We start from the raw sequence: 274,413 nt of genomic DNA, 5'->3' as shown, positions 1-274,413 counted from the left end.
CATCAACTCCCAAATGGGGCTGGTAAGCAAATTGCAGAGGGTCTAGCAGGGCTCTCACCTGCAGCCTCAAGTTGACCAAAACTAGTCTCTCCAGCACCTTCATAAGATGTGAGGGCCACTGGTCAATAGTCATTGAGGTCTGATGGTGTCGACTTCTTTGGAACAGGGATCAGGCAGGAAGTCTTCCAGAGCACTGGTATTCTCTCCTGACCAAGGCTCAGGTTGTAGAGGTGTTGTAGGACAGGAGACAGCCGGCTGGCACATGTCTTCAGGATCCTGGGGCTGATACCGGCAGGGCCTGCAGCCTTATGCTGGTGGAGTCTCTCCAGCTGTCTCCTAACCTGGCCTGCAGTCACAGTCATTTGGCGGAGGCTGCTGGTGTCTTCAGTGGAGGACAAATAGGTGGAGGAGGAGGTGAAGGTGGAGGAGGAGGAGGCAGAGGAGGAGGAGGTGGAGGTGGAAGAGGTGGAGGATGAGGAGAGGTGCTGCACAGGAGAGCTCACAGCAGGGGATTGAGGGGGGATGGGAGGAAGCATTTGGGGCAGTGCTCAGCTCGTCTGCCTCTCCAGGCTGCCTGATGACTGTCTGCCGCTCACCTTACACCCAGTGATCTGCTTCATACCAGTCCACACATCCCTCACAATATTAAAACCCATATTTACATTTACAGAGGCGATGATCTCTTGTGCCTGTAAAAAGGATGACAGGAGCAAAGGAGTCAGGCGATGCAGTAAAAAAAATGACAAAGTCTGCATAGGAAGGCGGTCGGGGTGGATGGATGGGTCAAATCAAACACAGAATTTCCACCCAGGGGACTCATGCTTGTGTCCTGTGGATATGTATGTACATGTGTGTGTTACACGTATGTGTATGTACGTATGTGTTATGTACGCAGACAATGATACATTATAAACATACATACCAAACCATGATATTTTCCTAAACCTAACCAAGTAGTTTTGTTACCTACCTATCATTAACGGCCTGTTTAAAACAGCAACTGTACCATTTCCACAGCACTGTGGAGTATGAGCTGGTTACACTGGCTTATCAATTTGGGATAGAAAACTGCCATGTGTAACTGCCTAAAAACATATGTCCGTCCTCCATAGAGCTGGGTCTGTCTGACGTTCCTGCCTGTTATAGGGAAGGTTTTCGTTGCCACCGTACTCTACGGGGGAATAGTTGGGTCTATGTAAATCATAAATAAGTCATAGAGTGTGGTCTAAACCTACTCTGTAAAGTGTCCTGAGATAACTTTTGCTATGATTTGACATTGTAAATAAAATTGAATTGAATTGAATTGAAACTATGGCTTGTCTGTATTTCTTTTCTTCAGTCACACTCGTCATGGTTGGCGCTTTGCCAATGGTATATAAGCCAAAATAGATAGCAGAAGGGGACATACAGCATGTGAAAGGGTGCTGGATATCCAGCTTTATCCCAGTACTGTACATCTGGTGAGCCAGAACAGGAACAACTGAGGGGTTTATACATGCATATACATTAAAGAGCTACAGAAATCGGCCTACACAGTCAGTGCGTGTATCGGTGAATACCATTCTGTACACTGCTTTGTTTATCCGAATGAGGAAGGTTTGCTTCAGCTAGGTTGTTAGCTGAGAAGGTTGCTGCATACAGTGTGTTTAGCTAATAGTATTTCCAGTAAGTCAGCCATAATAATAAAAAAGTATATATGGCATCAGGGTTCTGGCCTGAGTATTGAGGAATTCATATATTAGTCAAATCTTTTTAACCCACTAATTAGAGATTATAAGACAAGTATAGAACTTTCTTTTCTGGTGTTTTTTTAAATTTGAAGTACGGTTGGTCAGTCTTTAGTGGCTCCATACATTTTGACATAAAAGTACTTTACCAAAATTATTTTATATCAGCATTGCCTCTGAATTGGTATAGATGCTTACATTTTCACTTATTCACTCTTCAAGCTTATTTATTATAAAGTACTTTTGAACTACCTTGGTGTGCTACATTATAAAGCACTCACAAAACATCCCTATTCTAGCCTTGCAGAGGACTGCGTGGGTGGTGTAGTCTGTAGAGTCTGAGTTTATGTGTGGGCGGCATCTCAAAGTGTGAACTCTAGAGTGTGTCCGTGTGTGTGCCTCTCTGTGGATTAGTGTTTCATGTGAGTATACGTAAATTTAAAAAGCCTGCAATAATCCTTGTGTGCTACACTGCCGCTTCTTTCTGTGCGTCAGTCTGACTGAGCTGAGAGTCTTTATGGGACTCTTCTGTTGTGTTGCTCCTCCAGCAAACTTATTATATAATGACTGCAGAGCAGATTGGTCGAGCTGTATTGATGTATGTGTGGTGGAAGAGTGGGTAGGAGGAGAGGGAGAGGAGAGCTTCATAACCTCTTTTAATAAGAGGCCAGCACACCGTCAGGGCCATGCAATAAGTGGTTAGTTTATAAACTGGATGTCATTAGGTGCTCTGTTCAACACCATTATTTTTCAGTGGTTTGATGGTAGCAGAGCCTGGTCGCCTCCCGTCTGGCATTTGTAGGCAAGGGGTTTTGTGCGCCAGGATTTCTCAACTTTTGCTTATTCACTTAAATAAGGAAAAAGTGTTTGAAAGTGGATCTAACCAGTCTGTGCTCCAGATGGACACTGTGCATCAAAATCCTGGATCCAATCACACCAACCAGACTAGTTTCTCCAAAATGTGTACAAGTTTTCTCTTCTAGGCATGGTGCTTTAGTACTGTTGTGTAATAGAACAGGTGGTTCTAAGATACTGTTTGTACCTATACATATAAAGTAATGCTCTATTATAAGTAATCGTGAGACAGAACATGCTGGGCAGCCTCGGAAGAAGTCAGGAGACATAGATTATAGAGTGACAAAGTCTGCATTGCAACAAACACACAGGAGAAACACCCAGGAGAAACACCCAGGAGAATGCTGCTTACTTTTGTTACACAAAGTGAAATTCTGGCGTAAAATCATCCCAGGGTCTTTTTCAGCAAATACACTCATCAAATAAGCCATCGCGACAATTTTTTTCGTATTGCAACTATTAATGGAGAAATCTAGTAGAGTTGCTAACAGCTGAATGCAGCTAACACTAATAAGCTCGGGCAGTATGGTGAAGGCATTAAAACATCTTTTTTAACCACTAATACTGCTCAAAATAACACCAAACCTCTGCATCAATGGATTTTGGATTGCATTTGCTAATCGACTTGAATGGACTTTACTATGAGACTAGCTGGTACTGTGGCCAGTAGGTAAGTCTTTAAAACACTCTTTTAATAAACTCTGGGTTCACTAACTACATTGTTGGTGCTTCAGTTAATGTGTAGGGACTCTTCTCATGCTACTGCAGAGGTTTGGTGTTACATGAAGCAGTATTAGTGGTTAAAAAAGCAACTCTCCGGGGTTTCTCCGCTAATAGTTGTTACACGAAAAAAATTGTCTTGATGGCTTATTTGATGAGTGTATTTGCCCAAAAAGACCCTGGGAGGATTTTACGCTGGAATTTCACTTTAACATACTACTTATCTAATGCCATGCACGTAAGTTACCAAACAAACTTATTTTAACCCAGTCCACCTTATTTAGTTTGCTGCTTAAACCTCACCAAGTAGTTTTGTTCTCTGAACCTAACCAAGTAGTTTTGTTCTCTGAACATAACCATGTAGTTTTGTTGTCTGAACATAACCATGTAGTTTTGTTCTCTGAACCTAACCAAGTAGTTTTGTTCTCTGAACATAACCGTGTAGTTTTGTTCTCTGAACATAACCATGTAGTTTTGTTGTGTGAACATAACCATGTAGGTTTGTTGTGTGAACATAACCATGTAGTTTTGTTGTGTGAACCTAACAAAGTAGGTTTGTTGTCTGAACCTAACCAGGTAGTTTTGTTGTCTGAACATAACCGTGTAGTTTTGTTGTCTGAACATAACCATGTAGTTTTGTTGTCTGAACATAACCGTGTAGTTTTGTTGTCTGAACCTCACCATGTAGTTTTGTTGTCTGAACCTCACCATGTAGTTTTGTTCTCCGAACATAACCATGTAGGTTTGTTGTCTGAACATAACCATGTAGTTTTGTTCTCTGAACCTCACCATGTAGTTTTGTTGTCTGAACCTCACCATGTAGTTTTGTTGTCTGAACCTCACCATGTAGTTTTGTTCTCCGAACATAACCATGTAGGTTTGTTGTCTGAACATAACCATGTAGTTTTGTTCTCTGAACCTCACCATGTAGGTTTGTTGTCTGAACATAACCATGTAGTTTTGTTGTCTGAACATAACCATGTAGGTTTGTTGTCTGAACATAACCATGTAGTTTTGTTCTCTGAACCTCACCATGTAGGTTTGTTGTCTGAACATAACCATGTAGTTTTGTTGTCTGAACATAACCATGTAGGTTTGTTGTCTGAACATAACCATGTAGTTTTGTTGTCTGAACATAACAATGTAGTTTTATTGTCTGAACATAACCATGTAGTTTTGTTGTCTGAACATAACCATGTAGTTTTGTTGTCTGAACATAACCATGTAGTTTTGTTGTCTGAACATAACCATGTAGTTTTGCTGTCTGAACATAACCGTGTAGTTTTGTTGTCTGAACATAACCGTGTAGTTTTGTTGTCTGAACATAACCGTGTAGTTTTGTTGTCTGAACATAACCATGTAGTTTTGTTGTCTGAACATAACCGTGTAGTTTTGTTGTCTGAACATAACCGTGTAGTTTTGTTGTCTGAACATAACCGTGTAGTTTTGTTGTCTGAACATAACCATGTAGTTTTGTTGTCTGAACATAACCGTGTAGTTTTGTTGTCTGAACATAACCATGTAGTTTTGTTGTCTGAACATAACCATGTAGTTTTCTTGCCTAAACATGTTGTGCAATGCAGGGGCTGATTGCTTAGGTTGCTGAATGCAGAACTGGTCCTTCGATATCATACAAATTGCTGTGTAAAGAAGAAGAAGAAGAAGAATTACTTTATTTATCCCGCACGGGGAAATTTAATTTTTTCACTCTTATATAATAATCATGTTACACACACAGGCCCGAAATACACACACATGCACAGACAGGACTCATACATGCAATTAAGGAGAGATGTTAGAGCGAGGGGGCTGCCAGTGACCAGCGCCCCGAGCAGTTGGGGGTTCGGTGCCTTGCTCAACAGGGCACCAGGAGATGAACTGGCACCTCTCCAGCCACCAGTCCACACTCCATTCATGGTCCAGACAGGGACTTGAACCAGCGACCCTACGGTTCCCAGCCAAGTCACCTATGGACTGAGCTACTGCTGCCCCCCAAGATACACTGCAAAAGAAAAAAAATTGGTTTCCTTTCAAACTACAGTATTGTTGTGTTGCTTTTAGGCCACTTTTCCAGTCTTTTTTTAAATGTATTATTTGTTAATTGCAATATCTTGTCAGTTTTTTACTGGTGTTTTTAATGTTTTGTCACTGTCCAGTAAAAACACTGTTTAGATTTGAGTTAAACTGATGGATTCAATAATACTTCTCATGTTTAGAGAAGATCATCCTACATTTAGTCAAATAATCCTCTAAATAAACACGTCTGCTTTTTATACAGTCCTTTTTTGGACGTTGGATCATAAAATCAAGTCAAAACAACATCATTGAATTGAAAATGCAAGTAATGTGTTAAGATGTTGAGATGAATTCAGTGTGCATGGCTTTGTGTACAATACAATATAAGCATTTGCTAGAGCCCTTCTGTGTCTCCTTTACTTATTCAGCATCTGATTTAATGTTTTCACTACACAAGGGGTGTCAATACTTTCAAAACACAGGTTTTCTGTTACACACAAGGGGGTTTTCTTGCAGGAAAATAATAGTGTTAAACGTAAGGTGAGGAATTATTTAACTAGCTTCCCACAATGCACATAAATGACATTTCCTTGTCTTAAATTGTGAGCGGAAAATAAATCACCACATCATATATGAGACAAGCTCATTATAGAAGCACACAGCCAGCAGCTGATGACTGTTGATTTCTTCAGCCTTGTGATTAATTTATCAGCTCTCTGCAACACACAGAGACACCACAGTGTTGTGTGATTTATTATTCACATTTTGGGGATTTTGTCCTGGCCTCATTTCCAAAACACCGTTTTTTTCAATCGCAATAGGAACACACACTATTCAAATACTTGACTTTAAATAATCAAAATAAAACGATAAACGGTTGTTTCAGTTCGTACTGACTCTGAGTGTCTCGTTATCTTTCCATTTTTGTGATCGTTTCGTTAAAGTCATCTCTTTCGACGTTTCCCGCTGTGATGAATAAACTCTCTGTTGGCTTGCCAGGGAATATTTCCTCCGTGTAAAGATCCCATTTGTGTGCATGTGCGTGTGTTGGGAAAAAAAAGAAAAAATCTTGTTTCCTAGGTAACCAGGAGGTTGAATCTGCTGAAGTAGGCCTATCTGCTGCAGGGATGCTCCCAACAGTTACTGAAACACTCCGGAGCGCGGGGTCAGAGATAACGCAACATCCACACAACACATGCTGGTTCTACTGTCCGCACGCACACGCACACACACACACACACACACACACACACACACACACACACACACACACACACACACACACACACACACACACACACACACGCACGCACGCACGCACGCACACACACGCACGAACAAGCACACACGCGCGGCTGCTCGTGTTGAAGTGTGGCGGCCGGAAAGACGGACGGCACTGACAAGCTGCGTGATTAATGATCTGTCCAATGAGGTCGGTCCAATTTAGGCAGAGAGCTGGCGACCAATCACTCTCCTTCCAGTTTGGAGGAAAATAGCCTGACTCGCAGCAAAGCCCTCGTCCATGGCTCAACTCTGACCTGAAACTCGATAGATTGGAATAAACGGCCCTCCATCCTCCCCCATCTGCTCGTGCAGTCATGCTGTTTGGTTAGACATCTCCCAACCGCCCTGCTGTCATGAAATCACCCGGATTAACAAAGCCCATATTAATGTGAATTCATTTTGCACGATATCCACGCCCTGCAGGTATGCAACACTACATGTGCACTACCCTCACTGAACTTCCCTTTTAATGTCCTGTTATGACTAGCCTGGTGTTCGAGCCCATGTATAATACAAGTAGGTAGCCTACATGTATTTTTCATACGATCAGCTCCGGCATCATCATCATCATCACCATCATCACCACCATCATCACCATCATCATCATCACCAGCAGCAGCAGCATCATCATCATCATCATCAGCAGCAGCAGCAGCAGCAGCAGCAGCACGCCAACGCACAACACCGAGTGGGGGAGCCGATACGTCGGGAGCGCGCAACCGCACCGCGGCGCGCATGCACAGCTGTCAGAACCAAGGACAGCAGCGGCTCAGCCCGGAGCGACCAGTCAGCGTCGCATCGGGGGTGATCAGTCCGCACACGGCTCACGGAGAGGCGGCTGAAGGGAGCGATACACTCCCCGAGAGGAAGCCGCCTGGAAGCTTGGACAATGGTTTAACTATTTCTTTCATATCGCAGGGAGGTTTGGGAAATTCTGCAGAGGAGAGCAAAAATGCGGTGTGGACGTCCCTGGTTGACAGCATGTCCCTAATATGAACATGCACATTCCTCCGCATTGCACATAAATCCACCTTTTTGGTGTGTCTTCTCCTTCCAATTTTGGCCTCGCTCACACCGCCCACCTGGATCGTGTCTGCAGTCTTGCATTCAACTGGCTGAGCCGTGCTGCTGTCCAGAAGCTGGGCGAGCCGACCCGCCACCGGAGAGAAAAGCGACCGGGCTGTACTGTGCTGTTGGGTGGTCCACACGATGCGTCTGTTTCTGCTGGCGGTGCTCTTCTCGTGCTCCTGCGCGCGGGCCGGCTGCGAGCCGAAAATCGTGAACATTGGGGCCGTCCTGAGCCAGAAGAGATACGAGCAGGTCTTTAAAGATGCCGTGACCCAGGCCAACCAAGTCTACGGCAGGGATAAATTCAAGCTGACCGCCATCTCCGTAACGCACAAACCCAACGCCATCCAGATGGCTCTCTCCGTGTGCGAGGACCTCATCTCCAGTCAGGTAGTTAACTGCCACCTCTGCATGGGCGCTAACTCAAACAACCATCTTCATGATCTCTGAATTATAGCGCAAGGCTACATATGATCCATGCGCATCCATGCGCACCTTCACATAACTGTAAAACTGCTTTTCTGTGAGATGCCTCAGTATGTTTGGAAGACAAATACCTTGCAACGGAAAGTTGGTTCTTTCAGGAAGCATGACTTACATGTAATCAGATGCGTTTTCTCACTCAAGGGCAAATGAAGTCGAAAAAAATGGTTATCATAATCAGTCTTGAGCTCTGAATCCAGACCAAACTGTTGTCTATTTCTCCAGGACCCTCACACTGCAGTCAAACTGTGCATTCAGCATAAACATATCCTCAACACATTATTACAGGTCTGTCATTTGTCCAATTTGGCATCCACTCGCTCATACACATAACCCACATATTAGCCCACTTTCTTTCATTCTAGTGCACTGACGTCTGTTTCACAGACATCCAGATAGGCTCTGGTTTGATGCACATCTCGGATGAGAGGGCAACTGTATGTTTCAGGACACACAGCTGCAGATCTACTGAGTTGCAAAGAAAGCAATGAGGAGTGAAAATCTGCCATGCGTCATTCGCAATTAACAACTTGGCATTCACTGTGTGTGCGCTGCATTCTGGCTGACTGGCTGCGGACAGTTTCTGTACTGTATGTTGGTCTTTAGGGGTGGATCACTCAGCTGTCGCATGTATGAGCCAGTGGAAACATGAAGTATGTGATTCCTGTTTCAGTACATGAAGCAATTAAGACAGATTCATACCATATATGTGCTGCAGATCTTACAAACAAAACATTTCATAAGTAATGTATGTTGAATGTGCATGAGTTGATAAAACACTGAACCATCTTCTCATGTGATGCTCAACATGGCTTTTAAAAAGCGCCAACATTATGTCACAGCATGTTGGGGCGTGAAGTCCTTCTCGCTCTCGCTCATATTTCACATATCCCACACACTAAATGAGGTTTTATGCAGACAAAAGAAAAAAAACACCCACAGCTTCAGTGCTGCTTTCATGTCCTTGGTCCTCTGCGAAGTGTAATGACTCTAATTGATACAGGCTCGTGGAATAATACTGTCGCACCCAGTCTCCTGTCACATGTTCATCCAAAGCATTAGGCTGTGCAGATTACACCGACAATGGTTCGGTTCTCAAGACATACACACCTCTTAAATCTCGTAAATTAGACTAACATCACACCTTGGTTAGGCAGAAGAACCATGGAAGGTTTGATCAGATGAGATGGGCTTGTAGGTGAAAACAGTTCCTCTGAAGGGACGTCTGTGGCAGATGGAGGAGTAGATGCCTGGGAGCAGTGCTTGGAAGATAGACCTCATTTTTGACCCAACCATACGGACTGCTCATATCCACTAATCCATGCCTGCACAGTCGTGCCAACTTTACTCTCCTTCCTTTACATCTCTGAGGCATTTCTCAAGACTGAGCTCCCAGAAATTCTCTTTTCTACTAGATTATACGACCAGCTTTGCTTCATGAGCACGGATAAGCCTACACCAAACAACCACAAATTACTTCTTGACTGCCAGCCCACACAGTGAAAACATTTTGAACAAAGGAACCAATTTCCTTGCTCTTCTATGTCTTTGTTGCAGATAAGTGTGTCCCTGACTACAATTTTTTAGATGTTTATGGTTTAAAAAATGATATTATTTAACCTGTTATACAACATATTAGAGGAGCAGTTGCACTCACTAAAATACGGCAATATTGTATTGAAAGTACACACAAATGTAATCCAACTTGAGGTAGAAAAACAATGCTACAGCCAAGGTTGGATTACAGATCAGGCAAAGCTGACACATGCTTAGGGGCCCCAGATGTGCTATATCCAGTGTTGCAATCAGTTTGTGATCATTTCATTAATTGTAAATAATTAAAGTGACTCCTACATGTGTACCTAATCTCGAGGCTCTCTAAAACTGTAAGACAAGGCCATTTTGGAACCGATTCAGTGTATATTCTTAATAACTAGGAACAGGAATTGATCAGAGTTTGATACCCATGCCTGTATTGTTTTTGCTTTATCGGTCAGATTCCTTTTTTTAATTCCTGGTATATTTTCTGTGTGGAAAAAAAGTAGGCCAACAGTGGTTTCCAGCGTCAACACAACAGTCTCATTACCTCCAAATCTAAACACAGTGTAGAAGAAATGAGAGGATATGTGTACAGCTTTCGGCATAACAGCATTGATCAAAGGAATTAATGAACAAGGAGGTAAAGGATTCTGGTTCAGATTCCAATTTGCTACCGGTTCTCAACTGGAACTGGTTCTTGATTCCCATGCTTATAACCAAACTAATGCATGGTGCAGCTTGATATGACGATACTCAATTTGCTCTGTTTTGGTTTTCCATTAGCAAAAGTTGCGGACAGTATTTGGTACTTTTTAAGTAGTGCTAAGGTTCCAAGCTGAGCCGATACTAGAAGGGGAGTTAAAACACTGTAGACCACTGATTGGTCAGAGAGAACTATCACTAGCACGACACAGGACCTCCTGTACAAACCTGCAGTTAAAGCTACTGTTAACAGAAACCATTTTTTAAAATCGATTTGACCCAGATTTAAAAAAATGCCAGCACGCAAAACCTGCCGTACACTCTATCACACAATTAACGAAATGCACTAGTTCCTCTGTCTGATTGTTGATGAAAGGATCCAGCAAGTATCTTGTTGAAGATGATGTCACGACAGTTTCACATGGCTTTTCATGGTGATAAGCTCTGAATCCCGTCTACATTAAGGGGGCACTATCCACAGCAGAAATCAAAAAGAGAAAAGTACCGGTACCAAAAAATATCAAGTCGAGCAGAGCCGTACCATAAAGTGGAAACTTGCTATAAGAAGGGGAACACGAGGTCTCAAAAGGGGCCAACATCTCACTTTTTGCCCTGCTGTTAACCCAGCTTTGGTTTTTAGCATTATCTGATCTCAACTTTGCTGAAATGAACGTTTCAAAATGTAAATAGTATACGGTCATCAATGTAAGTGTGCAAAGAAAATGCTGTTTTTATATCTTAATAAACCTAATGGAGTCTTGTGTGCATAGTGTCCTGTTGTTGTTACAACCTACAACAAGATATGCAGCAGACATAATCATAGTTGTCATAATACCGGCAATGTAAGAATTCATGTTTATGTGATTTACAAAGAAGGATAATGGACATTTTGTAACTTCCCATGTGTGTTTTTGTATATGTGGTGTGTGAAAAATCCCGGAGTATATGCTTGTGGTATATTATGTGGAAAAATTAGAACTATATATAGAAAGAAAGAAAGGAATATATAAATAAATTACAGTGAGTGATGTGACCTGGTCTTAATTCCAGTGTCAGAATGACAAAGTGTTCTTCTTCTGTGCCTCTGCAGGTCTATGCTATCCTGGTGAGTCACCCTCCCCAGTCCAATGACCATCTCACTCCAACGCCTGTCTCATACACTGCGGGCTTCTACCGCATTCCTGTGGTGGGGCTCACCACCCGCATGTCCATCTACTCAGACAAGGTAAGTGATGGATGAGAGATATGTAGATGGAGAGAGAGCGTAAAACAGGGAGAGTGTGAAAGGAGAGAGAAGGAGTAAGAATCTCCCCCGGGGCGGCTTCAAAAGCTTCCTAGATTAAACGTCCCATCACTGTCCATTAGAGAAGCTGTGAGTAAATGGGCTTCCTGCTGAAAATTGAAAGAACATCATTAATAATGCCTCTGACCTGAGTTATGTTTTTATGAAGCACAAGCCACAAAAATGAAACTGTAAAGCAGTGACATAAATAAAATGGCAAGTACTTAAAAACCCAATTTAAAGTCTATTTCAGTGACATCTCAGCTAATATTGCAAGTTAAAAGCATTAAATCTTACGACATAAAGGAGCCCAAGGGGTCTGCAGAGATTTTTATGCTTTTTCACACAATGTTTGTCCATTCGAAATTGGGTTTGGCATTTGTTGTACCATCTAAAAAGTGTGTCATTAATCCATGTTGTCCCCTTTTCTAGAACAAATTCAGCAAGCATTTCAACTTTCAATATACTGTATTGTATGTGTGTACGGTAAAAAAAAGTTCTGATACATTTAACAATAACGCCTCTACTCTTCTGGGACGACAGCCACAAGAGCAGTACACTGATATAAATATCCCGCTTGATCTATTTGAAAAAATGAAGGCAACTTTTTGCATCAGATTATTTTCTAGATCAAGCAAGTTTTTATTTGCACCCGGGTGAGAATAGCTTCATGGCAGTAATTTACACCCCACCGCCTTCTAGAATAGAGAGCAACAAGGAGAAGAGTAATTCAACTATGGGTGAACGGGTTAAGCAATGAACTTTCACACTAAAGGTCCAGGTTCAAATCTTGCATGAAATTGACCTCGAAATTGAGTTGACCTTTTATTGTTGCAGTTTGGTTAAGTTTAGGCAACAAAACTATATGGTCAGGTTGGGTTTTATGAGCAGTCAGGACTTCTATGATGACTGTGTTGTCACAACTATATTATTTATAGGTAAAAAGTGCTGCTACAGTTCATTTACAGTCATTTGCTGGTTGCAGTTATGCTGCAGAGACACTGAGAGCATAAATGCAGAAGACTTGGAAACACTGACCAATCAGAGCAGACTGGGTTTGGGATGGGGGCTTAAAGCGACAAGCACTAAAATGTAACAGAGACCCAAAATGCAAGTATGAACCTGAAAATTAGCATAATATGGGACCTTTAAATAACCTTTAAAGGGGGAAGAATCGGCCCTTTTAAAGGTTTTTGAGATGAGTCATGCATTAAAAATGAAGTAGTGGAAAACCGTGTAAGTGTCAATCTGTATATCCTGCTTTGTGCTCCTCAGAGTATCCACCTGTCCTTCCTGCGGACAGTCCCTCCCTATTCCCACCAGGCACACGTGTGGTTCGACCTTATGCGAGAGTTCAACTGGAACCACATCATCTTGATAGTGAGCGACGACCATGAGGGGCGGGCTGCTCAGAAGAGGCTCGAGACCCTTCTGGAGGAGAGAGAAACAAAGGTGAGATGCTCCGGCTCCAAAGTCATGCTGTGTGTGAGCGCGAGTCTGAAAGGTTTTTAAACCTCAAGGTCTTCTATGTATGTAACTGTTTTCCTTTCTGTTGTGTGGCCACATCTCTTTCTCACCATTGTGTAAACATTGGCTAACATTCCTAGAGACATCAACAGCGTCTAATGTGGTCTAATCTGACAAAAGTTTGTACGTTTATTTGCTCATCTTCACGTTGCTTTTCGCCATAGTCCAAATTATCCTGTCTATCCACATTGGGAGCCAAATAGTGGACTTAAACTTGGGGCTTTGCAAACCATCACAGACTGAAGTGTGTTATCGGGGCCATGTTGGAAGTCAGGTGTTCCTCTCAGTGCGTGATGAATGGCTGGCTTCAATACACAGAGCCCTTGTGTTTATTGCACCCTGTTAGGTCATGTTCTCATGACATGGGAGATGGTTTCGCCTTTTCAGATAGCGCTGATGCATCCATTTTAAGTGTAGCTCAGAGCAGTGTATGTGGGTCACTGAAATGTTGATCTTCTTTGAGCCAAAACAGACTTGAGACTGCAATGATGTATGCCCTTTAGGAACAGAGAAAAGGAGGAAGACAGGACAAATAAATGCCATGTATTTCATCCATTTAATAAGATGAAATTACCTTGGGATATTTTTTTTTCTTTGTACTCTGCACTGATGCTTGTCCCTCTCTGGGGCACTTTTCTGTAATTATGTGGCAGATTGAAATGAGTCCTGATTCAGAGATTTAATTAAATCAGAAGCTGAAGAGACGCTGAATATGACACATAGCGAGGTAATTTATAGTAGGCGGCTACAGCTAAAGTGCAAGCTGCTTATATTGAGTGACCAGGATCAATATTGATTAAGAGTCACTGGAAACATTTCCAACATCTGGATTAATTAAGTTAGACTGTGCAACCACAATCATGCAATTAAAACATTTCTGCTGTCAGATCATCTAGACGTGACTCACATCCTGCACGAGAAAAGAGAAATCTGTGTATTAAAAGGCTTCGATGAGAATCCGGGAAGTTCATATTATGTTTGCATAATATGAGTTTGGATATCAAAAGGAACCCATCTGTGCATTCCATTCAATCTCATAATACTGAAGGAAGTTGCTGCAACTCGTCTCCTATCGGGCTTTAATATATTTCGTTATGACTGCAGAATCTTGGGCAGCAATACTGAAAACCTGGTCAAACTCAAAAAGGCTGGTGGTATTCCATATTTTCTTACTGTCAACAACATACAATGAAAAGACCAAAGATAACAATACATTGATCCTATTAACAAATATTGTCTTTGCCTCCAAAGTGTGATATATCTCCTTCCTCCATGCCCTAGAGGTTCATTTTTATCCAAAAACTCTAAACAACACATTTGATACACTGGTGCCAAATACCAGTGTTTTTATTAAAGAGAGAAATGTGTATTTTTGCAATAATGTGTTTGTTTGTTTAGTTTAATTAAACTGTGTAAATGTTGTTAATGTTAATTAGGAATTTTACAGTGGAATTATGGCACGTGTCTATGTTAAAGAGTCTCAGTTGTCTCATGTAGTAAATAAATACATCATTTTTAGGGGATTTCTTTCTTACAATTACACAGATATTGTAATGTATCATACATAATTGTCTTTAGAATCACTGTATAGTGATACCATCAATATCATGGGCAATGTTGTATATAATATGAAATATATTATAATTTATGTATATTATATTTATATATCAGGAGAAAGAGAGAGAGAGAGAGAGAGAGAGAGAGATAGAGAGAGAGAGAACACCTAATGTGTATGAAATTAATCTGCAGCTGAAAACAGTCTACAACAAATGCATTATTTTCTCCTGTTTGAATTACTTTGCATAAACTACAGTGTATAACCGTTTTAAGAAATTACTGAGCTAATAAAAAAAACAAACTTAATGGTTTATACCCATTTTTAAATATTCACGTCCTTAATTAGAACCCATGAACTTGCCAAAGAGGTAATTCAAAAAGTCTGAAGATGGACTAAACCATTGTTACTTTTGGTCTTTACATGGGATTTCTTCACAATAAGAAAATAATAATGTACCTGTTTGCTGAAGTGTCATTCTAATTATAAAGAGTACATTTAAGAACAGAGGACAAAAGGACCCTTTTTTTTTTTTTTTACCTGTGGTGCTATTTATCAATTTACAGTTTTAGATTGATACAGGGGTTGGCAACCTTTTTTGATATGAAGTGCCTTTTTAAAATGTGCCATCATCTACCAAACCTGCTCAAGCCTGCTCCACCTGCACCAGAAAGAGGGAATGAGTACTAACTAGGGATGGGCATGCATGCTCGATTCCTCCAGCAGTCCTCGTTTCAAATTAACTCAATGGGTAAACAACGGCACTCGTTCGTTTTTTGTGCCCATTCGTAAAAGTGCCTGTTCTCCACAGTGGGATGATCCATAACAGAATGCAAATGCAAATGTAATTACGTTTTTTTGAATGTTTGGAAGATGTGGTTGTGGAAAAAGAAATCCTTAAAGGGTAACTGTGACTGGTTTGATTGAGAATAAGCATTAGGTGTTGGGTAGGCTGTATTTCTGTGCATCAGTCTTCCTGCAGGAAGATGTGTTGCTTTCTACCAATAAATTTGGAAAAAACGAGCACTCGATTGGCCCCTGGAGGAATAGATGGAATCCCTCAATCTTGGAATTATCTTCTCATGCCCATTCCTCTTACGAACCACTCAGAGGCAGAGTAGGGCAGGTCTCTACGGACTGCAGATGGGATAGTCAATAAAACCCTAAATAACTGTGCACATTCTAATGGCTGTGAAAGAGGTCATTTGGCATACGGATGAGAGGACACTTCAAGACTCTCTTGCACCCTTATTGCTAGGGTGCCATTGGGTAAGCTACCACGTGCCAATGGTGGCACCCATGCCTAAGGTTGCTGACCCCTGATCTACATTTTGGTCTTACGTTTTGGTGTGAGTTGCCCAGTGTTGGAGTTATCAGCTGTAGAGATGTTTGCCTTCTCGACAGTATAATGGGATTAGATGGCACTGAGCTTCAGGTCCTCCAAGTACAAATAAATAAATAAAAAATACATTTGAAAAGCTCAACAGCAATGTCTCTTCCCAGAAATCATCACCCAGTTACTCAGGATAATCCACAGACCGGATCAGTTTCATGTAGGAACTATTTTCTTTCTATCCAGCTGCACCTGATAAATGTATCACCGTGTAAAAGAAAGTGTACGCAAGGTCGAGAGGAGCTGTAATGTTAGCTAGCTCAGATGAGCTGGCAGTGTCAGTTAGCCTTAAACTAATCTCCACATGCTAACGATGGCGGACCAGGAGCCTCTCATTCATGAGCATGCTTCTTCTTCTACACATTTAAATACTGAAATGAAAACAGTAAAAAGTGCAGAGGAACCAGAAACCCTGGTGACCTCATGGAACAGCACAATATACAGTACAGTAGGATAATACAAACTGCAGCTCTTGTAATGTAAGTTTGTTTGGATAACAATCAGTCAGCCAAACGTCTACGCTGTAAATGCAATGACAGCTTTGACTGTTTTAGGTGATGTAAATGGATGTTAGTATGGGTGTTGCAGACATCAGCGTTATTATCACATTATGCTCTAATTAAAAATGAGAGGTGTTAGTCTTACTAATCACCCTGTAGTGTAAATGTACACGTTATTTTTAGCCTCAAGGCAAGTCATTAGCGAGGTCACACAGTCGCAGGGGAATCACTGTCACCACCAGCAGAAAGGCTCTGGACACAGTGGATGTAGCCAGATTACAAACGTCACCAACACAACATGAAATATTAATATTAAGGATACAGAAATAGAGCGTTCAGAAAATCTCTTGGGGAAAAAGAAGACAGAGAGTTTTTTTTGTTCGCATGATGCTGGACGTTACACACTGAAGATAAAATCTCATATTTTACAAGTGAACGGTAGTAACTTGGTAATTACATGCTCTTAAAGTGTTATGATTGACTTAACTGAACTGTGATTAAAAAATACTAAAGGAAATGGAATATAAAGGGAATTATTTTTATCCCCACTGACAATTTGTAAGAGTGTTTATTCAAATGGAAAGAATTGTTGGCCATCTGCTCGCAATCCTTCAGTTTTGATGAAATGATGTGGTCTTGATTCTGATTCAGGATTTAATAATCACCTCTCAACATTAAGAATCTCTAAACTATTATGACTAAGTGAGTCAGTTTCTGGACAGCATTTGTTGTGAAATTGCTTTCAGCTTGACTACTGTGCTGAGTCACGGACAGTCACTGTCAACTTTGTGAAGGGAGGGGAACAGACCTAGAGTGCACTGAGGTGTGAGCTGTGAAGCCAGCTGTGTAAGAAATCCTGTGAAGCAGAAAGATGGTGTGTTTTCCTGCAAAATGGCTGCCAATCTCAGGCAGGACTCCAGAGTGTCTCCTCTTGCAGAACTCGAATGGAATCCAAAATGGTGACGCCTCAGATGTCCAAATTAGGTTCAACTACTTATCCTACTCAGTATGTACTAAATCCTCTTTATACTATATTGTTTTGTATACACAAAGTCAATTTCCTGTTCATACCAACAGAAACTAATACATCTATCGAACTGTTTTCCAATTCATTTGAATTAATAAATGATTTTGCAGCTGTGGTTCAAGCCTCCATTTCCATTTTTTGGGGGGGATCATAAGCTTTTTGTTTGATTCGATATGATTTTGTTGATCACACTAGAATAAGTAATTACAGTTGCATTAAAATTTGCATGAACATTAAAGAAAATGAGTCAATTTACAATAGATGTCATGCTGGTTTCTAGCTTTTGACCAAGCAGCAGCCTCCGCATGAAAGTTAATTCCCATAGACCATCCATCCATCCATTATCTTCAACCACTTGTCCCTATTGGGGTTGCAGGGGGGCTGGAGCCGATCCCAGCTGACATCGGGCGTGAGGCGGGGTACACCCTGGACAGGACGCCAGTCTATGACAGGGCACATAGAGACAAACAGAGACAGACAACCATTCACACCTACGGGCAATTTAGAGTCATCAATTCACCTAACACCTGCATGTCTTTGGAGTGTGGGAGGAACCCATAGAACACGGGGAGAACCCACGCAGACACGGGGAGAACATGCTAGAATGCACACAGAAGCCCCAGATTCGAAATAGGAACCCTCTTGCTGTGAGGCAACAGTGCTGTGCCGAACTAGGAACCCTCTTGCTGTGAGGCAACAGTGCTGTGCCGTCCCCCCCATAGACCCCCATGTTTAAATGCCCAACTTTATAAGACCGTTCATGAGAATTGTACAGGGCGTGAATTTTATACAGCTCACTCTTTTAAATTACATTTAGGCTTAAAGTTCTGCATAATCAAGGGATCGAGGGATGACAGCGGGGTGCTGTTACAGGTGGTGAGCATAGACCGCAGGCTTCACTCGACCCAGCTCAGCTCCACCATTTGCCCATTTTTAGATTAGGTGGGAGCAGGTGGAGTTAAGCACTGCCAAAATATCGACGGTCGGAGCCGCCTACTTCGAGCTTCATTTTGGCTCTTCAGAAACCTTATGGGTGACGGGACAGAAACGACTTCTATTTTTTATACAGTCTGTGCTTTTGACCTGTTGTACACGGTGTAATATAACACTAAGGATAGAACTGGTTAGAATGCTGTGTCACCTTAACAGATGGTTGGATAGATATGCAGTTTTCCAGTGGAGGTTTACTTACTACTTTACTTATTGTAAAACATTAAATGAGCCCTTCTTATGACTGGATGGTGTGTTGGTGCAGCGTTGAAAATCTGATGGCTGTATTTTTTTGTTAAGCAAATGTTCCAATTTTGTATATCCGTTTCCAGTCTGGCAAAGAAGAAACTAATTTAGCATTTTGTATTGATTATTGATTATTGCTGGAGCCAGAGCGCTTTGGTCCAGTTATGTCTTAATTGATGCAGCTTAATTGGCATCGCTGATTATTCATTATGCATGAAATACAATGAATGTATTAATATCTTTAACAAGTATCCATGACTTTGTTTTTCAGCGTTGTTATGAGGTATTCATCTCTGATGTTTTGCAAGCCCCACTGTTAAAGATCCCAATTTGAAGCAGAAAAGTGGAGATTTGTTGGAATGCTTTACTGCCCTCCATTTTCAACTGTTTATAATATTTTTCTGTGTCTGCATATTTTCTCTGTGCACATTACTCATCAGAATAAAAAAAGGAACTATGAAAACCTCGACCAACTGTCCTATGACAACAAGCGAGGACCTAAGGTATATTTGCATGGTCAATGCACGCCGCCCACCAACTTTCCAAACGTAGCAACTAGAAACCAGCCCAAACCAGTCACCAGCCGACCCAGAAATGTTCCTCTCTTGGTAGCACGTGTTTTCTTTAATTTTGACTTTGAGACATTTCCCTATGATTTAAATAAAGAATGATTTTGTTATGAAAAATCTATAATTTCCGGTCATTAAAAGAAAAAGATATCAGTGAACAGCGCCCCGCTTTTATCATTTTCATTTTCTCCTTCAATAAAGGAATGCATGAACTCAGAACACACATACTCACACACAAAAAAGAGTTTGCAAGTCCATTCCTTTGTGGAGAACCGGTAGTGTGGGACAAAACCGTTTCCCAGATGCTACTTCCTCCTGTTCTGTAGCACTTCCCTAGTTTTCAGCAGTTTTTTTGTTGGGGGAAAACGTCCCCCTCACCCCCCTTCACCCGTTTTTAGTTACTGGTTGCATTGACCTTCTTCTTACCCCTACCTAACACATGCACGTTCTTCTTTGGAGCCTTGATAACCCTCAGTTTGCATGCAAACAAATGCAAAAGTTTTTTTTCCCTTCAAGCTTTTTTTTTTTTTTTAGTTCAGCCGGTTCCCCTGGATCGCTTTCCTTTTTATCTCTGTCTCCCGTTTTCAAACAAAATCGGCCAAGCTCGAACCAAGCAGGTAAAGAGGCAGCATGGTGTCAACAGTAGGGAAAAGTAGCTGGCTTGACCTTTCTTATGCCCTGATCACAGGCAGAGAAAGTCCTCCAGTTCAGCCAGGAGACTAACTTAACTGCTCTGCTGCTGGAGGCGAAAGAGCTGGAGGCCCGAGTCATCATCCTGTCGGCCAGGTGAGATCTTGATCCCAAATTACACAGGCATCTACTACAGTCCCAGCATTGGTTAAGGTTTCCTATTAGCCATGATCCAAGAAACATTTGAGTAAAAAAAAATCAAACAGGCTCATTTTGAGGTTTCAAAAGCTTTCATAATGCTGATTATTATCTCAATGAATCCTTTGATCTAACAAAAGTGAAAAATGTCTGCTACAATTTCACTTTTATTTACTTTATTATTTACTTAACTTTTTTAATCTATTTTTTATTACTATTATTTTTATTTTATAAACATAAATTAAAAGTTGGAACCAAGATTTCTTTGGTATTTGTGCTTAAATAAATTACAAACAATTAATTGATTGTCAAAATAGTTGTTGATTCATTTTCTGTTGATTAAATATACGACTAATCATTTTAGCTCTAGCTTAAACCTAAATCAATTTCAATATATTCCTAATTATGGGAACATTTTAAAGGAAGATCCAGGCTCAGGAGATTAATAGTTTTGAGGCACATACCACTTAACCTCAACGTCTCCAGTCAGCTCCGTCTTCTAAAAATGGTGTTCCCATACAGTGAAACATGCATTCTCAATTACGTTTTGAGGGAAACATATTTTGTCTTGGATTATATCTTTGATGCATCACAAACGTGTTTGCAGATGTCTGCCTTGGGATGAGGTCAGGGTGAATGGATGGGTCAAACTAACACAGGACTTTCACCCAGGAAAGTCGTAAAGTGTTCATGTCCTGTGTGAAACCAAAAGTCAACATTGACTTGTTCACACAACACACTCAACTAAATTTACGTACTTAAGTTAAAGGTTGAATATGTAGAATCTTTAATAAAAAGCTATATTTAAAAAAAAAGAAGAATACACCCACAGGGTGCTTTGCTTACTGTGAATTAATCTGTCACTCCTAAAAATGACACTTTCACTCAGCGTGCTGTGATGTTAAAAAAACAATCTTTTGTCAAACTCCAGTGAGGAGGACGCTGCTGCAGTGTACAAGGCTGCCCGCTTCCTCAACATGACGGGCTCGGGGTACGTGTGGCTGGTGGGCGAGCGGGAGATGTCGGGTAAAGCCCTGAGCGAGGCGCCAGACGGTACGTTCATCCAGCGGAGATCAGTGGGAATATGCGAGTTAACCCCGGCTTTGCTCTGAGGCCGATCATAACACATACAGGATTAGAGGGATTAACCGTTTAGCGATGGATGCAATACATGATTAACTGTATAACTGCTTGTTGTGTGTTGAGCATTTAAACGTTTAAGCATTATGTGTTTAAAGGTTTAAATGTGCTGTGTATCAAGTGCACTTTTAGTTTAAATCTGTATGTCCTGGATCATCAGAAGGTAAATTCATTGTGCTATTCTGCCATATTAATGCCCTGATTTCTAATGAATTACAAAAGGAGAGTTTTGCAACACATAACTGATAGAATGGTAAGCTACAACAGCCTTTCTTGTCTCTATTCCTGGATTTTTCACACAAGTCTCTCACAATATTGTATCACTTTGTGGTCACAAACGTCAAGCGTCTTTCCCCTGGGCACTGAAACACAACCAACCCCTTCAAAGTGTTTGTTGTCCTGTCCCTGTCCAGTCTCGTCCACCTCCACTGCAGCTTCTTCCAGGAGTCTGCAAGGCTGACGGACCTGGTTGCAATCAGAAAACTTAGCTGAAGTTGGATTATTGCTTGGTTTAACTTTTGGTATTTTTTGTTTATTCCTAACACCCATTGTGCTTTGCCTGTGCTGATTCCCAAACCTTTAGGTGGTAGGGCAGAAAAAAAAGATCCAACTTCAAGGGACTCTTTACACATGCTGTGAAAAGGTCATCAGTGGCAACATCAGCAAAATGATCCATTTATTCTGCTGCCTCGTCTTATAGAGGACAAGATGTGGATATTTTCCCAGTTATCTTTCCTGAGATTAACAGGCAACAAAGATGGATCATGCAGCTGATGTATGACCTTTATTCAGGATGTCTAAACTTGAGGCCCTATAAGTTTTTTTTACACTTTGTGCATTGCAAAAGGATCCAGAGAGGCTGTAGTATGCTCAGGTTGGTGATTATATTTTGTCCTTGACCTGGTCTCAGGTCTGATCGGCCTCCAGCTCATCAACGGGAAGAATGAGTCAGCCCATATCAATGATGCGGTGGCTGTGGTGGCTCAGTCCATCCAGGAGCTCTTCGAGAAGGAGAATATCACGGAACCCCCGAGAGGATGCGTGGGCAACACCAACATCTGGAAAACAGGGCCCCTCTTTAAACGGTAAGCTTGAATTCACACATGTAACACATCACGTCAGTTATGTTTCTGAATTTATTTCTTGACAGAGGTTATAAAGATGTGATAATCTTTCAAATTCATAGTTTGTTGAGGGGTGTTACAATTCAGCTATTATGACAAACAACTTCATAAAATAGCTGGATCCTAGCCTGGGAACCAGACAAATCTGTGAGCTCGTATTTTATTTGTTCTGGCAGATACGTCTGGGCCCGCTCTTGTTCAGACAGCCAGCCAGATTCAGACCAAACACAACCAGTTATCTTGAATGGGGTAGATTTGAATTGTATTCATTTTTGGCTTGCGCACCTTGGGACACTTCTGCGAGCATAAACGGCAACACTCGTTCACAGACATGTCAGTGCTACACCATCACAGGTCATTTCTACACACTGCAGTCACTTTACATTTGTCCGTTGTGCAGCGCCACATCACTTTTTTGTTGCTCTGATTGGTTGAAGGTATGTCTGATTGTGTCCAGAGGCATTTAGGTCTCCAGCCTTTAATAACGCCCCATGGAAACCAAGAATAGATGTGAGGTTCCAGACTAAATTTGCATTTGTGATTTGGTCTGGGGATGTCAGGCTAGCTGGAGCCCAATACTTTTCAGTATTTTGCCCAGGGCATATTTCTTAATGACTTAATCATTTCTTTAACATTTATTCTCTAACTATGAGACCAGGGACATATTTTAGTTTTGTCTCAAAAAAAATCTATAACTTAAACTCAACAAGTCTGACTTCATTTAAATAAATGAAGTTTGCCCAGTTCCCTGGAGTCTGAATTGTGCACATTTTCAGTTACTATTAAAGCTGCACTAATCAATATATTTAGATTAACAACTGATCAGGCGTTCAATGAGAAAGGGGTCACTTGTAATGTTGAACCTACACCTCTGCAGTTCCCCTCAGCCCCTATCACTTTAATGACAGGTGACTGGGTTTCTACTGAACCACTTACTCAGGGTGGTTTCCTAGCAACAAGGAATAAATAATAATCTGTTGACAAAAACAGCAGATATGATGACAACCAAACACCCACAGCTCATCCTTGTTCATCATATTTTAAAAGAAAAATGAGTCATTTTACCACATAAACTGAGGTGAGTGCCCTGTGCTGAAAGATAAACAATAAAATCCCCTGTGACACTCCTAATAGGTCACGCACGTTATCCACACATGAACACTTGTGCTCATTCACAGAAATAATCATTCTCATTGGCTTTCCACAGGGTGCTGATGTCATCTAAATACCCAGAGGGCCTCACAGGACGCGTGGAGTTCAATGATGACGGAGACAGGAAGTACGCTCATTACAGTATACTCAACTACCAGAAGAGTCGACTCATTCAAGTCGGCATATACAATGGAACACAGGTAAACTGATAGGGACAGCTCTGGCCAATCCGGCACAACTGTGAAGCAAAGTTATAGGAATTTAAGTCCTTACCCTACTTTATCATAACATGCCCCTGCAGCTCCAGTTTTCTATCTATAGTGCAATGCAGATGATGTAGGACAACTCAAGAACAATGCAAGGTCAGACAAAGCTAGCACAATGCAAGGTCAGACAAAGCTAGCACAATGCAAGGTCAGACAAAGCTAGCACAATGCTGCAGCCGTGGTAGTGAAATTGAGGGGTATTTCAAATATTATCTGTTTTTTTATTATTGTTGCAATGAATTGGAAAGTGCGGTACATATAAAATGTACTTTCCTGTCAAGTTTGTCATCTCTGAGCACAGCCCGCATTTCAAATTAAACTAATGGAGGTCAGCAAAACCAAGGTTTTCAGATGGTGTGACTTTTTTTGCACTTCTCTGTGCACTGTAGATGGCAAGCATCAGCTGTTTGTATCAGAAAACATGAAACTTAGCAATGCACTTCTTTAGCCCTAGGAATAATGTTACAAAGCGCTGCCTAATTTTTCTGGTAGATTTTCTCCCTTTTCGGCACCAAATTGGTTTCAGTTTATTTCAATATGAACACCAACATGCCAACGTTCAAGATGTTAGTGCCTGTTACCAAACAGCAATAAGTGAACGGAAGATACGACCACATTCCCATTATGGATAGTCTTTTCGGTGCGGCTTTACAAAAAAAAACATGAATTCAACTCTTCATGAACATCCTCCTTTATCAGAACTGTGTAACCCACTCACTTCAATATAACTTGAAGGGTTATAAGGGCATGGTACCCACTGCATTGGATTACCAATCACATGCAAGTTTCACAGCATTAGTACTGCATTTGGAAAACCAATTTCAAAATATGCCTGGAAAGCACTTTGCATTATATAAAATATATTTCAAAGTTCACTCTTGACCTCAGAGACAGTCTTCATTAGTGGAGAACTCACTCCATGACAAGTGAGCAAACTCCACATAATGATAAAGACTGTGACAGTTTAAAGCTCTGGGAAAAACTAATTAGCCGACCCAGTGTTGAGATAATTCTGTCAAATGATATTCCTTTGTAGTTATTTGTGGACATTTTTAACACACCATCCATGCAAACACAGCAAATAGTGGGCTAAGGTCTGTAAGGGTCAGCACTTCAGTTGGCTGGCTATAGGTGTGATAATAATAACTTTCCTGAAACCCTCCGGTATGATACATGTAAGTCAGAGGTTGACGAAGTAAATAAAAGAAGCGCTGAGCTGTGCTTATATAAAGCTGACTCATTAGCGATGCTGGCCCACCGTGCTGGAGCTTCATCAGCAGCACGCCTTCTGTCAGCACTTCCCTATGATACATGGTGCATGTGTGTGTGGCATCCCTTCAGGTGGTAATGAACAATCAGCGGAAGATCATCTGGCCCGGAGGAGAGACTGAGAAACCACAGGGCTTCCAGATGTCCACTCGTTTAAAGGTAAGGGGCCTTCACTTTGCTGCTGCAATGTGACATTTTTGTCTACACAGATACGGACCTGAGCTGATATACTCGAGTTGAACATTGCGCTGACACTTGTTTCTCAGAGGGGAGTGAAGATAATATATATATATTTGCTATGACTTTTATCTCTTCAAATGTATCATAGGCCTGCGGAGAACCTCTCATCTGTATCCTTGTCAGTTATTTTACGTTCATCTGTCTGTCTTTGTGTGTCCATGTGTATGTTGGAGTTTGTGCATGGGTGTTTGTGTATCCGCTGGGTTTCTCCAAGTATTTTTCTCTCTCTCTCTTGCTCTATCTCCCTCTTTCTCTCTCCCTCCCTCGGGATCAAAAGGGATCCAGCTCTGACTATGTGATAAACAGCTTTCTGTCCCGTCTGTTGTAGATAGTGACGATACACCAGGAGCCATTTGTGTATGTGAAACCTACACAGCCGGATGGAACATGCCATGAGGAAATGACATTAAATGGAGTCTTAATTAAAAAGGTTATCTGCACTGGGCCCAATGAGACCATCCCAGGTAACCTATCAGGGACGTTTATATTATCACTGTGCTTTTACTGCACCCGCCAAACACCCACTGGAGATGCATACATATATATGCAGTAGGTATCTATATATGTATGCATGTAGCTGAGTGTGCCATCCAGAATGAGTGATCGTCGGGATGCTGGGACATGCTTGGTCTGTGTGCTGTGTTTCTGGCAAACAGTGTGAGTGTGCGTGGTTGTCTGCAGTGCGCTGTGTCACGCATTTTGTTTAGTCTACATGCGCCGCCGTTGGATTAAAAACTAAAGCGTGTCCTCAAGAGTGATTGTAACTTGCAACTGTTGCTGGTTTTGTTATAGGACGCCCAATTGTACCCCAGTGTTGTTACGGATTCTGTATTGATCTCCTTATCAAGTTGGCTATGACCATGAACTTCACCTATGAAGTGCATCTGGTGGCTGATGGGAAATTTGGAACTCAGGAGCGGGTTAGTTTTACATTCATAGCCATATATGGCGTGTTTTTGCATGCGGCACATGTTGCATGCAATACCTCACATTCAGTACTTAACTTGAATATTTTTAATCTTCTTATTTCACTCCACTAACAGTAGTGATCACACTAACTATTCAGAGCTGAAGCAATAAGCCGTCACAAAGCGGAGACCCACAGATATCAAATGTCCAACAGGTGAACTTGCCCATCGTTCGCCCATTGATCTGGTTGGGCGAGCACCAGCTACCATGAGTGTTACTTTTGAAGTGCTAATTGGTTTTAATGTGTGGAACATAAAAACCAACGTGAAAAACTACAAGAGAAAGAAAAATAACATACATAGTAAAAGTATGATAGTGTGAAACAAATCAATGACAGCAGCTCTATTTGTATTTGTCAGTGAAGATTTTTTCTTCATTGCTGTCTTCTTCTGACTTCAGTCTCCCCTCAAGCAAGTTTCTGGATGTGTAACCTGGACAGACAGTAAATGAAAGATTTGTTTTATTTAGCAATAAAGTCATCCCATGTGAACATGATTAATAGGTTGCCAAGTGAGCACCAGGGCAAATAGGAAATATGTTTTTAATAAGATGGAAGATCTGGATCAATACTTTTTCATAACTCTTTGTCTGAGATCATCATTCCAATGTGTCGGCGATAAAACATAATAGTCCTCTACTCAAGTCAATTTGTACAAAAGCTTAAAGAGGTTATAACTCAGTTGCCAATGAAAAATGATGTGACAATGTGAAAGAGGTCCCTTGTAATGACAAACGGACAAAGAATTATCACCTGAATGTGCAGCTCCCCTCGGCTTTACAGAGCTCTGTAGCAAGTTTCAGCTCATTTTTACAGTCATCTCTAACCCAAAAAGGCCTGTCCTGTAGGCATGAGCACAATACTTAACACTTGGTGTACTTCAGTGCATGATTTTATCAAGTCCTGAAAATAAACAAGCTCTCTTACGTAAGACAGAGCCAGTTTGAAAGATGCAGAGCACGCTGAAAACTTATATCCCCACTAGGCTCAACCCAAATCCTTAAAGCCTGGAAACAATCTGTGGTCTAGATGACAGCAGGCTGAATGCTGGTTCTTATGTTAACACCTTACGTTTTGGGACTTCAGGTTAACAACAGTAACAAGAAAGAGTGGAATGGCATGATGGGAGAGCTGCTGGGGGGCCTGGCTGATATGATTGTAGCCCCGCTGACTATAAACAACGAACGAGCCCAGTACATCGAATTCTCCAAACCCTTTAAGTATCAAGGTCTCACCATCCTCGTTAAAAAGGTAAGTGTCCACCTTTAGCCCATTTAGTGCTCTATGGAGTCAAACAACCACTGGGGAGTTGAAGATATCGTTCAGTTGTGGAATCTTTTTCCATCTAAGGCAATTGTTATGCTTTTTGCATGAACTGGATCCAAAATACCGAATCCCATTACAATTACCTGTTATTTTATACCTGAATTTCGACAACACAAACACAGGCAGCACAGTAATGTTTGGCAACATTTGTGAATTCGGGGGGAGCAGATATCCAATTATCGCCCTCATGTTAAAAAACCCTGCTGCCCTCTTGAATGCTACTATGGTAGATAAAATAAGATATGATGCTTTGTAGGGGACCCTCTAGGGTGCGCTTTTAGTTAAGAAAACACAATGCAGGACCATAGTTTGACCTTTTAGCGAAGAAAACAATGCGGGACCCTAGTTTGACCTTTTTGCAGAAAAAACACAATGCAGGACCATAGTTTGACCTTTAACGGGGAAAACACGATGCAGGACCATAGTTTGACCTTTTAGCGGAGAAAACACGATGCAGGACCATAGTTTGACCTTTTAGTGGAGAAAACACAATGCAGGACCATAGTTTGACCTTTTAGCGAAGAAAACAATGCGGGACCCTAGTTTGACCTTTTTGCAGAAAAAACACAATGCAGGACCATAGTTTGACCTTTAACGGGGAAAACACGATGCAGGACCATAGTTTGACCTTTTAGCGGAGAAAACACGATGCAGGACCATTGTTTGACCTTTAACAGGGAAAACACAATGCAGGACCATAGTTTGACCTTTAACAGGGAAAACACGATGCAGGACCATAGTTTGACCTTTTAGCGGAGAAAACACAATGCAGGACCATAGTTTGACCTTTAACAGGGAAAACACGATGCAGGACCATAGTTTGACCTTTTAGCGGAGAAAACACAATGCAGGACCATAGTTTGACCTTTTAGTGGAGAAAACACAATGCAGGACCATAGTTTGACCTTTTAGCGAAGAAAACACAATGCAGGACCATAGTTTGACCTTTTAGCAGAGAAAACACAATGCAGGACCATAGTTTGACCTTTTAGCGAAGAAAACACAATGCAGGACCATAGTTTGACCTTTTAGCGGAGAAAACACAATGCAGGACCATATATGCTGCCCTATAGGCTAGAAAACGTACTGCTTGCTGGTGACCTTTTTATTAATCTAATTTTGTGCCTGCCCCTCCTCCACTGTTGGCCAATACGTGGTTGATGTATCAGGCAGAAATTCAAAAGCGTTCAATGAAATTTGCCTAATTGTATTTGAAAAGCAAAGAAACATGTCCATTAAAGGAATAGTATCCTCTCATTGTAACCTGTGTGGACAGCAGAGTCATTCAGTCAAGTCATTCTTTCATGAAAAACATTATCCAGTGGGAGCAGAATTTCTACGCAGCCAGTATTGATCCCTGCTCTATCACAACCTTTCTGCAAAGGATCATATCAGTGCTTTAAGCCCTCACGTTTTAGCCCATATGCTGCAAATAATATATACTTTACATCACAACTGACTGTTTTGCAAATAATGCTACTGTATTTTAGTTGACTCAGTGTCTGTTATTCCCAGGTATTCATTGGTTTTCATTTATTTCTTTATGTTATTAAAATCTCTTAGCACACTTTTGAGACTGTCATTTTTGTCATTATTATTATTATTAATATTATTTTTATTATAAAGGTGATGCAGTGCTAACTTTTCAAATCAGTCAGCACTGGCCATGACTATCATTCTTTGATTAAAATGACAAAAATTAGTTTTTATGATTTTCAACCGGCACAGACCAGATACACAAGCGTGCCTTCAACAGTAGGGAAAACATACAAAAACCTTCAAAATTTGCAAATATGTCAAATGTGCAAGGGTTAAAAAATTGCAGAGATAAACTTGGCAACAGACATATTATGTTAATCTACACAGAATATGCAACTACTGAATAAGGTAATCAAAGTTGTTGTTTATCGATCAATAATCAACTTTGGTTTGTGTTTGCAGGAAATCCCTCGCAGTACGCTGGACTCGTTCATGCAGCCGTTCCAAAGCACGCTGTGGCTGTTGGTGGGTCTTTCGGTGCATGTGGTGGCGGTGATGCTTTACCTACTAGACCGGTTCAGGTACAAGGGGGACCTGTGTGTGTGTACGCCTGTGCCCATGTGTGTGTTTATGTGTACAACTCACACCTGAATCAGTGAATGTGTGTGTGCATACATGTGTATACATACACTCCCGAGCGCTGCAGATCTTCCCTTGGTGTGGACACGAAGGCAGATAGAGGTGAAGATTGGCTCCAAACATCCCACTGCTTTGTTGCTGTGTCGCCGTCTTTGTTTGTTTTCTTTCTGAGTTTGTCTTCTTCTCGCTTTGCTCGCTCATGTTTCAGTTCCCTTCCCTGCCTGGGGTCGCCAGGGTTTTCCCCCCTACAGATTGTCTGCGATTTCTCATTTTATTTCCTGCAACCATCCCAATTTCTTCCTTCTAGCCCGTTTGGAAGATTTAAAGTAAACAGTGAAGAAGAAGAAGAAGATGCCCTCACCTTATCATCTGCTATGTGGTTCTCCTGGGGAGTGTTGCTGAATTCTGGAATAGGAGAAGGTGAGATCAAAGTGCATCAACCGGACAGTAACATTATTGTTCTCACTGGAGACTGGAACACTGCTGAGTACTTTGGTCTGTACACAGTTTGCAGTTGTATAAAGGCCAAAATCAAGGAGTATGTGGCTCCAGACGTTACCTTACTGTCATGTTGCTCTTTGAGGATGACAAATTAATTCCTTTCAAGTCACATTTTGTAAAGATAGAATGTGGCTCATCTTCTATTAGTTTATACCTGTTGACTTTTCTTGTTTCATTTGTCTTCCAGTTTTGCTTTTCGTGTCTGGTATTTTTAGAGGGCTATATTTGTATTTCTCTGTAATGTTTATCTAATATAAACTGCAATATATATGTATGTTAGTGATCATTAATCAGCAGTGTTAAGGCTTATTAGTACTGAGTGCTCGGACTGCTACTAAAAAGAAAAATAATTATATCCCGCTAACTACTCTACATGAATAATTTGACACTGAAAATGACTTAGCTGTAAAGCTGAATCTTGAACTAACCACACAGGTGCGCCGCGCAGCTTCTCAGCGAGAATCCTGGGTATGGTGTGGGCTGGATTTGCCATGATCATTGTGGCTTCTTATACTGCCAACCTGGCTGCCTTTCTGGTGTTGGACCGGCCTGAGGAGCGCATCACCGGCATCAATGACCCGAGGGTGCGTACAGGGTTATACTCGACCATGTTACTACACAATGGCACATGTAGCTACATTAGAAAAATCCTATATATAAAATTCTAAGAGTTATACACAGCTTAGTAGCAATTACATTGTGTCTTCTTTGTCTCTTTATGCAGCTGAGAAACCCATCGGACAAGTTCATCTACGCCACGGTGAAGCAGAGCTCCGTGGACATCTACTTCCGGCGGCAGGTGGAGCTTAGCACCATGTACCGCCACATGGAGAAGCACAACTATGAGAGTGCCGCCGAGGCTATCCAAGCCGTGCGTGACAAGTGAGTCTCGGCCAGGCCGGGCCGACAAGAGCACGTGTCGGCCGGCTGATCGACCTATCAGACACACAGACTAGGGCCAGTCCAGTCAGCTCAGGGGTGGGGGACATGGACCTCTGGACCAGGTAGAAGTGGCAGGACTTACTGCAGCATTCCCTCTGATCCGGGCCCATCGCCCAGCCAAGACAGACGTCAGGGATAGGAGCAAGTGTGGACAGCACTGGCACCAGTGTGAGGTTAAGCTAACATTGAGTGGAGGAGCACCCTTTTTCAGGTTGTACCCAGACGAACATCTTTGAGATGGGGGGAATCCAATGGGGGACGCGCCCTCACCCATCTGGCATTGGATTTCATTTGGTCCATAAGCAGCGGTAGAGATTGCTGGTAATCGCTGAATGACACACAAGTTCTGGTGTGCGAGAGAGAGAGGGGTGGGAGCCGTAAATGTGTATGTAAATCATTGTACTGTTGCACCGTAACCCCCTCCTTCCCCTCCTCCTCCTCCTCCCTCCTCCTCCTCCCTCCCCCTCCCCCACAGCAAGCTGCATGCTTTCATCTGGGACTCTGCGGTGCTGGAGTTTGAAGCCTCGCAGAAGTGCGACCTGGTGACCACGGGAGAGCTGTTTTTCCGTTCGGGCTTTGGCATAGGCATGCGCAAGGACAGCCCCTGGAAACAGAATGTGTCCCTGGCCATTCTCAGGTCTGTCCCAGCCGAAGCTGCGTTACTCGTATGACTCTTTTCGTTCCTTATGAGTATGATTTTATGGTCAGGTATTGACCATTTATAGCCATCCAATACATCGCCTTATGTTACATCTTATCTCTGTATCTCCCCTCTCCTGCCCTTTCTGTCACTTTGTCTCTGTCTAGTTACTGTTTGTCTGTCTGTCAGTACACCTGTCCTGCTGTCTCTGTCTGTCTCAAATATGTTGCGAGTATTTGGGAGTAAACGGCTCAAGATTGCGCCATTTGCGGTGTGTATTAACTTTTTCACCTCTCTCCCCACCACTCCCAACCCCCTGCAGTTCTCATGAGAATGGCTTCATGGAAGACCTAGATAAAACCTGGGTGAGATACCAGGAGTGTGACTCAAGGAGCAATGCCCCAGCCACACTCACCTTTGAAAACATGGCAGGTATGGTCCTTAAGGCGTAGAAAAAGCGTTAAAAGTGATTGGACAAAAACTGCAGTGGTAAGGTACTGTAGCCCTTTTTTGTCCAATACCTTTACAAAATCGTTGTTTTAGTGTCGGCGTGGGTGCTCTGTGGAAGTGTGCCGTAAAGTATCTTGTGCTGTGGCTTTGTGCGGTTGAGTGGGTTGCAGCTGCCTTCGTCAGTAGGAGCTGTTTGAAAAAAGAGGGGCGACCGCTGACCATGACGGGCAGACCATGCATTCATGCTCAGTGGGCGCGGCAAGGTTGTAGATCAGCAGCTCAAAAATCTCTACCTCTTCTCTGTTTCTGTTCATCTGTCCCTTCCCAACAGGGGTCTTCATGTTGGTGGCAGGAGGAATAGCGGCAGGGATCTTCCTAATCTTCATTGAAATCGCATATAAGCGCCATAAAGACGCCCGCAGGAAGCAGATGCAGCTGGCCTTTGCGGCAGTCAATGTTTGGAGGAAGAACCTGCAGGTAGGATTGATCCCCTCTGCTCGTTCACACCCGGGGTGGAAAAGGCTGAAACTATGGTGCAAGAGAGCCAACAGAGCCCCGTCCTCATGGGGGGTTGATTTCTGTCTCTCAGCCTCTTTAGGAGCTTTTCATTTTGCTTTTCATCAGTGGTGGTCAGACTGCCAGACCACCGTGTGAGAAACTGTGATCTCGTAAGGCATCCTGAGTGGCCACCGTGTAGATCTTAACAGTTCACAGAGGCCAACGGCACCCGTGTCTCTTGTGTCTGACTGCAGGACAGTAAGGAGGCCTCTGGAAGTCAAGCAGTGGCCGGGACACCTTCATTAGTATGTAACTAACTAGAAAAACCATTTCCACTCCCATGCCACCTCTTGCTTTTCCAGTAACAATAAGATAATTAGCCTTGTGACCCTTTTAAAACTTATTATTTATATTAATTAATTAGAATTAAAACTTCACTTCCCACATCCATGGCATGACCTAATATTTTCTAAGCTGCTGCTGCTGTAGCACTTATACTGTTCATAAGGTCAGATGATGTGGACAAGGAAAGCCATTGAAAAGAAGAAAATGCCCTGCCAGAAACATTATAAAAATGATAATAACAGTGACTACGGTCCGCTTGATGCACTTTGATTGCCTCTTCATTGATTTTCTTCATTCTGAAGGCCATACTAACAGCAGCCAGGAGCTAACAATACAAATAGAGCATAAAGATTAAAATCAATGCCTTGGCACAATCACACCGCAGTGACTCTCCCAGTGTAACATAGCTGTGAATGTTACAGTGGACAGTATGTCTCCTTATCCATAATGCAGACACCAAATATGAGTCAAATTTATCTTGCATGCCAGAGGCTTCATGCAACCCCATGCAAGCAGAAGCAGACGTCAATTTAAAGAGTCAGTTCACCCAAATTTCAAAAATACAATGTTCTGCTTGGCCAAGTGGTACCTAGTCATGCAGATAGTTTTGGTTTAATGCACTGGACTTTTGAGATATCTGCTTCTGAAGCTTCTGCCACCAAAACAATGAAATGGAACATGAACCCACATAGTTTCTATCCAAGCCTGACACAAGCCTGAACCACGGTAGCAATTTAGGGCCTGAATTTCCACAAAATAAAAATACAAGCCAAGGCTAACTAAAGTCTTTCCAGCGTGGTAACAAGCATTTCAACCCATTCTGCTACCAACTCGTCACATATGGCAGTTTTGTCAGTATCCCTTGGCATCAATTGTCAGTGCACTGAGTAGTCCTGTGTTTAAAATGGTGACACAACGGCAACTGTTTTAAAAACAGGGACACATGCTTAACATTGTGAATTTAAACAAAACTGTGGTGAGGTTTAGGCAACAGAACTACTTGGTTAGGGTAAGGAAAAGATTGTGGGTGTGTTTATAATGTAACTACAGTAATGGGACATAAAGGGGACACGGACCACGGTCTCCTGAAGTGATTGTGTGGCACATCCACCACTCTGACCTCCTTCTTACACAAACTTTGTCACGCTTAATTCTGGGCGTCTAATTATGCTACAGATGGGTTTACAGTTGAGAGCGCGGTTTGTTTTAAACAAACGGTCAATGCTGCCTTGTGCGTCTGTATCAAACCCGGAGGTATTTGAGGCCTTGGGAATGAGAACAGTCTGGACATTTGTGACATGATCTCCGGCATGCGACTTCTAGAATATTCAGCACAGCCCAAAAGCTGCCACAATAAATAGAGATTGTATTACATTTCTCCTTATTAATGAAAGGCGAGAGTCAGGATACATTATTTATATAACATTACACACTACAGACCATGAGGTCGGCATTTAAAAATCAAGCAAACAAGCATAAGCACCAGGAGATTAGTATGAACCCAATTGAAGTTGAGTTTTGAGAAACTACAGACCGGGGTCAGGTCAGGTCCAAACTGGTTCGGGCAGAGAATCAAAGCTCTAATCTGCATGACAAGATACTATTTTTGTAATTTGAGTGAACCAGCACTTTAAGCTACAATCAAGCAGTAAGGTCCAATGAAGAACTCTCTTCAATGCAGTCAAATGTGGCTGTGAAGCACCCCTCCTCCACCCACACATCCTCCCTTCCTTTTCTCTTGATGGTTTCACTCCCTGATTGGATAGCTTGGAGGTTGCAGGGGTTCCACATTTCATGATCAGTCAAACTGTCTCTATAAACCTTGAACTAAAGCTCAGTGCTTAACCCGGTTGAAAAAAAAGCCAGCAGGGCTGGGGGAAGGTACAGTATAAAATCACAAGTGCCTGTCAGCAAATTAATGTCCTTCTGAGAGCGTCTGCCATCGACCTGACTCCTGTATGTGGCTGTCGTGAGTGCCCTCGTATGGATGTGGGTTCTCTAAGCACATACAGCAGGCGAATGCATGCAGGGGGGGGGGATAACTAAGAAAGGAGAGGGACACATTAAACTGCCCATAGACCGGCACGCTTCAGATCCATGTTAGCACGTCAATTTGTCTGCGCCGCTGAACAAAGACGGCTCATGCATGCTCATCTTACTCATCGACCGTCACTGTGGGCCCTCAAGCTCAAATAACGGACACACACAATATTCACTGCCCTAAATAAAACCGCCGTAATGGGGTCTCATGCAAGTCGAGTCGAGCTTATACAATCTCTTCTGTTCTGGGTGAATATTATTCAGGATATTATTCATACTGTTTGGGTGCACTGATTAGATTACTCACTGCTGTCTCATTTTTGCAAATTACAAATGACAGCTTGGTTATGTAGGACACAAGCTCATCACGACATAAGACACTAAGATCACAGTTTATGTGGCCTCCTCCTTCCTTAGTACAGCAAGCATTGAAGCCTTGAGTCCCATTGTTGGCATCATCTTGACTGCTTGTGTGTGCCTGTATGTAATTATGTGCTTATACTGCCTCAGGTTGGTGTATTATGCAAAGCACTGTGCAGTAATGTGCACCCACATACCTTTAAACACAGAGACGTAACCTCACAGTATGTGCACTTCTGACTAACCTAAATCTGTTCATGTATACATCCCTCAACCTCTGCAGGCTTTTTAAGACTTGTATGCCTTAGATCTTTAAGGAGCTGTAGCCACAGAGATGTAGTGGGGGTTGGCCTACTTAATCTCATTTAGAGCATATTTATATTTTGGCAAGGTAATTTAACCATTGTGGAGCTGATTTAAATCTTTATGATCTAAATTTATAATTGACATTATACAAAGTGCATATGAACTGGCTGTGACGTGTAGCCATAGAAACTTTTTGTAAAATTGCATTCCTTTTGTGTCAGATGTGTAATATTGTTATTGAGGAATGCCTCAGTGGCACTTTTTTTGGCCATAGCAGTGATCTGTTTCCAGCACAAATGGTAGACGGTCAAAGTTAATTACTAACTGCTGCTCACACAGTGGTGCATTTAGCAGCTAAATAGATATTTCCCTCAGGAGCTGGTGGAGACCAAACCAGAGCTAAAAGAAGAGTGAATATTGAGCTTACATTCACCATGTTGCTCAGTATCTGAAGTAATTAGGCAACTGGTTGCTAAAAAGTTCACCTTATCACTTAAAAGGTGATAATGTATCAATTTTGTGTTCACACCTTTTGTCTGATGCCCACAAGTGGACAAAATCAGTTATCACAGATTGAAATGTTACTAGGTCTTACAGAAATTTATGTAACACTTCAAACATGGCTCATGTCTGGACTGAATGTAGTCATGTTATCTGAGAGACTCATCCCATCTAACAGTCTTCGGCCTAATTCACACGTCCACGGGTATTTTCTCAAAAGAAAAAAATCCCATCCACATATGCAGATTTTAAAAATAATCTCCCTCCAAATGTAAATGCAAAAACACATATTTAAGTGCTGTCAAAAGCCCGCCAAACCAACGTTAGGCAATCACGCAAATGACTAGATGATGTTTGCCAATAAATACCGTAAGGCTACGTGACTACCTTTGTTCCTGAATATAACAAACGACTAACTGTATTTATCTATGTGCAAACATATAAAAAGTCAGTTTTCTGTGACTTAAAACACAGTTTGCGCATGGATGAAAGGCTAAAATGCTTTAAAAAGTTAAATATATTGGAATAAAACAATAAAAAAGAGACCTTGTGCATTTTTTAAACTACTATAATTTATTTTTGCATACCTCTCAACATAGATGCTGTTGCCAGTGTATCTATAATGAGCTAATAACATCTGTCTGACTCTGGTATGAACTGTATAGCCTTCATATATTTTAATATTTTCATATGCTTGTTTTGCAGTCTGGCCTAAATGCTACTATAATTACTGCTATAAATTTACATCATACAGATTTATGTCACTATGTTTAACTTTTTGTTACCGGTTTCTCATCTTGAGCACTGGTGTTGAACGTTCTGTTGGCCACTACATCACTGAGAGGCTACACGTCTGGATTTCAGCTTTACCTTTTGAAACAGATGTTGCTCAGAAGTGTGCTGTCTAAACAAGACAGTTTGAAAACAGGGTGCAGGGTGATGATGTGGATGATGATTATGGTGTATAATGATGCACTGCAACGGCTCGCCTCTGTTTCCGACAAGAAACAGGCAGCTGCTGTACACTGTGCGAGTCCCATGCCACGCTTCATCTGATGGTCCAGCATGCCGTGCATGGCCGGGACTGTGCACACGCAGCACCTCATCAGGGCTCGGCCAGGCTGCACTCCTGCAGCCTCACACGTGTAAGAAATGGGGGAAAGTAAAGATCAAAAGCAGCGAAGTGACGTCACTTGGGCATCAATTTTTCCTGAATCAACACGGTAACAGCTAGAGGCACTTGTTACACAGGCTGACTTCCTCCATTTACTAACATGAGATGTCATCTTCCAACAGGAAAAGCATTTTATTTCTTATCAGCCGCATTTTAATCGAGTGATATCGTGCACCAGTCACTCCTCTGCCATCTATCCTCCACGCCAGCTAACGCCTGCTCGCCACCTGATATCAAGCCATTAGGGGTTGAGAGAAAAAGTGCTGGTTGGCGGGTGATGGATGATACAAATGTGCCCAAAACGTGCCTAGTCGTGTGACCTGATGAAAAAGGATGTACTGCGGGGGCCAGTGCTGGCCAGGATTGATTTGTCATGCTATTTGTTTTGTGTTGACTTATTCTGTTTTCCCTTTTTTATCCCTCTCTCCATCCATAAAACCTTTTGGCATGTTGAAATTCACACCACACTGCCCCGCCCGGCTAAAGGGCCTCCCTTCCTGCAACTACTCATCCTCCACCTATACTTTACTAGCATCCATCTTAGAGTGCTTTTCTTTTGTTAGAAATAGCGTCCTTAAGCCTCCATCTGCTAAGATCATCATGAGATCTTTTCTTTTTTTGCACTTTAAAGGGATAGTTTGGATCTTTTGAAGTGGGTCTTATGAGGCACGTATCCATAGTCAGTGTATCACCTACAGTAAATGGAAAATACTGTGTTCTGTGAGGAAAGATTACAGTTTGTGTCAATGGAGTGTGTTGGCTTTGACAAGAGCAGAGAACGGCTTCAGTCAGAGTACAACCAGTACTATTAGAATTTCTACAGTTACTCCAGTCCCCCATCATTACAGCTATATTCTATTTTGTTGAGCTGTAGGCTGTTTTGTTGACCTGCTCTCCGGTAAGCACTGTTGCGGAGTAACGTTATATGTCCTTGGCTTTTATTGTTAAAATAAGAATGAAGTAGTGAAGCTGTAATGCCGTCTTGGTTTAGACTACAAAGCCTCCCTGTTATTATTGTATTACCTTCATAAGTACAGGCACAACTCAAGCGCTTTCTTCTTCCTTTGTGCTGTAAAGCATGTTGTCATTTTCCTGGGAGATCGTACTTGGTGGCAGACAGAATTGCATGGCAAAAGCGAGGCTTATAGGGAACCAATCCAAACCCTGGTGGTTTGGATTGGTTCCCTATAAGCCTCGCTTTTTCTATTGCCACTTTAAACTGTGGCACTTTAAACACAGTAGTACTTTGCTTAGATCCGTGCCTGTACTCCTGCCTGCTTGAGGGCATGACGACAACCATCTAGTGTAGGTAATACACTGACTATTAATCAGCACTTCATACAACCACACTTCAAAAACCCCTCCCTATCCCTTTAAGTTAGACTATGAATATGCTTTGCAGCTACAGTGGGTGGACCATTCCTTTACAACCCTTTCTTTCTTATGCACTATGTTTCTCATTCTCCATCCCATTCCCTTGTGTGTGGGGTGAATTTCCATTATACCACTTTCAGGTATAATGACTTTAAATGGGCTTAAATGACTGACTTTTGTCGCTGTTGTTTTCCCTCTTTGATATGCATTTTAGTGGCCTCAGACACTGTAGCTTCTTGACTTTTTATACCTGCCTGGCTTTGGATGTGGATGTTTGCTTTGCTAGTCTTTTTTAAATATCCGCCCTTTTTGGTTCCCTTGGCTTTTGCTTAAGGATCTTTAAAGTAATAACGAAAATCAAGTGGATGGACATTTATTTTATTTTCCTTTTCTTCCCCTATGCAGCCCTCTTCCTCTCTAGAGACTCAGGATGTAAGAATACCTTAATATGAGTTTTTTATTTGCACACAAACACCCAGTTATTGTGCTAAGAGTAGCTGTGGGGCACTCTCACGGTAAGAGGGAGGGAGGGCATGAAATAGGTTCGCCATCATGTAAGGATATGGTTACTACTTTCTTTACTTTTCAGTTTCTTTATGACTGCATTTCTAAATGTTTTTCTGGAGCTCTGACCTCGTGCAGAGTAGATTATAGATATTTTGTAATGTCATGTTTGTTTGATTCATCCATTTTAAATTTAAGAAGTTAGTTTAAGGAAGTTACAAATGTGTGTTCAGGCAATAGCGTGCATTTAGTGTAACTTAGGTATCACACCCACTGACATCTTTAGTCATCACTCATTCCAATGCATTTCTAGGGGCCGAGTGAATGTGTCAGCACATTTCTAGACAGTGTGCCATCTCGTGCAGTCCCAGTGTGATAATGTTGCATAAAATGCAGACGAATGCCCTCATATCAGACTGAACAGACTACTTCCACTCTCACATCTAACAGGCTTTATCCCTTTCTTTCTCCCTCTTTGCGCATTTTACATTTCCAAACGCTGTAGTCTTTCTCACAAGGACCCTCCCTCTATTTAGACAATATAAAATAAGGTCATTTATTGGGGCGGTGGGAAGAGATAATGGGTGAAACCACGGTTATCACCCTAGCCAGAGGACATGAATAATGTTTCTACATATATTCATTTTAGGATAGGAAAAGTGGTAGAGCAGAGCCCGACCCCCAAAAGAAAGCCTCTTTTAGGTCCATCAGTACCACCCTGGCCTCCAGCATCAAGAGACGTAGGTCCTCCAAAGACACGGTAAGGAGATGAAGAAGCAACATCTTCCCCTGTTAACTCTTCCCTCTCTTTCCTCTTCTCCTCTTCTGTCTCTACTTTCACACCTCTCCTTTCTCCTTCTCTGTCCTCTCTGCCTACATCTCCATATCCGATCTTCGAGAGACTCCCATGATCCACTCACCCATTTCCACACGGCTCCGCGGCCTCTGCCACGTGTCTGTCCGTTCACCATTGATCAGCCATCACCATTTAGCATCTGTAGATCCTCTAAAGGCCGGAGGGCATCAGTGCAGGAACTCAGGTCAGGCCAGGCCAGGAACTGGGCTCTGAATTTGGCAAGGGGGCGTACCAAGTGTCCAGGATTTGGTTTTTTTTGATGGGATTAGTGGCGTGTTCTTCTGGAGGAGGGGGGCGACAAAAGCAAGCAATCTGCTAGTGGTGTTTTGTCTTGGGCTGCTCTTTCTCCCTGCCTCTGGTTTGGACGTGGATCCTGGCGATTGTGTCCTGTTTTGGTGGCTTTGTGGTGCGTGTGTGTGTGTGTGTATTGTAATTAAGTGTACAAGACATATTTGTGTTTGTGTCCTGTCATTTTGACCGCTTGATCCTTTGTATACCCATTATTTCTTTGCACCAATCCCACCCACACTTCCTCCGTTTGGGTTTCAGCCAATGTTGGTTTGCTTCTGGTTTGAAAAGCATGCGCTGATGTTTTGTCATTTTTTTCCAAAATACATTTTCAAGGTAGTCGTGATGGCCAGTCCTCCTGAAGAAAACTAATGTGTTATCTTGTTTATCAACATGTCTATTTCAGGATTACACTCATGGATTTCAATTAATCACTTTACTTTTTGCTTTGTCATATTTTCTTTGTCATAATTCTTATTTATTTTTCAGTGTCCTTGTGGTCTGAACTGTGCATGCCTCTTTCAGGGAATATTTTCAGGTGGTGATGACAGTCTTCTTTTATGTTTTATTTATTGTTTTTACAAACTACAAACTCTGTGAAGCCTTAGACTCTCACTGTGTTACAATTACAAGCTTTTCTCTCTTTTTTTTTCTCTGAATCACCATCTCTATATCTTTGCTTGAGTCCGTTGTTGAATGGATGGATTACTGAATGGGCTGACCGGGCACAGGCCCAGGGGCCCAAAGTGTCCGGGGCCCCCCTGGCCTTCACCAGCAATCTGTTACCTGAAGAGACACATACCAACCACGAAGAGATGACCATAAGGAAACAAAGAGACACAAAATGACCACAAAGACACAAACATGACTACAAAATGACACAAAGAGACTACAAAGAGACACAAAATGACCACAAAGACACAAACCAGACTACAAAGAGACACAAAACAACTTCAAAGATACTACAGAAAAACTACAAAGAGACTAAAAAACGTCTACAAAGAGACAAAAAATGACCTCAAAGACACAAACATGACTACAAAGATACTACAAAGAGAAACAAAATAACCACAAAGACACACAAAGACACTAGAAAGAGACACAAAACAACTACAAAGAGACACAAAATGACGCCAGAGAGAAACAAAACGACTCCAAAGAGACACAGATTGACCACAAAGAGACAACGGAACAACTAGAAAAGCCTCACAGTCCGTCTTGCTCCTATAGGAAAGACGGTGGGGCCTTTTGTATGTCTGTGCCCAGGGGCCCATTGTCTCAGAAAAGTCCATGTTTTGTTGCAGCACAATGAGAGTGTCAGGTTTTCTCCATTCCTTCACAGTTCAGTTGAAAAGTTCTGCTCATTGGGAGATTATACTTCACAAGTTGGAGTGCAGTGACAAGCCAGTGACCCGCAGTCATTTGTGCCCAGCTGCTCTGCCGCACATAGCTGGTCTCTGACCAAATCTGGCATGAGCCTCTAAAAAGAGAAGAAGCAGCAATAATCTCTGGAGATTGAACAGAGGGGCTTCTGCACCAACCCTGTGTTTTGAATGTGTTTCCCAGGGGAGATATGTAGCCAATGGCAGCTAAGCTAACTGGTCACAAAGTAAAAACTTTATTGTGTGTTTTTATTTGATCTCCTGTCTTTCTCTTTCTCTTGTGTTAACTGTCTTTTTTTATGGATATGTCTGCATTGAATCAAACCACCTTTACTCTCCCCTGGAGGTTTCTCAGTAGAATTGATCTCGTTTGAAGATAAGAAGAGTGGGATCGCCATTGTTAATATGTCTGTGCGAGGGCTCGGATGCTGGTTTAGGAGCCCAAAGTTGACACGAAAAATCAGGATTTAGTGTAATGGAAAAAAAAGATGCTCCAATTTAACAATTTCCCATCCCCAGTCTTTGACCATTATTTTGATTTTATATAAATGTTCTTCTTTTATATTAATGGATATCAATGGACTTGAGTGTCAGTGTCCCTCACCCACATGCCACACTACTCCTCTCTCCCTCTGCAAGCATGCCGACTGTAACTGTCATAGTAACAGTAGCAGAAATAATCTTTGTAGTAATACATTAATAAGAAACACCATAGCTGTATTGAATAGTAGTTGCTTTATAACCAATAACTGTGGTTGTGATGTCAGTGAGGTGTCTCTCTTTTGCTGGTCCACTTGACCCCAGTAGGGTGCGCTGTTAGCAGGCCCTAAAGGTACAAGACATGAGGAGACCCAAATGGGGGCTGTAAGCCATATGATGATGCAACTTGTGGGTCAAGGAGATGAGGGACATCCAGTCTGACTCCTGTTTATACAGGAAATTTGAATTTTTTACTATTCAGCCTGGATGTTGCTCCATCTGTCAGCATGTAAGTTGCATCATAACAGCTTCTTAAGCTCATATGCTTGAATGTATTGGCTCTATCAGCTTAAAATGAGAGGCACATACATCCTAAGATCTTGCTCAATTGAGAAAGACAAAAAGTACATTTGAGATGGGTAAACTGAGGCAAGACTCTTCAGTGTTTTGGTTGCACAACATTAATTTGTAATACATTTTAATGTACAAACAAAAGAAGTTTTCTTGCACATTGGACGTCATGAAACAGGTTTTTCATACAAAGTGCTGTGAGTCAGGATTATGATTGGCATGTTGGGAATCAGTTTATTACTCCACCCAATCTCAGTGTGTTCCAAAACATGAAGCTATTCCACAAAAGAACAGCATGTTACAAAACTCTATTTAGGGTGCAATCGACTATATTTACAATGTTCAATCAGTTACTGTTTCATCAGGTTTCTGTATTTTTGCTTATTAGCAGAAACAGCCGCCTCAGCATTGTAACAAACAATATGGCTTACTGCTGTCAGACCACACACACTCGAAAGACTCAAAGGCAAAATCATTGTTGCCATAGAAACTAAGCACCTGCATGGAATCGGGATCTTGTTTCCCCTCTCAGCACTGTAGGCGCCTATTATTCAACGCACTCTGCTTTAAAAGAAGCACAGTGAAGAAGCGGGGACTGGACATCCAGAGTCCAGCACAACAGCAATTTGAAATCAGCCTGAAGTTCATCTTCTTCTCCTCCAAAGCTGCTAAAATTAGAGAAGCAGTCTGTCTGCATGCGTACAAATGACTGTGGGGAGATAAATGAGCTGTCGGTTTTACCCATGGCAGTAAATTATCACCCAGAAATATATGATGCCTGATTCAAATCTGCTGTTGTCTAGACCCTGGGCCTTAGGTCTGCCCCCAACTAGCCCACCTCAGGCACAACAAAACCGCTTTACAACAATTCAAACTAAAGAGATTCAACAAAAACTACAAAACTAAGGTTTGCCTGAGAGGGGCTAGAGAACCCTCTTGCTTCTCAATTTCTTCAGAAATGAAGCACAGGTGTTCTTAGAATAAGAAATGAATGTTTAGATTAGTGGTGCAAATGCTGCTTTGGTCAAGAAATGACTGTCTACCTTTCTCCTTCCCCTCATTTCTTTTCATCTCTGCAGCAATACCCACCGACTGACATCACGGGCCAACTCAATTTGTCTGACCCGTCTGTCAGCACTGTGGTTTAAAAAGAGGGAGACACAGAGGTTCGCTCCCGGGGGAGAGAGGAAACGAGACGAAGAAAAAGGAGAAGACGAAGTGGAGGCGACAGGGATGGAGGACCCAACTCCTCGTTCCCTTCGCCGTCGTGGACGAAGCTTTCGAGGCAACTGCTTGCTTAAGAAGTGTGTAAACACTGAACTTGCACCTTTTTTAAAGTCAGGATTACCTGGCGTTAGATGTTCGTAGGGTCCCTGAGCATGCACAGAAAAACCCATCCGACTCACATATACAATCTTTTCCTTCTGTATATTATTAGCAAACTTATTTAACCTTGTTTTTGTCCATTTGCTCACAGAAATTTACTTAATGTTTGATGTTAACTACTTTCAAATTTCCTGACCAGCTGTATAAGTTAAGCAAGCCAGGTTTAGTTTAGTTATGTTTATGGATTAACCAGTACTGTACTCAACATATCACTTCCAATTAGGACTTAGATACCATAGTTATATAGATTTTCTTAACATATACTGCAATACGAGGCGTACTGTAAGCTTCAATGGATAACAAGCATTTTTGGGAACTACCTGTGTTTCTACACTTTAAAGCTTTTTAGATTTCTTTCATTGAGAGGCACTAATAATAGCACTAATGATGAGGACATGACTAATCTTGTTTACCAGTGAAGATGGTGGAAGCATGTGTGTGCCTGTATATGAATAAGAGCTTTATGTATCTAAAAAATGAAATTGATAACTGTTATTTTAAACAATCTATACCAGATTCTGTAGTTCTTTAAATTGTCTTTTCCCTTTTCATTTGTTTTTTATCTGCCAAATGTGTTTTCTGTTATATTTCTAGTAAGAACTCTAAAGAATGACTATGATTTAAAGCAAGAGATAATCAGGTGAATATATGACATCGCAGATTCACTTGAAACAGTTAAGTAAGACTGGTGGTTTTACGTCCAAACATGTGGGCACGCCCCTCTCTCTTCCTCACTCCTGCCACAGCAGTCTTTCTCAGTTCCAGGCTCCAAGGGGTTGCATCAAAGGGCCAGGTTTTTCATCTAACCAGCACTCGGTCTTTTGTGCAAAACCTACTCCCTGCCCAGCGCCGGAGAGCTTTTACACGAAGCAGCCCGAGTGAATTCAAAGCGTGGCTCAGCTTGCGAGCTTGTGTGCAGGTCTTGGTTAGGTGCAAAAACAGGCCGTTTCCCATTTTCTGGTTTGTCTGGAGCTCAGAAACTACTGCTGTCTGTCAAAAAGACTGTCACACCCTGTCTGGTCTCTGGCAATGCATAGCACTTTATGCTGAGGCGTCTCCCAAACTGTAAAATAAAGATATTGGTTTACCAAGAAACTAAAACCAATATAACATCAGTCACATATTACTTTAACTTTTCTTAATACCACAAATCTCTTTTTCATTTTTATTTTATTTCAAACGGTATCTACAAAGTCTTTACAAGATAGATAATGACACTTTGAAACAACAAAGTGCTAAAACAGAATTTGGTTTCTAAACGTGAACCTAGAGTTTGCTTCTTATCATGTTCTCATTCTGGCCTATGCATGCTTAATTACGTGTTACTATCAATGCTTTACTTTGTTTTTGGATGCGTGTTGTTGTGTAAAGTCAGCTGAGCAGTTAGATGAACTGTAAATAGAGTCTGGATCAGTGTATATAGGCTTGAGGAGATTGTACTGCTTGTGTAACGACTGCAGCTGAGAATGTTACATACACACACACACACACACACACACACACACACACACACACACATACAACTGTTGTGATACATGCATGCATCGACACACACACACACACACACACACACGCACACACACACACACAGACACACACACACACACACACACACACACACACACACATAGACACACACACACACACACACACAAGCCCCTTAAGGGAGGAATCACTTGTTTTTACCTTTTCCAGTAAATATCATGCATTGAGTCATCTTGTTTATACAACTGTAAATAAAATATATTTGCATTGTCAAGTCTAACCAATCCTGTGATTTTATTGTTTTCAGACTAACATGGCAGTTACCGTCTTGCAATGTGATCGCACCAGCTGTGACAGCAAATGGGGCCAGGGGTGTAAAGTGTGTGTGTGTGGGGGGTGGGGGGGTGCAAGGCTTTTCCCAAATTTTTACCTCTGGACCCAGATTACACCTATTTTCAAACTTGGCCTTCATGTTGTAAACATCACGTAAACCTGTAAACCTGTAAACCTGTGAAGTCTGACTGTGTCTTGCACAGTTGTGACGCTATCGCAGTGAAAAAATCTGACTGACAGACCCAAACCCACCTATGTGTTTGTTCCTGCTGCAGTAGGTATCTCCAGGACCACATTTTGCCGTGATAACACACGCAGAAAAGGTGAAAATAGTTCCGGCGTCGCTCTCAGGGCTGGTAATTCATCTGTTACATTTTGGACTAATTTGTTAATCGCATCAATTTCCCATTTTCAGCAGGAAACCGGTGGATTGCTTACTCCAGGTAGGGAATGAGTCCTTACCCCAAGTGAAGGAGTTCAAGTACCTCGGGATCATGTTCACGAGTGAGGGGACAATGGAGCGTGAGTTTGGCCGGAGAATCAGAGCAGCGGGGGCGGTGCTGCAGTCACTCTACCGCACCGAAAAGAGAGCTGAGCCGGAAGGCAAAGCTCTCGATTTACCGGTCAATCTTCATTCCTACCCTCACCTATGGTCATGAAAGCTGGGTCATGACCGAAAGAACGAGGTCGCGGGTACAAGCGGCCGAAATGGGTTTCCTCAGGAGGGTGGCTGGAGTCTCCCTTAGAGATAGGGTGAGAAGTTCAGCCATCCGTGAGGAACTCTGAGTAGAGCCGCTACTCCGTTGCGTTGAAAGGAGCCAGTTGAGGTGGTTCGGGCATCTAGTAAGGATGCCCCCTGGGCGCCTCCCTAGGGAGGTGTTCCAGGCACGTCCAGCTGGGAGGAGGCCTCAGGGAAGACCCAGGACTAGGTGGAGAGATTAGATCTCCACACTGGCCTGGGAACGCCTCGGGACCCCCCAGTTAGAGCTGGTTAATGTGGCCAAGGAAAGGGAAGTTTGGGGTCCCCTGCTAAAGCTGCTGCCCCCGTGACCTTACCCCGGATAAGCGGATGAAGATGAGATGAAATGAGATGAGATGCATCAATTTCCCTGTATCCCATGTAATATCCTCTATATCCACAGCTTTTTTTTGGTCCAAAACCAAAAGATATTCTGTTTAGAGTTAGTAAAAGGAAATGGAAAGGGGAAAAAAAAAACAATTAGAATTGATTATCAAAACAATTGTTGTTGTCAGTTAATTTTCTAATGAATTATTCAACTCATCATTTCAACAAACTAATGATGGAGTTATATTATTGTAATATATTTCTTTTATAGCTGCTATTTGACTAACCTGACTCCGCCAGATGTAGCGATTCACATAATTCTCATTCTCTCAGTATATCCATCTGGGAACTCTCAGTTGGAGATCTTTTGGGAAGGGGCAGAAATACTGTTCCATCACCACCTACTGTATGTTGGTGATAGACAGGCCAAATCAACCAATCAGATCAACGAACTAGACGTACTAACAGAGCGTCGAGCCAAAGTAAACATAATGTTGGTAAAGGATATTTGCTGTTTGTGTAACATGAATTTACCAACAAAAGGCACAATATCAGGTGCCCGGTTCATATTCCAACAGAAGGATTCAAGAGAAAAAAGCGTTAGCGAGCGGCTTGCTCGATAGCTGCGCTCATCTCACCTGCGGAAGCCACCATATTGTTTACACTGAACAGTCGTTTCTCGTTGTGACACACTTCGAGCCGCCTCAAAACCAACGCTGATCGGTTCAGTCACTTGGGCAACCTTCTCCAAATTTTCTCTGAACCAGACTGATCTGCAAGTAAAAGCTCAATGGCTCATTGGCTTCCCCATTATAAATGAAAGAATGTAAACAATAAAAGCGGATGTAACAAAGAAACTATAGAGCATTTAGGAAAATGAATAGGAAATAACTCGTTTTGTTTTTTTGGTCTGCCTTTGGTCTGTGTGACAGTCATATGATGGAAAATTGTAAGCAGCAATATGTCAGACAAGCCAAGTGTTTGTGACCTGCCCAGCAGGAAGCAGCAGAGAGCCAAAGTGAATTGCTGGTGAACAGATGAGCTGAAAGCCAAACATTTCCCTCAGGGGTTGATGGACACCAAACTGAGCTCAAATGAGAGTGAATAAGTTCTGCAATTTCCCAGCTTGGGAACGAAAAAGTATTTCTATTCTATAATAGACTTACATTCATTAAGAGGACAGAAGTACGACTCTAAAGGGATGATAATGGTGCTCTGTGTCTGGTAAATGTGTATGAAGGCTTTATATTTATGAATATGTTTGCCATAATTACATTTTTCAGTTTATAATATGTCAGGAGTGTGTATCTGTGGGGTTGTTTTGGAGTGGCAGGTACCCTTGTTGCACAAAAACACTTTAAATACTAGTAGAAATAAATTAAATGCATCATAGAATGAAAAGGGTAAACATACCGTTGAGGAATCAGATTTTATTATGGCAAAAATGTAATTATGTGCAGATACATCCACTTCACCATTTCCTAAGATTCCCATTAAGCCTTAGCTGAGCTTTGTGTTTACTCCTTTGCAAAGGTTAGCATGCTAACAAGTTAACTAGGATGCTGAACATGATGACAATTTCCTTCTAAACATCTGCATATTTAAATAGTTACTGTGGGAATGTTAGCATCCTGGCATTAGCATTTAATTAGCTCAAAGCACAGACTCACAGCACAGCACAGACTCACAGTGCCTCTGTACCATTTTATGTAAAAACAAACTGAAGGAAGAAATAAAATCTGTAATTCCTTAACAGCCCATATGTAAAGCTGATATACCGATGTTACCCTGCATACCCAGTGGAATAATAACACAGTTACTGTCACATCAGTGTAACCTTTAATTAAATTATGAGTGCCACCATTAATTAGATCATGGCTGTCATTGTTAATTAATGACATGCCATGTAGAAGCAGAGGTGCATTGCATATGGTTAGGTGAGACATTTGTTCTGGTCCATTGACCTTCTGCCCTGATCACAGCCCACAGTCTGTCACAGTCTGTTACATTCTGTCAGACAGATACTGTGACTGAGTGCTGATTGGTCCTGGGGATAACAACCATTGTAAATACTAGAATGAACCCTCCACAAGTGAGAGACAGTGTGATTTTCCTTATTTAGTCTACTTCTAATCTAATCTTCTTCTTCTATGGCACGGCTCCCCACCATTTATAAACTATTGGATTCTAACTTACATATGTTGGCCAGTTTGCTAACTTAGCATATTAGCATTCATTAGCATAATCACCTGCATGGACTATATTTAATAAACTGCTTGGCTGGTTTGGACAATATTGCATTGGTTTTGGGGTTTATTCAGAATGATGAATCCTTTTCTGACATGTTCAGTATAACCAGAAGTGACCACATTCCAACGACCAGCCGGCCCAATTTGATGAATTTTGATTTGATTTCAATGTTTTAGAGGGCACTGAATCGATTGGCTTGGACAGTTAACTTATGTATTTGAAATTGACTTCAGTTCTGTTATATATTGTATAATATTTACAAAGCTGATGATCCAAACAGTGCAGAATATGCACACTTACGCTCTAAGGTGACTCACAATTGGGTACTGGAGGTAACGTAACAAAGGCAAGTGTCATAATAATGACTATGACTAAATAATATAACCAAACAACAGCTGCTTCTAGCCACTCTCCCATCAAGCTCTGGTTGGTGGAGATGCTGAGATGGTCAGATTTTCCCATCTTTGCAGAGGACTTTGGATTGTGTATAATAAACGAACATTAGCGAGTCATTTTGGAACAAAAATGACAATCATTATAGTTCCAGCTTATCAAATATTATAATTAGCTCGATTATGAATTGAACATCTTTGACATGAATATGTCTTTTTGTGCGGGAAATTGTTATGGACATTGTTTGACAATTTGAACTTTGAACAACTTGAGGCCTCCATCTCATCTTCAGGAAGATACATAAACTCAGATGTAATATTGCTAATTACATTTAGCACATTTGTTTTAGCTATATCTCTAGCAAACACACACAGATGTGTCAGTGAAGTGCAATATTCAAAAGCTCATATTCTGCTAAATGTAGACTTTTAAACAAAGCACATGTACCGATAAGGTATAGGCCTCCAGGGAAAACGTAATCCCCATGCTTTACTTAGACATTCAAATGAGGATTCCATTTGCAAGTCGGGTTCGAAGCTGCACCCATTCACATGCAAATACTGGACTAACACAACAACCAGCTCTGCGGCTCCTCAGTCCTACAGCCTACACCCTGGACCTCTGCCAGTCTGAGCCAGCCCTTTTCCCCATCACTGATTTAATAATTATGAACCATGATGGGACTTTCTCTCTCTGGAATAAACAAGGAAGTGAAGGCCAATGTAGTTCCAAACTAAATGACCGGTGAATGTGAATGAGCAGCTGTTCCCCCACCAGCTCTGACCATAATCAAAACATTTTTCCCTCCCTGGCACCAGTAGCCTTGGAGCCGTATCCATTCACTCGCCGAGGAGACGGTTTCAGGCGCATGGAGGAGGACTTGGCAGCGCAGGGGGCGTAAATTCGAGTTCTCTATCTCAAGTGAAATGTAAAACAGGAGACAGGCAGGCATCTGATGCAGCGTGAGCCACATACGTGCTGTGATAACGCCCGGCCAGAGGAGCCATCAGCCGCTTCTCTCACCATATTAACGCTCACATTTCCAGCCGGCGCACAAAAGAGCCGCACTTGACACTCTTCGCTTCATGGCTCAGCGCACCGCTCACCCCGCCGTCCCCATCGCACTGCTGGTGTTTGGACTTGTTGCGATCCTGCTCCTGACTATCCCCACCGAAGACGTCCAGGAGGCTCCGGGGTTCATGGTAAGGTCGGTTCCGTTGGGTATTTTTGGATCGGTGTTTGTCAGCGCGTTAAGCTGTTGGGGTAGAGTAACCAAAGCTGTGCCAAACAGGGTGCGGACAGGGAGCAAAAGGTGTCACAACAAGAAGCTGTGGCATTAGATGGTTCTGTGACATTAGTGAAATACTTGGATGTTGTTCTGCAGTTTTCTCCCCCGTTAAATTCGCGATCACATCCTTTCTTATCTTCAGAATTATGAGTTATATCTGTTCTCGGCTCAGTTGTTGAAGAGTATGGAAGTTCAACTGTAACAGTATTAAATCAAATACGAATTGAAAAGATTTCCTTTAATCGGTTCTACAGTATGTGTGAATTAATATGGAGCCCAAGATGTCATTTTTTGATTTATTTTTTTAAAGAAGGAATTGTGCGTTATGTGATTTAATAATTTATGGTTTGATTTAAGTTGTCACCTTCATACCTTCATATGTTCACTTCACACTATGGATCGCTTGGATATAATACAGTTTTCTTCAGATCTTAGACTAAAAAGTGTGTGGATATATTCCAGGTTTGATTCTTAAACACATTATGTTGTCTGTGAGATCGCTTAAACATATTTTACAGGGTAATGGACTCTTTCTCTGTAAAAAAAAAAGAAAATTGGATTATACTGCAGATGCCATCCATCCAAGTCCACAGTCAGGGTTCTGGAGCACCTCATTAATGTCTTCTTTGTTGTCTTCCTCCAACTTCTGGCTGACTGAATGCATCGCAGCAAAGGCGTATGCTGCCACAAATGATTAAACCAAGAGCTAGGATTGCTAAATCTTTCATCACGCAACACGAGCGACCAGTGCCTCTGTGCAATCCCCTGCAGTGCAGAACTTGTTTGAACGACAAAACCAAGTATGCCTGTTACATCATTTTAGAAGTTAAGTATGTAAGTTAATGTAACAAAGTTAAAATAAGTCTATGTTACTGTAGGTTTCACACGGGACACAGACAGTGTTGTCCTTGAGTGAAAGTCCTGTGTTTGTTTGACCCGTCCACACATCCTGACCTCATCACACAGACTCTGTTGCTCTTTATACTACATCACCAGACTTCTCCACAAAGGCAGCCCTGCACATCCTGGCTCACGATTACATTATTTAAATTATGATTATGAATAAGTGCATTACGTTTCATAGGTAGGTCAGCATTAGGATGGATATAAGGTCGACCATATATTTCTCTCTTTTCCCTGATGGTCTGAATAAGTCGCTAAATTGGTTGCTAGTCGCTTTTTATAAATAAAGTCGCTAAATCTAGGGAGAAAGTGCCCGTCTGTGAGTGCTTTGGGATGGGGAAGGGGCTCACAGCAGCACCCTCTGCTCACTGAGGACACCAACTACAGAGTGATTCATGCATCATAGTCTCCAAAAGACCACAAGAGTCTCCAATAACACCAGTAACAGTGGACAGATTTCTCTCTAGGAGGGATGAGGTTTTGGGAAGTCTCAATTTTTGATAAGAAACTCTCCGGTGTTTGTGTTCTACACAGCTTATCCCCTTCTCTTCTTCTCCGTTGTTGGTGTACTGTGTTTCTATGCATGTGTATTGCGTTTTGAGTCGGTTTCACTGGTTTCATTGGGACGCAGATATTTCTTGAGTCGAGGCCGTGTGGACAGAAAACTTTTTTAGAACAACCGAGAAAAAAAGGTTGTTTTCGATTATGTGAACGTACCCTTTATCTCCAGGATGCATATGATTATTGTATCATCATTATTTCATTGAATATATATATACCAACGTGTAAATATGGCAGTGTTTATATTAAGATATAGTGATTTCAGTTATAATATAAACCACTTTTTAGTCCAGTATTAACCTCGACAGACATTTTTTTGAACCTGTAAATCAGTTTTACTGAATGCCAAAAAATAAAAATACATAGGCACCTCCATAGAAACCCTATGAAATGAAATGTAATTGGACTTTGCATCTTAATTTTGAAACCGCCCATAAAGTTATCTGTCATCCATCTTCTTCTGTTCTTTGTAGTTTATTATCTGGGTTTGGTTCTTGGTCACAGTTAAATGACACTCATCCCTCTCTTTCTGAAGATCAGCAGAGGACAGTGTGATGTTTGTCTCTCGTGACACTGTCATTGGAGGTGACAACACTGATAAACTATATAGTAGCCTTACTGTGTGGACTTCACCTGTGCAGCGAACTGCTGATTTAAGAGCCTAACATTTGGATTGGAAATCAAACTTGAATGTGGGATTGCTGCACAGGTCAGCTCCAGCTTCCTCTCCCTCTGCTTCCTCGTTTTTGTGTTGCTGGCTTAATATCCCATGGTTCCTTTTTTCTAGTATAATGTAGCGGCCTCTTTTACCCAGAATCAATGTGGTCACCCAGTCACAAAACTACTGCAAACAAAAGGGGTTTTCTTATGTTTCGCAGGGAGAGAAGAGCAAAAATTCCCATAGATTATCAAATGAAAAAGGACAAAACAGATCATTAGAGATGCTCTGTGTTTTTGGCAAGTGTTAGAGCGAGTCCTTACAACTGACTGCACAGCAGTAATGACAAAATATTATGAGAAATAACGAGGAAGGCTTCCACAGGATGTTGCTGTTCACCTGTTTTACTCATTTGGGAAATTGTGTGTTTGCAAATTCCTGTGTACAAAGATGTTCATCTGTAAGTGTACCTGTGTGTGTGTGTGTGTGTGTGTGTTTGTGTGTGTGTGTGTCCCTTTCCTTTGGATCATCAGTCAAATACCTTCTTGCATGGCTGGATTTGTGTTTCCTTTCATTTTAACAGAGATTAAAGTTGTTTTTTTTATTCAACATGGTAGTGAAAGTGGAAGCACTGTCATGGCAGCAGGTTTTTCATCAGAGTAAGTAGATCATGAAGTTAAAGGGAGTATGTTTTGGAAAGTACAAACTGTCTCCGAAAACACTGTCCTTGATTGAATAACTAACATTGATGCAGTTTTATTTAAACAATAACTTGATTTAATCAACAGAAAAAACTGTAAAACTGAGTTTCTCCACAAAGAATCACTCAAAAGCACCATTTAATGTAGTGTGTTTACCAGAGATATGCTCTTAAGGTTTTTGGAAATTACTCATTCAACATGAAAAAAGCATAAAGCATGACCCATCGACGAAATAAATCTCAGTCGATTATGACCAAAATGTCAGATTAGTCGACTAATCGATGACGAGGGGTCAGCCATAGAAAACAACAGGCACTCTACCGGTCTGGCTCACTGGGTCTATAGCGCTGGGATAAAATCTTACATCTGTCATGATGTTGGGTGCACGGCTGGATGTCAGGCCCTCAGCTATCTATTTCGCAAGGGCAATGTCTCTCTTTCTTTTTGAGTGGGACTCTTTTTAAGTGCCTCAGTGTGAAACTGAACAGTAGAAAGGACCTTCCCAGGATGATTGGGGCAGATCAGTAGCAGACACGAAAATCCGGGATTCCATTGCCTTCACATGGGCCTCAATGCATATGTTTGAAAGAGTTAACCAGTTCCAGACCCTAAGGAATTTTAAGATGAACTGATGTTTGCCCTCAATGCATGGAGACGATTCCCAAACTACTTACAACATGCACATTTTGTTAGTTTGAGTATGTTTTATGTCGGCTAATCTCACACAATTGAAAAACAATACTTCATCCCACAAAATGCAAGAAGTGGAGTAAGACTTTAAAGGCAACTACTCTGTTTTTTCTTTGCATTTATGTATAAATACTGTATATACAATACCAAAGTCATACATCAGAGTGCAAAAACCTTAATCAGCATTGTCATGAAAGCCCCTTTCCCACTGCACAAAAAAACATCTCTAGTTGGAAAGGTTACAACTGGCATTCATTCCCAGGACTGCTGTAGTAAAAATGTTCCCCCTTTCATAAACACACCAGAAAACAAGAAAGGAAAGGTATACTCTTCTTCTGGTAATGGTAAAAGAGTCTATCACCTATTTTTAGTGGGTTCTCCTGCATCTAAAAACCTGCATATAGGTGTAATTTTTTGGTGGAGAAAAGGAATTTGATTCTCATCACAAAGATGTAAAGCTTGAGATCCCATTTCAAGCGGTAATCTCACAGATCACAGATGTGTAGTGTGTGTAAAATAACAGACCTTGCTAGTTAACCTAGTCTGTTGCTAAATGCCAAACAGATGCCAGACTTCAGGTCAGACTCCCCCTTTTCAAGGCTGTCAGCACAACTACCCTTGATGTTTTTGTTTTCTTTTTCTCTTCCTGTTGCTCGCCTTAGTATGGGATCGTCTTGGATGCTGGATCTTCACACACAGCTTTGTATATATACAAGTGGCCAGCAGATAAGCAAAATGGCACAGGCGTGGTAACCCAGCACACTGAATGTCACGTTAAGGGTAAGTATCAGCACTTTTTCCAACGAAAACCAAAAACAACAAATGTTTTGCATGTCAAACACTGTGGTACCAATACTCCGATACTCTGAAACAATACTCACGCTTGAGAGGTGTCTCTGACGAGTTAACAACTCTCTTTTCTCAGAGGACAGCACCTGTAGTCAGTTCAGATTCACAACAGTTACAACCATACATAGAAATACATAGATACTGCATTGGCCTCCGCTGTTCATTGGAGCCATACGTCAACGTGTCCCACCTTGGGACAGGGGAGCCATGTCTTCTAATGCATGAGTCTATCGTGGCAGGAGGTCTATCCACTATTAAAATCTGAATTTCTTGTTGATTTTTCAACCCTCTTTCAAGTGGTTTGGTTTGTTACAAATGCCAGACATGTATTTATGATACCGGACACTTTGTTAAATTTAAATATTTTAATTTCATACCAAAATAGGCTACCTACCTTGTGGTCTATTGTGATTGAATCGCTTGGAGTGTCTGTTTCTATCCGTTTCTGCGCTGCTCATGCTTATGCTTTTTTCTGAACAGCCAACAACATAGCTACAAATGTAAACTGGATATCTTTTCCATTTTCAGAGTATACATAGGAACAACAAAGAAGAAAACGATGTATGCTGCAGGATTGGTTCATAAAGTTTTACACAGAAGTTTCTGTATTTTCCTGGTTCTGCACTAGCGTGAAATGAAAGTTGTTTATCAAGTCATATTTTGGTAAATTATGGTGAAAATGTGAGTGTTTGAAATATACTGAGCACGCACATGGACACGTGGTTTCTCTGGCTAGCTGTTGGGATCCTTTGTTCCTGTAATGCCACACTCATGTCATATGCAAGTATTTAAGGTTTCTAACTTGTAAATACCTCTATGTCCAAGATCAAACATCCAAGTTGTAATTAGTCAGTTTAACCGTTATATGACCAACTGTGCAGTCATACAACTATTTGACATGTCCAATGAATGCTTGCTAATTGTAAACATTGCTGCAATACACCCCTCATTAGCTGCATAACTGCTGTGCATCAGGTGACTGTAAAAGAGCAAGCAACAGAGTTAAGAATTGGACAGGTATCTTCAGTTGTATTGGTCCCGTATTGGAAAAATTTAGATTCCCACGTCTTTGGTTGACTATAAAGCGAGGCGAGGTGCTAATAAATACTTTGGAAATATCAAAATGTTCAATCCACAGAGAGATGCACACAGTCTGTAATCATAAACTGTCTTTAAACGAGTCCTCAGGACTTCTGTACTATTGTACTATATATAGGTAGAAAGTGCAGCTACAGTGCCATTACAGTTATTATGGATTTTATTCTCAACAACGCACAAAGGCGCTAAAGCAGAGCGTTTCAGACAGAGGGTGAATACAGGTATATTCAGACAGACAGAATGGGAAAAATGATGGGTTTTTTGAACATTTAAGTATGTAAACATGTTCTAGTAGAAACCCAAATTACAAGTGTGAACCTGAAAATGAGCAGAATAATGACCTTGTGTGATACCAAGCTGTATGCTTTGGCCACTTTACCACTGATAAATAATACTTTAGAAAGTTACTTATATTGTTATATCTACCAGCAGGTGGGCTCTCCATTTCCTGTGAATGGATGACATTATCACAGCACAAGTGAAGCAAATCTTTGTCTCAGGCAACCGGGAATCAGGAATGAGTCAGAGTTAACCTCAGTGCTTTGCCACTCCTCTCCTGCCAAAGGGTATACATGTTCCTTGGCTTAGATAAACAAATGCTTTTTTCCCCAATCAGTCATGCACATGGTGTTTACACTGCCATGTCACATAATTGTAAAATCACAACAGTCAGAAATGAACTTTGATCCTTAAATGGGTGTCTGACAATAATATTGAAAATCAGACTATTCAATTGCTGCAAGATTCCTTAAATTATCTGTAACATTTGTTGTCCTCACAGTCACTTCTGGTAACAGTGGAATAATTAATATGTTTTTCTACAAGTTGATTTTTCAAAGGTCACCCTCAGTTATGAGTGAATCGTCATGCATGTTTTTCCCATGGTACCTGGGAAATATCTAGTTTTGTGGGTGTGATTGGTTTGCATCATGAAGAACAGCCTACACAACACAAGGACAAGATTCTACATGTTGATCATGATCATGATTTTTTATTGCTCACTCAGGCGGAGGAATCTCCAGCTATGCGGGCCAACAGGGAGCAGCAGGGCAGAGCTTAGAGGCATGTCTGGATCAGGCAGTGAAGGACATCCCCAAAGAAAGACACCAGCTCACACCTGTGTACCTGGGAGCAACAGCTGGCATGAGACTTCTGCAGTGAGTCTCTGTGTGCTTGCGTGTGTGTGTGCGGGCGTGTGTGTGTGTGTGTGTGTGTGTGTGTGTGTGTGTGTGTGCGGGTGCGCGCTCGCGCGTGTGTATGTGTGTGTGTGTGTGTGTGTGTGTGTGTGTGTGTGTGTGTGTGTGTGTGTGTGTGTGTGTGTGTGTGTGTGTGCGTGTGTGTGTGTGCGATCATCTAAAATAAATTGCTCACAGTAAGTGATGATCATGTTACTGTGTTTTGGACCCAGACTATTCAGTGAAAATCTATTCTTTTACACACATGGAGCCAGTGCAGAGATTTAAGGACAGTGTAATGTTGGCCTTCTTGATAAGCTGCAGTTGTCTGATTGATTTTTACTGAGACCTGTAAAGGTGCCATTACAATAATCTAACTTACTGAAAATATATGCATGAACACGTTGTCTGTGTCATGTTTGGGCAGAAATCCCTTTTGCAATGTTGTTTTGATGTTAGTAAGCAAATTTAGTCATGGTCTTTATAGGGCTTTTATAATTCATGCAATGCACAGACCTCTAGCCTTGGGACCAAAGGGAGTATGCTGTAATCAAAACCGAACCAACAATTAATGTGTAAGGTGTGCTCTCTTGGCATGGTTACACGGCTCAACAGTAACAGTTGCCAAGTTGCCTTTGGCAACTATTTTGTGAGATCACTTTTTAGCATATAAAGAAATAGGCATAGCAAACAGCAAAATATGCATCCCAATATACCATATTACAATAGCAAACATTTTTTGCATTAGTGATATTTAAACATGAAAAATGAACGTTCTAGGCCTACATCTTCCTGTTTAAATTATTAAGTAAGACAGTGTGACTGCATGAAGCTTTGAGGGCACAAAGTAGGGGTGTTGTGTCATGTCTTCTGAACAAATGCAGGTTCACTTTTAAAGGTGATATATTCATATAAACATACACAATTATCGTTTTATTGTTTATAAAACAGATTGCATTATGCCACATTTAAATACACTCATATTTATTTTGTTCAGTGTAGCTACATAAATAAACTCATTTACCTGTTGATAACACTTTCTCCACCACTTCCCTCAGTGCTGGTTGCAGCTTTGTTGATGAATCTGATTGATAGGTTGATAGGATGTTAGCATGAAAATTGGCTACAGAGTTGTAAAGTTTTTAATTTGATAAACGTAAAGAATGACTTTGATTAAACAATGCAACAGTAACAAACCATGTACATAGTGTAGAATGTGTCAGTCTGTGAATTCACTTTGAGGCTTTTGTGGAGTCTGGCAGGCTGGTTGAAATTGTTATCAGGCGGGTGCATCTGGTCCTGCTGACAAACATGTGTAACTGATCACACTGTGGCTTCACCGTGAAACTTTCAAAGGAGTAAAACCCTGTTGGTCAGTTGAATTTATAGTTCTAGAGGTCAGTGAGTGAAACCTGAAGCTTGGGGCAGTAAAACAGTGAATGAATTGAATAAGCAAGGTTTGTTTGACCATCAAACGTATCCAAACAACCTCTGAATGAATGTCCATAAAAGTCACCTACTGCCGCTTTAACTTGTAACAATGTACTACAACCTTGTCTCTCTCAAAAAGCATCTCCAGCCCTGAGCTGTCAGATCAGATTCTGCAGGAAGTGGGCCATAAAATCCAGTCCTACCCTTTCAACTACCAGGGGGCAGCTATACTGAGTGGTCAGCAGGAGGGGGCGTACGGCTGGGTCACTGTCAACTATCTCTTAGAGAACTTCATAAAGGTACCGTAACTTGTATGGAGTATGTATTTAAAAATAGATCTGCCAGTATTTTATCTAAATCAATTATACAAAAGTCAAATGATCATTTAAAACATGCATGTAGTTTTTTTTTTGCATTTAATTTCAAAACTAATGGGACTGTTGACACCTAGTGGTCTCTGCAACAATAATGATGATATACTTTATATCTCTACCCTCTGATGTCTTGTATGAAATGGACAGACGTTCTTAAGATAATGACCAAGGAAAAGCCCATTATTTTCTGCTACTGTTTCCCTTATTATTTCTCTGCAGTATGGTTTTGTGGGGCGCTGGTTCAGCCCTGGCAGGCCCACGGTGGGAGCGCTTGATTTCGGAGGGGCTTCCACCCAGATAACATTTGCAACTGAGGAAGAAGTAGAGGACAAGCATGACATGATGAAGCTGCATCTTTATGGCCATGAATACTCTCTGTACACACACAGCTTTCTGTGCTACGGGCAGGACCAGGTCCTCAAGAGACTGTTGGCTCATATAGTGAAGGTACTGGAACATGATACACACTTACTTACAATGAAATGAAACTACCTATTATTTACTATTTAGATGTAGCAGTTAGAGACCTTTTTATAGTATTTATATTACAACACATTGGAGTTGGTGGATACCGAAAACCTGAACAGGGTCAACAGTGCGTGTTGTGAAGATATTGTGCCAATGTTTACCTAAGGGATAGGCCTATGTAGAAGAGTCCGGCAGTTAAATCAAGCTGCGTTCAGTAGGTAGTGACAACATCTGTTTTCTCTGGTCAGGATTCAGATATTAAAGTTGCAGTCGGCAACATTTTTTTGATCATATTCACTGAAACAGACACTATGCTCTAATAGAACAACATAAATCAGGCTGGGTTGGCATTAGCCCCTAATATCTGATTGGCCATGCCAGGTGTCACCACCCATGGGACCACCTTTAAAAGACTGACGCAGGGCCTAGTTTATAGTTAGAGTGAAGATATTTGTATAAGAAGGACCATCTAAATAATCCCTTGGTATCAATCGTCATGTCATGCCAGCTTATCTGGAAGGGAGCTAAATAATGCTCCAGAGTTAGGCAAATGTGTGGCGTGGGAAAAAAACTGACATGGCCATTTACAAAAGGCTTTCTTAATCTCTGACCTGAATGGAAATGGGTATCCTATGGGTACCCATGAGTCTCCTCTTTACAGACATGCCCACTTTAAAAACCGGTGGGCAAAACCACCAGTTTTTCTCAGGCAGAATAAAAAAAAACAAATGTCTTATTTCACCCTATTCTAAAATGGAGTATTTGAATCTTTCTGCATACTGGGGTCCATAAACAGTCTTGGAGATGAATAAATTGGGTCTGACTAGAAAGATGAGACTCTTGTGGATGCGATGAGCCCAGTTTTATTCATGTATGATGATGTTAGTCTCCATAGTAACCATTTCAATGTAGTGAGACCATTTTGAATTTGAATACCTCGCTGTATAAGATGACCTGTTGTGACCTTGATGATAATCACAGCCTCATGAAACTTTACAACCACAAACTAGAGACATAGGGCATTCAACAAACATCTTCACTCTGGCTGCAAAACTGAGCCCACTACAGCCTCTGAAAGACGCATACTCGGCGGGGCCGCTGGCTGCCCGTTGGTACATTAACAGGATAATATTATGTTTCATGCCACCCCTGCATAAGTCCTTGCTCCGTTCAGGCCATCCCAGCAAAATAGTCTGGATACACTACTGTTAACACTAAAGAGTTGAATTGAATTGAAAATTGCCAGTGCCCTCTGGTGGATAGAAGTATGTTTACTGCAGAGGCATAGATCAACACATACTGTAGATCATACTGATATGTGTGATAAACTAAAATCTACCAATAAAATCAGCCATGGCATTATTTGTCATGATGTTAGATGATTTTATACATTTTTAAAAATGTAACTCTACTAGTATTTATAATGGGTTCACTCTCTATTGCCCTCTTTCTCTCTCTCTCTCTCTCTCTCTCTCTCTCTCTCTCTCTCTCTCTCTCAGTCTCAGGGTCACTCTGGGTCAGTCACTCACCCCTGCTATCCTGCAGGCCACAATAGAACTTTAAATCTGAACAGTATATTCAACTCTCCGTGTACAGCGAAGTACAAACCCAGCTCCTACAACCCCCAGGCCTCTCTGACAGTACAGGGCAGCGGACATTATGAACACTGTCTGAGCAACGTGTCCGAGATCTTCTCCTTCGACAGCTGCCCCTTCTCCCAGTGCTCCTTCGATAAAGTCTTCCAGCCAAATGTCACCGGTAGCTTCATGGTAAGAAAGGCTGGTAGCATTATAGACTAAAGGTCAGCCCGTACAAATGCTTAAATTGTTTTCTGAACCATAGACAGTCATACTGTACTACAAAAATATAAAAGACCCTTACATTTGGATCAGCAGTTATCTCTTCCTTCAAACGGAAACCTATGGGCAGAATGGACTGAAAGGAGCTGTGTTTAGGACTGAGTGGCATCTAGTGGCGAGGTGTTATGTTGCAACCAACAACTGACTAACGCACCCCTCCCCTCACCCCTCTTTTTCCAAGCATGTAGTGGTACTATGGTGGCCTTCAGGTAACATAAAAATGCAAAAGGCACTCTCTAGAGCCAGTGTTCAGTTTGTTTGTACTAATAGATTCTCCAAAGTCCTACACACTGCTCCAGGATGTGAAATATTTCCTTCAGTAAAACACCACAATAGAAAAATATTCCATTACAAGTAGAAATGATTGTTGTTTAACATGAAACTATTGAATATACGCTTAAGGACTTTATAACTACATCAGCTTGTCACATTTATGATATCACAATTACTATATTTACATTTCATTCTGTTCACTATACTCCCATCGCTAAATTATTTTCCATGTAATATTAATTGCCCCAGTCTGAGTTTTCTATTTTGTCCTCTTTTTGTTATCAGGCGTTCTCCGCATTCTTCTACCTTCACTCCTTCCTGCAGCGTACCACCAGTATCACTGTGAGCACTCCTTTACATCTGGAGGAGGCAGCCAAAACTGTGTGCAGGATGACTTTCAATCAAGTAAATCACTTTTCTATTTATGTTAAATTCCTCATTTGTGTCTGTGCATGTGTGGCGTTTATGTGATTTATAACCAAATACCTGCAAATCTGACATTCCCATCAGTCTCAGGTTTACTTTGTGTTTAGTGCTTAAATTGCTAACATGCTGAATTAAGGTGGTGAACATGGAGAACATAACACCTGCTAAACATCAGCTTGTGAGCGTGGTCATGGTCGGATTTCCGACTTCAAAATTGGAGGAACCTCATCAACCCTGGCATCACAATCCAAGATGGCTGCTCTAAGCATCAAAAGTAGTGAAGGCTGTGGGAATATACTGTTTATTAGCACTTGTATCTCATTTGTGTCTCATTAAATCGGTCTTTCACACAGTACTGCACATCTTCTATCTGTGGATGTTGTTACGCTGTTTGTATGCACAGTAATAGCATGCTATCATTAGCAATTCACTTAAATGTACAGCCTGACAGTGACACTTTAAATATATTGACCAATTATTCTAGTGGAACACTTAGCACCCCATATACATTTGGGCGCATAAGAGTCATTTTATTGTTATTTGTATTGCATTCTTCAACATTGTAAGACGGTCTTACCTTTTGTTCCAGATGCTGCTTCTTGCTCCACAGCAAAAAACCCGTTTGCAGGATTACTGTGCTTCCTCTGTCTTCGTTAAGATTCTCATGTTGAGAGGATACGGCTTCGATGAGACGTCATTCCCACGGATTTCCTTCCAGAAGAAGGTGAGAACTTTATCATCATCATCTCAAAATAAAATATATCCTCAATGCTCATTTGTGAAAAGACCCAATTTTCCACTAACACGCAGTCATTATTTGTTGCTGATCCTCCAGGCCGGGGAAGCCTCAGTGGGTTGGGCTCTGGGCTACATGCTGAGTTTGAGCAGTTTGCTGCCAGCAGAGACAGTAGGGCTGAGGAAGGCCCTGTCACCGGGGGCCTGGGGAACGCTTATCTTTCTCTTTGTCCTCCTGCTCGTGGTGGTCCTGTTCTTCATCTTACTCCGAGCTTGTGATGGAAAGAAGAAAGGAGGCAGTGAAAGCACCATCTAGAATCTAGATGCTGTAGCAGCAAACTGTGCAGTTGGAAGATAGTAATAGGCTTTTGTGTGTGCTGGCTCTGTTCTCCAGCACATTGAATCTGAAATTAAAGTATGAGGTTAGAGGTTAAAGAGCTGAATTTGAGCTTTCTTTAAGGGCTCCTTTGCCAACTAAACCAGCTCTGTTTAATGGCTGTGTGCAGACCGTGTTTGGCTGCCCTCTGTGGCAGAAATCCCTTCAGAGCAGAGCAGCAGAGGTCTGCCGAAAAATCGTTACGTGTCATCTGGTGGATCTCAGTGGACTCTCTTTTGATACATATTAGGACAATGATCCTAAACATGAAGAATGCACTGTTTATTTACTGATTTGGCAAAGGATTTGACTACAATTGCATATAAGAATCACTTTATTTGGAGTAATGTTGTCTCCTAATTGTTTTTGTTATAAAGCAGGTTGAGATGCTATGGTATCAATACACTCCACAGAAAAATGCACACAGTCTGTATTAAGAAACTGTATCTTTAAACGAGCTGTCAGGACTTCTGTACAGTTGAGATGTCACAACTAAACTATATACAGATACAGACGACCCAGAAACGCTGACCAATCAGAGCAGTCTGGGCCTGTTCAGAAGAGGGGGGGGGGGGGGGGGGGGGGGCTTAAAGAGACAGGTATTTAAACAATGCATTTCAGGATGAATACAGGTATATTCAGACAGAGCTATTAAAGCATGTAAACACATGTCCCCTTTAACTTTGCACTTTTTAAATCCGATGTGCTGAAGTACAAAGGCAAGGCAATTAAAATAATGTCACTGACCAAATACTTTCTGACTGCCCTGTAGGTTTACGAACATAGTACTCCCCTGGTGGTTCTGCAGAGGAGGCCTGAATGTTATTTTTATTCTTGAAAAGTCACACCAATTGGTTGTGTGGAATGTAAATAATTCAGCATTGTGTTTTTGTAGAAAGTGTGACTGTACTTGGAAGCATCGTTGCAGTAATATGAAGCTCACTGTGGAGATTACCACTTTTTTTTAATGTAAGCAATCGCTCTTTAAGTGTGTTTTTTTTTCCATATTTAAAGACGTTTTTAAGGTTGTAGTTTTTATTCAAATTTTATCATCATCGTCAGATTAACTTTGAATATGCATGATCATACAGATGTGGTGAGCAGCGGGCGTTTGCATACTATAAACATTTGTTGTCAGAGACAAACTGCAGTCTCTGGGAACCTCAAACCTGTTTAGATCAGTGTCTTCAACTTTGCTTATGAATGTTGTGTCACACGGAGACGGTTATCAACTCATTTTGAGTTTTAGTCTGTAAGATTGAATGGTCAAACTCATAATACCCTTGAATCGCTCACACACACATTCTGATTTTTTTTTAAAGTAAATTGACAGTAGTTGTAGTTTACACCACGATCCCCCGTCGGAAAATATAGAAAGGAATGATGCATCATTTAATTACTGAACAAACCTGGCATCTAATCAGCCAGAAAATGTACAAACTGTATCACAGACGTTATCTTTATATTTGTCTGTTTCTAAACAGTAACATGTGTTTTAGTCATGAATTCACCAATTTGCTTTAGACAGTACAAATAAAGCTAAGGTTTGAAGTAGTGATTAGTTTTAGTTGAGTGGCTGATTTTTAATCAGAGCCTGATGTATGTGGTGTTGTACTGCATTGTATGACATGTAAGGGACATATTTTGCACCATATTAAAAGGTGCAAACACCACCTAAATTAAGAATTCCAATATGTTATTTCCATGGCCGAGGAAAGTGCCATCAATATTTGTGAATATGAGCTACTCTCTCTTAAAGGCAGAAACCAGAGAAGTAGTCCCAAACATTAAAGTCTGGAGCTTCTTGTAGTGTTGTCAGTTGTGTGAGAAAATGTCTCTATATACTCAGAACATTCTCGAGTGTTATCAGTTTCAGCTATGACAACTTTCACAATTCATTCTCTATGAAGCGGCTTTATACTTAATCACAAATATGAGTTTAAGCACTCTAGTTTGGGGATTTGGGAGAGAGTTGTTCATGTTTACTGATATTTTTAGGCTGTTTTAGACCAAATGAATAACATGTATGAATATTGGAAATAGGTGTAGTTTCCCTTCAAACGCTGCTTTTGGATTGTATTTCACACAACTGCTTATATTGTGCTCAATGCTTTGAAACACGATACCCTCCAAAAAATATTTGCATGAAGAAGTTTATGTTGCATACGTCAAGACATTCCAATATGTACTCAGGTGGGCCGGGATTAAACAAGGAAAGCAACTGTTAACAAAGCTGTGTTTATTTTAATTATAGCCTATGTTATAGCATCTCTCAAATTATTCCAGGGGTATAATACATTCCTGCTAAACAATTGGACAATGGGTGAGAATTGGTGCAGTTTACTCTATGTGGATTTCAACCCACTCAATCAATGTGAGGAAACGTGACAGTAGCTCTAACTAATTGTATACCTTACCAACATGTTCAATTGAATTAAATACCTTAAATGCTTAGTTAATATTGTGAATTTTGAATTATCATGACATTGCATTGCTCTCTGTGTGGTCACGTTGTATGTTTTTACCCCAGATAACAAAATAAATGTCCTGTTTTTGTTTTTCTTTGTACATGGAATCCAATTGTATTTCCATTCTTATTGGTGGGTGAGTGGGTCCTGCCTTGGTCTGCTCTGGACTTCATCTAACATAATGCTTTGCTTCACGAGGTATGCAGCTAGTTCCGATGATTTCCGGTACAGTCTCTTTGCCCTCACAATAAAATCGGGCAGTTTTTTTATTTTTATAATTTCCGATTTATTTATTTTTTTGCAGTACTGTGACTGACTTTCCTTCTAATATGATTTGCTCTTTAATCGTCCTGCCTACTCAGTGATTCCACAAATCAGTTATTGGGGTCAGCCAAATAATTAGAATATTACCATATTATGGATCAAATTAAGGGAAATGCAAAAAAAATTGAGCTTTGGGTCATTTGTTTGATTTATTAGTTAATGCCATACAAAATCATCATTAAATTAACAAGTGCAGGGTAAACAGGGGGCCAGTTTATCCACAATACAAATACAGAAAATGGAATAGTAACAGTTAAAGTAAATATAAGGTTAAATCGTATATATACATACATATATATATGTTTGTATATATATATATATACATACATATATATATGTTTGTATATATATATATATATACAAACATATATATATGTATGCTCTAAGCAAGTATATCTCTATCTATCTATGTTTTATATATACAGTATATATAAAACATAGATAGATAGAGATACAGTAGATACAAGCTGTGTTTGAAATCATTCCCTCATTATCTCACTCACTATATAGTGTGTATTATTTAGTGCCCTATATACTGAATGAAATTAACCACAGAGAATTAGAGCACCACTACAGAATGGCGTACACACTAAATAGTGCCCTACTTGTATGATAGGGAACAATTTCGAACACAGAAATAGTGTTATATTGACCCTTTCAAAGATGTAAACATGAACATAAAACATTCCAAGTTTATTTCCTGTTGCAGTGTATGTGAAAGACATCAGCTGACAGGAAGTTACCAAGGACCAAGGCTGTTGCCTAGCAATGAAATTCTGTTGAAATTATCTATATACAGCATATCTATGGCTGCAGGGACCCAATGACAACACTGCTGGGTGTGGTAACAGGTGATACAACGCACCCTTCTGACCACAGCAAACAGAAGTGACATTTTAACCAAAGTGGGCAGCAAAACAAGGGTTTAAGTTAGTGTTTAAAAGGTTATAGACTCAGTGAAAAGCTAACACGAGGATTGAGTACCCTACATACTTTCTGGGTTTTATTTTGAAGGATGTGACCGGACGTCGCTTTGTTTCCGCTTCAGGACGGAACCGGAACACGCGTAACCATAGGGGTCCTACCATATGGGTCCTACTATTTTCACTTGTAGTGAGTTTATGCCACTTCGTTTCCGTCCGAGATATTAGGAACAGCCTCCAAAGCTGTCCACCTCTCTGTGTAGACAGACACGGAGGTTGTTCACAGAACACTCGCTTTTTGTCTGTTTTCCTGTGTGCTCGTGTCGCTGAGGAGTCTGGAGATGTGCACGCAGACGAAAGCTGCAGCCCTGATGGCCAACATACCGCGGGCGGACATCGACCCGTCCGGCGTGTTTAAGTACGTCCTGATCAGAGTGCACAGCAGAGACGCGGAGGACGACTCTGAGGTGGATATTGTCCGAGGGTACGGCTGGGCTGAGTACCACGGTGAGTCCGCAGCAGCTGCACCACAGTGGGCTAACGGGTCCAATCACAAAGCATGGGAGCTGTAACGTCACACTCACTCAGTGCTCAATGTATTATTATTTATACAGTGTATATACATGTCCGTGGAACTAATGCAGTCCCATAAAACAGCCCTGCCTCATGAAGGTTCCGTTTGGACTGACACTGTCAAGAGAGGTGTTGATTCAACTGTATGTTCATTTTGGAGGCTGCTGGTATTGTGTTGTTATAGTGACACGTGTTTCTAATATTTAGTCTACCCTCAGGGATTTGAATGAGGTGAAAATAATATCTCAATATAATTCCCTACCTCCAAAATGACTATAAAGTTGAACCACCTCTCAAACAGTTTCAGTCAAACCTGCCAAATCTGGATGTGAATTTCCATCTGTTTTGAATTAGGTGGCGGTGTATCTTCAGTTTCAGATATAAGGGAGTCATACCATATTATGGATGCTCCTTTTTATGGTTTCGGTTTCTACCGGAACATGTTGGCATGCTTCAATGTAAAATAAACATTATTTTTCTTAAACTGTCGGTCTGAAACACTCTGTTTGAGCGCCTGTCTCTTTTAACACCTCACCCACACCTCAAAATAGCCCTGTAATAGTTCCAACAGCTGCAGTTACCTGGAGACGCCGCACAGCACCGTAAGAATTATTATTATTAATTACCATCCAGCCACCCCTGGCTAGCTGAGAAACTCTCAATGATGCAGTTAGACCAAGGCCTGGTGCTGGGACTGCCTCACCAGCAGACCATAGTACGTCAGACTGAAGGGCAGCCTGTCAGTTGTGCTGGTGAGCAACACCGGTGCCCCCCAAGGAACTGTGCCATAACCCTTCCCTTTCACCACCCACACCCTTGACTTCACCTTCAACTCGGGTACGTGCCACCTACAGAAAGTGTCCGACACCAACACAAGGGGTGTGAACACACTAAATAGGTGAGGAAGGCTGGATCCTTGGTTGGGTCAGAGCTGGAAAATGTGGAGGTGGTGGCGGAGGGGAGGATGAGGAGGAGGCTGGACGCCACCCTGAGAACCCCTCCCACCCTCTCTATGAGGAACTAGACCAGATGAGGAGCAAATTCAGACACAGACTCATAAAGTTACTGAACCCTTGTTGGAAAGTTTCTAGTCAATGTGGGAACATTTCAGGCCAAAATCCAAATAACAAAATCCTTAAAAAATATAGTTCATCCACTGGGTCTCCTCCTCCTCCACTGATGATGGGAGTACATGATGGCTTTTCTGTTTGTCCTTGCAGACGACAGCAGAGCAGGTAGCTAACAGATACCGGTGGCTAACTGCTAGTCTCTGTGCCGGTCCCCACCGCTCTGTTTAAAGGCGTGCCTGACTAGCAGGCGTGCACAGCCAGGCGTGCACAGCCAGGCATTTTGGGGCATGGTGTACTATTTTCACAGAAGTAAACACGAAAACTCTGTCGAAGCGTTTCAGCCAGGTAAATGTAAAGAGACACACTGTGTGAGGGAGACACAACCATGGAGAAAACTTTGTTCGGCGTGGGATATCGTTTTTTTATTTTACTTAGAACACCTTGTTCATGACTTTCCTCTCTGCACTTTTTCAAAGGTAGTTCTCAAGCCATGGAGCTAAAAAAAAACCCATTATTTTACCGTTTGTGGGTTGGTAGGCGACCCCCAACAGGGAAGATGAAGATGAATGAATGAATGATAAATAAGTAGCTAAAATCCTTTCCGCACACCTGAAATACAGGACATGCAGGTTTATCTAACAAGCATCCACCCTCGTCAAAAACAACAGATGGAGGCAGCCGTTTGTGATGATGCATGAGCATCTTTACGGACAGTTGGCAACTGAAATACTCGTGGCTTCATTCACAAATGTTGTGTTAAAGCCAAAACTTAAGGTTTATATTTCTAAATGTATTTGTTGATGCCACGATCTGTGGTTCATGTGACGTTTTTATTATATCATAGCCAAAATGATGAATGCCCTGTCTTGCAGCTGATATCTATGATAAGGTTGCTGAGGAGCTGGAAGAGGGCGGCCACCTGGACTGTGAGTGTATCGGAGGAGGGAGGATTAAACATGATGCCCAGGCCAAGAAGATCCACGTCTACGGATACTCCATGGTGAGAGAGTCCTGCTGGAGAAAAACTGCAGTTATATGGACAATAAATAGAGTAAATGTACCATAAAGGCGAAACTCTGAGCTGAAAGAGGCTGAAAAGCTCCGCACTGCTGCAGCTCTGGCTGATAATCAACAGTGTTAATTATTGTTTGAGTTTAAATAACTGGTTGTTTTCTAACTGTAATGAAACATCGATTTTGTGATTTTCATTACAGGGATTTGGAAGAGCAAACCACGCAGTAACTACTGAGAAACTGAAGGAGCGGTATCCAGACTATGAGGTGACCTGGGACAATGAGGGATACTGAAGTGAACTGAGATCAGCCTCTGTTGGACTCCCTTTCTCCTGGACTAACATGGCCCTCATCTCTAACCCCTCATTCGAACTAATGCAGGGAATGTCATTAAGAACCATACAGAGCTTTGTGTTCCCACGCTGACAATCCAAGACTAAGACTGACATACAGTAACGAGTCTAATCATAGAAAACAAGCGTTTTTTCGGATTTATTATTATATTCAATTTGAGTCAAGAAACGGCAAACAATGTTTTTCACATTTGTACTCTAGTTGGTTCTAAAACAATTACATGATTATCTTCAGTAGTGGGAAATCTCATCTGGAATTCTAGAATAAATAACTGGTCATGATGTACAGGCCCTCACTGACTTGTTTTAGAGTCACTAAATATAAAGGAGATATTGTAAAGAAAGAGCCTTCAGTGTGTTGTTATGATGTATGTTTCATAAATGTTTTCTTTTAAGTTGTATGCATACTGTTTTTCCTTCTGTCTCAGGAAGAACGAATATTGTTGCTTATCTTACTTTTGGCCCACAGCAGTTTAATGCTGGCAAGCCCGCAGCAGGACTTTGAACATCTGGGGCCTGCCGTGACCTTAATTTCATGTGGGTAGATAAGACTTAATGAAGTTGAGGATCCTCTGAAATTTCCAGTGTGCTACAGAAGTATTTTGAGATTATGACATACAGGTAATGGTGTCAATGAGAGCGTACTCGATATTTGTTTATCTAGTATTTCTAAATATTAAACCTGCTTTTCTTCCTTTTTTTATTCTTTGTTTGTTTGAGTATAGCAGCAAGCTGTAAGTACAACACTGACATATTATCACCATAAACAGTTAATGCGGGTAATGTGTTGGCTAACAGTTGCCAACAGACATGGAGCAATGTTAACATTTATTTTTAAGTCCAGCATTTACTGCTTTTAACCTTGTGTCTGCTAGCCCCTGAAGGAAATAGGTGTATCTTAAGCTGCTAAATGTTTCACCTTCCTCACCAGCTAGTTGGTAACTGTCCATCTGCTGTGTGAGGCTGAGCAGGTTGCGTAGAGTGGGTTTATCTTACTTTTTTTTTTTCCTGCAACAACTGCCTCGGGCAAAAGAAAACAACACTGCTGTTTAAAAAATTAAATTAATCAAAACCGCAATGCTGTGAAACGTTGGCTTCATCAAAAGTGAGCAAATGTGCCTTCCAACAACGAAACTGTTTAATTTACACATTGCTAGAAAGCTACAGACATTTGGTATACTCAAAAATGGAGTTGTGTTCATGGTAAAGTTACAGGTCTCAGTCAATCTCACTGGACAGGACTTTTGACTGGCAGTTTGCTTAGCGGTGGTGGTTCAATCAAAAGGTCAAATTCTTATTCTTACCTACATGTGTCAGGTGCACAAGATGCTATTGTGAAACAAGCTGTGGAGTAGTTCTACTCTTCATGCTTATTAGGGGATAATGTATAGAGAGTGTGTCATTATTGTGAATCAAGGCCAGACAAGGTTTAATTTGTAGGGCTTCTTACAAGGAAATCATTAAACTGACACAAATATAGATTTACATTGAATTAAAAATGGTCCTCAGGTCTGGCTGGAGCTGCGTCCATAGCAGCGGTGTGCTATTCAGAAATATGCAGAATGCCCTCATTGACCAATTAGAACCGAGTATTCATCAAGGCCATGTACTAAGCCTGGCTAAACATGTTCTTCCTCTTCGCTGGTCACACGAGACGACTTTGATAATAGTAATCTCAGTAGAGATTTTGGGAATCAACTGTAGTTCAGTCAATTTGACTGACAGTCGTTCATATATGGAGGCAACTGTGATAACGCATTTCTGGTTGCTTTGCTCTGCCTTTTGGGAAAAAGAGCTACTACAGCAGTGGTGAAAGGACTGCAAAGACGTCACCAACATAATAGCTCATACTTATACGGTCATTGAGCACATTTCAAAGGGGCTACATACTATTAGTACCGTGTTTCACTTGTTAATATATCACTAGAGATATGTGTAACATACTACAAATATCAAGTGTGAAGAGCATGTTGAAATATGTGCTAACATTTCAAATAACACTCCTGTTAAGACCATTGAGAAATGAACTTAAGCAAGGCACTTTATTTCAAATGCTGAAACAAAGTCAGTGAACTCGGCTGTGGTAAATAAAGATGAAACAGAAGGTTAATGTAGCTCGGAGTGTCATTTTTGTGTAGACTACACCGCAGTTTCACCTTAATCGTTCCGCATGTGTGTTGCCAACAGTGTTATTGTGCAACATATGGATGTATAAAGTGTGGAACATTTGGAGGAAATTGTTTTATGACAGTTTGTTGCAGTTGCATGCTGGGAGGGTATAAAGTCCAGATTTTATCTCTTAGAAAGGGAGAAGAGGTCAGAGTCAACTAGCAAAGACTCTCCAGGTTGTGTTCAGACCTCCAGACGGATCAGGTGGAAGAGAGGAAACAAGAAGATGTTACACCGGAGGAGCTCCACCCTCATTCTGCTATTGATTCTGCAGCTTGGTAAGAACACATTCGGCCAGACTCCATTCATGCAGTGACTTTTAGTAGCACGGTAATGTAGAAATAATGCCGCTGCTGCTGCTGGGCTACACTTCACTCGTGGTGTCATAGAAGTATTAAGTTCACAACTGATAGTTTTTAACAAGCCCCAGGGGTTTGACAAATAAGTTATGGTCCACTTAACGGCTCTTTTTGGAACCTTCAACCACTTAAACATGTTGAAACTAAACCACTGAGTCTGCTCCCAGGGCCAAGGAGGAATCTTAATGCTCAAGCCACAAAAAGTATGTTTTGTCTGTCACTTTCACCTTCCTTTAGTCTCTTTATACTCAGGGCCTTAGCCACCACTTAAGACACTGAGGCCAGGATTTCTGGTGGTTAACTAATTCAATTCAATGTTATTTATAGTGCCAAATCATAACAAAAGTTATCTCAGGACACTTTACAGAGTAGGTAAAGACCACACTGTATGACTTATTTATGATTTACATAGACCCAACAATTCCCCCATTGAGTACAGTGGCAACGAAAACTTTCCCTATAACAGACAGGAACGTCTGACAGACCCAGCTCTGTGGAGGACGGACATCTGTCTGCACCGGTTGGGGATGAAGAAAAGGAGAGAGAAAGAGAGAAAAGACAGACGGATGGACAGAGAGAGACAAAGACAGACACAAAGACAGAGACAGACACACTTCCAGTAACTATAATAATATCTATAGTAATGTGAATATGACTTATATTCTATGGCAGTTAATACAGCAGAATAGTAGAAACAAGCACAGCTAAGGTGATAGAATATGAAAATGTTAATAATATATTAGTATTTATAGACTCAAAATATAAGTACATTTGACTACATGAACCATGATAAATAAGTGATAGAGATAAAGTGATACATGTACAGCATGTAGAAATATAACTTACAGAAAGGGTTTACCGGACAGTTGAAAACTAGAATATTCAAAACTTTATTTTGTCGCATGGCTTATAATTCATTTTTTTGACGTAATAGATTGCAACATCCGTTTACATCATCATTATACAAGGTATGTTTGTAGCACAGGGAGAAAATGTTGAGAGAAAATGTCTAAACTGGTTTTGTCAATTTTATGAGTGTGGGAGGGTGTGTTTGTTGCTTTTGAAGCAAGGCTGGCAGTTTCTATGTGGTTCTACTCTTCAGGCTAAGTAAGGGATAATGGGATATAGTACTGTAAGTGTGTCATTATTACAAATGAAACCCAGACAGGGTTTAATTCGTTATAATCATCCGCTCGCTCTACATTATCCCGCTAGGGCTTCTTTCTAAAGAAAGCAATAAATTCACACAAAATATTTATTTAAATTGATTTAAAAATGATTTACAAAACCAGTTTAGACATTGTCTTGTGCTCACAACAACTTGTATTTATACAGAATGTACACACTGTATTGCACACATTCAATTTTAGATTGAAAAGGCATTTTCATGAAAGGAACCAATAAATACAGTGCAGATTGTTTGTGTTCCATGTAAAAAACAAATGTTCACAATCCCAGTGTATATGTGAGCGAGAGAAATTCGATTCAATTCAATTCAATTCAATTCAATTCAATTCAATTCAATTTTATTTATAGTGCCAAATCATAACAAAAGTTATCTCAGGACACTTTACGGAGTTGGTATAGACCACACTCTATGACTTATTTATGATTTACATGGACCCAACAATTCCCCCGTAGAGTACGATAATGGTATGAGCAAAATTATACTGATGTTAAATTGATTAATTAAAGTAAATACTATAAAAACAATGAGTAGAAAGGACATTTCCATTCGAAAAAAATGTAGCAGGATGGAGGCTGTGTTGGCTAACTTCCGTATGATCTGACTTGTGTCAAGACGTGGACTTGCTGAGATCAGATTTTGCGGTAAAGCCCAAACTAGAAGTGGAGTAAAAGCCTACGTTGCTAAGCATAGAGAGCCAGCAGCTCAATGATTCAAATATAGAAACTTAATGCTTCATCCACACACTCTTGTTGCAGTAGAAAAGCACAGTACTGTTGAGTGACAGCTTTGTTTGGCTCTTTTTCTGTAAACATCATCATCATCCTCTTCAGCTTCTTATCCGGGGCCGGGTCGCAGGGGCAGCAGCTTTAGCAGGGGACCCCAAACTTCCCTTTCCCGGGCCACATTAACCAGCTCTAACTGGGGGATCCTGAGGCGTTCCCAGGCCAGTGTGGAGATATAATCTCTCCACCTAGTCCTGGGTCTTCCCCGAGGCCACCTCCCAGATGTAACCAATGTAGCATGAAAAAGCTACTCGCTTGTTAGTTAGGGGAGCATCCCTTTCTTCCCTGGGTCCTATGTTCCCAACTTTGTTTGTGGTGAATTCCACGGCAAATAGGCTTATGTAGACCCTAACACTCACCCTGACCCTAACTGTAACCTCTAACCCTGAGAAAATGCTGAATTAAATCAGTGAAGGCAGAGGCTTATGCGACCAAGGAACATAGGGATGACCCCTTAGTTTGTAAGCTAGCTAGCTTGCTAATTTCACCATTACTTTAATGCTACATTTGTTACAGAAAATGAGCCAAACAGTAGGCTGGTGGGTGGTGGCCAGCGCCTGCTCTGGGTCTGATGGTCCCTCCACCCTGACCGTGGCTCTGGACATTTTTGCCATAATGACTACAAACAATCACCATTTTCTTTTGAACTTGACCACTAGTTAGTGAAAACAGTTCAATGTCCTTTTTACTCATTCTGTTTCTATGGGAACTGGGCAACTTTTAGAAAGATTTCAATTCCATACAGATTTAGAAATATAAGCTTGGACTCTCATTTCATTGAAAACAATGTTTGAAATTTTTTTCTGATCAATATGTCAACAGTACTCAGTAAAAAGTCATGCTATAGTTATCGGATATGTCAGTGCTGTTGCAGCGTGCCTTGTGTGTGATAACTGAACATTTTCTCAGCAGTGATGCATGTTCCTACTCTGTGTCTCAATCATAGACCTTTGGATGGACAGATGGCATCTTGCGTGCGTTAACCTGATTACTTCCCTCCGGCCTTTAAACCTGTTGGCATAACTTGTGCCATTAATCTTTGACAGTAATGAGTCCTGATAAGAACATTTGAGGTTGAGTCCTCTGTGAGATTTTATACAGCAATTAGCACAACTGCTTGTAGAGTTCTGATACTTAAGTTAAATTATGGGAGACTTTACTTTTGCTCCACTTTATTTCAGATAAATATGCTGTACTTTGTACCCGCTACTAAATTTATCTGACATCTGGAGTTACTTGTTATTCAGAACAGGAGATAAATTGAGTCTCAGATCATTTTCAACCCTGGAAACAGCAGTTGACAAAACAATCTCCATTTACACTATTGTTCTCAAGCTTTGCACCCTTAACACTCTGTGTTCACCAGCAGATGATGTTTCAATTTGTCCATTTTGTTTTTATAGTGATTTTAATATGGACTAATGGGAGACATGGCTTGAGCTAAAATAAATCCTAATGCACAAAAACAAATATGAAAAAGTCCCAAAAGTGCTCGGAATAATGTTTCACACTCAATATTAGAGCAAACTTCTTGTGCTGATAAAGACTGTATTATACGGTCAAAAGCTTCAGAGCAGTTGAGCAAACAGTCAGTCAATGGAGTGAAGATTTTGCCAAATGACATTAGAGCGAACACTTTAATGGTTTTATCTATTTATCTTCACACAGACGGGCACCATTCCTCTGAATTAGAACTTTTACATTTGATATGTGTGTATGTTATGTGTTGAACATGTCTGATCTTCTTACACAGTGGCTGGCTCTTGGGCTCATCCATGTGAGACTCCTGAGCGGAAATGTGACTTTGTGTGTGACTGCTCTGACTGCAGCGATGAGGACAACTGTGGTAAGTTTAAACATGTTGATGCTGAATATACTTACCGAGAGGGTCAGACACCTGATCCCATTATAAAGAGATACTTTATCCATTTTAATCCGGGTATGTGTCATTTATGTGTAAATGGGGCATCAGAGATCTGCTGAAATCCATTTCACGTCATTTAGCAGATTTCAGCAGATCTCCGATGGTCCGTTCGGACTTCCACCACTGAGTCGGGCCAAACGTTGTACGTCTAAACACACTGCGCACATTGCCATGACCTAGTTTACAATGGGTAAAGTATTCCTTTATAATGTTTTTTTTTTGTAATTTCGAGATATCTGAGGAAGAGGTCTGAGCATTGTCTATGGAAATCAATTAAAACTTCCTCTGTCAGTCAGCCTGTGAATGTTCTCATTTGTCCAGGTCATTGTTATCCCCAAAGCAATTTCAGTCAAAAGCAACTGGACTTGGTTGTCTAGGAAATAACCAATTCCAGTTGCTTTTGACTGAAATTGCTTGGGGATTCCTCTGACAAGGATAAAAAAAATCTTCTGAAGACTAATTTAGTTTGTTTGTTTACCATATCAAGACTTAATTTCAAGTTCAGTATCCTTAGCAGAAACTGTAAAACTTTAGGGAGTATGATTGGTTGTTAGTTTTTTCGAACAGTGAACTCTTATTTCCTTTACACTTCTCAAGGCTACAATGGAAGAGGCTTTGGGTGTGACTTTGAGGAAGCAATGTGTGGATGGACTGACCAGTCCTTGAATGCACCAGTGTACAGCTGGGAGAGACGTCAGAGAGGAGAGGGCACGCTGCCCGACAGCGGACCTTCCTCTGACTACACCACCGGGACAGCTACAGGTATAGTTTAATACTCATCCCTTTGTATGTAGTTTTGTCTTTGATTTGGACTCCTGTAGCCAAGAAGGCAGTACATGTGATAAATGCATTTCAGAGGGCTCTGCTTATGCTTCTTTTCAGGTTCTGCAAGAACATTTTACATGCTGTAATGTTCAAAAACCATATGATTGTTTTCATATCGTCTCTCTGACTATACCTGTATTTACCCTCTGTCTGAAATGCACAGGAAGGGGAGTCAAATCTGAATGACGTCATGAATCCCATGTTTTCTGATCACAAATAACTGACTGGGTTGCTTTTTCACAGTTTGTGGGTTGGTAGTCACTCCAGATATCCAAATGTACGTGCACACAAACTGGAAATATTTTTCATATATCCCCTTTAATGGTGCTGATATGTCTGTGTAGTAAGAGTCAAGATTTGATATCACTTTTGTTCAGATAAAGTCAGATAATAACTCAAGTGAAACTAGGACATTATTGAGACAAATGTTGAAGAACCAATAGTTGATGAGGGTAAAAAGTCGTGCTTTGACTACATAATGAACAATGTTATTGTTATGATTGTGTCCCTGTTCTGAAGGAAGCACAGAAATGCCAAACACTGATGTGGAAAATATTTATTACTAACAACAATTCTGACCGGTTTCTACTTATATCTGTCCAGCTACCATCCGTCCTCCTACAACCAAACTGACATAAAGTGAACAAAAAGATCAATTAGATTGAATTGCTGTCATTATACTTTATGCTTTAAATGTCAACAGTGTAGTAGGCTTCGTTTTTGCAGAGGCTCCTAATGAAAGCACAATGCAAATATGTAGTGTGGTGGTGAAATGAGACATCAACAGATCATAATGTTATTTTCACAGCCAACTTTCTCTCCCCAGCATTTATATTCACATTTAACAGGAGGACATGCATGGAACACAGGTCCAGCTTGCCTTCCAAGCAATATTAGATCATAACATGGCAAAAAAGAGAGCCAAAGGGATGGGGCGGTATGTATTTACGAAGAAGAGATTAACAGGCTGTTAAAGAACAGTACCCTGCATTTTTCCTGTTTCCCATCACACAGGCTGGTTTATGGGAGTGAAGGCAGTGACGGCAGACTCTCCCAGCACTGCACTTTTAATCTCCCCGGACATGAAACAGTCTTCCCCAACCTGTCGCCTTCGTCTCAGATACTTCCTGTGGGACTCAGGTAACAACTTTTACCTCATGACTACAGGTCATATATTCAAACTGTCTACTGTGGCCTGCATCTCCTAAACACAATGTTATCGATAGGATTACAGATTATTTTCTTCTACTTTTACACGCAATATATATTTGATTTAATGTATCCCTGTTTGTAATTCATGTGTTGTAATTGTATCTCATAGTATCCACAGTAGCTGAGAGGTGTCGAATGGACTGCATATCCAATTTACATTGCAAATTCAAAACCACGAGCACATTTACAGAAAACACATGCAAAAAACCACAGCAGAACAGAAGTGAGAGTCAACAGATGTTGACGACAGAACTGTGTTGTGGCTCTTGCATTTGTGTTTTTCATTAATGCGCTTGGGTTTTCAAATTTGCTTTTGGATAAAGCGGCTGGTTTAACACTTCTCAGCCACCGTATTAGGAATCCACTGTAAACATAAAAATGATAACTAGTGTAATGGTTTTCTTCTAAATGCAATAGCCACAGACAGTAGACACCATACAGACAGTTCCAGTGCATACATACAGTAGAGTTGTTGATTACTCACTTTTGACGGTTTAAAGGACTTTAAGGCTGATTGTTTGTAACTGATGATGACTTGACTTCTTCAGTTCTTGAAAATAAACTCAAACTATGTTGATTCAAAATAAAAAAAGAGGCAAACTAATTCTACCAAAGTCAAACAAAATGAATAATTGCATTAATCAGCCTATTTCTGCTACACGCACAGGTGAGAAACAGTTACTCCTTTGGAATCTTCCTTTATTTCTTTTCCTTTTGCACTAAAAGGCAACACTAAATTGCATCAAACATATTAAATTGAAAAGAACTGGCTCTTAAAATAAGATATATCCATTGTTGTGTACACTGCAGTGAGGTTCGATTTCCACTGTAGCTGCCCTGCTAATAAAGTATTTCCCCTGTAGGCCACACAGGTCTGGGCTCCACACCCTTGTGGGCATCCATCCTTCGCCCGGACTCTCGAGAGACCGTAGTGTGGCGTCCTGAGACCACCAGTGTCAGTGGCTGGAGGGAGGCTACCATCTTTCTGGGTCGTATTCCCACAAACTTCCAAATCCGTCTTTACTCGCAGCGCTCTGAGGGGCGCAGAGGAGATGTCGCGGTGGACCAGCTGGAGTTCCTGGACTGCCCTCTGCCCTGTGAGTCCCTCAAACATATCTATCTCATTCATGTGCAGTCCCCGCCTTTCTATTGAGCCTTGAGTGTCCCATCAACATTCATTATAATGAATTACTACACTGATAAATGAAAATAAAAATGGCAGAGGCCTGATGTTTTTCTCTCACTATGTCATCAGTACCACTCCCTGGTGTAGGGTGTCCAGCAGAGATGACGGCGTGTCGCCGTGGGGGCTGCGTGGAACGGCAGCAGATCTGTGACGGCAGCGACGACTGCGGTGACGGGACAGATGAGTTGAGCTGTGGTGAGAAATCATCTGAATTAGAGCAGAGAAGCAGAGAGCCCTCTGACACCACAGTACAGCAGATATGTAGGAACGTGGACGACTCACTGCACAGAAGGACAAAGTACAAAAATATAAGAGTCTGTGATAACAGTGCAAGACCTACTGTACATGAGAGATTAAAGGGGAAGTTCAACCAACCAGCTTCACTTTATGGTATCAACAGATCTCACTGCAAATTTCACCGGACTGCTTTCTAATGAACATATAGTCCACAAAAACACTGTTGATTAGGATATTGTTTATGGGAAGACCCATTGCTGTTTGATTTTTCAAGTGTCATTTTTGACATTTTTTGCAACACAAATAAAACTCCTTGCATTTGGGTGGAGGCATAAGTTTCTAGGATGGATATCTTAAAAAAGTGGCACATGAAACTACCTCATTACAACATGATGATGAACACTTTGAAAGTCAAGATCTACCTGAATGCCTTTTCCTGTTGTAAAGTAGCCCCTTTACCAGTTCAACTTTCCTCAACACGATCCGTATGCAATACACCTTTCAAACACACCAATAATCCTAAAATTCAGTGAGAAGCTATAACTTTCCATACCATCCGCACAGTATGTTTTACTCAATGCATATTTACATCCATTGATTGTAAAGCAGATGTGAGCTGTACTGTAAGTAAGTAAGTACAATTTTATTTATATAGCACCTTTTTAACACAGGTTATAAAGTGCTTTAAATCAACATCAGCCAGAAAACATAAATATTAGGAACAAAGGACATCCCAGGGAAAAGGATGTAATAATAAAAAAACAACCTTGAAATAATAGAAAAGCCAACTTAAAGAAGTGGATTTCTAGACTCAGCTAATGGGAAGGGGGAGATTGTTCCAGAATCTTGGTGCTAGGACAGAAAAAGAGCCGCCTCCTCTTGTTTTATGTTTTGATTGGACGACCTAAGTTGCCACTTATTAGTGTAAGGGTGTCGTAATTCAGAAATGTATACAGGAGCTAGGCCATGTTGTGCCTTGTAAGAGATTAAAATCACCTTCAAAGCCAATGCAACGACGCTAAAATCAGAGTAATGTGAGATATCAGGCCAGGCCTAGTTATAAGCTGCTGCATTTTGTGCAAGCTGAAGATGTGCCAAGGCAGTGACTAGGGCATTGCAGAAGTTGAGACCGGGGGACATGAATGCGTTGTAAATCAGAAGTCAAAAATACCATTGTTAGTTTCAGTCAAAGGAAACTGGATTCAACCAATTTGTTGACATGGTGTCGAAATTTCAATTGAGGGTCAAATATGACGCCATGATTCCTGGCACAGGGGGTAAGTGAGCAAGCTAACTGGAGAATGTCACATTTATATATATATATATGTTTTTTTTGTGCGTTTATTGTGTCTCTAGATGCGTACAGGCGCTGTGATTTTGAGAAGGACCTGTGTGATTGGGACCTGAGGTCACTGTCCAGTCTGAGATGGGAAAGGACCAATCAGGAGAGCATCTCCATCACAGATCCTCTCAAAGGACCAGGCAGGGATCATTCCAGCAACAGTGCAACAGGTATTCAGATGAAACTACATGCTTTACATACATTAGAAATCTATATTAATATATAAATACGGATATCATTATTATCGTTGCAGGTTACTTCTTATATGTCACTGTCCCTGAAAGTGGTCTCAAAAATGATTGGGCAGCTTTCCAAAGTCCCCGCCTTAAACCCACCAATAGTTCATATCCTTGCAAGGTGAGTCCCAGACTGATCCTTGTACAGTCAGAGAGGTTTCCATTTTACTCTTACGCTTCAGTTTCACAGTCATTTATTTACAGTCCAACATTTTCCACGTTTTCTGTATATACATTACCATTGTCATTTTTATATTTATATAGTTATATACTGTATATATATTGTTATATATATGTCTGCTGTTGTTAAATATGTTAATTATGTTGTTTGTATAGCTGGAGCTGGAATTTCCCCCTGGGATTATTAGCGTATTTCTGATTCTGATGTTGTCTGTCTCTGTCTGCTGTAGATGGTGATGTACACTCACCAGTTTGGGCCGAGGTCCGGGGGTCTGACCGTGTTGGTGGCAGACCGTGAGATCTACCCAGCGTGGGAGAGGGGCGGCGCCCTAGGTGATGTTTGGGTGAAGGCAGAAGTGGAGATAGTTTCCAACTCCACTTTCCAAGTGAGTATTAACAATGATGCCACTGTAGCCTAAACATCTATGAAACAGAGATATTGATGCTGAAGATTTATAAATAAAGACATGGTAACTAGAGTTGTTTATTTATAGATTTTTAAAATCAAAAATATAAATTTGATTTAATGTGCACAGACACACCACACATGTAAGTCCTCACAAGCATCAGTTTAGCCCGATTGATACTGTTTTTTGAGTCCAAATTGATATTGATATTTGAGAGTTTCATTATGATAAGAATATATCATCAAATCAAATCAAATCAACTTTATTTATATAGCACCTTTCATGCGTGTAAAAGAAAAGCACCCCAAAGTGCTTTACTTTAAAATAAAATAAAATAAAACAAACCCCCTTAACACCCCCACCCTGTTCCCTCATTCATGTAACACACACCCCGTACAGATGTTTATTGCAATGTGCCCAACTCTTAATATTCATATAACAGCAGTGAATTGAAACGTACATTAATTTGCATTTTCTTTTGCCAGTTTTCTGAAAATTCAGGTTAACATTTGAGCTATCCGGTCTTTAAGTCATGAGTAAATGCCCTTTCATAGTACTGTTTCCTGGCTGTGTTATTTGTTCCAGGTTGTTTAAACAGCAGCAACAGTCATTTTATCACTTTCCTATCAATGGAAAGGTGTCTCACTGAAGAAAGAAGCGATTGTAAAAGATTCACAGGTTCACCCGTTGTTCTTTGTTTTGTTCGACGGAGCGTTTGGACACGGATATAGTATTTTTGAAGTGTTGCACGTCAGACTTAAAGACCGGATGTCTGGATTGAAATCTGGCTTCTGTCAAAATTCAATTTTCAATTTAAATCTATTGAATATATACATTTACATACAACAACCATCATCAGATATATTCACAGGTGACCAAAGGCTTATATATACAGTATTTAATAAAAGTATAGAAATAAAACAATTAAGTGATTGATATTATTGATCTCTAAATGGGATCTTAACATCTACCCAATGGAAATGTAAAGATGTAAAGTACTCTGTAGTCAACTAAGACAAAAAAGGATTAAAATAACATGCACAAACCTTTTTAATAAGGATCTTAAATTTGGTTATTAAATAGTCATGACCAGGATATGCATTGGGCAGGACACTCTACGGTAAAGAACTACCTGGCTCTATGAAATGGTAACACAGTTCCTTGTTTAGAATTTGGTCCAAAATAAATTGAGTAAAAGCGTAAGGAGGATGATTAAGAGGACAAACTTCCTGATAAACAAATAAATCACAGCCTTTATGCTTTAGATATATATCAAGTAGCAGTTGTTCTCAGCAAATCTAATGTAGTGGGGATCGACCGATATGGATATTTAAGGGCTGATGCCGATACCAATTTTTTTATTTCAACAGCCTTAGCCGACGATCAATGAGCCGATGCTACTTTTGCTCCCTCAATTTACATCATAAAAATTACACAATGATGATAACAAATGTTGCAAGTCTCAATTTAAAAAAAAAGGTTAATTTATTGAACTTAAAAAAGGCGTCTACAGCAACACTGAGGACGCCTGCAGCAGCCAGCATCGGCCGATACCGATACACCTAAAAAACGCAAATATCGGCTGATAATATCACCCGGCCGATGTATCAGTCCATCACTAGTATGTAGTCGTTTGTCCTTGGATGAAATTGTTAGTGTTCAGTGTTCTGTCATTACAGATTGTAATAATGGCAGCAATCAGGGACTTTGCATATGGAGGTATCGCTGTCGACAGCATCGTGTTGTCTCCTGAATGCCATGTATCATCTGGTAATCCTTTTACTTTTCTAAAATTAATAATAATAATAATGAGAAATTATTTCAATTTCCAATCTTCAAAGAAGGAGAGTAACTACCCTCTGTGGTGTGATAAATCTGCCTTCTCACATTCTCTCCTTGAACAGTCAATGATACCTGGGCAAACTTTCCTAACCCTCCTAAACACCCGTGTACTGAGCCAGAAAAGATGTGTGATTTCCATCGTGACTGTGAAGGAGCAGAGGATGAAGCCAAATGTGGTGAGTCTATTCATTCTATTCACTAAACTTTTATAGAAGAGACTGCAAAGGCTGAAAAGAAATTATCTTTATTAGAGGCAGCAGAAGCTCAGGTGGAGGATTCGGCACCCAAAGTGTCACACTTTGGCTCCATGAGGGGCCTTCACATGATAAGCTTTTTGCAATGGGCTCACCGCTACATTGGGCGCTACCGCCTTTTCCATAGGAAATGAATGGAACTGCCGACGCAAAGCGTTTCTACCGCGTATCATGTGTAGGGGCCTTCAGAGATCTCCGTTTGCATCCCATCTCCAACTAAAATTGAGTTTCTTTGAACCATAACAACCGTCCTTTCCTAACTTTAGCCAAGTAGTTTTAGTCGTTGTAACTTGACCAGATGTGGTAGATCATAAAACGCTGATTATTTCTGTAACAAACTGCCGAAAAAGGCACCAGATATGAAAACAACAGGACTTTTGAAAGGCAGAGAATTCTTTAAATCTGAAATAATTCAAATCCATACAACTGGACGTTTTTTTTCATATGGCATCAACAAAATATACTGTGTTATTTGTATGTATTTATGTAATATGATATGCTTTGTGTAGAGTTTTAATATGTGAAATTAAAAGGGAACTAAGCAGGTAGATTAACTATTTTACTTTATTTTTGTATAAAAATGTTTGTGACGGTCCTGACCTTTATGACTCTGCCTCATTTCTCTCATCAGCAACATACAAAAATAATGCACCATTTTTGTAAAGTTGTGTGATTTTTGCCTCATTTTGAGTGAGATGTCTCCATGAATCCTTTATGCAGGGGATTTCTCCTACACTGAGGGCAGCTCAGGCTGGACTGACGCCAGCATTGGGAGTCAAGGATGGGTGCTATATGAAAATTCAACATCCAAAGGTATAACTATCAACACTCAACTGTTGGTTCACTAATATTCAGAAATCACCAAATCATCAAATATTTGTTTCTTTCATATTTCTTAGAAGAGTACCTGTATGTGGCTGAGGCCCCAGGCCAGCAGCTGACCGAGGCCCAGACACTGACCCCCCTCCTGGGCCCCTCCGGCCCAGCCTGCACCCTGAGCTTCGATTTTGCACTAACAGGGGATCCAGATCACATTGGTAATTATCTCTTGATTTTTCTTTTTACTATGAACATTTTCCCAGGACACACGACTCTTTTAACACGACTCTGTTGCCATGTCTCTGCTGCAGGTGAGCTGTCCGTCAGGGTGATTGACAGCTTGATGGGCACACAGCCGAAGCTGTGGGAGTTCAGTGGGAAGACAGGGACAGAGGAGGAAGCGTGGCGACATGTTGGCGTGCCTATTGGAGTCAGAAAACATCGCTTCCAGGTCAGCTTTTTTTATTTTTTTTTATATTTAAAATGTTTTAATTGATGGTGAGATTAGTAAGGACCCGAAATATTCAAATGTTTGAATGTTCATTCGTTGTGTAGGTATTCGATTTTCATTTTCAGTATTCGCATATTCGTTTTTTTGATTAAAAAAAATGATACAATAATTGTTGTTCAACTTTTTCATGTTTTCTCATCTCATCTCATCACTCATCAGGGTTCTTCTGTGTTCCTTGTTTTATCTTTACTAGCTGGCGTTTGAAGCTCGCGCTGTCAAACTTTGTACATGCACCAGAATAAAAGTCAAAAACGTTCGCTTTGTCAGCTGTCACGCCAACTATTTCCCATCATCTCCAACAGGTAACTCATAGCTATGCACAGTGTGTGCACACGTGGTGTTGCATAACGCATTCTTTCATACTCAACCTTGAAATGTCATAATGCTTTGATAAAATATTTGGGTTTTTTTGCCAGCACTGTCATGTAACTTTGAAGATGGACTGTGTGGATGGTATCAGGACAACAGTGACAACTTCGACTGGGCGATGGTCAATGGGATGGACCACACCATCGGGATTGGTAAGCTCATTTAAAAACAACAAAAAAACAATGTATACAGTCATACACTGGAGATCAAAATTAGAGAACAAATTATAAATACCTGATTTATTCTGAAATGTTATTATTTTTTATTATTCATAATTTGATAGAATATCCACTGTGGCTATATCACTGCTGTACTAGCGTGTTTTCTAAATAACTTTGCACTTTAACAAAACCCTTTATTTTGAGCAAAATTAGAACAGTAACCATTGCGCCAGAAGAGAAGATTTAAAAAGTGTTTTCTTCTATAGGATTAAAAACTGAACAGGAAGTGTAGAGGCCACAGCTTTGAATGACTTCAGCACATCTACGCGCACAGGACATCACTAGTTTCTCACACTGCTCTGGTTTGATCTTGGTCCATTCTCACTCAGTCTCTTCCACAGTTCACTAACTCTAGTTTAGAGATTACTTTTGTCTTTTGCGTCCCACAAAATATAATTATTCTCTTTTACTTTTAACTTTGAAAAGATTGTAGTTGCTTCACAGGAATATATCACACCCTTTTACCCCTGAGCATTTGCTTTTAAACTGTTTAACGTTTGTTGGAAAGTAATAAATACTAACTAATAATAAAAGAGTCATTATTTACGGTCATTTACTATGCCAACTTTTGCTCTGTTTAAACTTGAGACCTGTTTATCCTGACTGAAAATGTACTCTTGCAAAATAATGACTTTGTCACACCCCTGTTTGTAACTAGCCTAAAGCTTGAACAACCTTTGACCAACACACTGGGCTGTGAGCTCCAAAGGCTATAAGGATTTTTTTTTCAGTTTAAAAATAATCATTTAACTTATTTAACCCTCTTAAATGAGTAATATTAATGAATTTAATCGTCTATTTGGGTAAATGTGCTCAACTTAATTTATAGCTCATTAATTGCATCACTCACATCCCTATATTTTGATTTTATTGATTATATTGTATATTATGAGACAATAAAGTATAACTTTATGTCATGCTGTACTATTTCTGTTGATGTCCAGGCAGAAGCCTTGTCGTGGACATGTGGAGTCCTTCTCTGCGTGGTGCGTTGGGACGCTTGGTTTCATACACACAGTCTCCAGGTCCTTCAGATCAGTGCCTGTTCTTCTTCTACAAACTCTACGGGCCGAACATCGGTGAGGATGATACCAACCTGAGAGCTGGAAATAATCGGAATATTGTTATAACTTCCTTGTCTTCTCCTCACTCGCTGATCCCATCCAGGTGCTCTGAATGTGAAGCTGTTAGATAACAGCGGTTATGAGACCGTCCTCTGGACACGAAGTGCAGCCCATGGCAACATGTGGCACGAGGCGCACTGCCCTGTACCACACCAGATCACAAACTTCAAGGTATGGAATGACTGCAGCCCGCTCGAGACTATTAGTGTCTCACAATCCATGCAGTGTCACAGAGCTTCATGCATTTTTCATATTATATGATGATTGCCAATAAGGGGACGGCAGTGCAAATATATATATTTTTTGTCGCCTCGTTGAAAACAGTAATAAGAATATGAATATTTTACCATCTTACTTTCTTTACAACTCACCTTCTCTGACCTTTGACCTACCACCAGCTGATGTTTGAAGCAGTCCGCTCTGGTTTTGATGGGCGCATTGCCATTGATGATGTGGCGTTCGTGGATAGCCCATGCACTGCACCCAGGATGTGTTCCTTTGAAGGCCAGCGGTGTGGGTACCGCAGCTCGGGTATAGTTCACTGGCTCCACCGCAGCGGATCCACCGCCACAGAGACTGGACCTAAAACTGACCACACTCTGGAGACTGAACTGGGTGAGAGAGAAGCAGAGAATCCCATTAAATACCTATTATCCCATTATGCAGGCAGAAAACTGAGAGACAGTGAATTGTGGTCTTCCTCTGGTTGGATGCTCAGGTTACTACATGATGGTTAACACTGGAGCCAACATTCTTCCTTCTGGTGGTAATGCAGTCCTCACCTCCCCTGTTCACCAAGGAACCGCCAAGACTGAGTGCGTCAATTTCTGGTATCACATGGGAGGAGTGAATCCTGGTGAGACACCTTAACACACTGAGACACACACACACACACACACACACACACACACACACACACACACAAAATGACAAAGATCACAATATAACTGTGTGCTTCGCAGGTTCTCTGACATTGTACATGAATCCGGTCAAGGGAGAAAGGGTAAAGATCTTCTCTGACAGTCTGAACCAGGGAGATGTCTGGCGCCATGGCAACGGCAACATCTCTAGTGCCCTTGTGGACTGGCAGGTACAGTGTGGAGCTCTGATTAGACAGAATTTTCAGATCTTCTTCATCTGTGCTCTCAGTGTCTCTGCAGCATTGCAGCCTGCTGTCCGGTCTTTAAGTTGGAACGTAAAGCCATTTCAAAGTACTATTTTCGGGTCCAAGCCAGTCTAAGTCTTGTATTTTTACAATGTGCTGTGTTCCCCGTTGTTTGAACAGATCTGAGGAAAAAAAAAACACACGTCATTAGAATAAAGGTTTCTCACTCAAGAAAGAAGTGGTCATAAAAGGTTCACAGGTTCGGCCATTCTTGTTTGTTTTGTTGGATGGAGCATTTGGAAGTCAGACTCAAAGACTGGATAACAGCACTATCTACAAATACACTGGAGATCAAAATTAGAGTAGTATTAATACTTGATTCATTTTGAAATGTTATTTTTTGTTGTTTTTGTCGCTGTTTTTTTGTTGTTTTCTGAAAGAATATCCACTGTGGCTATACCACTGCTGTACTAGCATGTTTTTTAAAATAACCAAGGCACCTCAACAAAAACCTTTCTTTTTGTGAAAAAAGCAGTGATCAAAATTAGAGAACAGTAACCTGGGTACGCCTCGGGATCCCCCAGTTAGAGCTGGTTAATGTGGCCCGGAAGAGGGAAGTTTGGGGTCCCCTGCTAAAGCTGCTGCCCCTGCGACCCGACCCCGGATAAGCGGATGAAGATGAAGATAAGATGTAACCACTGTGTCAGAAGAATATATTTTTAAAATCTTTTCTTAGGACTATAGGATTCAAAATGAATAGGAAGTGTAGAGGCCACAGCTTTGAATGACTTCAGCACATCTGCGCCCACAGGACATCACTAGTTTCTCACACTGCTTTGGTTTGATCTTGATCCATTCTTATTGCAGTCTGTTCCACAGTTCAGTAACTGTAGTGGGTTTCTTAGACATTACTTTGTTGCTAAGGATTTTCCAGAGATTCTTTATATACAATGGTTACTGTTCTCTAATTTTTCTCACTGGTTCCTTGGGACCTTTAGAATTGAAGATATCGCTCTAATTCACAGACTTCCTTAAATGCCTCTAACATCCATGCTCAGACTACAGTTTTTTAAGGAAAAGCAGAATGTTAAACTCTCCTTTTTTCCAGCAGAGTTTGACGCAGCAGCTTTAAAGTTGTCACTAGTGAACCTTTATGTGTGGGATCTTGTTTGTCGTTTAAACCAAAATGATGATGACGCTTTGTTCTGCTCTGCAGCTGGAGTTTGAGGTGATCGGAGCCGGAGGCAAAGACACTCACATCGCAGTTGATGACATCTTTGTTTCAGCTCACCCATGTGAAGATCAAGGTTTGTATCAACCTATGCATTACATTACACAACCTTAAGAGAAACACACAGACTTTGCAGCTTTACAGCATGTGGTAGGATTTTAGGATAGCAGCTGTGAGTACTCGTTTTTGTTTGTAGTCATCCTAATTAGCAATATGACAGCCACAAGGCAATGCAAGGTAAGTTTATTTGTATAGCACAATTCAACAAAGTGCTTCACATAAAACATTAAAAGCATTGGGAGAAATAACACATAAAACATATACATTTAAAACATATAAAAGGTCAACAGAGCAGACCTGTCCCATGTTTAGTCCTGACTCTGGGGACACAGAGCAGACCTGTCCCATGTTTAGTCCTGACTCTGGGGACACAGAGCAGACCTGTCCCATGTTTAGTCCTGACTCTGCGGACACAGAGCAGACCTGTCCCATGTTTAGTCCTGACTCTGGGGACACAGAGCAGACCTGTCCCATGTTTAGTCCTGACTCTGGGGACACAGAGCAGACCTGTCCCATGTTTAGCACTGACTCTGGGGACACAGAGCAGACCTGTCCCATGTTTAGTCCTGACTCTGGGGACACAGAGCAGACCTGTCCCATGTTTAGTCCTGACTCTGGGGACACAGAGCAGACCTGTCCCATGTTTAGTCCTGACTCTGGAGACACAGAACAGACGTGTCCCATGTTTAGTCCTGACTCTGTGGACACAGAGCAGACCTGTCCCATGTTTAGTACTGACTCTGGGGACACAGAGCAGACCTGTCCCATGTTTAGTCCTGACTCTGGGGACACAGAGCAGACCTGTCCCATGTTTAGTCCTGACTCTGGGGACACAGAGCAGACCTGTCCCATGTTTAGTTCTGACTCTGTGGACACAGAGCAGACCTGTCCCATGTTTAGTCCTGACTCTGGGGACACAGAGCAGACCTGTCCCATGTTTAGTCCTGACTCTGGGGACACAGAGCAGACCTGTCCCATGTTTAGCCCTGACTCTGGGGACACAGAGCAGACCTGTCCGTTGTTTAGTCCTGACTCTGGGGACACAGAGCAGACCTGTCCCATGTTTAGTCCTGACTCTGGGGACACAGAGCAGACCTGTCCCATGTTTAGTCCTGACTCTGGAGACACACAACAGACCTGTCCCATGTTTAGTCCTGACTCTGGGGACACAGAGCAGACCTGTCCCATGTTTAGTCCTGACTCTGGGGACACAGAGCAGACCTGTCCCATGTTTAGTCCTGACTCTGGGGACACAGAGCAGACCTGTCCCATGTTTAGTCCTGACTCTGGGGACACAGAGCAGACCTGTCCCAGAGGTCTGGGTGGTTCGTAGCTGAGCAGAAGATCTGAAATGTAATTTGGTCCTAAACCATTCAGTGCTTTGTAAACCAACAGAAGTATTTTGAAATCAATTATCTGACAGACAGGAAGCCAGTGTAAAGATCTGATGACTGTAGTGATATGATCGACTTTTTTGGTCTTAGTGAATGTTGGTTTGACCTGGTCTCATTGCGGGTTCAGGCTCTTTAAAGGACCACTACACTGATTTGACATTTTTTTTTGCTCTGTTAAATATCCAGGTTCTAAGTGCAGTCTGGAGAGAGGGATGTGTAACTGGAGCAACACTCAAAACGCTAAAATGGACAAACTGGACTGGGAGCTGACGAGTCAGGAGGCAGAGAGCCACTACTCCACCCCATCTGGTGACCACACTCTGGGCACAGAGAAAGGTGAACCAGAGAGACACTAATGCTGTGATGACCCCAAGCACAAAGCACATTTTTGCCTCACGTTTCTCAAACTTGAGGATGAACCAAATAAAAACAGAATTGGCTTTGATTTGATTGCAATAAACAGCTCAAAAGGATGTAGAAACAACTACATCATTATGCCAGTTTGTAAAAAAAAAAAGAAGTCTGAACTAATGCTTTGCCGGTCTGTCTGCAAGACGACAAGCAAGCAGCTTTTTAAATCCTATATCTAAATGGAGTTTTGATCGATGAGAGTTGTCTAGGATAAAGCTAACTATGACGCTTTCATGACACAGCGTCACGCAAATTTCTCGCTTGAGTTTAAAATATCAACTTTGCTTTGACTTTGACTTGTAATCATGGGGAATAAAAAATAACTTCTTAACACCATGACAGGTGCACAGATACTTTGAGAGCTAAGAAGCAGAGAACTTAAAAACAACAAACCAAAAATGTTCTTTGACTGGTGTGTGTGTGTGTGTGTGTGTGTGTGTGTGTGTGTGTGTGTGTGTGTGTGTGTGTGCGTGCGTGCGTGCGTGCGTGCGTGCGTGCGTGCGTGCGTGCGTGCGTGCGTGCGTGTGTGCGTGTATGTATTTATGTATGTATTTGTGCGTTTGTTTATCCAATTATATGTAGCAAATACAAATTGAGGTGTCAAATAGACTACTACCCTTCCCTTCCTGCCAGGTCACTTCCTGTTCCTTCCCAGCAGCAGCCGGACAGCAGCCTATGAAAACGCTCAGTTGCTGAGCCCTCACCTGCCCCCGACCAAGGGCACCTGTCTGAGATTCTGGGTCTATAAGCCATGGTCATGTAAGGCTCAGTGTCGCTGTGAAAACCTTTCAGATGTAATGCGGATGTGTGTGATGCATTTCCCTTTCGATTTTTTCTAACACAATACACTTTGTTTAAATATATGCAGCGGACAGCCAATTGAAGGTGTGGAGGCTGTCTGAAGGTCGTCTCCATCAGCTGCTGGTGCTGAGTGAACTGGGAGGACCGTGGAATCGCTTTAACGTCGACATCATCTCTAGTGAGGAATACCAGGTCAGACTCTATAGATCACTTTATACTACTATAGTGCTTGTAACACCTGAACCCTATGCACTGTTCTGTACAGTATCTAAGCCTATTTCTCAGCACACCAGTAAATCAGATTCTGCACGGAGCCAAAGGTCTTACTTTGAACACCAATGACGGACTGCAATCTCTGCTGTCGTCTTGTTTTTGTTGTTTACAGATTGTGTTTGAAGGAATCAAAGGCGTGTCAGGCTTTGTGGCGTTGGATGACATCGAGTACACCATCGGAGTCGACTGTGCTAACAAAGTCACAGATGTACTGACAAGTACGATGTGCCAGTGGTTTTACATGTTTTTCACCTTGTTAACTGCTAACTGCATATGAGCAAATCTTAGTTTTGGACATTTTGGGGAATATGCTTAGTCACCTTCATGCTGGGAGCTAGATGAGAAGGTTGATACCACTTCCATGTGTGCTTGCTAAATATGAAGCTATAGACTGCAGCAGGTTAGCCTAGCGTAGCATAGAAACTGAAAGCAGGGGAAATTGCCTGACCGTCTGAAACTAGAAATATCTCTACAGCTAACAAATGGACACATTGCATCTTGTTTGTTTAATCCGTTCAAAAATGTAAAAATGTCACACTGTTTTACCTGATGAAACGACAGCTCTGCAGGTGTAGTCATTTTGCAGTCCTACCTCCTGGTGGAACTAGACACTGAATGCTTTCTCTCTCCCCTGTAGCTTCACCAGAGGGAGACAACAAAGGAGGGATCGCAGCATCCATCATTGTGGTCTTGTTGCTAATCGGCACATTGATCGCCCTGCTGGTCTTCTACCTGCGAACTCGACAGAGAGTCAAGGCTATGACCGGTCCAACACCCTCATCATCGTCTTCCTCAGCTGGGTCTGGTGCTGGCGCTGGTGCTGGTTTCAGTAATGATGCATATGAACCAGATCTCACAGTGAGTTAATCTGACATTCACACTTTTGACAACCATCCAGTCAAATGCATGCCATGAGTATTAAAGGAGATTCTGGTTTATTGTACCTCGGTTCTTCTGTAGTGATTTGGGCCACCATGCCCATGAGAAATAGTCACACAACTCACCCCTCACAAAGTTCATTTAGCAATGTTGTTGTTATAACCCACTACCAAGGAGGGATTACTGAACAAACTACCAGGCACAGACTCAGGGGCCCGTTAGGTTGGGGGCCCTAACTCATAAAATGTTACTGAAAAAAAAAACAGTAACACAAAATGACTAAAAAGAGATGCTAAATGACCACAAGTATACGCAAAATACCAAAAGTGACCACAAAGAGACAGAAAATGACTATAGGGATGCAAAATGACAACTGAGAGAAAGACGACGACGATATAGAAACATAAAATGTCTAAAAATAGATGCAAAACAATCACAGAGATGCAAAACAATTACAAAGACAACAAAACACTTAAAAATGGAAGTAAAATGACCACATAGAAAACCATCTGAAAATAATTGCACGATGACCAAAAAGAGGAACAAAATGACTAAAAGTAGACTATTTGAATGTGGGTGTCTTGTTCCTACGTAGACAGAGTGGGGGGCCTCTTACATGTCTGTGCCCAGGGTTCCATTGTCTCATCATCCATCCATGTCCACCGTAACTCACACGTCCAAAGGGATTTAAAATCTGTGCAGCACACAACTCCCTCAGTTCTTAGACCGGTGGTTTCGGATAAGGAAAAAGCTCTTGAGTGGCTGTGACATTTAAAGCAGCACTTACATTTTTCTACTTTACACACACATCTCTGTTAGACGAGGGCACCAATGGCAAAGAATGGTTTCGTAACTGGGGGATGATTAGCAGATCAGCTGGTTCACTTGGCTAGGCTAGAAGCTAATCTAGGAACTAAATGAACAAGACAGCAACAAATGCTACCCCGTAACAGTAAGACTATTTTGAAAATGTAAGATCGCAAATTTCAAAAATATCAAAAAATATTATGTTGATTAAGCACAGAGAAAAAAACAGAGCAGATAAAAGTGAAAGTGAAGATTAACTGAAGGATGAAGAGTTTCAGCTTTCGGCAGTTGTTGAGATGTCAATAAATATAATATTATATATAGTGTATATATTTAATGATTTTAGAACCACAACAAAGGTGGTAAGATGAATCATCATCAGGTGTGGAACTAAGGTGTGGCCTGTTTAACATCAGTGCATGTGTCTGATTTTGTGTTGATGTGAAAGATGGTGTTCTTCCTTTCTCCTTCTGTCTAACTAAATGAAAATGTCCTTAACCGGTCAAGTAATGTCCTCAACAGTTTGTTAGTTTCCTAAAAGATCAAGTGCCAACCAACACTTTTGAACAACAATTAGATTTGGGCTTTAATGTATCTGGTAGCTGATTAATGATTGTGTGTTCATTTCAGCAGGACCATGTGATGATTCCAGCAACGCATAACCATCCGATGGCAGCTGGGTTCAATGATGTCTCTGTGAGTGTACAGTACTTTATATTATTAACGTTTTAGTTCATGCCGTAGACAATACACTCATCGATATTCACATTTATTGTCAATACAGTTGAATAACTGTGGCTGAACTTATGTTGTTGTGGCTAATGTGTGTCGTGGAAAGTGAGCCACGTCAGTATGATGCAGAGGCGGTCTCTTCTCAGCTCTTATAGTACTTTGAAATAACACACACTAACTGTAGATAATAACAAGATTCTTTGGTCAGGACTTTTTCTTATCTTAAGACTCTTCTCTTATCCTTCACCCACCAGCAGCACCTATCAATTCAACTCACACACACACACATCTTGAAAGATGCGTCATTCATTTCTTAGAACACTCTCAAAGTAGAAGAGGGAGGACTCCTCCTCCCTTCAAGGCTAAACTCTTCTAATGAGCTTTCTATCCAGTTACATGACAACCCTAAACATTGTTATTAAATGGCTCATGTGAGTGTCCATGATGTTCCCCATGGCGCTAACATTTAGCCACGCAGCTAGTATGCTGTAAAAAACATTTACTTTCATTAACTTACCATGATGAGATGCCTATCTGTATGGTGGACCTTAAACTTCTGCACAAGGTCAAATCAAAAGACTGCATGTGAAACATGACGTTACTCATGTTACACACTTTTGCCTGATCGCCAGTAACATGACTGGCACCTGCAGCGTAACATTGGCTTGTCTTTCCCCAGGATTCTGATTCTGTTTCAACTTTTTTAACCACAGGGCTGCTGCTTTTTTCCCCGCCACTGCAGCCTAATGCACTACCCGCATTCAAATGAATGGGGGGGGATTGGCAATTCTGCAGCAACGTTAGAAAACGCAAAGCGCAATAAATGCAAAAGCAAAATAGAAGCAGTAGTGCATTCCTTTAGTGCATTTTTGCATCAGGAGGAATGACACCTGTTGAATTCTGTGGCGAAAAATTGTCAACTTTGATTATGTTTGAGCACCAAGCTTCACTTCCTGTCTGTCAGTCCTGCACTCTGTAGGCGTGACAACGCCACACTGGAGCCAGGTCTCTGCAAGATGTAGGCACAACAGTCTTCGATCTTCAGTTGCTAAGTCGGCCCGAGTCCTATTTCATCCATTCTCCTTTCCTGGGACCGGACATGAGCCAGCAGCAGGCTGGGTAGGGGGCGGCCCTGGATCAAGCTGGGTCAGCCTAGCTCTTATCTCGGCTCTCTTCCCTCTCTTCTTGGGGCGATCACATCACCCTCTGTGGCGCTTGGTTCAGTCAGGTGGTCAGAACTTGGAAGATGCCGTGGACCGTGCCGGCCCGTCTTTCTCTGATGTTGATGAGTGTATCTTATGTATCGTCATAGTCCAGACATGCTCGAGTAACAAGGGCAAAAAAACAACAAATTAAGACAAAAATGTTTATACATGTTTATAAATGTTTGGTTTAATTCCACTGTATTTTTTAGGATAAATATGATTATAACATTTTGTGCAGGGCCTTTAAGAAGACTATTACCCTTCCTCGGCCAGTTTATGGACAGACTGTGGTTGCGCTCACTGATGGATCCACTCTTCTTCTTGTGTTTCTGCAGGTCCCTGCTGATGTCAGAGAGGTGGAGGTGGTGTGAGGCAGGAGGAGCAGAGGTCCTGTCACCTAAAGGTGGCTTCGTGAAAATAAGGCGATATCACAGCAGAAGAACTGCTTGTGTCGCCCTTACATGACACACACACACACACACACACAGACACACACACACACACACGACTGAAGCACACATGACACAAGCACAGCCCACACACTGAAACACTGATGAAGGCCTAATCGATGCAGCTGCCTCAGATCTGATGGAGCCCTCGGGGGTCACAGCTGTGAACGGACACGTGGATGTCAGAAGGAGAACGTCTAAGGTGTTGTGAACGAAATTTAGTTTAACTTTCTTTCTTCAAATTAAGACTGGGCATTACCCATGAATTGTAAACATGGTTGCATGGAGATTCAGGATCTGTAAGGAAGCATGAACCGGGGGCAAGGTGCTTGAAAGACGTCAATTAAACAAGCAAGGAGCGTCTGATGAAAGACACTATCAAGTTGCATTTTGGGAGAAGAGCATGATTCACATTAAGGACTAAATGTCAAAATGTCTGCCTCAGGGTTGAAAGGCATGGAAACACCTTAAAATTGATTTAAATTACCAAATATCCTGGAAATAATCAATGTTGTCCTGGAAATGTTTGAATATATTTTGGCCCCTTGCTCAGATCACATGTAAACCTGTGTATTCAGTTTGAAACTCATCTTAAGATGGCACTTCAAAAGGAAGTTTACCAGAGCTGAGGCAGGAGCCTTTTCGTTTCGGTTCCCATGTCAGTCAATCTGCAGAGCAGGACAGATCACACTGATCTTTTTTGGCATCGAGCCTATATTTTCTGGAGCTGTGAGCAGAATTATCAGAAAAGCCCAGGGTCTAATGTGTCAACACTAGGCCCACCGGTAAACTACATGGCTGTTTGGGATCAAGTCCTTTCCTGTATTTTCAAGAAAATGTCCTGGAAAGGTGCCAAAAAATGTATTTTCAGTTTACAGAGACAGACACATGTCCCTGAGTCTGTCTCTTACAAGCCCGTCAAGTTTATATAAAGTTGTGGAGTGCCTGTTTAAAGAGAAAGAGGAACCAAAAGAACTGCTTTAAACAGACAGGTTCAATCTTGAATAAATGTGAAACTGTTTTTAAGACTGTAGGAAGGATGTATTCTTTTGGATGTGATGGAGGGTTGACCTATTTGTATTTACTCTGCTTTAAAGCTAGATATAATTGGAAATAAATGCATCAAAGTTGAGCACCGAAACACTGTATCAGTCAGCTTTTTCTGGCTGAGAGTAAATTGGTCTCTGGGGAATTCAAAAACTGTTTTATGAGAAATAAATACAAATGTATATAGTCCTATTCCTCTGAAAAAATCATGGGTCTCCTATCATAGACCAAAATCACCAGACCAAAATCATAGGTCTGGTGAATAACCTTCTAATCTTATTTACTTAACCAGGAAAAGTCCCATTGACTTACAGTAACTCTTCTCCCATTGAGCTTGGGGGAGGCAGTAGCTCAGTCTATAGGTGACTTGTCTGGAAACCGGAGGGTCGCTGTTTCGCGTCCCAGTGTGGACCATGAATGGAGCGTTGACTGGTGGCTGGAGAGGTGCCCGTTAATCTCCTGGGCACTGCCTTGGTGCTGTTGAGCAAGGCACTGAACCTCCAACTGCTCGGGGCGCCGGTCACTGGCAGCCCCCTCGCTCTAACATCTCTCCATTAGTTGCATGTATATAGAACCTGTCTGAGCATGTGTGTGTATTTCGGGCCTGTGTGTGTGTGTGTGTGTGTGTGTGTGTGTGTGTGTGTGTGTGTGTGTGTGTGTGTGTGTGTGTGTGTGTGTGTGTGTGTGTGTGTGTGTGTGTGTGTGTGTGTAAAGTGAAAATTGAATTTCCCCATTGCGGGACTAATAAAGGAATTCTATTTCTTCTTCTTCCTCTTGTCCAAGACAGGCAGCAAAAAAGTTCCACTATACACAAAAGACAGGAAAAATCTCACACACACACTTGAACGCACATTACAATTAATATTAATATGACAATTAAATGTACAGCTTAAAAGACATGAACTTAAAAAGCAGTTATACAAAATGCAGTTTTTTAAATAAAGAAGAAGTAGAGGTTGTACGGAGGTTAGAAGTCCTCGACGCAGCAGCCGGGGTTCGATTCCCACCTGTGGCTTTTTGCTGCATGTCGCCCCCCCCCCCCCCCCCCCCCCCTCTCACTCCTGTTTCCTGTCATTCTTAAAGCTGTGCTTTCCAATAAAGGCATGAAAAGGCCAGAAGAGAATCTTAAAAGAAGAAGTGCATGTAAATTAGATCAGCATAATCCAACACTGATTTTCATTGCTGAATAAGGAAAGCACTTCTTTAATCTTTAATCATCAGTGGTGTTTGTTGGTTATGTGTGTTCAACATCAGTGTAGAAATGTTGTTTATCAATGTCAGTCAAGAAAAACAAGAGATATTTTTAAAAATGAGAAGTCAATTAACTGATTAACCAGCTAAACGTCAAACTGGTAACGTCCTCTCAAATGTAGAGATTGTGTGTTTCATTATAATACTTTGTGTTGATATATACTGTACATATACGGTATAATTGACACGTTTTTGGACTATGTTATACATACATCCAGCGTCAGAGCACAGAGAATGCATGATGCGCGCTCTTGATTGGTGGCTCCCTGCATGGCTCCGCTATGGTCAAATGCCTCGTTCATCTTTAGGAAGAGGGGATGACGACATCATGTCCTTAGCAACGGCCGCGTCTCTACGGCAACATCCTCTGATGTCCCCTTTCTGCTGCTGTCACCGCGGCTCTCATCTGTTGCCAGTGAGACAGGGGGAAAAACGCCTTTTCTCTCGGATGAACTGATGGTTTTGGAGGATGCTGGGTTGTCATGGGCGGAGTGCGGGCGCCAACCGCAGCAGCCGTTTGTCTCTCGCGACTTGAGCGCCTAAAGTTGGAGTGGACACGAGGCAACTTGGCCACGGGGACCCTTTTCTCCTCCATCTCCTCCTCATCATCATCGATCATCATCCCTCACGAGGACGCCCGCCCTGCTCTCTGTCTGCAGCAGGCGTCTGTTGCTTTTCATCTGGACCCTTTTATCTCCGGCGGCGCGTGCGGCTGAATGGATCCCGCCGTGCTCATCTTCCTGCTGTACGTGATGATCGCGCACGAGCTGGTCTGCGGCTGGATGCAGTACCGGAGACAGAGCGCCAAGCCCCGCAAACGAGAGGCTGGACCCCTGCTGCGCTCAAGGTGACTGACTGTGTGTGTGTGTGTGTGTGTGTGTGTGTGTGTGTGTGTGCGCGCGCGCGCGCGTGCGTGTGTGTGTGTGTGTTCAGATACATATGGAGGCACTGCTGATAGCTGGGTTTGTCAGACTGTAATATTGATTAATAATCCATTCATTGATATTGTTGGGGTTGGTGCCACCAGATACCAATGCCAACAATACAAATAGTTTTACTATGCTGATGAAAGACATTTGAAAAATCTAAACAAAAAGCCTAATACAAATAAATCGATATGTCATGTAACAAAATAAACCAAATTTCTCAAACATCTCAGTGTTGTAACTGTTATCCAAGCGGCCACGTTATAGGGCTACTAGAAACATGCCTTTTGCCTGCTATAGAAACCACACACATACACACACACACACACACACACACATGCACGTGTCGCTGTCAAACTTTTCACCCTATGCACAGCAGGTCAGGGTACATTTCAGTCACAGCAAACAGGCCAGAGACAGAGAAACATTCAATCTTCTTACCTTAGAAAAAGAATGGACCACTCCGCTTTTCCGGTTTTCTAAACTACACAACATTTGCACTGTGGACCTTTTGCAGCAGCACCACTACTAATGGAAGAAGGCCTCATTAGAAATAACTGGCTGGATTGATGTTTGTGAATAAATCTTTTTTTATTTGAATAATGAATGCTGCTGGACATAGTGAGCTTTTAAATGACATTTAGTTACAAATCCTGTTTTTTACCACGAGACTCTGACCATAGAGCATCAAAAAGTGTCAGTAGTCCAAAACAGCGTGTGGCGGTTAAGAAATGTTGATAATCAAGATATCTGTGGTTTGCAGAAATGCTATTACAATGGCAACATTTCCTTTTGGCACACGCTGTAGTAGTTCCAGTCAGAAGGTGAGTCCAGGACCACATTCTTGTGGGTGGTGAAAACCTACTGGGACTTTCTATTCCTGAATGCTTCCAGAGTAACATGTAAATATTTTCTCAACAAACATGTCTTATTTTAGCTACAACATTCATGTATGGTGAGGCTATGGGCCTTGGCTTTGTGAGTCTAGGCTCTGTCAAGTTGAAACATGAAAGGCCTGCCACACAGTTGAAAGCACACTAATGTGTAGTAACGAGCTGAACAAAGGCTATGTGGACAGGCAACACGACAGGTTTAGAAAAGACAACCCAAATAATCCCGAAAACAATAATTGAGAATGCCTCAGGTCAAATGTAAAGAATGTCTGCATTTTTGCTTAAGGCCTGTGGCTTTGAGCTTTAATTGTCTGTACCTCCTCTTCAGTGCCCAGGTATGCCAGGGAGCCTGGAGGACAAGCAGCCAGTCATTCAGGCCCGATAGAGGAGGGAGGGACCTGAGGAAGAGCGGACGCATTGTGAGAAAAGCTTAAAGGCCGAGCATTGGATGTTTGTCGAAGAACAGCTTGAATGGCAGCATCCCGTGCCACGCTAACAGCAACAGCAGAACTTGCTTGCTGGGGGGCTTCGGGTTCTGTGAATCTGTCTTTTTTAAACACCCCAAAGTGAGGTTGGGGTGCCAAATCCAGCAGATGTCCCAAGAAAATCTGTGAAGGGATTATACACAGTATCTGGGACCATGTCTCTCAATGACACATTACACATGTCATTGTTCAATGTTTTGAGCAGCACAAACCCAAATCCATTCCCTCTCCTTTGTCTTGTGGTGGACGCCGAAGTTTTACAGGAAGATATCTCTACATAAAAAAACAAAACTGAGCTTGATACCCTTTATTAAGTGGAAAGGTTTTGTTATTTATGATTAGGGTGGACTAAACATTGACCCTACTGTCAATCAGTACCCATGTCTGAGTAGCATTCGTTTCTTTCCTGTATTATCATTGTTGTCCGGTAATCTCAATTCTAACTGGAATTTCGCACAAGGAAATCAAAACCATGCAAAAGAATGTTGTGCATCCAGTGATCATCCAATGATTGTAAACCATGTCATTAAAGGGTGTGGATGAGGGTGTTGCCCGTTGACCAAGTGGTTCTATTCTTCAGTCTACAGCAGCTGCTGACGTGATTTGTGTTGATCTGCTTTTATGTAATAAGCCTTGATGTTCCATGTGAGGTGAGTCATCATAAAATGGTTTACTGCTCTGTTGGCTGCAGCAGCAACGCTCATGCCAAATTCATAGTTGTAAAGCTTGTACAGTAACTATAAAAGATACTACGACAGCTTTTTAATTGAACTCAGTGATGACAAACCGCATCAGATCAGCATGCAATTACAATGAAAACTACACTAACCCCCCGCTATCCAGAGCCAACACCCAAAATGACTGTAAAAATGATATTCAAAAAGTATTAAAATCTATATCTCCAACTTTTCAGATATTCACCACCTTAGCAAGAAGAGACTTTGAGAGAAATAATGTGGCGCGAAGGGTTGAAGATGGCCCTGCAGCTGCCAGCTGTGAGAGGGAGAGAGAGGGAGAGACAGAGGAATTGGATCCAAGATGAATTAAAATGTAGAAAAGTAGCTCCAAAGGCTTGAGAGCTCCAGACAAATAAACAACAATAATTGGACCATTTGCAGCAGCACTACTACTAATGGAAGAAGGCGTCATCAGAAATAACTGGCTGGATTGATGTTTGTGAATAAATATTTTTTTATTTGAATAATGAATGCTGCTGGACATAGTGAGCTTTTAAATGACATTTAGTTACAAATCCTGTTTTTTTTACCTCTTTCTTATGGATGATGGAACAATCCATGAACAATAATTTCTCTTTATACTACGTCACCTGGCTTCCTTCTTTGCTTTTGTGTCATAATTACTCCAACCACCAGGGATTTGCATCACTAAAGACAAAAATATGGTAATTGGCTGTTTCTACAAATGATCTATGGGTATTTTTTTTTTGGGGGGGGGGGGGTGACGGTCTTCATATGAAAGAGAAATGAACGCTAGTTAGAGGACTAAGGAATGACTAGCCTTGTGGGCTCATAAAACCTTCTCCAGCCCCTTTTGATGCAAAAAAAAATGCACCGTTCAAAACATATTTTTGGTTCTTGAAAAATTGTCATTTATTTGTCCATTACTGCACTTTGCTATATTGTTTTAGTGGCCCGTTGGTGGCATATGTCTTTGGCCGGCTCTGTGCACACATCACACACCATCAAACTGTCCCGTGTGACCGGCCCTGTTTCTGTAGGAGTTGAATTTCCACCCTCCTGCCTGATCTCAGGATAGCTAACCTGACGGAAACCGAACACATGAGCAGCTTCTAGTTGTTCTCTCTAATTGTGTTCATTGAGCTGCAAGACCCAGCTCAGCAAACAGCAGTCACACACTCTCAGCAGATGGCTTCTCATGACACAGGTGGGTGTTCATTACTATTTCTCATGGGACTGAATGTCCGCCTCTGCAATGATTCATCTGACTTATTGTGCTTTGTTTGTTTGTTTTAATCCGTAGGATAGCTAATTTTTAATTGGAGTTGATTTTCACCAAGGAGGTTAACTGAAATGTTATGTGTGTGCTGACGGTTTTAATACACTTGAATTTCATCCACAGGAGAAAAAAAACCCACTCAGAATTAAATTTTTCTACTTAAAGTTTGAAGGAGATCATTTTGTGTCATGAAAACATCGTACATATGCAATGGAAATGTAAGACAAACACAGAATAACATGCCTACTTGAGAAACGCCCACTTCAGACACGTCACTGTGCGTAAAAGACACATGAGCCTGTGTCATCCGTCAGCTTAGGTATTCACATCTCAGTTAAATACCTCAAGCAGGTTTAGGCGCATCACACTAAGTTGTCCTGTAGTTGTCTCTTGACTGCAGCTGAAGTCACCGGTAACACAGTAAGTCTAAATATTTGTATTATTATTTGTATTATATTTCAGTTGCTTTGTGGAACTACATTGTGCAACGTGATAAATTGAACTCTCACCATTTAATCAGTCAACTCCTCAATCAATGTTTGTTCCTTCACAATCGAAAGTGATGGAGAGTCTGACGCCGGCAGCTTATAAAACTACACTAGTAGGACTTTGAAAAGTGTTTTTTGTGTTGTTTTAATCTTCAGGTTGAAGTGTAAAGAGTGTGAAGCCAAGGGGTTAAATAGTTAAGTCAACAAAATCTTTGAACCATGGAACACTTAAATGCATAATTCCACACGTATTCAAAAATAAAGAAATCAGCAGACACATTTGTTGTGTCAGTTAATATTAGAGCACAGTTACCGTGTGACGAAACTCACTGCTGCTCCCAGTGTACTATTTTTAATAACATTTTTGTGTGAATAATTGCATTTCAAGTCCTGCAGGTTTCTATTTCTAGCAAATAGCAAACCAGCTGTGTTGCTCCAGGGTGACACGTGTAATTGCAGGCTGTGTGTATTTCTTTCTTTCTCTTTCACGTAGTTCTGATTGTAATTACACAAAAACAGACATATAGCTAAAAACAAGGACAAGAAAGGCAAAACATATATTACTAAGTATGGTCATAAATATATATATACATATATAACTGTCTACAACATACTCTACAAGTGTAGTATGAAGCTAAACAACTTTACTTTTTGTAAAGAACACTAGAGTTTAGTTAGAGTTCTGTATCTCCAGAGAAAAAGAAAGTACGTTGATATTAGCTTGTGAAAAGTGCAATAGTTTCCTCTGACATGTAGTGGATAATACAGTAGGTACAGTGAAAAGACCATTCCAGTGTAGAGGAATGAATGGAAAACATAAACACTATAATTAACATGTCAAATAATGTAATAAAAAAACATTGTATTCTGCCTCTCTGATAAAAGGCGAGTATGGAGTCTGTGTCAGTCAGCTCCCTCCTCAACAAGGGCGTGCGACAGCAGTACATGAGCCTGCCGCAGGGAGACAAGTGTCAGGTCACCTACATCTGGATCGACGGCACCGGGGAGGGTCTTCGCAACAAGACCCGGACCCTGGACTCTGAGCCAAAAAGCATAGCAGGTAAATGTCCTGTTTTTATGACTTATTACTTTTTGCATTGTTGGCCGAGAACTGCATATTTTCCTGAACTATATTTGAGTCATTTTCACCATTTAATTCCAAAACACTTTTGACAAAGATAGAAGATAAAGGTCAGATCTTCATGGAATTAGTTTGTTTAAAGGTTAACACTATTGAGCCCTGACATGAATACTTTGTGTGTATAGATTACAGAATGACAAATGTACATCTTTAGGAGATGTTTATGAGTTTCAGTTGATTGTAATTCAATTCAAATAATCGGCAAATAAACATTAGGATACAGCTCTGTTGTCCGACTCCAGAGGAAGGGAAGTTTGCACACCTGCATTGTACACAACACAGAGCATCCTGGTGCAACTGTATACATATCCAGCTTAGCTGGAGAACCAATATTTGTTAGTGTTCAGCACACTGGTCAAGTTTAGACAGAATTAATTAACTGTTAATTCAATTTGTCAAAGAAAATGTCATTTATTTTGTACATCTGAGATCTCCCTGTTTACATGTAAAATTGCTATTCTCATTGTAGCACATGCTTCACACTGTAAAGGTATTTTCATAGAATGTACGTACAGGTACTTTACAGTTTTGTGTTCAAGATTTAGTTTGACATTTTGGTAATTGCTTATTCACTTTCTTGCCAAGACTTTCATGAGAAGTTTGATTCCCTTCTCATTTCTATAGTACATTATAATGTATGTAGCTACCACCAGAAGCTGATTAGCTTAGCTTAGCTTAGCATAAAAACTGGAAGCAAGGGGAAACACCTAGCCTTACTCTGTCCAACAGTAACATAATCCGACTACCAAAACAAGCAAGCAAACAAACAAACAGAGATATTTGGATGAGAACACACAGAGAGGGAGAGTGACTTCATTCTCTGTTCAAAACGACATTACTCCACTATATCTTTGATGTATACGATATATTAAAGGTTGATATGGAGAATGAGCAGAACAACACCATCTAGTGTCTCAAGATTGTAGTCGTAACAACAAAAAATAATTCCATGAGTCGGGTTCGTTGCCGAGTGTGTCAATTGATCAGCCTGCGCCATGTCAAGTAATGAATCATACAGGGTAACCACTAATTTCGACTAATTGAGATTACAACAGTATTTAACGTTAGCCAGTCTTCTACTGGAAGTCTTTCTCTGCCGTTAGCTGTTATAGCTAAGTAAAGATTAAAGTTAGCTTACCGATCAAGGAGAAGCGTAGCCACTTGGGTGTGCGTTTTATTGCTGTTGATCTCCTTTATCTCAGTCCATGGAGTGAATGTTTGGCCTAAATTGACTCTAGTATTTGCCCGTCTCCGCTCACTCAGCTAGTGGGACAAATAAGCAGCTGTAGGATTGGCAAACTCCATTTGACCCAGTGCCAGCCTACAGTAGCTGCACCCAACAACAGACAACCCTGGCAACCCACAATGCCCAATGCTATTGGCTGCTACAATGAAAACAGAAAGTGAAGAAGAGTCATCGTCAAACCCGTCAATTTTTTTTAAATTATAATTATAATATTAAATCAAACTAATTATATTTATCTAAAAGCAATACTTTCATTCTGTACCTCTCAAAACGCCCCGTGGGTTGTTGTTTTTTTAAATATAGCTTTTAATGAAGATTCTACATATTCAACCTTTAACGTTCTGAATATCAAGTAAAGCCCTTTTAACTAACGTGTATGAAAGTTCATCTCATCTCATCTTCATCCGCTTATCCGGGGTCGAGTCGGGGGGCAGCAGCTTTAGCAGGGGACCCCAAACTTCCCTTTCCCTGGCCACATTAACCAGCTCTAACTGGGGGAACCCGAGGCGTTCCCAGGCCGGTGTGGAGATCTAATCTCTCCACCTGGTCCTGGGTCTTCCCCGAGGCCTCCTCCCAGCTGGACGTGCCTGGAACACCTCCCTAGGGAGGCGCCCAGAAAGTGTATGAAAGTTACATAACAAAAATGGTTTGAACCCAAACTACAATCTTTTCCTACACCTAATTAAGCAGTTTTTTCCCCCTTAACCTAAACCTAACCTGCGTTTTGAAAAATCTTGGATTTTGGTTTAGTTTGTTTCCTGTTGTTTAGTGAAAATCACTCTCCTCTTGTGTCATGTCTTCTTTTACCTCCCATCTTTGTGTTTTCAGATCAGTTTTCCTCCTTGCATGTGTTTTAGTAATTTGTAGTTCCTTGGGTGTTTTTTCCGGTGTTATTGAGCCTGTTCACTTTTGTATCGTTTTCATTTGTTCCTGTAGCCCTGCTTTTCCTGTTTTGTGTCTACCTTTTTTAGCATGCCTTGTCTTTCCGGTCCTTTTCTCGCCCTGTTTGGTCTTGTGATGTCTTTAACCTTTTCCCATTTCGTTCCTTGGCAGTTCGTCGTAAATTTTTCCTGTGTTGAAGCTTTTTTTCTCCTGTGTTTTTTCCCCTGTGCTCTGGTTTAGATTCCTTGTTTTGGGAAATAAACATTTCATTGTTTAGTTCTCGTGTTCTGCGCGTACTGTCTCTGCATTTGGGTCCACCTAACAGTTGGGAGTGAGAACGTGTTGAACATAAATGACATATCTCTTTTGTTTAATCTGTACAAAGCCAAAGTTTAAACATGGCACGTTCTTTTTTTGTTTGAAGATATTTTGTTTATAATCTTTTGGCTAAATTTATCTTGTCAGATGTTCCTGAGTGGAACTTTGACGGCTCCAGCACATACCAGGCCGAAGGCTCCAACAGTGACATGTTCCTCATCCCAGTCCGCATGTTCAAGGACCCATTTACCCTGGATCCCAACAAACTGGTCCTGTGTGAGGTCCTCAAATACAACCGCTTACCTGCGGGTAAATTCTTTACATTTCTCTTTGTGTCTTACTGTTCCGTTGAGACAAACAAGTTGTACTTACTTACTACTCTTCTTCTTTAACGTGTAGAAACTAACCTTCGAGCGAGCTGCAACAAAGTGATGGAGGAGATTAAAGAGCACTGCATATGGTTTGGCATGGAGCAGGAGTACTCGCTCTTAGGAATAGATGGACATCCATTTAGTTGGCCCAAAAATGGATACCCATCACCCCAAGGTGAATCAGAAGTTCTTTCTTTCTTTGTTTACTTTATTCATGTGAAAGAAATATTGAGAAAAAGGTACCACTGTTGGCATAAGGCATACTTCTTTTAGGGTTTATAAGTTGATAGTTAAGTAAGTTCCCCAATTATGCTTATTTTCCCCCCAGTCTGCTCTGATTGTTTAGTTTCTCTGCACAATCGTTGCCACCAGGGAATTTCTACCAATGGCGGCTTGCGGGATTTATTTCAGAATCAGAATGCCTTTCATTGTCACTGTACGCAGTAAAATGCCATTAAAAGTAGCTCCTACTCAGTGTAGAGTGTAGACATGTATACTATGTATAGGTATAAAAAAAACAAGATCTAAAATTGAATAAATGACAAAACAAGGGTGCAAAGTACTGTTGCACTATACATATATATATAATTATTATTATTATTAATAATATTATTATTATTCAGAAAGGTGCTTTAGGTCCTGTATTTACCAGGCTTGATCTGTTATTTTGATTTGGAAAAAGAGGAAAAGAACGCAGCATAGTTCCTGAGCATCACAACAGTTAGCCTTGAGGTTTTTACAAACCTCTTATTAAACGATCGATCATATTATTTTATTATAATATTATATGTATTATATTATTATATTACATGTATGATTATATGTATTATATTCCTCTCTCAGTGGTTGTCTGGTCCACTGCAGCATCACGTTGGTGTGGTCCAAGTTTTTTAACAAGTTTATCTGATAGTCTTCTATCTACTCTAGTTAAGAACACCGGTCAGCTCCATGTTGTGGTTCCTCCCCCTACAAGTAACGCGTAGTCTGTTAATCACCCATCAAAAACACGTCGGGAGAGACTTGGGGAGTGGTTTGGGGTGGTCTTTTTATCGCCCGTGGTGTCATGTATTTGTTTCAGAGAGCAGAGCAAGCTGCCTGCGCAACCTCTTAATGAGTGTGTATGTGGAACCAATGGGCGCTCCGCATAGCACCCTCAATCTCAGACCTGTAAACTGCAAGACCAGCTTTCCTAGCCTCGAAATACAACTAAGATAAATATTTAATGAAGTCATTGCTTTTGGTTAATTTTATTGCAGAAAATACATTAAATGCTACTCATTGACCACACAAATAATGAATAAATAAAATAAATTCAAAAAATAATTAAATTTGATGTCGAGCAGGAGGGGCGGCGTCCTAGCGCACTCTATGGGCCAGCCGCCACTGCTTCCTACCCAAAATATCGTAAAGTTGTGACATCACAACTATACAGAAGTCCTGACGGCTCGTTTAAAGACACTTTCTGAATACAGGCTGTGTGCATGTCTCTGTGGGTTGAACATTTTGATACTTTCACAGTATTTATATAGCACCTCGAGCTGCTTTATATTTTGAATAAATAATACTAAAATCACATGGAAGTCTCACTTATTACAATATGAAACCTTTAATAGAGCATAGGCCTACAACATGGGTGTCAAACTGATCGAGTAAAGGGCCGTGTGGCTGCAGGTTTTCATTCCAACCAATCAAAAACACACCTGGTCCAACAAATCAACTGTGTGAAGACAGTTCAGGTGATTGATTAAGTCGAGTCAGGTGTGTTCTTGCTTGGTTGGAATGAAAACCTGCAGTCACATGGTCCTTTATTGGATCACTTTGACACCCATGGCCTACAAGGTAGGAATGAGTGTAAAAAGACATCAGCTCTGCAGTTATACCTAAATGTTAGTAAGTCTCTATTAAAGAATTCTAAATCATCATATCTGAAGATGTACATGTTAATAAGATAGAAATAAATACATTTTGATGTAGATGCTCCTCAGCCCACTTGTACACCAGGGATTTCTCACAACCTGGCAACCCAAAGGTTCTCCTTACAAATAGAGTATTAGTGATCAGGTCCTCTTGGTAAATTAAAGAGCAAAAAAGGTTGTTTTTTTACAAATTGGCAACACAAAAGTTTATAAACCTGATTTATACAGAATTAATATTAACCATTAATAAAGCAATTAATTGCACAAGTATGTCTTATTATAAAGTGATACCAAATACAAAAATGTTTTGGGATTTTAATGCTTTATCATTCATCACAGATATAATGACTTTTTTGTAAAGGTTTGTATTTATTTTGTCTTATCAAGCTTTCCATCATGTCGCCCACTTTTAGGACTCTACTACTGTGGGGTGGGGGCAGACAAAGCTTATGGACGGGACATTGTGGAGTGCCACTACAAGGCCTGCCTCTATGCAGGGATCAAAATCTATGGCACCAATGCTGAAGTTATGCCATCTCAGGCAAGTGTCACCATTACTCTAATGGACAGCAGACAGAAAATACTTTCTCATTGGCGCAACTTTGCGTTCAACCTAATTTCCTTATTTCCCTCTTTTCTTTGCCTCTGCTTCTTTAAACTTCAGTGGGAGTACCAGGTGGGCCCCTGTGAGGGGATTGAGATGGGTGACCAACTGTGGGTGTCACGCTTCCTGTTGCATCGTGTATGTGAAGATTTCGGGGTTCTTGCAACAATGGACCCCAAACCAGTAAAGGGTAACTGGAGTGGTTCTGGTTGCCACACAAACGTCAGCACCAAGCAGATGAGAGAAAATGATGGACTGAAGTGAGTAAACATGTCCTTTGAAACTTTTAAAACTGCTTTAACAGTAGTTCATGCATTTATTAAATGAACTAAATTGTATCAGCCTTAATAATTAAAGCAATTCATATCTTTCTGGCATGTCACAGCACAACTCCGCCTCCCTCCAAAGTTCCACCCTATTCCCCCTGCCTGACCTCTGACACTGAGGCTGTTGCTAATGCTAAAGCTAACGTCACTGTTAGTGTATACAAACCTGGCTCAACAAGACAAGTCAGTTTGTTGACACTACCGGTGATGTGTGACACGCCTGGTTGGTGACATTAGCGCTGACGCTAACGCGAATCTTCCTCGCACAAAAAACATAGTATCACAGAAGTATACTATAGTGATAGCTGATAGCATCTGGAATCTGTGTTATTACATGTAATGTTGCATTCCAGAATCAGGCAAACTGACAGTACCTGTCCAGCAGAAACTCCGTGACCATCTTATTTTTCAGCTCCAGGTGAAGCTGCATTAGCCTCCGCCATCACTGGAAAGATGTTCACACTTGACGCATCATGTTTTTTCTTTAGTGCAGCTTTTTGTGAAATAGTCTTTTTGCTGATAGTTTTATCTGTGGGAGCAGCTGGGGGTGGAAGTGGCGGCTCGCCTTGGTCAGTCATTGTCAGTTATTCGTGGTTTCTTGCTATCTCTCTCAGACAACTCTGCTGCTCTGCTAGAGAAGCACGCGAGACTTGCAAGCAGTGAGAGCGGTAGGCGACTGGAAGGGACACTGCGTTCCTGCTGTTATAGGTTTTCGTTGCCACCGTACTCTACGGGGGAATTGTTGGGTCTATGTAAATCATAAATAAGTCATAGAGTGTGGTCTATACCTACTCTGTAAAGTGTCCTGGGATAACGTTTGTTATGATTTGGCACTTTAAATAATATTGAATTGAAATGAACTTTTATCAGAAATATATGAGAATTGAATATTGATGAGTTTTAACACCTGGCGGATTTCTTTTACATTTTAGTGTGCCATACGCTCATTAAGAGCATTTTAAGATTATAAAAAAGAAAGGTAAGAACTGCTTTAAGAATAAATTTATCCCAGGCAATGAAATATTAGTGAAACACCTTTGTGTCTCATAAAATAAACCTTGCCCATTTCAGATTCAAAAATTCAGATTTAGAGTCATATGCACAGTAAAGAAACGTGTTTCCTCCTACAATGAAATTCTTCATTAACTGTCCACAGAATGCCAAACAAGAAAAATATAAAAACCATGTATCAAAATCAATATAAAAAAGAAAAAACAACAATAAAAAGTGCATATAAAAATGTAAACAGTGCAATTATGACGGTGCTAACTGTGCAGTTGTAGCATGTAATCCATGATTATACTCCTATCGGCTGTTTAGGAGTTTGATGGCAGTGACAATGACACTATATGATATTTTGTCTTTAAAAAATTACAAATAATAATAGAAAGGCCACCATACATTTATACAAAACTTGTAAAATGATTGCAGATGGTGGTTTTAAAGGATGTCAATAAATTATTTGACCATTTTTTGAGTTCTAGAAGCCAGAAGTGGTAGGTAGTAGGTGAAAGAGCTCCCTAAATAAAGCCGTGGTTCCCAACACTAGGGCAGACAGACATCTTGCCGGTGAGCACAGTGGAACATTAGGAAGCTAAAGATGCTACTGTATTATTATCATATCATTATAATATCTTAGCATTTCTATACTATTGTTATTGCTATAATATTACTGCTTCTTCACACTTACTGTCACTTTAACGTTAATACCGTGTCCTTCTTGCACCACACATTCCACACATGATCCCTTACTCCATACACCAACCAGTCCACGATTAAAGAACATGGATACGTATCGCTCCCTCTCAGGGAAACATCCAAACATGCACACAGACACACAGAGACACACACTACCTACTCTCCAACATAATCGGATTTCAAACTCAAACTACTCTTATTGTAATTTGTTATGGTTAGTCTACTTCATGTTTATCCTTTATGTCTCCTATCAATCTTCTATAAGAGAGGGAGAGTGTGGCAGGAGTATATTACTCTTGTCACATAAGTCTACTAATAAATTAAATACAAAAAAAAAAAGAATCTAAAGAGCCAGATATCCACTCAGGAGTTGGTGGAGACCAAAAACAGAGCTAAAAGTGAGTGATTATTGGACTTCTTTTATCAGACATGACTTCAAGTAAATGTTAATGTTGCTTTGTACGGTATCTGGGATGTTTATGTAAAGGTGATGTCACTGTTGTATTTATTATTGCAGGTTTAAGCAGACTGTGTGGGGTTTTATTCACAGGAAAATAGTCTAACAAGACAGCTACCAATTTATGTTCACTATGATTGTGAAAATATTCAGTCATATCATTCTACTTATTCAGTCACTCATTGATGCATGAACCTCCTGTGTATGATGTTCTTAAACTTTCATCCATTTATTTTTCTTGATTGACGACATTCAATCAATACTTTATTTGTTAGGGACAGTGCACATTAATGAACAACGATAACATATCACTGTAAAAGTGCCGGATTATAGCAAAGATGCTAATTTGCATCCGTAGTCCCTGCTAAAAAAAATAGAATAAATACAAATACTACTAAATAAATAAATAAAGTACAAATAGAAGAGACAAGACACACCGTACAATACATTACATACTCAGGCCCACACAGAATAAATCAATTAAATATAACGTTGTGTGCAATATGATACAGACGAGTCAGTGGTCGCACTTTTGATTTGGTTTAAGCCACTTTTTGAGTTGACCTTTGAAAGAGGAATATGTGGGGCATTCCCTTATTGTGGATGGAAGACTATTCCAGACCCCCCCCCCCCCCCCCCCCCCTACAACAAACAACACATTCTTCCCAAAAGCAGTGCGCCTGTGTGGGATCTCACAGTCTCCTCTAACACAAGCCCTGGTGCTCATACCTTCCAGAGTCCTTTTCTTTATGAATTCATTCATCCACAGACAGTCACTGCAGCAACCTTCCATGTCTCAACGGTCTCTTTTTTCCTGTTATGACAGATACATTGAGCAGGCCATCGAGAAGTTGAGCAAAAAACACAGTGAGCACATCCAAGTGTACGACCCGCGCGGAGGGAAAGACAACATCAGGCGTCTCACAGGTCTCAACGAAACTGCCCATATCGATGACTTCTCTGCCGGAGTGGCCAACCGAGGCGCCAGCATCCGCATCCCTCGTGAGGTGGCCCGAGAAATGAAAGGCTACTTTGAGGACCGTCGGCCTGCAGCAAACTGCGACCCGTACGCTGTGACACAGGTCATCGCAAGCACCTGCCTGCTTGATTCAGAAGACAAAGAAGACAAAGAAGAGTAGCCAGGGTCTACTATTTAGTTGTATATAGCAATATGGCTACATATGTTAGTTGACCTGAGTTGGACACTTGAAAAAGACATAGGCCTACACCTGATGTAAACGCTTCTCTAGCTAAATGTTAGAAATTGTAAATTTCCCACATATTTTGTAGCAGCTCTGTCAAAACTGCAAATAACACTAACAAGCATAACAGGGTATTCTGCCTTAATATGGGTCTTTGTTTCTTTAAACTTATGTTACGTGTGTTAGTTTAATTAATTTTGGTGATGTGAAATAAAGACATATTGGTGATTTACTTGTAACCTGGTTTTGTCTTGCTTGTTTGTTTGCAAAATATCAATCAATCAATTAACTTATTTGTCACGGAAAATTACATCAAATACAATTCTGGTAAAATGTATTTCTGTCAGGCGGCACGGTGATGTGGTGGTTAGCACTGTCGCCTCACAGCAAGAGGGTTCCCGGCTGGGGCCCTCCTGTGTGGAGTTTGCATGTTCTCCCCATGTCTGTATGGGTTCTCTTCGGGTTCTCCGGCTTCCTCCCACAGTCCAAACACATGCATGTGTTAGGTTGATTGATGACTCTAAATTGCCCGTAGGTGTGACTGTGAGTGTGAATGGTTGTCTGTCTCTGAACCTTGCCTCACGCTCCATGTGAGCTGGGATCGGCTCATTCCTGGCCTGATGTATCCGATACCGCCTTCCCGACCTCAACAGGGAAAACAGTCTGATACCCATGTGGTTTGGATCTTTAATGATTCTGTTAACATTATCCTTGCATCGCTGGTGTAAATAACTTTCAGGCAGAGTAAGGCACCACATTTTGTACAAACGTAGGTCTTGTGGTCCTGTTTATGTCCATGTTCTGTACTAGCCGGGCACTAACGTCAGAATAGAAAATAAAATGTCAATCACTTTTAATTTGTTGTTGTGGTTGTATAAATACAAGTAGCCCATAATTGCTGAAGTCGTGTCTCCATGGGATGCAGATATGGGGTGATCCAGAGCCATAAAACCATTATATTGAGTTGTGGAAAGTATTACCAATGAAAGGTTGAGTTGAATGAACATTGAGCTGTGTTCATTTGATTAGTTGAAAAGAAAATTGCACTCAGCACCGTGCACTGATCTTAGAAATACAATGGTCACAGTTTTTTGCAATAGCAAAGGTTACCTTTTTATGGGTAACAGACTCTCGAAACATTTGTGCACGTCCCTGCAGTTCAACAAAATCAACGGTGAATTAGTCTTATTCTATGGTCGTCGTGTTCACATTATAAATGATTTTGAAAGTGTTACTTAAAGCAGTGATTGTGATACAAACAATCTATGAGTACAGTAGATGTTGTGTTAGAATAATTGTACATAAAGTAATCTCATATTTACTCCAATTACCTTTACATATAAACTAACCTTACTTGGTGTGTGTATAGCCAATTTGTGCAGAGTTGTTTTGCAGGTAGAAGAAATCAGATAAGCATGACTGCTGATGAGTCACCAAAGAGGTATCTGTGCAAAAACAGAAACTGCTCAACTGTTTAAAGACAGAACATGTTTCAAGGACGAGCAACATGTGCCCCCTCTCCATTACAGCATGTAACTCATGAAGATAATAAATTGAGCAACATGTGAAGAGTTGCAGTTGTGTGCCCCCTCTCCCTCAGCTATTAATCATATTGTAACCAGGGACCAACCAAAGGAAATAAAAAGAAAGTGCTCGGGCAGAGTGTGTTTCAGAGCGGTAGGAGATTGTAACTGAGCGCATTTCTGTCCGTTCTCCTTGCAAGTAAAACATATAACTGTTGTCTTTCTCTCCTTTGTTGTGTTTTGGATGTTTTAGGCTGCTTGAACCTGACATATTGATTTTGAGGTTACAAAATGTACCTTAAGACAACAACTGTCTGGGCAAACCCACTACAGTAGTGTTACAGATGTAAATAGCTTCTGAAAATTGTCCACCAGGTGGAGCCACTGGTGTACTTCTTAGCTCGCTGTGTCCCATCATGACTGTACATTTAAATTTTTGTAATACAATTGTGATTCAGGACCACCTGACGATCATAGTCTCACAACAGACCAGAGCCATCCATGTAGCACTTTGAGTGTAATGAGTGAGATAAAGCATTAGACCACAAACAGAACAGTGTTTGCAGGAAGAAAGGCATGAATGAGGCTATCTCGTCATTACACTTCAGCACTGGCATGGATGCACTCCAGCAGCCTGATGTTCAGTGCACCTGGCATATGGTGTTAACATCTTATCCTGTGACTCCCCGACATAGGATCCTCTCACTTCAGCCTCGCAGTGTCATAATGACTCATTATTCAAGCTGTTTGAAGGGAGGTTTTTTTGCAACATGAATAAACAAATAAACAAGGGATTCTGTGGAACAGATCAGATGGCACCGCATACCAGATTTCCATGGATACAGGCAGTAACTTGACAACCTTTGTGTTTGTCTGTCACCATGGAAACATCAGTCTCAAAGCATTTATCAGAGATATTAGCAGCCTGGTGAGATGACGGGGAAGAGAAGGAGGAGAGAGGAATAATTTCCGTGTGTTTGATGCCATTTTTTGTCTTCTGGTTTAGGCAACATATTAAAGCTTCATGATGAAAACTATATAGACAGTTCAGGCTTTTAATCCTTTTTTGTGAGCACAGCTATCGTAACCATCACATCTGCTCCAGACGTTAATGCTGCACATTTAGACAGGAAGTACAGTCAGAGACAGGAAGTATGCGCAGCGATGGGAAGTCTGTGAGCTGTGGGAAGCACTGAGTGACATTTTCATGCTATCATGTTTGGAGTATTTAGTGTGTTAGATGAAAATGCCATACAAACTAAATTACCGTCACTGCAGCTAGGGAATGACCGTGACGGCACTTTCCATAGTATAGTTGTGACATCACAACTGCACAGAAGTCCTGACGGACCGTTTAAAGATACAGTTTCTGAATACAGACTGTGTGTGTTTCTCTGTGGACTGAGCCTTTTCATACTTTAACAGTATTTCTAGCACTTTGACCTGCATTATCAAAAAAGACATAGAAATCTCACTTTTAACAATATGGGACCTTTAAATAAAATGACCCCACAGCAAATCTAGAGTTAGCGTTCTAGCAAACAAAACCTACACACATTGAGAAGTGTGCAGCGGGTTAATCAAGCCATGGCTGCCATAGATGTGGCCTCAAGAGGGCTGAACATGTATCCATAATGACATGTCAATGGGGAATGTACCTGTCTGAGGTACATTTTAACCCTAGAACACTGTTGCTCAAATTCAAAACACAGTCACTAACGCCGGGTGATTTTTACCTGAGATAATACACCCAATAAAAAGTACTTGTCATCAAAATATATCAAAACCTGACTAGACATGACAAATTTGAGTAGTGTTCTTTTGTTTTTAAACTGTGCCATGTCTAACAAAATTAAAGAAAAGCATAATGAGTGGACCTTATAAAAATGCTCCAAAATTAAAATAAATTTGGAACAAAAAATTCCTAAAAAACAAATAATGACGATGGAAACTTGTTTTTTTTGGGTCCAGCAATTCCTGGTGAAGGCTCAGTGTCCTTGGCACACAAATTTCACTTTCCCTGGGTAGAATCCACCCAAAACCTACTTTACCTTCTATCACTACTGCAGGCTGAAAATCACCCAAACATGTGACAGTAGGAAAAAGTGTGTTTTGGATTAGAAAAAACACCCATGCCATCAAAGATTTCAAAGACGATGCTGAAGCTACCCAGAGACCCATGACACTCAGATAAACGCAGCATTATGAAAATCACATATGTTCATTTGCCAGGGTGAAAACCACCCAGCAATGGGCTGTAACATCCTGGAAAGTACTGTACAGAAACTGCACCTGCATTACAGTAAAGGATACATGGATGAAGATATTCTTGGTGATAAGAAACTTTCTAACCAAACTTATTTGTTATTTTAAGGATGAACAAAGCTAATGACATTTATCATGTTTGGGTTCCTTCATTTTCTTAATGTCTTAAAATATCACTGTTTACAAGAAATTGAAAAAAAGATTTTCTAAAATGTCAACATACCTTGTGAAATAGCGTCACCAACAATGGCGTACCTCTTTAGTTTTTCAAGTTGTGTATGGAAATCTGTGACCCTTTTTAGGACAAAAATAATCTGTATGTAATAATAATAACAACAATAATAATAATAATAATAATAATAAGCGATCAACAGACTAAGTCCTGAGCATAGAATCAGAAAACCTTTATTGTCCCCAGCAAAAAGCAGTGGAAATGTTTCATAGACGTGTGAGTTAAGAAAAACATGATTTAACATAACATAAAACAAACAACAGATGGATACAGAATGACACAGGTAAATACAGAATCAAACCTTAAAAGAACATTAAAAGATTTCACAGTGAGTTGCTGATGTTGATGGCGAATGAGATGAATGATTCAGTTCAATAAAGTAATCGTGTTCAAGTCAATAAGTCAATAAAGTGCAATTTGTTATTGTAATGTAATCTTTCTTGTTTTTGCTGTGGTTATTTTCTTCATGGTGTTATGCAGTTTGAAGTGTGCGATAAAGGTTTACAGGCCGGCTCCAGACGTTTTAGGTGAAAATTTTGCACCTAAATTACATGAAACAGGGGTGTCAAACCCAGGCCTGTGGGCCAAATCGAGCCCGCGGTGTAATTATATTTGGCCCGCAAGATCATATCAAGGCTTTATGAGAGCTGGCGCATGAGTATATAGCACATACACGTCTACTCTTCTGTTAACAAACATGAGCATCCATGCTACCAGTCTCTTCAGACAAACTTAATCCACCTCTCCCCAAAAATGTCCAAAAGAAAGATGGAGAACAGGAGCTTTCAGCAGTGGTGGGAGGCAGATTATCTGTTTATGAAGGTAAAGAGCTGTTTGTCTCGTCTGCAGAGCCACCGTGGCTGTAACCAAAGAATAAAACACAAGAAACACCACGATGAGAACAAGGACCTAAGCTGGAAAGGTTCAACATTACACATCTGGAGAGAAGGGGAACATGCACATTTGCAGTCTTTTTCTTTTTTTTGTAGATATTGAGTTTGGCCCACAACTTTGTCCCAGTTTTTAAATGTGGCCCACTGTGAATTGGAGTTTGACACCCCTGATATAAGACATGTCCACTTCCAGTCCATAACCCACAGGTAGAACATCAGTCACCATCCGCGTTATCGTCCCTTCCCTTTACTTTCAGCGGGTTGGCCGTGTGACGTCACTGCTCTCGAGAGGGGAGGCTCGCGGCAGCAGGTGAGCGCAGCGTCGCCGCGTTCGAGCGCAGAGCGGCGGAGTAGCGGAGCGGAGCGGAGCGGAGCCATGGGAAAGCTTCAAGAATTTGATATCACTTTCACCAACAACAAGGTGGTCTACGGTCCGGGAGAGTCCATTAGCGGAGCCGTGAAAATACGTACCGGCAACCCGCTGCAGTACAAAGGTAGGCTTTCCTGCAACATTTTCAGAGATAGGAACAATGTTGCCTGCGTGTCTTTCACCGCCCGTGAAGCGCGGCGAAGCCTCGGTGTAAATAAACTTTTCCTCGTTGATGGTGGCACGAAGAAGAAGAATAGAGGGCTTCATACCGGCCGAGTGGTTGGTTCTCCGCCGGCTTAATAGCTCATTTTTGTGGCCGTGGTGAACGTGTAAACCATTTGGTGCGGACATCACGGATTTTGGTGGCGCTGCGCTGGGAGTGGACACAGCGGTGCACCCTCCACATGACGCGAGCAGCCGCAGCGGGCTCGGGTGTTGTTGCGCCGTTTCGGTCGTTTCAAACCCACATCCTGCTTTTTACAACATGTTGCTTCCATGTTTTGTTTTTGGCCAAACCCTTGACATTGTTTGGGGATGTTGTTGAGGAGCAGAACAACAGGTGTTGACCACTTTTTTGCTTTTTTGCTTATTTTTTTTTTAGAACTCTATTCGTGTATTATGGTAGGCCTATGGGAAGACATTCAAAACCTACAATGCTAACTTCTCAGACAAACTAATGGGGCTAGCTAACAACAAAAATGAGGGCTCGAGTAGGTAAGCAAGGTGGAGAGAGCAGCTTTTGGAGTTGCCATGGAGGTACACAAAGAATCTATTGTATGTGAGTGATCCCTGTGGGGATTCTCGTCCGATAATAGGGCTGCTATCAACTTTGACTAAAGCACTTTTTCAAAGGGGCTCTGGCATAGAGGTATGTTAATTGAAAAGGACGGCAAATAAAGAGGGATCCTGGAAAGTGCACTGATGGCAGGTGATTTTTGCCCACAAAAATATCTTTAAAGTCCATGTGTCACAGGGTATGTCAAAAAGGGCCAAACTGCAGTGACAAATTCATGATTGGAGGGAATGTGCAACTTAAACATGACAATGGAACAACTTTCAAATGTATTCATTTTGAATGAGTGTGTAACATAGCAGTGTAGAAAATACATTAACTATTTCTAACCTATATGATAGCTAGCGTAATACACAGGCTGACCTGAAGCAGATGGCATTGCAGCGGAGGTCAGAACTCCTGCTGAGCTCCGTTACACTGTAGGGTCACATGCATTGGTGGCTCTGTCTACACCAGGCGTATTACACCCTGCAGTGATGGCTGCTGTGTGAATGTGGGCCGTCCTCGGAGCGTACAGACAGCAGGAGAGCTTCTCCAAGTCAAGTGGATAGCTCAATCAAAGTATTTTAAAAGAGCATGAAAAGATATTTGAATGTTGACTGAGAGGGTGTGCATCTGCTAGAAGCACGAGAAGTATCTGTTGTCTGTTGAGTTTCGTTTCTCTTTAAATCGGATTTCACACCTGTGACCAAGTGTGAAAAAAACTGATAAAAACGCTGCTACTGAATACATCATTTTCATCATTTTAACACTTAACTATGCACCACAGTAGGGTTGGTCCACCAAAATGTACACAATGGACAACCTATCAATACACATATTACATGTTCACATGTAACTTTTCATAGTACCTGCAGTCTGCTAACGTTCTACAATGTTCTACGTCCAGTTAATGGGACAGTAGGAGGAATAAGGTTAAAACATCTTAAACTAATGTTCTTACAACTAAATCCAATTTAAAGGCCAACAAAAACAAAATACCTTTCTCCACCTTCTGCCGTGTTACTTACTGTCATGCTGTCAAGTGTGGACCGCAGTGCAGCTTTTTTTACTGGTGTTGTTTTGATAATTGCCATTTTTCTATTACAATAAACCAATGATTCTCTCAAAGAATATTACATGACACTAAAGCTTGCCCGTAAAAGTGTGTTGCAGAGATGATGGTGTTTAAGTCCATCAACCAGAGTCCTCCAATCACACTGGGCAAAGGTACTTTAACCGAGGAGAGTCGGGCTCCATCTGGGGCTTTCAGCCCGTCCATTAATGCACTGTAAATGCCAAGGCTGCATTATGTGTCCATTGGCATCACCCCTCTTAGTCATGGCTGCTGATGATTCCATCAATCAGACAGCTTGAATCATGCTGAAGCAGTAAAATGTGAGTGTCTCCTTTGTGCAAGAGTGAGAATTTCCTGTTTTTGTGTCTAGAGAAGAGAACATAGACAATGTTGGTTTCATTTATTCGATGTCTCATTAAGTCAGATGAGGAGAATCCAGGGATGTGCATCTCTCCCTCATAAGACGATCTGATAGTATCTAGTTACATGGGCTACAATACCATTCAGGGAGCAATACATCTTAATTTATAACATTTTAGTGTGATTTGATTCGATATGATGGAGTCTGATACAGTTCTTAATTTTTGTTTAATGTAGACATTCATTTCCATATTTATCCCGGACAAGCTAACATCACATGGTTGGTACCACAAGTTTCCTTAGGTCTTCGTTTCATGTAAAATGTTTGATTTTTTTGATTATTCAAATGAAGATTGGTTTGATTTGTAAAAATAAATATTTTTAAACCCATCCCTATTGTTATCGGTGTCACTTCATCATGGCAGTAGTTGAGGGCTGAAGGGTTGTTGATTTAAGTCCCTGTACGGACCAAGTACAGAGCGTCAATTGGTAGCTGTAGAGGTGCCAGTTCACCTCCTGGCCGTTGCTGAGGTGCCCTTTAGCCAGGCCCTGACCCCCAACAGCCTGGGCGTCTGTCCATTGGCAGCCCCCTTGACATCTCTCCAATGCATGTGCATGTGCATTTATCTCCTGTGTGTGTGAAAGAAAGTGACAGTGAAAAAGCTATTGTACTAATTAATAAAATATACATTACATGTATTGCTATTATTATTATTATTATTGTTGTTGTTTTTATTGTTGTTATTATTATTTAAAGGTACTGGTATTGGTACTGGTATATCGTACATTTCGTACATTTATAAATGATACCCAGTAATAGTTTTCAGGGCACGACTGCCTGCATGATATTGAAGTGGACTGTAAAGCTTTATTTTAATAAGCCACACAATATCTATGATATAGATTGTGGCACCACATGAGCTGTGCTATGAGCTGCTTTTTTGTGTGTTTTATTTACATTGCATTGTGAGTCAGTTGTGTAGAGTTACCAAGTTGTCTAATGAAATAAATACAGAGGGGTATTATTAAACAGATAGAAGCCTCTGAGATGCTGAATATTGTAGGCAAAATTCCCAGTCTAGTTGTATTATTGATGATGGAGACCATTAGACAACATTCATATTGATTAGCTTCCTCACAAAGATGCCCGTAAAAGCAGAGTCAGGAATGCATGAATGGAAGTACATGAATTTGCCACCTATACACATTCCTTACACATAATGTTGAACATGCAGTCGGGACCTTTATTACCAGAAATTCTGTCCAAATTGCATGATTCTGCAGCACATGATTAACAATCTATGCTAACATTCGACAGCAATGCAGGAAGTAGTTTTCCTTTATTTCACAAGGTATAAGTAAGGATGGTGTAGTGAATGGGTATGTGTAGTGCATCTGACGTGTACATCCCTTCACAAACAAACAATTATTGGATTTTTAGCCATGTTAGTAGAATTGCTCTATTGATGGTAATGTCTGTCAGTCCACCACTCAAGATTGTAAAATTTAACAACTATTGGAAGGTTTGTTGGAATAAAATTTGGTACAGATGTCCATGATCCCCAGAAGATGAAACTGAACTACTGACTTTGGTAATGACAAAAGGACCCTGACTTTTCCTTTAGCACCACCATGAGGTTGCCATTTCTGATTTGGAGTACCCACAGAAAGAAAACGGGGTTCCCTCTGTGTTAATGGTGAGTGATAGATCAGAGGTAGTGGGCGTATTTGGTTTAGTCTCCTCTTGTGTCTTGGTTGGCCTCCCTGCACTTAGCAGCATGTACTGTATAGTCACCTGATACAGGGGTTGTTGCTGCTTTGACTCAGTGTCTCCGCTTGTATGGACATTTCTATCTCATGTGGGACATACCTGTATTGACAGTTTACTTCAGGCTCCAACACTCAAGACTAGAATGTACAATCCTTCATACGAGTGAAAAGCGTGAAAGGCGTGGAAAGTGTGTTGTGGAGCAGCAGATTTAACAGGAGATGAAAGTCCACTTGGTCTGACTTCCTGCCTGTTTGTACTCTCATTTATCTTTATCTTCTCTGTATATCTTAGAAGATTTAACAGCTGTGTGTAAATGAGACCTTTACGGTAGCTGTTCTTTTGTATCTCAGATAACAATAGTGGATCTCTGCTTAGCTTTCAACAAAGCAGAAACACAAACATTCACTGTAACCCAATCATCATCCAGTGTGATACAAACCACCGGCTTTAGTAAACAAGACTTGACGATGTCTCCTCAGGTCCACACACACACACACACACACACACACACACACACACACACACACACACACACGCACACACAGACACGCACATACTTTATGCCTTTAAATTGTGCTGTTTTTATCTTGCATTTAAGAATTGTGGTTTGTGAATCACATGATAAGAGTCATTTCTTTCAAACTTATGACGGATCATTTAAACTTTTGCTGCTTTTATGCACAGTCAGTCAATTACTAACCTTCCCGTGACTCATTGTTTCGTTTCTAAAAATCACTTGAATTAACAATTTTTTGTTTTTCATGACTGTGGGTTATACCGTCATGTTTGTTCCGTCCTGAACAAGTTGACACCTTTCCACACAGCAGCAATCAGTCCAACAAATGTTGTGATTCCACTGTGTGGTACAGCTCTTATTTGGGACCAGTACTTTTTCTCTTATCGCTTTCCACTGCAGATTTTTTGCAATGCTAAATCACTAGAGTACTTCTATAAATGGTATTGGCCTCTCACATAGTGCTGGTAAAAGCATGTACACAATTCACACTCTTTTGACATACTAAACAGAAGAAGCTTAATTAGCTAGGAGCAGAAAGACAATAAGGGTGGAACTGATGGGAAGAATATTCCTCCCATAGTGGATTCATGGTATTTCAGCAGTACATCCATCACTGTTTTAAATTCAGCTGATCTCCTCAAGGAAGTTGACACAGCAGAAATCAATGAATCAGGCGTAAGAGTATCTCTTTGCTCTGACTCGTGAAGACATTCCTGCAGGCCTGGGTTTCTCTGTGTCTGTCTAGACTCAGGGGTCTGAGTATATCATGACATCCCTGCCCTGAGGGTGACTGATACGAAATCTGTCTGGAAAGCAGAGGAGCTGCACTGAGACCAGTGGACTGAGGCATCCTGAGGACATATCTTTAAACATCAGCCTTTAAGTCAATTATAGTGAATTGGAAGAATACTTTTAGTTTTAAATGGTTGGTATTTTACTAGGACTACTGCTGCTAACAATACTACGGCTATTGCAACGGCTGCTACTACTGCAGCTACTGGTTGCAGGAGCTATAAGTACCACTTGTTCTACTACTTCTAGCAGTACTACTACTGCTACTATTACAAATGCTACTGGTGCAGCCGCTACTATCTCTAGTACTACTGCCCCTGCTACTGCCACTGCTACTGCTGCAATACCTGTGGTATTGCTAGTAATGTTACCACTTTTAAAGGTACGGTAAAGAACAGACAAAGCATAAAGTCTTTAAGGTTTTCTCTTCCTTGTTTTGCTAAGTTTGGTTTGATAGTCAGCCTGACCTTTCAGCATACTTAATAATGTTTTTGATTAACACTGCTGAATTTGAGGACTCGTTTTTGTCTTCTTTCTGTAATGTCCTTTGAGACTTACTTGTTATAAATGTTCATAGTGTATGCATGAATCTCGAACTGAAGAAGAAAGGGGCCTCAGCCCTCTGACATTGGTTTCATTTGTTCTGAAATTATCTGACACATGATTACTCAGTGAAAATACAGTGACTCAGAGTGACTCCAATCTTCAGTGTGGGCGGGTGGCATTGATCCACATGTACAGTTTTCATCAGTCAGTGTACTATACCCATAGAAGTGGTGCTGTCAGCCGGAGATCTTGGCACAAGCTTGTCCCTCTCCCCTTGGACTTAGTCATGTTAATAATAACTATCCTTTGACCTCCATAACCAACACTGCCTAATCCCACAGCTGGTTATTTAGGTCTATAATAAGAGGATTCTGTCTCATGCCCCCCTGATAAGCACAGACAGACCCCTGATCACTCCCCTCTTCCTTTCTCTAAAAAGCTGTCCCACTTCCTATGCTTTGTAAAATGGGCTTACAGAGAGGATGTTACTCTTCTGTGGAAGTGGAACAAAACGTTGATTAGTGCTAACAAAGAAACTAAAGATAGAAGTGTTCTATCTCAGCTGGGAGATAAGAAGTTGGTTTATGGCTGTACTGGTGTGTTGTAACATGATGTGGTCATCATGCAAGCCCACCTGGTAAATGGATAATCTCAATCTAAAACTAATTTAAAAACTGTATGTAATGTTAAGCCTTAGCCTCTTTTTTCTTTCAGAGGTTTTAAGATAAATGTATTGTGATTTTTTTTCTCATGGCTCTCATTTCTGACGATACATCGATCCAATGATCAGTGATCCAATATCAGTGGAAATATCGATGCATATCATCATTAAGATGTACCTTTATGCTGAAATTCCCACTTCATATTTATTCCTTTGATTAAAAAGAATAGTTTGTTATTCATTTAACTGTTTTTATGAGTTGATATAAATGTCACTCATAATGGGTGATGATGGGTTAAATGGGCAGCTAATATCCAGGGTTTCCCCCAGAAAAGTTATTAGGTCCGGGGGCCAGTAGTTCAGCTCCAGTCAGCCTCAGCTCCTTCACTTTAAAGCGAAGTGTCACATACACTAAAACCTCACAGAACATTGAAAAAACTTGCTGCAGGACACACAGATGAATTCTTTTATAGCCCGTATCTAGAGGTGAACCTGTATATATATGTGTGTTTGGTCCAGCTTTTGAGAAGCCACGAGAGGTTTCAGTCATCATTCCATCTTCCCCACATGCTGTTAATCCTCCATCGACCTCTCCCACCTCAGACTTTTAGACAAAGCTCATCTTTTGTCATAGTTGAAAATAATTTCAATTCTTGTACCTGTGAAGGACACGTGCAAATATTTGGCCATTCAGAAAGCTGTAGAAAGTTGTAAAGTTGTCTGTTTGGTTCAGAGAACCAGAGAGGGATGAGCATCCAGAGAAGTTGCCCTTTCATCTCAACTATGTGAAGACTGTTATGTTGCCAACAGGTCAGACTGTGGTCTTACTGGGCAGCTCCCTGTTGCAATTGTACCTAACTGGGTGTGAGCAGGACGTGATTCCCTGTTCTCTACATACTCTAATAGCAAGCACCCTTTGTCAACCTTTGATGGAATTATATTTAAGGTTGGAACGATTACATGATTAATTGAGTAGTCAATTGCCAGAAAATGTAGCACTAACATATGATTTGCGGCTCCCCTGTGTTTTATAACATTGTTATGAGACGACGAGATGTGTAAAAAATTGAACAATGAGAACATGCATGACATAATGGTGCAGGTGCAGTGTGGTCCTGTTCCCAAAACTCTTTTAGGTAGCTTCAATAAATCAAGTGTTTCTTGACACTGCTATTATCAGTAGATGAATCCATGATGGAAAAAGACATTAGTTATACATCATTTTTTAATTTTAGTTAGTCTCTCAAACTTTCTGCTGTATTTTTGTTCTGCTTCCATTCGGTCAGCATGTATGCATGTTACAGCAGTCCTGACATGGTGTTAAATACAGGCCCGCCCACAGAAATAGCTGGGCCGCAGAAACGTTCCAGTGAATGGGCCCACCCCAAATCTGCTTTACTCATATCAACAGGTTCTTTTTCTCCTACTAAACATACATGTAAACTGAGAGAGGTTAACTCTCACGACGGGGGCTACATGGGCATTATTATGTGTGTTTAAATCAGTTTCATCTCCAACTTTTTCTTAGCCTTTCTTTTCTGTTCAGTATTTTAGAGGGGCTCGTGAAAATAGGTCTTTCGGCCTGGGGTTGGAATCCAACTCACAGCCCTGTGCTGCATGGCATCCCCATCTTTCTCCCGCTTTATTGTCTACTTTAAGATGTATCAATGAAGAAAAATCAAAAAGCCCAAAAAAATGATCTTAAAAAAAAATCAAAATCTTAGGTAATGTGGCTGGCCACCTGCAGGTTTTTTTTCTGCAATGGTTGCATACAAACAACAACAACAACGACAACAACGAAAAGACAGAGAAAGAGAGTACTATTTACTAAAATAACAATAATACAATGTTTATTTTGTTCTTTTAATGAGTAAAGTAATGGGGGATAGTTTGGGTCACAATCAAATTTGGTTATCATTGCTTATATTCGAGATGAACAGGATTATACCGGCCCAGGGGCCACCCTAAGCAGCTGGGCCCCAGAAGGCTTTCCCATTTCCCCCCCTTATAGGTGGACCTAGTTCTATAAGCCCCAGGCCAAATGACCTCATGTCTCTTAACACAACGTGCTAGCTCCATGTCAGTCAGTTTATCTCATGATAATGGTTCATGTGCTCTTAAAGTCACTAATAGCACAGTCTTGGATGGTACTGATGAGCCAGATATCAATGCTGCAAATAACAAAAACATTACAGCAGTTGGAACACACCCTCATCATAAAATCAGCTGGGACTTAAGTCTGACAGTTACATTGAGGGGAAGTGAGCAGAGGGTCACTGTTGGGCGTCGGCTCACACCAAATGACTAATCACGCATACAAAACTGATGACTACAGTTTGCACCAGAGTAAATACCTATCTACTGCAAGTACGTAGCTGGATATAAAACACAGTGGAGATCAGTTTTAGCAAGAAATGTAGCCATATATGAAATCACATGATTTAACAGTTTTAACAAAACAAACAAATATGGATGCAAAGAGAGGGGTTGAACTATGACACAACTTTGGTCCGGGATTCATCCTGACAGTCAGTGGCGGTTGGTTGGTCTTAACTGTCATGATTACACCCAGTTTTGTTTTGTTTTGCCTCAGTTTTTATCCTGATCTCAACAACTTGATCTTACAATCTATAAGTTACAAGTTTTCTTTAATGATGCACATTATTCAAGGGAGGAACATGCTGCTTTGTGTCTGATACCACTACTAGGTCAACTAAGGACAAAGCTGATTGCCACAAGGGAGGATGCAATGCTAAAATGTAGGTCTCTTTGCTGACATAGATACAGTATAAGTGATCCTAAGCTGGAAGCAGTGTTTACACAGTGTTTAATTCTCAAGCAAACTTTTACCAAATATCAAGACAATGAAATATAAGACCTATCTATAAAATGAAATGAGTAATAAAATGTTTGCTACATGTTGTTTGAAGCAATTCTTACCTTTCTGACATTTTTACACCTTTCTTTTGTAATCTTAAAATGCTCCTTATAAGCGTATAGCACAAAATGTAAAAGAAATCCGCCAGGTTTGAAGCTCATCAATAGTCAATTCTAATGTTCAAATTTTTGTGCTGTGCGACAAGCCAGAAAAATAGAATTTGCTTTGATAAAAACCATGTGATACTCTAGCTGCTTAAGCCTATGTGACTATATTGTTGTCCTCAAAGACTGAACACAGTGTCTCCTCTGGTCATCTGTCTGGACTTCTTCAGGTTGACGCAGTGATTTTCACAGCATGAAGGGTAACGTGGGATCAAGTGTGCAGATTACACGTCTGCTGGTTGTTTTATGATGTAACTCCTGCACGGAAAATCCTCTTACACATGCATGCAAACGGACACAGGGATTTCTGTGTACTCTACATGCAGATGTGTACGCACCTAAAGTCAAACACATATTAACTGATCTGAGTCAAGTGTGCAAAGCTCGTCAGCAAAGCTTGGACATCATTCTTCTTAAATATATTCCCTCGTTTGTTGTTTTGATGATGGTGGTGGAGATCTGGTGCCTGTGCAGGTCAGAGCATAAGATTCATATAATTTTTCATACCCAACAAACCACTCAGAGAGCCCTTGTGGAAGAATTTGTTTTATGTTTCTCCACTCATTTATTACGATTTTTTCACTGATCTGTACCATAGAACCTTGCCATCTCCATGTCAGTGGTGGGACATGGGCCAAACTAACAAAAATAAAATACCAGTCAAACATGTTTTTCCCAGAGATGGTTTCTGTCATTTTAGATAGCTCTTATCATGCTGATGAGTTTTCAAGTCTTAACTTTTATTTTGTTTGTTTTTAGTTTGTTTTTGAAAAGTCATGATTGACATTGTGATTGACTTGCATCGAGCGGTTATTTGGGTGGGACTTGGATCTCACAGCTCCACTGCCCATTCCCTGTTGCACATACTCTAGTTGCAAATGACTAAGATGGCAGGGCCCATATCCAGGATATTTTGATTTTACTTTGGTACAGTGGTAGAAGGTGGAGATGTGTTGTCTGTCTTTATATACATACAACAACACACATTATGTACATTCTCAAGGTTACAGGTGTGATACAGCAAAGGATGGTAGCCAAGTAAGTTTACAAATGCAGGAAACATATGGGTCCATTTGACTCCTGGAACCTTTCCAGCAACCTTTCCTGGAAATCTGGAACTTTCCAGACAGTTCGACCAGAGAAACTGAGCTTCTTGCTGCCTGGGAAGCCCCTTACTAAAATACTTTCCTAATGGAAAGGAACTATTGTAATCAAGTTTGCAGTATTAAAAACACCCAAACCTCAAGACTGCTACAGTACAGTATAACTTATACAGCCATCATTCAGACTGCAAGCAGGCACTAGTTGTTGTTCTTATGTATTGTGTCTTCTCACTCCCCTGCCATACTCAGGTCTCTCTTGAAAAGAAGATCAGCAAAAGGCTGTAATCTCCATGCTTCTTGAATCTTCATTTATAAATGCAATAAATGAACATTTAGTGGCTGTGTGTAGTTCCCAAATGTAGTCCCTGTAGCTACTTAGTTCCTACATGAAACCGTGCAGTAATTTCTTTATATTTCCTTCATTGAAGACTTTCTCAATGCAGCATTTCTGCCTGTTGCTGATCTAACAGAGAGGTAACTCAGGACATGTCTGAACGAACAGCTCAGGCTCTGTTCTGCTGGAGGGGATTCCCTTACAGTCAGGACTAATAGATCATAAGATCAGGTGGCTGTCTTTGAGGTGTCTCACTGAGAAGCATTAGAAAGGAGACGAGGGAGGGAGATGAATGAAAAGAGAGAAGGACTAATTGTTTGCAGCGCTTAAAGATTTAATGAAGGTAGTAAGTGTAGCATCGGATTACTCTGCTGTACAGAGCGAAGGCTGTGACCTCTGGGGCTTGTGGAACATACTAGGAAGATTTTTAACAAAGGGTTTTAGAAATATTTAGTTCTCTGTCCTTCAGTTGTACTCCCATTTTTTCCTTTTTTTATAAAGATTATTTTTTTGGCAGTTTTTCAAGCCTTTATTATACAGGACAGACAGGAAATGGGGGGTAGAGGGGGGGGGGGGGGGGGGCATGCAGCAAAGGGCTGCAGGTCAGAGACAAACGACGACCGCTGCCTCGAGGACCTTCAGCCTCTTTACATCGGGCGACTGCTCTAACCACTGTTCCACCGGCCGCCCCAGTTGTACCCCCATTTTGTCAGTCAAATCAGATTTGGCTGTTTTCACATATAAACCCCAAACAATGTCAGGAGACAGTCTAGAGCGTTCTCACTTACTGGAAATACTCTGTTTGATTTAGGCAAGATATGGCACCAGGTAGAATGTGCAGGAGAGAGGACATGACGCTGATTCCAATACGCCGATAGAGCCAGTTCTTAATCTGGTCATAAACAACGGAGTCTTTAGACATTCTTTCAATTCATCTGATGACTTTGAAGTTGACCCTTACAGGAAGAAGTTCTCGTTGTATGTCCAGTTAGAAATTTTCATTGTCGTCTTTGTGTAACCGACCTTATTCTTCACTGTTGGGGGTGTGTTTTCTTCTGCTTTTGTCTCACACGTGTTAGAAATGTCATCAACATGGCCAGTCATTCTCAGTTAATACACTGAAGAATGAGCAGCTGTATTCATATACGGGCTCACATGGAGATGAGACTCTGTTCGATGCCTGGTCCGCCTGAATCGAACATTTCATTCTCACATACAGCGATCAGAAGTGCATTCATTACTTCCATCAGTGTGAGATGTTTCATGTGTTTAGAAGAATCCCAGGTTTAAAATGTTGACCCTTCAGTTATCATGCTATAATTTATAGAAACCCAACATTCCCCCATGAGAAAGCAGAGTGACAAAAATCTGCCTCGACCAGTTGTTCATTCGACGCTTCCATTTAAAACTATTCAATTTTATCACACAAACACTGCTCTGGGAGTCTCTGGGCCTCATTATGCTGGAATGTATATATGACGTCCGAGGAGCCTTTTAGGGCATGTGAGGAATGCTGATCAATTCAAGTCATTCGAGCCTTTTCTAATCTCATTCACACTCCAGAGCCACTTCAGGATGAAATCCTAGTCGTTGTAAAGACCGTTCTCCTCTGGTGTTTTGTCTGAGAGGTCGGGGGGGTTTCCTCATTCTGCTTTGTTCTTATAAAGTTCGGACCTTAAACAAACTGAGGCTCCTTTGTGCTTCCAGCCATCAGCTGAAACTGGACTCAGTGTAATCAGTGTAAATAAGGAAATGACATTATCAGCCCAGCTTCCCTACATGCTTCCCCACCTACCCCCAAGCTGACTAACTATTCCCATGTCCTGATGCAACAAACAGCAAGCTCTGACTTAATGGATTTGACGCACAACCAAGATTCCGCCTTTTTTCTGTGAAGAGTAAACAGATGTTGCTAAAGTCATTTTTCTCACTCAATGTTTACTTTTGTTATGCATGCAGGTGTGCAAATATGATTTCTGTAAATAAACTCAATCATAAAAAATAAAGCTTCTCTTTGTTTGGAAAATCTGATGACAGAGCAAACAACAGTATTGCGTAAGTGGCATACATTTTCAGGAAAGAATGCCCTGAAGAACTAAATTCCTGCACAGGGAGAGGTCGAAGAGAAAAGTTGGAGTGGCATAAATGACTTTACCAAAAAAGTGTGAGGAAAAAAATATCCCCAAAATATTCCATCTAATATATAGAATGTCAATGGAAAATAGTAATTTCTGCTGAAATCAGCTGACAGGAGTCTAATAAAATAGCATAGGAGGACTCATCAAATAGGGCTGGACCATATGGAGAAAATCAAATATGATATGTTTGACCAGACACTGTGATGTGATATTGTGGTGGTATTAGAGGGTTGAGTATTGGTGCAAGTTACATCACTTTACTGTAATGCTGCCTTCAAAACCATGAAGAGACAACACTTATGTCATATTACAATCCAAAAGCTAAGACACTAGCTAGTCTCATATAGCAATATCAATATATTTTCCAGTCCTGACGTCAAGTTTTCTGCTCAACATTTGAACCACTGTTCTAAACTGTATGTAACCATGGCAACAAGACATGCTACAGTTGCTACTTGAGTTGCAGTTGACCTAAACACGGGTTGAACTGACAACAAACACACTGTTAAAAGCATGACAGTTTGACCAAATGTGGCCATGGTATACGTACAGTAGAGCTTGATATCCAACCTAAATACTTTTGTGGTGCTGATATCATCAGCACTGAGTATAAAAGCTGCTAATTACTGGCTTCAATGTCTGGTCTTTGATCAAATCATTCTTCTTTGGCTACTTATATTTAGACAACATTTAACATTTGTAAAGTTTGGCTTCTTTTGTAAAATGGAGGAGGAAAAAAGCATTTATTTCTTACAGTAAGGCTTCGTAAAAGTAGCAATTTGGTAAGTGGCTCAGTACCAAAAGTCAGGTATTGTAATTTTATTTATTGTTTATTTAGTTGGGACAATGCACAATAAGCTACGAATAATGCACAGGCTATAGAGATCAAAAATCAGTCATAGTAAATTAAAACAGACACAATCATCATATGAAAAAACACCCGAAACAGCAGGAAACACAGCAGTGATCCCAATAGCATTAAAAACAGACAGTACTGATGTACAAGTAACTTCCAACCAGACACTCAAGTACCAATGCTGGCCACGTTGAGTGCCTCTGAGCTCAGTGACTACAGACCTGATTGTCCTTCGACCATATCTTCAAACTATATTTAAAATATTTTTAAGGAATGCAATCTCCACATCTTCCACATCCCAGCTGCCTTTAGCATGAGTTTCTGATTGTATGACACCTTATGTTTGTCTTTATGGGATGTTCGATCAGCCAAGTGCACGAAAAAACGTGATACTTTAAAGATACACAATGACACAAAAGAGATAATCTCACCTTCTTGTATTATCCACATACTCATCAGTACCACACCTTCGACTGCCACCCACATCCTACATGACCCCACTAACACCCTGCTATAACCCACATCACATCAGGGATCAACCTTTTGATACAATACAACACAGCAAGTTAAGGCAGCCAGAGTCACAGACACCATCTCCTCTCCTGAATCTGTCTGCCCACACAGTCTAGTGCGTAAAGTCTAATGAGTAGTAGCACCAGGATCATCTACGCCTACAGACACTCTCATTGAACCGTGGAGAGGACCTGGACAGACTCCAGTGTGTTGGCAACAAATCCAGGCAGCTGCTGAGTCAGAGCATGCTCTGCTGCTGGCTTTCCTCTTACTACTGAGTATCAGTCTCCCTCAGGCTGTGGTTTATTCTGTGGAGAGCTGGCTCCGGGTGCAGATTCCGGTGCTGGCAGTACCAAGGTTTGATCCGTAGCTGCTGGTGTGTAGACAAGTTGGAAACTGTCAGCTTCACAAAACCAAATATTAATTGAGCTCACACTGCAGTTTCTTAGTCTTTCAGCTTCTCAAGTTTGTAAAGGATATACTTGCATTGTAGATCACAAATTTAGTACTGATCTGGAACTTCGTGGACTTTATCTTGCCTCAAATTGGTTTGAAAACTGACTTTAGTGGTACAGGTTGGGCACGATCAATAACCACATTGGTCCCCATTTTGCCCCCAAAAACTTTTATTTCTAAATGTGGCCATAACATATAAGTAATAATATCTCATATTGTTATTATATTGTATTTTAGAGTAGACCTATTATGCTTTTCCTTATTTTATTTCTTTTATGGTTATAATGTCGGATGTTCATGCTAAACATCACCAAAGTCTCAAATAATGAGGCAAATCTTTGGTTGGAGTTGGTTGCCTTGGCAGAGGCCAGGAAGTGCTTGACCAATCAGAGCAGACTGGGCTTTTCGGGAGGGGGGGGGGGGTTTAAAGAGACAGCTGCTGCCACAGTGCGTCTTAGACAGAGGGTGCAGCAGCCATGAGCAGTATGAAAAATGAAAGTGTTTTCCTTTTTTTTATATTAAAGCATGTAAACATGTTCTAGTAGAAACACATGTATGCACCTGAAAAAGAGTATAATAGGTCCCCTTTAAGGTTTTATTCTTTTGATGTATTTGACCATACCCCTGTCATCTGTAAGTGTCAAGTCAGTTAGATTAATCTCCTGAATTTGCATAAAAAGGCTGTCAGTTGTCATAAGGCACTTTTTCATCTACTTGTTTTTGTGCAAATGTTTAACATACAAAACCTATATGAGTGAAACTTATTTTAAGAAGAAGAACGAAAGAAAGCACACTCGTCAATGCGACACACTATTACGTCCCTTTATTCCACCATGCCATTTTATATCGCAGTTATTAATGTTCTTTTGATTATGTCAGATTTTTCTGTCCTTTTTAACATTCATTCCAACAGTTGATGATGGAACTGGATGGATCTGGAAGCATAACTATAGCCCCTTTCACACATGCGCTGCTAATCTTAAATTAATCTAGACATATCTAGACACCAGGAGGATCTGTATGTGACAACACAAATTGTGTTTACCCTGCCAGCCCCCTAGTACATAGGCTGTGTAATCTCAAAATGAGCCTGTGTGTGAAAAGAGCCACTCTTTGTGTAGAGTGTTCTTGGCAAGTCTGTGGCCATGTCGATGATGTTTCAATTATGTGACTCAGAAAATCGCAAGAAAACAATCTGAGGCTGAGGCAATAAAAACGTCTAACTGGAGGGATGACAAGCTCGTCAGACAAATTCAATTCAATTCAATTCAATTCAATTTTATTTATAGTGCCGAATCATTACAAAAGTTTTCTCAGGTCACACTTTACAGACTTTTTAGGTATAGACCACACTCTATGACTTATTTATGATTTACATAGACCCAACAATTTCAATTCAAGAAATGGCAAGAGACTTGGTTGTTTATGACCAAATTACAAACCGAACTACATCACCAAAGTGAAATCCACATCACATCCTGCCTCCTGCACGCTCTACCCAGGTGCCATGCCTTACCTAAACCAAATGGAGTATCTGCAGTAGGTGAAAACGTATCTGACACAAACAATCCCCTGTTGTTGTTTTTTACACGAGTATAACCGCAACTCCAGACAATGTCAGGAGTCCTCATGGAGTCCATGATGAAGCGCTACGACATATCATCTACATAGTCTGTATGTACGTCTCATCAAGCACATCATCACTACTCCTGGTCCATCTGGCTCCATGTGTCTGTGTAGAGGCCGCCCCATTATTCAGCCGCAGACAGCCACTCTCTGCCAAAGCAGCCCATCTCTTATGACACAACTATTCACTATTCAGCTGTGCTGCAGCCGCTCTTCCTGCTGCTGCTGCTGCCCGGGATATTAACAGATTACCTCTGTGCTGACCTTTCATGGGCTGAGCTCTTCACTTTCCACAACAGACAGCTGTAAACAATATCTTGTCGCACTAATGGCTTTCTCTCTCTGTTTATATTTGTCTACTTCACACTTCTGCTTTGCTTCTGTCAAGTGTGATGCCTCTAGAAAGCTCACTGGGTGTGTTAATGTTGGATATAAAAGGTATTATTCTCCCTCATGAATGAAGGCAGATGGCTGGAGGAGCAGATTGCAGGGTAGTTAATGACCAAAAAACGGACGTTAGTCTGCATGGCTGAAGGACACCGCTCTGTTTTGTGTTTTTGTGAGCTGCAGATTTTGTTTTTTACCGGTAGCAAAGATTCCTCCCTCTTCCCCCAAACTATGCCAACAGTCGTGCTGGTGTGGAGAGCTCAGCCATCTGTCACTTTGAGAGTGACTGTGTGTGTTCTCTGATGCCAGCACAGGATCCAGTGTGGATGATCCTGTGATTGGTCAAACACAGTCTGAGGCATGATTGTTTGTTTTTACCTTAGAGACTGTGATTAGGGTTTTTTGTGTTGTTATCACAGAGAAGTGGTCAAATCATGTCTGTTGTCGAAAACAGTCTTGCAAAATATCTCTGCATGTATTCAACCATTGTGGGGAATGTCGCAAATCGACCGGATGTTTTTGTACCTTGATATTACTGCAGGGCTGCAAGTAACAGATTTTTAGTCATGCTAACATTATGGCTCTAGGGATTTCCATGTCCCCAACAACTATTGGATATATTGCCATTAACAGTTGCACAAATATATCTATGGTAACCAGAGGATGAATCAGACTGACTTTGGTGATCCCCTGACTATTCTTTTAGCAACACCAGCAGGGTCACGTTTTTGAATGAAGTATTGGGTAGATTGAACAGATAAATACATATTGATGGAATTTGATCTGCCTCAGCTTTATTTTGTGTTTAGTTCTAATTAAACCATTTTAGTATGCTCACATGCTAAACTGAGATGTTGAAAATGGTGTCAAAAATGATATCTGCAAAACCTGAAAGGATGCAGACAAGACATTCAGATGTCACATTGAAGCCACTAACAAAACATTTGGAACTATACTTAGCCCTATCGGTCTGTTTGACTGTCTGCTTATCAGGATACTGAGATAATACAGAGGCTGCGCCATCTTTCTGTTTAATCCCCTGGCTTCTGTCACAGTTTTGGTGTGTGTGTGTGCGTGTGCGTGTGCGTGTGCGTGTGCGTGTGCGTGTGTGTGTATCAGAGAGATTTCATTTCCTCACAGACAGATCAACAGAAAGACGAGAGGGAGAGAGAGAGAGGCTGTTTTCACACAGACCTGCTCTGCTGCTCACTTTGATTATTTTCCTTGTTGATGGACTTGTGTCTGTCATAGAACATATCCAGCACCCGTGTACACTTTTGAAGGCTTTTGTGTCGAAGAAAGCAGATGTCCTCTTTTTCATCTTTGAATCACTGTTAGCGGGAGATAGCATCATTAGCTGTACCCTAAGCAGCTGCACAGATAACCATAGTGCTTCACAAGTGCCACTGGCATCTTCAAAAAAGCCTTGCTCGCTCTTTTTTGGTGAAGATCAACAACAACCAAATGTTATTTTGTATATGAGATATTTTTGTTGCGTCACCATACACACAGACCTGTTTTTGAAACCAGCGGGGTCGCCCCCTGCTGGACATTAGAAAGAATTTAAGGCACTTACGCTTTGGCTTCACTTTTCAGACCTAGCTACATCTATCTCTATCTTTACAGTCTATGAGTCAAGAATTTGTGAATTCTTACGTATTGTCAGTAATCTTGATAAGACCTCAGCTTTATTTAACCTTTTACATCACCACAAGCATCACCCCAGTAAACGCAAGTGTAGCATGATTCTGCAGGTGACGATCAGTGCTTCCATCCAAAGCAGTAAGCTCTTTAGTTTCACAGCTCCCTGATAAAGTCTCTCCTCCTCTCTTCCATCTGTTGACAGAAACACCATTCACATCCCTGTTGTGATTATAAACCACTACAGCAGAATGCACATGACCAGCATTAGAGGCGAGGCCTATTATGATTAAGTGAGGCATCCATCTTAGAGAGTCATTCTCATGCTAATCAGTGTATTATATGTGGTGGTCTGTATTTTTCACATTGTGGTGACCAAACTGGCTGCTCTTGCATGACACAAGTTTTCTCTTTCAACAATGGAGCTCTCTGTCATTTACAAACTAAGTTTAAAACGTGAAGACAAATTAAACACAGTGACAGTTCACATGGCAAGTTACCAAAAGGTGTTTACATGTAGCATTTTTGTTGGTCATATAAAACAAGACCATAGAGTAACTGATTTTCTCTCCTCTTTCCACAGCCATCAAGGTGAACTGTCAGGGCTCATGTGGGATCTCCAGCAAAATGAATGACGCCTCATGTACTTTGGAGGAGCAGTACTTCAACAGCACATTGTCTGTTGCTGACAAAGGTGATGACATGATTTTTTATTTTAGCTTTTCTGCTGGTTGGCCTCATCTAAACACACAGGTGCGTACTCCAGTACTGCAGTATTCTTAACATTCTTGTATAGGCGACGTTAGCATTTCTTTAAACCTCTCACAGTTGTCTTGGGCGGGGGCTAAACCTTAAAATTTCCCTCAGATAGCAGAGATTCCGTAAGGGTTCTATCATCCGGCGTATGAGCCACATTCAGCAGATGTCAGGCTTTATACCCACACTGTACATCCGGTAGGCCGGACTACATGAATGGGAACCTTAATGTACAGACTTTTTTAATTAATTTTTACACATTTTTATTCTATGACCACTATTTTTACATGCTTTGCCCAATTTGATGCATAAATAACTTTCTAGGCAGCTGTTGATCTTCATTCCTATTTGTGCACACTATGAAAATACTTGAAGGCTAAGTTAATAATCCATCTGACTACAGTTATTGGGAACAAATGGCTGCATATAAGTTAAGTGAAACTTGTCTAAACATGAAACCTTGTGTGCAGGTGACTAACATAGATTCTCAGATGACATCCTATATATGAAACAAACGGTTTCATCCCTGTCCCCTGAGAGCGCTGAAATGTCACAACAACACTCTATGACGTGACTGAAACCTGCTGCCTTTCGCCTCATTTGGTTTATGGGAAATGTGCTGCAATAGGCTTAATCTCACTATGGCAGCAGCAGGTTTTTGCAGCCGTATCGTGAGGAGTTAAAGCCTCAATCAGTCAGAGTAGCAGTCTCCTGGAGTGATGTTCCAACCGGCCTCTCTGCATGCCGCCTTTCCGAGGTGAGGCATGGTCGTCAGTGTCCAGCAGTGTCTGATCAGAGGCTTGGACATGTTCCACAGAGGACAGGGTTTATTGTTTTTTTCTCTCTGGGTACCCTCTGCCCTGTTGCACCGACGCCCTGCTCACCCGCGGAAACGAGAGCTTACAGGACCTTTAGTTGTGAGCATCATCTTCAATCATTTGTAATTGTTGCGGATACAGCCCACAGCCAGAAGGTGAAATGTGCCATGTACGCATGAAATGTGTTGGAAATGCAAATTTGCACTGTGGGACTTAATGGCAGTCATTGGAGCATGTAATCCATTATGGTTAAAATACCAAGAAGCAGTTCAATGTTTAACTCTCAGGACTGTGTGCTTCACCATGTGGTATACACTAGTCTATAAAGGTGTGGCTGGAATATGTAGAATGTTGAAGTGCTTGTTTCCATTTTATGCTTCTACGAAAATGCTTTCTATCTGAAAAACACATTACCATCTGTGAACATAGCCTTAAACCTGCAATAACTACCTGCCCCTTTTAGGGCAGCGGAAACAGGTTGTGATTTGGATGAACTGACCCTTTAATGTCAGTATGACTTGTGACTAAAATAAAAGGTATTGTTTCATTCCGTTTGTTTAGAGTGTAACTCTGTTTCGTGTCAACATTGTGTTGTTATCTTGACGTTCTGCCCTTTTTCAAGATAAACTAGCAGGGAGTTGCACCTGTTGATAAACTAGGAATGCCTGTTACCAGACAGAATTGTTTCCATTTTCAGTAAACTCTCTGGAGTGGGCGGATTCAAAGGTCCGCACCCAGGCAAAAGCTGGCAGGGAGTTGCACCTGTTGAAGCACAAATAAGATTCTGAAGTTGAACCTGCAGATATTTTGCATTCTAAATTACTATTTATATTATAGTATTTATTCTAGTATTGAAATATTTATTTTTCTGATATCCAGTTCACAAATGAGGTTTTCCCTCCTTTCTGTTCAATCTCGCATTCTTATTATGGATCTAGGTGATTTGAACGTGTCATTATCACTATCACAACCATGTAAATTCAGTGAGGAAGTTATTTTGAAAACAAAGCTTTGCAAGCTAAAGAAAACAATTGATTTGATTGAAAAGAGTACCCACTTGTTCATGGTCATATATAAACCAAAAACCAAATCCCCCCGCTATTCATGGGAAAGTGAATGAACTGTCTTCTTTGGTTTTGTTTACAAAATATACTGCGTTGACGGCGGCAGTGTTTGAAGTGATTTCGCCCCAGTTGATGCGAATGTTATCCGAAATTCAGTTACTGTGGATCAAATGTCAAACAGGGAAGTGAAATTTAGGCTTTGAAGGAGACTCGGGTTGCTTTAAATGAAGCAACAGGCACAAACATGAACAAACCTGCCTCACATAGTAATACGCAGACCTGTTGGTGTATGAGCTGGTCTGAATGGTGCATGGGCACAGGTCTTGTTTAAACATTTAGAATATAAAAGCATACACGTTATCTGCAGGGTGCCAAATGGTCAGTATGAATATAGTCAACAGCCAAGTCAAGGTCAGACATTTTTTACAAGATTCTTTGGTGTCTTTCTGAAAATTAAAGAAAAAAAAAGGTTTGTTTACTTATGCAAGTATTGAAAAAGTATCGTTCTGGTAAAAAACACAAAACCAAATATGGTGAAGTGAACCAAACTGTAAGAAAAACAAAAACTTTCACTCATGTGTCTTAACCCACACACCTGTCTACAAGATGTACTGGTGTGCAAAACCTTGGAGTAATAATCAATATGAGAAATATCATGTCTGAAGCTCATTGAACATTCATTCAACATCTCAGCACGCACACAGTATAGTGTAAAACACCAGGCACACCACACTCCTAAAGGAGGAGGACATAAATAATTCATCACACACCCTCCCTCTGTGCTCCCCTTTATCTCTGCCATTTTTCCTGATCCCATTCTCTTCCGAAAATGGGCTGCTCTGCCCTCGAGGGCTGAGCGGCACAGGGAGAGAGAGACAGGAAGGGTGACAGAAGACCACCACACACACACACACACACACACACACACACACACACACACACACACACACACGCTGTTACACAAAGCAAGCGACGCTCACTTTGGCTGACTGATAATGTGGTATGCCACAGATGCTTGGCAGTTGGAGGAGTGAAGGCCAGTGATGTCAGAATCCACTCTTCATACTGTCACTTTTCTCAGTTAATGACCTTCAGGAAATAAGGATCCCCCCCCCCCCCGCTGCTGTTTGGTTGTGGTTTCACTATAAACTGACAGCCTTATATTTAGACTATGCTTGAGGCGGACTCACTGTGGCGTTTCCTGTTTCAACGTTTTACGTTTCCAGTGATGATACTTCACACAACTTTCTACACACAGTATTTGTTTGGCATCATGTTTGAGAATTAATTAAATCACCAAACTGCACATTTGAAGTAAAGCCATTTGCAACATTGTTTTGCATAGTGCATATATGTTTGTTATATGTGTATATATATGTATATATATATATATATATATATATATATATATATATATATATATATGGGTGGTTGACATATGAGCCTGAAAAAAAGTTTTTTTTTATAAACTTCAAATATTAGGAAGAACAATGATTCAACTGTGTTGTTCCAATTATTAGCTTTCCAAACAATAGACATGGTCTTTTAGATTTTGTTTTGGATTATGAAGTTATTTACCAATTACTACCTAAAATTGTCATATGGTGTGACATGGAAGTTATTGTATATAAAATGAAAATGGGGTGTACTTTTTGCAAGTTATTCACTTTATCATAACTCTTTATCAATACTATCTTGAGACCTAGCATTTCCTTGTGCAATGTATAAAATTCTGTATTTTCTTTTGTTATCGCTGCGAAAAGTAAGACATGTATCTGTCAATATATTTTAGATTAATTATGACAAACCTTGTTATAAATCTAATAGAGTGCAGCTCTAACAACTTGCTCTTTATAATATATAAGGTTATCTACCCCTTTTTTTATGTTGTTTTTACGTTACTCTTTCATGTTCCTTTTACTTGATGTTCTGCCTGTCCCTGTGTTAGCTAGGCTCTCTGCAGTTGAGTATATAACGTAGCTGCACCTGCACAGCACAGAGAGCGTGACTGCTTCCTCAAGCAGTCAACATGATGCAAATGAACTCTCACTTCGGAAAAGTTGTGCCCGTCCCTAATGAGGTGAGACGTGTTGCTGTCCAGAAGAATTTAATTGGGTTGTCAGCTCATCTGGAGAATTAATAACCTCGCCTCCCAAGGTGCTCTCTGTGTGACAGGGATGGAAAGGCCCTTCTTATCATTTTAGCTGAGCATGTGAGGTATGACAAATGTTTGTTTTATTCCAAAACGCCTCTTCACACTTCAGAGCGCTTCCTGTTGAGATCCTCAGAACGCCGCATATGCTTTTGAAAACACAGTGAGGCCTGCTTCACTTTAGCCTGTGTTGTCTGATAATATCAGTAATGCAAAGTTTGCAGTGTGATGTTGTGGCACTTAAGCAAGTTTTATTCTTATTCTGCTGTGCTACTTGATTGAACTGATGTGTGAAAATGTATTTGTTTAGTTTCTGCTGTTTTTCTCTACATGAGATTATAAATACATTTTCTTTATTCCAACATCTTTAAAGAATAAGGCTGTCTATATGACTACATATTTCTTATTGTTGACAAAATCTTATGAAAAGAAAACTTACACTGAAATGATGATGCTAACAAGTATTGTCTGTATATACTCCTCTGTGACATAGAGCTCCATTGTTGTAATGGTTAAAAACACATTAATGAACCACACTGTTGCACTGAATGTTCTTGCATTACCATGAACACACACATTGTTCTTTTTTTTATTGTTACAGGAAATGTGGATATAAAGCCTGGATGCCAGGCATTCTCCTCCCCTTCTGCTATCTCCTCTATCAGGCTTAGTGCCACCCAAGGCGATTATGATTGGTTTAAAGATATACAAACAAGACAGGGCATTTTCTTTTCCCTATCCCAGAATGTTTACTTGTGCACCAGACCATTGTCCAGCTCAGTGGAGATAGGTCTGGCAATGTAAGACTAGCTAGCTCCTAGCTCACTGTATGTGTATTATACCCTAGCTGGAAATATTATTAAGTAAGAATTGCTAAAAACTACAGTGCCCAGCTGTTTTAATTATTTAGCCCTTTTTTCCTTCACACATGCAGCACACAACAGGAAATTGTCTGGGTCAGACACATTTTCACTTACTGGAAATACTGCATTTAGGTGAGGGGTGGCGCCTGGGTAGAGTGAGCAGGAGGGAGGACGCAGATTACACCGTGAGCTTTCAGTAATCACCAAGTTTCTAACCGTTTCTTGAATTCAGTTGTCTCTAACAAAAGTTACAGAATCTCATTGTCTCGTCCCTCCATTTTCATTACAATCTTCATGTAAATCGCCCTTCTTTTCCCCCCTCTGATGTTGGTTTTCTTTTGAATAAGCCACATGATAAAAATGTTAATATGCCCACTCGCTCGTTGTGAATGACAATGACCTGCCTTGCTCATATGCTCAGTTGGACATCACACCGTCTTTGTACTTGGGAGCTGGCAGGGTCAGGGTAAAGTCAGTTTAATGTCCAAACTCACTGATTCGGACATTTGCATTCTCACATACAGCTCCTCCTGATAATGTCTAGATAACTTCCGGGTTGCAGTGCATGTGTGAAAAGACAAATATAGAACCAAACCAGGCAATCTATAGACTCGGCCCAATGAGATGTTTCAACAGAGCCGAGGAATGTACTCAGTCTTGGGTCGATCACTGCTGGCCCCACTATGCTTGTAAATCATTGATTAACATTGCTGAGAAATGCTCCAACTTTGCCAGCTACACGTGTTTACCCAGCCGATAGTTTATCGCTCCCTCTGACACTGGCTGATTGGTTTCAGTTGCTAGTTTCACTCACAACAAAAGCCATCTCGGCTCGGCTGTCTTTGAACAACAAAGCATGTTTATCTCAGAAATTCCAACCCACTGGGAAGTAGGTGATCCCCCCAGGACATCTAGTGTTTACTGAGGGATATGTGAGGTCGATATAAATACAATCCTGCAACCACAAACCCTGGGAATTATAACTATATCTACACCCCTAAGTGTCATGTGCATTTTTTTCAGTCTATATCAACTGTGTTACTGATAAACCTTCCTCTTGTTTTTGCAGGAACCCTGGCGGCAGGTGAACACAGTTTCCCCTTCCAGTTTCTCATTCCAGGTGAGTGTGGGATTAAAGCTGATGAGCCGTTTTACCTCATTCCTACATGCCAGGGGCACGCACGCCTTCTGTTCTCATAATTGTTTTCTCGTGAACCTGCTTTCAGAGGTCCAGATGACGTCAGTAAAAGAAGCATGCAGGTGTGATAACATCTGAGAACATGGGACTTTTTCTAGCATGTGTACTTACAAAGTGTTCAGCCCTAAGCCTTTGGTCTGTGATGCTTTTTGTGTGTGAAAGATCATTACATAGTTAATGTTTAAGAGATGGGAGGAACATGCCGATGGTGATAATTCCACATGCCACAGTGTTTCCTGAAGGCAGACAAAGCATGACAACACTGCGTTCATGCAAATAAGATCCGCTGAACATCTTGGCACCTGCGAGGGCACACAGTGCAGTGTCTGTCTTTCTAACACTCTCTAAAGCGTGGGCTGAATCATAGGGGGGGCATGGGTTATATTTAGTTCCCTCTCCTGTTGTGCAGTCACTGTTTAATTGCTCTTCATGCCCCCATGCTTCGCCCTCCCAGCCTCTCAGGCCCGCAGACTTGAGAGCATCAGCACAGGGCACATTAACTATCATGTAGTAATAAGTGGCTCATTGGAGAGTCAAGTGTCTCCTGCTGCCCCCTGCTGGTACAGCAAACAGATGATAGGCTGCTCGTGTATGTCTTTAAAAAAAGACTTGAACCACATGAAGTCTTTAGGTAGAACGAGCCAACCTGAATTTTAACACAGGATTTAAAGAGGTGATGATGATTATGATGTTTTTATTCTCTTTGAGAATATTCTAATTTTTGGATATGAAAACACATCAGCATCAACCATCATAGAATATACATATAATTAAAGAGAATCACGGTGATGTGCTAGCTAAAAAAAAATCAATTATATGTGTAAGATCATTAAATAAAAATATCTTGTAAAGGTTGCACTATCTTGGTATGACAAGTAATGTTTCGTTGTAGTGTAATGACACTAAATTTGAAGTGAATTGAAGAAATGTTCTAAAAAAAAACCTCCAGACTCTGTGCCTGACCAGGATTCACACTACTGAACACTGAGCAACAAAAGAGCTGGTCCTAGAGATAGAGACCGTGCAAAACCACAAATATTGAAAAAGCACTTCTAGCGCTTTCATTAAACTAATGCGGGCACAGCTCCTAACTCTGTGTCCGAGTGTCCTTGAGCAAGACAATGTTTGTTACAGATGTGCAGGGTCAGCACCTGCATTTTAGCCCTGCACCCGTCACTGTAGAAAGGTGTGTGCTTGGGTGAATGACAGGGGTTGTAAAGTGCTTCACGCTGTTCATGGATGCATGAATGCAGTCGTTACGCTGATGTTCTGGCTTATCATCATAATTCCATATGATAGTTAATCGTCTTTCAATGGAATCTTATCATGATGAAATCGTATATTGAGATATAATTATGCACAATTACGTAGTCCAAACTGACAATAATGAGTACATTGACTCAAACTTCAGTATACTGTATGTTATCTAAAATACCTGAGGGAAAATCATTGAAAATTGCAGTTTTGGTTTTATAATAAAAGGATGTTTGGATGACACTTTACCTTATCATCCTTGCACTGTATGTTCATTTTGTACTGAAGTTCTTAATAAATTGAGAATTTGTCAAGTATTTAATTCACAAAGGAGTATACAAAACCAGGCTTTACCATGTGGTTATTTCATATTGATTATTTATTCATGAATTATCATAAAACATGCTGATCAAGATATTAAATGACCCATATCAGGATAGAAGGTTTAGACAATGTAAGGAAGAAACATACAGGTTACAGTGTTTTCTATATGTTGTTCACTTACCACTTATGAAGGTGTTTGAGGACCTTTCATATCGTAAATTTACCTAAAACTAATGCGTCCTGGGGCGGCTGGTGGCACAGTGGTTAGAGCAGTCGCCCCATGTAAGGAGGCTGAAGGTCCTCGAGGCAACGGCCGTGGGTTTGACTCTGACCTGCAGCCCTTCTTGCATGTCTCCCCCTCTCTCTCTCACCCCATTTTCTGTCTGTCCTGTATAATAAAGGTGTGAAAAACTGCCAAAAATAATCTTTAAAAAAAACAACTAATAATGCCAAATACAACAGCCCTGCAACACATCCTCCCTTCATGAGGAAAAGCTATAAAATGAGTCAAAATGATGAAAGTTGTTAGGAAAGAGAGAAGATCAGGAGCTTTTTAATGATGGAGGGCGGCTCAGATGGTTGTTGGTCATCCTGCTGATGCTCATAAGTAGGTAGTTTGGAGAAGTAGTCAGAATTTCCTCTGACAAGCCCAGCTCATTTGTCTAGAGTCGAGGCATCAGGTGGTGTTCTGGCCTGGTCAGAACAAAGGAATTCAAAGAGAGGAGGAAGTCGTAGGCGGAGATAAGCTCAGTACAAGGACACTTAGATGGATGAATAGGGTTGCATGAAATGGTGGATGGCCTCATTCCCAAAGGCACGAGATACAAGACGAGAGAAGAACAAAAGAGATCAAACAGACAATCAAACAGATAACACAACATCCAAACAACATTAAAAACAGATCATCTTTCCCCTAAAGTCAGCCTGTAATATTTCATGGGGGAGAATGTTAAACACCTCTCTGTACTAAAGGGAGAATCTTTATTCCATGGAGCTTCTCAAGAAGTTTGTCATGTGTAGCAGGGAGGTGGAGTTCCCTAGAGGGAAGGACAAGGAGGAAAATGCCGGGGTCTTTATTAATTCTTAATTTAAATATCCTGCTAATCATTTTGAAAATAAACATCCGGAATCTGGAGATCATCTTACACTCCCAGAAGCAATGACAGTATGGCATCTTATCAGAACGGCACTTAATACATACAGGAGGGAGTGATTCATTGTGTGCATGATGACAGGGGTAGTATGGACTCTGTGAAGTATCTTTACTGAGTTTCCCTTCACCTGTTACATGTGAATGTGGGATAAATCAGACATATAGACGTTTTGCAACCTCCCAGTCATCTTGTGAGTAATGCATAAAACATTACTGAGCTGGGAGGAAGGTGTTGGCTGCTATACTCAAATCAGACAAATCACTGTCAGACAAAGTGTGTGTGTGTGTGTGTGTGTGTGTGTGTGTGTGTGTGTGTGTGTGTGTGTGTGTGTGTGTGTGTGTGTGTGTGTGTGTGTGTGTGTGTGTGTGTGTGTGTGTGTGTGTGTGTGTGTGTGTGTGTGTGTGTGTGTGTGTGTGTGTGTGTGTGTGTGTGTGTGTGTGTGTGTGTGTGTGTGTGTGAGTCAAATATGTGCTACTCCAAACACGATTCCTCCTCACAACCTCTTATTCTCCATGTAGCAGATAAAACGTCCCTTGGTTGATCTGCACACCTCTAAAGTTAAGATCTAAATCCAGATATTTAATTTTAGCAGAACTACATTCATGGGACATCAACACTTTGAAACTTTGAATAAAGGTTACTTTAAAAGTCTTAAATGTCAAGTAAATATAGATTTAGTGATTTACAGGTAGAAGGTCAAGCTCTAAAGCGGGTTAAAATTAGGATAAAACATTTTTAGATGTATAACCGTTGTTTCAACTTGTAATGAGGAACTGATTCATATTGTTTATGTAGCTTAGACATCCAGAGAAGACTAAAGAACTCTGGGGCGTGCAGGAGGCAGGACATGACGTGGATTACACTACAGTCAAGTAACTGGCTCGTCATTTGGTCATAAGCGAAGGTGTCTCTTGCCGTTACTTGAATTTGAAGATTTTGGCGTCTGCCTTTACGAACAGAACCTGAGTCTTGTCATCTTTCTGCCATTTCCGTTGGCATCTTTGTGGAAATGATTCTTTTCACCCTCTGATGTTTGTTTTCTTTCTGTTTTGCGCAGCCACATGATAGAAACGTCATCAATACGGTGTGCCCTCGCAGGTGCCAAGATGTTCAGCGGAGCTTATTTGCATGAACGCAGTGTTGTCATGTTTTGTCTGGCTTCAGGAAAAACTGACGTGAATTCTCTGGGCAAAGACCTGCTGTATAGGCTCAAATAGAAACTGCGTTCTCACATACAGTTAGTTCAGGTAATGTCTAGATATTTTCAGGAACCTAAATGACATGGACAATCTCCGGCTGTGTGCTATATCTATAAAAAGCTTTGAACGCATTCGGACCTGATTTGTCTGGAGTGAGTGTATAGTCTATAACCAGCTCTGTGAGGCTGTATTCAGGCGCAGTGATGCTTTGAGCTAAATGCTAACATACTGATATTAATCCGGTACTGTACAATGTTCACATCTAAGTTTAGTTTGTTAAAGTATTAATTAAACTTGGGCCTGATAATGAAAAGTCAGGGGTCAGTATTAATTTCTGCTGTGCACCAAATTTTACGGCAACCTATACTAGAGTTGCCCAGGCATCTCGTACATGCAAAAAAAGTGAGATCACCAAAGTCGACTGCCAAAATGTCTTTCGACCTGCAAATTAACAATGCTTGTTGAAATGTGGGTCAAAGAGTCAGAGGGAGGTCTTTGCCTGAGCTCAAAGTCAGACCACACAATCTTCGGCCACTTTCAGCAGCCCCGAGCAGCTCAGTGTGGTGTTTCTCCAGGGAAAGTCAGTCTAGTGCTTGTCTGCCCTCTGTCGGTCCGTCCACAGTCCTGTTGTTGCTATCACGCTTTCTGCGACAAAACAACTCTAACCCACATCTCCTGGTTAATTCTTACTGACAGCAGCAGCAGCAGATTTGTCCCTACAGCAGCTTCCTGCCTCACTGACATTTACATCTGAATGAGGATCAGTGGAAAAAGGAACACATGAGAGTGAGAGTGAGAGAGTGGCTTAGCTTTTTTTTGATAATGCATTAATCACCGTTTTGTCCATCCTGTTTGGGAATTTATATGCAAATATTTGAATCTAATGAGTTTGGTTTCCTTTCCTCTGGCTCTGAACATCTCTTTCCTTTTGTCTGTCGGGCTGCTTTCTCCCCAAATAGTTAATTGTTATCTCACTCTCCTACAATTTCCTTCCCTCCGGCCTTTTCCTCTGTCCTTTTTTCCATTCAGAACAAAAGTGCAGGGGTCAGTCAGAACTTTGTCTTTTCTCTTGTCCTTTTTCTCCTTTCTTTAATCCTTTGTCTCTTTAATCACTTTTCATATTCTTGACCTTTGCACTTTTTTCCCCTTAAAATATCATTTATCTTAATAAAAAAACAATATTACAATATGTATGCACATCCAAAGCTGTAACAACATGTGTCTATGTTAGAGATGCAGCAATCCAAAACCCAGATCAGATATCAGCTCCGATATTGAATAATTAGCAATACAGTTACAGTGATCTAGTCACTTCAATTCTATGTTTGCAACAGCGGTTAGGGTTTTGTATCACATTTTAAAATATCTCTTTGCAGTGCACTTTACATGGAAGTGTTATTTATTTCTTTTTGCTGCTAATCTACACTTTGTTATTTGTTAATAAATAATATTAAGTACATTTATCATTAAAAAAATGGATCTGTGCATCTCTAGTCTTGGTTTTGTTAAACAACGATTTGTTTAACAATTTCTTTTCAGTCGCTGCCCCGACTTCCTTTGAGGGACCCTTTGGGAAGATTATTTATCGTGTGAGGGCTGTCATCGACACACCCCGCTTCTCTAAAGACTACAAAGCCCAGAGGGGCTTCTACCTACTCAACCTGCTCAACCTCAATGAGGTGCCTAACATTGAAGTAAGTGTTTACTGCACTAATGTCCCTACTTTTTAATCATCTCTATACTCATTTGTTTCCTAACAAACTTCAATGTCCCCGTTGTGTTCTGTGAAGAAGTTTTGGATCGTATCCCAAACAGAAAGAGAAAAGAGAACGTTAAAATGCTGTAAAGTATCTCTTTGTTTGATCAGCATTTTGTTGGTTAAGGTTCATTTGATTTAATGGTAGAGTAGGATCTAATTCATGTCCTCTTCTACTCCCCTGCTTTACTTACTTATCATTTACTCTCTTCCCATCACAACTGTCAGACTTTCGTCATACTCTGGAACCAAGCAGGAATAGATCATCAGCACAGCATCAGACAACGAGACTTCTTAATTACTAACAGCGCACAAACAAACATTTATCCTGCCTGCGACTCTGTCTCTGCAGCATCCGAGCTACGCTGTTACTACTAAGAAGTTCAGCTACCTCCTGGTGAAGACGGGGACCCTGATGCTGAAAGCTCGCAGTGACCTGAAGGGTTACATCCCAGGGCAGGTTATCAAGTTAGCCACTGAGATCCACAACAAGTCGGGGAAGGACACGGGATGTGTGCTGGCCAGTCTCATACAGGTAGATTGTAGAATATAATCTGTATTAATTATGTCTTTTTTACCACCACACCTTTCTCTCAATAGGCTAACTTGCAGTGAGTCAGCTTAGGAAATATGATTTTGTTTTTTCTCACAAAGTATTTTAGTTTTTCAGGTGTTGAGTACAGAACAGGTGCAATAGATCATAGACATCATGAGAAACACATCTGTGCCTTCATAGTCTTTGCCATATCTCAAATCCCATTCTTATGAGCACAGCCGGTATGCACGTCCCCCTGGAAATTTCCAATTTAGGGATGTATTATGAATCTCTGCTGGGACTCTGAAGCTTCAAACATAAGCTCAAAATCATAGAAGTAGTCCTTTCATGTGGGAGCACATCAAATCTCTCTGTACCTCAAGATAACAATAATGTAGGGTTTCTTGATCCATTTCAAAGGAACACTTTTCCTCCCATTAAGCTAGAGGTGGCTTAGGTCGTTTGTAGTCACATCTTTTTGCGTACTACTTTTTCACCCCAGAAAGTGACCTATAAGACCAAGCGGCCTGTGTTCGACCTGCGGACCATCGCAGAGGTGGAGGGGGCCGGAGTGAAAGCAGGAAAACACGCAGAGTGGAGAGAGCAGATCATCGTCCCTCCTCTTCCTCAGTCAGCAATGGCCGGCTGCAGCCTCATAGACATCGACTATTTCATTCAGGTCAGGATCTGTACCAAACAAAGATGTTTTCTTAGTCCGTACTGATACTCAAAAAGGAGTAAAAAGTGCATTTAGTTGGGGACTATTTTCCGTGGCGGAGTAGTACACATTTGGTGCTGTAGTGAGTATTTACAGCAGCAGAATAACGGATGTGTGTGTTCATGATAATAAAGGAACATGTCAGTCGGTGCAACAGTGTGGCTCATTGATGTGCTTTAACAGTTTTTAGGCAACAATGGAGCTCTATGGAACAAAGGGATTATATAATAATAATAATAATAATAATAATCAGACTTTGGATACACAGACCCTTCTTTATTTTAGTACTGTAGAATCAATTCTTTGTAGTTTTTTTAAATCTATTTCTTAGTATAGAAACAATCCAGATTTACTAAGGGTTTGACCACTTTCCACTTAGATTAAGTTCAGTTGTGTCTCCACCGTAGTTTGCAGTAGATGAGGTTCTCACAGCTCTGAAAATTCTGGTAATATAAAGTGAGGAAAACAGTAACTGAAACAGAATGACTTAACTGCAACGTGGTTGCGTTTCAAATTGTATGTTTTAAATCTGATTTTCTTCCGTATTTATGTAAATGCCCAGACTAAAAAAAAAAAAAAAAAACAATAATGTAGCCCTATTAAAGCCTATTCTCTTATCTTATCACTTGATCATGTCTGTGTTACAGGTGTCACTCAAATCTCCAGACGCAGTCGTCACTCTCCCTATCTACATTGGTAACATTGCTTTGAACTTGTCTCCGTCGCGGCCCATGCCCTCCACTCCAGTCCACAGCACTGTCTCCACCGCACCCAGGGCAGCAGGTGTGACACCCAGCGCCCCGCCTGCAGAGGAGGAGCCCGAGGAAGGTCTGTGTGCAGGGGGCATGGCCAGTGAGGAGATTCCCACCAAGAGTCACTCTCAGCAGGATCCCTCAGGTCAGCCGGTCACCATGTCCCCCAGCGCCTTCAGCCACGCACCCGGCGCCGCCCTTCCTCCCAGCCACAGGCGGCCCGACGCGTCCGCTCCCCTGTTCTGTGTGTCCACCGGGGCCACCATACCATTCTTCACCGAGGGAGACGTGACACCTGTCCCCACTTCCTGTTCTCTCATCCTCCCTCCAGAGTACAGCAGCTGGGACTACCCTCATGGTTAGTCTCTCAATCCTGGCTAATATTGTTTTTATATGTTCTTCTTATAGATATATTTGAATAAGACAAACCCAAGTAATCTCACAATCACCTGGCTTAAGTCACATAAACAATCACACACACCAGACACGTCAGGGACTTGACAGAGACATGGGACTTCAACTATATCACTGATTCTTTTTTTTGTGCCTTTGTGTGTTATAGAGCCCCCACCCACCTACGAGGAAAGCTGCAGTAGCGCCAACTCCAGCTTCAACAGTAGACAGTAGAGAAGAAGCAGGTGATGAAGCGTCATGGCCACTCCCCCCCACACCTGTCTGCATTCGCCTCTCGACAAATCAGAACAGAGACACGTAGGGTGAAAGAGGATGGACGATAACTCCACCCCTGATTGTTTCTTTGGCCTTGAATGAGTTAAAAAAGGGATCATATCTTATATCGAATATAAGTTTTTATTTCACCTCATGTCCCGTCAGGTAGTGTCAGACAGAACGGGTGAACATCACTGTGCCTAAAAGAAGTATTTTGGATCATACAGCATTTAGAACATTCGGTGAGTGGACATGTTTGGTTCATGAGGCAGAGGCAAGTCTGTTTGTCTTGGTTTTTTTTGATGATTTTTTTGCATCTGTGATGCCTTGGAAACTATCTGGGCCTACTGAAGGCTCGTGTTTGACGAGATCAAACGTCAGCCTTTTCTTTAGTCTTGTTCCGATTGTGCACTTGTTATTGTGGTCCTCCGCTGTCCGTTTGTTGTCCTTATCATCAGCAGGTCAGAGCTGGCACCATGCTAGATATTTAAAGGAGAAGGTATTGCCAGAGGTGGTGCTTTCACTATTATAAAACCCCTGTATGTAGGATTCTTCTGTGATTATAGCATCTATAAGTTATTCTGATGGTTTAAGTGTTTTGAGGAAAATTGAGACTAACCCAGTTTTTTTATTTAAATACCACTAAAAGTTTCCAGTCAGAAATACTGTAGTTTGAATCCTTCACATGGTGACGTTAAAGATAAATATTGTCTCAGTTAACTGCAGCTTGTAACAGAGGTAGAGTTAAAAACAAAAAAACACTTCAAAATACTGTAGTTATATAAATATATAGTCACATTAAAGTCGGTTTATTTTTAAACATGGGATTTATCAACATGACCAATTAGAATATTTACATTTTAATTTGTGAAAAAGAATTTGTTTATTGGCAAAATCATTAATGTAGGGCTAGATCATATAGAGAAAATCAAAAATATTTCCACAATGAGACACTTACACTTATGATATCCAGTCTAAGATGATATCTAGTTTCAAATCACAATATAGTATATTATATAGTATAGTATAGATATAAATATATATATATATTATATCCATTTATTGTCCAGCCCTACATTTATGTTATGTCATAGAGGAACATGTGCACTGATCTCTTTTTGGAAAAGAGAAATCATCAGATAAAAAAAAACATGTCTCACCACCATCACCACCATGTGTTGCCTCGTGTAACAGAGGTTTTGCTGTGGCACCAGTTTTGTATTCAGCGGAGAGTTTAGGTGCAGATGAGGCGGATTTCTCCTGCAGCTGGATATGAGGACTGCAGTACTTTTGCAGCCTTTCTCTTCCCTCTTGTGGTCATCACTGGTACACGTTTATCTCATCTCTGAAGCAACACAATCAGCCATGCAAACTGAAAAACTTCACAGAGTCCCTGCTTCTGTTATGTGACGCACTGACAGAGGTCCGCTCTATAAATGTACTGTTTTTTTTAGCAGAGCTGACGAATTGAGGTTTGAAATGTGTGTCGTTTTGAGATGTGATGCTGATGTGATAGGCATCGTCATGTCAGTCTGAGAGAGACTGTATGTTGTTTTTCTCTTTTAGTGAGCTGAGAATCCTCTGAAATTAGTCAGTGCAGATGATAAACACACATGTGCACAACAGCACTTTTACAATTTGCATTGACATGCGTGTGTGTGTTTGTGTGTGCGTGCGTGTGTGTGTGTGTGGTCTCTTTTCACTCAAACTCAACGATTTCAAGTCAATTTGTGATTCAGGGCCTGTGTGAAATGATCAGTCACAGACATCTTTGTTTGCCTGTGTGCAAGGGCTGGGAGATAATCTTTAACTTTCAGTATTATCAACACAATTCACAGTGATTATGTTCTATCTGATTTTGCATATTGTGTCATATGTTGATGACATTAGATATGTTAGGAATAATGAAGGTGGTTAAACCTGGGGTAGTTATTTTTGGTGTTGTTAGGTAAAAAAAAAATCCATAACAATCTTTCATCATATTGCAATTCAAGTAGTCTGAGAGAAAACTAGACTTCTGCACCTCCTCTTGGCTCTGTTTTCAGACTTTAGAAAATCTAGCCCGTGACAGGAGACTCTGGCCAATCACAGGTGATTTCAGGCAGAGAGAGCATTCCTATTGGCTCAGCAGGAGCGCAGCATGAAGGGGTATCACTCAAATTCTGGTGTTTTTTCTTGTTTTGTTTTTCACTTAGTGCAGCTTTAATTTGCAATTATGACCCACGTGCTCTATAATATACCTCCTATTACAAGGGTACTTACTAAAGAAATGAAAAATTCAACCCAAAATATTGATTTTAAAATATTTTTATGATTTAAAATAGTTCTCCAGAGTCCGAACTGTGTCCATAGCAGCAGTCTTAGATTCTAAAACGGAATGCAGTAATCGACCAATCAGAATCGAGTATTCAACAAAGCAGTGCAATAAACTATTATTAATTGAACCATGTCACTCATCCATACTGTGCTGTAAGCATCACAACCTATTGTCACTTTTCTGTGGGAAACTAATCCCAGTGAAAATCTGAAGCACATCTGCTCCCCTGAATGTCTGTGTGACTGTCGATGTATTTGTCTCATTTTAACGCAATTGAAAATTGAAGAGTGCTGCTGTTGATTGCTGATTGCTGACCGCAGACCGCGTTGCCACATGTTTTATTTTTGTGAGAGACACCAGCTCTGAAATTTCCACATAGAGCCGGCTGATACTGAAAGCCACCCAAATGACAGTCTCCTGGCTCTACATTGTTGTGAATGCATGCCTTAAACAATCTGGATTCCCACCACCTCCTACAGGAGCTTGTGATGGACATTCTTCTTCTCTGTAAAGGAGGACATCAGGAGGTGCTAATGCAGCTCTTCCTGGTTTTCCTCCTGTGGACTGTGCTAAGTGCACTTGATGTATACAAATGTAGCTTTTAAAACAGCGAGGACACTGGAACTGTTGAACTTTGTTTTTAGTTTTGTTTTAAGAAAATATGTGCAATTCCTCTCATCCCCATGAACGCCGCAGCAGCAACTCCCTGAGGTCATTTCACGCTGCCTTTATTGATCCTTATTCTGTTCAGTTCTTCGCCACCAAAAGGTACTATAGCTTTACGGTATGAAGCCCCTCTTGTTCTGTTTTTGTTTTTCATCCTCTCCCTCTCACATATTGATGAGTGGTGTCTGGTTTTGTATTTTTCTACATGTAAACTGTTTACAGGTGCAGTATGCAGATACTAATAATAGCACCTCAGTAAATGTAACATTTCAACATACAGTGCAGAATCAAGTTGTACTGTACAGTAACAATAAACAAAAATGACGTGTTTTTGTTGTTCATGTCAACAGTGGTACTGAAATGGGGACATGCTTCCAAGATTCATTTTACTTTTGTTGTATGAAACATAAAATGATGAGCATTATAGCACCTTGGAACAAGGACACAATTAAAAGTGCATTACATAAGAGCGTAGAAACGGCAGAGATGTATATTGCATGAAGTAGGCAATTTATTAAATAATGACGAAGTGTATGTGCAGTTTAAATATGGAATGTAAAATGTAAGTTAATAACTTTATAGACCCAGAAACACAGCAATAAGTTAAGAGCTCTCCCTACATAACAGTAGGCCTCCACAGTATGACACTGAACGATATTGCATGCTAATATTTACCGTACTGTAATAATTTGTTGCCGTTTTATATGTTGACATAAATTAAGAAACACATGACAGTCTAAACAAAGTGACTTCTCAATAATTATGCTGATTATCACTCACAACAGTCAGCTTCCTTCGACAAACAACTGTTGTTTGCCTTTCACGGTGCAGGTTTACGAGAGTAGCCGAAAAGCCACGAAAGCCCTCGACTCCCTCTGTGTATCACGTGATCACGTGTGGCGAATAAACATAAACAATGGACTATTCTGCTCGCGCATGCGTAGAATCTCAAGAAGTCTGCTTTCATGACTACATTTCGCGGCTTGTGTTAGCTAAACACTGGTCATAATGCAGATTGCGGTGACTTATGCCCGCCCTGTTTGATAACCGTTGGGTTTTCAAAGGGACTCGAATCACTGTTTCGGTGAATTTAGTCGCACCGGGGCGTCGTTCGGAGTCGCCGGAAGAACTCCACTAACCGGCAGCCCTCTTGTTTATTGTCTGAAGTCAGGAGGGACCCTCATTCCGCTGCACTGACTTAAGTTCACGTTAGCGGCTTCACTGGCGTTCACACTTCGGTACAGTGGAGACATTTGACTGCACACGAGCAGCAACTCGAGGCCGGTCCGTGAGTCGTCTGTGATGGGCAACTGGAGTCAGTAACTGCGGTGTTAGCCTGCGCTCAGCAACTTTACCATGATGTCCGTAAGTTGTGTGTTTTTAGATGTCTCTCCATGTTGAAGAGTGGCGCTGAGTCAGCCAGTGTGTGGGGACATGTGATACATATGGACTTGTGAGAGCAGACCATAATAAAGCCAGAGGACCGTGATGAGTACTCACAGTAAGACGATGACCCACTTAGACAGCCCAGTTCGGACAGTAGGGGAGACGGTAACACCACTTGTCCGCCTGAAGTCAAACCTTTAAAGATGGTGGGTTTTTTTCAAAACTGGGCTGAGGTATATGGCTAAAATCACATGAGTATGACACTTAACACATCATTAATACCTCATTCTTACTGCAGTTTGCTTTGACTCATTCATTTGGACATTTTGTCGTGGTCAAGTTAGTCATATATGGTATGATCACATCATGAATGCTATTCCTCTGAAAGTCAATATATGAAGATATTGCCCAAATTATATGTTTAGAATGGTTTAATAATAATACAAACATATTATTAATCCATGTCAGGCAGCCAGATTTCAGTAGAGTGTGATAAAGTAAATAAGCAGCAATATAGGCATACACACCCTGAACCAGTCTTTTATTACAGTCAGGTTTTTCAATGCACTAATGCACTTGAAGATTTTGTTATTAATATTTTTATCTTGATGTTTTTACATTTTGTTGTGTTCCAGAACACACCAGAAAAATTGTTTCCTCTAGAGTTGGACGATATATAATGGCAAGACAATCTAATAAAGACTATAGCACATAGGCCATCGTTTCTATTGCAATGTCCAAAAAGCTGCGGCTGAACTGCATTAAAGCAATATGTATATACCTTGGAAGAAGCTTTTCTTTCTGATCCTTGCACATAATGCATTTGTTAGTAAAAAATGAGTACGCTTTTTCATTTGTTCAGTATTTAATTCACACAGGAGTTCACAAAAATAGGCTTTCCCATGTGGTAATTTTCATTTCAGTATCATCCTTACTGATATATATCCACTGTTGGATGTTTGATGCAATCAGTTCTACCACTGTAGTATCATGTGCAAATTGTATTATGGAGTTAGATTGTAGATGAGGGTGCAGTCACTGGTGAATAATGCAAAAAGAACCGGGCTCAGCACAAAACCCTGTGGGGTGCCTGTGCTCAGGATGAGCGTGGAGGAGGTGCGGTTGCCAGTTCTCACCTGTTGTGGTCTGCCTGTGAAAAATCTTATCTTACAGGACAGAGGCCAGGCCAGGAGTGTTCAGTTTGTCCACCAGTTTGTACGGAATTACCGTATTCATATACCTGTTTGGTGTCTCTTGTGTCCCAGGGCTGTGTGAAGAGCTGTTGTAATGGCATCCGGAGAGAGCCAAGTCAATACGTTCACATATATAGCCTAGACTTTTTATTAAATTGTTATATGTATCATTATTGAGATGTGAAATTGCATTTACTGGGATAGAAGAAGAAGAAGAAGAATTACTTTATTTTTATTTTTATCCCACACGGGGAATAGAAGCTTTTTGCCCTATTGTCCAGACCTAGTTTCATGTCACTTCTAATACGATATATAATAATGGTTCACATCTGCTGTTGACATAATTGGCAACCTTACCCTGGCAGATAGGAAACCAATCTGAAAAGTTCAGGTATGCTCTTGGAAAATGCACGACATGATTGTAAAGTACATGTGGGCTTAAGTATGTAAAAGTACCTGTGGAGTGTGTACTGAGTGTTTGTTTTTAGCAGAAACACTACTCTCGGTTTACAGTCTCAACACTCACCTGGCAGACAAATATCTGGTTTTCTCAAGCGGGTTAAAAGATAAGCTCACAATGATCACTGTGCCTGGCCTCCAGCTGGACTGTTGACTCAAGTTTTCTATATCTGACTTTCTCTTTGATGTTTCCATGCCAGTGTATCACGGTTACAGTGCTTTTGCACTGTATATATAGACTTGTTACTTTGACCTTTTACCATGTTTAATCCTGCAAGATCTTTTCCAGTAAGACAAGTTTCTACAAGTTTGGCATGAAAATAATTGGATTCTAGTCAAACTGATAAAACGAAAGTGACGGTGTGTTTTCCGACTGTCATCAGAGCCAATCCAATCTTATTTTTGTAGCTTTGGTCATCATTTATAATTATAACATGACTCACCGGGTCAATTGCTGAGGTTTGGGAACACAGTGACATCACTAAAAAGAAAGGGCAACAAACCTGCGCAGTCGGACAGGCTGTAAACAAAGCCCAGTGGTAGCCAGATGTATTTGGAGGATCAAATAAAGGTGGTTGGTAAAATAATAACCCAACCTGATTGTTGTAAACATCCATAACAGCTTAGAGACCGTCTTCCTGCCTCTTGCAATGGGGGATTAAAAACAAACAACCAAACTGTTGAGTCACTGCTTGGTTTTCTTGCCCTATCAGACTTCTCAGATCAGAAAATAATTTGGTTAGTGCAAACTTTAATTCAAGACTCAAGAAGGTTTGTCATTTCCAGATCACGTTTGAGTTGATGATGAGTTTTTCTTTTTTGTTTCACATGAGAGGAACAAACTACTTATAATGATATATATAGGATAATGAATAGCGACCGGGTCATTTTTGCGATTTAAACCCTGACGCAGGACCTCAACGCAAAGCTACACAGCTACTTACTAAAGATATCAATCATTTGACAGAAAATATTAATTTTTAAAAAGGGTTTCATTGATTTAAAATTGTCTTCAGGAGTCTATGATCAGAACTGCATCCATAGCAACAGAAAAAACAGTGCACTTGACCAACCAGTATTCAACAAACCCATTTAATGAAAAGCATTTAACGCACATATGGCATATCATAGACTAGAACTGCAACATTTTTTATTAGTCTATAAAATGTCAAAACATTTAGAGACAGGTCCATCACATGTTCTCAGGTCCAAGGTGACATCTTTGAATTGCTTGTTTTGTCCAACAGTCCAAAGCCCCAATATATAAACTTAAGTGTGATTTATATAACAGAAAAACAGCAAAGCTTCACATTTAGAATCTCAAACCAGAGGATTTTTGGTCTAATGCTTGATACATGATTTAAACGATTCAAAGATTATTATATTGAATATTTGGTTGATCGATTCGTGTATAAATAAAGGAAAATGTATAATTCATCCACCATGTAGACTTTCACCAGTGTGCAGCTCAGTCATGCCAGGACAGGTGGGGAATTAGCAGGGAAGAGAGAGAGCCTGGCAGGGACTGGGCAGCAGACTGAGTAACACACACACATAATCACACACACACACACACACACACACACACACACCCACACACACACACACACAGTACATTCCTCTGTCAGTCACACATCGACAGCAGTCGGGCAGAACAGAGTGTGCTTTTGTGGGACAATACATCCTGTAATTGTGGGGCCATGTCAGCTGAATGGATATTTGTTCTGAACAACGTAAATTACATTTTAAAATATTTTGCTTAGTTTAAGGAATCCAAACAAGATGTAGAACAGAGGAGGTTTCAAATGTGGCGTAGTAGGAATATGGAGATAAATCTGAATGCACATAGTATGAATTTCCTCCAAGACAAATTCATAAAACAATAGAACACTGCTTCTCCCAGGCTTTTAGTTTACTTCAGAAAGAAATTGCTAGTTGTACATTAAAGAAGTGTATGTCAGTATTATATTCGGAAATGTCAATCTTTGTGTTGAGAATAACTTAGGTTTCATCAGGGATCTGGGTCTTTAAGAAAAAAGTAAAAAAGCGAGTAAAACTTGCTTGGATCTGTAATCCAAGACGTCATTGTACCTGATCACACAGAGCAGAACAGTAGCTCCCAGTCTTACATGACTGATCTAGCTGGGAAAAAAGCTGAGGTCAGCGTTGTAACACCTGGTCCTGCATAGATTATACTTCTCAGAATTACAACGGTGCTTTTAAAATGAATCATTAGCTACTTAAAGATCAGCAGTTAACCAGTGAACAGCGCACAGACGTCGGGATGTTTTAATGTTTTCTTCGTCCTCTTTTAGATGACTTTTGAGGTGTCGAGCAGCGTGACTCTGCTGTTTGACTTCTGGGATGTGCACGGGCCTGCAGGTAAGAAAGTCATTCACTTTCGACAGATCTCCCCCTGTAGTGGTAACTACTTAGAACCAGTTGTTCTGGTTAAAACATACTGTGGTGTTATATATATATATATGACGTATATATATATATATATATATATACAGTATATATATATATATATATATATATATATATATATATATATATATATATATATATATATATATATGTATATATATATATATATATATATATATATATATATATGACACATCTCATCATAAGTTATCGTTGTATCAAGTGTTTTCGAGAGGAATGTTCTTCTGAAATCCTGTCTTTTATACCTGTAGACTAGACTGAGAGCTCTGAAAAGCCTTTTCCGTAGTCTGAGGTAGCAGTTGTCAGCAGTTTGGAGCCACATCAGTTTCAATGGATTCAAACATTGACCTGGTTTCACAGTCAAACATTAACCAGAACATCCCTAGAAACGTCTTCAACCATCCTGCAGCATGGTCTAAAATGGTTTTCAGTGTGTTCAGTATTGTACTGTGATTTGAAACCAATACCAATATTTTTACCAAAGAGTTAATAACACATTAACGCATAAGAATGAACACATTTTTGTTATAAGCATCTTTAAAATTTGGTTATTAAAGAATTGTGACTAACATGCATTACACACTGAGCTGTAGCTCACTTTGAGGACTATAAACAGGATTTTCTATGAAAGACCTTTTTTGTTTGAAATATACAGTAAAAATATGCCTATAATGAACCAAGTTGTTGTTTAGATGAGACAATATGTCATCAAAGAATAAGGAAACAAAACTGCTAATGTTTGTTACTTTGGAGTTTTTGATACACGCTTCTAAGGACAGTCTGTACTAAATATGACTGAGACCTGATCCCCAGCCCTACTCTGTACTACAGCTTTAGGTACTTATTGGCCAACATACTGTATCATGTATGCTGATACCAATGTATTTGTGATATAAAGCTCAAACTGACTGACTACACCAACAAGAAGGAGCCACCTATCTAGACTAAATACATTTTAAGTGGAGTACTCCTTTTAAGTTTTAAACATGTCTTAAAGCAAAGGCAACATTACGTGATGAAAGGAGTTGTTTAACATTTTGAAAAATACCCTTGTTTGCTTTCATGCAGAGTTAGACAGGAATATTGATACCACCACAAAGAGTCCAGGAAGTCACTGCACCCAGCCAAGTAAAAGTAATATTATAGCGTACAAATATGGTGACGTTGTATCAATGTTCCTAAATAACCCGTGAAGAAAGAGAATAAGCGTATTTTCCAAAATGTTTGGGCTAACTATTCCTGAAAGCTTTTAAGTAAGAGATTTAGTGACACTGAGTTCTGCTGTGTGAGTTAACGTGTGTGGTCTCCGTGGTGTCTTTGTGTCTGCAGGGATGGTGCTGTCAGTGTTTGTGGTCTTGCTGCTCACAGTCTTCTATGAGGTGCTGAAAGTGTGGAGGGTGTGGCTGGGGAGAAGCTCTAAGCTGGCTCAGCCCCAGTCTCCTTACGCGGCCCCTCCGTCCTGCCGCAGCGACAACATCTCCGTGCTGGAAAGCAGCCCCTCCGAATCCTCGCTGACCCCCATAGAGCCACCACCTGCTGCGCCAAACACCAGAAACAGGTCAGGGTCTTTGTGAAACATAGTTATATCAAAGTAAACATATCTAGGTAATCTGCAATGTGATCATTTTGTCTTTTTCTCGTAGACTTCTACTGCAACATGTAAAAAATCTAAGATATTACTAAAATAAAAAAACTGGAAGCCCATTTCTGCCAGTAAAAAAAAAAAAGACATTTGCTAAGTATTTTATCTCTTACTTTTGTGCTGAGCAAAACACCAAAGGATCAGTTTCTCACTAAACTGAGAATAACTGATCCACCTTGAAGGCCGTTAGTTGCTGTAAGCTTCGGAGCTAAGTCCCTTCTCTTTAATTTGGTGGTAGCAGCAAAGACACAGGGACTTGTCTTGAGTCATGAAGAGTTGTAGCATTTATTCACAGACAATCGACTGATATTCTGAGGGAAACCCTGGTGTGTCAAAATAGTCCCTTACCATGTGCATTTTCAAAACTCCTGACTAAAAATCCTGTTATTTATCTTTTACTGGAAGGAATGGGCCTCCGTCGGAATCAACCTGAACGCCTACATGTGAAAGCAGTTCTGTTAGTTGTGCTTTCCTGAACCTGATTTAAAGAGTTTGACATTTGTTACAGTGGCTTATCGAATATCGGGCTTTCTCCTAATCTTTCGCTATCTCCGCTATCGGGAAGCACCACCCAAGAGATTTCGTTGGGATTGATACGATAGATTAATGAAATACAAACAAGGCGGTGTTTTTTCCCCTATCCCAGAATGATAAGCCGGTGCAGACCATACTCCACAGCTCTGGAGTGTTGCCTGGCAATGTGAGAGTAGGATTTTCTTTCTATCAAATGTGTAGAGCATGGTGTTCTCAGGGGGCGTTAAAGGTTTGTTAATGCGGTTAAAGGACTACTCCACCCCCACAATGACCGCAGAGTTTTGACCTGAATTTGTGCAGAAAACCACTGTTCTCTGCAGTAAGACAGAGAAAAGTCTTACTGCACTGGAGAAAAGAACGATCAGTTTACAAACTCTCTCACCACCCGTGCAACATGATCCGAGTCTTGTTTATCCAGGCCTGTGCTCAGTACTTCTCAAACATGTGTTGTTGTCACTAGTTTTGCTGCTGTTGAACCACTCATTCACCTCATACGTATATGCTGAGTTCAGTATTTCTCAAACACTGAATGGAAGTGAACATTGACTTTCCTTTCTGTTAAGTGATTCAAGTTTCACCAAAAGACTATATACCCTAAGTCACTGACTTAGCAAAGCCCATAACATTATTTAACTGAAAGTATAATAGAGTAGAGTATTAAACATATTAATTCTGAAGTATTTGAGTTATTGATCCTCTCATATAGAGGTATTGCTGGTGTGTGATGTGTGTGGTATATTGTTTTGTGTTGTCGAGTATACGCACTGTGCATGCACTGATGTTCTGCACAAATGAAGTTCCTACGGGTAAATAAAGTTCATTGAAATGAATTGTTCCTGATGTTACTCATGTCTGCCTCTCTTTCCTCTGCAGCTGGTTGCTGCACGGTATCCAGACAGTCCTCCACATGCTGCAGGTGTCTCTGGGCTACATGCTGATGCTGTGCGTCATGTCCTATAACACCTGGATCTTCCTCGGGGTCGTCGTCGGCTCCGTCCTTGGTTATTTCATCTCCTTCCCTCTCCTGGGTCAGATCTGATGGTATGGACAGTTCAGACAGGGGACACATTGCGTTTTCCTTTTTTCACCACCTACTTTAAAAGGATCTTATGCTCCAGAGACTAAATGGGAAACTCATTTCAGGGTGTTGTTCTGTTGCTCTGGGCACAGTGCACACCTGTGGAAATTTGAACACTGCGGGTGGCACGAAAAGGGGAAATCCTTGCTTGCTGAAGAATGAGCTGCACAATGCTAACACACTACTGTCTCATAAAACTCATCTGGATTTGGAAACTGAAATGTTCATGCACAGAATCATTCTGATTGTCCGTCACCAGATGTACTCTTATTTCTCTCTTGTTAACTTTAAAAATACTTGCATAGATATAACATTTGTCTCTAACCATAGACTGTATGATTTCAGTCGTTTTGAAGTTGGTTCTTATGTGTTAAAGGGAAACATTGTTCTTTTTTTAGTCATAGTCTTATCTTCATGAACAGCAAACATCTAATAATTGCACATGTGACAAAGAGTGTGCTGTTTGCTTAAACTCGTCTCTTTTTGTTCATTCAGCGTGAAATGCATTTTGGATCATGTGCAGCAGAGGTACAGCACAGCACAGCACAGCGCAGTGATGGGAAGTCACGCGTAGCCATTATATTTTTTTATGGTCAAACTAGAAATACTTGTGTAGCTACTACATAGTTTCCTGTAGTTTACTAACAATTCAAGGCCTAATGACACTACAAAAAATGAGAAAATGACATTTCTCATCACTTAGAAAAGGAGAGCTCTGACTGTTGATGAGACACTGCTACTGTGCTACTAGAGCTCCAACTCATCCAAGACTTTATGTTTTTGACTGAATAAAAAGCAACATTTTCTGTGGTTTGGAGTGAAACCTAAAACAGGCTGAGATTTACAGTCAGCCAACCGTATAAGACAGGACTCAGATTCAGGAAGTGGATCATATGACTGTAGCTCGGCGACCTCTGTATTGTGTCATCTCGGAGTTATTCTCATGCCTATCAGGGGACGGTAAGACTCTACCATGTGGTTCTGACATTAATCATTGACAAACCACAAACCTGCAGAGAAAATGCCCTTGTAGAAACTAGTTGGAAACATATTCAAATATGTCTGATCCCTTGATGAATATCAACTATTTTCTTAGTCTTTTTCTGTCACAAGAACGTGTTTGACAAAAATAAAGAAGAAAGGCGATGAAATACTTTTATTCATCCATATTTAATATTTATATATGTATATATACTTCAAAAAAAACAAAAGCACTAAACATACAAGTTGAGCTGCTCACACCCAATGGACAGGTTTTATAATAAATAAACCGGAGAAGGTTGTCCTCCAATGGAAGTGATGGGTCGTGGGTATGAATCTAAAGACGAGCTCAAGATGTGGCTTGGATATCGTGGCAGTAGGTGATTTCACAACAGGACACTGACTCATAAGATTGAGAGGAGAGGAATCGCAACTCTCTTCTCAGCATTTAACAACAGATTGGGGTGTTGACTACATGGTACAATAGCGAAACTAAATTACCGTATTAGAGTGTGTGATGCTGACACCAGATCATGTGGTAACACACGTACAGATTCAAAGTTTCTACTAATTGCCAATTAATAAGAAGGTTCCTGGAAAGGACTATGTAATTTGGTGCAGATAATAAAATTGAAGACATAAAATTATATATTTGTACTTTATTTACTACATTTTCATTTAATCTCTCTTTAATTCTACGTGTGGTACTTCTGTGTATTCGGTATATAACATTGATTTCATGGCTATTTGTCCTGCAGACTTCCCTCCTCTGTTGCTTTTACTGAAGTTTTTCCTGTTGTTCTGTTTTTTTTAATTCAGGGATACTTTGGGATTCTAGAAGTCAGTTGAAGTTGCAACAATATGAAGTTTGCTTGCTATATTCCACATAAATGTAGAATTGTTGTCTCTAATTTCCTTATATCTAGTACTAAATGAAATAGTTATTTCCAGGAAACGATGTACCCAAAAAATTATCACTTGACCTTAATTCCTGTAATGCATAATATTTCTAGTTTATCAAACCTGTCATCAGTGTCTCATGTCATGATGTTCCTTAACAGGAACTAGTGTCTTCCACAAGGTATCAGTGATAAAGGCTATACTTTCATTTCTTTTTTTACATAGATAAGGCAATGAAACTCTTGTAAAAGCCTCTTCATCCAATGACATGAAATCCAAATATAATTAACTCACATTTAACGTTTAAATTAAACAAGAAAAGATGGTTTTAAACAAAAAAAATTTGACTCAATGTACCTACCATGAAGATTAAAAAACATCAGCAATGATGTTTGGGAAACATCATAAGAAGTTGGCATTAAGAATCAAAAACAGGGCTCCCTCCAATTACAAGTTCATCAAATCGTACAAAGTTAGTGAGCCATGACTTACCTATCTAGGTCATCTGCGTGAAAAAGTGAATAGAAACGATGAATTTTTGGTTGTTTTGTTGTCAAAAAGATTTAAACATCTGACCAAATGACAGTGGAAGTGGAAATCGTTCCTGACAGGTTGTGCGTAATATCAAGTGTTGAAACATACAGGCCATTTGTGAATACAGGAAAAGCTTTCAAAATTACAAAAATAGACACCAGTATTACAGAAGCTAGTAGTTCAAATCCAAATCCCCATATGACATCTAAAGGTTGATTGTAGCACCCCCTGCTGCCCAGGTAGAGACCGTGATAAAGAGAAATAATATAGGCCTGATGTCCTGCTGTGTTTACAGACATTACTGATGTAAACGAACCTTTAACATAACTTGGAAACATTAATAAGTTAGAACTTAGTTGTTGAGAGCTCCTCCCTTACCACTTAAAAATCCCTGATCCTCATGATGGTTAACATTATAGCATAAAGAAGCAGATATTTTTAAATCATTGTCATACACAAAATAGGAAGAAACTTTGCATTGAGATTCACTAAGCTGCGCGGAAAGGAACCAATCACCAAAGAAGAAAGTCTCAGGGCGGATGGGAGAGTTGGTTTTAGAGTGTGCAATATTAACAACAATACACTATGAATTAAACCTTTATATACAGTTCTTTTACTTCTCTCCCATCACGTGATGCTGTTTTTTCTCCCCAGTCAAGAGTAATGTCCAGGGGATTGTCTTCCTACGCTAAAACCACCTCCACTTCGACTGGGTCGATCGTTTTGTCCTCTCCGTTCAGACTGTTTGTGATTGGCTGAGGCTCACCTTCGTCCAGCCCCTCATTGGTCGGTGACTGGAAGCCACTGTCGTTACGCGAGCTGGAGTCTGTAGCCAGTTGTGGCGGTGTTGACGACTCATCTGATTCTGCTACAGAGACCTCAGCAATCCGTTCGCTGTCATCTTCCTGTACCGCTATCTCAATTTCCTCGATGGCGTTCTTGATGTCTGCTTCCTCCTGATGCTCCTTATCAGCTTCCTGCTTCTTGCTTCCTATCAGCTGCTGGATAATTGTCTGCGGGGACGTCTTGTCTCTTGGAGATTTCCTGGGGACGTCCTGCACCATGGTAGTGACGTGTGTCACATCCTCCTGCACCCCATCGTCCATGGTGATGGTGCCTGTGGTGGGCTCCGTCCCATTAGTCATGTCACTCTTGCTCTCCTCTGACACTGGAAGCACCATCTCCACCATTGGATTAATCAGGTCTCTGATTTCATTCACGCTGTCAGGAGACTTTGGGCCCAGCTCTTGCTCCTCTTGGACCTCTTCGTTGTCCTCGGACACATCGGCATCCTCCTCTGGGATAAGCTCCACACCTGGGACCTCCATGCAGGACTCAAAGGGCAGAGGCAGCCCATCCAACTGGATCATGGACACCACCTGCCTGCGCCTGCTACCAGATCCCCCTCCTTCAAGTCCGCCACTACCAACAGAGCCCTCTAGCTCATCACCCCCAAATTTAGTAGCCCAGTCCACCGGAGGAGTTTCTCCGAGCAGGTGCAGGTTGGGGTCGCTGTTGGTCAGTATGATGCTGTCCCTGTAGAGATTGTGTCTCCTCTGGACAGCTGCCTCCTTCACAGCTGCACAAAGAAAGAAAACAAGAAAATCAGTAAAGTAATGTAACTACCATTATTGCCACGGTAAAAATCATTTCTAAATGATGTTTTTTTTGGCTCTCACCCATCATTATGTCCTTGGAGACAGTTTGCAGCACCACCTCCTCAAACATATTTTCCACCAGCAGGAAACGGGAGAAGTCCTCAAAGATGAGCTCTTTGAAGCGAGGCAGCTCCTGGGGATGAGCGGACAGACACGAGCTTCATTACGCTTCCAGAAGTCAATGCATTGCCTAAATCATTAGTTAGTTACAACAACTTACAGCATTTACTGGGGCAGTTCACTCCTCTTCCCTAGTGCTATTCATCCATCTAAATCGTTTTGGTGTGAGCTGCCCAGTGTATAATAGAACTAGATGGCACACGACTTGTGGTGCTCAAAGCGCCAAAAAATACATTTGAAAAACTCAACAGCAATGCCTCTTTCCAGAAATCATGATCTGGTTACTCGAGATAACCACAGACCTGGCCATGAGCAGTTTCATGTAGGAACTATTTTCTTTATACTGAACTACACCCTCCAACTGTTTCACCGCACAAAGGGAAGCGTACTCATGGACAAGACATTCGTGGTCTGACATTAGCTAACTGAAACTAGATTCTCATTAGAGGAAGACATCATTGTTTACATCTCGCTGTCACGAACACAAGCTTCTCGTCCATGAGTACGCTTCCTTCTGCATGGTGATACGGCAAGCCAAGTGTCGTCTAGTTCCATTATATTGGAGAGAAGGCACACATCTCTATAGCTGACACTATAGGCAACTGTAGATTAATCAATAGCACTACAGGTACGAGGGAATATATGTATTTTTGATTTTAGGGTGGACTGTCCCTTTAACGTTTTTGATCCCTTCAGTAAGCACGCAACTGGTGAGCCCTGTATGTTTTAGGGAGGGCTGAATCAAAGGCACAAGTATCCCTTCTATATGTATGTGGACACTTTATTGTGGGTTCAAAATTAAAAGACGGTTAAAGCCAATTGTTTCCTATTTTCTGCGCAGTTGGACTGATTGAAGTTTTTTAATCTGCCGAGGGATAAAAGAGTTTCATGTCAATTTAGTGTCAAAAAGACAAAATACTAATAATACCTCAAAAGTCCTGGGACTGTAAATTAGAAACAAGACTGGTGCAAACAAAGGGGTTGTAGGAAATCAGCTGTTCATGTTCTTAATTGTTTGTTTTGTCCATATTTTTCTCTTGGCTCGTGTTTCTTGTACTGCTGTTCTTATCTGTAATTTCTCTTGTGAATGTTGGCGCTGCTTTTGCCAGTGGGTCCATCAGAAATGCATAGTTCGTCACCATTAGCATATAAATAGATGGAAAGTGTATAATGACAAAGTGTGAAGAAAGGTGATTTGAGGCGTTGCCACTCACGGGTGAGTAGGTTGGCGACAGCTGCTGCAGCATGTATGGGATGATGATCTGCAGCAGAGCCTCTCTGAAGAACTTCTTGCGCACTGTGCTGCTGTCGTAATCATATTTCTGACATGGAAAGACCAGAAACACGTGAGCTCAATGACAATAATACTCGCTTTTCCACTCATTACACTAATCGTATTTACTTAAGCAATTCAATTCTTCAAACATTTCCTTCTGCGGAGTCCCTCTGATAAGGAAAATAAACAGTATATCCAGATTCTGTCTGACTAAATAAAGCTTAGATTTCTATTATGATTTCTATCAGCATTGTCTCATTCACCTCTCCAAGATTTAAATAAGGCTAATGGGGGGAACTGACCCTAAAAGTCTGTCTTTATAGCATTATTCTTTATTTTGTGACTGCAGCTAAAATAGTGAAACCACTTGATGGTGTTACTGTCTTTGCTGTCGTCTGTTTGTCCACTCTGATACTTTAAATGTTCTTATTTTACCTTGAGAACCCTGTCCTGGCATCCCTGGATGGTCTTGCACATGTCATATTCACCCTGGGTCTCTAAAGACTGGTGGAGCAGCTGCTCAAATGTGTACACGGAATTGTCCATTTGCTGTGAAGAAGAGAAGTTATACAGCAGCATAAGAAACCAATTGATGCTGGTAGTGACAGTTAACCACAGCTTAGCTTCAGTACTCTTTTTGTCCAGCAGGTGGAAGCAGATACTTCCCCACAGGCAGAACAGGTTGTGTGTTCTCTTATGACGATTATTCATATCATTTGAGAGAAAACCGAAGCACCTCACCTCCCTCATGAGGATCTGAGCCCTGCTGACGAACACCGAAGGACTGGCAACGTCGAACCTCTGCTGCAGCCCCTCCAGATTGAGCTGCTCCACCTTCTCGTAGCAGCTCTGCATCTTCACTGGGTGGAAAGCGAGCATGGACAGCCTCTCCATGTGCTGGGAGGAAGACAAAGAGAGGAGGGTCACACCTTACAGGCAGAGAAAGAGGTTGAGTTGATTGTTCAGGTCCCGGAGTGCAGCTGAGAACACTCCCTGACGTCAAGCACTAAAGTGGCCAAGGATTGAAAAACACACCTTTGTTTCATGCATTGTTACAATGACAGCTGATGATGCAAGCAAAAGTGCGTCTGTTAAAGCAACAATAATAAAGTTTTCTTTTATTTTACAGGTCATATATTGTGCTCTTCTTCAGGTTCCTACTTGTATTTTTGGGTTACTACTCGAACATGTTTAAATGCTTTAATGTTCAAAAACGCATTTTTTTTTTCTTATACTATCTGTCTGAATATACCTGTATTCACCCTCTGTCTGAAACTCTGTTTTTACCACTCAGTCTTCTCTGATTGGTCAGTGTTTCTCAGCCTTCCATATCTTCACTCTCTCCTTACACGTCATTGCAGTCAGGGAATGTCTGTAACACCACTGTAGCAGCACTTTCTACCTATATATAGTATAGTTGTGACATTGGAACTGTACGGAAGTCCTGACACCTCGTTTAAAGACAGTTTCTGAATACAGGCTGTGTGCATTGTCGATTGAGTGTTTTAAAACTTTCACAGTATCTTTATAACAACTCAACCTGCTTTAGGATCAGAAAAGACATGGAAATCTCACTTTTTACTATATGGCCGAGGGCACCTGAGGACATAAAGAGGAGAACTAAGGTGACCAAAGCTTCGACAAACACACCTTCTCTTCACCTTTTTAAACACTCATAATCAAAAACCCGTCAATACTCTTCACATTCAACACTTCAATCATTCTCTCTAACTAAAGTTTAGTTTTAGATGGAGAAAGTAGAACCAAATTAAAGCTTAATTAGTGTTGTTGTTCCTGACACAAATAAAGCTTAGTGAGGTTTCTGTCTGTGCTTTCACACAGGCATAAGAAACAGATGTAGAAAAAATGCCTTGCTTTTTTTTGGGTGACAGCAAAATGAACTTCCTGATACCGCCGGTGATGCAAGCTGCATTAATTAAAATTTCAAAACTGAATCATATGACTGTGTGTCATGTGAATGGGGGTCACAGTGACGAACCAACAGAGAACTAGAAGGGAGAGTTCATGAAAATCGAGCAATGTTAGGGTTCTAATCCTGCTGAATAAAACCAAACAAACCAAACCAAAAAAATAACCCTCGTGGAGGTAATTATTACCAACTACCTCTGCAGCTCTATAAATGAATGCAGCTTCAAGGTGCTCAGTTATACAACGCAATTGGCAGTAAAAATACCCTTACCATCACCTCGGTTATCAAAGGTTACTGGAGATGTAGGATTACTGAGTGAAACTATTACCTCACATGCACAGAAAGAAAGAGTGAAAGAAATATCCGCGGTCAGCAAAGCCTGACTCACTTCTCCCATTTTGTCTTTGCCCCCTCCGTTGAGCGAGTTCTTGCTGATCTCCACCATCTCCCTGAAGAAAACGTCCCTGACCTCGGAGAAACCTCGGCTGGTGGGCTCCATCAGGGCCTCCAGGATGGAGCTGATGTAGGGCTGGACACTGGTCAGTAGGACTTGCTCCGACTTTGGCAACACCAGAGCTGCACGTCAGCAGCGACACATGGAGGACAGAAGAAAAGAACATATCCATGGTTAGTTTGTGCAGTCTGCTAATAGCACACAGTATACAGTGTCTTGTTTATTGCCAGGTTGAAATGGTTGGTATGCATGACATTTAAGAAAACACACTTGTGCAGTTTCAGTGGAAGGCCTGCAGCTTTCGCACAACTCTCAGATACAATTGTTGGAAATATAACATGTGCTAAGAGAGACTGCCAAAATGAAATCCACGGCTAGGGTTACGTCTCTCAAAGCTCTGCATTCCCCTCATGTAACTTGAATCTGCATCATTTCGTACAGGTGACTTTTGGAGCCTTATCTGTGGGATAAAGTCAGAAATATAGTGCAAGTGATGGAATGCAGTCCTGCCACTTTAGCTCGAAGGGAAACAGTACACATGACAAATGTGAGCAGCCTGTGCCAAGATAGCTGTTGAACAGAAAGCTGACAGCCTCTGCGCTCAAAGGGTGGATGCCGTGGTGCGTCGAAGGCCAGCTAACCAAACAGAATGAGCGAGTGACAGAGGAAAACAACAGAGAGCTGGAAAATGTTGTGTACGTAAGGAAGGATCAGTAACAGAGGAAAGGCCCTGTTGGTTGCGAATGTCCAAACAAACTCGCCAAAAACTTGCGCAGTGTGGCGTTAATTAGTGACCAAAATGATCTCTTAGCCGTCCCAATAATCCTCAAACCAATGGGAGCACAGCCACCAGCCACCCAGGCAAACAGTATAGGGGAACAATGAAATGCACTTGAGGTCGGGAAGATCATGTTACCCACACAGTGAGCACCAGGTGAACCAAGTCATACTGCAAAGCATGTTAGACATGTGTAAGTAGGTAAACTGAGGCGTCGCTCAGGTAAATATCATTAAAAATGAAACATGGAATATTTATTTATGTCCGTCAGCAATTGTTGATCCGAATGTACTCCCCTGGATCTTATTACCTTTCACAAGGTTTGGTTTGTTTGTCTGTTTGTCAGCAAGATAACGTTACAACTACTGGCTCGATTTGAATGAAAGTTGGTGGAAGGGTGTAGCATGAGCCATGTAAGAACCCATTCAGTGCAGATCTGAAACACAGGGCGGATACACAACTTACTTTTTACTTTTGTTAACAAGTCATGATAGGGCATTTGGCCTTGGCAGGGGTCTGCGCTCTAAAAGTGTTAACTGGAGCCCCCTCTCTTTCTCATTATAGGTGTCTATAGAATAGTATACTGTAGATTAGTTATGGTCTCTTCAGATAGTAAACACTGTTAGTTGTTTGTTTGTTGGTTTTTACAGACGACAATGTCCTAGTAAGCATGATTTTGGTTGTATACAAGTGAAACCTGGGTTAAAACTTGGGCTGAATTAGTTTGAAAGGTGCATTTCAATTACTATGGTATATCAATGAGTAATATCAATGTGTAATGTGCTTCTCACATAAACATCTAAATGTTTTGTTTCCACGCTTTAATGTTCAAAAACACATGATTTTTTTTTTCTCATGCTGTCTGGATAAACCTGTATTCATCCTCTGCCTGAAACGCTCTGTTTTAGCATTTAACATCACCGACTGTGGTGTGGCCAAAATATTTAACTAAGAGTAAAATGCATAATGGACTGTCTGCATCAGCCTAAAAATGAATGGAAGCAACATGAAACCTCCTCTGTTCGTTCCTCTGGGTGCTTTAAAAAGAGGAAGATTCATGAAGAAAACACTGTTGCATGGGGATCTTTGATCACCTCGTATCTTGCTGCTGACGTGTTCTTTCGACGCGATGATCTGGTCCATGTCGGTTCGCAGTCTGGCATCCAGTGGAGCTTTCTGGGCCTCACAGGCTTCAACCAGTGCTTCATACTGTCCACTGGTCTGAGACAACACCTGCCTGTACACTGCGTCAGAGATCTGGAGGAGGGAGGCGTTCAAAGATGTAGTCAGACTGGACATGTGTGATTCTCTCTTGTGTTCCTACAGAAGGACTGCCGTGCACTGGACTGCTGGACAGGAACTCACCAACATCCAGTGCCTCTGCCTCTGCTGCAGCTTCCCCTTCAGACGAGGACCAATCAGGTTTCTCAGCTCTGGGTGGAGGGTCTCCATCACCATATTAGCCAGAATCTGTACACGCACAACATACAGTACAGTATGCTATTTATGCACACTTTTATTTTATTAGTAAATTTATATTAACTGTATTTTTTATGTGTAGAGATTTCCTTGCAAAAGGGAATAATAAATCTGACTGGATTATATTGGATTGATTTCCACTTAATGGTCCTGTGGGATTTTTACTTTTACCGCCAATATCGCCCACCCAAAGAAAAACAAAAATAAACCTTAAAAAACAGCAGCCACTCTTTCCTTTGTGGTTATATGGATACAGTGGGGCGATTGATACACAGCTGGATACAGAGAGACAGGAAGGCTGGCTTTAGGGGCACTGCCCTCACAGCTGACACACACGCACACACATACACACACAAAGCTCAGCAGCTCTATGAGGTTTTAACTAAGCGGGACTAAATATTTGGTGAAACATGTTGCTGGGTAATGAATGGCTCAGACGAAAGCAGAATACAGAGCAACAGAAATACTTGGCAAACAACAGGTATATTGTTTGTCTAAAGGCCTGTTTGACTGGAAATGCTAAATTAAAAAGTGTTTTCATTGTGTTAGCGTTGCATTGGTGGCTGTGGTATTCCACACTTAAATCTATTTTTTAAAGTAAAATAAAGGTTGAAAAAAATATGGTGCCAGAAAACAGCCTACTGTATGCCTGAAAAGATTATGAGAAATTGCTCTAGCAACTGACTGGGAATGTGTTGCTAAAATGGTGCAAATAAACCTGCTAGCTAGTCCAAACCATGGACGTGTTAGCTCGGGACTCACTTGATGAGACCTCTATCGTTGTTAATGTAGCATAAAGCAAATATAGTCAGACTAGCATATCAACAGTTTATGTTGCGCCAGGACTGTTTTGTGGAAGAAATCATGGTGTTTCCCCGTCAGACGGTGAAAGGGTTTGAGCTGAAGTCAGACAAAGTTTTAAACTAGCAACTGTAGTTTAGTCTTCGCCTTCTGTCGTCTCCATGGGGACGGGGACTGTGTTCTTCAAGTCACTATGGCAAGTGTTAGCTACTTGTGCTATCGCGGGCCTCGGCTCTGTTAAGTTAAAGTTACATTAGTTAACTGAGGCCTTTATCACAGCAGACTCGTTTTTTACTCGTCATTTTAGGAAAAAAGGTGTTAGCCTACTAATAACATTACTGCACAACACAATATATGAATAAGTCATTTCTAATTCATCTCATAGTATGATTTGCCAAAGTTTTATATTCATACATTTGCAAGTAAAACTTCACTTTCAGGTTTTCAAAAAAGGAAATGGCTGTAAATTTCGGCTTTTATGTTGCTACCATTTATACCTATGTGCTCCTGTTTCCGTCATAATTGACTGTGGATTACTTCTGGTGGGTTTATGGTGCTCGCATGCTCTGAATAGTGTCAAATGTGAGTAAAATAATGTATTGTACAGTATGTGCTTTTTTTTGTTTTGTGGGTGTTTCCTCTTTGCTCAATGCAAACTCTATTCTTAGGGAAATATTGTAAACATGGCTGTTGTCTCAACTCACAGCACATTCATTTGTACACATACACATACAGTATATAGGATAAGAAGACACATTCATATTTCCACCCAAAACTTATTGGGACAGCTTGTTTTACTATCAATTATATTTAAACATCTGAATTCTTGGTTTATGGTTTTCCCTTCTGGATTCATAAAAGCTAATTCTGCATATAGGTCTGATGGCCATCTGCAGCTTATTTTCCCCTTCTGTATTCACATAATAGATTAAAAATCCACAGGAATGTCTGAAAGGGAGAGACTCTGGAAAATGGGAAAATCTCATACCGAAAAACCCTGTATGTTCTCCTAAAGTGTCTTATAGCACTGTCGTCTGATCCAGTTAAACAATCTTCTTTATTACATGCAGAAATGAACAACATTTGAACCCAGTGTAATGTTCAGGGAGCTAGAGAGAAATTTGGATAGGAAACATGATAATTAATGAAGAGAAAGTGACTGCTGTAAACACACAGAGTGATTAGAAAGCTAGCAGGAGACTGAAAGAGACTCATTCAGAGGGGAGACCCCAGTCAACCGTGACTCTTTCTGTGTGTGTGTGTGTGTGTGTGTGTGTGTGTGTGTGTGTGTGTGTGTGTGTGTGCTGGTATGTTGAGGGGTGGGGTCTCGTTGCTTACAGTCTCTTTGAAGCTCTAGCGTAGGTGCTCTCTTGTGAAGAAAGGGTGTGTGTTCTTGAAGTAGATGGAGTGTTTTCCTGAGCTATATTATTCATTGTGAAAAAGCATTTCTCTGGAAAGCAGCCATGCCTGTGTATTTTTCTACAAATGCATGTCATCCATCATTAGTGGCCTCTGAATAGGTTGAACTATGGCCCTGACCTGAACTTTGGACAGGCACTAACAGGGACTGTAGTAATTGTTCCTGAAAATCATTCAGCTGCAGCTGTATCTTATGAAGGATGTGGTACTGTGGTCAGAATTGATATATTTTGACTCCAAATGCCATTACTGATTCTGCTTGTCAGTCCGATTCTTTATCGAATCTTGCATTGATTCCATTTCCTGTGTGGAAAAAGCTAGATGTATACAGGCCCTTCTTGGAGTCTGAACACAGAGCAGATGACATGAGAGAGTATTTGGACAGCTTTCGTTTTCATTGAGGTATTCTTAGCCCATGTTGTGTAGAAAATAGTTTCAGAATATTTCTGGTGTTTCCATCCTTAATCAAAATGATTATTTGATAAGCTCGGAGGCACACTGTTCCAATGGATCAGACAATTTGGAACCAGTTCTCAAGTGGAACCGGTTCTCGATTCCCATCCCGAGATGTTGCCCTCAAACATGGTTCCTTCTGAGAACCTGCAGGCAGGGCTAAACCTCCCAAATGCGACTAATGGTACATTCAGGTGCTTCTCATCAACTTGTAATGTAATTTCCAAGTGTATCGCCTGGAAGTTGGCATGGAACGACCAGCAATGTGTAGATACTTTTGCAGTGGGAAACAAGGAACGGTTTACAGTAAGTTGAACTTACATAAAATAGGAAGGTCCTCGTGGACCCATTCTTTAGATCTAGAAATGCAGACTTTAAAGGATCCAGCCTCTGAGCTGGGACACACAGCTGTATAGTAATCATAGGTCCTGACCTGTGGGGGCACTCCGCACATCATATCCCAGGTCCCGTAGTGTCCCTTGGCTTGTCTTTGAAGTCTCACAGCGTCAGTGAAAGCTGGCGTCTGAACAGTGCAGTCCTCTGACAGACCTGTGGGGGGCAGAAAAGAGCAGAACTTGGTAACAATACAGAAACAGGGCCCCCTTCTCCCCTCTTTTAAAAGAAGATGCAGTTGGCTGAAATACTAACAGCAAGGTTGTTGGATACTTTTTTCAATGATTCCTGAATGCATGATTTCCTTCTTGTATTTAAATAAGGTCTCAGAATGCCATAATGAATAGATGGATGTTGACTTGGTATGAGATGAAAAACGTGTGGGCATTTAATTGGTTTCTGGCAGATTCCTACACAACAACCGTTTCCATAACATCTGAGTCATTTCTTGTGGGGCGTCTGTAGGACAACACATGCACACTCGGCCCCTATCACACACAGTTGTGTCATCCCTGAAAACAGGAAGATGTTGGCTTGTTGGAGGGAAGATTTCATGTGGTTGCCCTAGTTACTGCCCCTCCCAGCTGACGGGACAATAGAGGCAGCTCAAAAAGCACTCGGCAACATGCGTGTTTTTAGGAAGTTGGTCCTTATCATGTGGTTGTGTTTAAGGGATGAAAATACAACACTAGCTACCTCTCTCCTTCTCTCAAGGCCACAGCACTGAGGGACAGGGAGTGCTGAAAGTCATACATCCCTCACAAGAGTATAAACAGGTGTATGGAATAAAACATCCCTATAATTAGCAGTTTGTCCTTCAGAGCAGTTTTTGCTCTTTTGTTTTCTCATGTGGGAGCAGCAGTCCTTCTGATGCACGCGTGTAAGTAAACGATAGAATTGATTTTTACCAACCCAGCCTCTATTGAAATGATGTTTGCAATTATTTAAGTTTACTATGAATAATATAACACAACTTCAACAATAGCAGCAATGTCTTTTTTTAAATCTTTAAACTGGGCTTAAAGATATAATCCATAAGATTCTATTTACTATCTATCAGAGAGTGAGTTCAAACAATGGTGATTGATCATATGACCCACTAATGAAAGCACTTCTACTTGCCTTTTTCCGAGTATTACAATCTATGTGGCTGTGGCGACATTCCCTCCCTACATTCAAATAAGCTGCCATGTTAGTGATGCTGCAGATGGCGGTTGGTCTGCGGGTGGAACTCGTCACTAACGGTTATCCTGCGTTCACTTGTGATCTGAAATTGGGAACCTCCGACTTCTGTGTGTGTGTGTGTGTGTCTGTGTGTGTGTGTCTGTGTGTGTGTGTGTTTAAGAGGGTAACATATAGGGGGTTGACTAGAAGGAGAGAGGTGAATGTGTTTCAATAAAGTTTACAAAAGAGCAAAAAAAGTCAACACATATAGCGACCATGAACCTGACAAGATGGAGGGCTCTGAAAGAACAGGCTTGCCTGCAGTTACACCTTACTGCCAATGAGGCCGCTAGAAACAAGGTGTCTCAAATCGTACATATTATGACTTTAAACACTTACACTAAGTAATGTACTTAAGGGCTGTCCTGAATACCATTTATTGAGCCGAGCAGACTGGGTTATAACGTGCCTCAGCCAGACATTGCTCTGTTGTCGGCGGATATGGACGGCACAGTGCTGCAATGTTTCAGTGTTTACACTTTATTAATAGTTATCATTAATTAGCCTAGAGGCTAGCAGACTTCCTCTGCTCAGAACATCGCAGTGATTTTCAGCCTGCACACACGTTTTCAAACCCTACCACTGTTGAAACAGAGCAGCTAATATTGGTACACAGAGCAACAGTTGGCTGCTGAGTTGCTCCTGCAGCTCCCTGCTGCACTGCCAGCCCCAGTGGGGACAGGAGAGAATCATGAATGTAAATGACAGTTGTGAAAACTCTCTCACTGAGCTAAAATAGAAACACCACTCCAACACATTTATTTAGGTTTAATTAAAGGCATTGAGTACACAGCCAACGAACAAATATCTGAATAGTTATCCCCAAAGCAATTTCAGTCAAAAGTAACTGGACTTGGTTATTTGTCTAGGAAGACGTTTCACCTCTCATCAGAGAGGCTTCATCAGTTCATGTCCATGTTCAAGTCATCTGGCCAGGCTGGGACTGGTCCAGCTATCTGGTGTGGAGATCCAGGTATTTAACCTCTCTGATGAGAGGTGAAACGTCTTCCTAGACAAATAACCAAGTCCACTTGCTTTTGACTGAAATTGCTTTGGGGATAACGACGACCTGGACACATGAGAATATTCACAGGCTTATCTGAATAGTTGAATATTTGGCTCCAGCCCTAACAAATTCCACTGAAGTGATTCTATTTCGCATTTGACCAAGAAATATTTGGAACCCATAACACAATGATACTGGTGTTCCTAATGAAACGACCAGCCCAGAACAACCCCCTCCCTTGAAAACATTACAGTAACAACATGCTTATGTTTATGGTGACAGATGTCAATACAGGCAATTAAACCACTACTGCAACAAATGTGTTATATTGTCAATACATGCCTCTGCGGAACTATGGATACACAATCTTAAAATTAAAAAAAAAAGGTATGGAAAGGCTGTTCTGTACAGGAAAATGTCCTAACAAAAAAGAGAAATACAGTTTCCTGTTTCATTAATAATAAATGGTTGGTTCACCAACAGAATGCCTGATTGACAATCTGTTTATTGTATGTGAAGTCTGTTATGCACAATCATCACTTTGTGCGTCTCTATTGCCTGAGTGTCTCAAGTTCTTTTGTCTGTGACTGTAAGTCTGTGACTCAGAGGAGGCTGACAAAGACAGGAAGTGACCGAGGAGTGAGTCGGGGGAGAGGCACAGCCAGACAGGAAGTTGTCTCTGCTCCAAGCTCACTCAACGACTGAGGGTCGTGTGTTAGATTGTTTTGGCATAGGTTTTCATGAGAATTCTCTAAACATTAAGGTTAGAGGAGCAGTGGGTAAATAATGGTACAGACAGCTGCCGTGTTAGAAGGTGACCAGCCATCATTTGGACAGGTCAAATGCAATAAAAAACGGGGAGGGACGCAGCATCAGGCTTGTGCTGATGTGCATGTCAACAACAGCCACTAATTCTTCTACACTCTAATAAGACAAAATTGTTCTTGGTGCCAACAGACATTTTTATTTACTGTGTGAGTGTGTGTGTGTGTGTGTGTGTGTGTGTGTGTGTGTGTGTGTGTGTGTGTGTGTGTGTGTGTGTGTGTGTGTTTGTGTGTGTGTCAACATAGCCATAAAGTATTAAAAAAAGGAAAATATTTTTTGACGATCTGCCAGGCCTAGTAACCACAACACATTCCACTGAACCAAGCTAGATCAAAGAACAGATTACAGTTTCTCTGCAGTGTGTGTCTGTGTGTGTGTGTGTGTGTGTGTGTGTGTAAATAGAACATGTGGCAGTACTTACCACGGTCCCTTTATTTGAGGCATTTCCCTCCCTGCTTTGCTCACCACGTTTGTGTTGATGGGACTTTAGCAGCCATGGCCGAGTTCCCAGGCCTTCACATCCACACGTGTGTATGTTTCTCAGAGTTAAATATATTTGACATTTTAAAACCCATTGAGCATTTGTATGTCAAATATTGTCTGATTAGCCTTCAGCTTCAGGCCACCTGCCTTCACATTGAAGCAGGTTTTAAACACTTCTTTCAAACCCTCACTCTGCTGCTGCTCCCACCGACATGCATGAGTAGGATTTCCCCATATGGTGCAGCCCTATGGAAGCAGCCAAACCCGCAGTACAATAAATACTCACTGAAAAATACCATCAACCCGCAGACATCGCAAACACATGGCTGAATAAGTCCTAAAATATGTTTTAACAGATCCCTGCCTCCAGAAGCAGCAGCTGAGTGAATGCTGGACACAGTGTATTGGTTTATTTTGTACATTAGTAGCCTCTATACTCTATATCAGGTAATGACACCATAGAGTACATGTCAGAATTTCAAACCATATAGCATGCTGAGAAGTAGTCTGCTTTGCTACTGGAACACATAAACCTGGCTTGACATGTATTTTTATTGTCCTTTTGAATGTGCCCACTGCAGGTCCCTCCTTGCTTTGTGGAATTAGTCTAGGGTCTGTGGATCAGAGCAGAGGGCTGGTGACTGGTTTTAAAGGCTGTGGGGGTGGAAACGTGTCTGTGATTGATGGTTCTTTAGTGGCCCAGCAGCAGCTTGGAGCAGTCTTAGACTACTAATGTGATGCAGCATCTGCCTGGCCCCTGGACTGATGCACTAACCGAACCCATCAAAAGGGCTGAAACTATTTGTTTTTTGATACTGTATCGATGTCAAAAACACTCTCGATTTTAATTAATAGTTTACATGCAAAGATTCATGGTAGACAGTGGTTTGGTGTTGGTTTCACTCCAATGTAAAAAACATATTCATAGGTGGTGATGTGTTCTTTATACTGTCACATTTTTCCTTAAATTAGATTAAATTGCGTTATATTACTATAAGCAATACTGCAGTATATTGAATCAGAACCCCTGTGTCATGACACAATGTACCGTATCGCCAGATTCTTGCCAATACACAGCTAAAGCTGAAAAGGATTATTTTTATTATAAATTAATCTAATGATTGTTTTTTTTGTTTTTTAGTGAATTGATAAATTATGATTTATTTAAAAAAATATGTGTTTACAGCCCAATATCGCTTTTTCTGCTTGACCAACAGTTCGGAAGAAATTAAATTATCAATAGTATAAAACCAAAAGGAGCAATTTCTCTAATTTATGAAGCTGAAACTAAGACATTGCTTAATTTAGCTTAAAGTGTAATTCCGGCGCAAAATCATCCCATGGTCTTTTTTGCAAATAATCAAATAAGCCACCTTTGTTCGTGTATTAACTATTAACTGAGAAATCCGGTAGAGTCGCTAACAGTGGCTAACACTGATTAGCTTGGGGCATTAAAGTGATGGCATTACAACGTTTCTTTTTTTAATTTATAAAGTTTATTAAAGGACTGTTTAAAAGACTGTTTTGAAAGACTGTTTTTAAGGAGCCCGTTGGTGCTTTGTTTTATGTGTAGGGACTCTTCTCATGCTGCTGCAGAGGTTTGGTGTTATTTTGAGCAGTATTAGTGGTTAAAATAGCCGTTTTAATGCCTTCACTGTAATGCCCCGAGCTTATCAGTGTTAGCCAAGTCTCAACTCTACCGGATTTCTCCATTAATAGTTCATACATGAAACAAAAAACTGTTTCAATAGCTTATTTGATGTATGTGCCAAAAAAGACCATGGGATGATTTTGCGCTGGAATAACACTTTAAAATTGATTATGAAAGTTATTGTTGATTCATATTTTGCCAATCATCCCGTTGAATAGTAAACAAATAGCTTCAGGAGGACGTCATTGTGTTTATTTGCGTAGGTTATTATGAATCTAACCTCAACTGCGACACTATTACATCACTGGAGACTTTCTTAGTGGCCTGTGGCTTTATGGAACATTTCAGTTTGGGCCTACTGGGTCCAATTTAAGTCATAATAACGTTTTACTCACCAGGTTAATTACAGAGGTACAGGGACATGGTGACTCCACTCTACAGAGCTTCACAACAGAGTCCTTTGATGAAGGTCAAGCTTCCAGAGCAGTCAAATTGTAAATCATTCTAACTACTTATTTTGAAGCGTAAACAAAGGTTAAAGTAAAGTTATATCCAAACTGTCTGTTGTAAGGGACTTTTAGATTATGTAGATCTCCCTTGTTCAACTTTAACCTGGTTTAACTCTGTTTCAAATATTCACATGTGCAGAATGCTGCAATGGTGTTATCTGTTAACTGAGCTTATTAACAGGACACTTTGCAAATCATCCTGACTGTTAAGGGGATGCAAAGCAGCGGCTGATTATTTTATTCAGAGATTTATTGAAGATAAAACAACAAGAGCTTCAGTGGATTCAAATACATCTCTAGTGAGTCAGCAAACATTTAACCTGTGGTTTTTACTTATCGAAGCCAGATGAATAGTGTCAGTGTACAGCTGAAGAACCGCTTTGCATGAACGACTGTGCTCCTAGCAGTTCATTCTTCATGGGCACTGCAGTATTTTTTGCACTGTACCATAACTCACATGCTCTAGAAGGTCCAGAAGTGATGAAGTCAGTGGTCATTTCTCAGTTGAATCTAGAAGGAACCCTGTGCAAAGTCTCAGATGCCATCTACAGCGATAAAAAATTGCTAGTAATGGTTTCATTTATTATTATTTTTTAAATGTTAATTTCAAAATGTATGTGTGTATGAGTCCAGTGTGCAAATGAACCTGCAGAGCGGGCAGGGATCAGGCTGTAAAACCATTTATCACCCTTAGGAAGTCTTTTACCGGTTCTGGTTTTCTTCAAAACACCAACGTGACAGAGGTGAGACCAGGCGTGTCAACGCAGGCCAAAAACATGAATGCCAGTCCACACTGACACCAGCCATGGCGACAGTAAAACAGCAACACTCTGTTCCTTACAACATATTCCTGGAGCCCAGCCTCTCAGCAGGAATGTAGAGCAGGAACAGAGCATGTCCGAACAGGTAGTGTTGGGAAGTAACGGGTGAGCTTGACTGGATACAGACAGAGGCTGATTTAGTTTCACAGTCAAAAAATGTGAACACTAAGGTTGGTGTTGAGATTCGAAATTCATTTGTCTCTTGGCTGGGGACCAAAACATTCCTACACTGAAGAAATGAAGGCTCGCATTGGATGTTTTGAAAGTACTACTGATGACAGACAGCTGCTAGCGTTGTCGTGTGTTTGAGCAGAACACACTGAATTCATGCAGCACAGGTGGCATGATATTGACTAAGTGCAAAACAAGGTTGAATCAGGTTGAACAACTTTCTGAGCCTGGTGATGATTTTAGCGCCAGTGTGTTGTTTCATTCAATACATGGTGATAAGTTTAGTAGAATTGTTAATGATACACGGTTGTTTAGGCTTTAGCTTACAGTGGAGACAATTAGACAAACTATAGTGCCAGCTGCTTGCATCTTTCTGTTGGTGCTGAATGACTTGATTACAAAGACTCTTTGTGCGTCAGGATCCATCTTGACAATGTCTTAAAGGACAATTACAGATTATTAAGCCATACCTTAATGTTCATATAAGGAAAGCTGCTGATTCCTTTTAAGCTCAAACAAAACCAACAGCATTATAACCATGTGTGTACTGTGCACACCCAGAGGCATGTACAAATGCATGTAAAACCACATACCTGTGTGCTAGAAAATTAGGGTCAGTTAAGGTGAAGCTGACCTTAAATATTCCATGCACTAAAGAATATGTATGTTGGCCCTTTGTTGCCATAATGTTAGTATTTATTACTCTCCAAAGTTAAATAAATAATCTGTTTGAATTAACTTTGGCTAAAAAGAATATAGATTTATTAATAACGTAGAGAAGGCGTATTTAGGAAGGTTCATAATGTAAAGATGTTGATGTGTGTCTGATGCAAATGTTATAAGTTCATAATTCATATGAGCGCCTTTATAAATTATCTACGCTTGATCTACAATCTCTTTCAACACCACCTGCCTTTGCACACAGCAGGTTCCAAACAAGCCCGATCACGTTCACTATCACAATCCCGGCAGTTTTGTTTTTTTATGTCAACTTCTCCACGGTTCCCGCTGACTCTGATTCTCTCTGTCTAAAAAAAGCACACTAAATGTGAGATCACACGCTCACATGCATGCACGCATGCATGCACACAACCACAAAAATGAAACTTCACTCTCATCAAATGAAGGCAGGTCTCCCTTCGTTGTACTGCAAAATTAAAATGTAAAAATACCTGCCAATTTTCTTTGTCATTTAAAGCAGAATCACTGTACGGATGTAATGTTTTTTCTTGTGTACTTGTCTGCCAAATTTAATTTAAAAAAATACAGCCAATGCAGTCAACATGCCATGTGGTTGACACGATTTCAAGCATTTCTATCACTTTATGACACATCTTTGATGAATACTTGATTTTGATAACTTCTGTTCAATTACAGAATTCCACTGGCTGTTACTTCTGAGTAGCAGACTGTTGCTATGAATAATAGACCGTTGCTATGGACGCAACTCTGATCATAGACTCTGGAGGAGTTTAAAATCAATGATGTATCAAATTTAAAGCGATATTTTCTGTCAAATTATTGCTTCCTTTAGTAAGGAGCAGCTTTGGCCCTCGCCAACACTGTTGGTCCCTCTCCAATTCGCTTTACACCCTTGTAGCACCCAATGATGTAATAATTTACTGAAAAGATAATAACATTGACACTTAACCTGATGGAAAATGTAATAAAACCCACTAATGTCATAACTTGATCTGGCTGATGTCGTATCCATAATGTAAATGTAATGCAAATTTTATTACATGAGAGCCCAAAGTAGTCAGTCTAAGTTTTCTTGCTCAGCTGAGATACAGCACGAAAACAGGACCAGAAAATGGATCACATTATGTGTGCAAATCCTCCAGCGTCTCTGCCTTCTGCGTCTCAGTACAATAACACGAGTCATGCCATCACAAGAAGAAACCTTAATACCAGATCAAGAGTAGCTCTCCACCCTGAAAAAACAAACATCCTGTAATGCGACACCAAATGCAAAATGCACCGTAGTATCATCCAAAATAACCTCGATTCACAAACAAGTGCCAGCACTCAAACAATGGTGGCACGCTGAAACAAATAAGAGCTGGATAACTTTGGACATAGTTTGGCGCAGCTCCCTCTGGGGAATTACTCTGTCTCATTAGTTTTTAAGTTGTTTTTTTGGCCAAAACACCCCTATCATGGAAGAAGCCATTCAAGTAGACGTTCATTCATGACGGTAAAGGTACCATATTTTAGAAAGTGAGATTTCAGTGTCTTTTTTTTTTTTTTTTTAGCAGGTCGAGGTGCTATATAAATACTGTGGAAGTATCAGAGCGCTCAACCCACAGAGACATGCATATACAGCCTGTTTTCAGAAACTGTGTCTTGTCTGACCAACGTTGCAGATACCAAAGTGACATTAAGCTTCTGACTAAAATGGTCAAATATAAAACAGGAGAAATTAGATGAAAAAAAAATCTGTTTCAAATAGAAATGATTCTTTCCTCAGCTCATTAAATAAAGTCCCTGCCCACTATTGAGTGATGCAGGTTGTGTGTCTGGGCTGTGAAATTTGGAGTTCTGATCCAACAACAACATGCCTTTCACTGTAACCAACACCGAAAACAAATGCCATCATTCCTGCAGCATCTCACACTCACAGATCATCCAGCTCACTGGGATGGCATGTAAAAGCTTCACACTGTGACACACTGGCACACACCCTTGTCTGAACCACCAATAATGGTGTCTCTCAACAAGCGTAGAGAGGCACTCATTGTCTGGAGCACAGAGAGAAACACACCACTGCTGTTCCAATGGTGTACATGTACAGCTGAATTCAGCAATTTATCAGTCAACAATCTGAATCCCGTTCATTTAACACTGTCATGGACCTTTCTATGGTGAAGTCATTGTGTGCTTGTGTGTATTGTTACCATTGTTGCTGTGTCTGACACAGTCCTGCAGCACTGCGTGCCACTTCTTCTGCTCCTTCTCTGTCATCACACAGAAGTAGTGATGGCGGGCGTAGGGGTGCCACAGGATGAGAGGGAACTGGGACGCACAATTGATAAACGGATTACTGCCCACTTTGGCCTTGATACCTACAACAAGTCACATGAGAAACTATATGATTTATAAAGTTCTTTAGAAACAATAAGGAAAATGCAAAAAAACATATGTAAAGAAGAATTTAAAAAAGCAGTGGGAACATATAAATAAAAATAAGTTTTAAAATATCTTAACGTTCACAATGGCAGATTTTGCCCATTTTCAGTCTTGATGTGTAATTATATATTTAATCAGATAAAACTTGGATAAAACATTTACTCCTTTTGTTTATTTCTATTTCCACTTTACTCAAGATCCTTAATTTGAGTTTGTCAAAACAATAATCTATATATTAATATTGATTTAACGCCAAATAGGCTATACTATAAACTATACAATATGGGATTCTATATACAATATCAATCATGTTTAGCCATGTTTTGTCATATATTGTCATATTTACAGAATATATTCATTATTTCTGTCCTTTTCCTACCTGGCAGGCTGGTATTAATCAGCTCCATGTATTCCTCCAGTGAGGTCAGGGCCTTGTACCCAGCGCAGTTGATGGTTACTTTTGGGTGAAGGCCCCGTTCATGTGCCTGTTGGAGAGATGACAAACACGCCAAGTTGTTTTAACCCAAGTGCCCAAATCACCAAATCAGACAGCTGTTAAGGCGAGCAAGAAGTGCACTCACTGCTTTGCTCTCATAGAGGTTGATGGCGTAGCTGTTTGGCACGGATACAAAGCGATTCCTCCACTTCCGATTCTCCTCCAAATACTGAAACAGACTCCCGGAGAAGATGGACCGGCCTGCCAGAGGGTCCTGAAAAATCATGACGTACATTTTGTATTTATTGAGATCTTTCAACAGAATATGGGTTACCTTACCCTCACAATTTAAATATTGTCTGTCAGATCTTGGTTACAGGTCCCATATTGTAAAAAGGGAGATTTACATGTCTTTTATTATTCATAAAGCAGGTCGAGGTGCTTTATAAATACCGTGAAAAACACTCAATCCCCAGGGAAATGCATTCCTGTATTCAGGAACTGTGCCTTTAAACGAGCCGTCAGGACTTCTGTACGGTTGTGTATATATATCTTTTATATATATATAGGTAGAAATTGTCGCTATAGTGCCGTTACAGTCATTCCCCAGCTGCAATGATGGCACAGATGTGGAAGGCACAGTGTTTCAGACAGAGCGTGAATACAGGTATATTCAGACACAGTATACAGACAGTATGTGAAAAATAATGTGTTTTTTGAACATTAAAGCATGTGAATATGTTCCAGTAGAATCCCAATATATAAGTATGAATCTGAAAATAAGCATAATATGGGACCTTTAATGCAAGAGACCTGAAGCTCAGTTGGTATTTCTAAATATGCGGGGGTGGTGATTTTTGTTTTGTGTTTACACAAGGATGCACACCACCCACTTTGTTTTCAGATTTCCTGTCTTAGATCAAATAATACTGTACAGAGACTGCATAGAGAGGAAGGAAAGAATAAAGGAGACAGAAGGGAGTAGAGCTGAAACATAAAAAGGTGCTTCAAGAACAGAATTGCTGCTGTTTGTTGCTGGAAAATATCAAATGACCTGTAGATTGTGTGTGCATGAGTGACAGGTTAACTTGTCCTTATGTCCGGGTAGAGACTCAAAACCCATCGGCTATCGGTCTGGTGACGATGTAGCCTCAGGAGACAATGGCCATTATTTCAGGATTACCATTAGCAACTTGAGATGAGAGAATGGAGTTGGAGTTGAGGGATGATGTCTAATAAAAGCTAATGAAACTTCAATCGCTGTCAGAAGATAGACAATGGGTTCAAGATTGTATTTTGGCCAATGCATCCCCCCCGCTTTTGCTCTCCACACTGGACTGTTTAGCTGCATACAACCAAAGCCCACTCAAACGTAATTGGTCAATACTCCTCAAACTACAAACACTCTGAAAGAGAAATGAGACCAGAACGCCTCGGGTACTGAAATCTTGTCCCGTTGCGCACATATTCTGCATTCATGTGCAGATATTAGAGCAGAGCAGAAAGAAAATCATGATCCATCACAACGTTTTGTCAGGTAGACCAAACACCCAGCTTGTTTACCAGGATGCAATCAATTTAAACAAATGTTTCTTTAAAAATAGCCCTAGGGTCTCTTATGTGTATCTGTATGTGGTTGCAAAGCGTTAAATCACATATGCATAATTCTTGGACTTACGCCATAAGCACGCATAAGCAGCTGGGCTCCACATAGTGAAGAGAGTAGAGGAACTGCAATAATAGCATCCCAATCAGCATCTCTGTTCATGTGTGAAATGTGCTCCACTTCCCCTTCAGTGATTGGAAATGTGAACAAAAGTGGGACCTTCAGTTCATTCAGTAACCAAAAAGATGAGAGGTGGTAGAGCAGAGGCCTTGCTTATTAGGTAATGTTCTTGTACATAGACATTGATGCAAGCTTGTGTTGTGCATAAACGGTCTGGCTACAAACAACGGTGGGAATTTGTTCATCTTGTAATATGGCAGGTCAAGTTTGTTAGATCGTAATTCTCAGCAGCAAATTCTAGATCATTAGACCCACATACTCTATTCTTTGTGTAGTTTGTCTTTCTATCTATCTGTCCATTGAGCGGGCTTAAACCTCTCCTTTATAACTGATACAATGCACTTGCCTTTCTGTGAAGCAGCTGTGACTGCTTTCCCCCTCCTCCTTCTATCTCAAAGCGGACGCTGTTGAAGAGAGCGACTGCGTACTGCTGCTCGTACACGTCACTGAACTCCTTCATCACATCTCTGGTCCGAGCTGCAGGAGGACACAGACAGACACAACATGAGGAGACATACTACTTAAACTTGTCACAATAATGAAATCATAATACTATGGCACTTTTATCACAGATACAGTCGAAAATGGCTGATTTCCACATGATTCTCTGGAAATTCATTTAACTACTCTATTATTTTGACTCTGATGAAGACCACAAGCTGAAACGTGTTCGTCTTACAAAAAAGTATTGATGAAGTTTTGACCTCTTCAGGGCTTATTTATGCTCCCTTTGTGTATGAAAATAACAATGTAACCATCACAGTCCACTTTCTTCCATGTGGCTCAGGACGAATTGATGGATTGTCTCGGAAGCTGTGCCATGGGTGTGGAATGTGCATCTGAATGATTAGATTGGATCGTGATAAGCAGGTTACACCTTGATGGTAGCCTCTGGCATCAGCATATGAATGTACTGTAAAAGCATCTTGCATGGTCTCAAGGCTCTAGAAAGCACTATATAAGTGCAAGTTAAGTTATGTAGTTTTAGATGTTAAGCAATATATCCATTACATTCTGACAAACATGGCAATGGTGGAGGAGGTTGTAATGATGGACCTCTAAGAAAGGGGCAAAAGCGGCGGCAGTGTTGTAGACACTGACAGTCTGTGACACCGCCAAAAAAAAGGCCAGAGAGGGATTTACGAGACCCCGTAGGGGCGTAGTTCTCTGAATGGGCTTAGATCGCTGGAGATCAGCTGATCAGTGATACAGTGGCGCGTTCTTCCTCAAAGTGAGAAATACAGAATAGTTGTAGTTTGATTTACGGTGGCCCATATTATTCATAACGTCAACTTGTGTACAAGTTACATGAAAGAAAACACTCCACCTTAAATATTCGAGGCGCTGTAAGTGTTTGTTGACAGACATGCAGTCATCCCGCTGCTGTGTGTGTGTGTGAGCGTGTGTGTGTGTGCATGTGTGTGCGTGTGTGTGTGTGCGTGTGTGCATGTGTGTGTGTGTGTGTGTATGTGTGTGTGTGTGTGTGTGTGTGCATGTGTGTGTGTGTGCGTGTGTGTGTGTGTGCCTGTGTGTGTGTGTTAATGTAAATGGGAGAGAGAGAGAGAGAGGTATAGAGCATGCAGCAAAGGACCACAGGATGAAAATTTAATCCAGAATCTGTGCACTGTACACATCTGTGCTGCGTTCTTCAACACCACTGGATAAAAGTGTCTGACTCAGAAGTTTGAATTTCCAATTTACGATTACAAGTGAACGCAGCAAAACCATTGGTGACGATCTTGGTAACTTTATTGACACACATTCACCTCTTTACTCCCAGTCTTTCCCCTATACTGAATGTTACCCTCTTAAATCTATACACACACACACACACACACACCCACACACACACAAACACTTCTGGCCTTACTACAAGCCTGACTCAGAAGTTGGAAGTTCCTGATTTCTAAATACAATGAAACACACCATAAATGACGAGTTCCACCTGGGAGACCATGCGCCATCAACAGCGTCACTAACATGGCGCCGTATAAACATTTTGAGAGGGAATGTCGCCACAGACACACAGATTGGAATACTCTGCAAAAATGCAGGTAGAAGTGCTTTCACTAGTGGATCATATTATCAGTCACCATTGTTTTAACCCATTTAATAGTTAGTAACTTAACAGTAAATTAACATATATCTTTAAATATGAGCTGTGTATATTTGAGGATCTGCAATTCTCCTGTGAAGACAAACTGTCTTAAATTAAGTCTCACCATGTCCAAAAGGCCATAACCTCCACTGCTGCTATCAGCGCTATATGAAAAGAGCCATATTGTAAAATTTAAAGTGGGCCGGCTTGGAAAGAAAGCATAGTGACTCTTGTGCGGCACGCAACAAATAGATACCTAACATGTATTATCAGCACAGTTCACTTTATCAAAGCCGTCTGCTACAGCCCAGTCATTAGTAAAGCCTTCGGGATGGAAAGCTTTTGCATAGTTTAAACACAACTGCAGTCACAAGTCATTCTAGACCTACTTATAGCCAAGACTCTATGTTTGTACGGCTGCACCATTCAACCAAATGGAAATATTCTAGATGCCTTACTTGTGATTTTATAAATTTTTTCTCCTGACTCAAATTGATTATTATTATTATAAATGGAATATCTTTGGCTGTTGTGGACTGTTAGTCGTACAAAAGAAGTAGTTTGAAGGCATGACCTTAGAAGCTCTGACATGTATTTTTGTTTCATTTAGACTGAATGATTAATCAAAAACAATTTGAAAAATTTGTTGCAGCCCTAGTTTGGATCGAAAGTCTGAGGCTGGTGTCAGTTCAGATGAATCAATGTTTTCCTGCATAGGTCCTTTCCACAGCTTGACTCAGCATTTGTTTTCCACCACTGTCTGCAAGCAGCATCCTACTGAATAGTCCAAGAACCTGTAGGAGGGGACAAGAGGTTTTCCCACATTCCGGTGCTGGAAAAGGAGTCTGTCTCCGATCAGTGTTTGGCTCAGTCAGCAGTGTTGACTATGATCTGTTTATGGAAGGCACAACACAGGAAGGAGAGAGCTGGCATGTAGTGGGAGAGCAGGAAGGAAAAAGCTGACAGGACAGGATACCCAGGGAGAGAATGTGGAGGAGACGGGGGACAGGGACACACAAACTTATTAAAAACACTGATTCAGTCCAGGATGAGATGGGTGGACAGGTTAGAGCAGGCATAGAGGGGGTTTGTGAGACTCTTTGGTACAGACCAAAAAGTGTCCATAGAACCGGGTACTGTAAACTGTCAGGTACTCAAAGTTGGCTTTGAATATCTAGTCAGGTTTGAAAGGATTTCTTATTTAATCAGATAATCCCCCCCCCCCCCCCAAAAAAAACAAACAATTTACTTTTCAAACTATTTTATTTAAAGTACTTGTAAGCCTGCTTGTCTTTACTTTTAATTTTGCCAATCTCTTAAATTGTGGATTTCACATGTTTGATAGAAACTCTCTCTATCCAGTCTAGATTTCCACAAGATAAGTGCTGGCTAACGGGGCTTCCCTTCCAAATGTGCAGAGAGTCGGTACTTTCCACTGGTTGTCTTGCTGTGCCAGAGTCAGCAGACTGGATAATTGTACGTGGACAGCCTTTTGGGCACTTGGAAATCGGAATTTGGGAACAAAGACCACATCATAAATCACACACTCAATCCTCTGTTTCAACCTGCTGTTTCAAGGTTCTTCATCCACCCTGTTGCCCTTTGGTCACACAAAAACTGGTACTGGGAAAACTGACAGTCATCAGACACTCCATCAATGAGATGCTGTCCCTTCCCTAATTTGGTGTGATTTTCATGGACAAGATCTCAAGGCGCAGCCTGGTTGATTTCGTCGGTAATAAATACATGGAACCCCACACGTGTTACTGTGTATTACGATTGTGGTTATATGTACGAACAGTGAATGAGCACAGCCTTCCCTCCAGGTTGGGAGTGACCTGTCCCAGGTGAAGGAGTTCAAGTATCTCCGGGTCTTATTCAAGACTGGGGGTAAAATGGAGCATGGGATCAAAAGGTGGATTGGTGCAGCATCAGCAGTAATATGGACACTGTGGGGAAGAGGGAAATGAGCCAGAAGACAAAGCTTTTGATTTACCACTCGATCTGCGTTCCAACCCTCACCTATGGTCATGAGTTTCAGGTAGTGACTGAAAAGAATGAGATTGCGGATTCAAGTGGCTAAAATGAGTTTCCTCCGTATGGTGGCTGGACTGGCGTAGACCCTGGGTTACACCCAGAACACATTGGAGAGATTATATATCTAATCTAGGTTGGGAACACCTCAGGATTTCCCAGGAGGAGCTGGAAAATGTTGCTGGGGAGAGGAACATCTACCACCACAACCCAGTCCAGGACAAGCAGCAGAAAATGGAAAATAATAAAGATTGCATTACATTACATGTCATGTAGCTGACGCTTTTATCCAAGGTGACTTCCAAAAAGTGCATTCAGCCATGAGGTTATGATGTGTACTCTATTTAAGATGTGATTTTTTCAAACAAGGGACAATAATGGGGTAACCCAAGCCCACTGGAAAAGTATTTGACTGAGCTGTCGCAGTGGTTATATAGGGGCCATCTGATCCAGCTCACCACCAGGTGGTGATCAGTTGACCCAAGTGTCCAAGGCATACAGCTGCAGATCAGCTGCAGATCTAAGGGGAGGTTGGGAGGTGGAACGGGACCAACTAGCTGTAGTTGGGCACACCTCTATGTACAGCAGTGGGTGTGGAACCAAACTCCAGAAGAGGGGCTGCACTCCCTTTTCGGAAGTTGCCCAGGGTGAGAGGCACTGGGCAGGTGTGGGGATACTGACAAGCCCCCGGCTGAGGGGTCCCCCCCCCCCTGAGAATGAGAGGATCACATCTGTGCCTGAGATAACTCTATGCTGTTTATTGTTAAATGCTACCAAAATTATCATTAGCAGCCGCGACAGCGATGCTGGTGTAGTTTTCACCTTCTGAGTCTGTGTCTACAGTAGACACCTAGTGTAGCTGGAACTACCTCAGAAGCGGTTTTTCTACGGACAGACTTTGTCACTGAAAGTGCCCCAACCTTGCAAGATACAGTCACAAAACTTAACAGGTGTGTTGAGATCAAAATGAAGGCAGAGTTCGAAAACAGTTGTGGTCCAAGCTAAGGCACTGGAAGTAGAGGGCTAGGAATGAGGGAAGGGACCAATTATTTATTGTTAGTAAGCAGTCAGATACATCAATTAAATATGACATATTGACAAAAGCTGCTGCCTGCTTATGCATGTACTTATACGTTGCGGTCTCGTTCTGTGACACATTTGAGAAACAAATGCGAGATCTTCATTATGTGTGAATGTACTTATCCCGTAGACAAACAAGCACATTACCTCACCTCTCTTAAGTGCATATATTGTCTGTGTTGTGTGAGCTCACGAGGGAGGAGATCCTTGTGTGGGAATGTGTTTGAGCAACGTGGATAAAGAAATCCCGTTGTTGGGGAGGTACACACTCCAAACAAGAATCCCTGATGTTCAGTTGTGACTCAAAGTACTTTTTAAAGGACACGCAATGTATACACATGCGTGCATACGTTCAACGAAGAGGGTCGAATATCGATAGATAGATGGGTAGAGATGACACAGAGGGAGGGTGTGTGGGAGCCAGACAGCAATTCAGCTATTCATCTTGTGACATGTTTCTACCTGCTTTACTTCTGCAGCTTCCCTCATTGTTCTCCACCCCCTACTTCTATGACTCATCCCCTCACTTCTCAGCCAGCCACTACAGTAAAACTTGAAATGATGGTGGCTATGTGTACATTGTTCCATGTTTTTAATGTCTGAATCATAAGTAGATACTTACTCGGGAGGCTGCTTTCCTAAAAAAAAATACCTTCAAAAGAATATGTCACATTATAATACAGTATACAGTGCAATGTAACCTAATTCTAAAAATGAAATAAACATCATACTGTATGTTCAGTATCAGTCAATAACTGACCACGCTCTGCAGGACAAACTACATTATGACACCAGTTCTAAATCACCTCACGTATCATTTTCTGTATTATATGCTTTGTAAAAACAGTTATCATATTGCTGCATATCATCCAGGTCGATACCGATATATCTGAGATTGGCTAACAGCGGTCTGGCTCTTCTACCTTGGTTTTCAGAGGTCTAGGCGGAAGGAAGATGACGTCAGATATAGGGCTTTGCATTATAAGGCTGCACAATACATTTATTCTATAGTCTATGAATTAATGTTATTATTATTTTAATCATGTTTCCCTCAGCCCAGGGTGACACCTTCAGATTGCTTGTTGTGTCAGCTCAACTGTCCAAAAGGCAAATATTTTCAGTTTATGATGCACAACAGAGAAAAAGCAGGCCCTAGATCTTCACATTCGTCCTCCATGATGCTTAATCAATTATCAAATGCGTTTATTATTTGTTTTGTTTTTTTAATCGTTTCAGCAGTACCACACTGGGTCTTAACCTCCTCAGATACACCGTGATAAACATACAGAAGAGAAGTAAACTGAGAAGCCACCACCACCACAAGAACCTGCTTCTGTGTTTTTCTATTTCTTAACAGCAACAACAAACAAACTGAGTGTCTGGACCTCGAGAACATAATCTTTGGTTTCAGGAGCGGTTTCCTCATGCGAGTAGGACTGCCAGCATACACACAAACACAATCCTGAAGGTACATCCAAACTGAGGCTAAAAGGATTCTGAAGCAACAGTTTCTGCAAAGCACAAGTCTGGAGGATCTAAACAGCGACTAATAAAAAGAACAAAACAAGCACGTCTTCTCCCTTGTTCTTGAAATGTTTTGGACGTTGGATGCACTGCCAAACTACTTCTATTAACAACATTCTTAGGATTTCAAGAAAGCGCCTCGACTCATGGGAGTGTTTCAGCTTCTGCCCTGTCGCTCTGCTCCCATGCCTTGTAGAAATAAACACAGACCTGCACAGTTCACAGTGGGAGGCTGGAGCAATCTGAGACTTAAATAGCAGCCAGTCCTAAACTTATACAAACATGCTCCCCTTTGGGAAACCTACTTATTATCTCTCTGAGAAATAGGCCTGCAGCAGAGATGGGATTCAGGGGGAACTGTTCAAGTAGAGCAGAGCAACAATACACTGATCTAAATGAGAAGCTTAGTCCTAGAATGAAACGGGGAAAGGTGACACTTGGTGAGAGGAACATGCTGATATCAAAAACATGAAAAAGCTAAAGAGTTCAACTCTGTGTATTTGAACACCACATGTAGTATTAAAGATGCAAGTATGATTTGTATTTGACATATGCAGTGGATTCGTGTCTGCAGGTCAGTATGAAAGCTCAGTTTCAAAATGTGATGTTTATGTTGAAATGGTAACAGTTGGATTACTTCCATGGCCCCTTTTTGGCTACATTTAAGAGTTTAAGAGTTTAATTAAGAGTTTTCACTGCCCCTACTGGAGGATATACACACGTAATTACGTTGTTACAAACTTTTAGTCAACGTGAATGAATAAAGTAACTCTGAAGGAACTTCATTCAGTAGGAAAGTGTCTATCCTCCTTTCAGCTGCAGCTCAGCCACTCCTGCCTCTTACCTGTAATCATCTCCCGCCTGCTCTCATCCAGGTGAGAGGAAACCACGTCCCCCATGGTTACAGGACAGCCTCACAGATCCTGCAAGTATCCCAGCTGGTTACAGGTTGTACTCAAAGGGGAAATAGGTCTTAGTTATATTTCCAGTAGTCTCAAATAGCCGAGCAGTTCCGCTGGGAAAATCACTTTCCTCCAGAGAGGCGCACGGCTCTGGCGCTGCTGCGTGTCTGCTCTCCCGCTTCTCTCCCGACTGGAGGAGGAGGACTGCGGCGAGGTGACGACTCCCCCGCCGGTGAGCGGCAGGAGGAGGTGGACACTATGGTTCACAGGGGCAGGACACACCCTCTGGGAGTCATCACTGGTTCAACGTGTTCAGGCGGCCCTGGCAAGGGTGTGGCCACAACGAGAAGCTTAATGTGCTGACAACATATTCAATATTTACTGTGAATATTCCCCGACTTTATATGGTATGTATATGGTATTTTAGACGCAAACCTTTATGCACTGCACCCCTAAGCAATGTGGCTAATTTTAAAGTAGTTTCATATTATGGATGTATGTCATCAAGCCCACAATAAGCCAAAACCTGCCAAGAGAGTTTTTACACAAAAAGAAGAAAGTGTTTCCCACGACGCCCAGTGCGTTCCCCCGTAGAAAGACACATGGCGCCCCCTTGTGGACACTTGGTTTCTCGGTTCTTTAATATTGAGAGGGGGGCCTGCGTCCACTGCAGAAAACCCTTATGTCACAGCGAGTCTGTTACACAAATCCAATAAGCCACTACATTTATTTTATGATAATAAATCATGCTCGCAGATCAGGTAGGTGTGAAATAAACATTCAGCCTTTAACGGGAAAACCTTTTCCATATTCTCACTGATTCATGTTGATTACCGTGGACGCAATACATCATTCCCTTAATGGTGTTACTAATGTATTTCCAGTCAGCGAGTCAGGAGTTTACGGTTTATTTGAGGGTTCACATCAAGAAAGTGCACTGTCCTAATTATCAACAAATGTTAACACTTCTCAGAGTAACAACAATAATCTCCACTAGTGCGGGAACAGTTTGTCCATAATGATTCGTACATTAAATCAATGTATTAATTGTTTAATTCATTTATAGTTAATGCTTTTCAGGAATTTAATGTGCCAAGAAATTAGATTATTAATTCCAATTTCGGAATTGTTGGCTTTAATATTTGTGGAATAAATAAACTAATAGGGCCAATGTTGTTGCTTTTGTTGTTGTTGTTGTTGTTGCGTTACATTAACGTGACATATGTTATAATGTATGTTGTATTATAGCCACATTCATCGACAATGAAAAGCCCAATTATTGACAGTCCCATCACCTCCACTCATTCAAACACTGTCCCCATTTATACCAAACATGACATCAGGATTTATGACAAAAGCTTCTTTATGTCATTTAATCTCTTTTTGTGTTTAATGCTATACATAGTGTATTACATGATCTTGTTGGTGCGTGGCTCAGTATAATATAAGGATTTATATGGGAATCAAGAACACGTATAAGGCTGTAGTAAGAAAGTTGTTTAAGCTAATAAGCGCCACCAATGAGGGGATGGTGCGGAAGGATACGCAGTGACGTTTCCAACTGGAGGCTCCTCCGCAGCGAAGTGAGGTGAACACAGAGAGGAGGGAGGAAGCAGAGGAGGAACACCCAGTCAAACACTAAAGAGCATCATGGCACCTATCGGATTAAAGGCGGTGGTCGGCGAAAGTAAGATGATTTCTTTATTATTTTGCTCTAATTGGGATGAGATGCGGCGCTGCTTGGTGCGCTTGTGTCCGTGTGTTTTTGCAGGATGCGGATGTCAGCTTGCGCATCAGTGGGCTGATGGTGATGAAGGTGATGCTCGTTGTATCATATTGTAAACCATAGCCGTGTAGTGAGGGCGCTGAAGATAGCCCGCAGAGGCTGGTTTGTCTCACTAGGCTCCTGCGACGCGGATGCGCAATTGTATTTGAAGCGGCGGACGCCCGAAAATGGCTTTAACTCGCGGTGATTAGCCCACTTATGAATGTAGGCATCCTCCTCCAGAAAGATGCAGAAAGCCTGGAGGCAAATGGAGCCCACATACGCCCTTTAAGCCTCGATCAGCGTTTATTTCAGGAATAATCTGCACTGCATTGGAGCTGCAACCTCCACTGTGGTTTCGCTTGAATATAAGACACTGCAGACACTGGCTTATCATGCCCCTGGCTAGCTAATTATAGCCAATAATGTAATTTAAAGCGATTGCTTATAAAGTGGCTTGAAATTAACACTCTCCCTCCGTGGGTTTCCCTGATTTCAGCAGTGCCTCACCCCGTTTGCGTAAAACACCCTTTCTGGAGCGGAGCGCTTCAGATGTGAATCAAGCTGCAGCCAGCTCCACTACACATTAATGGCGGATTGTATCCAAGGCGAGAACGCTGCCTGTAAAACGGCGCTACGACAAATATTCCGCATTATCTGTGCACAAGCTACAGTCCAGTAACGAACACGGATGCCCTTTCTTCATCATTATCATCATCATCACCATCATGCCCTTTACTGGCGGTGCGCCACCGATCAAACCCAGTCTGTGTGATCCGACATCATTAGCACGCTGCATGCTCGACTGTCCACAACTGGGTTTGTCTTTTCCACTCATTTATTTCGGCTGATGCCCCAGCAGTGTCGGTGTGTGGTGCTGATGCAGGCCTGAACATGGAGGCGCAGCTCCATTCTCCTCAGCAGGGTCAACTGGGTGCAAGTGTTGGTGGTCGGGATAATGTCAGACAGGCCCGCATAGCGAAGTCCAGAATTACAGAGAACACTTAATGTGAGGCAGGTATCTAATGCATCACTTATGTTTTCCTTCATTTCCTCAGCTGCACGTTCTCTTCATTTTGAACTGCCCTGCCTAGGGGTGCAGGATTTACTTCATCTGTTCATCTTAATAATTCTGTTTCACATTTCACTACATACATCTACACACGTTATGTAGCAATGTCTCCCTCCTGGAAGTAAGACTGCTTCTCTGCATTTCCTAAATTGTATCAGGAGCAGTCATGTATCACAGTCATGTGTCCTGCTGCAAATTCTCAGGCCTCCACCCCCACCCCCTCACACACAGATACACATCCACCTCCTCAGCCTTACAGAGTCACAGTGGTTTTCTGCTGTGGTATGATAGGGTGGGAAAAGGGTTTGTTCTTGGGCTGGGAATCAGGCCTCCCACATGGAGCAGGAGTTGAGTCTGAACCACCAATGATACAAACCCCAAAATGTAAATTCCCTTTGAAGCCACGGGTACAATATGATATCATATGATAGATATAATAAAATATTGCTGTGATTGGTGGAATATAATACTGTGGCTGTTTAGTAGGGCTGGGGGATAGGGGTAAAAAATAATATATCATGTTATGTATGAAGGTATTTTTCCAATAATGATATATGACACAATATTTGGAATTAAGACGAGTTCACATATGCAGTGATCAAACTTAAAACTGTATGGCTGAGCGATATGGGGAAAATTAAATATCACAACATCTATGACCAAATACCTCCATATTGTGATGATGTTGTAGGGTTGACTATTGCTTTCACAAAATATTTACACAATGAGATTTTTGATAAAGAATCAATTAGTTATATAATGACTAAGTGGGCAAAGGCAAATGCTTTAGAAAATGACACCACTTTACTGTAATGCAGCCTTTATTACCAGGAAAAGACAACATGTAGTCATATTACAATATACAAAATCCAAGACATATCACAATATCAATTAAATATTGATTTATTATCCACTGTTGGGAAAAAAACTATCTAAATCTTAATCAAAATATGCTTGAAATAACTGACTTTAACTAATCGTGTAAATCAATAGAACGATATTGATATTGATTTTGTAATAGATGATTAGGAAACATATCATTTGGTCTGGTGCTTAATTGTTGTTGCGATGAGAAGTAGTATTGTGAGTGCAGTCTTGCATTCTTACGGCCTGCATCACTGGTAGTCGTGCTTATGATCAGACTGAAATTTGATAGGACTATATCATCTGCGCATTTACATTACACAATACTGCTTCACGTGACAAATATCCCTGCATTATTTGATCATTTAGGCCTTGTAACTAGCAATTACATAACCCAGTTTATAAAAACTGCAGGAGGGCACATGCACACACTGTGTCGAGTTAACAATGTAAACACTCGTGCATGTTACCCAGTAGGTAAAGGCAAGGATGCAGCAGGCAACACCTGCACTCTGTTTGGCTGAGGTGAAGCTGGGATGGGATTGGTGGAGGTTGTGGGGGCAGAGAGGGAGGGCAGCACCATCATGGGTCCTCTCTGCAGCAGTGGATGTAGCGGCCAGGATGAAGGAGGGGGATGGGCAGCAAGCAGAGCTTCACCTTCTCCTTCCATGACTGTATATGAGCATCAGTCCCAGAGAGCAACAGAGGGAAGATAAAGCTGAATGACGAAGTTCTCTGTAGCCAGGAAAAACCTGAGCTGTTGGATATTTAATTAAAAACAATGGTTTATGAGACTGAGGGAGCACAGCGCTTCTTATTTTTTGATAAATTCCAACCCTGTGTTTCAAAAGATATAGTTACTAATTCAATAAATACATGGTTTTACATGACATAACCACATGGTAAAGCTTAGTTTGCTATACTCCTTTTTGGCCTTTTTGTGCCTTTATTTGATAGTGACAGGAGAGAGAGGGGGTGGGGGGTGGGGGGTCGACATGCAGAAAGGACCAGGTGGGAATCAAACCCGGGTGACTGATTGAGGACTCTAGCCTCTGTATATGGGGCGTCTGCTCTAACCACTGAGCCACCAGTGGCGTTTCTTTTGACATTGCGATAGAAACACTATTAAAGAATAATATAGGACAAACATTTTTCATTTCATATCATTTTGATGATAAATATCATATCGCCCAGCCATATTTCAGAGATTATACATTGTTACTATAGAATATACGCCATATACTAATCGTCAGTGTAATATCTTAGCAGTTAGGACTCAATACATTTGTACTGTTCAGTGCAGTTCAGTTATTTGAAATATACTCATTTGCTGTCTTGCTGAGAATGAGATAAGGGTTTTGACACTACTGTCATGTCTGCTATAAGAGCTGGGGTCAGGAGGTGGCTAGCTTAGCATATAGACTGGGGGTAGGGGGAAGCAGCTAGCCTGACTCTGTCCAAAGTTCAATATCTTGGTAAACAAAAGCCGGGCACAGTGACTATGCAGCTTCCCAGAGTATTGACATCACAGTGAGGGTACCAGGTTTGGTATTGTTTTTTTCTGTACAGAGAAAAAAATACCTTGTGACGCAGCTTAAGAGTACTGAATAACCCCCCCCCCCCTCCCCCAACCTTAAGTTGTTGTTTTTGCATTTCTCCTATATCTATGTAATGAACAATTGAGATTCAACAAGGTAATGAATGAATTTAAGAGGTGTATAGGGTTTATTTTGGATGTTTGGATTGAGCCAGGCTAGCTGTTTCCTCCTTTGTGCAGTCTATATGCTAATCTTAGCTAATCCGGTCAGCAACCTCTGATACTGAAAATGGAGCCAACGTGGAAGCGCTAAACACTTTAGTTCTTCTAATGTCCACTTGAAGCTGGCTCCAAAAGCGAGTCAATCCCCATAGAGCTCCATGTTAAAATGCCCAACTTTACAGCAGAAATAAACATGCTTACAGCCTGGTACAAAAAACGGTTCAGGTCTCTAAAGCCCGTTAACGGAGTGCATGTTTATACAGCTCACCTGTTTAAATGATATTAAGGCTTAAAGTTCTGCATATTTAAGGGCTGGCCACATTGGTGACAGATGGTTGCCGTCACAGCTGGCTAGCATAGATCGTAGGCATTATTCTACCCTCCTCAGCTCCATCCACCTCTTTGCCCATTTTTGGATTAGCTGGGAACAGGCGGAGTCAGGCACTGCCAATATGGAGACGGCCAGAGCCACCTGCTTTAAGCTTACTTTTGGCTCTTCAGAAACCTATGGGTGATGTCACAGAGATCACATTAATATTTTATACAGTCTATAGGCTAACCACATCCTGATTCTAGCTACATATTCAATGCACATATATGAGACAGACATTGATCTTCTACTTGAACTCTTGGAAAGGAAGGGAAATGTTGAACTGTTTCTTTAAATACCTGATTTGTTGTGATCAGTTCACTCTTACTTGGAAGTATCTTTGTAGAAGAGAAGGAAGTAGGAAGATTAAACAGAAACAGAGGACACACTCACACACACATACACACACAAAGCCTTCATCTGACCTTGGAAACGTCACTGAACCAGAGCATCACACACTTGTCTGCGTTCAGTGTCTGACGCAGTGCCTGCAGCCCCTGGGCCTCTGTTAAACACACACACACACACACACACACACACACACACAACAAATACTCCTACACGCTGAAAATGAACAAATACTTCCAAATGAATTATTGCCGAAAAGTCATGTCGCCGTGGTTACAGAGCATGAAGGGCTGGCTGAAAAAGAGCTCTCTAATTCAGGGTAACAGAGGCTCATAATCTTAATGAATTCCCCTTCTCTCTCACTGAGGAAGAGTGCTGTGTCAGAGCTGGCAGACATCCTCCTCCTCCCACTCTTCTCAGCAGCACACGACTGCTCTCTCCATCTTTCTTTTGCATATATACACACACATACAGTGGAGACATATTTAACACACTGAAATATCTACATACTGTTTATAAAGCCAAGTAGGGCCAGCCAAGATGCTCCAGCGACTAAAAGGAAAAGATGATTAAGGAGATGGAGAAATGTTAGAAACAACGTGATGGTGACGTGTCAAGTTGTTATTTTAACTGAAAGAGAATTTCATATGCAAAATAATATAGATTTAGGCTTTTATGCTGTACATTAACCAGTACAGTTTTGATGGAGGAGACTGCAGAGCACCTAGAGCTTCAGACAGAGCTCCAGGCAGGTTGTTGCAGCCTGCAGCATCACAATGCATCACTTGTTTCAGTCTATTGCTGTTGTTTCTCAGATTCACTAGTGGAGAATTTGGGTATTTTTAAACCAAGACTTTTATCTGGATCTGTATGAATTTGTGTTAGTGACTAATGGAACAACATTTTTTAAATTGGTCTAGTATTGGAGTGAGAACGCTGCAGCCTGGTAGCCGCAAAACGGGCTGCAATGTAATCAAACTGGAATATAAACTGCTATATACAATATTTACATTAAAAATACGTAGGCTATTTGTTTTTGCCACTGACAGGCTCATATTGTTATTATACTGTAAGTGTCTGACTACATTATGGAAAGATGCCGTTATCCTACCATGCTTTGGTGTGTAGCTACAGATGCAGGTCAACACAGTAGCTTTAGCTAACAGCATAAAGCTGGATTCATACCTGCGGATCCGGACGAAATTCATCCAAACATTGTCTACCCTTCATACTTCCGTCCAGTTTCAGCGTTGTTATGAATGTTACACAATACATCCTCTAAAGGGCAGTGCCGTGTCGCAAATTACCGGCATCAACAATCGCAAACATAGTGTCTTTAGAGGAGATGATTTTACTGTTTGTCATACAAAATCGACAAAAAGGGCGCAAAAAGTGGACCGACACCCCTATGGGCGATTTTTTTTTCTGTGTTCTTTCTTTGGTTTTGCCATTGAGAGAGCTGGATGACGAAAGTTACTTCCAATACTTTAGGATGTCCGTCGCTACTTCTTTTTCTGTTTGAGTTTTCTGGCCTCTGTCTGCTGCTACTTTCGATGGGTTGCTTTTTAGCTGTTTAAATGTGCAGTTATTACTCTCTTCTTCGACAATTTGGGCGAATGGAACTGACTCTATCCCTACTCTATACTGCCCCCTTGATTTCCGGTGGTATTGCTCCATTCCGTCCGGAGCACTCCGGATTCGTAAGCTCAGAGGCAACGTACGGACGAAATGACCTCCGGGACCGGATGAAAGGGTCCATATTCATATATATCCATATTCATATGTACCGTAGGGTGGGAATGGGCCTTTAGTCTACATCCTCTCTGCAGAAAGTTTCTCCAATCCTGAAACAGCATTTTTCTTCAGGAAAATGTGCTTTAGTAGAATGTTTTCTCCTCTTTGGCTGGCAGCAGTGTCCACGTCAAACTGCAGACCAGATGGTCTGTAAGGTGTAGTGTATCTGGATTGTTAGGATCCATTTGTAGCATTGCTAGCCACAGCTTCAGCCTGTCTGCATCCAAAGGTAATGTTAGTCTATGAAATCTGCATGAATAGCTTAACATTCTGTTGGCACAATTTGGAAATGCTCACCATCCACTGATTTTGTTGAAACAGCTACTCTTTCAGTACTCCAACGCAGCAAACAAACGCTGTCACCTTGCGAGACATCACCATCTTTCCATAATACAGTCAGTCACACACATGCATGGGAAAATAGGGTCTAGACTCTAATTTGAAAAATACTGAAAGTCCCCTTTAAATCTCTCTTTTGTTAGTTTCTTTAGGATGCTTAAAAACCAAGACCATGGTATTCCTATGCGCCTTCTATAGCCGAAAACAATTGATTAATTTGTGACCATTTTGATAAGCGACCCATTTTTAAAGTCACCGTGAAACAGCAGTTAGATAATCTGAATCTTCCATAATGTGTTGTATTTCTAATCAAAATGGAATATTGGGGTATAATTAAGAGAGGGATTTGATGAAATTGTTGAGGGATTTGAGTTGATTGCTTATAATGTGCGTGCTGTAGTGAGTGTGGAGTCGCTGGAGAATCACACTGATTTGGAGCTGAAGAGGACTGTTGGCCTCCAGCCACACCTTCTTCACCTGCATTATTAGATCAGTAGGTGGAGGACAAAGGAGAAATGACTAAATGAGACTGCAACCACTCTGGAAATATAAACTGTGTTTGGCATGTGACATCCAAACACAAACCTCCACTCTATGACCCTAACAATGTAAACAGTGATACGTTTGATGGTAAGAAATAGCTGGTTGCCCTAAATTACATTTGATTGGATACATTATATATAGATTTTGATCTAGTGCATGGTCTGTTAAGTTTATATCTATCAAAGAGTGCAGTTAAAACAATGGTGATTGTTTTTATGGCCCACTTATGAAAGTGCTTATACTTTTTTTATTACAGTATTACAATTTGTGTGTCTGTGGAGACCCTCACTAGATGTAAATAAGTGTTAAGTTAGGCACTGACAGTTTTGTTGCATTCACTTGTAATCAGAAATCAGGAACTTCCATCTTCTGAGTCAGGCTTGAAGTGAGGGTGGAAGTGTTATAGGAACATATGTGTATGTGTATGGATTTAAGAGGGTAACATAGAGTATAGGGGATGGACTGGAAGTAGAGAGGTGAATGTGTGTCAATAAAGTTTGTAGAATAGCGCCCGTTAACGTGACAAGATGGCGGCTCTGAAAGAACAGGCTCGTCTGCAGATACATCTTACCACCAAAGAGGCCGCTAGAAACAAGGTATCTCAAATCTTACGGAGTATGACTTTAACATAATTTAAACCTGTAAGTTCTACAAAAAAATCCTTATGTCTTACATTCTTAGCAATGGAAGAACCATGTATGTACACTCTACTACAAACACTAACAACATGACAGGTGCTGAGTATTTATTCTCTCTTGCGCACCACAAGTTTAGGCTTTCTGATCACTGATCTAAAAAGTGTTCAACTTTAAACACTGCACTCAGCCCTGGCCCTGTTTTTACCCAGTCGTCCAATCACACTGGAGGAGGGGCAGGACAATTAGGCTACTACAAAGACAAACTGTCTCCTCATGTACAAATGCAACAACAACAACGACAACAGCAACAATCGAGTAAAAATGAATTCTGCTGGACTGTATATATCTGTATATATACTGTACATCTGCCCTCTGCCCTTTCTCTCTACGTGCTTCTGTCGTCGGCCCGTTGGCTTAGTGGTTGGAGCCCCCGTGTCCAGAGGCTGAAGGTCATGGGCCGCATTCGACTACAACCTGCAGCTCTTTGCTGCACGTCATCCCTCTCTCTCTCCCTCTTTCCTGTTTCCAATCAAAACCACGTTGGGTCAGATGAGTTGAAAATACAAAACATGTCTTTTCAGCTGAAAAGAACTGTACGGAGATATCATATTTACTTTTTAAATTCATTCTAACTGGGGGCGTCCTGGGGTAGTTTTCCAAAACCAGGTTTGCAAAATAGTCATTGATTAGTCAGCTGGTGGGCATTGACCTCATTGTTTAAGAAAATAGTTATTTTGTGCAGCATTTTCTTTAAATGCAGTTTCTTAAGTGGCATTTAGCATGTGAAACACACATGCATACATACATACATAATCCTATGTCTAGGTAGTGCAGAGGTAAAAGACAGCCTGAAGACCACACAGACTGTAACATTCATGCTTTTAAACTGTTCACAAATTGTGTCCTTGTTGCTGCTTTAGCAACTTCTGTTGTGTGATAAGGGCACATTCATCTGAGCTTCCTGTCACAGAAGCTCCTTGCTGTCGGGTGAATGAGATGGGATGACAACTCCATGTGTGTCACAAGTGTGTAGGAGGCCACTTCTCCAAAATCGTAGTTTCTTTTGTTTGTTATTACAGAAGATATGTATTCAAAAGCGTGTTAATATGTTGACTTTTACTATGTTATCCGGTTGTTAAGATGCGTTCGGCCGTTGTGTCTGTTTTGTTCCAACAGAGCGTTTGGACCCAGAATTCGTATCTTGAAAGGGTGTTACGTCAGACTTAACAGCCAGATAGTGCCAATTAGAGCTGCAAAGACTAATGGATTAATCAATTAGTTGTCAACTATTGAATGAAAACTATTTTGATAATAGATGCATCAATTCGAGTAATATTTGTTTTAAAAAACGGTAAAGATTGTCCAATTCCATCTTCCTGTATGTGCATATTTTCTTGTTTCTTACCTCATCTATGACAATAAAGTGAATATCTTTAAATTGTGGGCGGTACAAGACATACAAGGACGACATCTTGGGTTCTACTAATCAATTAATAGAGAAAATAATGGACAGAACAATCAACAATGAAAATCATTTTTAGTTGCGGCCCTACTGCCAATGTTACTGACGCTTCCACACCAGTGACCGGCAATGCTAGGCCCACTGCCCTTTGAAAATATAAAGCATGTCTACACTGTTGTTTTGTGCTAATGTGGGCTCATATATGGCTTTTGCATCTGCTCAGTTGTCAGGCTATAGAGGTTTGTCAATGTTAACTGCGTATATATATACTTTACAGACTGTCAGAATTTCTCTGTGCTAAGGTCTCACGTCTCCACATTTTCTCTGCTCCCGTACATCATTCATCATCAGTGCAGGTCATGGGAAAGGGTCTTCACATCATTTATCCATTTCCTGTTTTGGCTTGTTGACCTGCACCTCTCTTCAACCTGCATACCTCTGAACTCACATTAGATGGATGCTGGAGGCCAGAGAAGTCCTGCTTTTCTCACACTGGCACTGGTTAGAAGAAGAAGAAGAAGAAGAAGAAGAAGAAGAAGAAGAGGAAGCTGAAGAAGAAGAAGAATTCCTTTATTATGAATACAGCAAGGGAAAATTCAGTTTTTTCACTCTGTTATTATATTATTCATGTTACACACACAGGCATGAAATACACACATGCACAGACAGGACCTATATACATGCAATAAATGGAGAGATGTCAAAGCGAGGGGGCTGCCAATGGATCGGCGCCCCGAGCTGTTGGGGGTTCGGTGCCTTGCTCAACAGCACCTCAGCAGTTCCCAGGAGAAGAACTGGCACCTCTCCAGCCACCAGTCCACACTCCATTCATGGTCCACACAGGGACTCGGACCGGCGACCCTACGGTTCCCAGCCGAGTCACCTATGGACTGAGCTACTACCATTACTACTGCGTGTTATGTAACTGCAGGTCTGTCTGACCAGGCTGCAGCTCATATCAGGCCATAAAAGCAGACTAACTCTGCAGTCTGCTACACCTCGTTTATATTTTTGAATCAATTACGTACAAAATCAGTGCTCAGGATACATTGAACAGCAGGGAACCATAGCGATCTGATGATGGTGATGTTTCATGCTGCATTACCTTTTGACTCTCACTGAAGAAATGAACCTCACCCTGAGTTAAACAAAACAAATGGATCGCCAAATCACCAAGGGATGAAATTTACATGTATTCATTGTGAATTAATCCGTTAATAATTTTCTTCAATTAATCAATTGTTTGGTTTACAAATGTCAAAAAGACAAACATTTCAAAGTGGTGTCTTATACTCATGATATATTTTTGCTCGACAGTCCAGAGACCTTAATGTAATCATTTTCAATGACATAAACAGAAGATAGCTGATTTTATGTTGTACATATGAGAGGCTACAACCAGCAAATGTTTGGTAAATGATAAAATGACTATTACTATATTACTATATTATTAATATATTTCCAGATATGTCAGCAATTTTTTTAAACGAAATAACAATGAAATAACAAATTATTTCATCTCTATTTTGAATATGCTCTAAAATCCAAAGTGTCCCGATGTAGAAAATAATAGACTCCATGGTGAAATGCCACTGTTATTTCCCCATTTTGTCTTTCATTTCTATATTGCTAAAATCAGCTGATCATTTACGCATCATCACTTATACAGTATATGGCATAGGTTTATTGATGGAGCGAGACAGAGACCTGGCTTCATGTGTTCCTTATTTAAGTTCTTTACATTGGCTTGTTTAAGAACCTACTAGTTAAGCGTCCTGTGCTTTTTGGACAAACAGAGATACAAAAATCTCTGAACTGAAGAGTGCTGAAGGCTGTTTCTGTATTTCAGTGCAAGCCCTGCTGAAATGTCTGCCCGCCTGTCTCTTTAAGATCAGCCGTGTCAGATTCTCTCAGGAGTGATGCTGCTGTGAAGCTGAGATCCAGAGAAAAAATGGGTCATGCACTCATAGGTGAAAGTCCCTGAAGGGGTGAGAACCAAGGGGCGAAGAGGAGAAACTGGCAGCTCTTCACTGCTGTATAATGTGTAGAGTCAGTCAGGGCTGACAGTGACCTAATCAGTGATCCAATCTGCAATATCACTGTATGAAGCACATCACACTTTTGTCTGTTCAGAATCAGAATCAGAAAACCTTTAATGTTGTTTCTTATTGTGGCAGTATATATATAACTATATATATACATATATATTGTTATCAGCTGCTAAAGTGTGTATACATTTTTTGACACACCCTATATGTATGCATTTTTTATTCAATCTAATGTGTTTGGCAATTTCTTTTTTTTAAAGCACGTAACTTACTCTTCAGATTAATATAGCAACAAACAAATATCTGCTGTGTAAAGATAATGGGGCGTAATGGTGTCCTGAGCAGAGAATGAAGTCCCTCTCCCTTTGTGTGTGTGTGTTGTAATCCCAGTTTCTCTGTTTGCTGTGATAGACAGTCTGGCCACACGGGCATGTGTAGTGCAATTTCGATATTTCGATGAGAGCCATGTGGAGGTCTATCCCAGCCCGCTTTTCATTTTCATTATTTTGAGTAGAACACCGTTATTTGAAGTTCCTTTTTTTTGTTTTATGATTTGCCAAAAATGTCGTGCCTTTGGTGTGTTTTCATTTTCTTGCTGGCTCTGCCATGAGGATGTGTATCCTGTTAAACGGTGTGAGAGATTATGAGGTGTGTGTGTGTGTGTGTGTGTGTGTGTGTGTGTGTGTGTGTGTGTGTGTGTGTGTGTGTGTGTGTGTTTGTGTGTGCCCCTCTGCCTGTTTGGTTGACACAGCTGTTGCACTGTGTTGTTTCAGGTCCCTTCCCTTTTGTCTGACTGGTGTGTTCCTGTGTTATTGTGCCTTTATCAAGAGGTCAGAAAGGAAAAATCCACATTTCTGTCTTTCCTCAACGTGGTTTTGATCTTCATTCATCCGCTTTATATTTCTGTCTTCCTAGTTTCCTCATTTTCATGACTCAACACAGCACATAAAAGAGAGGAGGGAGAAATTAGCTTTGAAAATATATTCTCAGAATATTTAAGTTTGTAAATATAACTACAAAAAGTAATGCACTGTAAATTGTTTGTATTACGGTGAACTACAGGTTGCCCTTCCACAAAGTTAAAATAGTCATATTTCATAAGAAATCACATGAACCCGTTGATGAGAATGGGTTGCTCATGTTCACAAATAATTGAAATTTGTATTAAAATGTCAGTTCAGTGACTGAAGCTGCCTCTATCAGAAACATGCTGCTGCACAGAACCAGAGGAAACACATCAGCTGCTGCAGAGGAAAAGAGAAAAGGAGTGTCGGATATCCCCACCGCTTCTTTGTTTGTAAAAGTGTCTCAGCCTGAAGCCAGAATGAAAATCAAGTGGGTTTTTAAGGAATAAAAGTGAACAAGCTTTAGGTTCACAACTTTAAGCATTTAGCACAGATTTGTGAGCAGCTCCAAAGTCAAAGTACTCTGTCCTTTGGAAAATAATGTGCGTCACTTTTTGTTTTCGTTGCTTTGGTTTGTATCAACCGTGCTGTTGTGCTGACATTACAGAACAGGACACAGAGGAGTCTGGGAATCTCTCTGTCATTTAGTGAGGATTATACGCGTACTTATACTATACTAATCATCTGTCCCATGGGAGGTCAGATACAGTTCCACTGACTCACGGGAGGTGCAGACCGGAGTCTGGCAGTATTTCTTGATTCACTCAATCACATTTTAGTCAGTCGTAGTGCGTATGGTGCTTTTAAAGACACATTCTGTAGAATATTTAATTATATTCACGTACATAACTGGAGTTATTCACTTGCATTCCTTCCTTCCTTCCTTCAGTCCTGTACTGTGTATGAGGGGTTTTCAATGTCTGCCACTGTTGGTCTCTCCTCATTGCATGTTGAAAGAGACATATGGGAAACAATAATATGAACGGATTTTGTCACAGCTATCGTTGTTATTTGTCTTGCCTCTTAGTTAAGGGAGATGTAAAAGCAGTATAATGTTAATTAGCTGTGAGCTACATCTTGACTTTTAGTCAAAACATTTTTAATCCTATATTTGTCTACATTTTGGCACTGTTAAAATGACACTGAACTAGCTATTAGCAGTTCATGTTTCTTGGCTGTACAGACAACTAAATGACTGTGATACTGAAGAAAACAGACATGTTGTGAAGCTGTCTTTTTCTGTTGCTTCTACACTGATTGATGGATGTTTTTATGCGATGGATATTGGCGATAATAACACCCTTTTGAGTTTAAGTCACACTGAAGGTGCTGTACCATGACTGTGTGTTCAGACATGAGTTATGACTCACAGGAGGAGCAGCACTGTTGCCGTTAACTGCAGCAATACGGGGTGCCCAGGGTTTTAAAGTAATTACTAACTGCTGACAGTGCTGATAAGTGTACCAAATCAACGGGCAAAACTACATTAACTCTTGGATTTCAGATCACTGGTGGCACTCACCTCTTCCATTCATCTTTGCCTCACTTTTCACTGACTATCTCTCTCTTCAACTCTCCCTCAGTTTAACACCATCTTATCTATCCTTCCTTCCCTCCTATGGATCCTCCTCTATCCATGTTATGTATTTGTCCTTCCTTCTTACTGTGCTCTTCGTCCCTCCCTCTCCCTGTGATAAGAGCCAATCAGCAGCTGGTGTCTTCATCACCTGGAAGAATTTGCCATTGGTAGTTTTCGAGGCAGAAAACATATTCTTGATCTTTATTTCATGTGTGTTCTGTCATCTTTTTTTATATGAGTCCTTTTTAAGCTGTGATAATCCATCAGTATCTGCGTGTCCTCAGGTTTTAGCCAGAGCCAAAGGGCTTAGCAGTTTATATTCACAGCGATCCAACATGATGTTAAACAGTAATTCACCCTAAATGGATTTATCCTAACACGGCTGGCAGATGGTTGGATCAGTCATCAGGCCAATATCAGTATCATGGCATAAACATGATCATCGTGCCGTGACCTCACAGTGGATTATTTTTCCTTTGTGGATCTTTGAGATCACAGAGAAACAAAGCACAATCACTTCCCAACAGTCTCTGTGTTTGTGTTCACTCCTCATCGAGATGATTTATTCCACTGGTGTACGTCCGTGGTCATTAACCGCGCTGGAGGCTGTATTTGACCTGCGCATGTTATTGTCCTCCAGTGTAGGAATTGCATTATGGGATTTTTAAAATCTGTGTAATCTGTACTCAGTTCTATACTACAGTGACATACATGTTATAGCATTTCTCTGAGTTGTAGTATAGGTAATATTTAAGATTTTTTTCTAGTCAATGAGTCTGCACTCTGTATATTAACAAGAAAACGTATTACAAATGCAGATGTTCATACAAAGTTTGTAACATTACTCACACTTGAAAACTTCACAAACAGCAACAGTTATTTTTTGACATTCCTAATTACTATTAATATTTAGTAACAGTAATAGATACATAAGCATGGTTAGATAAATCAGCATTTGCACTAGGGACATGAAGATTTGTCTACATTTATATTTTTATGTCCACATTTCTGATTGTTATGGAGCCGAGGCCTTCTACTCTGAAAGTGAAGATTATATCTTACTGTGGCAAAATACCACCTGTGTATGTGTGTGTGTGTGTGTGTGTGTGTGTGTGTGTGTGTGTGTGTGTGTGTGCCTTTTCATTACAAATGCATTAAAACATCTTTGCTCAACTCGTGATTTTTTTTTCACAGAGATTATGAATGATGTAATCAAGAAGGTGAAGAAGAAGGGAGAATGGAAGGTAAGAAGTGCACAGTGACAATAAAATACTCTGAAATAACAAACTACTAGAGAGCGGCGCACCCTTCTGCGACAGTTCATTGAATATTTTAGGGGTCTGGACTGTGTGTTGGACAAGACAAGCTGTTTGAAAGTGACAACTTGGGCATTAGGAATCTCTGATTTTACTATTTCCTGACCAAACAATTAACTGATTGAAATAATTATCAGACTTGACAACAAGGGAAATTACTTTTAGTCAGAGATCTTGTTCAGATAACACTCTATTTTCTTATATGCAGTGCTTGAATTGATATTGAAAAAGTGTTAGTACTTCAAACAGCAGACTGTATAGCGTGCACATGCAGTATTTGCGGGCACACATCGTACCCAATTATTGATTCATGGGTACCATTACTCATTTGTAACAGGAATCACTAATTTCACTTGTTTGAATTATCAAAAAATGTATCCCTGAAACCTGCTGGTGTCTGTTTAAACTGTTTATGAACAGGATTTTTGAGGCTCAAGCTGAAAAATGTCAAACAAAACTGACTACTGATTTCAGTTAAAAGCATGAGCAGGCTTAAGACATAGATGATCAGCATTGAGTAAAACACAAGTCACAAAGATTGAGACAGTTTTCTTGTTAGCAGCATGTAATGTGTGTTTGTATAGTAACAGTCTTATTTCCTGTTGCCAGGCCCTGATCGTGGACCAGCTGAGCATGAGGATGTTGTCGTCCTGCTGCAAGATGACAGACATCATGACAGAGGGCATCACCAGTAAGAAACAGTGGTCACATCTGTACTGTGACATTCAGCTAGTTTGTGTGTGTTCCCCTGTAACTGTGTACACGTTCACGTCTGTTTCTGTGCTCTAGTTGTGGAGGACATCATGAAACGACGAGAGCCTCTACCCAGCCTGGAGGCCATTTACCTGATCACACCCACAGAGAAGGTATGCATTCTCTCTCTCTCTCTCTCTCTCTCTCTCTCTCTCTCTCTCTCTCTCTCTCTCTCTCTCTCTCTCTCTCTCTCTCTCTCTCAGGATGTCTACAACTACTGAAAATATGATACATTATACAAACTTTTGGAGACAGGAAGAAACATTGCACATTGCTACATGGTATACCAAAATGAAAGAAAAGAAAATAATTGCAAAGTCATTTGAAAATAAAATGATACACATTTTAATGATTTAATGTATAGGCAATATACTGTATTACAAGAGAGAATAAATAAAAAGAGGAGTCATAGTTTAGTTTAATATATATATATATATTTAGTAGATTGTATTGCATTTACTGTTTCTGTGTTTTTTTGTGATGTCTCTTTGAATACCTTTTTAAAGTGCTATAAAAATAAATGTATTATTATAATTTGAAGGAGCTCAGCACAGTTTCAGGGGTTTGTTTTGATTGTGTTGCTTCAATGGCATTCTTATTATTTCTTTACCATGTAAGTATTCCCTTTTGGTTTTGTGCCGTTGTTTTAAGCTTTTTTGGCATGATGTGTTGAGCGAAGGCGTTAAAAGATGTTTAACATGTTATTTCTTTAAAGTGGTTCATGTAAAGGCTTTGGCAGTTTCATTTTAATCAAAACCCCATGGTAAAAAAGCGTCAATGAATTGAATTGTACACAATAGTCAACACGCTCCCTCTCTCTCTGTCCTCAGTCTGTTCACACCCTCATTGGAGACTTCAAAGACCCTCATTCAGCTAAATACAAGGCAGCCCATGTTTTCTTCACTGACTGTGAGTACATACATGGAGACGTGCTTCAGCAGTACCGTACTGCACTTAATAGATATTTATTTTGCAGAATTTTTTTCCTTTTTACTATTTTCTTCCTGTTTATTATCAGCTCTTTGTTGATGTTTCAGTCTGTTATTGAGTTGTTTTCTTTAGTAGTGCTGTTTCCTCAGCTCCATGTAACTACTTCTTCAATAGCTGCTTTCTTATCCTTTTTATGTATTTGTTGGGACAGTGTTTGTTGTTGTTAGAGCAGTTTACTTCCTGCTTACTATTAAGAAGTTCATTAATTGTGTCTTTGAATGCATGTTTTCTCTCATTTCTCATTTTGTGTCTACAAAGAAACATATTTTGATGCTGTTTTGTTTTTAAGTATTCTAGTATAGCATTTCACAGCTGTGATAGGCAGGTTTTATTTTATTAAAATCATAAAGCTGCTTTGAAGCTACACTTATCTGTTACTGTAAGTCTGTCTCAATTAGTCAGCCGGTTGTCAACTGATGGATAAGTGTTTATGAAAATATCATAACCTAGACTGCAAAAAAAGGGTTACTAGATGAATGTTTGAGTTCAGGTCAATATTATCTCTCGGACAAACGTCATAAAATACAATCCAATATATTGTGAAATAATATTCAAAGATATTTTGAGACCAATGAATCAGAATCCTTCTATGCATCAAACTGCCTGCTAATAATTCAAAATCTGTTTTTTGTTTTTTTTCCTGTCTCCAGCCTGCCCTGACCCTCTCTTCAACGAACTGGTGAAGAGCCGTGCTTCCAAAACCATCAAGACTCTGACGGAGATCAACATCGCCTTCTTGCCCTACGAGTCTCAGGTACGTATCCATCTGTGTGGAGGTGTTGGGTAATGATGGCTACTCTATAAACATAAGTGTGTGACTGCATTATATCAGTATTACTGCGTCAGTTTGATTTACTGGGTGCACTAAGGGTGGAACTGGGGCCACTTTCACAAAGATATGGTCTTTAGTGTTCGGCCAGTCAAACAGTATCTAATAATAATATAACTATTTTAAGCCTAAAAAGCCACCCTGTCCCCACGCTCACTGTGGACTAAGAGCTGTGTTACTTGGATGAATTAAGACGTCTATCTACAGTGAATAGCAGTTAGATCTAAGCCAGAGTCAAAGTATGTTGCTAAGTCATGCAGTCCGTCAGTTTTATGCCACTGTGAAAAGCAGGAAAAGCAATGTGGTTGGCACAGTTATGTAGCCTATTACAATGAGACCAGCAAAGACGAGTGCTTATAGAATTGAACACTTCTTCAACAATTGCAAAGTTATTGGAGATATCTAGATAAATGTTGATTATCACCACAGTATTTACGCATGATTTCTACTGCATCTGTGTGTTGCTTGGCAACCCTTCTGCTAAATGTGGCTGAAGAACTACACTGCTTGTTGGCGGAAGAATGATTATTTGTTCTCAATAAATTATTGCATTTTTGTTGCTGTGTTTATTTTATGAAACATCGCCAGGTGTATTATCAAAGCAAAAGGCACGGCTTATTGCTGGATGGTTCTGTTTTATTAAAAAAACAGAACCATCCATACAAATGATTTTATAAATCTGATTAAAAAAAAAGAGTTCATATGCATATTTCTGTCTTTGTGAACCTGCACAGAGTTTTAGGCATCTGTCCCCTGGATTATTTTCTCTTTCTTGCCATTATTTAAAGTTGTCTTCTTCTCTTAGCAGGCGTTAAATGAAAGCTGGTTTGATTGTATTGTTTGTTGGTGACTGAGTGAAAGCCACAGTGAGAGACCCAAAGATAGAAGAGATATATTAAGATAGGTGGGAGGAGAGAGATGCTGCAAAGGACACCGGCAGGAATAGTATGAGGGAGCTTATTGGATGTTAGAGTCAGGAAAGGATAAAAAGACGGAGAGACGAACACAAATACACACTCAGGTGGTCAGGTGACTTGGTAGAATGCTGCTGACTCACCAGTCCCTCTTGCTGCCAGACTGTTCCAGAAACACTTGCATTTCTCAAACTGCCTTCCTCCTCCACCATTGCTTTATTTCCAAATTTGTGCCTCCATCATGTTTTTCCTTCACCCTCCCTCCCTCTGTTTTTTGTTTAGCAATTCCTCCATCCCTGCCATTGCACGTCCCTCTCTCTCTCTGCTCTTCATAGAGCTTTTTATTTTTCAATTTTTCAATTTTCTTCTATATGCATCTTTCCTTTACTCCAAGCTATTTTTCCTAATTTTCCCCTCCCTCTACGCCCTCTCATTTTTCTTCTCCCCTTCTGTCCATGATTCCGTCTCTCACTATCTGAGGATGCTGCATGGCCCACAATGCTTTACTTCCCTCCTGTCTACTCTGATTAATTCTGAGTCAGTGCTTTTCTGCTCCAAGCAAAGTGCTGCCTCATAGCCCCGCCCACAGACTGATGCTCTCGCCACATTGGAAGAGTCAGGATCCACACAGCAGGCGGTAGCCAATGGCAGTCGAGTCAACGTAGGGACCGTTCTGCAGAGCAGCAGTGTGGTCATGTGACTGTAGACATATGGGGTGAGAGGAGGGAGTGGTAGTGACTGATGGAGGAGAGTAGAGGAGAGGAGAGAAGGAGAAGGGATGAGTGGAAAGAGAGAAAGAAGTAAGGAAAAATTAGGGCGAAGAAGAGAGGAGAGGAAATGAGAGAAAAGACAGAGGAGAATAAATTAAAGGGGAAGATAAACAAAGAAAGGAGATAACAGAAGAGGAGGGAATATGTAAATCATCTATGTTTGATATGATAACACGCTGTGTGTTCATGGAGACTTATATTTTACACAGAGCGGGTCACATTCCCCAAGGTAATCTCTTTTTATGATCAAATCAGCATTGACATCAATAATCAGCCTTTACATCATGAATTCTGGTCCTGACCATGACTATGCTCACTACTGTGGAAAAGAAAAAGGTGCACAATAGGAAGGTGGAATAGCTCACATAAAAATACGTTGAAAGTGAGCAGGCAAGAAAGTTTAAGTTGTGTCCATGTCTGTGTGTGTGTAGGTGTACTCTCTGGACAATCCCGATGCCTTTCACAGTTTCTACAGCCCCCATAAGACCCAGCTGAAGAACCCGGTGATGGAGAGGCTGGCTGAGCAGCTGGCCACGCTCTGCGCTACCCTGAAGGAGTACCCTGCCGTCAGATACCGAGGGTAAGCAGCAGGGGCCGCAGCTGTGGGTCACAGGCTGGTAAATGGAATGGCAATAGCTTAGTAGAACAAAACTCCCACCACAGAGACTTCCTGGTCGATCCAATAAAGAAGTGCCTAAAATTGCAGTTCGCCGAGTTGCCACTGCGGACAGGTTTTATAATAGAGCAGTTTCTCATTGACCCGCATGTTCAACAGGCTGTTTTCACAGCATCATTAAACCTGTTTAAGGCCTGGGACTAAAAAACATTCTAGTCTGTATGTTTAGGTCATATCTCCATGACAACACTGAGGGGGGGACATTTTTTTTGTACCAGGCTAGTTTTTATTTTATTGAGGTTAAAGTTTATGAATAATTAGGGGCACGGCCTCTTGAGTGACAGCTAGCCTCTGGCCCTCACTTTGCCTTGGAGGTACATGTCAGCCAGATGGACGTATCTCTCTCCCCCATAGTCACATCAATGCCCTTTTTTGGTCAGAGAAAATAAGAGTCAAAGTCTGACAAGATGGCGACTCCCAGTACGATTGGATCAAGTCGAGAGAACGCACCTCGACAGAGGCTACGTCCATTTTTTATACTTTAGTTTGTTTAGTCTATGAGTTGGACAGATATGTGCAAGCTAACCAGAGGTGCTGCAGTGAGGATGTTAGCCTGTATTTATCAATACAACCATGAGGGAAACAAAGTAGTAGAGAATAAAATATCACTTTGACGCATTCCGTTACGATTATGCTTTTTTTTTTGTCTTGTGTCATAAATCCAGTGCATCCCTTCTTTACCGTTTTCCCTGAGTTACTGACTGGTTTTGTTAATATAGTGCACCAAGATGTTGACTGCATGTTTAGTTATATACAGTAGGTTGTGGCATTGCAGTACAACATGTTTGAGATGATTTATTTTGGCCTAATATACCTAAGTTGGGGAGAGGATCTCATTAATTTTGATCTAATTCATTTTGATTTATTATTTTATATTTATTTAAATGTGCATGTATATTTGTTGATCTTTTAAATAAAAAAAACATTTTTTTCATTCATGAATATGTTCTTTGCCATTCTGATGACTCATTTAAAACTTAAAAGAACTACAGATGTGTTATCGTAATTGTATCTCCCTTATCTACGATTTCCACACATGTTCTCCCTGCAGTCGTAAAAACGGCTGTGCATCTCTTTGAAAAAAAATCTGAATCTATGACTTTGTTTATATACAGAGAAACCTTCCACCTTCAGAAGTATAGTTAAAAAAAAAAGCAGAGTAACAATGAACTTATCTTCTGTCTCTAGACATATGGAGTGAACTGCAGACACACTATTGAGAAGGTTATATTTCAGAGCAGATGTACCCAGAGGAGCCGGACAGTGAAGCGTCATGCAGGGCTGAGTCTTCAGGTTTTTATTCCAGTCAAACCTTTCAGATGACAGAAATCACCTGCTGAAACTAAGCAACATCAACACAATAAAATATGTCTTTCCTTGTTACTGCAGCAAGACCTTTGTGTATTTGATATAAATATCTATTTCACATCTCAATAAAAACATTTAAAGGGGGGAATAAGGTACATTTGGCTGTCCCATAACTAGGATTAGGTGTTACTATTGATATGTCCTTTGGGAAGTGCAGCAGGAACAGCAGTGCTAAACAAATGCACTCAAAATGTAGTATTCATATTAATGTTTTCCCTGTCTTTTTGTTTTGTCTCATTTGCTTGCTTGGACATCTGCCTTTGTGTCCGTACTTCTCCCTTCTTCTTTTCACATGTATCTGACTTCCTATCTCTCTGTTCCATCCATCTGTCTATCTATCTGTCATTCTGTCAGTGAGTACAAGGACAATGCCACACTGGCCCAGCTGGTTCAGGACAAACTTGACGCCTACAAGGCTGATGACCCCACTATGGGAGAGGTGAGCTCACAACATCTTTTTTGTCCCACTATATTCCTGCGTAATGTTACTGCCTCATATTCTTTTTGCAAAAGCACTTATTTTAGTATATAAAGCCACACATCTTAATAGAGATAGATGGATCAAAGAAGATACGTACATAAAAAGACCAAAGGGAGGAAAGCCTATGTGTGTAGCTTTATCACATCCTTTCATTTCTGTGTCCGTCTCTCCTTCTTTCTGTAGGGTCCAGATAAGGCTCGCTCACAGCTGATCATCCTGGATAGGGCGTTTGACCCCGTCTCTCCTGTCCTGCACGAGCTCACGTTCCAGGCCATGGGCTACGACCTGCTGCCCATCGAAAACGACGTCTACAAGTACAAAAACACAATTGACAAAAATCATTACTTAGACGGCAATGTTTACACTTTTGATGAGGTACAGGGTTAAGCTGCAGCAGGAAGAAACTTTGTATAAAATATCCATATCTGTTTCATTCACAAATTAACCTAAATGACTCAGGAAGTGTCTTTTTCCTTCAGGTATGAGACCAGTGGCATCGGAGACTCTCGTGAGAAGGAGGTTCTGCTGCATGAAGACGATGACCTGTGGGTGAGCCTGAGACACAAACACATAGCTGAGGTGTCCCAGTGAGTACTTTTATCCATAATTTATATATCTCTTCACTCAGCCTTTGGATACTTAGGCTTACACTTAATGACAACCTTCCTCTCTTCCTTCTTCTTGCCTGTTTGTGTTCTGTTATTAGGGAAGTGACTCGCCAGCTGAAGGACTTTTCTGCCAGCAAGAGGATGAACACTGGGGAGAAGGTAAAGAGGAAGATGCTGCTTTATGTAGTCTGACCATACAGTATTGCCAGAATATTGGTACTGTGTATATATATGTATATATGTATGTATATGTGTTCCATTTATCACGGGAGTCAGAACTGGGAAATTAGGTCACACCTGCGTTGACCAATGTCCTGTGAAACAAGTTGGAAAACCATTAATTTTTTTTTATAAGTATCTCTCAGTATTTTTACAGTGGAGATTTGCTCTAGCCAGATTAGCCATAATTAGCAATACCAGCTGATAACAACGCATCAGGCTGTATTTTGTGCATACAAACACTGTAGCACTTTGTGTATGAAAACATTGGGCAAAAGTGCTAATAAACAGTATACTAGAGCTTTTACTACTGTCATGCAAGGAGCAGCCATCTTGTATTTTCTGAGTTGGAAATCTTTCATGGTTCCAGTTGAAATTTCCAACTTGAAACCTGGAAATTTTAACCTCCCAGTTCAGATGGAGCGCACCATTCCATAGCATGCTTGATTCTTCTATTCTTACAAAACTCCTTAGACTTCTGTGTTCAATGCATGGTGTGTGTTCAGTAACTTCAGGTGGAGAGATCACATTTTGAAGGAATAGTTCTAGATTTTTGAAAGTAAGCTCATTCACTGTGTTGCTAAGAGTTAGCTAAGAAGATGGATTCCACTCTCACATCTTTCCTTTAGATATGAAGCTGAAACCAGCCTGTGATTAGCTTAGCTTAGCATAAAGACCGTACACAGCTTTGTTTTTTTTAACAAATTAAACAAATGAGATAAGAGGGGTGTTGGTAGGCAGATTTAGGTACTTTAGACAAGAGAGAAGTTGGCTGTTATACAGATATTGGTATCAGTAGCTGCATCTAACTCTCTGCAACACACAAAGACACACACTATTCTGTGACCAGAACTTAATTGAATTGAATTAGTTAAATATGTGTGTAAATCATTTTGTTGTCTATATTATATACATCTTGCACTGATGTCGACATCATTACACTCTTTTGTTTCAACAGACCACAATGAGGGATCTGTCCCAGATGCTGAAGAAGATGCCTCAGTACCAGAAGGAGCTCAGCAAGGTGTGTGTGTGTGTGTGTGTGTGTGTGTGTGTGTGTGTGTGTGTGTGTGTGTGTGTGTGTGTGTGCGTGTGCGTGTGTGTGTGCGTGTGCGTGTGCGTGTGTGTGTGTGTTACAGTGTGTGTGAGTTTTCTGGTGCTGTGTAAATGTTTATGCTGACCCTGTGTGTGTTGTGTTTTTCAGTACTCCACCCATCTGCAGCTGGCTGAGGACTGCATGAAGCATTACCAGGGAACAGTGGACAAGCTGTGCCGCGTGGAACAGGTGAGGGCAGGCGAGACTAGATCAAAGTAGGTGATAATTAAGGAAAGGGGAGAGGAAATATGAGGCGATAGGAAAGGAAATGAGGAGATGGGGGTTAGAGCTAAGTGATCAGGGAATTTGATCTGGAATCCTCAGTAATTGGAAACAAAACAACTTAACAATCCCTGTAAATGTGTTTTTGAGAGGACAAACATGAGCTCTCTGTTGCAGGACCTGGCTATGGGCACAGACGCTGAGGGAGAGAAGATCAAAGACCCCATGAGGGCTATCGTTCCCATCCTGCTGGATGCCAACGTCACCACGTATGACAAGATCCGCATCATCCTGCTCTACATTTTCCTCAAGAATGGTAAGAAAACGATTGTAGGCAAGAAATCCAATTAAAAAAAATTATAATTGTGCTGCTATCTACCCCTGTCAATTTATTTACTTGTATTCTTTCATTAATTACTGCCTACCTACCATACTAGTGTTAGCCGATGTGACAGTGTGTATTGGGCAACGGTAGAAACGTTTCCAGTAGAGATTTAGCAGTACTGTTTCCAACGCTGAAGCTATTCTCACATGATTTTGTGATTCACATGAATCCAGCTGCCCCGCAAGGTGACATGATTTGGGTAGACTTTGAGGTGAAGTTGAGTGAAGTTGTGATTACAGAGCAGGAGGAGGCATCCCAACATTTGAATAAAACAACTTTAACATATAGTCCTTATTTGTCCTGAAGCCGGAGCTACATGATTACCAGACATTTAGTACACAACACAGTAGCTTATTTTGACAGTGTTTAGTCGTGCAAATCCTACAGGGAAAGTTTTTTTTTTTTTGGTATACTCTTTCTCTTATTTTGAAATTGCAGCGAGTGATGCTGGTAATTATTTGCACTGGTAACTTTTAAACCTCTAACCCTCGAAATTGTTCTCAGGAACCTTAAAGCTTCCAGTCTGAAACAATTTTAGTTTTGACTAAATGTGATCAAGTACGGTATGGTTATTTCAAACCACTTCTTAATTGAATTTACAACAATGACTGTATCTTGATGTACGTATACCGTTACAGTGACATAAGATTACATACTGTGATAGAAGATTTTGGCCATATCACCCACCCCTTCTACCTACTTACCTGACTTACTTAAAAGACTGAAAAGGGGTCTCTGAAAAGCAGATAAAAGGTCGGGGGTCTGACTTAACTTGACAGTTCTGCTGTTTAATGTAAGAAGGAAATACACAAAGAGTATAGTGTCAATTTTGAGTTTGATAAAATGATTTTGTCTTTGCACTCACTAAAGTTACAAAACAGAATCCCCCTTCATCCCAGAACGAGCTGAACATATTAAATGTAAACATATTTATAATTTTTTTACAGTTATGAAATATGAACTGTGTGTGTGTGTGTGTGTTCAGGCATCACGGAGGAGAACTTGAACAAGCTGATCCAACACGCTCAGATCCCACCTGAGGACAGTGAGATCATCACCAACATGGCTCACCTGGGCGTCCCCATCGTCACAGATGTAAGATCCTTATCTTCTTATCTCCTCTGCTTATTGTCAGTCTACCGTTGTCTACTGTCCATCGTCTTAAAGTATGGTATATCGACCAAACTGTATGAACAAAATCTTTCTCGATTCAAATAACAGACACATGGGTGATACTGGTGCTCTTTCTCTCTTTCACCTCCTTGTCTCCTCTTTCCCTCATTAGTCAACTCTCCGCCGAGGAAAGAAGCTGGACAGGAAGGAGCGTGTGAGCGAGCAGACCTATCAGCTGTCCCGCTGGACACCACTGGTCAAGGACATCATGGAGGTGTGTTTGGAGGCTTAAATCACTATTTTGACTTATCATGTACATGTTGTTTTGTGTTTTTTTTTTAAGACAAAAGGGGCTATTTAACCTGCCGTTCAGCAGCCATATTTGACTTTTTATTTGACGTACAGTCACAACAACCTTAGCCAAACATCAGTTTTCCCAGCCTGGTTATCATTAACTATATTTAGCCCCTTAATTGTGCAAAGCCAATTCTCCAATGGACCTCCATGATGGAGCCACACAATGTTGCTAAGATACGTGACACAACTGTGAAGCCCCTATTGAAGTGTGTGTATGTGTGTGTGAAACAATCAAGCACTTACAAAGATCTGTTTTGTCTTTTTGTCCCCCTGCAGGATGCTATTGATGATAAGCTGGACACCAAACACTACCCCTACATCTCCACCCGCTCCTCTGCCTCCTTCAGCACCACTGCAGTCAGGTACACACACACACACACACACACACACGCGCACACACACACACACACACACACACACACACACACACATATGCTTATATATTGAGACAGAAATGGTGGTTTAAGATCAATAGTAATTTGAAAAAGGGATCAATACTCATGCAAACGGATCAATATTTGAGCAGGGAGGCAATACTGATGCCTGTCAGGTCTGCAAAGATAGGAGATGTGATGAGCTCAGACATTCACCAACTCTTAAATATGCAGCTACTATAGTATAGTCGTGACATCACAGCTGTACAAAAGTCCTGACAGCTCAGGTAAAGACCCAGTTTCTGAATACGATAAAGACTGTGTGTATTTCTCTGTGGGTTGAGAATTTTAATACTTTCACCGTATTCATATAGAACCTCCACCTGCTTTATAAATGACAAAATAAATAATATCTCACTTTTTATTATATGGGACTGTTTTTGTATAATTATGTTTTACACAACATCAACACAAAAGACAATAGACCACAAAGGCAGTCACCACTTAAATGTCTTCCTTAAATTGATATCCTCTTACACGTCATCACACAAGTGTGTGTCTGTGTGTCTGTGTGTCTGTTCATGGGGTGGGATGGGGGGGGGGGGGGGTGATGAAGCGTGTGTTGACGCTGCTGGTGTGTATTGATTCAGCATTAAATCCTCTCCTGTCACAAACTGATGTGGCTCATTAGCTCTCCCTCCCCCAGAGACACAGACACACCAGCATTGGTCAAAGGAAAGCTATGCAAGTGTGTATGAAATTTCAAGTTGGAGTGTAAACTCTTGTCTGCAGTGTGAAAATTGGGCTTCATCTCCAGCTTATGTGGTTTCAGACCCCAACGTGAAAATAACACATATTTTACAGTTGTGATGTCACAAATATACTGTATACAGGTAGAAAGTGCTGCTACAGTTATTTCCTAGCTGCAATGATGATGCAGAGATGCTGAGAGTGCAGATGTGGAAGACCCTGAAACACTGACCAATCAGAGCAGACTGGGCTTTTTCACGAGGGGGTCTTAAAGAGACAGGCGCTAAAACAAAGTTTCAGACAGAGGGTGAATACAGGTATATTCAGGCGGACTGAATACATATTTGATTTACAGATCAAATGATCAGCACAGATCAAATGATGATCTGTGCTGATCATTTGATCTGTGATCTGTGCTGGATTCTGTGCGTGGATTCTGGATTTAATTTACGACCTGTTGTCCCTTTGTTGCATGCTTCATACCTCTCTCTTTCTCTCTCTCTCTCTCCCATTTACACACAAATGCGCGCACACACACACACACACACACACACACACACACACACACACACACACACACACACACACACACACACACACACACACACACACACACACACACACACCTTGCTGAGCTCCTTCTGACAGCCTGTCTATCAACAAACACTTTTACAACATATGTGGAGTGTTTTCTGTCATGTTACTTAAACATAACTTGACGCTGTGAATAATACGGGCCACCTTAAATTAAACTACAACTATTCTGTATATCCACATCTTTGTTGTTTGTGAAACATTATCCTTATTTTGGAAATCATTCTCAATTCACAAAATATTAACTGTAATAACTTGACCCTGTTTTCCTTCCTGCTCCGGCAGTGCTCGGTATGGCCACTGGCACAAGAATAAGACACCTGGAGAGTACCGCACTGGACCACGTGTCATGGTCTTCATCATCGGCGGCGCGTCCTTCAGCGAGATGCGCTGCGCCTATGAGGTCACACAGGCCAATGGGAAGTGGGAGGCTGTCATTGGTGAGTAGTGCAACAGGAGGCGCCACTGAGCGCAGGCTGAGGGCAATTTGTATTTGTAGGTTTTGGATGTGGCAACTCAAAGATACACCCACGACAGCCGTAAAGATATACAGCCCCTGAAAATCCAGTTTTTGCTGATCTCTAGTGGTTTAACTTCTTACCTTGCCTAGTACTTCAGGGGGGGAACAGACTTGAAGCCTTCAACCTAAGTTGGCAGTAAAACCCTAGTGTATAACGCCTGGTGTCACGAAACACAGTGGACGTGTAAAGTGTAAAAGCTAATAAAAGCTGCATTCAGGGGCCACTTCCTATGAGGCCTTTACAGAGAGGTGTCTGTGAGGTTTGACAAGCAGGTATACTATGACTTTTTTTTTTTTTACTTTTTTTCCACATACTATACTTGGAATTTTTCAACATACTATTTTATGACATTTTGATTTTTTTTCCATATACTATCCAATGGCTTTTTTTGACGTACTATATTTTCGACATGCTATACTATGACTTTTATGGGGTTTTACGATATACTAGGTATATATGACTTTTTTGACATACTAAACTGGCTTCTTTCATGACTATGACTTTTATAACATACATTACTATGTTTGTTTGTTTTACTTTTTTCTGACATATAATGACTTTCTTGTGTCATACGAACTCTACTATGACTTTTTATGACATTGATTTTGTGTCTCTGTCCCAAAGGATTTATGGCCTGTTTCATGACTGCCTCGCTCTCGCTCAATATGGACCAATTTCCAAATCTGTTGTTCCCACCAAAAACATGGGAAAAGGGGTCTAGGTTGGAAAATACTGAACCCAGATCATGAATCCTAAATCCCACAACAATCACAGTACAGCAGTTTAAGTGTAACCATGTGGGAAGTCTAGCTGCAGATAGTTGGTACAACCTGCCCATTGTGTGTAATGTTTTATGTTAATATAGCCCTTTATGTTATGCTCCTCTGTACTGTTTATGTGATGTCAAAGCTTTGCCAGCCAGTCCGTGTTATAAATAAGAAAGTGTCTTGTTAGTTTTTGGTGTGCTCTGCTTCAGCTGTTCTCTTTAAAACAACTGTTGTCTTATAATTGCAGCCACACCATGTCTTTTTCTGTGTCTGTACATGTTTTGTGTCTGTGCAACATGGCGGGTGTGTGTGTGTGTGTGTATGTGTGTGTGTCTGTGTGTGTGTGTGTGTGTGTGTGTGTGTGTGTGTGTGTGTGTGTGTGTGTGTGTGTGTGTGTGTGTGTGTGTGTGTCTGGTGTGTGTGTGTGTGTTGCTTGTTTAACCCTTTTTATTTCGGAGAGAGTGGGGGAGGGCCGTGGCATGTGCTGAGAGACGAGTGGTGAAGCCGCCTCTGTTCCTCCACAGGTGCCACCCACATGCTCACCCCCACCAAATTCTTATCGGACCTGCAGCACCCCGACTTCCGAGAGTCCACTAGGGTGTCCTTTGAGGACGCAGAACCCACACCCGAGTGAGGCAGAGACAGATTGGGAGGGAGGGAGAGAGAAATCACACTGAAAAAAGTAAAGGCAGCCGCACAAAGAAGCCCTTTCTGAACCTTCGCAGCACAAGGGCTTCCTCCTTGTTCCTCCTTCTTCTTTGAGCACTCAGTACTGTTTTATGTAACTCCACCCTCCTCCTTGTGTCCCTCGGGGATGGGCAACCCCCCGACCTTTCCTCACTACATGGACCGCTCTATCGCACTCTAGTCCCTATATATTGCCAATCAGAGTGGGAGTCCTGCTATTTAAACTACAGGAAGGCTGAATCCAAATGTCTGACCACAGTCCTAATCCACAATCAGGTCAGCAAAGAGGCTCGTGGACTTTCTGCAGACTGTTAGAGAGAGTGCTTGGCACTTGGCGAATTACTCCCAATCCATTGCAGTAGGATGTGTGACACTGTTTTAGATCGCCGACATAATAAGAACATAATATCATGAAACATAAAAGTATGATGAGACATTAACTGCATTATGTAAAAACAATACGTCACCATAAAGCATTCTTGAAATATATAGAAGGAAAAGCTATGAAAAGACAGATAGAAAAATGACCGCCTTATCACGTTGCAGCCTTGTAGCCACAGTACATATGGGCACAGTCTGTGAGGGCCCTTGAGTCTGGAAGGTGGACATTTGGATTCAGCCCGAGCAAAGTCTGTGCTGAAGAGCGGCCATGTCTGAGGGGGTCGTGACCCCATCCCTGCTGCCTCCTCCCATCATCTCAACTGGGTGGATTAAATCGCCCCTCCACAGCCACCCAAAGGCCCCTTGAGCCTGTTGAACACTCACTATAGATTTAATCTACCCCCGAGATCCATTTTTATCAGTTTTTTACTGTCTGATTATTTTTTTAATTATCCCTTCGCTAAGACAATCACCTTGATTTCTTACTGGTTTCTTCACATACGGACAGGTCCTTAAGTTGATGTTGGATTTCAATGAAGGATCCTCTCCTCTTTTTCCTTGTGTTTTTTTTTCTGTTGACTTCCAGTCCTCTGACTTCGTCCACGTCACTCTCTCAGCCCGCCATCACATGCTCACATAGCTCATGGCTCGTCCGCAGAGGGTGCTAACTATTTAATAATGAACCCATTTTCCTCATAGGGCAATTTGGGGGGCAAAGAAGTTGGGAATCAGTCAGGTAACAATAATAATTTCAGAAGACTTCAGTTCAGTTGCCCTTTGTATCACGGCCTCTCTGCTGACACAGAGTCTGGGAATGTAGCAATGTTCCACCTGATATGCTTTAGCAACCAAATGAAAAGTAAAGATGCCGCACATCAAACAGCTGCCACTAATTCACCCCCTCCACTAATGTAAGAGACTCTTCATTCCTCCCAAAACTCATCCTTTACACCAGTCACTAGCACCAGTTAGTTATCAGCAGTTAATGCAGGAACACAGACCTAGAAAGCCTCCGCCAAGACCTAACAGTCCTTTAAATGAGTTATAGTAATAATACAAAGTGTAAAATGTTTCGTTTCATTCAGATATTCAGTGTTCAACGTTTTTGAGTGAGGCTCATTACCACTGAGCTACAGCCATTTAAATGCAAATTCAGCACAGCTGCAACAGCTGGGCAGATTTAGCAGGATTGCTCAAAGTTGATTTGTGTGAAATTCACGTGTTGTCTTGGCAACCGCACAATGCACTTAGGACTTATGGCAGTTTATTTACACTACAAATATTTGGTAACTAGTAAATTAAAATAGTAAGAAATGTGACAAAAATGAACAACTTTAGGAGTCTTTTATACATTTATATTTACTGTATACATAACGATATATGTTATGTAACTGTTTAAGAACGTTAAACTGTTCAGAAATCAATTCAAACTTTGTTTTCTCTTGTGTGTTTGTATAGAGAAGCTGTAAGTGAAAGGTTAAGTACTTTGTTATTTGGCCACATGGTGGCACTATCTGCACCAGAATCTGATCAGCGCTTCTTCAGGCTACGACTGAGCTTCCACCAAATGTCACTGAATTTAATTGTAGGTTTTGAGAAATCCTGCTAACAAACCAACAAACACACAGGCACACTGAAAAGATAACCTCCTTGGCGGAGGAAATAACCTGTTTGCTTAAATGTCCATAAACTTATTCCTTGTTTCTATAAATGATTAGCAAGGCCAGTTTTGAACACACATTCACCCACTACACATTGGATATTGTAGTCGTGGGCATCCATCTCATTCCTAACTAATCTGCTAAAGCGATATCATTTACAAACCAACGTTTGGTTTTCTGGTTTTCTCAGTAAGCAGCTCACCATCAGCAGTATGGCTGCTCCGCCTCATACTGCTGCATTTAACACTTTCTGAGCAAAATGGCCATCCCTTACTAAAACAAGTCTTTGTTTTTGTTATGCTATTTTGGTCTTAACCTAGCCATGTACAATCATTCAATGGCGTTGGAGATCAACGTCACGGTGTTGTGTTTCTGGGGCAAAAAGTCCCACGAAGCTGTGTGTTTGGGGAACAGCAGAGAAGCAGGCGAGGCCAGTCCGACGTTGACCTCTGTGGCCCGCACTAAACCCCCACCCACGACCCCCTTACACCTAAGACCTCCCCGCATCACCATAACGACCCAACTCGAGATGGGCTTGCCTCTTTCTCTCCTGTTTTTACCTTTAACCACCTCCACTTCCTGTTGTGACTCCTCACACGGTCAAGTTTAGTTTCACTTTAGGTGAATGTCTTTGAGGTAAAGCCAAACCAAACTGGAGGAAACATGCAGCTTTGCAACAGAAACAAACCAATGTGCTGTAGGTCAAATACTGTTAACGATGCTGGACGGGTGTGAGGAGTAAACCAAATGTTTTGTTTGCCTTTGTTAATCATCGATGGTAGTAATGAATCCAATCGGTAACTCTGCAGATGATGTGAAAAATTTGGCAAAATGTTTGCTTTACTCCGGTCGAGCACCTTTAAAGTTTTACGATGTCTGAAATGTGTCTTCAGCTGTCACAATATTCATCTCTGTGTGTTGTTAGGGTTACTGACTTTCACATTTTCATTCATATTTATAATATGACGCTAGACCTAACTGTGCTTTGTGATTTCATGACATGAAGATGAGATCTGCTTTTGTCTTTTTTCAGCTTTCTGCATGCTCTTTTATTAAAGGCCCAAACGATCATGTGTACATTTGTCTAACACCTGCTGTGTAGATAGGTCTACTGTTGGATTTCTACTAGCCCACCTGCCGTTTTCAGTTCACACATTCATGACAGTTGTGTGGGGCCATCACTGATCTGTGTGCTTCCATATTGTTCAGCTGCATGTGATTTAACCCAGCTTCATGAGTGTGTGTGTGCAGGGTGAAAGACTTGACAGTATTAGTCAGAGGTGGAAAATGTTTAAATGGTACTTCCCACAGACAAGTCAAGACTAAAACATTTCAAATCTGTGAGAAGAGGTAGATAGAATGATAATTAGTGGAAGGAAAATTCTTAAAATCAAGACGATTGAGGTATTCCATTAAGCTAGATTCTACTGTAGAATCAGTTAACTGAAGAGTATGTACGTCTACAGGCTGATAAAAGTCTCTTGAGTTGAAGTACAGGATAGAAAAACAGATACTCAAAGTACTTAGACGTAAAAGTATTCATCTCACACCTTTAGAATTAGTTTGATCCATTTGAACCTGCTGGCTAACTGATTATGATTTTATAACTTTGGGTTGCTCAGTGTCTTTATTTTACTGCTGTCATCTACAGTAGGCATTCATAGCAAGAGCTGAAAACACATTTTTCATCTGTTTCCTTCCAAACGTGCAGATCTAACTCTGTGTGTGTGTGTGTGTGTGTGTGTGTGTGTGTGTGTGTGTGTGTGTGTGTGTGTGTGTGTGTGTGTGTGTGTGTGTGTATGTTTGTGTATGTGTGTGTGTGTGTGTGTGTGTGTGCGTGTGATGCGTGTGTGTGTCTCCAGGATCGACCCACATCTTCACCCCCACCAGCCTGCTGGAGCAGCTCAAGGCAATGAACAAACCAGACGAGGAAGTCACAAGCTAAAATCCTCCAATCACATCTCTCTCCTCTTTCCCTTAACCCCGCCCCCTTCTACCTACCTTACCTCTGTATCCTCCCCCCCAAAACCCTACATTAACTGTGTATGCATCTTGCTTGAGAAGATAAAGACATCCTCGATGAATAAAAAAAAATCTATGTTGTATCAAAGAATAAAGATGTTGCAAGTATTCTCATGTTTTACAATGGATGCAACTAAATGAACTTATTTAAAACAAAGTTTAAATATCAGAACAGAAGGCCATTTAAAACTGAAAGTACCAAAATGTAATATTGTATGCTATGAAACCTGTGCAAAAGGTAGACATTTTCTCTTGTTTGTTCCTTTGGGTTTCCTCCTTGTTGTGAGTTTTATTGGAAGCGAATTGAGGCGGGGTGTGCAGTTTGAGAGGTTGATGTTGTAAAATAGATCATATCAGTCAACATGCAATATATATAGAAATATATTCATCAGAGAGGAGCCCCTCCCAGCCCATTTGAGATGTTCGTATTCAGTAGCATGCTTTGACTTGTGTGGACTGTTAATGTGTTTGTATCCCGTGTGGATGTTCTGGGAGCCGCAGAGTTAGCACTTAGCTTTTCCCTAAGATGTTGAGCTTGAATACTTCATTGAAAACTTTTGTTTTGAGTATCAAAACTTTTCAAACCACTCCTGAAGCGTATTTTAATGCATTATACCCCAATGTGTTTTTAATATTTGGTCTACTATGAAGAAATGTGGATAGAATATTCGAAACAGTCAGAATGGAACAGCAAACTGCAGCTCACAAAATGACTATGAAGTGGTTAATGCTTTCCAATGCTTCTCAAATCCTACCTTAGGACGACGTTCCGCTTTACTAGTGTGTGTGTGGTAGCATGGTAACCATAGCGCCCCCATGCAAACACTACTCTAGTTGTGCACAAAAGAACGCTAAGCTAACTAGGCTAGCAACAAATAAAAAGCAGTCTTTTTCGCCATTCATTTTCTATGGGCAAGCATATCATTTCGGAAGGCATTGTGGGATTCCAAGCAATGCGAGAAATTTCATTTTCTCGACATTGAAAATGTTTAACGAACTAAAACTGTTGGAGGAAGCACGGGCTGCTTATTTATATAATGTTTGCTTATGCCCACAGAGCTCTTTGAGGTGGGGCAGAGGTGGTACTGCGCAACAATAACAGCGTGGCTGATACTCAAAACATAAATTTTGGTTCAAGTATTGATTTCAAAAGGCTTGGTGGAGCAGACATTTGAAAGAGAAGGAGCTCTGTATAAAGCCAGAATCATCCCTCCTCCGGCTGTAAAGTATTTCCTTGCCACGACCTTTTCCTTTCTCTGGAGAAACTTCACGTTTTTATGTCGAACAGGCCGTTGCTTGCTGATATTTAAATGAATATTCTTAAAAAGGGCCAGTTGTATTTCAGTATTGTATCCTGTCAGATTAAGTCTTATCATTGGTTAATAATGTTTCATTGGGCCATGCACTGTAGTGTTGTGTATGTGCCATATGTTGCTGTTTAGCGTCTCACTGTCGACTGGTGATATTTCTAACTGTGAAGTAGTGATACCTTTCCTTTAAAAAATGTCAATGTGAAGCCGCAGTGTTTGTGATGTTTTAGCTGTAGCTGTTAGTGGTCAACTGGGAAAAAGAACTAATATCTATCATTTCTTTTGTCTGTTTCCTCCTCTGGTGCAATGTAAAACCCTCCAATGGTGAATGGCTTAGCAAAAAAACAAAAACAAGTTAAATCCACACTTTTATTTCCTCTCTCTCTTCCCTCTTTCCTGGCCAAACAAGTTGTATATTGCACTATAACGCGTTTTCTGTGATGCAAACGCCTGACTTTGTGTTCATTTTTTTTCTATTATAAGTTGCTGTTGTATAGGGTTTACTCTGTCGAATCAATTGATTTACAAAATTATTTATCAAAGAAAAAATAATAGTGATGCATTAGTCTGTCCTAAAACTGTTTAACTTATTGGGATTGTATGTTTGGGATTGAGTGTTGAAGCACAAACAATACTTCCATGTGTACCTAATATGTACTAAGGCTGTCTAATAAATTGGCTTCCATTACATTAAAGACTCTTTTTTGAACATATTTAGATTATTTTTAAACTACTAAAGAATAAAGCACAATGGTACCAAATATTATTTTCAACTTTCTTTGGGACAACTGAAAAGATTCCCTGCAAAATAGAAATAAAAACACCTATAGTTTGAAAAAGAATAGTTTTATTCCTCAGTTTGAGTCGGCGTTTCCACCTCCATATAAAGATGGATCCACATTTGCAGTGTGTGAATGATCGATCCACACAAAGCTGGTCAGTTACAGTAGACTCACCTGCCTGGTGATAAAATACTGTACAAACTTTAATTCTAAAACTTCACAATTCAAAATATTTAGTCTACATATTCAAAATAGCTTTTAACAACACAGAAGCAGACTGGTTTTGAGGATATCCAGCATCTCAGATCCACAGGACCGTGTTGACCGTTGACCATTCAGTAGATAGATCCAGAACTGACTCCACGCGCAATAGAGTGCTGCAGGGATGATGTCCGACCCGGAAGTTAGCATCGCCCTGGTTCCCTCGACAAAAAGCCAACGGGATTTTTACATTGGATTTTGTTTCATTATAGAAATATAATTCTGACACACGCAAGAGCTTTGAAATTCTGACATATTTTATGTCTTAGAACAAAACGTGAAAATATCTCATTCTTGTGTTAACTGCAGACGCATCGAACAAAAAAAACAATTTTTAAAAAAACAATTAACTTAGAGATGAGAGAACTGGAAGTGCAAAAATGCTGACTCATTTCCAGGTTTTACGACTAATTCCTGCAGCACTCGATGAACGAGTGCATTTCATTTACTGAGCAGCATCAGAATGTATTAAAAAAAAGTTTATTAAGCAACTAAAATAACACTGAAATCCTGAACTTATGTTTACATTTCTACAGACTAGAAAATATATAAAAAAACCACACATTCATACACATATGTATATATATATATATATATATATACATATGTGTATGTGTATAAACACATACACATGATTAATAAATAGCTCTATAATAGAGTATTAACTTGTGACAACTGCTAGTCAAGCCCTCTGTAACTTCTCATGTCAAATGACGAAGAGGAAACTCATTTATTTCCTTCATTGGTTTGAAAATCATCACGATCAACATGTTTATCAAACTGATCTACAGTACTACATCATTTTAGAAATTATTTTATTTTATTTATTATGACTGTTAAATTAACAAATTCATATTTGGCCACTTGAGACTTAAATGTCGCCATAAAATTACATTTTAAAAAATGCAGCAAACGAAGCTTCAGTCACAGTTTTTCTCCAAATGTAGGAAGCAACGAAAAGTAACGAAAAAGAAGGATTGTAGATGTTTTAATCACTCACTCCTTCAGCTCCTGGTGCTGTTGACAGCCTCAGTGTTGGATTTAATGTTCGGACTAGTAGCTGCAGGATTGAGTCAGGTGCTCCTGGTACTGCACCCCAGTAGCCAGAGAGCGAGCCATGTGTCCAGAGGTGTGTTTCATGTGCTGAGCTGCTCTGATGGCTCTGCTCAGAGACTTTTCCATGGAGCGCTGCTGATCAGCCGACAGGGAGCGTCTGCTCCTCCGCCTCACCTCCCTGCGACCTTTGACCCTTGAGGATGTGCCAGTGCTGTTGCTAGGAGACACGTAGAGGGGCGTTGAGTATAACCTGAAAAGAGAGTAAGAAAACCAAATTTCAGATGAAAACGTGTTTCCAGAGATAGTTATTCATCTGAGAACCATCTCAAGCAGTTTCACTAACCATAACTTGATTAAATGTCCAATCTTATGCTCATTTTCAGGTTCATACTTGTATTTTAGTATTCTACTTGATGCCATGCTTTAATGTTTAAAAAAAACATTATTCTTTTTCTCATACTGCCCATGGCTGCTGCACCTGTATTCCCCCTCTCTTTTAGCCCCCATGTTCCAGCAGGAATGTGCATCTGCAACCACATTCACAGGTTTCCCTGACATAAACACTGCAGTAGAGCCTAGAGCTAACCAACCTGGTGCAAGGATTTGACATCACCTCGAGCCGAGAGTAGCTTAGCAGCTATAGTAAGTCTACTGGCATAATTAATAATTATATAATTTTAAAAATATTAAAAATATTAGTCATATTTCTATTATTGTTCTAGTTATTAGTGTTATTATTGTGTTTGCTGGGCATCTCTGGGTCTCTCTCTCGATCTATTTTCTTTCCCCCAACTGGTCAAGACAGATGGCTGTCCACCGTGAGCCTAGGATCTGTCCAAAGTTGCTCTGTCTGTTCTGTTTCGTTGCCACTGTTTCTCTGTGTTATTAGTGTTTGCTCATGGGGGAATTGTTGGGTCTTTATAAATCCTAAATAAATCATATGGAAAATGAGAACTGAAATAACTTTTGTTGATTTGACACTATAAATAAAATGTCTGGTTTTATGCTTTTAGCTTCTATGTGTGTTTCACCCACTGTGTGTGTGTGTGTGTGTGTGTGTGTGTGTGTGTGTGTGTGTGTGTGTGTGTGTGTGTGTGTGTGTGTGTGTGTGTGTGTGTTTGTGTGTGCGTGTGTGTGCTGAGAGGCAGGTGGCTTACAGGAGTGGTGGCGGACACACTGGCATACACTGCAGCGCTGCAGGAGGAGCTGCAGCTGTAAAGTATCTGGTCCTTGCAGCTCTGTCCGGGGACTCGACTGGTTGGCAGCTTGTGTGTGCGGGGGAGTCTGACACTCTGCGGCAGTCTGTGAATCACAGGGCAGGTCAGCGGCTCCATTAACACTTGACATAATTAAACTCATTTCATCTACTGCAGACTGGACTGATTTATTTTCTGAGCACAGTGACTGTACAACAAACTCAGATTTCCACAAGTCATGGATTACATCATCAAGCACACAGAGCAAAGGCCTGGAGGACAATTAGATGACGGTTTACACCTCTCCTTCAGCTCTCTGTAAATAGTGTGTCTGAGCAGCATCACAGCTCTCTAACCTGGCTCAGGGCTTCTGAAGGATTCAGGGCGTCCACAGAGAGGACAGTGACGACAGCAAGAGGAGTGGGCCGGCTCTCTGTCGCCACTAGCTGGCACTGAGAGCAAAAAACAAGCAAGCAGGACAAAATTGCAACACCGGTTAAAAATAAATGAAATACAATAGTGGATTTTACCGTCTTTGACTGAATGCAAAGAAAGTCAAGTAAGAACAAACATAGATGTTCTGCTCAGAATCAAAGGAGCCTCCTTACTTTCAGATCTCCCTTGGCGACCAGATAAACACTGAGGACAAAGAGGAGCTTGACGCCCTCTGCTGTCAGGTTCATCTGCTGTTTCAGACACAGCACCAGGATGCTGCCCTGTAACTAGCACACACACACACACACACACACACACACACACACACACACACACACACACACACACACACACACACACACACACACACACACACACACACACACACACACACACACACACACACACACACACACACACACACACACACACACACACACACACACACACACACACACACACACACACACACACACACACACACACACACACACACACACACACACACACGGACACACACACACACACGGACACACACACACGGACACACACACACACACACACTATTTTCTGTCAGATTTGCAAACATTACATTTCATTTAATGACTATGTTGACATGAACAGATGTAGCTATGAATTCAAAAGTAGTCCCATTTCTGTGTTTATCTATTGAAATGTTTCACACATTTTGGGGGAGGATTTTGAAGCTGGTGAGGGCAGGAGAGACTGAAATCATCTATAAAAGTGATGTGATGATGAATGATGCTGTGAGGAAGTTGATGAATGAGAATGTCTGCAGTAGAGGGAGGGATGTCCTTACTCTGATGTGGTCTGCTGCGGACAGTATTTGTGTGTGAACGCCAGCTGTCTGGTGCTGCAGCGGATGTTTGAGTACACCTGGACACCAGAGGCTGAGGCTGAGGCTGAGGCTGAGGCTGAGGCTGAGGCTGGGGTGTAGAGGGCTCTGAACCGGTCACTGAAAACCAAACCATGACATACATTAAATCATATGCTAGATAATCTCAGGATGAATGTACCGCGTCTATACATGTTTTCTTTATCTTTGAACACACAGACATTTACAGTAGTTGGGTTCCTATGTGTTATTTGACCAATTCCTGAGTATCACCAAATATAACATATTGCATTACCATTTAGGGTGCATGTTTAAATATTTTGGATTATAAAAGTTCTGAGTAAGAATCAAATGTAAATTCAGATCAACATACAGATGGCAGGTTGAGGATTCTGTCTGTGTGCAGAAGGTGGTCTTGTCCTGGTTGTCTGTCTCAGTGTCAGTGACTCCTCAACCTCATCATCCGTCTGTCGGTCTCTTCCCCTCCTGCTGACATCACCCAATGGGAGAAGACCAAGTTAAGTACAAGCTGACATAAAAAGAGGACAGCCATATAGCTAGGAGCTCTGTCCTGTTGTTTCCCTGGCCAGACGTCTTATTTTGTGTAACTGGAAGTCAGATATGCCTCCCACATACAGGCGCTGGGTTGAGGACGTAATGGCCCACTTGAAACATGAGAAGTTGAAACACACAATTGGGGGGTTCAACCCAGAGATTTTATAAGGCATGGCAGCCATTTCTGAACTATTTTAACTTACAATCTCCTGCTGGAAACACTGATCTGATTCACAGGCTATGAAACATTTTTTTTGTGTGTGTGTTATTATTGTCATTTTATCATTTAATTTAATTTTATTATTGTATATATTGGGTTTGCTGTTCGGGGACTTGTTAATTGTTTTGTAAGTGTTTACAATTCGAAACCCAATAGAAATATCTGAATAATGCCGTGTTCCCTCAGCAGACAGTGACCTGGGCCGTGTTGCTACAGGACGGGTGTGGTTAAAAACCAACCTGATGCAAGGTGTAGAGATGTTGTGGTGAGTGTAGTTCTCCTGAGTTAAAGGAGCTGCTCTCACAGAGTTCAGAGGCTTCTTATTTCTCAGACAGCTATCTAGTCTTTCCCTTAGTCTGGTCACCTCCACTTGCAGCGTCCGGAGTGCATCACTAGAAAACACACATAAAAGAGGTTCAAAATCACATGATTGGGGGTCATTGTGCATTAAGTACATATGTTTTGGTTTCTCAACACCACACATATCCAAGGTCAAACAGTAGTAAAGTGTAATAAATGTGACCACTGAAGTGCTGTTACACGAAAATATCAAGTGACCAAATTGCCAGTAAGTATCTGTGCAGGTGTCAGAGGAAACAAACACACTGTTTGAAAAGAGCCATGCAACACCACACCATGCAGGAAACATCATAGAGTACCTCCTAATATGCAACCACATTCAATAGCAGCTGATTCTGTAATACATAAAAGAATATGATGACAGAAACATTAAGGATGGTTCAGCATTTCATGAGACGTGTGGCTTGATGTTACTGTAAACTTACAGGAGTTAACAAATCAATTTCAGGAAATATCTGAAAATAGTTTTTTTTCATTCGTCAGATATAAGTTCTCAGCTGGGAGACATAAACCTGGCCATGTTTGCATGTCTGCCACTGTCACAGCAGCTGTGGCTACACACACTCACTTGCGATTCGCCGCCTGACTGAAGCTCAGTGCTCTAAGAGAATTGCCATGGAGATACCGTGCAGAGGGGGAGGAGCTTGGGCTGGAGTTGTACTGGTCATTGTGCCTGTCTTCAGACACAGTGTGAGCTGCAGAGACACAGGAGGACAGCGGGTTAAATGCACAATGAAGGAAGACACTAACAAAACATAGAAAGGAAACAACTGGATCTATGCTTTCTTCGGATTAAACACATAGTTAGCATTAGCAACAATGTCAGTTGATGGACAGAATTTAAAGACTCACAGCTTTCACTCTCCAGCCCAGACTCACTGGTACCACTGTCAGCTGTGGTTGGTTCAGGCTGAGTGATGCGGCGCTGTGGAGAGTAGGAGGAAGCGCTTCTCCTCCCCTGCCTGGTTCTCCTCGGCTGGTCCTGGCAGAGCCGGGTGCCCCTTCTAGACTCCACAGCCGTGCAACTGTGTGAAGACGAAGACGCAGGAGATGGTGCTGATGGTGCTGCTATCAGAGGCTTGCTGCCTGAGTTCCTTTCCTGAAGCACTGAAACACTGTTGTGACATGAAAGAATATTCAAACATACAGAAGACATCATCAGCAATAGACTTTAAATAATAAATAAACTAATAAAAAGAAGAATCAGGGGCTTTGGAGTTGTAGGGTCAGACATCAGTATGCTGTGTGTTACATGGGTGGGGGATGGCAGAGGAGGGAAAATTTATGGTGCAGTAAATTTGTGTGGAGCCACACAGCACTTCCTCACCTCTCTAAGGCCCTCTGGTGGAGAGGACTGGGAGCTGCTGCAGGAGTCAGACGGCTGCTCTCTGAACAGACAAACCCACTGTCCGTCTCAGGAGAGATGATCCCATCCTGGTCAACACACAACGATTATACGCATACTATTGTATATGCAGATGCCACATTGTTTGTCATACTGCTTTCTTTGTGGTAGCAATGCATCACAGTTTAAGGCAAAAATAAGGTTATATTAACCACCAGTGATCTTTCTTTTAATTAACTGTTGCTGTTTTTAAAAAAAGCAATAAAAAAGAGGTTCAACATATGTCAGTGCTGTCTGGACAATCATATAATGAGACTATTCAACTTTAGTCTGCATGTCAGCTGACTGTCTCTAGTGTTTTTGCTATAAAACCACACTCAATTTGCAAACTGTTACAAAAACATTGTTTGGTGTAACTGAATGAGTGATCGTAAAAGATTCACAGGTCTGGCCATTGCTGTTTATTTTGTTTATTTGGGTGTTGAGAATGAAGGAAAATGTTTGGAGGTTGGAATCATATTAAAAGCATGATTTGATTTCGGTTTTAAGTGTAAAGCAGAACCTCCTGAAGCCTCGACTCCTTACATGATCAGATGTTAAGCCCTGCCTCACCTAAACATGCCACTTTGTGAATGAAATCTATTTAAAATCAATCCCAGACGGTTATTTCATCCTATTGTTAACGTTATAAAACTGACCTGAGAAAGCACTCCGTTGCTCCCAGTTTGGAGTTTGGAGCTCCTCCTTTCCGATGCAGTGATCTCTCCCAGACTGCTCAGACTGCTGTTGTGGGACTTCCCCATATCTAACTTTCTGCTACTGGGAGGATGAAGAGGCACTGTGGTAGACTGTCTGGAGACCCTGTGGGAAGGAGGACTGAACCTGCTGGTCTGCTGTGTGCTTATGTGAATAGGAGGAGAGTCCTGATGATCTGATTTGGCTTTCCTATCAACAGATAACAACAGACAATTTAGTCCTGTGAAACAAAGTAAAAAAGCAGTATTATTTTACCTTTATTATCAGTTAACAGACACAGCAAGACCTCAGAGCTGCCCAGAACAAGAACAAACATTCCTGTTCCTTCTCACCTTGTCTGCTTCTATGAAGACTAACCTCTGTGGAAGACTTTTCTGGACTTCGAGGTTTCTAGTTTCTTGACCATGTCCCTCTTTCTCCTCGTGCATGTCGCTTCCTGAAGCAGCAGAAACGGGAGCTCCTTCTCTCGTGCTATGGTCTATAAGTTTGGGAAGCTCCTTAAAGCTTTGGTAGCTAACCAGGGGGGAGAAAAAACAGGGACAGTGAGTTTAATAATCTAAATCATTTGGATTAATAAAATCCTTCCACAGCAAAGGTACAGATGATCACTCTTTAAATTCTTTGTTCATAGTGAACCACTGAAAACACAAACATCACCACTCACTGATCCATTAGTGTGGTAAAGTCTTGTTCAACATGTCTGTGTTTGTCATTCAGAGGTTTGAGGTAGAGAGTATTCAGAGTTGCCTCCTCTTCATCACTGGCTGAGCTCACTTCAGCCACCGCCGCTGCCTCTCCTGGATCAACCAGCAAAGGCACACGTGGGCTCTGGAAAGAGATGAAGTTAGATCTTTATACACAATCTGAAGTGGCTGAAAATGCTTCCTGTCATTTCATTGCAGGAGTGTGTTCTCCATTAAGTTAACAATTAAAAGCTGCTGACTACTTTTTGATTAATTTCATTAGGTTTTTAGGGAATGTTGGATCAGGCAACACATAAAACCAGCTGATCACCACATGAACAAAGATCCAATAATGAAGTATATGAAATCCACAACAGATCCAGCTTTAGGGCTACAACTAATATGTATATTATTATTGTCCTGGGAAAATGTAAACAAATGCTCTCCCATTCTTTGTGCCATAAACCGTTTCATCTGATTAACTATGCAGAAATAGCCTACTCGCTTGTTTGCTTATGTGGGTCACAGAGGCATCAGTACTAAATTGAGACTGTTTAATAAACCATTCAAACTTCTTGTTTTAAATGATTATCGATTGCAAAAATGTTGATTGACTAATTAAGTAATGGTTTCAGCATTAACCAGCATCCCTCACTTCTAAAGGCTGATCCACAAGAACACATCAAGCAAACATCCACTACTGCATATCTTTCATGATTCCAATTCAGGAAATAAAACAGCACATTCAGTAAGTTGTTTTTTTTTTTACAGGGTTTCCTCTATGGATGTGTACAACATTTTCAAATACAGATTTCCTCTTATATTTCTATTCAGAATGACCCTAGTTATCATGTAAACTGATGCAGAGACATGCTGACATGCTGACATGCTCACTCTAAATGCACAGGTAGAAGAGTCAAACAGATATTCTGTACAGTTCAAGGACAGAGTGCATAAATACAGACAGAGCTGCTTTATGGTACCTGTGGGTGAGTGTCTACCCCCTCAGACTGTACAGATGAAGGGGTTGGGTGAGGAGGTGGAGAGGGAGGAGCCTCACAGGCAGGCTGCTCCTGTTGCATCTGCTCCACCTGCTCCTTCAGCTCCTCCATAAACAGCCCACATTGAAAGATCAGCCCCTCCAGCTCCCTGTTACATACACAATCATAACAAAACATCTGAGTACACATATGTATAAATATCAAATGTAATCTACAATGTATGTATCTCTCACCGTTGAGGGTCAAAGTGGTCAATTTCTGCCCCCTGCTGCTGCAGGAGTTTGTGCTCATCCCTTGCTAACAGGTAGCCCCTTTCTAAAGAGAGGAGCCCCTCGGCCAGCTGTGAGAGACCCTGAAGAGGAGCAAGGCTTCATTAGTTTGGATATGAGGTGGCCACTAGAAGTCATTCATCTAAACAATTTAAACTGAGTTGTTGTTCTTTACCTTCATCTGTTCAAAAGGTTGGAGTTTTTTGCTCTTCAGGAGATGCTCAAATGTCTGCAGCTGAACGAAGAACACCAAAACCTCTCTCTTTATCACATTATCAAACAAATCAGTAAGGGTTTCCATCCCTCTAGATAGTGTTCATTTACCTGCTGGAGGAACTTGTCGGCCTGACTAAAGAGAATCTTGGCCAGCTGCTGTGCCAGCTGAAGGTCCGGGCTTCTTGTGGAAGGACAGGCAGACAAGCTTTCTGTTGAGAGATGCAGAGGAAAGAGGAGTGATGTGATGCAAATTGAAAAGAATGATGCAACCTTAGCAGCAGCTGCATGACGGAGGACAACCAGCTGGATTTGTCTGCATGTGCATGTTGATGAAAAGTGACAATATTTCATTGTACAGCAATAAATCAGGAGAGCAGTGTGACTCCGGTGGCTGAGGGAAGCTCAAATCATTCACAGATTTACAGTATATGACATATAAAATGGTAAACTTGACAGAAATGGTAACTATTGAATGGGTTGAACGTACTCTGGTGAGTGCTGTGTCCATTTGGATGAAGAGATGGTGAGTTGATCTCTGCTCTCTGAGCCTGAGGAAAATCCAGCATCATGAACTTTGAAGTGCCCTGGTTCGGTCCTGACTGCACCAGGTGGCCAGGCTTTGGAGGGTCAGAGTACAGGTTCACCTGGAGGAGATATGAAAAATAAAGTCTACTGTTTTATTGGTACAACTTATTCCTTTCCAGAAGAATGGTGATATCAGTGACTTCACCCATGGTCACATTTCATTTTCAACACTTTGATACATTTTTGGATCACTGCTTAATTCTGCTGGGTAGCTTATTCCAGAAATGAGACTTTAGGCCAGATTGATGTACATCCTGAGCAACAGCACACTTCGTACTAGTGACGAGAACACTTTATATTACATGTTAGAGTTTTATTGTATAGAACAAGTTTCTAACTCTGAAGAAAAAGAGATGGTCAGTCTTTTTTTTTTTAACTTCCTGTCTGGATTGTGAATCCACAACATCAAAAAGGTCATATCAGAGTAGAAAAGATTGAATGAATAAGAACTGGACTGTGTGATATAGGGCTTTAACACTCACATGCACACGCACGCACGCACGCAAGCACGCACACACGCACACACGCACACACGCTTTACTTTTCTTTGTTTTTTTTCTCATTCTTTCAGATTGAATAACATTTATTACACAGTTAAGAGTCATGGAAAAAATGGGTCAGCCTGAAAGATGGAGTAACTAAACCAAGATCATTAATCTGACGAGAACCAATCATGTCACTGACAAAATGGATGCACACTGAAACTGAAGGACTGGGGATTGAATACACTAGAAATGTATTTCTGATAAAACTTCAAAAGAAAATTAGTTTTGTATGAAATATCATTACTTGAGCTTGTAATAACAAGATTATGGTACTCCTTGATTCAAATCTAAGAAGATGTGTTAATTCCAAACATTTGGAAATGTCAGTGTAGGCTGCTGCTCCCTCATTGCCTGTCTGATGTTATACTAGCAGAGATGGAGAAGGAGGCGTAGAGCTCAGTAAGCTGATTTTAATTGGTGCTGATTGTGGAGCGCTGCTGCTCACATAAATGGGCCAATAATACTTTAAAGGAGCTACTTCACTACGCTTCAACACTCATCCTGTCTCTCCTCATTTCTTTCTTATCCCACTTATCTGAGATTTTTAATCATTCCTTCTGACATACTGCTCTGTCTGCGATGTGCTGACAATGACTGGGCCTGGGCTGTTGGATCTCTATTCTGTCCTGTTGAGGAATAAAGACACAGCAAGCCAATACGTATTTGAATATAAATATGAAATAAAGAAATTAGCATCACTATTTCGTAAGCATCCCTTTTTAAATTTGCTTTAGTCAGATTCTTCTTCACATTTGCAAACTAAAAAATACTTTCATTGATTATCTTATTTTGGCTTATATTGCACATCTTGAATTTTTATATACAAATATTTCATAATTAATATTTATGATGCTAAGTCCCGTCAATTAGACAATATCTCTGCCTTTTTATTCCTGTACTTGGTAAAGGCATCTTGACACTGCCAATAAAAGGCACAGAATATTGTTGAGCAATGCCTGTCATGTAACATGGCCACAGGGCGTAGTACCATTCTGCACCCTGTACATTCTCAGTGGGCCCCTCCCTGCATACACGGCTATTTATTCTAGTATCTTTGTGGGCCCTCTTCACATGAGGGCCCTGCACACTCCCTTTTCCCCCCCAGTCCAGCACCTCCACATCACCACAAATATACATAAACAGCAATGACCAAAGTGAATGGAATTCTCTGTGGGCCAATTGAAGGCAGAGAAAAGAAGGAAACTCACAATTATAGTCTGTTCAATCAATGGACTACTGTGAGCTACAAACTTAGAGCAGCAGGTATGAACCAATGCTTATTACTGAATGCTAAATTACTACTTACCACATGCAGAGAAAAGACACACAACTTTAACCGTTATTGTCTGTAAGAGGACCTTCTTATAGTTGATTGTTTTGATTAGCCATGTCATGCGGACTGTGTTTATTTTGGAGAGGGATTTCTGTTGGTTCCTAACATCCTGGATTTAACACCCTTTTAATAGAATACATTTAATTCTGGTCCTGAGCATAATTCTGTGTGCATATTGTACCGGGTGCACATAGATGTCTTTTGCTCTCAGAAATGACGCTGCATATTACACAAGAGTCTCCACCTGTCTTTGTGTGCAGCCTGTTTTTGCACATAACACAGTAGCTATGCATGGTGCCTCCCTTAGAAATTTCAGAGATAAAATGCATGGTTTAATCTTAAATTGTCCAGGCAGGCTTTAACAAACATAATAGTGATTTCACTTCTGCCCCTTTATTCAAGGAGGTGCTATGGTTAATTTTGAAACTGAGACCAAAAATAAATATATGGCTATGCTATGATATGTACGGTTACGTAACCCCACACTACTGTACGTCATTAAATAGTTATAAATGACATCCTCGTTTCTAGATTAACTACCTTGGCTTCCAGGCGCAGGCGATCAATGGTGTTCTCCGCCTCGGCATACTTAGTCAGCAGTCTGTTGTAGTCCTCCTGCAGGGAGAGGAGAGGGAGAGGAAATAAGAAAGGAAGAGGTAAGGAATAGTAGAAAAAACAGTGGAGAAAAAAAACCATGTGAGTTGAGAGAACAGGGAGGAATGAAAAAGTAAAAGAAGAGAGTGAAGTTGGGCAAAAAAGTTTAGCTGAGGAATGAGAGGGCAGAGAGAATGGAGCAGGACTGAGCTACTTTGAGGTCTAATGCATTAATGCATTCATCTGTCATAGAAGGACAGAACAGGGGAGATAAATAAATATGGGTACACCCCGGGGCTGTTTTTCATTGTTCGGGCCATTTGTTCCCATGAAGTAACATCTTAACGCAACAGCATATAATAATATTTCAGACAACAGTGGGCTTCCAACTTTGTTGCAGCAGTTTGTTGAAAGCCTTCGCTGTTACATTATGAAAGTGACCCTGTGCACAAAGACAGGTGCTTTTTTTTGACTGTCCTGCACACAGAACTGACATCAACCTCATCCAACACAGGCTGACTGTGGACCAGGTCTTATCACCTGACACCATGTTGGACCCCAGTAATGCTCTTGTAGCTGAATGTGAACAACTTCCTGCAGCTAGAATCTAAAATATCATGGGAAGCTGTTGCAGCAGCAGATAGAGGCCCATGGTTTTGACAAATGTGTAACAATCACATGTAATATATGGGTTTCCCCATACTTATGTCCATGCAGTGCACATGATGATCAGCTTTCTAAAACACTGCTGTCTACTTCCTACATGCCAGTAGAAATGTTATACTTACACTGGTGTGGTGCAGATAACATATAGCATAATTCTCACAACATTAATATACTGACCCTTCATTATCATACTAAGCCGAGTGTGAATATAGTATGGGAGTGCAGCAGATAAACCTAAATTGTATTGGTAGGGCAAAGAGAGAAAACCTGTAGTGGACTTTGTTTTCAGAAGTACATTCATTTAAAAAAGTCACCCTGAGGCTAATCTGTATCAGAGACTAATTCCTACATAATTACTTTATTGCAGAATAACTGAGGAAAAATAATTGTGTTGTCTCAAGGTCAATGATCTGCAGACCTTATTCCACTTCTCACTCAAAATCAAAACATCATGTGTAAGTATGAAGTATAAGGATAAGTACAAGCTTTGTAGTTGCCTTGTTGTAGTAGAATGATAATGAACAGAGCATTAAGAATATAATACTGGAATAGGGGCCAAAAGACACAAGGACAGGGTTATTTTGATAATCTTGCAAAAAAATAAAATCCCTACACCATCCAAGAGTTCAACAAAATATTGAAATTTAAATCTCTATAAAAGTGTCTCCAATAAAAAAAAAAAAAAAATGTGAAGTTTAATTTAACATGGGCTCAGTACATGATGTGTAGTTGTTCAGTGTTGCTACAGAAACAGGCAGGATGTAAAGAGGGACAGCCAGTCCACCGCTGCCTCTAGGAATTAGCAAGGATGGATGTGATGTAGTTGCTATTTCGTCAAAAAATCTTGTCCATACTACTTACACCTAACATTTGAAAAATAGGAAATTGGCATAATCTCTTCTACCCCCCTTAAATAACAAAACTGTGCAATGCAAATGTGTCTCAGTTGTGAAATCTGTGTTCTGTCCCCTCCTGCACTGTTATTATCTACTGTATACTGCTTCAACAGGGCCAAACTCACAATTAAGTTGGTCTCACTTACAGTACTTTTTCTTTTTCTTTTAAACTACCTGTTGACCAGGCAAACAGTAAATCCCACACTTGCAATCTTCTGTTGAAAGTTGCCTGATTAAATAAACAAACAACAACACCGGGGTTTCATCATCGTTTTCCAGAAGCTCCGATTTCCTCATCTTATATTAAATGTTTAGTTGGCACTTGAATCTTTTTTCAACCTTTAGACAAACCTTAGTTCTCAGACAAGTGGCAAGAACACAGGTTGGCCAAGTGTTTTTTTTTTAATACAGCCAGCTTAGTGTAGCTGTTCTCTGTCTCTACCATTACCTGTAGTTGGTCGAGCAGTGTGGTGGCTTGCTGGCGGGATCTGAACTCCTGAGGCATAGTGGCGTTGGGGGCAGTGATTGGTGGTTTGTAAGAGTCTGATGAAGCAGGAGATCCATCCGTGGTGTCCAGTAGGACTTCTTTCACAATGTCAGCAGGAGACTTAAATACAAAGGGGGTCTCAGGTGACAGGGACCTCTTGGAAGAGCGTCTGCTCTTGGGGGGCTTGTAACCACCTTTGGGGAAACAGACCTTCGGCTTCACCTTGGAGAAGTCTGGTGTGCGGTAACTCAGGGGCCCTTTTCTGGAAATAAATGCATGGTTTGTGCTTTTTAAGAAACATAAAACCATGATGCATTAAAACTGAAAGAGAAAAAAAGCTACAACATAAGGCATGGTAAAAATAAATGGCAACGGGAATGTGGCTCACCTAGATTCATCCACTTCAGCAGCGGTACTCCTGGCTCTGGGTATCCTCGACTCTCTGTCAGGACTTGCGGTCTCATGCTTGAGTTTTAAGGAGTCTGCCTTGGCAGTGCTGAGGGAACGAGTCCTTGAATATGTAGCTCCAGGAGAGAGCTGCCTCAGCCTCCGTGGTGAAGGAGTGGGCTGTTCATGAGCTTTATCTGACTTATCTGATACATTAAAAGGCTCAGCACTTACTCCGCTGTAATGGTTTTCTTCTTCAGACAACATGGCATCTGGCTGGAGAGAAGCCCTGTGCTTTACCTCAGGGCGATGAGGAATGGACTTAAGGCTTATGTGGCTCCTGCTTGATTCTGGAAGATTTTCTGTGAAGTTTATCTCTGGTAACGTTTCGGTGTCAATCCCCGGAGCAGCAGCTATTTCCTCAGCAGTTATGTGGCGAAGGTGGGGTAAAGTGTGGGCTGTTACTGGCTTGGATATTGGGGAGTGATGATCGGAGATGCTAGCAGGTTCCATAGCTAACAGGTGAGCACTACAAGATAGCGTTGAGCTGATCTTCTCAATATCTTCTTTGGAAATAAAGCTTTCGGTCAAGAAATTGGCAGCACCAAGCTCTGTTGAAGTGCTAGTGAGTTTATTTTTCTTTCTCTTCTTCTCACTCCTCATCCCCGCTTCCTCTCCTTCTTTTTCCTCCTCCGTCATGTCCAAGTACTTGTCCCGCTCAGGGACACACTTTTTCCCCTGCTCTTTGTTCTTCTGCCTCGCGTCCTCATCCATTGTTGATGCTTTTAAGCTAAACAAGTCCTCAACTGGAGGGAAAACATGGAGAGGAAAAAATTGTCATGACAGCTCTTCTAACTTTCAAGGACCATACCAGTGTGCTTACAAGTCATCCATTCATATTCAAAGGGATCAGTGCATCCCTACTGAAATTGTTAAAAACATGTTTTTCTTATTGTTACTTGACTTGGATGTTTGACCTTCACTATGTAGAATGATGTATATGCAGATTGTTTTAAATGCATCAGAGGAAAGTTTCTCTGTGCTCACCTTAATACCACACCGTATTCAAACAAGGTAATTGGACTTTTTGTGGAAAAAATGTAAAAAACACAAATCATAAATCCAAGCAGAATATTTTCAGAACGTAAAACTAAAGAAAACACTGTAGACTGGCCATTGTGATAGATAACAGCTAAAACAATAGAAAAATAATCTGCAACTATTTTCAAAATGGATGAAGTAATTTTTTAAGCAAATAACTTTAGAAACTTCAAGCTTCTTAAGTCCTTAGACTGAGGAGACGTAGAAGGACAAAACAAGCAATCTGATGTTATTGGATGGGATTAAAGACATTTTATAGTCCAAACTATTCATTTAGAAAATATTGGTAGAACAGATGGCTGCCTGGACCTGTAGAAAAAAAATATTCAACCCAGTAAGACACACTGTGGTTTGTAAATTGATCAGCTGTGATGTAAAGTATAAGTATTTTGCAGTTATTGAGCTCAAACATGCCAAATGAGTGGTATGGTGAATTAGTACAGGAACTAGAATATCCAGAAATACTTCAGTCAAGGTTAAAGAAATTAGATGATTCACAGTCAAAGACTCACATGGTGACAGTATTTGTACATCCTGTTCGGGTGATTCAGTGTGAGACAGTTGATCACTCAGGTTGTAACTCAGCTCTTCAGGTGTGTCCCTCTCATGCCCACTAGGGTCGGCCTTCTCTGGGGTGAGACGTCCAGGGCCTGGATTACATTCTGCATCTGAATCACTATAGGATTCCCCCAACTCCACATCCTCCAGTGCTTCCGACAGTCCAATAATGCCGTTCTCATCCATCTGGCTGATGAAGTCGTCGTCCTTCTCTGCCTGTTCTTCATCTTCATCCCCAGATATTACAGAGCTGGTAGTTGAGGTGCGGAACGGGGCAGGGGTCCAGTTAAGCACCCCTGCTGTAGTGATCTTTCTTGTCTCCATTCACCTATCGGCCAATTGTTGCATCCTCCAGGTCTCAGCCAGGCACAGGAACGCCCTGCATCTTTTCTTGTTGATCTAACTCTGCAGTGAGGTTCAATTTCAAAGCCATGGCTACAGAAGATTACTAAATACAGGTCATGTCAGTAAGATGGTGCCAGTCCACATGTACAGCTAAGGAGAACTGGTTGCTTAGTCTTCAGTCTTATTCGGGGGGAGATTTCTTTGGATGCAGTTTCTGAAACACAATTGTATCAGCTGTTTAGTATCCATAACCATTTAGAGCATTACACAGTAAAATAGAGATATCCAGAGGATATCACTTAAACAAGAAAAACAAACAAGGCCTAGTACATTAAAGGAAAATAGTGTACCATGATCCAACAGACTACCTGAATATTGTTTTTAAAACTAGCAGTAAAAGGGGATAAACTGTGCTGTAATACAGCATACTAAAACTGTTAATTTGGCAATTAATCAACTAAAAAGCAACTGCAAATGCAAAAAGACAAAAAGACAAAAATAGTACAGATTCTAGCTTTTCAAACGGACATTAGACAGGCCACTAAACTGTGTTCTGGGCACATTTTTGACCTTTTATAAACACAATGACTTATCAAATAATCAAGAAAACAATCATGAGTTTCATCGAAAATGAAAATAATCCCTGCAGCCCCACAGCAGATGAAAGAAATATGCACATTTTGATTCCTGTGATACAAAATCATAATCATTGACACCATTTATTTTGAAAAGTCAGAAATGACAGTACAACCACTTCATATCAGGTCCCACTGCAAATACTGCATCAGTCTCCATCAGGAAGAATTGCTGCTGTGTGAAGTCCGAACGGGGCAATAATAGGATAAAATACTTTCAGAAGTTAAGGCAATCATTTTAAGCCAAAAGCCAGTGCAATGGCAATCAAAGCACAACGTGCCAACTTTGTCATCTTGTAGTCACAAACCAGGAACAACTCACAGCAAATCACATTAGTGGTTTAATATATTTCACTTAGAAGCATTTAGGTTAGTGTTACCCCTCAACTATTAATTTGGCTTCCATCCTATTTATAGAAAAGTATTCACTGAGGACCCATGTTGTGCTGTTGTAGGTGCATTTCTGATGTTCACAAATAATAGGACAGGTGTGAAGTCAGAGCTGTGGAATTGGATCAGGTGAACTGGGTGGTCATAGCCTAATACAATACTGCAAATCCTAAACTAAACACTGTATAAATGATTTTACTTGTGCACTGTGCTGTTAAATGGTTAATTATACAAAATGCTGTGGCAAAGCAGAACTAAGCTACCAGCTAATGAAGCTTTCAGTTTGGTTAATGTAATATGAGATTGTTTTTATGTGATAATGATGTGTCATTGTCATTTTCAACAATTTTCTGACATTTCATATACTGCTGAGGTGATGATTCATTAAAAACATTAAGCCATAGATTACCTGATAAGGGATATAAGCATTAGCTACAACCTTAAAAGGAAGAATTATTTCAAGTTATTTGTAAGAACTTGTAACAAATATACCAAAAATGTGCACAAATGTATTTTCATGTTTTGGCAGCACTTAATGACTTGTTTCCAAGGTGACATGAACTTGGTGTCAGTCTACACAAAGGATAAGCATTCATTTTATTGCCCCTTTCTGTGCTGTCAGTTCACACAGCTCAGCATTTATAGCTCTTTATTATACACATATCATACATGTAACAGAGCTGGGATTGGACAACTAGTTGACAATGTTATCAGGTCCCCGACGTATTTGCCCAGAGCTGCAACGCTCACTATGGCAACTCCACAACATGAACACAAGCTGTGCTTTTCAGCATCTGCAATAAATCCCTGACGTGTCTTAACATACCAGCCAGTGCTTCACCCCAAAAAACAGTCCGTTACAGTACTACCAGGACAAACTTTTAATTTAGGAATTCATAGCCTCTAAAATGCCACACAACCAAATTCTCAGAAGTCAATACATCAAGTCCACCTCTTAACTTTGATTAAGGAATTTAAGTGTGCTTCACCACCAATGACACATCCTGCAGCGATTATATAGCTTTTATCACAGTATAATTGAAACCATACAATACCATGATATGTATCGTTATCAAGATATGAAACCACCATATCGCCCAGCCCTACAGAAGCATACCAAGCCACACAGACCATAACAAGTGTCATTATCAGAGAAAGTTGCTGTGAAATTGACAAAAGGAAGTTAGCATTTAAAAAGGCCATGCTGTACTGTAGAGGAGCACTCAGATTCTCATTTAGTAAAGTGGTAATCATGCGTCCTTGCCTCTTTCATCAATATCCCAGATTAATACAAGAAGATTATTAGCCTGCTGCGTTTTACAGGAGAGCATGTTGTTGCTCCAAAATCCAAACACACTCGTGTGCTTCTACAGACACTTGATTGTGATAGGAACAAACACAAGGCTCAGTGTGTACGACCAACAGACTCACATCATGCTCTCTCTACAACCCTTTCATACACAAATCAGAGTCTCCATGCTGGACAAAATGGCAAACTCCCCATGCATTTAAAGTAGACCACAAGGAATGAGAGCATACGGCTCAGTCAGTGGATAAACAACTTGAGAGGTAGGTCTATAAAAAACAAGTTCACAATAGAAACAGCAGAGAGATCACAGCATAATTATTCATTCATTTCCTCTTCTAACACAAGAATTTCTGAGACAAGGAGTAAAGCCCTGCCAGAAGACAAGGATGAAAATAGGCACAGTTGTTTAATTGAAACTTTTAACCAGTGGTAAAAAAGCAACTTGATGCATTTACTCACATACTTAAGTACAATTTTCCTTAACTTGAGTATCTTAATGTCATGCAACTATGCTCTCTTACAATTACATACCGTACTTTGAGTTTTACTACATTTATCTGATAGCCATAGTTACTGGTTACTTTACAAATTAAGATCTTACAAAGATGTTGTAAAGATGTTTACAATAATGATGATTATTTAAATTACCCCAAATTATATAAATCAGTTAAAATCAGCTCCACCTCAACCAGCTATAACGTTGAAAATACTGCTACATTACTGGTTCTTCTTTCCTTCTTCTTCTTCCAAAATGTGTCTGTAGGGCTACCCCATATTATTGAATTAGTCGATTGGTCTGTCGTTATATATGTCTTTACATTGTATAGCCTACATAAAATACCATTTTATATCTCACTATAGATATATCACAATATAGCATGTTTCCTGGTAATTCAATAAAAGAGTCTTTATGAAATAACAAACTTATACAGACTGTTTTTGTAAACCTGTGTGAATTAAATACTTCATTAATTAATATTTTTTAATTTTATTGATAAATTTAGGGCAAAATTAACACAACGTGCAAGGATCAGAATGTAAAATGCCGTAAAGCAGTTTAGCACTGGCTTTTCTGCGATAGAAACGATATATAAAAAAATATTCAATAGACATTTTTAGATTTTGACAATATTGACTTGTTAAGCAGGAAAAGTGCAGATGTTACAAATAACATTATGTCTCAATAAGCATTGCCAGTATGTCAGTGAGCCAGCATGAACTCAAACTGATTTGAATCATTTAACTATTTTAATCATTTACACCTGTTTTTCCTACTGTGTCAAAATCTCCCTATCCAGCCTTAATGCTTCTATGTACCTGTAATAATAATAATAGTATCTAAGGAAATAAAAAATAAGAACGTTAGCACGTTTGTATTTTGCATTGTGGTATTTTCACAGTTGAATATATTCCTACACCTTTTCCAAAGTCAAATTCAAGCACTTTTCAAGAATTACAAGGTGCATTTCCAATATGTTCCAGGACCTTACAGCTGTGCTACAAACACTAAATATTTTTATACAGTAAATACAATAAATTTGGTATAATTTGTATTGCCCTCTTTCATGCAAACATGTCAGAAAATGCTGTTTTCAGTCTCTCAAATATGGACATCTTATTTTCCCTGTGCTATATGCCATTCAACCTAAATTTCAAGCAGTTTCAAGCACTTTATTCTAAATCCAAGCCCTTTTCAAACCTTAAAAACACTTCACTAAAATAAAAGTGTTTTCAAGGATTTCCAGCACCCATATGAACCCTGTACTTCTATCCCTGCTTGTAACCAGCAGCACCATCTCTGCTACCTTTCACAAAACTATTCCAGTTTTGGTTGACACCATGTTTCTATCTCACACGCAGAGAGACACTGGGCATTTACAGAAGTTGTACAATGACTAGATTTAGAGCATGTGCAGAAGAGAAGCAGACAGCCACCGTCTTCTATTGAAATCAGAGCCATTTCTAAATTCTAAAACATTCAAGTTACCTGTAATAGTCGGATTTCTGAGCTTTTCTGGTAAGAAATTAGCAAATAAACAACTCACCTGTTGCTCTGCTCATGCTCGCTGTTCACTCGCAGGGGAACTAAGGATTTATCTTAAGATGCCATATGGGGGGGGGGGGTGATTAAGCTGCAGTGAAGCCCTTATAAGGGGCTTCGCTGATTATAAACACAGTAGACAATGATCATCAGTATATGCATCCAGGACAGGAGGCTAGCTCAGCTCCTCACAGACAGACAGACAGACAGACAGAGAGACAATCAGCAGCAGGGCTGTAATCACCTGACTGGGCGAGCTAAGGTCGGACAGGTGGTGAGGAGGTGAAGGAAAGACGGAGAGAGAGAGAAAGCAACAAGGAGAAGCAATGACAGAAAGAGATAGGGAGAATTTCTGCCAGGCTCTGCTGTCATTCCCAGTCCCACCAAAGCTGTCAAATCCTTCAGCCACACGACTTGAATTTTCACCAGCTGAATTCTGAACACAGTGAGCACAAGAGCAGCAGGATTTGCCCCACAGGCTGGCAGAGCTACAGTGAGATGCATGTGTCCTGTTCAGGATGGCCTACTGACTAATATATGACAGCTAATCTTCTTAGGAGGTGAGCTGAAGCCACAGGATACACTGTGCAGAAGGGGGACTGGTGAGAACCGTGACCAAATAAAACTCCTAATTATTTGAAATTGTGCTGAAATGATTAGTTGATTAAGCGATTACTGAGTGGAGAGAAAGTTGATCAGATATGTCAGTAAGTTGGTTGGACAAAGCAAGCTATTTCAAGATGCCACCTTGGCGCTGGGAATTTGTGCTGGGCATGTTTCACTTTAACAATCAAGTAATGGTTTAGTCTATATAATGTTTAAAAATACATTATATAGACCAAACAATTACTTGATTAATCAAAAATGAAAAAACATTATTTTTTTTGTTTTGTTTTGTTGAGTAATTAGACCTTCATTTTGCGTATGAAGGGTGCTACATAAGTAACGTTTGTTAATAATTATAAAAGGAGTCCAAAAACTGACTTTGACTCCTGTTTACTGAGATATTTTCTGATTCAAATGATCATTTTGAGTTGGAAGCGACCAATTTTGATTTTTAGTGCTGATGCTGATACCAATTTGTTTTTTATGACCCTTATCCAGTGACCGATACGGGGTGCCGGTTTTCTTGAGCTGATGCTACTTTTGCTCCCTCAGATCACATCATAAAAATGACACAATGATGAAAACAAATGTTATGAGTCTCAATTTAAAAAAGGAGAAATTATTGAACTTATTGTCTCTGTCTTTGTGTCTGTCTTTGTCTCTCTCTGTCCATCTGTCCGTCTTTTCTCTCTTTCTCTCTCTCTTTTCTTCGTCCCAAACCGGTGCAGACAGATGTCCGTCCTCCACAGAGCTGGGTCTGTCTGACGTTCCTGTCTGTTATAGGGAAAGTTTTCGTTGCCACCGTACTCTACTAGGGAATTGTTGGGTCTATGTAAATCATAAATAAATCATAGAGTGTGGTCTATACCTACTCTGTAAAGTGTCCTGAGATAACTTTTGTTATGATTTGGCACTGTAAATAAAATTGAATTGAATTGTGTTGAAAAAAGGCGTCTCCAGCAACACTGAACTGCCTGTGGACGCCTGTCTGTATGTCTGCAGGGAAAAATGGCCAAATGCAGCAGCCAGCATCGGCCGATACAATACACCTTAAAAAAGATTTTAGACTGTGTGTTATTGCAGTAAGTTCTTATGCAGCTGCTTTGTGTGAGTCATCAAAATACATCAAGTCAACTTCAAAAGGAATTTAAGTGTGCATCAGCACCATGTGCATAATGCAATGATTTCATAGCTTTTATCAATGTGTATTTGAAAACATGCTATATCATGATATATGTTGTTATTGAGATATGAAGTGACAAAGAAGATTTTGATGATTTTAGGCGTTATTACACAAAGTCCTTTTGTAACTGCTTTGTGTTAGTCATCAAAATACATCAAGTCCACCTCTCTTTGTTTTAAAAGAAAATCAAACATCTCATTCAAAAAGGTTTGCTTTAGAAAAAAGGGTTTTGTTTTTTTAAAAATGTACAAAAGATGAAAGATAAGCAGACATGTTAGGGGGGACACCTGGATGGCTCAGCTGTGAGGGGAACTCTAAACTGCTGAAATGCTCTTAAGACAGCAACTTTGACTTTTGCTGGTGGTATCTCATGAAAAGTCAGTGCAGCCTGCTGTGGATTTTCTGGGGTGCTGTGTGGTCACAAAGCCCCCTACAGACCATGTGAAAACACATTATCCTGCCCTCGGAGCTGCAGTGTGTTACAGCAAACAACAATCTCTTAAAGTGAACAGTTTCTTTCTGATCCACAGACTCAGACAAGCACAGCCACTGCAGCAACAACAAACTCTCTTTAAAAAACATTGTAACGACCCATGCTTTGCACCAAAGAGAGTCAAGAAAGACTTGCTCAACGACTGTCTACCAGGTCCAACCAGTCAGGGTGGTGGGCACAGGGACACAGCGGGGAAACTATACAGTGTTTTTGCGTTTAGGAGGACAATGCACAGGTAAATGAAAAGTTGAACTATTGTGGAGCCAAAGTATCTTGTATACCACTTGTACCAACAGCATTGCATTTCAAACTTACCTCATGTTATGGATAGATGAGTTTATTTCGCCGGGTTTTCAACAGACTGTCGAGATTTCCCTGGTGTCGTCACAGACAGCGACAGGGTCGGTTGCCTTGAAAACCGCACAACTTTACGCCAGAGGACCCACCCCCGTGTCACCATGGTGCACAAGCCATAACAAACCGCCACACTGGTGACCGAGGTTCCCTCAAACCCTTTCAACCAAACACATTCGCCAAACTGCTGAATTTAGCATCTTAACTCACGTGTGTGTCTTTTCTGAGCTGTAAAGGAGTAACGGCGGCGTAAACGCTTGGTAACGTTGGTAACGTGCCCGTTTCAAAAGTTGGTGACCGTCGTCACCATCACTTACTCCTGACTTTAGGCATCAAAACAAACGCAAACAACCCACAGACAAGACATCTTTCAACATCGTAGTGTTGGTACCTTAATTCTGGATGAGTCACGCGAGTTAATGTCCCCCAAGGAAACCGCGGTTTCTGGTTTTTAGGAGGCTAATTATCAGTATTGTGGAGTGTGGCACTGATTTTAGCTGGTAGAGTAGTTCCCTGAGTTACGCCGCCATGGGAGGTTATAGGTCCTGAGTTTAGTATTTCAGGCAGGTTCCCCCTTCTTAAAGACCGCATATACATCTTTACTTTATTTCAAAGAGCAGCCCTAACTCTAACTTTAACCTTTTCTAACCTCAGTCTGAACATAATTTTTTAATTTGTGGTGATTGTTGCAGGTAATGGTACCTGACAGGCGAAGCTCAGGAAAAAAAAGTTCCTGACAGGCGAAGCTCAGGAATAAATTGCTCACAAATACGATTAAGCCTAAAACTGAGCGGTGATTGGTTATAAGACTACACAGGGGCGGGACTTAGCATAGATTTGGAGGAATACAACCGGAGAATCTTTAGTACAACTTCAAATCTGGGGGTTGCGGTTCAAAGACATGGCCACAAGGGGGCAACATTTCCTATTTTATACATCACCATACCTCTCATCTTTTCCTTCTTGAATTTAAGTGCTTAAAATGTCATTTTAATATCTATCGATGTCCAACATTATTATACAGATTATATATATATATATATATATATATATATATATATATATAATCTGTAAAACAAAAACAAATCATACAAAACTTGTGTACGTGAAATTATTTTTAGAATAGTAAACACTAAATTAATGAATTTAAATGGATCATTTAAGGCATTGTGCAGGGGGATGATATTCAAGATTCAAGATTCAAGAAGCTTTATTTACTTAAATTATTGTGCAACAGTTTCAATACAAAGATGGGAAAGGGTCAAAGTAACAATGAGCAAACATAAATAAAATAAAAATAAAGCTAACATAAAATAAATCAAACAATTAACTAAATGTGACAGAGTGCAACGGACATAGTGGTTAAACGTAGGTATATACAATATAGAACAATACACAGCGTGCAGTTTAGCAGCAGATTGAAATAACATAAGTACAAACTAAATAAGTGATAAGGAGCGATAGGTGATAAAAAAGTAGGTTATAAAGGCCAAAGTTAAAATATTTTGTAAGCATTTTGATTGTGATTTTTATCAATAGTTGTAAAATATATTTGAATCACTCTTTTAAAAAATAGTATAACTCCAGGCTAACCCTTTACATTTTGAAAAAGCAAAAAACACATACTCTCTGGTTTGACCATGACAATGCACAAAGCCTGGTCCATAAAAATGGTTGTTCCCAGACGGGTGTGGAAGAACTTGACTGTGCAGACCTCCCCAGGAGAGTGTCGCTTCAGCAGTTATACATAGTGCTTAGTTGTGTAACACACTCGTCCACCTTCAGAAGATGCCACTAGAGATGTTATAATTACACACATAGGTACATTTATATAAACGTAAAAGTCACCCTGAAATGTGAGGCTTATCCATCCTGGCCAACTAAATCATACAAAATAGCTCCATTACAGTGTCAGCAAAGGAATTTATCTCAAGGTCAGTGATCTGCAGAAATGATTTCGATACCTCATGAGCAAACAAAATCTCTGTAACATAAACCATTCTCGTGTTGACGCTTTGTAATGGCTTAGTGCAGTCCACTGATTTAGAATAAAGCAACAATCTTGCTCTTGCGTGCAGTATTAAAGTGTCTACGTAACATGTTAAGACACAACGTGCAGGATGTGTTATACGTGTGCAGATTTGATCATAAGTGCTCCCAGTTTCCCTATCTCTGGTTACCAATTGCAGTATTTTCATAAGCATATTTAATTATTATCATTTTTCTTTCATGTATTATTCACTCCAGACACTCACCTGACCTCTCCACTGTCTCTCTGCTGGACTGATTATAAACCTCACCGTACTGTTGATATATTATATGTGATATTATTTTCAATTCTATGTTAAACTGCTGTACTAATAATACATATTATGTTATATCTTACACTACGTTATGCTATATAGTTATATTATTCTACTACTATACTACTATTATTCTATTTACTATTCTATTCTGGGCGGCTGTGGCTTAGTGATAGAGTGGGTCGTCCTCCATTCGAGAGATTGGCAGTTCGATCCCTAGCTCCCCCGGTCCACATGTCGAAGTGTCCTTGGGCAAGACACTGAACCCCGAATTGCTCCCTGTGCTGCTCATGGGTGTGTGAATGTGGTGTGAATGGTTAGATTAGATGGTTTGTAGATGTCCACTGCCATCAGTGTGAATGTCTGTGTGAATGTGGCAAGTAGTGTTAAAGCGCCTTGAGTAGTCAGAAGACTAGAAAGGCGCTATATAAGTCCAAGTCCATATTCTACTATACTGTAAATATATTATGTTTTACTATGTTGCTACACTACTATGCCTTATAACCTATATATCTATATCCTAATGTACCATATTATACTATATTATGTTAATATGTTACACTGACGATCACATTATATTATATTATATTAATTCAGACATACACTGAATACCACTACGCAATCATATTATATGTACACTGTTGACTCTGCTGCTATTAATCACACCACTGTCACTTAATGTCACGTGTCTCAAATACTCTTGTATAGTTTTTGTTTTATTCTATTCTTATTTTAGGTTTTTGTACTTCTCAGTATTTATTTCTGTTACTTTCCTTGCTTATCTTTATTTGTTTCTGTTGTGCTGCTGCGACAACCCTATTTCACTGCTGAGTTGTATGTAAAGGTGTATCTTATCTTATTTTATGTTGGCCACATACATTTAACTGACATGCAATGTTGGTTTAACCTGAACACAGAGACCACTAGGAAGCTGACATCAATCAGCCCTCTTATCTCCATTCCTGCAATAAACGGTCTCATTCACGCTTTACCGTCACAAAAGGAAAACAAAACTGCATCTTTGTATGAAGCAAAACAAAACAAAAAACAACATAATACAGTCACTGGTACGGACCCAAAACCATGTCTGCATGTCTCCAGCTGCTCAGACTCTCAGATCAGCCTGTCATTAGCAGATCTGGATGCCCAAGGACTGTGATTCAGTATAACATAAAGACTGCAGACAAACTCCACAAAGAGTCAGTGCCCTATGATCATCTCTTGAATGCAGCCTGTAGAAAGACCAACTGGGGACATTAAATCCTTACATTGAAGGAGCTGGAAAGAGACGATGTGTAGGTCTTTTTTTTCCTTGAAAAATTTTCTAAGTCAGGCCCATTTTATTTGTATAGCCAAAAGTCATAAATGATAACAATCAAAGAGCTTTTCAAAGTCCAAAACACTAGCTGAGTATCTACTCTTGTCTGGTTCCTAAACATGTAACAAAGAACACAAAATCATTACCCATCTTTACAAAAGGGGAACAAGGAGATGTCCATTGTGTTGTTGGTTGCCTACAAACGGCCATGAGAGCCATTTAGAGAAAGGATTGAATTTGTTCCCTGCCTCTCACCCAGTGCATGCTGCAATAAAATACTCTCCTGCAGCTTCCTGAACAGGTAAGTGATTTAGAAAATGGACTGAAGTACAATTCAGTACAATATGTTCCACTTACAAGTTTGAAAAATGTGCTTATCAAGTGATTAATCACACTAATGTATGGTGTTTAAGATAAGATCAAAACTGTGTTGATCCCACGCTGGGGAAATTCATTAGCTACTGTACAGCAGCCAACAAAGCCAAAAAGCAACAGGAAAAAAGGAATCAAATGACACATAAAAATGAAACGAGATAAAAACAAATAGTTAATAGCATCTGTTGTATTTCGATTAATTGCGTTTTTCTGCTTTTGCATCTTGGCTTTGGCAACTGACGAAAACAGCAATAACAGAGCATCCTGATTTAAAATAAGGCGCATCGTATCAAGTCAATAAATGATTGTTTTTGTTTATGTGCAGAAGTTTCTAAAGTATGTGGACAATTGAACATTACACTGATCTTATTATTATTTCTGATCATGTCATTCTGAAACCGTGGGCATTAATCTGCTGCTATAACAACCTCCACTCTTCTGTGAAAGATTTTTTTGTCTGAGTGCAGGGATTTACTCGCATTCAGACTCAACAGCATTACTGGGGTCCAACAGTGATGTTGGGCGATAAGACCTGGCTCACAGTCAGTGTTCCAGTTCATCCCAAAGGTGTTGGATGGGCTTGAGGTCAGGGCTCTGTACAGGCAAAGTGGAGTTCTTTCACACCAAACTGGGGAAACCATTTCTGTAGGGACCTGTCTTTGTGTGGTATTATCACGTGGAAATAGGAAAGGATGTTCCCCAAACAGGCACACTGTTCATTGTAAAATATCATTGTGTCCTGCAGCATTAAGATCTCCCTTCACTGGAACAAATATCATAGAGCATTCTGTTACAAGGAAAAGTTCTGCATTTGAAACTTCACTTCAGTAAAAGTATGTAAGCAGGGCCTCTTTACATGCAAACATGGACTCTGTCTGTGTTCATTTTATATATGTATATATATATATGTATATATATATATATATATACATATATACATATATATATATATTATATGATTGGATTATTATTTTTTATGCAAGCAGCATTTAAATATTGTAGCCGACTTAGAAAGGGTTAATTTTACTCATTATACAGTATATACTGTCAGGTGTCTCCATTTACATTAAAACAATTGTTTTGATCATTATTGGTTTTTTAAAATCCTAATCTGAGAAGTAACTACAGATGTCAGAAAGTGGAGTCAAACGAATAATATTTCCTCCTCCAATGTAGTGGAGTAGAAGTATAAAGTAGCAGAAAATTAAAATATTCAAGTAAAATACAAGTACTTTCGAATTGTACTTAAGTAGTATTTGAGTAAATGTGCTTAGTCATTTCATACCACTGCCCAAACCATGAAAACTCATCCAGGCCAAAGAGTCCACATACTGTTAACCATTCAGTTGGAAACCCCACTACAATAAAGCAGACAGCTTGTTTGTTCATTTTTGTGCAGTTATCTTTATTGAAAAATTAAACACACTTTCTGTATAAATAACACGTCATTGTACAACACTCCTCATTAAAATGTGCAGGAAGCAGACGAAGAAGACGGACTGAGTGACCGGAGAATGAAAGCAAAAGGAGGAAGCTGCAGAGCATGGCAGGCAGGTGGGAAATGAACACCAACTAAATCAACTTGTGCAGCTAATAAAGCAGGAGGCACACTCAGTGAAACAAATAAACATTATCAATAGAGAGAGAATGGGTGGTGTGGGTAGCTTTACGAGTCTGACCTTTGCCGTGAAGAAGTGGTTCAGGGTTTGGGGGGGTGGGGGGGTTGCAACAAGACATTGTCTGAGCTGTCGTCTGGTGTCGGAGCCAAGGCCAGCACCTCTCTGTCTCTGGCGTCTGATTAATGAGAGTGTCAGCAGCTTCCATTGCTTCCCTCCATCATGGCCCTTTAATATCAGATCAAAGAGAAGGCTGAGCCCGTATCGGCATGTGTCTACAAGACGGGGTCATTATGGAGTTAACTCACGGAAAGTTTCTATGACAAGGAGGGGTGTTTATGCAGTTAAAATATGCTTTATAAATGTCTAAATAAATACATAAAGTCAATATAATAATGTTTGCATGTATCTATTTCACCTGAGCAGGGTGCAGCCAGCAGGGGGGGGGGGGGGGGGGGGGGGGGGGGGCGTGTCTCGCTCAGGGGAACTTTGGCATAAATGGACACATGTAGCTGATTGAACCAGTGACTCTCAGGTCACTGGGAAATGTTAATGTCACTTCAAGTGACTCAATAGAATAATACAATGAATAAGACGATTCAACTGTAACTTGTCCACTGTTCAGGCACTGGGAATCTGTGTCAATCCTTAATACTGCTACAAGATGTACTTCTTCCAATTTTAGATTTTATTCAGGTACATTTATTGTGTGGCCACTTTAGTCCGCATTTCACATTTGGGATGTTTGCATTCTTTTTGCTAAAGGATATTATAGTATACAGTATATTTATATATATATATATGTATGCATATATACATACATACATATATATATACATGTATATATATAAACATACATATATATGTATGCATATATACATACATATGTATGTTTATATATATACATGTATATATAAACATACATATATATATGTATATATGTATGTTTATATACATATGTATGTATATACATACATATTTTTATATATATATATATATATATATCATCAACATCCTACGAAAAGACAAAAAACAACAAATTATTGATCCTATATAGCTTATTCCTCTTTGTCATAGAGCCATCGTCCATTGTTGTGAGGAACACACTGTGTGACATGTTCCTTCATTACACACACTTTTATCCTAAAGTGAAACACTCTTTTAATACACTCGGTGTTCACATACTACGTTGTTGGTGCTTTAGTTAATGTGTAGTGACTCTCATCATGCTGCTGCAGAGGTTTGGTTTTATTTGGAGCAGTATTAGTGGTTAAAAAAGACTTTTTAATGCGTCCAACTCGCCGCCCTGAGCTTATCCGCGTTAGCCGAAGCAGGCTGTTAGCGTCTCTCTGCGTTCATATTTCGTACACGAAAAAAATTGTCTCGATGGATAATTTGATGACCCAATTTCCCTAAAAAGACCCTGGGACGATTTTATACCGGAATTTCACTTTGAGTAAATCCTTCATACACTGTATGTGTATTAATCTGTAGGTGAAAATAGTCCCCAACATAGGCACTATTTACTCCTGTAAGGTTTGCTAAAAACGACATTGCCCAGTTTTTACTGAACTTACTGCGTTGCTTTTTCATAAAATTAACTGTGTCCTCTTTTATATATTTTGGATTCCTTTGTAAAAATGTATGTGTTCAGTGAGAACCAATGGACTTGAGTTTGAAAGCCACAGACGAAGTCAGAACGTTTTGAGAGATAGTTTACACACACATTGTTGGTTTTGGTCTTTTTTGACAATAACAACCATACAGAATAACACTTGCATTGTCCTTGTGTATCCATTATTCAATAACAATACCTTTGGTACCGTTACTGAAAATGTTAAAATGACATGTCGCCCTGTTTGTGGCGATGCATTTTTGAGTTATCCAAAGGGTTTTATTCGTCTGTCCCTCAACCCATGGAGGAAAATGTTATCCTTTAGATCTATTTCAATTTGGAGCTCAATCAAAAGGTTGTCCACCACAGTGTGTGACAACGGACATACCTCCTCCTTTCCTCTTTCCTCGTCTCCTCTCTCTGAAGATGTCTGAATGCTCAACTGAGAAAACAAAGCCTTCATCTGTGTGTGTCTGTGATTCCTTTCAGATTAGATTGTGTAACGGAGAGTAATTCTACTGAGAGAACACACTCCAGCTCTCATCTGTCTGAATGTCTGCCGTATACAGCTCATTCTGTCTCACACACATACACACTTATGTACACACACACATACACACACAGGCACGCGGATGCATCCTGATTTTTAAGCTTGTGTGTGGCTACGGTGAGTATGATTTTTATTCTCCAGATATTGTTTGTGTCACGTCCTGAATATGCAAACTTTCTCCAAATCAAATTAGTGGATGCACTCAAACACATCAGTAATCTAAGAGAAAGAAACTCTTTGTAGATAGAAATGTGAGCTTTTCCAGCCAGCGTTTCCCTAAACTGATGCTGGAGTTTGTAACAGTGGCTTTTCATCACGCCTGTTGACTTATTAATGGACTAAATAGCCTGAAATGTTCTATAAATCCTGCAGCAGGACAGAGTTACTGTTTAAAGCTCAGCTCCTGTAATGTTAGTATGATCTACAGGTCCAGATCATCCTTTTGTTCCATCTGGATTCATCTTCTTAGTTGTATTTTGTCTCTACTTTCTGTCTTTAAACATTCAGGAAACTCTGGTTTTCAAGGCAGCCACAATAAAATTTAATATATATTTGTTTGCTTTTTTAACCCATGAAGAGAGTTCACATGGTCCTTCAACACATATACAGTATGACGCCTTTATGTTTCTTGAGCATGGGCCAAAAACACAATCGAAATAACTGTATGTAACATTAGAGGACGTTGGTTGGAAAAGATTTGTTTAGACTTTTCAGTTTTCAACATTCAAATTCTTCTAAGTGTGTGAAGGCTGTGTGGAATTGGTAATAACCCATGAAATGTGCCAAATTTGACATATTTTTAACGACTATAGAATTCCCTGTCTGCTGTTTAAAAAATGTTTTTTTCTTACAGTTTGTATATTTGTTGGGGTTGCAATGGAACTGTATGCTGACAGGCCTGTGTTAACTTTAATGAGTGACTTACAGTGACATCCCCTTAAAATCTAGTTCTCAGTGGGTTCACTCCTCACATTGCTGCAGTGATGTAGATGTGTGCATCAGGAGCTCGTGACATCCCTTTTGGGTGTGGTTATTGGTGCAACAAACCCCTTCTGACCAGGTTTGAGACAGCAGCCAAACCACTGCTTTCCAGCCTGTTAATTAGTGAATTAAGGTTAATTCAATTATTATTATTTAATTAAATGACTCTGTAATGTGACACCGACTACGCAGCTCTGAGCTGTTTTAGCTCATTGTTTTGGTTTACAGCACATTTACTGTATGCATCACTGTGTTTAGACAGAAAACAAGGCAAATTCTCACCTTGTGTCACTGGTGCAAATTTGACCGCCAATGAACCCGCTGTACGAGTTCTAAGCTAGCTTGCTATTTTAGCTGATCTGGGAACTCACCAGAAAAAAGTTCTTTCTCTTATTTCCCTCATCAACAGTACCCTCCCGACACCAAAGGAAAGACAGATATAATGTGCTACTAACTGGTACAAAAAAAGCTGGTGGAGACCAAACCAGAGCTTTAAGGAAATGTTGGTAGTTATTCTCTTTTCTTACTTCTCACTTTTAAAAGGAATAAGAGAAGAAAACATGATCTTTCAACAGATAAACAGACCTGTTAAGAAATTGTAGTATCTTTCAAAAATAAAAATCATAAACAGACATTAGATGTGCCTTTGAAACAACCAACCTAACATTTGTCTTATTCATTAAAGGTTGCTTTTTTGAAGATTTATGGTGTAAAAACAGAGCGTGAAATGTGTTGTTCCCTTTTTTCTGAGTCACCAGAATGATTCAGGGCTGTTTGATAACAGTTTCTCAGAGCTGCTCTGTTGGTGTATTTCGAACAGACCAGACTGCTTGACTTTCCCGTCCGTGCCTCATGAAGCAGCTCCCATAATGCCATTTCCATTTGCCTTTAGTTGTCAATTCCTTTTTTTGAGCATATCTTTTTTCTCTTTTCATCCCTTACCTTCAGACAAACACACACCACTCACGTTAAACACATACACAACACCCATCCGCTCACAGGACACTTTACAATTAAGTATTCTAATTAAATCCTATTTCTACCTGCAGCCTTATGTGAGTCTGTGGAGTGACACATGGATGATGTTTGCTGTACATCCTCTCCATGCTGACACTCTTCCTGAGAGGAAGCAAATCATCAAAACAACAATCACGTCTCATTTGTTACTTTTGTCACTCTCTCATTATCATGTTCTCTCTTCCTCTCTCGCTCCATCTCTTACTCAACCTGATTGCTTATCTCCTAATTGCTTTTCTATAAGTAGATAAAATGTGTGTGTGCGTGCACGTGTCCAAATCTTTGGCAGTGTCGTCCTCTAAAAGTCTCATAACTCCCCTCTTGGGCATAATTGCTGCACTGAGCATGGCTTCAGCAGGTCCCCCAGGGTGAATATAATTAAAACTATGAGATTACAAAAACATCATAAATTGTTATTCACAGTAGCAGAACAGCGGAGCAGTCTGCGGGAAAAACTGAAGGACTGTATCCCCTCTGAGAGTGCCTCAACATTAAACTGTCCAAATCTATCTTTGATCAAGCGTTTGACACATGAAAACTGAGTTTTTCAAAATTGAGCTGCAGAGTGAAAAAATGTGAAAATGACAACCTTTGCTGTGTCTCAATTCACTTACTTTTGTACTTGCACTTACTCTTTTGAGTGCATTCACACAGAAGTATGGCAAAATGCAGTGAACTTTGGGTAACTGGACTCTAAAGTCGTAACAAAAAGTCAAAAAGTTGAGTATGGATCACTGGACACTTCTCATCCTCATCAGCATCATTTTGCTATGTAGGGGAAGGGAAGGGACCACCAAACCTCATGTGAAACAGGGGGTACACAGCAAGAATCAATCAGTAAAAGCACGTTCATTTTGATAGACATTTAACTAAAAACAAGCCGACGGATGTTTTGGTGGGCAACAATTGGTGGTCAGTGTTGGGATAACGCGTTACAAAGTAATAGGTAAGAACACTCAGATTAGCTTTTTGTTGTAACGAGTAACACGTTAATTTTCAAAAAAAGTAGTCCATTGCTAACTATTATAGTATTTCCCTGCAAGAACCACTGGACTACCGCCACATGTACCTGTCACCGGAGGAGAGAGGGTGACTTTTATGCAGAGGACAGACGTCTGGACGGAGACAGTGACATCATGGAGCGTGTCTCTATTCAGCTCGTTGTCGGATCATTAGCAGCCAAAAGGTTGCACAGACCTGTCAGGTATCTTTTCTCTTCAGCCTACTCTCATGTACATGGAGGTAAAGAGCAATTGGGCACTGTCTGTGGAGCTCTGCTGCTCCAACCCACTGAGATCTCTGTGTGCTGCAGCCACAGAGGGAGACACAGCATTCACCTCACTGCCCACGCTGCCACGACAGAGCTGGATTTAATTCTGCTAAATATCTCCTCAATAAAGATCTGTAAAGTATGTCATTCATGCAGAGTTACCGATTTTGAGCTGTAGACAAGGTTGTGTAATGACGGTAGTAAACACATTCAAAGGTAGGCGTGAGCGCGTCCTCTGGACAATATAACCAACATGCGCAAGCAATCGCAAAGGGGTTTTCATTTTTTGTGACACAAAAAGGAAGTACCCGAAATTGAGACGCAGCACTCTTGAAACTTGGCAACAGTGCAGGTGTTGTTTGCCGATGGAAAAGAAAAAAACAAGCAGTTACTTCTTACTGTTCATATAGTGGAGGCATGTTGTTCTCACAGCATTTTATAATTTAGCTTGTTATGTGTGGACAGATACACACGGAGAAGTGGAAAGGAAACAGGAAATGATGCACATTTGTGTGGCTCCGCAATGAAGGTTTCCATCATGTGTGTCTTTTTGATGAAACAAATATGAGCATGTGATGTGTACTGTTGTTAGCCTGATGTGATTTCATGAATTTCCCTTTTAGTGAAAGGGTGGTACAAGAATAAGCAGACACGCTGGTAGCATCACTGTAAAATGTGTTGAGTCCCATATCAATCATCATCTTTTAAATATAATCACTACTTGTTGATGATGCAACAGAGGTTACGGGTTTTTATAATTCATATAGGAGTATCTATGTATACAGTATATATATATATATATATATGCATCTGTATCTACATTTGTTCATTTTTACATTTACAAATCCAAGCTTGAAAGTTGAGCGTGGATCAGTCTTAGATGTGCAGTTGTCTCACAGGTAGAAGCAAAACATGAATCAAATGAACTGACCATGGGACGTGGGAGTGCTACGAGAAGTTCCAGTAGGGTTCAAATGGTTGTAAATCCACACGTTTTAACACGGAGCGAACAAGGAAAGGGTATACGTTTTACTACTTTCCATTTTAGTGCATAAAGTCTCACAGTGGGGAGGTATCACGTTGAAGATAATCCTGAACAAAGTCCACAGCGGATAGAGAACAGTAGCATGTATCCAGACTCAAGGGTGGCTTTTTAGAAGGGCTCAGAGATCAGTGGGTGTTTGTCTATGTCTATCTAAAAGAGTTGTGCCATTTAAAACAAAAGACGCTTCAATTGCTTCTTCCCAAGTCGTCCTCCAACTCTTCTTCTCTTGTTGCTACCCTCGGAATCGTCCTCGCTCCTCTGCTCAGCTATAGAGCCACGTTAAACTCGGTCACCAGGAAGTCCACATGGTCCCTCTCTTTGGTCTTGAAGGCCTCAGCGATGAGGCGCGCGGCGTCCCTGTGCTCGCGGCCTCTCATGGAAGCCCCGTTTACCTCCAGGATCACCTGACCCACCTTCAGCTGGCCGCAGTTATGAGCTGAACCACCCCTCTGAGAGAGACAGAGACAGAGGAAAGGTGAGTTTTAAGAAAACAGATAAAAAGCACGATAGATGGGGATCATCAACCAATTTCTGACAAACAGTAATTGTCTCCCAAATATATTTTCCGACTTTACATCTAAGATTCACATCTTGATTGAAATGGTGGAAAAAATAATGTTTCACGAATATATTTCTGACTCCACATTCCATCTCTGCTCTCCTCCACTACGACACAAATGCACAGGCAGTTTCTTACACAGACACTGATGATCAGCAAGCTTTAAAAAAAGATTCATATTTTGATATTCATCCATATCAATTAATCATGCATAAAGTAGTCCCATACACTGGGGGAAAAGGAAGTTTATTGTCTACGGAGCACCTTCACACTTTATACTTGACGGCATCACACATTTGAGTGTTAGCCCTCTAGGAGAGTCGTTCGTGTTCACTAATCTGTTTGAACTGTCTTAGACAACAGGAATAATAAGTATAACTTTAAAACTGGGGGGGGGGGGTCCCCTTTAAGACAACTTGTTGGGTTATTCAATTTTCTCAAATTTGGCCCAAACTAAACTAACAGGTGATTGTACAAGTCATGTAAAGATAGTCTGCCTTTCTCTGAAGTGTGAAAATAATCTTAATGTCTTCATCTGAATACATTTGTATACATTTGGAAGTTATAGGTTATCTCACACCTGTACTTGGGTTCATTTGGCCTGTGCCCAGAAAAAAAGATGCATAATTCAACATTGGCTCTTAGTTCTACTGTGGTTCATGTCCACACAGAGTCATTACAAAGTAACCAGGAGCTGTGGACAAGTTCTGCTGTCGGAGAGCAAGTCTTCTGTGCCTTTTGTGTTTATTTATCCTGCCTGATGCTTGTTAAGAAACACCCAATTATTATTTAAGACTGCAACTGGCACTCATATATCATTAATATGGATGATTTTGTGCTGCTGCGATACACTGGCGTCCTGTCCAGGGTGTACCCCGCCTCACGCCTGGGATTGGCTCCAGCCCCCCACGACCCAGATAGGGACAAGTGGTTGAAGATGAGTGAGTGTGAGTGAGTGATTTTGTGCTGTATTCATATGGAATATTTTCTGTCTTGTTGTCTATGTCTCCCTATTTCCATTCCCTTTTGGGGGAACAGCCAAAGAACAACAATCATTCAGGACACAAGCTTAACACCTCTGGTTTTACGCTTTCCCCCTTTCTGATGTATCAGGAAAACACTTATATGTGTAACCATGGTTGCAAAGGGATCTTGTAAATATAGGCTATACAGCTATACGGAAAATGCAATTATTGCAGGAATCTCCACATTAAATGTTTTTTTTACCAGAATCACAACATGTATTTTTCTATGGTGTCCTTAAAGATCTGGGTGTCTTAAACTATTGATCACATGTGCATCTACTCATGAACAGGTTGCATTCATTAAACTGAAATGAGCAATTTGCTGAAACTGACTTTGAACCCTCGTATATGCAAGGATCCCAGAAAAAAAGTAAAGGTTTGGGATGAGACTAGGCCCAGTATATCGACTGTAACAACTATCAATTCAAAGCCAAATATACACAATGTCATGCTCTGTATAAAAATGAAGCCCCAACACCCCTTTCCAATCTAATGTATGAAAACAACCCAGAAACGTCTCATTCCATATCTTGTACATCATCAGGAAATATAAACACAGTATCACACCTGAAAACATGAAAAATGAAATGCATGCTATGAAATAAAAATGAGCAGGGACATTATGTCATATCTGGTTGCTGTCTTTGTTTGGTTGATGAAATATGGTTGTAGCTCATCTGAAGGGGTAAAATAAACCTTACTCAGCAGCAGACACAATATTTTCTATACCAGCAGGAATATTCGTTGGTCTAGGATATTTTATCAAAAAAGTACTAAGTGTTGTTTGTACTTCTGCCGGTGATCGAATGTAATCATGCAATCATGGAAAAATGGTCATTACATCAATTTACTAACTGCAGCCAAGGTCCAAGGTTCTCTGCCAAAAAGTAGTCTACTTGTTCCTGTAGCTCAGAGGCCTTACAAAGAGTTTTTCACGAGTCTGAGATCCTTACTTTTTCTCTATGACACCCAAGTAAACAAGCTCCTCTCAGTACCCAAACTACAATTTAAACATCTTGCCATAAATGTGACAGGTATTTCATTAGCATAAAGAAATAGAGACACTCTGTTACAGAAAAAGACACTCACCTTCACACAGACCCATAAATACACACACACACACACACCTGTAGACCAGCCGTGTGAGCACACAGTGAAGGCTCTGCAGTAAATGCATGCAGCCTCGTGCCTTTAAAGAGTAATATGTCTGCCGGCTATTTTCTTACATTTTTTTGATAGTCCTAATATTTCTTCTTAGGTTCAGACGTGGTAACAGAGATCAGATTAATAAGCAGCTCAGTGCTTGATTTTAATTTCAGTGTAATGTATTTTGGGAAACTGGCCAGCAGTGCTGAAAAAGGTAGTAAAAAGAGCAATAAACAGGAAACGGCTGTGTAAAAATGTCCAACAATCCCTGAATGGAGGGGAATATTTTAATCTGAAGTGATTTCTTGGACAGCTTGTTTTATTTTGTTTAATTTGGAACTATTTTTTGTCCAACAGAATATACATTATCTTATAAATGAGTGGAA

The 274,413-nt window shown here is 40.8% G+C and overlaps 11 protein-coding genes across 14 annotated transcripts in view; 8 read left to right on the top strand and 3 right to left on the bottom strand.

Annotated features, from left to right (window-relative positions):
* The first annotated feature begins 7,442 nt into the window (after nucleotides 1–7,442).
* grin1a (glutamate receptor, ionotropic, N-methyl D-aspartate 1a) lies at nucleotides 7,443–45,289 on the top strand. Of its 2 annotated transcripts, XM_083930412.1 has the most exons (20): nucleotides 7,443–8,060; nucleotides 11,485–11,619; nucleotides 12,952–13,128; nucleotides 19,355–19,417; nucleotides 20,172–20,269; nucleotides 21,243–21,364; nucleotides 22,362–22,536; nucleotides 23,783–23,927; nucleotides 25,335–25,421; nucleotides 25,831–25,966; nucleotides 26,295–26,422; nucleotides 27,556–27,720; nucleotides 29,737–29,855; nucleotides 30,221–30,333; nucleotides 30,850–30,998; nucleotides 31,139–31,296; nucleotides 31,832–31,993; nucleotides 32,319–32,428; nucleotides 32,778–32,923; nucleotides 44,204–45,289. In XM_083930412.1, exons 1-20 carry the CDS (start codon nucleotides 7,812–7,814, stop codon nucleotides 44,270–44,272), a joined length of 2,706 nt encoding a protein of 901 aa, XP_083786538.1. In that variant the 5' UTR covers nucleotides 7,443–7,811; the 3' UTR covers nucleotides 44,273–45,289. The 2 variants fall into 2 exon arrangements, with proteins under 2 accessions (XP_083786538.1, XP_083786537.1); XM_083930411.1 differs by lacking the exon at nucleotides 19,355–19,417.
* Nucleotides 45,290–50,993: 5,704 nt separating this feature from the next.
* On the top strand, nucleotides 50,994–64,442 carry entpd2b (ectonucleoside triphosphate diphosphohydrolase 2b). 2 transcript variants are annotated; one of them, XM_083930263.1, is made up of 9 exons: nucleotides 50,994–51,239; nucleotides 55,501–55,618; nucleotides 57,792–57,942; nucleotides 59,531–59,690; nucleotides 59,985–60,212; nucleotides 61,733–62,002; nucleotides 62,651–62,770; nucleotides 63,381–63,515; nucleotides 63,627–64,442. In XM_083930263.1, exons 1-9 carry the CDS (start codon nucleotides 51,123–51,125, stop codon nucleotides 63,840–63,842), a joined length of 1,515 nt encoding a protein of 504 aa, XP_083786389.1. In that variant the 5' UTR covers nucleotides 50,994–51,122; the 3' UTR covers nucleotides 63,843–64,442. The 2 variants fall into 2 exon arrangements, with proteins under 2 accessions (XP_083786389.1, XP_083786390.1); XM_083930264.1 differs by lacking the exon at nucleotides 61,733–62,002.
* Nucleotides 64,443–67,792: 3,350 nt separating this feature from the next.
* Nucleotides 67,793–71,324, top strand: phpt1 (phosphohistidine phosphatase 1). Its single transcript, XM_083929432.1, has 3 exons — nucleotides 67,793–68,124; nucleotides 70,133–70,260; nucleotides 70,475–71,324. The coding sequence occupies exons 1-3, from the start codon at nucleotides 67,959–67,961 to the stop codon at nucleotides 70,565–70,567; spliced, it is 387 nt and encodes a 128-aa protein (XP_083785558.1). The 5' UTR covers nucleotides 67,793–67,958; the 3' UTR covers nucleotides 70,568–71,324.
* Nucleotides 71,325–76,886: 5,562 nt separating this feature from the next.
* mamdc4 (MAM domain containing 4) lies at nucleotides 76,887–97,083 on the top strand (the record flags this gene model as incomplete). Its single annotated transcript, XM_083930111.1, has 28 exons — nucleotides 76,887–76,971; nucleotides 77,647–77,811; nucleotides 78,889–79,014; nucleotides 79,950–80,183; nucleotides 80,342–80,467; nucleotides 81,866–82,021; nucleotides 82,105–82,208; nucleotides 82,498–82,653; nucleotides 84,354–84,444; nucleotides 84,579–84,692; nucleotides 85,491–85,583; nucleotides 85,670–85,807; nucleotides 85,901–86,040; nucleotides 86,294–86,402; nucleotides 86,517–86,621; nucleotides 87,635–87,769; nucleotides 87,858–87,985; nucleotides 88,213–88,429; nucleotides 88,533–88,670; nucleotides 88,777–88,904; nucleotides 90,136–90,226; nucleotides 91,791–91,940; nucleotides 92,649–92,774; nucleotides 92,884–93,008; nucleotides 93,202–93,307; nucleotides 93,727–93,947; nucleotides 95,406–95,477; nucleotides 97,048–97,083. Exons 2-28 carry the CDS (start codon nucleotides 77,688–77,690, stop codon nucleotides 97,081–97,083), a joined length of 3,489 nt encoding a protein of 1,162 aa, XP_083786237.1. The 5' UTR covers nucleotides 76,887–76,971; nucleotides 77,647–77,687.
* Nucleotides 97,084–103,600: 6,517 nt separating this feature from the next.
* On the top strand, nucleotides 103,601–114,632 carry LOC310958729 (glutamine synthetase-like). The gene is made up of 7 exons (XM_083929805.1): nucleotides 103,601–103,668; nucleotides 105,114–105,288; nucleotides 107,963–108,124; nucleotides 108,215–108,361; nucleotides 110,516–110,643; nucleotides 110,767–110,966; nucleotides 114,014–114,632. The coding sequence occupies exons 1-7, from the start codon at nucleotides 103,660–103,662 to the stop codon at nucleotides 114,324–114,326; spliced, it is 1,134 nt and encodes a 377-aa protein (XP_083785931.1). The 5' UTR covers nucleotides 103,601–103,659; the 3' UTR covers nucleotides 114,327–114,632.
* A 4,939-nt stretch (nucleotides 114,633–119,571) lies between these two features.
* Nucleotides 119,572–156,705, top strand: arrdc1b (arrestin domain containing 1b). The gene is made up of 8 exons (XM_083929224.1): nucleotides 119,572–119,796; nucleotides 138,849–138,959; nucleotides 144,988–145,038; nucleotides 150,587–150,741; nucleotides 151,156–151,338; nucleotides 151,841–152,017; nucleotides 152,704–153,166; nucleotides 153,371–156,705. The coding sequence occupies exons 1-8, from the start codon at nucleotides 119,679–119,681 to the stop codon at nucleotides 153,433–153,435; spliced, it is 1,323 nt and encodes a 440-aa protein (XP_083785350.1). The 5' UTR covers nucleotides 119,572–119,678; the 3' UTR covers nucleotides 153,436–156,705.
* A 752-nt stretch (nucleotides 156,706–157,457) lies between these two features.
* Nucleotides 157,458–166,194, top strand: slc31a2 (solute carrier family 31 member 2). The gene is made up of 4 exons (XM_083929953.1): nucleotides 157,458–157,825; nucleotides 161,814–161,880; nucleotides 163,279–163,507; nucleotides 164,999–166,194. The coding sequence occupies exons 1-4, from the start codon at nucleotides 157,817–157,819 to the stop codon at nucleotides 165,162–165,164; spliced, it is 471 nt and encodes a 156-aa protein (XP_083786079.1). The 5' UTR covers nucleotides 157,458–157,816; the 3' UTR covers nucleotides 165,165–166,194.
* A 150-nt stretch (nucleotides 166,195–166,344) lies between these two features.
* Nucleotides 166,345–198,262, bottom strand: niban2a (niban apoptosis regulator 2a). Its single transcript, XM_083929952.1, has 14 exons — nucleotides 198,001–198,262; nucleotides 190,767–190,897; nucleotides 188,780–188,908; nucleotides 188,578–188,683; nucleotides 187,967–188,134; nucleotides 178,420–178,535; nucleotides 175,200–175,304; nucleotides 174,929–175,091; nucleotides 172,991–173,178; nucleotides 171,414–171,569; nucleotides 171,108–171,221; nucleotides 170,611–170,718; nucleotides 169,298–169,409; nucleotides 166,345–169,197 (listed from the first exon to the last, which is right to left on the bottom strand). The coding sequence occupies exons 1-14, from the start codon at nucleotides 198,053–198,055 to the stop codon at nucleotides 168,302–168,304; spliced, it is 2,547 nt and encodes an 848-aa protein (XP_083786078.1). The 5' UTR covers nucleotides 198,056–198,262; the 3' UTR covers nucleotides 166,345–168,301.
* A 1,406-nt stretch (nucleotides 198,263–199,668) lies between these two features.
* Nucleotides 199,669–235,328, top strand: stxbp1a (syntaxin binding protein 1a). Of its 2 annotated transcripts, XM_083929274.1 has the most exons (20): nucleotides 199,669–199,745; nucleotides 214,739–214,788; nucleotides 215,470–215,551; nucleotides 215,650–215,726; nucleotides 216,444–216,522; nucleotides 217,254–217,357; nucleotides 219,548–219,696; nucleotides 221,515–221,599; nucleotides 221,825–221,955; nucleotides 222,121–222,228; nucleotides 222,348–222,408; nucleotides 223,427–223,492; nucleotides 223,673–223,753; nucleotides 223,964–224,102; nucleotides 225,157–225,266; nucleotides 225,457–225,558; nucleotides 225,918–226,003; nucleotides 227,645–227,799; nucleotides 229,172–229,329; nucleotides 233,239–235,328. In XM_083929274.1, the coding sequence occupies exons 1-19, from the start codon at nucleotides 199,709–199,711 to the stop codon at nucleotides 229,279–229,281; spliced, it is 1,812 nt and encodes a 603-aa protein (XP_083785400.1). In that variant the 5' UTR covers nucleotides 199,669–199,708; the 3' UTR covers nucleotides 229,282–229,329; nucleotides 233,239–235,328. The 2 variants fall into 2 exon arrangements, with proteins under 2 accessions (XP_083785400.1, XP_083785401.1); XM_083929275.1 differs by lacking the exon at nucleotides 229,172–229,329.
* A 1,312-nt stretch (nucleotides 235,329–236,640) lies between these two features.
* akna (AT-hook transcription factor) lies at nucleotides 236,641–252,175 on the bottom strand (the record flags this gene model as incomplete). The annotated part of the gene is made up of 22 exons (XM_083930109.1): nucleotides 236,641–237,057; nucleotides 237,965–238,109; nucleotides 238,360–238,449; nucleotides 238,612–238,725; nucleotides 239,334–239,414; nucleotides 239,668–239,783; nucleotides 240,309–240,461; nucleotides 240,998–241,124; nucleotides 241,282–241,544; nucleotides 241,757–241,863; nucleotides 242,473–242,719; nucleotides 242,888–243,043; nucleotides 243,195–243,358; nucleotides 244,197–244,362; nucleotides 244,448–244,566; nucleotides 244,659–244,718; nucleotides 244,808–244,908; nucleotides 245,187–245,343; nucleotides 247,703–247,777; nucleotides 249,767–250,067; nucleotides 250,194–250,998; nucleotides 251,806–252,175. 22 exons carry the CDS (start codon nucleotides 252,173–252,175, stop codon nucleotides 236,805–236,807), a joined length of 4,170 nt encoding a protein of 1,389 aa, XP_083786235.1. The 3' UTR covers nucleotides 236,641–236,804.
* Nucleotides 252,176–271,563: 19,388 nt separating this feature from the next.
* The window catches only part of whrna (whirlin a), a gene marked incomplete at both ends in the record, with an annotated part of 168,940 nt that continues 166,090 nt past the window's right edge, over nucleotides 271,564–274,413 (bottom strand). Inside the window, one exon of the mRNA XM_083930447.1 lies at nucleotides 271,564–271,746. Within this exon, the coding sequence (XP_083786573.1) occupies nucleotides 271,564–271,746 (183 nt within the window). The remainder of the gene's footprint in view (nucleotides 271,747–274,413) is intronic.

Source organism: Echiichthys vipera, assembly GCF_963691815.1.
Source record: "Echiichthys vipera genome assembly, chromosome: 16".
NCBI classification, from domain to species: Eukaryota; Metazoa; Chordata; class Actinopteri; order Perciformes; family Trachinidae; genus Echiichthys; species Echiichthys vipera.
The sequence above is the reverse complement of the archived record's forward strand: the minus strand, read 5'-3'. Positions and strand labels throughout refer to the sequence as shown.

Coding starts and splice junctions, on each gene's coding strand:
- LOC310958729 (XM_083929805.1), top strand. Junction 105,289..107,962: donor TGAGCCAAAAAGCATAGCAG/GTAAATGTCCTG, acceptor TTATCTTGTCAG/ATGTTCCTGAGTGGAACTTT. Junction 108,362..110,515: donor TGGATACCCATCACCCCAAG/GTGAATCAGAAG, acceptor GCCCACTTTTAG/GACTCTACTACTGTGGGGTG.
- phpt1 (XM_083929432.1), top strand. CDS start 67,959: ATGTGCACGCAGACGAAAGCTGCAGCCCTGATGGCCAACATACCGCGG. Junction 68,125..70,132: donor CGGCTGGGCTGAGTACCACG/GTGAGTCCGCAG, acceptor CCTGTCTTGCAG/CTGATATCTATGATAAGGTT. Junction 70,261..70,474: donor ACGTCTACGGATACTCCATG/GTGAGAGAGTCC, acceptor TTTTCATTACAG/GGATTTGGAAGAGCAAACCA.
- grin1a (XM_083930412.1), top strand. CDS start 7,812: ATGCGTCTGTTTCTGCTGGCGGTGCTCTTCTCGTGCTCCTGCGCGCGG. Junction 30,334..30,849: donor GAATTCTGGAATAGGAGAAG/GTGAGATCAAAG, acceptor CTAACCACACAG/GTGCGCCGCGCAGCTTCTCA. Junction 31,994..32,318: donor GTGTCCCTGGCCATTCTCAG/GTCTGTCCCAGC, acceptor AACCCCCTGCAG/TTCTCATGAGAATGGCTTCA.
- entpd2b (XM_083930263.1), top strand. CDS start 51,123: ATGGCTCAGCGCACCGCTCACCCCGCCGTCCCCATCGCACTGCTGGTG. Junction 51,240..55,500: donor AGGAGGCTCCGGGGTTCATG/GTAAGGTCGGTT, acceptor TGCTCGCCTTAG/TATGGGATCGTCTTGGATGC. Junction 62,771..63,380: donor GCAGGATGACTTTCAATCAA/GTAAATCACTTT, acceptor CTTTTGTTCCAG/ATGCTGCTTCTTGCTCCACA.
- arrdc1b (XM_083929224.1), top strand. CDS start 119,679: ATGGGAAAGCTTCAAGAATTTGATATCACTTTCACCAACAACAAGGTG. Junction 150,742..151,155: donor ATGAGGTGCCTAACATTGAA/GTAAGTGTTTAC, acceptor CTGTCTCTGCAG/CATCCGAGCTACGCTGTTAC. Junction 151,339..151,840: donor TGCTGGCCAGTCTCATACAG/GTAGATTGTAGA, acceptor TTTTCACCCCAG/AAAGTGACCTATAAGACCAA.
- stxbp1a (XM_083929274.1), top strand. CDS start 199,709: ATGGCACCTATCGGATTAAAGGCGGTGGTCGGCGAAA. Junction 216,523..217,253: donor CCATGTTTTCTTCACTGACT/GTGAGTACATAC, acceptor TCCTGTCTCCAG/CCTGCCCTGACCCTCTCTTC. Junction 219,697..221,514: donor CCTGCCGTCAGATACCGAGG/GTAAGCAGCAGG, acceptor TCATTCTGTCAG/TGAGTACAAGGACAATGCCA.
- slc31a2 (XM_083929953.1), top strand. Junction 161,881..163,278: donor GGATGTGCACGGGCCTGCAG/GTAAGAAAGTCA, acceptor TTGTGTCTGCAG/GGATGGTGCTGTCAGTGTTT. Junction 163,508..164,998: donor GCGCCAAACACCAGAAACAG/GTCAGGGTCTTT, acceptor TTTCCTCTGCAG/CTGGTTGCTGCACGGTATCC.
- niban2a (XM_083929952.1), bottom strand. CDS start 198,055: ATGGGGGACGTGGTTTCCTCTCACCTGGATGAGAGCAGGCGGGAGATG. Junction 188,909..190,766: donor CACAGCTGCTTCACAGAAAG/GCAAGTGCATTG, acceptor ATGATTTTTCAG/GACCCTCTGGCAGGCCGGTC. Junction 171,222..171,413: donor CTCAGATCCTCATGAGGGAG/GTGAGGTGCTTC, acceptor TCTTCTTCACAG/CAAATGGACAATTCCGTGTA.